The sequence below is a fragment of the Erithacus rubecula genome, assembly GCF_903797595.1.
Source record: "Erithacus rubecula genome assembly, chromosome: 3".
In the NCBI taxonomy this organism is placed as follows: Eukaryota; Metazoa; Chordata; class Aves; order Passeriformes; family Muscicapidae; genus Erithacus; species Erithacus rubecula.
This window is the reverse complement of record NC_136689.1, coordinates 40,788,368-41,076,725: the sequence shown is the minus strand read 5'-3', so window position 1 is coordinate 41,076,725 and position 288,358 is coordinate 40,788,368. Positions and strand designations below refer to the sequence as shown.

At 39.9% G+C, this 288,358-nt stretch overlaps 3 protein-coding genes across 4 annotated transcripts; 2 read left to right on the top strand and 1 right to left on the bottom strand.

Moving 5' to 3' along the window:
* Positions 1 to 54,630: 54,630 nt before the first annotated feature.
* On the top strand, positions 54,631 to 94,049 carry SNRK (SNF related kinase). Of its 2 annotated transcripts, none has more exons than XM_079301218.1 (7): positions 54,631 to 54,950; positions 65,081 to 65,178; positions 66,495 to 67,185; positions 81,722 to 81,863; positions 84,560 to 84,772; positions 85,809 to 85,943; positions 90,247 to 94,049. In XM_079301218.1, exons 3-7 carry the CDS (start codon positions 66,597 to 66,599, stop codon positions 91,463 to 91,465), a joined length of 2,298 nt encoding a protein of 765 aa, XP_079157344.1. In that variant the 5' UTR covers positions 54,631 to 54,950; positions 65,081 to 65,178; positions 66,495 to 66,596; the 3' UTR covers positions 91,466 to 94,049. The 2 variants fall into 2 exon arrangements, with proteins under 2 accessions (XP_079157344.1, XP_079157345.1); XM_079301219.1 differs by lacking the exon at positions 54,631 to 54,950 and adding an exon at positions 55,026 to 55,130.
* Positions 94,050 to 98,118: 4,069 nt separating this feature from the next.
* ANO10 (anoctamin 10) lies at positions 98,119 to 218,982 on the bottom strand. Its single transcript, XM_079301226.1, is given in 16 exon segments — positions 98,119 to 98,963; positions 139,146 to 139,262; positions 197,951 to 198,079; positions 200,155 to 200,346; positions 203,624 to 203,689; positions 203,691 to 203,716; positions 203,719 to 203,753; positions 203,755 to 203,804; positions 204,771 to 204,845; positions 206,307 to 206,362; positions 208,727 to 209,296; positions 211,208 to 211,327; positions 212,858 to 212,992; positions 214,396 to 214,578; positions 215,582 to 215,755; positions 218,856 to 218,982. Coding segments are annotated over 15 exon segments (1,950 nt in total). The 5' UTR covers positions 215,742 to 215,755; positions 218,856 to 218,982; the 3' UTR covers positions 98,119 to 98,927.
* A 19,985-nt stretch (positions 218,983 to 238,967) lies between these two features.
* Positions 238,968 to 266,158, top strand: ABHD5 (abhydrolase domain containing 5, lysophosphatidic acid acyltransferase). The gene is made up of 7 exons (XM_079301234.1): positions 238,968 to 239,137; positions 252,760 to 252,845; positions 253,121 to 253,493; positions 256,939 to 257,093; positions 261,204 to 261,315; positions 261,808 to 261,994; positions 263,935 to 266,158. The coding sequence occupies exons 1-7, from the start codon at positions 239,007 to 239,009 to the stop codon at positions 264,022 to 264,024; spliced, it is 1,134 nt and encodes a 377-aa protein (XP_079157360.1). The 5' UTR covers positions 238,968 to 239,006; the 3' UTR covers positions 264,025 to 266,158.
* Positions 266,159 to 288,358: the final 22,200 nt, after the last annotated feature.

Below are 288,358 nucleotides of genomic sequence, written 5' to 3'. Positions count from 1 at the left end.
CAAAATAGCATGGGAAGTGTATCCAAGTGGTTATTATGCACCACTCTGATCAGGCCACATGAAGTTGTATCTGGTACATTGTATGCAAAGGAAATCTGCTTTTGATGGAAACGAATGCATGGTTAATTTGCTACATTAGCATGTGATAATTAGCACACAGGGTTTATGATGTATTACAACTACATCTTAGTATGCATGCATGCAAATAGACACATAATACATCAGTGTGTTAAATGCAGGCATCTCTAGGACAGAAGGTGATACAAACAAATCTAAGCAGAAGTTTTGGACACAGGATGAGGGTTGCATAATGAGTGCCTCAATTTGCAGTCCAATAACATATTATATATTCCTCTGCACACCCTGAACAGTGTGCATATATTAAAATCTCTAATCTGTCTGCTTTCATATTCCTGAATATATTAGGACTTTCTGTGGTTCTTTCTTTTTAAAATGCACAATCCAGGGTCACTTAAATAGTTGCACCTGAAGACAAACTCTGTGGCTGGTGTCAGAGCAGGACATATCATCACTCTCAGTTTTGTGCATCTGTAACCATGGTGACTTTGTGGCTGCAGCTTTCCCCAGCCTTGGTGTAACCTGGGGTGGATAAAAGCATGCTTCTCCATCTGGTGCAGATGTCACGTACAGGATCTCTTAGGATACATTTTTAATTACTATGTTCTCTTAATTACTCCTCCTGATTTCCCTGGTGAATTGCCTTTCTCAAGTTTCAGTGACTCATTGTGAAACCAAGTGGTATCTTTGCTGTCTTCAGTCAGGAAAATTCATCCCAGACCTCTGCACCTTCTCAACTTTTCTCTTGTCTGAAACGCAATGCAACCTGGTGCTTTGTGCTTGTGGCTACTGACCAAATGAAGTGTTTTACAAGTGCAGATTTCCTTCCCTAGGCTGCTGGCCTTGCCAAACCATGCTGGGGAATGTGCCCATCCTGTCCAAAGTGGCCCTTGAGGGCAGCCCTGCTTTGGCTGCAGGCTGCTGAGCTCAAGGGAGGTGCAAGGACTGCATGGTGGTGACCCCAGCAGAGGTGCAAAGGTGGCATGTGACAGGGTGTAAGGACAAGGGAGGGTCTCATCACCCCCTTGGCCATTTGGTCTCCTCCATGGCTGTCAGGTACTATGGAGACAGATTCATAGGCCTGTGGGACGTGGTGCCATAGAAAATCTGTCTTGGTGTTCAGGGGGAAAGCTGTGGGATGCCCAGCATGTATACCCTACTCACTGGGAGCTACAGGCAGCAGTCTGTATGTCTGCAGTGCATAAACTTCACCAGCCCCTGCTGAGAGGGGGCTTAGCCAGGCAGTGTCCCCTGTCACCACAATCTTTTTAGATTGCTCTGCTACAACACAGTGTGCTGGGACCAAACAAGTCTGGATTTAGCCTTTTATTTGACAAGCTGTAATGTATCCCTTTTGAGCAATCACTTCTCCTGGTGTGTTAAACCCACTGCTGGGCAGAGGTCCAGGCAGCACAAGCCCTGCACCCCAGGCATTGACACAGACCATGCACATATTTCACGGCCACACAGCACGAGACTGAGAAGCTCTGGGGTGCAGTGCCACACAGTGTAGGGGTGTTTTTCTCCCAGTATACCTGGGGAACTTGTCTTCAACTTGGCCTTTGAGAAGTGGGAAGTCACCTTGTGCCGTAGATTAATCAGCATTTAACAGAGCACCTGTATATTCTTCCACTTCAACTGCACTAAACATAAGCAATAAGTGTGCTATTTCTTTTTTCTACCTGGGCAGTAATAGGTTTTCTTTCCATGAAGTCATCCTTAGCTGTAAGAGCCATCTCTGTAAATAGCTGAGCTGTTGAGGTGCATTATTTATCACCGTCAGATGTTTAGTGCACGGAACCGAGCAGCGGGCAGCAATCGGATCACCTCGCTGGTGTGGGATTTATGGTCAAAAACTGGGCCATGGAAAGAACACCCAGTACTTGTTAATTAAGGACAAGCAGTTCAAGACCAGTACTGCTGCATTTCTGACAGAGGGCAGCATTGAGTTTTTTATGATATAAAATAAAACCCAAACAAAACAGTTCTTGGCTCTCCGGTGATTGCGCAGTTCAGAAAGAAGAAAAGCCTATCGCTCACATTTTTCAAAAAACTGTGTTATCAACTGGCTTTTAACTAAAATTTAAGATGGCTATTTTTTGAGACTGTTTTGGCAGAGGGAGAGCAGGGTTGGGGTTGTTTGTTCACAGCTTTGTGGAAAATGCTGCTTTCTGGTCTGCCCCTTGCCAGGCCTTTGTTGCTTCTCCTCTACTCAAGGCCATAAAAGTCACCAGAACTAGATACCACCTGGGCAGCCTTGTGAGGGAAATATGTCCTGTAACACCCAGCTGTTCTTCTCCTGTTTTAGGGGCCTATGAAAAGGAAAGATCTAGAGGACTCAGAAATCATCTGGGGAGCCACCAGCTCCTGCTGCAGGCAGCTGTTCTGTGAATCAGCTTTGGACTTTAATCCCTTTCTCACTAAAAGCCTCTGTTCCCTCCTGGTTTTTAATAAGACCAGAGGGCTGTGAGGGCATCTCCACAGCAGCAGCAGGAAGGGATGCTGCTGAATGGCACCCTGGGCAAAGGGCTGGACTCAGGAAACTTTGAAGTGAGAATTTAGCTGGTGCAGTGTTTAGAGACACTGTCTCTAACCCTCTGTTTTCTGCTAGAAACACATCTTTTTTCCCTGCCAGCAAGGAATCAATTAATTTAATTCCTAAGCAACATAATTTGTGATTAGAAACAGTCCCTGATGTGGGGATTTACAGCAAAGCCCGTGTCTAACTTTTTAGTGCTCCCAGCCTGTTGCATCTCTGGCTTTGGCTACACCTCCATTTGAAAGGAAGCAATACCTGTATAAAATTGCTAGAAGAGTGGGTGCACCACGAACTTGAGCGGACAATTGGAAGCTTTCCCACTTAGGAGACATTTTCCAGTAAATGTGGATGTTTCCCAAAAGCAGTGGGTGTGAGAGTGTGTGTGTTATGTGCTGCAATACCGCCTCCCTGTAGGCATTTTCATTATAAGTTTGGGAGAGAACTGCTGCATATTCCATCTTTGCCCTGTCTCATTGGTATTCATTCATTCTCTAGTGGGCTTAATGTTGCTGTCTGCACAGGGGAAAAAATTAAAATAATAAGACAAGGAAATAATAGAAGAAGGAGGTGATTCTTTATTAAACCTTTCTTGTGAGTGAAGACAAGGATTCATTCGTCCCAAGCCTTTGTTCTGGGAGCCCACAGCACAGCAGTTGTCAGAGCAGGTTGCAGGAACAAGGTATTCAAATGCCTCAGAATACATCTATAAATCATGTCACCACTTTTCTCTGCAGGAGCCAAAGGGTAGGAGGGAAGAGAGATGAGAACAGCGAACAGATCAAACAAGCAACCTTCGGAGGAGACATCAGCCCCACCATGATCCTTGGCGTGATGTGAGCATCTTTGAGGGTTCCTGTAGGTAGCTTTATTTATCTAAAATAGGATGGACCCTAACCAAATATTTATGTGCCTCTCCAGTGGCTTTCAAAATATTTAAAGTTCTTTGCTCATGTGGACTGAAAATATTCAAAGGAGCACAAGTCCTCTTGACTTGCAAGATGATATGAGGACCTATGTCACATGTCTGCTTTTAGAAATACTTCTTGCAGTACAGCCAAGGCAGGCTGATGGATATTGTCCAGCTGTCCTGGTAGGCAGAAGTTGTGCAACCCCTCCAGGGCAAAGGGCATTTGGACAATGAAAGGGAAATTCGGATATTCCTGCCTTGCCCAGCCCTGATTGCCTTAGGAAGGATGCAATGTCTGTACAGCTTTACCTGGAGGTCAAACAGGACCTGATCAGGCCAGGGTCTGTGGAGGGCAGTTCAGCTAAGCTGTCAGGTCTCACAAGCTGTGTATGAGAGTCCTGGGGCCACTCAGGGCTCCTCTGCCATAGGGCCAGGCAGTGAGGCTGCTCCCCAGCCCTGGTGCCCCCATGCCACACAGTCTGATGTGGGCACTGCTGACTATCTGTGGAGCTGCTCACCATGGGGGAGAGGCTGCTGTGCCCCCGTCTGACTCCTTGGGTCCACTGTCCCCTTCCACCCCTGCACATTGCCTGTCTTTCTGCTGTGATGTCTGCCAGATCTCACTCCATGTCTGGTCACCCCTTGTGGCCCAAGGTGTGCCACTGGCTGCCACTGCTGTCCCTTTGATCACTGCCCACCCCAAGAGGACCTTGCCCAATAGTGTGCTCAGAGCAGCATAACATTTTGGCTGTAGCTGCCAATAGTTTGCCTCCTTTGCAGGTCGGCAAATCCTTGCAGGTCTGCTGCTTTCACCTATGGACCGCAGTATTTGTGCAGAGAGGTTCATGGCAGGCTTTATGGGTCTGGTTTTAGGGGCTTTTAGGTGCTGTGCATCATTTGTGCCTTCACCTCAACTGTCTGTCTTTGTATAAATGCATGTCTGGGATGTGGAATGAAAAATTGTTGAAGCTCACATTAGCCACACCATCTCCTTAAGTGCCTTAAATACTCCAGCTCAAGCCTAACTTAGGAGAGCTTAAATTTGACCCTGCTTATATTTGCAGCCAGAAGGAGAGCAGATAACCCACTTTTATCCTATGAGCCATGCAGGAACAGGCAGATCAGAGGCTCAACCAGCCAAGTATAAAACTTTTCATGGCACTACCATGACTGCTGTCACGGTAGATGACACGAGGACTGAGCTTTGCAGAGACCAAACCCAGCAACTCTGTTTATCTTCTGTGAAAAACCAGAGTCCTACTGCTAACCTTAACCTTAACCTTAACCTTAACCTTAACCTTAACCTTAACCTTAACCTTAACCTTAACCTTAACCTTAACCTACCAAATTTTAAACTTTGGTTGGAAAGAAACCATATAAAGGTGGCAAATGCTTGCAGTTTTGTTGCAAACATCCTTTAATGATCTGCAGCATTCCAGATGTAGGTCATGTTTACTACATCAAATGCTAGCAAACAGCAACAATACAATTTCACAGAATAAAACACAAATTCTAAGCAGAAAAAATGCTGTCTTTTGAGCTTCTGCTTCTTTAAAGCATTTTTTAAGCCACAAACAAACAAAAAATTATGCTTTCCTATCTCATACCTCACCTCAAGATGACTGAAGCATTTATTGAGTCATAATATACTGTGTGGTTGTAGTAGCAAGCAAAGCAAGCTGTGCCACAGAAGAACTGTAATGCCAGAGGAAAGCAAAACAGCACCATTGAGCAGATGATTTCATGTTTGGAAGAACAACCCTCAAAATTCACACTTGGAGAACGTGGAGGCTGTGCGTGGTCCAGTGCAGTGCCAGGGCTAAGGGTAGGGTACAAGCCTTCAGCAGACAGCAAATCACCATTTTCTATATGAGCTGCCTCCACAGTGAGGTGGGGAAAGCCTTGAAGGCTCCTGCCCTGGCCAGCCTGGGCACGTGGCTGTGTGTTTCATCCTGCCTGGCATTCAAGTGGTGGGTGCCAGCAGGAAAATGTGTAAGGGCATTAAGCCAGCTTCCTGAGAACATGCCACTGCTTCACCCTGCAGCCAACTACAGCAATCACCCTCAGTGCAACAAACCCAGCTTTGCCTCTGCAGGTACATCCCTCATGTGCTCCAGGGTGCAGGACTTTGCCTCTGCAACCTGCTGGAATTGGTGTGCCAGCATAACTGGGAGATACTCAGACACAGGATGGCTTCAGGCAGTGGAAATGATGGGAAAGAAGAAGGAGAAAAATCTTCTGAGGGGAAACATCTGTTCTCTTTACCATTAGCTACAAGTGGTACCTTTTTAATTACTGAGATGCTGGAGCCAGCAGAGGTTGTGAATGGACTTGGTAATTATTTAGAAGAGCCCCAATTGCTGGCAAGGATTCCCATGTAGTCATTTTCTAAGTGGATAGAGGGAGAAATAAATTCTTCAAGTATTTATTATTATTACAGCCTGTCAATTATGAAGATTTATTCATTCCTGCTGAGCTACCTTGAGACTTGGCTTTATCACTTCACTGCTGCTGCCACAACACTATTATATATGTGAAAATGTGAAGGTGAGGCATGCTTTTTGAAGTTAGACACAATTCATCTTCCTGAGTTTTGACAGCTCCCCACCATGTACAGGATAACACTGTCTAACACACCGACCATGGAATTGCAGCCTGCTTTTCTCAGGTTTGATTCAGCACAGCTTCTTAGCTCACACACTGTAACATCTTAAAGCAAGTTGAAAGTGCAATGAGGCCCAGACTTCAGTGTTTTCCACAACTATCCAAACAGCTGTATAAAACACCCTGGTCCATTGGGCTCATGTGCTGCATATTTAAGGCCATTGGAATTTGGATTCCAGTTGGTAAATTCCCCTTCTTTCAGGTGAGTCAGGTCCTGAATTTAGTCCAGGTTGACCAAGGTCTTAGGAAAGGTGGGGATATTGGTGTCTTATTCTGTGTAACTCATTTAAGCCTGTTCATGGATGCAATAGAGGCTCAGCACATTGTTTTCTGGTCCAAGAAGGAAGTGGTTTATGATGCCATTCCCCTTGGGATTTGTGTCCTTTCCTTTCCCCTTCCTTTCCCTTTCCCTTTCCCTTTCCCTTTCCCTTTCCCTTTCCCTTTCCCTTTCCCTTTCCCTTTCCCTTTCCCTTTCCCTTTCCCGTTCCCTTTCCTTTTCCCTTTCTCACTTTCTTTTTTTTTTTTTTTTTTTTAAATTTATTTTAAAAGACAGCAGCAGCCTTTTATGGTTATGTTGAGTGAGGGGCAGGTTTATTGGGGCAGAATTAAGGACATAAGAGAATGGGAGCCCCCTTATTCAGACCTCAGTTGGAGAGGCTATGCCCCAGGAAAACCTTCCCTATCTCTTCCTTCCCTGTTCCCTGTCTGTCTCACAGCTGCCTGTCACACTGCCCCCCAGGGTGCACGCTCTCTGGTTGGTAGGTGACTCCAAAATTTGCTGTCACAGGCTTTATTTTGGGAACTATCTGAAAGGCATGGTCTGTCTGTGAGGATTTGAAGCCCTGCTGCCTTTTGTGCTGTAGCCAGAATACAGAGGGTGCCAAGAGTGAGCCTTGAATGGCTGGGACCCCTCCAGTCCCACCCCAAATCGGGGTTCAAGGTCCTGGACAGGAGACTTACCATGAAAATGCTCTTTGCAGTCTCATCCCAAGCAACTGCGACAATCTGGGGCCATCTGCAGATTTGCCACCTCACTGCTCACCTCTTTTCCAGATCATTAAGGCGTGCATTAAACACCACCGGCCTTGGGAAGGAATTTGCGAGTCACTCCTGCGAGCTAGCTGGGAAAATGATCCCAGCTCCTTCTTTTCAGCCTCCATCTCTGTTTTTGCTGTGCTTTCCCTTGCATGGTGGGGCGATTTCCCAGTCATGGTTATGCAAGGTGTGTTAGTCAGGATCCATCACAGAATCAGGAATTTCTACATGGGCCTTTGGGAAGGAGCAGGTGCTGCTGCTGTGCTTGCCAGCTTCCCAGCTGTGCTGCAAGGTCTTTGCTGCCTGTGTCAAGGTTGTGCCATGCAATTCTTCCAGAGGCATGGGAGAGGCATTTGGGGAAGTCTCTTTTGTTGTTGCTGGTCTGCTCTGCGGCTTTTTGCAGGAAGTTGTGCTGCACCTGCAAGCTGGGATAGACAGAACCTGGAAAGAAAAGATATAAACAGCAAAACCAGAGCCACTGCCAGGCGAGGCAATTAGTTTTGTTTATAAAAACATGTATCCCTGCTGTAGTGTTTGCTTCCCTGGTGCATGTCCATTTTTCTTCTTCCTCTCTTTTTCTCATAACATTGTGGGGCCATGAGTTTCCCAGTGTTTTCCTCTGGCTGCTCCCCAGCCCTGCTGCTGAGTCAAGCACAATGCCCTCCTGCAGCAGCCCCAGGGTGATAGCAGAGGCAAATGTGCCATGGGGATCTGCACTCTGAACCCCATGCTTCCCCTCACCTGCCAGTTTTGGGGAGCTGCTCCTGAGCTCGTTGTGAGGGACAGGTAGCTCATTAAACTGCTTGCTGTGCTCTGCAGCATTTCCACTTGGCAAGGTCATCACTGCCACCTTGGGCCATTCCTCCCACCAGTGGGAAACCTTCCTGTGTGCTAAACCATGCTTGCTGAAAATAAACCAGAGACAGAGCCCTGAGGAGGTAAAACAGCCTGGAGCCAGCCTCAGATTATATCTTCCCTGTCCACCAACTATTTTAAAGAGTCACACAACACCAGTCAGATGGTTTGTACCTTACTTAACACATGGGATGGATGGCAACCACATCCTTTGCTGCCTTCTCTGGTTGCCAGTGCAGAGACCTCCATGGTTGGCTGAAGCATCATCCCAGATCTCAGCCATGAGCCTGGACATGGGCAAAGCACAATGCTTTCTTCTCAGCATCCAGCTACTCAGAGGAGCCAGCATTAGGGGGGAGAGTGGGCAAAAAACCCTGTCACCACCAGTAGAATCTCTTGGATGGTGGGAGTGCAGAGCCCTGGCTGCAGGTCTCTGCTGGACAGAGGGATGTTTGCAGCCCTGGGGTGTCAAGGTTCAGAGGACTCTCCAGCCCAGCTGGGCTCTATTTTTTTTTGGATGCATTGAATGGAAAATATTAGTCTGTAGACAAAACACGCTGTGAGGAGGAGCACAGGGCAGTGTGCCCACTGCAGGAGCTGGGGCTGGAGCAACAAGCTCCCCACATGGCCAAGCTATGCCAGCTATGGGCTGCTGGGGAGCAATGCTGGCACCATCCTCAACCATCCCATGCTAGGAATAGCTTTTACTGCTGCAAGTCACCTGGGCACACTCCATGGAAAATTTGAAGGTAAAAAGTCCTCTTTGCCTTCCCACAGCCTGCTGAGGATGTTGGGGAAGGGTTCAGTGTTCATCTGCCTGTGTGTCCAGTGTGTCCAGTGAGGAGGTGGCCAGCAGTTGGCCTCCTGGTCTAAAAATGATTCTCTTTTATAACAAACATCCCACTGGTCTTTGGCAGGTAGTAACCACGAAGCAGGAGTCTAACACACAAGCAGGGCAGGGTTCATCTCCCCATGTGATAAATATAGAGCTGGTACCTGCATCACACTGGAGATGACAACCTAGAGCAGCCCCACAGACACATATAGGGGGAAATCCCGACTCTGGGCATGCACCTCAGGTCAATTTTCCATAGTGTTTTTTTTTCTCCTACTTTAAATAAACCCAGAATTCATTAATTCAGAGCCTCTGTTTTTCTGTACCATCTGTTTGTGGGCCAGCATAGCTGAGAGTACCTGGAGTCAGCTCTGCTGCCACCTGCTCCCGCTGGGTTTTCCTCCTCTAGCAAAGTTTTAACCTTTGGTTTGCAGCCTGCTCAAATGTGGTTCATCATTAATTGGCTGGAAAATGCAATGGACTTCTGGGGCTCCTCCCTCCCACCTGTCTCCTTGCACGACCCAGCCTGGCCAAGCAGGACAGGCAAAGCCTGTCTCTGAGCTCAGCCAACAAGGATTGCAAAGGAGGGACACACTGCATGGCATCCCACAGCTCCTGTGTCCAATGTCCTCTGCAAATCCCCATCTGGATGCCAGGACTGATGGATGGTCCTCAGGAGGAGGCACTGCTTTAGGCACAGCCCTGTTTCTACCTTGCAGGGTGGCACAGCCTTCCCAATGCTCTGGTTTTACAAAGCCCTGTCTTGCTCCCTTCCTGACCCATCCATGTTGAGGCCAGAGGGGACCATCTCCATAATCTGGTTTTATCTGCTCACAACTCAGCTGTAATTTCTGCACTGAGATCACAAGCACTGCCAGAGGTAGCACCTGGCTTTTCAGAGGTCCTGATTCAGAGACTTTGAACATCATTACAAAATTCTTTGGAATATCTTCAAAAGGCTATTAATACTCCTTGTGACTTATTCAGGTGGGAAACAGCTTTCTGTCCACCCACCCTGACACAGAAGGCATGGCAGGCTGCTTGTACAGCCCTGGTGGATACATGGCAGCCCCCATGACAGGCTACACACCTCAACACAGCACTAGTGTGGAACACAGGGAAAACAGCACCTGGCCCCCAGAAGATGAGGGCAGGATGTTTCCATCCTGGTCTCTTTGGGAAGGGGAAAAGCAGCATCTCACCATCTGAAATCACAGCCCAGCTGGTGGGGCTGCCAGGCAGGTACTGGTGGTACTGTGCTCCAAGGCTCCCTCCCCAAATCTGGGGCCAAGTCCCTGTAATGTGGGGTGCCTGCACAGCCAACACCCTGCTGCTGGTGCCACAGCCCTGCTGGGGGTCCAGGGGCTGGGGCAAACCCTCTGCAGCTCTCCTCTCTGGCCATCCAAAACAAACTCAAAACCAAAGCTTTCCAGCTGACCTTCTTTTTGTAGTCATGGAGAGAACTTCTGGGTACAAAAAAACAATCCCAAAGACCTAAAAATAACCCTGGACTTCTTCAACAGGGCAGTTATATTTTGAGATATGTAGAATATTATTGAACACTGAGACCTCCTGCTAAAACTGTGGAGGAGATGAAAGCCCCTAAACTCCTGTTCTCTTGTCACCTGAGCTGACCTTCAGGCCTGGGAGTGCTTTTATTCAAGCACATTCCAGGACTCAGGCAGTGGGCTTATGCTTCATGTCCTGCCTGACTGGGACAAGGACATGCATTTGTCATTGATATTCTCTGCTCCTTCTGCATCAGAGAGCTCTGCTTTGTTTCTCTTCCCAAAACAAGCAACGTTTAAACAAGCAATGGGCATATTATTTTATTGAAATGATAAAATAAATAAATTAAAGGACCTTTTTGTTTTATAAACCTGAAGGTTCTGGATTAGGCCCTCTGACAGCATCCCTTCAGCACAAAGCTAGAAGAAACATGACAATGAGATATATTAGCAGCTTGAACACTCTGCTCAGTTTTAAGCTATGTATTATTGCAGGTCTGAAATGTTATTTCTGCTGGATATACAAAACCTTGCTCTTCTTACAGATTTACTTCTTCACTTCTCTCAAGCTTGTCTCCAACAGCAGGTTTTTGTGTTTTGTCTCCAGAGTCCAGAGCTCACTCATCTCACCAGGGCTGATATTGCCATGCTTTGCTCAGCTGAGTGCACTCAATGTTTTTGCCAGTTGTCTGCTGCTGCTCCAACCCTGTCTCAAATGCCCATTTCAGGAAGAGAAACTTGCTTGCCTGGGCTGCAGCAAAAAGAAAAGGTTGTTCTGAACTGGGGAAATGAATAACCATCCCTTCTTTATGCTAGTAACTTTAAAAGGCATTAAAATAGAAGGTTTTCAGGGCAGAAAAAGTCCCCATCACCAGGCTGCAGATGCTGCAGAAGCAGGTTTCATTATGAGCAAAGGATGTCTGGAAACAGATATTCCTTTTAACAAATACTCCAGTCACTATCTTGAAAAAAATCAGGTCTGTCACCTGCTCTGCTCACCTGTGAATGTGCATTGCCTCCAAATTTAGAGTTTCTTAGATCATTATGTTGTCCACAGTGGGGTTGCTGCCTGCAGAGAGCTGCACATCCCTGACCCCTGCACACATACACACGCACACACACACAGACACACATGCCAACAGCTATCTTTATGGCCACAAAATCCCATGAAAACAGATGGTGCTGTAGTAAAACTATGATAAACAGAGTGATTTACATACACAGGCAACTCCAGCTCTCATTAAGAATAAATTAAATAAAGAGACCCAAGATGCAAGCAGCTCACCAGCTCCAGGCACTCCCAGCACTGCTGATGCCTGAGTCTGGGATGCTGCTGCAGTCCCATGTAATGCTGGAGCCTGGGAACTCCAGATTTGCATTCCATATCTAATTTGAGATGGCGTGTGCATCGAGAGCTTCAGTCTGAGCCCACCTCCAACAGGAACTGAAGGAAAAGATGCTTTATTTAGATCTTAAGACTTTAAAGCAGAAGCTGAGACCTTTGGTGCAGGTGTTCCTCCCTTCAAAGCTGAAGCCCAGCATCTCTTGACATGCTTCAAGCACAACTGCTTTGCCAGCCCCAAGCCTCCCATGGGCTCAGTGAAGTTGGTAAGGACAAATCTGCCCCCTTTCACCTTCCCTTTGGCCACGGCCTCTGGGCAGGACTAGCCCAGTTATCCAGGATGGGTTGGCCAGTGATGAGCCCAGCATTCCCAGCCCTTCTCTGGGGAGGTCCCAAGGGGTCAAGGGCAAGTGTGACAGCAGGGATAGTGTGACCACACAGGAGCACACCTCAGCCCACCTCCCCTGCCGATTGGGGAGGGAAGAATAAGCATCCTTTGGGCCTTCTCTGCTTGCTGGGAATACACATGGCCCCTCCAGTAGCTCCCACTGCCGCTGGCTCTGCCAGCCTGGACACAGAGCCAGCACTCAGAGCAGACAGCTGAGCCCTGGGCAAGGGCTGTGCAGTGCAGCACCTTTGCCTTTCCAGAGGGACTTTGAAAAGGTAGGCTTGGCCAGCCCTTGGCCAGACACAGCTGCTGTACCTGGAAAGATAAAAGGTAAAGCCCAGAGATCCACTGGTCTGTCTCTGCTCCTCAGGGCTCCCCGAGCTTTCCAAGGCAGTGTGCCTCTCCTCGTGACCCCTGATGTGTCCTGCAGGACTTGCTGTGAGAAAGAGGGGGAGGAAGGATGAAAATCCAAGATGAAGCACAATTAAAGCCACTGGGAACCTGATGAGCCAGCTGGTCCCCAAGCAAGCACCCTCAGGGACCTTCCCAAGGGAGCAGGCTCCAGGGGCTGCTGCAGGAAACTCTCTGGGCAGCCTCTTCCCACGCAGTACAGCCTGCCTTGTACAGCTTGCCTTTCCTAATGCTTTAATTTTCAGGATTTTCACCTGAGTGGTTGAGTTTTTGTTCACAGTGTGTTCCCATATGGTTTAATTTGCACCTCTAAAATTAAAACAAGATTCCTTGCTGTTATGGGGCAGCAGGTCTGAAAACCAAGCCACAAATTTTTCTGTTTTTCTGTCCCAGTGAGCTTAGTCAAGCTCAGGGTTCTTTGTAGCCCCGGTGTCCCTTAGCCCAGAGCTAAAGGAATGGGGAGCTGTGGCAATGCCAGAAAATTTTCATTAAAGACTTTTTATGTGTCATCAAGCTGCACAAGTAAATGGCATTGAAAGGTTCCAGATGAGGAACTCCAAAATTTGCATTTAATTTGGTGTGTGGTTGGGTTTTTTAAAATCCACCATTAATCACTGCTCATGATATTCACAAGGAGCAAAGTATTTCTTTACAAAAGTGAGGCTACTGTACTCCTGAAAGGGGAAAAAGGGGGCAGTCCTGGGCAGCCAGCTTCTGCCAGTTCCTGCCAGCCCCTGCCCAACAGCCAGAGGAGATGTCTAGGGAGAGTGTGAGGAAAGCACAAACCATACAATGAATCTGTCCCACGGAAATGACATCCTTGAGTTTAGTAGCCCCAGAAGGATTTTAGTTACTTAGGTTTGTATAACTGCTTTCAGACCTCTGACAAAGCTCCCAGCACCTACAAATCCTGTGCCAACAACCTCAAATGGCAGTGAGGTGCTGATCACTGTTTCCTCACACTTCTTTTCAATGTGCTGCCTAATCAATCTACATTAGGATTTCAAGCCTGATGAAAAGGAATCAAAGTTTCTTTCTGTTTCCCTTTCTTTAATGGACCTCTCTGCTCACCCTTTCCTTGTAGCCATCTCACTTCTTGTCTGTCCAGCCCATCCTCCCACAGAAGCTGTTCCTTGTTTCTGTCTACCTTTTTTCCCCCCAGCAGTGCAGCATTAGCTGTGTTGATCTACCTGAGGCATCTCACAATGAATCAAAGGAGGCACAGGTAGAAGAGCTGCATCATTGGGATGATCTGTCAGGTCATCATGTCATGCACAGCGTTGCCTTTTTCATGGAAAATTTCACTTTTGTCCCATGGATCATGCTCAGCCATGGGGATAATGCTGCTGAACATGACTGTGGGTACACTGGCAGCTCCAGCTGTTTGAGTTCAGCTCCTGGGGTGACTGAACGATGGCAGAGATCACTCGGTCCATCCTGGAAAGTAGCACAAGTGAAGTAGGAAGAGCATGACTGCCTCAGTTTCTCAGTCTTTGCCTCAGAGTACCCAGAAAGCAAACACAGAGCCCACACCAGAGGGAAGCTCAGGAACAACCACTGAGGAAATGTCTTACTTCACATCCTGAGCTAAAAATGCCTCTCTCAGGCAGATAAAACAGCCTGGAGGGGGTGGATGCACCTCTTTCCTCTCAGGAGGAGCAGAGGGAGAATTCTCCTCTGGGCAACCCCTTCCCTTTTGCCTTGCTGCTCCTGAGCTCACAAGCATCTTACAATTTCCTTTAATTACTGCTTTTACCTCCTGCCTTTAAAATACCCACCCCCCAGCTTGAGTGAGGAATGATATTTTACCATCATTAAACCAGGCAGGCTGGCAGTATCCCATATGTTTTCCTATCTGCCTGGCTTTAAATGTGGACCAGCTGTGAGGTGCATTGAGGACCAAACCCATTCACAATCTATCCAATATCCCTCTATGTCTACCAGTGTTAGGGACCAACCTTGTTCAGTTTTCTCTGCTGTAGGTTGTGTTCCAGTCCTGACAATGTCCCACCTCTCATGATTTCGTGCCCTTCCTGGCTGTTCACTTGATGGGGAGCTGCACAAAACCAGCACAAAAGGCTATGGCAAAATTTGCACTGACATTTGCTGGCATTATTCTTGTTTTCTGGCAACTTGAATGTGGAATGTGTCTGATATTTATCAGAGAAAAAAATGTCACATCCTTTCTCTTCCTCCTGATCTGTATTAAAAAATAGAAAGGCAGTCTGGAAGCTTTCAAAGGCCCATGTTCTTCCACCAAAGACAGCCACAGATGCCTAAATGCTTAAGCACAGATGCACAGCATGCACCCCAAGGAGATTACCCTTCAGGAGATCCTTCCCCATGCTGGATTACTTCTAAATGATGCAATGTGATTCTAGTTTTTGCCACCTCACTCTTGATGTTCTGGGAATTGGCTGGCCATGTTTGTACCACCATGGGCCTTTTACAGCCCCATAATCCCCTATGGGAAAACAACAGGAGTGAAGGGCTGAGTGCTCCCCTGTCCTTGGTCACTCCTGCCTGCTGGTGTTCTCCCGTCATGAAAAATATCATTAAATATTAAATAAAAATAAATATATGAAAAATAACATGAGCAACATCTTCTTGGGTGGAAAAACCCAGCCTGAACACTTGCCTCTCTTTTTGTGTTAGGTGTCTTTTCCCCTTTTAGCTCAATTTGTGTCTTTGGTGGAAAGGCCTATGGACAGGACCAGTGTGAACCACAGCCATGGTTTCTGTGCTTCCAGATATGTGTGTGGATGTACAGCTGTGAGCCTGTGTGCTTCAGTGTGCAAATACACACATATGCCAATATGTGAGCTGATCAGAGTATTGCCCCTCCATGTTTATCATTTATTATAATGCATGGCATTAAAAAAGATAGCACAGCAGATCTAATACGTAATGCAAATGCCATATGCAAATAATTCACTTAATGTCACAGTGAGAGCAACAGAAGACAAGGAGTCTGACTCTGAGCAGGTCTGTGGGGTTTACACCTTACATTACACCTCACTCATTTGCTGGGAAGGCACGAGGAGAATAGCTGTCAGTAACACTTTGTGTGGCAGTGGATGCACCGTGCAGAACTGTGAGCAGGCTGATGCAGTACCTGTTATTGCCCAGATTAAGGATGGCAGGCAATTTACTTGCTAAAGCCCAACAGCAAATAATCTTTTCCCTGTGAAATAAATTTAGGCAGCTTGAGGTGGGGCCAGAAAGCAATTAAGTATATTATTAAAGCAGGGCAGGAGATTGTAATCATACATATGTATATTACATACTTACATATAGAGAAAGGCAAATAAGTCTGCAGCCACCTTTGGAACCAATATATTCAAGTTTGAAATGCAATAAGGCTGGAAATTAAGTGCTTATCTCCCTCTGTTAATATGTAATCTTCCTCTTTAATCAGCTGCATTAATTATTCCATCACACTGAGTTTTTACATTTCAGAAAAGCAGAAAAGTTAATTTTGTTGTGGTTCGTGGCTTTTGAGAATTACCTGGGGCAGGGCAGAGCAGGGTGAAGACAGGCTGGCTGCTGAGTGCTTCCTCCCCTTGCTAGCAGGGTGCTCACTCCAGCCCCAGGCTGAGCCCTCCCGCCCGCTGGGTTCCCGCAGCATCTGGGGGCAGAGGGACACTGCTCTGGATGGCGTCTGTCGTCAGGGAGACAAAGCATCCAGATTATCAGGCCCAGGATAATATGATAGACAATCAGTGAAACACATGCGGCTTTGAAGAAAAAGTAATCAGAAGTCTTCCATGGTAAGACAGGGATTTTGCCTCCCTTGCTTAAGAGGTCTCATTTACCCAGTGCAAATAGAAAACAGGGTTTGCTTTGTGGCTGTAACGAAGATGCAGACTGAGATCTGATAGTTACATACAGAATGTTAATAAATACATGATGGGAGAATATTTTTCTCAGTCATAAGGGCACAAAAACATCCTGATTAAGTCTGCTCCATTTACACCATCTGATTGCAAAAGGTGATCCCTGCTCACTGAGGACGTGGCAGTCAAGGGCACAAACCACAAGGTGAGGAAAAAGTCATCAGGACTTAGGGCAAGGGGTGCCACATCTGCTCCAGGGTGCGCCTCAAAATCTTCCAACTCCACTTCCAGAGGGGCAGAATGAGCCTGCTACCCTTTGGCTAAGGAGGGTAAAACAGGGATACCCAAGGCAGTATTTCCCTCGTGGAACAGCTGATATGGCTGAGGGCAGACTGAGATCTCTTCATGCTCTGAGACACCAGCACCTCCACTGAGCCCAAACTGCTGCTGCCATCTCAGGCAACACCGAGCCTCCACTGCCAGACTTAGATTTATAAACTGCTGCAGCTGTAATTAAAAAGTGGATTTCTTTCTTCTGGGATTGTAAAAAGCAGTTCTACAAACTGAGGTCAACACAGGAAAACCAAGTCACTCTCTTTAACCACTTCCCCTTTAGACAGAAAGATTGATACAATGAGCGCACACCCATGTACTGATTTTGATAAAATTACAATTTTCTTTGTTTAAGCAAAGTGTGCTGATATTATTAAAACATCCCAGATCCAAACCTTTCAGTTAACCCAAAAATCAGCTGAAAAGTAAATTTTAATCTCAGGGCATATTTTAAAATTTGTCATTTACTTTGGGATCAGGAATGGAATAAAATAAGGAAATTGCAGGAACAGAAATTATCCTGGTAATTTTTGTATTAACTGATACGACTCTGTCATTAACTGCTTCTGGGTTTTATTGCAGGACAGGGTTAAATTCAAACTAATGAAGTGAGGCCAATATACAGGCCAAATAACGCAACAGCTGGCACAGTGCTCCAAGAACTAAAGGAGGTCACAAAAACGATGCCAGCTCACAGTGGTTTACATAAAATGTACTTTGTCAAACTAACCCACCGCCTTTGATGGGATGATAAATTTTGCTGAAAGAGATAAAATGCCTTGGACTTGGTACTGCGTGACATTGGCTTGGAAACTGGGATGGCACGAAATCGATGTGTCAATATTAAATGAAATTAAGCAACTACAGGCTGCTTAATGTCCACATCACAAAGTAAATTGTAAATAAGAATTACCTTGTGTGCATTGTGTGCAGGCCACTTTGGGGATCATGTGTTTTGTGTCCATTACAACTAATATTTTTATAACTACTTAGAAGAAAAAACTTCACCCCCACTGATGATGCTTGTGGGTGACACAGACCTTGGGGGATAACAGCAATACCAAAGAAAGGATAGCAAGATCAGCATCACCTGCACGTGAGCAAAAAACACTCAGCTGAGCAGAGACAAACTTAAATCCCTAAATCTGAGGGCCAGAAGATGTTGATGAGGCATGTGATCCATGCCCACATCCAGCTTGTGAGGTGATCTTGTCCAGTAAGAGCCCTATTACAATTTAATTTCCTAGAAGATCTTCATATCTTCTAGGATCTGCCTGTAGTAGAGCCCCACAGGCATGTGCACCAGCTAGTCTTGACCACCTCAACATTTGGATGCCTCCTGAGTTCCTCCTCCTGGTTTTAGTCACTGCCCTCCCTACAGGGGCAGGACTGCAATTATATTCCACCTGGACTCACGGCCTCCCAGCATTTCAGCCTGCCCTTTGGGGACAAGGGACATTGTCCCTTGCTTGGCTCATCCCTGGGGGCCTCTGGACTGCTGCTGACCTGGGATCTCCAGAGGACTTGTTTACAGGCTCAAAACATCCTTCTTTCAAACATGACAAACAAATCTTTGCCTTAATAGCCTCACATTCTGTGCCATCTTTTATGTCCTCTCAGGATGTTATATGCCACATAAAACATGAGAGGTCATTAAAGTCAAAGTGAGAAACTAATTAGCCCATATTTACACTGAGGGATGCAAATAAATTATGTTACTCAAGTATCAGGCATGCTTTTTTAAATATTGGCTAATATTCTAGCAGAATCCTCAGGTTATAGAGGTCACAGAAGATGCTTAGTTTACAACAAGCACCCAAATATATGACTACACAGGGGTAACACCGACACCAGATGAGAGATTTCCCTAATACCACCTGCAAAGCTGCACTGAAGGCATTGTTACAGGGGCTCTCACAGCTGCTGCCTCTCACAGGGGAAACAAAGAGCTGTGGACCCTTCCCCATGAGACCATCAGCTCTGGCCCCAGGGGCTACAAGATGCTAACATATGTTCCAACCAAAATATATCTCCCATATCCTCAAGGGAGACAATTGCCAAAGCAGAGGAAGGATATTTAATCTGCTGTCCAGTAAAGGCTGAGTGCCTGCTGCTTCCCTCTGTTTGCTGCTTTTATTGGGATCTCTGCTGTGCTCAGCTCCTATTTTCATGAAACTCATAGAAACTTAATATCTTGGCACCTTTGTTCCTCTGTCAGATTTGTCTGAGGGCAGCCAGTGATTCCAGTGTAATAGCAAGGGATGCAAAGGGACCAAGCAAGTGATTGCATAGCTGTATTTCCTTACAAAGTAGGCTAAAAATAACAGTGACCTTTACGAGCTCCATTTTTCCATGGTTTGGAGCAGAGTTGTGAAATTTGGCAGGTGCAAGAGACCTTTGGGGTGTGCCTTCTGCTGTTCCTGTGAAAATCTTCTCAAATTTGGGCTAGGTATAAGCCTTTTGAAAACAAGACCATATGTTAAGGATACAGTTCAGAGGCATGTAAGAAGCAATTCAGAGGAATTCCCTGAAAATTCCACCCTCCCCAAGTCTCATGACACTTCCCTACTCTGTGCCTCTGGGGTCTCCACCTGGATATCCCCCGGACCCAGTATGAATACTGGGGTTGAAAGCAGGAGCACAGTTCCTTGAGAACTCCCTGTTCTCACCCTGCTAACAAACACAGGTTAAAAGGATGCTCAGAGAAACCACATGAAGGGACAAGGACATGGAGCAGGTGGTGGATCAAGGTGGTCCCAAGTCATCACATGCTGCAAAAGACAGCCTCCCAAACCCTATTCCTGCTTGGAGAAGGAGGACTTGCCACTGAGGCTGCTTTCAGATAAAAGCTGTGTATAAGCTGAGGTATTAATCTCTGGCATGCACGTATGTGAGTAAAATAATCCCATTTACGTGGTGTTGTCACGCACACGGCCATGTGGAGGGAAGGTCTCACTCAGATCTGACTGTGCAGCCACAATGAGGAAGAGAATGTTTAGCTTCATAAGAGATTAGTCATTTGCTTGTAGTTTAAATAAGCCTCTGAGAAACTGTTGTCTTGACCCTGTTTTCTGGCTGGACTGGTAAGAGTGGCTTTAAGCCGTGTCCATGGACTATCTGCCTCACTGAACCGGAGGGGCGAGCAGTGGCCGAAGGTGGTTTGGTGACTCTGTCTGAGTGAAGGACGCTTCCACAGACAGCAAACAACTGCTCTTTTTACTCCTAATTTACACAAACTTGCTTTAGGGGAAGGCAGTTTTGAAGCAGAGGATGAGCTTTGAGGTCCTTCATCCCTACAGGCTCCAGCCTGTTTTTTCCCCTGGCACTGCATGGCCCTGCTCTGACCTGTGCAGGACACACTGGGAGCTGGGATGAGGCAGATAGTGCATGGAAGAAGAGTCACCAAAGCAGCCAGGGAGATCAGTCCATCTGGAGCAGATTGATATGGGCACACCTGATTCCCTAGGGGAGCCAGGAAAGCTTGTCACAGCCACCAGCAGGAGTGACTATGGAGGTTGCAGGTGGCAGGAACACAGTGATGGAGGGAAAATTAATGAGGAATTGAATGAGAATTGGGATTGCTTGGGCAGAAAAGAATGAAATTGAACTGAAAGGTAAGGGAGAGACAAGATAGGAAAATGAAAAATACTATATTCAGTAGTGGCTATCAAACAGGATTTCTATCCTATGCACCCATGATGGCAAGAATCCCACAGAAAAAAAATAGATTTTTATTAACATGCACTCAGTTACATTAGTAATTGAAGTCTGTGTATTGTAGGGACTGTTTAATTAGAATTGCACTACCTGTGTCCTTTTTAACAGCTCCTAATTTCTGAGGGGTTAACTTTGTGATGTTGTTCTGCCCCTGCCATTTTCTTGACTGAATTCTAATCCTTCAAGAACAGTGCAGTGCCAGCTGATGCCTACTGGAGATGTCTACACACAAACCAGTACAGAAATCACAAAGGTAGGGAGAGCTGGAGCAAGCATTTAAAGGAGGCATTAGCAAAAGGGGTGGCTGTCCTTGTGCAATTTCTTCACTGCATTCCCCATGCTGCTGTCCTGAAAAATGCCCACTTGTGGACAAAATACTGCTTAGGTCTGGAGTGACTCCAGGGAGGGGAATCATGAGCTGCATGTTTTGCCAGCATTACTGGCAGTGGGTTAAGGATCTGCCTTTGCACATTGCCTGGTCAAGCTTGGGAGTACCCTGGCATGGGGAAACAAGAGGCTTGTGACACCCTCAGCCCCACCATTGATGCCACCAGAGCACCAGCTGTTAGCAGGATCAGAGCTGACTATCCTTAGAGAGACTTTGCTTTTCAGGTTAAGGCTGGCCTTGTGGTGCAGGCAGGTGCCTGCAGTTGGGTGTTTGAGCCCTGGCTGTAATGTGGGCGTAGTACAAGCCTGGCAGATCCCACACAGTGTCTCTCTTCATCACATGGTATGTCTTGGTGCTGTGGTCCTGCTGAGGTGATGGCTTGGGATGAGGACCCCATGCAGAGCCCCATGGGGACAACCCCCAGCTCAGTGCATGGAGCCATGGCACTGTCATGCATCAAGACACCCCTCTCTCCACGCCCCATTGCAGACTGCAGCCTGCATCCAACAAAAAGGCTGTTCCATAAGGGTCTCTCCACCCTATTTGTGATAATCCAAAACCCTTTTCCTCTTATTCATGGTTGTATAACAGCCCTAGTGGCAAATGCATCAGCTGCTTATTCGAGAAAGAAATCCTGGCAAGGCTGAATGCAAATTTATGTAAGCCAAATGGCACACCAGTTTTCCAGAGAACACTGGCAGAGCCCCACTGATATTCGGAAATATCTATTCTTTTAATAGCTGATGGACAGGTTCATTAGGTGCCTATTTTTAACAAGATGAAATAGATTTTGAATAACTGAAGTGACCAGCATGTCAGTCCTGAGCAGACAAAACTTGGATGCAGTTGCTGGGGATTTTTCCCATGTCAAAATGTGGCAAAGGCTGCAATAATTGACTTCTGTGATGCTGAGGACCCCCAGTTTTTTGGCACTTTGCTTTCTTCCTGGTGATGAGTGAGGAATTGCCCACTGATCACAAAAAAATACAAAACAGTTACATTTTCCCCAAACTCAGCTAAACTCCCTTTTCACCTACCCTCCTTAATTTGAAAAAAAAAAAATTTTGAGGTGGCTCAGACGAGAGTCCTGCTGCCACCTCAGCACAGTTCAACACCCTTTTTTTGAGAAAAGGCTGTAAATATTTCATGGTTGATTGTCAGCAAAATTTACCTGGGCAGGTGTTACCACTGAGAACAGTATATTGTGTATATATATACCAAATTGATTTTGGTTAGGAGTCCAATGAATTTTTAAGCAGATGGCAAACTGGGCAGTATAATAGGAGGAAAAACAAGCAGATACAACTCTAATCTTGTTATATAGGTTATATCTACTGGAGACCATATGTGTCTCTGGGTCTTGGATGTCCCCTTGAATTCAGAATGTCAAGGGCAGAACCATCAAAGTCTGGTGCTCTGAAGCCAGGGGCTTATAATATTATGGTAGACACAGTTTCAGATGCTTTCCATATTATTGCCAGTATGAACTGGGCCAAGCAGACCTGGGGAGATGCTACATACATTTTGCTGAGTTCTTCAATGAGAATAAGGTTGGATATCAATCACCATCCCTTCTGACCACGTGCTGTGCCAAACAAACCTTTCCAATGTCTAATGATTTGCAGTCCAAGGACCAGGCTTGTATTTTAACAGATGTAGACTTGCCTCCTTCACCAATCCCTTTATAGGAAGGGTTCATTGGAAGGTTAATAGGATGCTGAGAAGACAGACTGATTAAAATTAAATTAATCCAAATTAAATTAGGGGAAAGTCAAGTAACCCAGTCAGCTCATAAGAATTCATGGGAAAAGTATTAAAAAGAAGCAGTTCAGAAGGAGGAAACCAAGAATCTGGACCTAAGAGTGCTCTTTCCTCAGCATCACCCAGATGGATTAGGTTGAGGAGTTTGTATGGCTTGTAAAACCAGTCCCAGGAGCAGCCAGGAACACGCTGTGCTTGCTCATCAGCCCTGCAGCACACCCAGCTGGCTCTGGGACAGCCTGTGGACTCCCCAGGGGACAGTGTGGCTGGGAGCACCTGCTGGTGGGACCTGTCCCACGCCCTGCAGGGGGCCACAGGCTCTGCCCTGCAGCATCCCTTCCCTTCCCTTCCCTTCCCTTCCCTTCCCTTCCCTTCCCTTCCCTTCCCTTCCCTTCCCTTCCCTTCCCTTCCCTTCCCTTCCCTTCCCTTCCCTTCCCTTCCTCCCTTCCCTCCCTTCCCTTCCCTTCCCTTCCCTTCCCTTCCCTTCCCTTCCTTCCCTTCCCTTCCCTTCCCTTCCTTCCCTTCCCTTCCCTTCCCTTCCCTTCCCTTCCCTTCCCTTCCCTTCCCTTCCCTTCCCTTCCCTTCCCTTCCCTTCCCTTCCTTCCCCTCCAGGAATTCAGATGGTTATCTGCTTTCATGTGCAACAAGGCAAGCTTCCTTTTCCCATCATGTGAAGTTAGGAGAGGAACTGCTTCAGAAACAAAGGGTCACAAAATATTCACTATCCTAAAGAGAACAGAGCCACAGTTATCCTGCAGTTCAATGTGCAACCCCTAATATGACATGTGCCTAATTTTCTTTTAATTTCAAAATATCTGTATAGCATTTGCTTTGGATTTTTGCTTTTTTTGTTCTTATTCTATGAACTAAGAGAGGCTCTTTAAACTCCATAGTGTGCAATATCTGCTTCTAAGGAGGCAATCATCTCATCACAAGATGAAACAATATATATGTAAATGTACATTGATACATACAAACTGAAATAAGACATTAACATCTACATTTGGATGCACTAATTTGGGCCTAGTTATGTTGACACAGATGGAGTGAATTACTGGAGGAAAAAAAGCACATCTGTTAAATGTTATTGTTTAATTAAGCCATTAGCAACTGAAAGACAAGGGCCTTTAAATTATAGTATTTTATATTTATCCCAGCCCATGGTAGTCATATGGCCCCCCTAGCACTTGGAGTGTGTTGTGATATTTAATGCAATCAGCATAAAAATCTCTCTGTGAAAGGGACCAAGAAGGATCCCTCTCTCTGCCTTGCAGATGGGCAGGTGAGCTGCTTGGGATAGGAAATTCGGGCAAAGCACTGTGGTCTGGGGGTGGCATTGTGGCACTGACTTGCTTCGTTGGCCTGTGGTGGAGTCTCACAGGACATCCAAGGAAATCTTCATCTGGGGATGAGCATCCCTGAAACCTCTGGTCATTGCTCAGGAAGGGCTTTGCACCCTGGCATTTGTGTGCACCCAGCTGTGGAGTTTTGGACACAAATTTTCTACCTGAGTGCCAAGTTCTGTGTGCACAGCCACAGAAATTGGCAATAATCCTTTATTACAGCCACAGGCTCTCTCTGGAAATCTTATTCTCCTGTTCAATTTTACAGGGAATAAATTTCCTAGCTGGAGGGAAATTTCTTCCTGTGAGAGGGAAGAAAATGTCTGTGTGACACACCTTACCAGTGGAGTTACTATGGCACAGAGGGGAAGAAGTTTCATCATGTGCTCCAAAAAGCCTTCAAATTCACCTGGGAAGGGTCCACTGCTACTCCAAGGACACAGGGTTAGCCATGAGAATGTGTCCTGCAGTCCCACAGAACACCTGCCCCCTTGTTTAAGTTGCTTTTACTGTGGAAATAGAATTTCACACAGCTCTGGAGAGCTTAGAGATGTTAAGCATCCAGAAGCAGTGCAAAACCAGACATCCATGAAGAACAAAGACACCCTGTTAGCAGTTTTAGGGTGGAAGAGTGAACACCATCAGCCTTGTCTTTGCCTGGGCATTGAGGCTTTCTAGCTTCTAGAACTGCCTGGTAGCTGTCATGATGGGCAAGCAATAGGGTCATAAGCAGTGCCCATAAATTGTTTATTTAATTTTTCTGTGCCATTTCCGCCATCACTGCCAGCAAAGTGACGTGATAATTAGAAGTAAGAAATGCTTTCAACTTTAAAAATAGAAATGTTTTTCCCTTTAGATGCTGCAGGAGAAAGGTCTGAGTCTGCTCTCACTTGTGCAGGCATAAAACAAAATTAACCACACAGAAATGAATGGAGTCACATCTATCAAAAACTGCACAAGTGGCAGCAGAACTGACCCCTTTTCTTTTAAACTTCTTCCTGCTCAATACTGTAGGAACATCTTTTATATTTGATACAGTAATCTTTTAGAGCTGACCCCTGCCCCCCACATCAGAGCTGATGCCGTTCAGGAACTAACATGGATAGAGCTCCAAGAGAAAAATCAGCGTTGGTGAAGGCCCAGGCAATATGGGAAGCGATCCTTGGGCCAGCACAGAGCAGTGTGAAGTGCCACCACAGAGGGCCAGCGTTTGCTTTCCCTACACTAGAAAATATTAAAGCACAGCACAGTCACTGGCATGGGAGGGTGCACATGGGGCTCTCCAAGAAGAAACACTGAGGGATTCCTGGTGTGGGCCATTCAGCTGCCCTTGTCCAGAGCCATTGACTTTGGCCAGGCATGGTCAAGCCTCCATGGGACCTAAGGAGTTGGCAGAACACATGGAAACTTCCCGAGGGATGTGCCAGGGAAAGGAGACAACATATCCCTCCTAATGAAAGCAGTGGCTCAAAGACAACGAATCCCTTCTCCCAGGGAGCTGGATCCCAGTGCTCTGCTGTCTGAGGTGGCAGCAATTTGAAAACTAACCAGAAGCCTTGCTGCTATCCCAGAGTACTGCATTAAATAATTGAAAAATGAATAATTAAATTAAAAGAGGATTATTTCCCACAGGCAGGCAGAAAATTGCTGCCTGCAGGACAAAGGATGATGGTAACACTTCATTTTCTGCAGTTCTCAGCAGTCAGGAGTGAGGTGATGTGAATAACATCCACAGTGGGCAGGAAGAGCCCCCCTGAATCGCATTGGGCTTTTGGCTCACAGTTTATCCCTAAATTGTCTATCGCCAAGTGCAAGATTAGTGATTTCTAAAGAACAAGGAAGCAGGGCAGGAAATACAAGACATTCCTTTTTCCAAGAATGTCACCCTTGGGGTGTGGGGGCATCTATTTACGTAGAGGTACCTGAGGGATTTGCACAGATCAGTCCCTTTGACTCACAGTCAGCTGCTACACATATTTGTAGGATACTTTTCTATGTTTAGTCATCTACACTTACTTTATTGCTGGATGTGAGGAGACGTGCATGCTGCTTTGTTCTAGCACTTTATAAGAACAGTATAATGGCACTATTATATTTTTCCCTAAGATGTATATATCTGTTTGAACAGACGACGCATTGTAAGAGTCTGTATTTCTCATGAACTATAATTAAACATGAACAACTCTCCACATAGGATAACAATACTGTAATATACTTGCTCTCCTCACAGAAATTTAAACAAGTTGACATGCTGAGTGAATAATGATCCTACATTTATGCTGAATTATTTTCTCTGAGTAGCTACAAGCCCTTGGCACACTGATACCCTGACTGTATGAGGCACTGCAGCAGGGTCTGAACACGACCTGAGGGGAGTAAGTTGTCCTCTTCAACCCATCCATCTTCCCAGCACCTCAAGCTCTCCTCACACAGACATTGCCCCCTTCATTCTTTGTGCCTTCTGCATCTGGAAGCCCTGTTTTCATCCTGTGTATAAGGTTCCTTCGGACGGCCCTCCTAAACCCCTCCCTTAAACTCATATTTGTCCAGTGAAGCAATTTCTTCACTCACCACATCAGCGTTGGCTATAAAAGGTCAGGGTATTTTTCCAAGAGCTGTGACATTTTCCTTAAGCCCATCTTCTTGTCTCTTTCTGTCCAGAAACTTTATAGTCCCCAACATGGTGGTCATAGCCATGGCTGATCTGTCACATGCCAGATGGCTGTGATGGTGCCATGGGATTCAGAAACACACATGCAGCATCAGGAGGGGTAAGGCTTCAACCCTGTTAGTTGCCCTTTCTCCCTGCACTAGCAGGTCCATACTCATCACCTCATCACATGTATATCTGGAAACTGTGACCCAGTGAGGGAGGCCAGGGTTTCAACAGCAGATTTCTCATTCTCAACCCCCCTGTGCCAAAGCAGATGGGCAGAGGAAGCTCAGCAAGTAAACAGAATGCTTGACACTATGGAGTGGAGCTGCAGCAGAACAATTTCTGAATGCCAACCCAGGGCCCCAGTCCCAAAACCAGCTCCTTCCTTCCTTCCTTCCTCTGCAGAGAGAATGTCTGCAGGCTGCATTGTAGACATCTTTTGTGAGAGGTGGTTTTTGAACATGGGAGCAATGAACCCATGCTGGAGCTCAGAGCCAATGAAGCCAAAGAGGAGGAGAGGCAGGGGTGAGGGCCAGTCTGGCTGTGCAGATAGCTCCATTGCCCTCCTCTCAGCACTGAAGGGGTGGGGAGCAGCACAGCAGCTTCTGCCTCCATGTCAAACCATGAATAGCAGTGCAGGGGAGGTTGGTGGAGTGGATATTTCAGTACATGCCTTTTCTTTAGAACACCCTTGCCTTTGCTGAATGAATCTCTGGTCCCTTCAGGAATGGTTTTGTGGTGACACATCCCAGGGCAAATCAGCACCGGTCCAAGGCTAACATTTACATACACAGGAGTTGGAAGCTGGTATTCACACAGTACCCAACATCTCTCTGCCTTTGCAGCTATTCCCTTATCTCAGCCTGTCTGATAGCCACAGGAATACACTTGGTGATGTTCCCTTCTGTCCTGAAGCCCTCCCAGCTAAATCAGTGGAAAAGATCTTTGTCCTGCTCAGCTCTAGTCCCAGCTCCCTCCACTGCTCCAGCAGGGGCTAAAAGCACCAGAGGGGTACTCTAATCCCAGCCATCTGGCAGGGGTCCCTGGGGGACAGTCCTGCAGCTCCAGACTGTCAGTGTGCTGCCAGATGAGTGCTCCCTGCTGCTGGAACAACTCCCAGCCAGCCGACTGCCTCCAGCCTCCAGCCTCTCCTTCCCACAAGTGCAGAAGAAAGATCTGGTTTGGGGATGGGGGAGGAGGGAATTGAGCTTGGACCCTCCAGAGGGGCATTCATTTTCTCTTGCTCATCAGGAGACACTGAAGTACAGTTTTTGTGAAGGTGTGTCAGCCCCTGTGATTTAATGCCAGCACTGGCTCTTTGCACCTTCAAAGCTCTTTATCCTCAGCTGGCTGTTGTCTCCTCTCAAGAACCACCAGGCAGCTGTGCTGGGACCAGTGGCACCATGCAGAGCCTGTCCCCCTCCCAAATGACTCAGGCCCTGCAAGGGTACCTTTGCAAGGCAGGCAGAGTCAGTGTTATTCCCTCTGACAGATGGGAAAAATGAGAGGAGGTGCAATGACAAGACTCGCCCAGGGCCTTCCTGCTAACCTGTGCTGTGAATGCCTGAATTACTCAGCCCTGCACTCCAGCCAGTCAGCTCAAACTGCCTCTGGTTCTCTTTGCTGTAAACCACTGAGAAAAGCATCAGTGCATCAGTTCTGGGTCAAGGCAAGGCCCCATCTGCCCCTGTATCCCATCTCTGATGAAGGGCTCGGGTGGGCACTGGCAGAAAGGCTATGCCAATGAGAGTGGTACAGAGCATCTCCCTCCCAGCATGCCTCGAAAAATGAGTGATGCCTTTCCATCCCCATCACCTCTCAAAATGATTAAAACATTGAATCATGCTTTTGGCTTACAGAGCTGGCATTGTGCTGGTCTGTTTGAATTGAAGAGAAGAAACGCTTTGATGATCTTAATCAGAACTTCCCTCTAAACACACGTTTCCGTCCCTGCCACAACAGAAGCAAACACAGCTCTCTGCTACCCAGGAGATCACATCCAAAACAGGCTTCCAGCCCCAAAGGTCACCAGAACTGGAGGAAAAAATGTAACCCTGCTCTCAAGTTGTTAACCAGACCAAACAAAAGATTCCTCTCCAGTCTGAAGAGGAAGAAGGTCTCTATTAGACAGTGGGGTGTCACAGGGAGATCAGTGCATTTCAGCCTGGTTCCAAAGTAGGAACCTGAGGTGGAGAGGAGGTTTTTGGTCAGGTCTGGATGAGGTCCTTGGGAAGCACATCAACAGCATGACTGGGTGCATGGATCCAAGATCTATACCATGACATAAGAGCACCCAGCTGCACTTCAGGCAGGAGCTGAAGAAGAAAGAGTTATTCACCATATGCTTTTACCTTGTGAAGATGTTTTATATATTTTGCATCAGAGGTAAAATTTACTCAAGGAATGTAATAAACAGCATTGCCTCAAAGGCAGTGCACAAACTTTACACTACTGGCAGATTAAAAAGTCATCTGGTCCCTAGCGATTTCCTCCTGCACGTACCAAAGAAGTCCAAGTGCGGATAAATTTAACGCAGATGATTCTCATTTTTTGCTTCTGGAAAATGTTGCCCTGGCAGATCATGGAGTCAAGCTATGCATCTGTCACTCCCTCCAGTCAAGTCTTTGGGAATCTACATTTATAGTCCTAGACTTTGTACAGTTAGAACCCATGCCAAAGCTCACTGCAGTCAATGGAAAAATCTTGGGAAAAAACCAGTAGAAATGTTTTATAAAAGTACTGTTTTGATGAGAATATGTTAAAATGTTAGAATATGTAAAAAAAATCCAAAAATGTTTCTTAAACATTTCAAAGAAAAACCTTTTCAGGCAACAGATTCTGAAATGTATGGAAAATTGTGGATGTGTGCCTGTGAAAATGCTCAGGGCAGTGAGATTACCTGAGCACAGCATCTTGCCTGCCATGCTCAGCACCTTGTGCTCCTCCAGCACTTTGGCCTCTGAACTGGGTCAGAGGGAGTTTTGCACAGCTGACTCAGGTGAACTCCTGTTCCATTTCAGTCTATCTTTCTGTTAAAAAAATGCCGTTCTACAACTTCATTATTTGTTCTTACCATCACTGAGGAACCAGCAGGTGTTTTCATCAATAAAAGCAGGGAGATTTTTCTCACTTTCGAAGTTTGCTGAGAGATAGATAGAGATAGAGAAGGGGACACATATACATGAAGGGGACACACATACAAAATGACATATGACCAGAAAACTTCAGAGTGATAAATGGAGGAGCAAAAAATATGCATCACAACTTTAAAATCCTGTAGCTACTGCAGCAAGTAATAAAAGTCCTACAGGCAACTCCAAAACAACAGCATTTCCAGCTTAGGTAACCAAGTCACAAAGTAAAATAAAATGCTGACGAGGAGCATTTTTAAATAGTACAAACTCTAAGTACCATAAGACTTCTCCAGTAAACTTGGCTTCTTAAGGTGGAAAAAGGCTTATACCAACCTTGCTGAGCCTTGCACAGCTGGCAGAGGCCTCTCAGCTGAAAGGATATGGCAAGCCTGAAGCCTGTTTTAGCATCTCTTGGCAACAGAGCATCATCAAGCCAAACATTTTCCAGTGGTCCCACATTGACATTTTAGTGTAATTTAGTATTTTAGTGTCATCTACAGCAAATCCATGACTGAGGATATATAAAATAAGATGTTGATACAGTTGCCCATGGGTTCCTCATGCAGCATCTGCACCACCAAATTTCCTGTGTGGGTGCCCCATTTTCAATATTTAGACTTGGGGAGCTGCTGTGTGCAAAAGGCAGTGGGAAAAAAAGTCCCCAAGCATTGCCCAGTCAGTGCTGTCAGGTGGTTATCTCTGTATACAGTACAATTTTTATGGTTCTGCATAGTTAAGGGCTTACAAGGTCCAAAATTAGGGGCTCCTTTGCCCAGGACATCCATTAAACCTCACCTAGGAAGTGTTCTCACCACACATGTGGCCAGCCCACTCTCCCAAAATTGTGAAATAGGTAGAACACTTTACTCTTACTCTGCATGTTTTTACAGCAAGAAGCTTCATCCACAATGTGGGAATCCCGGGCATCATTTCCTCTCCTACAAGAGTAGGAATATATGTGTCCTACATACATGTTGTGACTACCAAATAACAGGTTCTATCCTGGGGAGGTGCTCCATGCCCAAAATAAAACAGGAACACTTGGCAAGAAACAACAAGGTTTGGTAGGGGAAACAAGCTGTCAAGGGGAATTCTGCTGCTGGAGCAGCAGTGAAGAGGAAGAGCTGTAGGACAACAGAGGCCATCAAGCAAGGTCGCTGTGCTAACTTCTGCAGCCTGGGTCAGGGTCCAAATTCTTAGCTTCCCATCTCACCTGAATTCTGGATCTTTAGAAATTTCATGTAACTTCTCCTCCTCTTCATGAGGTTGATGCTCCTTTTGCCTGCTCCTTTTACATGCCACGAGAGCTATTTAATGTCTTTCACAGTGTCTGATGATAGCGAGAGGCTTTCTCATGCCTTGCGCAATCATCCTGCTACGTGCTCAGGAAATGTGTGTCCCAGGACTCCAGGAAAGGCTGTTTCCAGGACATAGCTGCTGGTTTTAATAATATGCAAATATCTGTTAGCTGGTTTTGTAACTTGGGGAAGTTATGAGCCAGTGAAATTAGAGAGTGAATGGCTGTACACTCCAGAAACCCGAAGCAGAGCTCCAGCATGTAGAAATCAGTGTAGCTCCTCTGAGTCAGACAGAGCTGAGTGAATTTATTCTAGGTGAGGAGCTCTTGAAACTGGAGACATAACCCCCCATGGCCTGTAATAAGACACCATCCTGCTTTTTCTCTCTTCAAGCGTGCCAGCACTGCATCCTTACAGATGATTTCATGTTATGCCACGTGCTGGCCCTTCGCAGACAGCAGCGGGCACTGATGCTTATAGCATGCATTGCACGAGGTGAGAGGGGAAAAAACCACAGCAAGAGCTTGGCACCACTTTAGTCTCATCAGAGCCTTGCTCTGGATACTGGGAGTGTTGCAGAGGCTGTGCCTGCCTGCTTTGTGTGGGCATGAACAGCAGTGTTTGATTCCCGGGTGGCACCGTCTCCTGCCCTTTGCTGTGGCTTTAAGACACAGGGGCATTGTAAGTGCCTGGCTGCAGTTCTTAAGAATACCAGCACTCTGGGCTCTTGGAGCAGCTGCATCCTTATCCCTGGCATCTGAAAACCACTTATGTTATTAAAGTGGCAGATTTCAGAACTGGCATTTCCCCACAACCACAGGTATTTGAAAAATTCAGCAAAATAAAATGGCACGCTGGGATGGTTCTTATGGGTCCTGTGTAGCACTTAGGCAGGAGACAAAAAACACCAGAGTTGACTCTAAGCAAGATGAGCCTTGGATGTGATTCTTCCTCTGTCTCTGGCAGGATACAGCCACTGTGCTAACAAAAACATGAAGACTCTTCCAGAAACATTGATCTTGAAACTTTTCATGGCCTTGCACACAAAATGCTGCAAGACTCATAACCTATTTAAGGTTGGTGATGCAGAGTGAGAATTGTTGTTCCCAGGAAGCGGCTGGCTGATGAAAGTTTCACTGGTGTGAATAACCAGCAAAATTACAGGGAAAGGCAGCTGTCTTGAACAAACTGTTAATGGGACACTGAGCCTTTAACTGCTAGATCAAAGTGCAAATGTGTCCCAGAGCAGCACTGACTCACATTATTTGATGTCCTATGGGAAACGTGATGGTAAGGCTCATTCCAGCTCCTTAACTCATCAGGATCATTGAAACTGAAGGAGCTGAAGCCTCTGACAAACTGAGATGCTTCTGTTGGTCCTACTAGAATTGTGTCTGCACCTTTGGAAACCTGACCTTATTTGTCTCTGCCACAAGGGCCACCACTGCCACTCACACAGACTTGTCTCAATTTTTGGCCAAGAACAGAAACAGCATGAAAACGAAAATCTCATTTTAGCACTCATGTCAATTATTTATTCATGAATGCTGATTTATTCATCAAGATGTCTGCCTTCAGCTGTGATTTTACAGCTTTGCTAAACATGGGTTTCATTTAAGTAACAAGGAACTTCACTCTGGTCCTTCATCTATCTAATAAGGGCCAGCAGGGGTCCTTATTTAATAAGGACTGCAAATGGACCGATCTGAATTCTGGCTTTAATAGACAAAATTAATAGCAAAGATTAATTTCCTCCACTGCAGGAATAAGCATTAGGATGAGCATTATGAGGAAGTCAAACTAAATGATTGTAATTTCTAAGCCTTAATATCTATTTAGGTAGTCATTTTCCAGTTACAAACAATTAGATCTATGCAAAAGGCAGATAATGAATAGGAAAAGTAAGTGTTCTGTGGACCTTCCTGGATCATAAATGTCTCTCACCCAGTTGCCTGAGACTTTGACTCTGGAACCAGAGTCAAAGAGCCCAGTTGGCTGTCCCAGATCTATATTTTTTCTGAAGATAAAATAATTAATTTATTTTTCAGAGAAGATAAATCACAAGTATCCCCATTTTAGATAAATAAAATAAAAGCCTTTCTACAGCTATCCAACTATGAATCACCAGGACTTTACACAGAGTGATAGCCACTGCTCATGAAGGCTCTCTGTAATGCTGGATGTGGTACAGCAAGTCTGAATTGGCATACAAATCTTAGTCTAAGCAAATTCGCTCTGTAAAATGGGAAGTTCCAACACACTGCTGCTCTTACACACTTGAGCAGGCTCAGTAAGGATATTTGATACAAATGGTATAAACAGCAGCCATTGTACCTAGAAAGTTGATCAAGACCCAGTAGGAAACAAAAAGCAGTAAGGTCATCTGATTGTGATCAAGTCACCACGAGCCTGAGATCTGGTAAAAGCACAGCTTTAGCCCATGTTAATTACAAGTCTCTAGTAATGTTCTGCTGCTCAGCTGCAGTGTTCTAGGAGCTGTGTGGCTCAGATCAGAAGCAAGACTGTGCCTATGCCACCTCTTACTGACACTGCTGAGCTGAAGGACAAAATGAGCAGCCCCAGCTCTGACACAGCCTCCCTGCTGGCATCCACTGTTCCTCACACCTCACACCAAACTCCTCCCTACAGGGACAAGATTAATTAGTTTAAATGGTCCCAAAGCAGTTATGAAGTGCCCAGAGAACCAACTGAGTATGCAGAGTAGCTGGGTAGAGAGGATGTGGGGGGTAACAAGAAACCGCAGTGACCTGTTAAGCCAGCCAGAAGAAGACATGCACCCACAACCTACTTGTCAAAAAACCTGTAGCTCTGTCACACAGAAATATGTGAAAATACCCAAAGCCACATACTGCTCTACTTTCCCCCTCTGGATGTTGTTTATTAACAAATATTTCTACAAGCCTGGGGGAATGACACTGGGATGAAACAAAGTATGTACTGGCAGTGAATATGCACCATGGTTTGCTATATGCTTGCCTGACTTTTTAAGTGCCAATGATTTCCTTTTTAATTTTTTTCTTCAAAGCCTGGCATAGTACCATGACAGCTTTACAGTGAAACTCTAGTCCAACATGCTGACACCAACTAACAAGGCATAGCAAGAACCCAGCCCTTTCACATACTTTATGAGTACAGTGTGTTAGTGTTAAGCAACATTTGAAGAAATACTAGACAGAATAGTTCCCAGGAAGACCTGGATTCTGACTTCTTGCAGGCAAAGAAATATATGACAGAAGTGATAAATTCTAATGACATTGCTGATGGCCCACCTAGTCAGGGAGCTGTTGTAAGACTCAAGTGTAAGCAACAGCCCATGAAAGACCATCCTCTTTGCTCCTTTCAGTTAATTTGCTGTACTTTTATGCTGGCAAGTGTTGTTTGGTAACACTAAACAACATAACAGGGCAAGAGGTTTGCTTGTGTGGCATCTAGTGAAGATAAAGAGGTTAAAAAAATAAAAGCCCTACTAATAATAACTTGTATTACAAAGGGCTGAGGTGTACAGTACACTCTTTAGAACCACAATGAAGCCCAAAAGCAATGGCATGTTGACACTATCAAAAGTCTGCAAGCTTCACAAAGAAAACAACATTTAATCTCCAAAAATGGACAGATAAAAGGTTCAGCAAAATCTCTGCAGACATACAGTCCATCACTACTTTACAATGTTCAGGTCTTATGCAATTCACTCAGCTTCCCCCACTCCCCTTTGCCTTATTCAGGGATGGAAATGTTCTGCTGGCTTGTGTGCTGTAGCAGCTGCTTCTCTTGACATTTCTGCTGCAGGCTGGGATACAGGCCCTGAGAGTTAGTTCTAATGAAATAGCTAATATAACCCTTCCTCTCATTTCCCAATATTTCATGTGAATCAGAAATTCTAATTTAGGAAATCATTTATCTGAGAAGTCTTCCTAGGTTAGTGGAGATTCAAAAATAGTTTGAAATAGCAACAACAAAACCAAGGGTGCTTCAGGCTTTAATTTTCTTCCAACAACTTCTGTGGCTTATTAGAAGAAGGTAGATGCTATTTCTACCAGGTATCCTGCAAGGAAATTCAGTTTATTAGTTATTGGTTCTCACTCTTTAGCTGGGTGCTCAGGTGAAAAGAATAAGATACAGAAAGCTAATCATAGAATCATAGAATATCCTGAGTGATAAAGGACCCATAAAAACAATTGAGTCCAACTGCTGGCCCTGCACAGGACACTCCAAGAGTCACCATGTGCCTTTCCAAATGCTTCTTGAGCTCTTCAGGCTTGACCTGTGACCTGCTCACCTCTTGTGACCACTTCTGTGGGGAGCTTGTTCCAGTGCAAAACACCCTCTGGGTGAAAAACTTTTTTTTAAATATTCAACCTAAACCCTCCCCTGAGACAACTTCATGCCACTGGGCACAACAGAGGAGAGATGAGTGTCTGCCCCTCCTTTCCCCTCACAAGGAAATTGTAGCTGCAATGAGGTCTCCCTTCAGTCTCCTCCAGGCTGAACAAACTAAGTGACCTCATCCACTTCTCTAGGTCCTTCACCATCTTTGTAGCTCTACTTTGGACACTCTGTAATAGCTTTATATCTTTTCTATGTTTCAGTGCCCAAAACTTGAACACAATATTCAAGGTGAGGCCACACCACTGGAGAGCAGAGTGGGACAATCACCTCCCTCAATCAGCTAAATTCTCATGGTGAGAATATGTAGACATGGCACAAAGAGAGAGCCTGATTTTGACCCATAGGGTGCAAAAGTACAGGGGAGAAAGTGTCTTTACAGAAATTATTAATGCTGTGTTTCCGTGACAGAACATCCAAGATGCAATTCATGATAAAGAGGATTTGTCTTGGCAGGCCATTTCTCCAATGGGCCTGCAGGAGCTGCTCATTAGGAGTGCTTCAATCACCACCAGTGATCTCTGCAGACTCTGTAGAGAAAGCTTCCATTTGTTCCCATCACTACAAATACACAGCCCATGCAAACATTTGGGTTTTTTCAAGATCCACTGGGACTGCTGGCTAACAAAATCATCAGCATCACGCTGAGCAAATTTGACAATATAAGAAGAAAGCTGAGTGTCACTCAATGAGACCTGGGAGCAGAGATATCTATCCTGAATTACCCTTTCTGTTCTTCTGCCCATTACCTGAAGAAATGTGGCACATCTGGGAATCAGGAATTGCAAATGCAGTCAGTTACCCTCTCAGCTGTGACAGATTTAGTTTGAGTTCTGCTTGTATTGCTCAATAATTTCTTTAGGGAAAGGTGCATTGCAGGAACAATTAATTTAAAAAATGGTAATTAATTGACATATACACCCCATCTCAGCAGTAGAAAATGTTTGTTCCTGGCACTAGAAAGAGACAAGATTCTCCTCATCCCACGTTGCTTTACAGCTCCATTAATCACCTGTATTTGTTCCAATGGAGAATGTGCTTACTGCAAGTACTTTATCTCGTGCCTGCATAATTTCCATGCCCTGACTCTTCCATAGCCTCCAGGAAACTCCTCAGTGCAGGCAAATGTCTTCATGCAGTTCACAGAGGCACTCAACCATGCTGCTTGGCCAGCTCCATCAATATCATCTTGCAGCATATTGATACTGCTTTTTATGCATTGTATGTTTTTTAGATTCCAGGAACAGCCTTACCATCATTAACCAACTACACAGAGTATGTAACCTATGGTGAATACTTCTCAACACATGCCACCCTGGTGGAAGTTTACTACTGGATTGCCATGGACATGTTTCCAAGGTTACTTTTCTATTGGCCTGTTTCTGTAAGCTGATGTCTTGTACCTACACAACAAAACAGGATCTAGGAATACACCTGCCCTGGAGATGCACTGGGTTACTATAATTCAGTCCCAGCTGAGAGAATTACTGCTGGGAGTCCCCCAAATACAAGTGAGGTACAATCAGCTGATCATACAGTTGCCCCTCCAAACAGTTTCTCTGCCAGCTTCCTCCTTGAAACCTGCCTTGGCCTCAAGATCTAGTATTGATTCCTCAAACTCAGCTCAGAGATTTTAAATATCCCCAATCTCCCAAATTCCAGTTAGCATTTTGTGAGAAAACCTGAGGAAATTCAGCCACACAGCTTTTACACAGCATCCTAAAACAGCTCATTAAAAGCAAACAAACAAGAGAACTCCCCAAACCCCAAGCCCTTCCTGAAATGCAGCTTCTCTCCATCTAACTGTGTCCCACTTCCGAAGTCTTTGTGGCAGGAAAGGCAAGCAGGCAGCTCAAGGGGTACTCTCATGCTTTATTTTTCTTGTGCATCTCCTTCAGACTTCACCCAGGAGACCTTTTAAACCCTCTTTTATCACCTCTTTAACATTGCTGAGTTGCTGGCAAGTTGCCAGTGCTCCTGGGGAAAAAGGTACTAGTTTGTATTCAGAGATAATGTAGTCAATGGAACAAAACACATTATGCCATCCAGCAGCAGCAGCAGCAATCCAAAAAGTCTTCACATTTGGGATTATCAGGAGACACCACAGCTGTAAACCCTGCTGTGTATGCATAAGGGCTTGCCTGTCATCTTGGGTTTTAGGGATCAGCCTCCAAGTAGATACAAAATTTCCTGTCCCTATTCCTGATCAGCAATCGCTAATGAAATCTCTTTTGAATTTTTGCCAAGTGGAAAACAATAGGCTGCTTGAGAGCTTCAGCTTGAGGTGTAAGTTATTGTGCTTCCCCTGCTTAGCCAAATCCTGTGAGAGGGCTGGTGGAGTATAATCAGAATTCAGTATATGTGAAGAGTAGAAAGATGAATATTTTCTTTTTCCTTAATCCCAAGATACTTTATTATTCCACTGGAGAGGATGGAGCTGTGGAGATACCATTGCAACTATCATCTGGAGCTAAGATGTCAGTTCTGACAGCAGCACAGAGTCATGAGTTTATGAATGCACCCACCCTGAAGTCACTAACCCACCTCAAAAACTTTGTTGTTCTCTTTAAATGTCAGGTTTCACTCTGTTGGACAACAACAATTCTATAACCCCACAGACCAGCCAGAGCTTGGGCTAGAAAACATGTGGTATGAAACATCAGGAAAAGGTTCTTCACCCAGAGGGGAGTCTGGCACTGGAACAAACTTCCCTGGACACCAAGCCTGATAGAATTCAGGGGGTGTCTGAATGATACTGTCAGTCACACAGTTTAGTTTTAGGTACTACTATGAGGAACAGGGAGATGGGCTCTGTGATCCTGATGGATCCCATCCAACTTGAGATAGTCTATGATTCCATGATTCTGCATCAGACCATCAATAAACAGGGTCTCCCCAGCAGTTCTAGAAGTAGGAGAAGCTTCAAAATGGCAAATGGGTAAATGAAGCAATGAAACACAAGAACTGTTCCTCTAATATTAGGGGTTTTTTTTGTGAGATTTGCCACAAAAATCAAGTCATGAAGGAAAACAGGTATGTGACATGTAAGTAAATTCCTCTAAATTGAGAAAGATTGGCTTTTTTGAGAAATAGAATATAAAGATGTTTTGTGCCTTGAAAATCCTGGAAGATGATACTACTATTCCTATATACCTATATACTAAACCAACTACATACAATGAATATAATTTATTGTTATATTGTTTCAATAAACATGTTTGCCCATCTTCTTTTAACTCTAGCTGATATTTTAAAAAATGCAATCAACACATATTTCATTGTACTTACATGCTAGCAGAATGTTTCTCAGTTTTACTATGAATTTCCCATAGTCAGAACAAAAGCCTGAATTTGCCTGAAGTGACTGCCTGTTTTTGACACATACCTCCTTCTTAGTCAGCTGGTGCAAACCAGTCATCATGGAAACCTGAAATTCAGTGCAGAACAAGGTACTGTACACTGCAGGGAATGTTCCATGACTAACAAGGGATAATTTTTTCAATGTGATTTTATTTTCAAAATGAAGTGACTTTTGGCTTCTTCTTTTAGATTTGGGAATGAGCACTGTGTTGGGGGGTGTATCTCCTGTGTGTACCACTAGAAACTGCAGAGATGCACAGCTTGCCTGTGGAGATCAAAGCCAAAGGTCAGTTTGCCTAATGTTGGGATATGGGCCAGGCTTCTCTCTGTTTTTCTCTCTCTCCCAATATCACTCTTGTATCAGTGCCAGGAATTGGGATATTCATCTTCTCTAGGTAAACATCAGTTTATAAAACAGGGAATATAATTGCACAGAAGCAGCTATGATATGCCTTGGGATTAGTGAATACCTCCTAATTGAGCTTCAGTGAAAGCGGCAGTTCTGGCATTATTTTTATTCACCTTGTGGAAAATTATTGGAGCATATTTCATATAATTAGGATCAAGAATGGATTTGGCATCACTTCCAGCAAATGCCCCTGAACACTAATCTGGTTTATTTGGCACCACTGATGAAGTTTCTCTTGTGGGGAATACAATGACAACAATTAACCTGGCAATACAGAACAGAAATGGGAAGTGGGGAATTGTCTTGTCTTTTATCCACATACAGGATGAAGTGTGGCCTCATCCAGCAGCAAAGAAGTGCCTTGAATTTATTTTCTTCTTTTGTTTTTTTCTCCCATCTTGAGAAGCCCTAAGGAATCTTCTGGTTTTTTTCCCACCTATCTGAAAAATATCCATTTTTCATTCTGCTCAAGAGGATCCCAACAAGCAGACTTATTGAAAGTGTAGCTCAATGTATTGGATTGAACTGGGTGTTGTTGAATGACCAAAAGACTCTTTCTAGAATTAGACCAATATTGACTTTCAACAGCTGCCAGTTCAGACCAAGAAATCAATAACAGGATTTGGGCAAGGTCTTTAGGTTACTGCACCAGGATGTACTTTTTATTTATTTATTTATTTATTTATTTTTAATAATTGCGTGTGATCCATACATAGTCCAGTTTTTAGTGAGTTCTGTTTGTTCCTTCTCAATGAGTGTTCTGGACAACACAAAAAATCCCCTTTTTCCTCTTCTTTATCCACTCATTATGAATTCAGCACTGACAATACATTTTAAGATTTCCAGGTCAGGTAAAGTGACAATTCATCCATCCGTAGCCTTCTCTTCCTATGATCTAGTCCTCAGGCTAGAGGCCACAGTGAGGCTTGGGAAAATGAGTCCTCCAAAGTTTTTCAGGGAGAGTGTTTGGAAGAAGAGGCTTCCACTAGAAGCAGGAAAAGAGATTAGTATTAACGTGGGATCTTAAATACAGCAAAGCTTGAGAGACTTAGAGAGATTTACAGACAGAGGGAAACATGACAAGAAAGAAGAAGAGTGGAGTGATTTGGTTTAGCTGCTGAGCCAGCTGAGAAAGGGATGAGATGAATTCTGAGGGGAGGAGTGAGAGAGGAGGATTTTATGAACTCAGGGAACCTTAGACTTAACCCCAAAGAACACCATAAAGCAGTGACAAAATTTAAACAAGGAAATACATAGGCTTGTTTATTGGCATCATGCATGTTTTTGGTTTGGTTTTTTGTTTTTTGTTTTTTTTTTTCCTAGAGCAGTATATTTCTTTTACCAGATATAAGACCTGAGAACACAAGAAATTTCTTGCCCAGACTCATATTCTGTCCCTGATCATGGCAGTAGGAAACACCATCCAGGCAAGCATGCTCATTTTACTCAGGAATAGTCAGAAAACCTGCCTGCTTCCTCTGTCCCTGGTGAATGACAAGGTGAGATGAGAACCCTCAAGCACTGACAGCTCTGGGGCTCAGAGCAGGAGCTGCTTAAGCTGCTGAACAGCACAAGGAGGGCAGCTGTGGGGCTGGGACACATGATTCCTACACAGACTCCCAATTCTTTTAGTGGAAAGAGAGAGAGAGCCTAATGGTCAAGCAGTGTGTGAGAAAGACTGAGGAACAGGCAAGTGCTGTGATGTGCTTCTGTGTAGAGCACCTGAGGAGCCTCCTGTAAGCTCAGTGTAGTGGGGTCAGGGTGCAAATCCCTGGTGGGAGCCACGCTAGTGTTCATGGCAGGCAGCTGGAGATCACAGGATTGCATTTCAGTCATACTTTTAAAAATCTTTACAAACACAACAGATTTGGGGAATGCTGTCAGGTCTAGCCCCATCCTTTCTGAAATCCTTGAAAAACAGAGGAGACTCACAGCCTGTCCTGATCATTAACACCCCCCTCCCCACATCCCCCAAACAGCCTCAAGCAAATGCCAAAAGTGAGACCCCATCACAGAGCCCGTCCTTCCATTATCCTGAGCTGCAATCTGTGCTCTATCCTCTTCTTTGACAGCAGAAAGGGGATGCAGTAAATCCTGTGCAAGCTGTTCGCATCAAAACCAGCAGATGATCTTGTAAAATTGCTGCTCCTGGTAAAATACCTTGTTTAGTAAGAGAGCAGCTGCATACAGCTCCTGGATTGACTGTAGATGTAGCCCAAAAAGGAGAGAGTGGCAGCAATATAGCTGTAAAGCAACAAGTAACTGACTTGCAATAGGCAAGGTCCAGTATGGGTAAAAAACACACTGTAACAACATCCCAGCCAGACAAAAATGAGAAACTTCCTAGCAAATGTTGATTTGTGACGTGCAAGAGGAACCCAGCTACAGCCTCTGCGTGCAAACCAAGAAATGGCAGGCACACATGTTCCATGAGGAGTGGAAATGACTACTTTTCCTAAGCAAATAGCTCACTTTTGCCAGGTGTAATTTTTGCCAAGCCATTTCATCATGAGCTCGGTCCTCCAGCAATAATCTATGAGGTTTTCAACACCTCACCAGCTTTGTTGTCAGGTGAGCTAGAGAAAAGGGAATGGTTTATTGCCAACACAGCTGAACTACCATGGCCTATTTTCTATGTTCCAACCCTCACAAAAAATAATTTACAAAGCAGAGAGGAGCAAAGGGCAGGGCAAATAACACGGTACACAGGGGATCTGATCCTTGTTCTGGAAATGCCTGGTGTGGAAGGAGTGGCAGATCTCTCAGGCCAGACCTCCCAGCTGCCACCATCATCAGGGGACTGAGCAGTGCCCTGCAGCTGTGGCTGGTCCCTGCCCCATGTTTTGTGTGTCCCCTGGTTTTATTAATACTGCTGTTCTTGGAAAGTGATACACACCATACTGCTGCCCCAGACCTCACCCTCTGCATGAGATATTCTGGCTCATTTTTCAACAGTTTTTGTTAAAAAAATTATTTTTGTGCACACATAGCATTGCATTCCATTTTTAAATTTAGAGGCTCTTAAATCCATCCTTAACCCAAAAGTCTTGGATATCCATCTCCTGGCACCTTAGTTTAAAAGCTCTGGCCAGAATGTTTCATGTCCTCTCTTGTGCCAGACATTGCACAGCCCCCTAAACAGGACAGACAATGAAAAAAATGGCATATGCTTCGATACCAAGTTCCATGAACAGAAAATGGGATGTTACCCTTAACCATGAATTCTCCTCTCCTCTCCTCTCCTCTCCTCTCCTCTCCTCTCCTCTCCTCTCCTCTCCTCTCCTCTCCTCTCCTCTCCTCTCCTCTCCTCTCCTCTCCTCTCCTCTCCTCTCCTCTCCTCTCCTCTCCTCTCCTCTCCTCTCCTCTCCTCTCCTCTCCTCTCCTCTCCTCTCCTCTCCTCTCCTCTCCTCTCCTCTCCTCTCCTCTCCTCTCCTCTCCTCTCCTCTCCTCTCCTCTCCTCTCCTCTCCTCTCCTCTCCTCTCCTCTCCTCTCCTCTCCTCTCCTCTCCTCTCCTCTCCTCTCTTTTTTTCATCTGTGTAATAATAATTAGCACAGCTTATATGCATACTGTACATTTTCAGAGGGTTTGGGCACAGATATATTTACCTCACACTACACCAGAATTAGCAAAATAGCAATGTTCCCTGTCAGCACAAAGGGAAGTGAAAGATAATAAATCACTGACTTGTAAACTGCATCCAAGAATCAATAAAATGTAAATGGCTACAACACAGAAGGTAGAAATACATTAAATATGAATGATAAGAAAGAGTAATAAGGCTGAAAAACGATAAGGCTCTGGTTTTTTTTGCATGAGACAGAAGTGATGGAGGATGTTTCTGGACTGGTAAAAGAAGAGAAGCTCTTTTCAAACAAAATGGTATCTGACCATGTAACTCTGTCCACTACCCCTCTAATGGAGATACATCATACAAGTGTCAACAAACTTTTACCATCTTTACACATCACTGATTACAAATGAAAATGTAATGGTGCCTACACATGTTCTGGCTCTTATCTCTCCTCTAGGGGAAAGCACTAAATCCTCAGCCTGCCATGGAAAATGTAGCATTCAGACATCTGTGACCAGCATGTGTAAAGAAAGAAGATAAGGTGCGTATCCAGCCTACATCTGTGACAGGGGTCTCAGAGCCTCTAGAGAAAGATGAATGAGCACATATAAAAACTGACTGAAAATCTTCTAATTAAACCTTTGCTTTCCTCAGAAGTATTTGCTCTCTATGGAGTATTTTCTGTTTTGAAAGAAAAGCTCACTGAAAAGATTTTGGCCAATATCCTCAATATCCAGTGCTTACACACACGAACACTCTTCTTTTAAGAAATAAATAGCCTACTCTTGAGCAAAGATATTTTGTATACTTTAAAGACTCCCTGAGAAAGTTCAGCCTGCTTGCCTACTGTGTAAGGTAAGAGGAAAGCTGTTAATGGTTGCAGGATGACACTAGATCTATGGGCTGTGAGACAGATTTGGATCTTTGAAGAATAACTGTTTCCGAACAATAGGAGATAAATAAATCAGAACAAAGCCACAGGTAAGATGCTTGGATGAGCAGTGGCCTGCCAGTCAGAGCTGATCATTAGCCCATACTGGCAGTGCAGGTGAGATGAATAAGGCAGAGTTTCAACTTCAAACTTCTAGGCAAGGCTCTTGAGCATTACAGCTAGAAGTACAACAGATTTGTATGGTCAGCAATTCATCTTACTGCTTTAGAAATTTAAGAATAAAAAATGCAAATGCACCTTTCATGTGTTGATTACTTAGGGATGTACAAAAACCATGAACAGTGGCAGTAACTAAATGTCTGCTGGCTGCCTCTGAACACCACAGGAGGACACAGGCGAGGTTCCCTAGGAAACCAGAGATGCACTCCAAAACATGTGCAAGTTTGGCCAGCCGACAGTCACCCAGTTGTGTTCTGAATATCACTGTTAAAAGGTATGTGATCCAACTCTGGAGTGTAGTTGCAAGGACTAATTGTGGAAAGCCTAGAGGAGATCGGGATAGATTTATTCCTGGTTGCATAAATACTCAGACCTCTAAAAGAAAGAAAAGGCTGATTGCTAGCTATCCAAAATCAGGGGAGAGAAGGGTGAATAATACCTTCAATTAATCTAAATATTGATCTTAGTCCCAGACTCTGCTGGCCTAAATTCCACCTAAATCCTTGTGCCTACTGTTTTCTATTGGCGGGGACCCCAAAGGCTTCAGAGTAATTATTCCAGAGATGTGAGTAAGGCTTAGAGCTCAGAGCTGCCACTGCTCAACACTAAGTACTCAGATTAATGTGGAATCTAGTCCTGGCAAAACTGGGCATTGGGATTCAATGTACCTCCAAGGTGCTTATGAGGGAAGAAGTCTGCAGACTCAATGCTTGACCTTGCCTCTTCCAACTTCCAAACAAAATATCAATTTAGCATCTCTTGGGAAACACAGTACAGCACCTCTCCTAAGCCTTGCTCTCTTTCTGCATCCCAGCACCTCCAACCTCTCACTGGCTTTGCTCAGAAGTGAGCTAAGGCCATATATACAGGTGACCCACAGCGGGAATGAGAAGAGAAAAGAGGAGAGGAGAGGAGAGGAGAGGAGAGGAGAGGAGAGGAGAGGAGAGGAGAGGAGAGGAGAGGAGAGGAGAGGAGAGGAGAGGAGAGGAGAGGAGAGGAGAGGAGAGGAGAGGAGAGGAGAGGAGAGGAGAGGAGAGGAGAGGAGAGGAGAGGAGAGGAGAGGAGAGGAGAGGAGAGGAGAGGGAGGAGAGGAGGAGGAGAGGAGAGGAGAGGAGAGGAGAGGAGAGGAGAGGAGAGGAGAGGAGAGGAGAGGAGAGGAGAGGAGAGGAGAGGAGAGGAGAGGAGAGGAGAGGAGAGGAGAGGAGAGGAGAGGAGGAGAGGAGAGGAGAGGAGAGGAGAGGAGAGGAGAGGAGAGGAGAGGAGAGGAGAGGAGAGGAGAGGAGAGGAGAGGAGAGGAGAGGAGAGGAGAGGAAGCAAGAAACTTTTGCCCTCCTTGGCCAGATGATTCCTAATGTTTTGCAGATCCTTTGTCTCTTACTACTAGAAAACCCTTTTGCAAGTGCAGAACAATGGAATTTCTCATACTACTATGGAAGACCTGACATGACTGAATTTCTTTCCAGTTGCATGTCTCTGACTCTCTTAGAACAAGCCCCTGGATATACCAAAGACTGGAAAGCACAGAGATTTCAAAACCAGTGAGTCTTTCCCAACGATCTGTGGATCAAATGTCCTTAATATCAAATATGTGAGGATTGAGATGTTTGGAGCAGAAAGGGTCTGCTACACATGGACATTTTTACAAAGCTTTCCACAGATCAAAGAAGCACTGTTGTTCCTGAGCTCCCCTGCCCTGGTGTGAGATAGAGCAGAGAGGTGTGGCTGTAACCCTAGCACAAGTAATAAATACATTTAGCTGTTGGATTAGCATAATTGCTTGCCTAGTCAGCTAGCATGCAAAGTGCACAAACAAGTATCATAACAGTTTTATTACATGTACATGCTTGCGTTTCCTTGAGACATGATAAAACAAACAGATTGGTAATTTTGGAACAAGCAGGCAAAAACCCTAAAAAATGCAATGAGTAATTTAAAACAAATGTTAAGAAAATGGTGTCTTTAAGAAATCTTCTCCAAACTCTGCCCCAATTAAAAGGAAAGATACGATGACAAAATGTATTGCTGGTCACAAAAAACTACATTAAGGTAGCTTTTTGTTCCATTATGAAATATATTTTGTTTTGTGCCATTATGAAATGTACTTCACTGCAGCCATTAATATCCTTCCGTGTGAAAGGTGTGATTCGATCTGGAAACATTTTGAATGGGTGATTGCTCTAGAAATGTCCCCACCCTTTTCTTCGTTCAAACAACAGATAAGGAATGTGCCTCTTATTTCTCAAGTAGAATATTTAGTTCTTGCTGATAATATTGAACAGTGCCTTTTGAAGAGCTTGAATATCAGTGACTTACAACTGTTCTAAATACATTTCTAACAACCCACTATAATTTCACAAGTATGACATGAGCTAGCGAACAAGTTTGTTAGTCAAAACAAATAAGATAAAACATCTTTGAGGTTACACCAAGATGCACTCATCTGTTAAATGAAGCAAAATCAGCTGTTGGAGTTTGTTCCTTTTACAAATGGCCCATTGTGTGTGTTTCAGGGAACAGTGGGAGCAGTGAGCAAGACATGAATGAAGTAGTCTGTCAAATCCTCTGTTTGATTTATAATAATGGGGTTGCATTGACATGAGAATAAAATACAGCAAAGCATATGTTCACTATGAGTAATACAGACTCATTTATACTTTACAGGAGTATTAAATAAATAGTGTTTTCTAAAATAGTTCTAAAATGAATGTGGTTAAAATGCCATGGGACAAATTTTGCTTCACAGGCAGTGATCAAACAGACAGAAAAAATATTAACTCTGGGTTTTTTTCTCCTTAGGTTTCTAGTCCTTAGACTAAGTGGAGGGAGCTGAAACAGCATACATTTTCCTGTTGTGGGTCTAAAGAAAAACTAATCCCAGTTTTCCTCTGGAACAGAGAACAAGAACAGTGGCTTCATGACATAACTTGCTCAGTTTCAGTCCTCAAAGAATCTGGTCCCTCAAATTCTCAGTCGGATGTTGGCAGGAAAGGGCTGGGCAGGACTTCAAGAAAATATTGACATGGTTTCAGAGATGTCAGTGACAAATCCAACTCAGCTATAAAACAGTTACTGTGGGAATCCAGAGAAATACATGCATTTATCTTGAAGACTGGCAGTGCTTCCACATGAATGTTCTAATTAGGAATCATGACATCCTATTTCTTTTTTTAATACTCTAGCTGTAAATGGACAACAAATGTTATTTACCAGCAATTGAGCAAGAAAATGTCATTGTTTAAACATGGAAATGGAATTTAAAGTTCTGCATTTAATTACGCTTGGGGTTGCTTTTCTAAAAGGAGCTAAACCTGAAGATTTTTTTAAAATGTGGTCCAATATTCTTTCTCTTTGTAAAATGGGAAGAATGTTAATGAACATACCCAAGCTGCCATTAACAGCATGAAAATTGTCTGAAACACAGCAGATCTCCTAGTTGTTCAAATAATCATGCATTGTATGAGCATGGTTATTTTGTGTTGTGGTTCTAACCACTACATTACGTGACAGCTCTTACAAACCAGAAGTTTCCAAAGTCTCATTTCTATTTCTTTTCTTTTCTTTCCTTTTTTTTTTTTTTTTTTTCGATGAAAATGGCTGAGTTGTCTCTCCCAGAGACCTCAATTTGTGGACCTATTCAGTGTAAGAGGCAAAGTCATTATAAGAAAACTGCTATTTATTTATTTATTTATCTATTTCTTTTATTTCCAGCCTGGGTTGAGAAGTTCTAAACATTTGCCAGAAACTTTGTAAATCAGAAATCTGATAAATTAAACACACAGCATTCTTCTCAGACCACCTAGAGAAAAGGAAGACTAAGAAGACAAAGGAAGACTGAGCTACAGTGAAAAAAAAAAACCACACAAGGAAAATAGAAGGACTGCTCACTGAGCTGTAAGGCACAGGCCAAAGTGAAGCTGAGGTGTAGGTGAATACAATTTCTGCAGCACTGGTAGCAAAGCCCAGGCCAAGGCTGGAGCTGTGAATACTTGGGAATGTAGAGCTTCAATCTGCTAAACCTGGAAAGCTGCTCTGCCCTTCAATCTTCATTCCAGGGTGTGAGTTTAACCACACAGCTTTAAACATTGGCCTTTCATGCACTGGCAGAGATCATTTTGACTACTTTTGTTGGGTGCTGAGAGCAGATGTGTAAGTATTTGACACAGCATTCATCAGAATTAAAAGAAAAAAATCAAACAAAACCCTCTAACCCCAAACCCTTTGTTGACATGAATTTTAGTTTCAAAACTAAAATGTTGTAGTTGTGAAAATGGCAAAACCATCCCTTTAGATGAACATCAGTTATTCCAAAGAAACTGCTGTGTAAAACATGATTACTGCTGTTCCATGACTACAACTGCCCTCAGAGGTGCAATTCTCAAGCTTTCCTTCCAAGAAATTGCTTATTTTTAAATCCATGGCAATACATGGTTGTACAAGTCTTTAGCTACAAGTCTCCCCATCACATCTTGGTATTTCCTACAGTGCACTGGGTGCAATTAAGTTTAAAGCAGGGGTATGTACTACTAAGGACCCTTGTGCAGGTAATGTGTGTTTGAACATAGCTGAAAGTAAGCAATATTATAATGCTTCAAAAAGCTTTTAAATATTTGCTTTTTAGGATATGATGGCCCTGTTTCATCCATTAAAGAGGCAGGGTGGAATGTAGGTCATATCCTAGCCATTAGCATTTATGCTTCAGTAGCAAACAACTGGGGTTAAGTCATTTGTCACATGATCAGAATTCTAATTTTGATTTTAATGCAATAATTGTGTGCTTTTCCCCTGTAGCAGTGCACAGATGGCTGCTTTTCTACACTTTCTACCATGTTTAGGGTATTCAAGCCCCATACTTCACAGAGAATTTGAAATAATTCCTTCTGCCATTCATACTTTTCCTTCTTCCTCCCAGGTCAACCCTGCTCTCTTTATTATTCTACCCTGGAGAGGTGATTGGGGGTTTTGGGAATCCAGTTCAGACAGTCTTCCCCAGTTGGCACGACACCTGCACAAGGAAACCTGGCACTTGGTTGCACACAGAAGCCTCCCAATCTTTCCCAGAACAGAGAAGAACAGGGAGTACTCCTGAGTTAGGCTCCTAACTACTATAAAGAAACATGTTGGCACTAAGGGTTTGGCTTTTTTCTACAACTGACTCATGTTTTCCTATGCTGGCTCTTCTAGAAGAGTTACTAGGAATCCCTAAATAACTTGGGCCAAGCCCAAAACCATAAGTGAAAAAGAATGCAAGGCACCAGCCCTAGAACCACTCCTAACTTTACTATGTTTAATTAGTTTATCACTTAAAACACTAATGGCATGTCCACAGACTCTATGCCTCTACCTTTTCTTCCAGATGGCACAATTTTATCCTTTCAAACTAAGGCATTATGAGTTCATGTCATACCTTATTTCATTCATCATTTCTATGCCTGATGTTCTTTTAATGTCCTGTTCCTTTCTGAGTGAAGCAGGAGCTTTTGAACTCTGCCATCAGCTCACCAGAATGGGATGTGGGACAAAGGTATCATAGGAAGGGCAAAGTTTCTGCACTGCCTCTGTGCAAGTCAGGAGCCAGAGAGGCTGCATGCTGGGTCTCAGCCTGATATTTTTGTCCTCTTTGCCTGGCTAAGTCAGCTTGGGCCATATCCCAGTTTTCCTGTCAGTCCAAAGGTCCCCTGTATCACTGTCCCTGCTATTTGTATCACCAGGTGGGACTAGTTGCTTTGACTAAAAAGCAAATCAGGAGATAGGGGACAGAAAATGTGCTTCCTTCACAGCAGGTAGCAACTCTAATTGTGCTTGGCACAACTGGGAAACACTACTCTCCACCCATTGCAGGAAGCACACACCTTCTTCCTCTGCAGCACCAGGATCACCTGTAGCCCCTGTGTTTCCTCCTCTGTAGTACAGGCTGTGGCTGGGTGTTTGTGCCTCTCTTCCTAGGAGAAGGAGGGAGAGACCTTTTGGAAAGGCGTGCAGCAGGGTTGTAGAGCAACCATGTGGTGGTGGAAAAGCACAGTATTCCAGATGTGGTCTGAATGCCAAATAGAGGATGGTAATTGCTTCCACCCTCCCCTGGCCGTGCTCCTGCTGACACAGCCCAGGGTGCTGCTAGCCTCAATCACTGGCTTGGGCTTCCCCCAGCTGTCCCCCAGGACCCCAGGGCCTTCTCCACAAAGCCGTACCCTGCACGTAGTCTGTCCCAGATACTGTTTGTCCTGGTTGAATTTCACGAGGTTCTTGTCATACCATTCCTTCAGCCTGAGTCCCTCTGAATGGCAGCTCTACCCTTGACCATATTGGCTCTCCTACTAATTTGCTGTCATCCACAAACCTGATGAAAGGGCACTCTGTCACCTCCTCCAGGCATTCCTGCAGACATTAAACAGGTCAGGTCCCAAGATAGATCCCTACAGTACTCCACTACTTACTGGCCTCCAGAGAGAGTACAGCCCTTTAACTGCTGGCCTCTGAGTCCTATCATCCAGTTTTTTACCCATGTGGTTTGTCTGTCTATCTAGCCTGCAATGTGTTAATTTGGATACAAGAGAGTAGATGGTGTCAAAAGCATTGCAAAAGTCAAGGTAAATAATATCCTCTGCTCTTCCTCACCTACAAATCCAGTCATTTTACTATAGTAAGGCAATCAGGCTGGTGAGGCACACTGGCTGTTCCTGATCACCTCCTCCTTCCTGTGTTCAGGAAAGCATTCCAAGAGGACATGGATTTTGACATGGACTGCATACCAGTTTCCCTTTGGGCTTTTTTTCAAGAGTCATTGGAGAACACTGCAATGGTTGTGGAGTTTCTAGTCTCTACTGTCTTTCAAACACAAAAGGGCAGACTTGCAGTGAAACCAGACAGCTCCCTCAACAGCTTGGATACAGCTATGTTGATCCCATGAATGATCATGGGTCAAATTCTCCCAAGTAATCCCTGACTTGATCCTTACCTGTTGCTGGCAGTTCTCCTCCATGAATTCTAAGCACAGAGATCTGGAAGACCCTGATGGTATGCCTGAGGCAACAGTGGCTCTGGATGCCACAACCTCATTTGTTTCCATTGCCAGATGATTTGCCCCATTCAGGAATACAACCATGTTTTCTGTTTCCAGTCTTTTACTCTTGGAGCTGTGGCAGAAGCTCTTCTTCTTGCCCTTGGGATTATTTGCAAATCTTAAATACAGCTTAGACCTCAGAAAATATTTGATTTCTTTGGGTATTTCCAGCAGTTTCTGCATCAGCCCAGAAACCTGAGTTACCTCCCCTGATCATGGAAATGTACGGATCTAAATGTCCTCCATAAGCCACAGTATAAATTGTACTCTTCTATATCTGTCCAAAGGCAGCTGCTTTGTTCTGCTTTGTCAGGGAAACTGTTAATAATTTAATAATGAAAGGGAACTAATGAGGCCTATGGATTTGAGCCTCATGCTCCGATTATCCAGTGTCTAATGAAGTGTGAATTTTGACTGAAGCTTTTTCCACCCTGAGGGGAAAAAGCCACTCTCATCCATGCAGATTCTCCTGTGACTAATGAAGGGTGAGCTCACACTGCAGCTTTTGCTGTACAGGGAGTACAGGTAAAGTTACTGTTTGCTGCATAGGCCTAGTTTCATGACACTTAGGAAAACATGTAATTCTGGAAATATCTACCCCTTTAATTCAGATTTGACCAATGGGTTTGGGAATGACTAGGGAGAATGGACATACTCACAAAGCCTGGTCCAAAGGCATTATTTAAGCCTCAAGCATTTTGAAACACCCCAGTATTTTCTTGCACTACTTTGCATTTCAAACATGTCTCATTGGAAAGGTGAAAATAACTTACATTAAGCATTAGCCTAATTTTTGAAACAGGTGAACCGTGATTCATCTTTTAACGAACACATCCCTTCTCAAATCCTGTAGACTAACAATTTCACACATGCTTATACAGTCCAGACATTTGCCAGATGGCTTACACTTCTTGTATCTCATCTAAAACAAGGTTATTTCTAATGTCAGCCAGTAGGTATTCTGTAAAAACCAATATGATCTACTGTTTTCTTCCTGTAGTAGATTATGCTTGGAGGAATGTCATCTGGTCTGATTTGGATGCACGTATTCCATGAGCAATCCCTCAAACAGATGCATGAGGCTGTTGCTGTCACCTTCCCTAGGCAAATACATCCAGGCTAATGACTGACAGGTGAGGTGTGTTTTGCTGTGGCACAGCTATCATGTATTAGCTGTCCTGTTTTATAACTGACGTGGGGACAGAGGCACGGCACTTTTATTGCAGGGTAAACCAGGCCAGGCCAACCAAAAGCAGCAGCACAGGGCTGACATCCCCAGCAGCCTCACCACAGCTTGTGTGATTTTACAGGCATATAGTTATCACATGCATTATGTTTTCACTGTAAAAAAACCCTCAAATCACAAACAAGTCCCTGTGCCACTGAAGACAAAGGCCAGTGTAAGTGACTGTATATGTAACGGGAGATTTACATTACCTTGTTGGGGGAATGACATTGGTCTCACCCCAGAAGTATGTGATCTAGTGTAAACAGTGATAAAGCTGTCTGAAAGCAGGCAATTCCATCCCACTACAGACTGTCAGACTCCTTCCAGTCCCTATTCTCTCCACTGAAGTGCAGCATGTATTCTTGACCCTCTTCTTGGTCTCACACGTACTCATCTACAAAGGCTCATCCTGTTGAGTAAAAGCTGTTGTATTGCACAAGTGACCCTAAGTATAGTATCTCAAAATAGCTGTGTTGCAGGTGAGAATTTTTTTTTTCCTGCAAATGTATCCTTTTCCACCCACCTGTTCTCCCACATAAAAGCAAACATACGGAAAAGTTGAGTACATCTGAGTGCAATATCCTGTGTGGCAGTGCAATGTGATTTCTAGCTGATATAAAAAAGTCCTTCATGCCAAAATATTTTGCAAAGGAAGACTTAGTGGCACTGAACTGAATCATTATTTGGTCTTTGTGAGATGTGCCTTCTTCAACATGCCAATGAAAACCAATTAGAAATATGTTATTATCATTAACTAGAGTGACAGAATCTAGATTTAAGTTTTACGACACAATAAGCATGAGGCATCACCTGATCACAGCAGAAATCCAAGTGGTGCGTATAACACACGTGTGCAAACTTTGACTTGAGAAATCAGTGATAATCAGGCAGACACAGGCGATGGGCTGGTTATTGCAATCTCCTACATCAAATCCATCTCGTAAATTCAGCAATCAGTTGTGTTTTATTGGTGCCTGAACGGGTAAAAGTGGAGAATCAAGCCTGATTGGGAGTAGAGAATTTAGACCGTGGAGTGGTCTAAATTATGACCAAGTCATGAAAATCTCATTCTTGAAGGAGGCAGTGACCAGGCTAAACATATCCTGAAATCTTCATGCATTTTAAAATTTATTTCCCTTTTGAAACCTTAAAATACAAAATAATTATGTCCTTTTCATCACATATGATCACACTACTTCAGTTTAGTCGTTCCCTGAACTTTATTTTCTGGCTTAGTGTATTCACAAAGATTGGTTTCAAACTAAGAAATTCCAGGTTAATTCAATAGCCTCTGCTGTACATAAGCTATTAACAAAACAATGACATCTAAATCTTGTCAAAACATGGGAAAAAATGAAAAGCATTTCTCAAACTTTTTCTTAAAATTAGGCTTAGCTGTATAATGAGGTTTTGTATTCTCTCTCCATATATCTTGACTGGCAACTTCTATTTGAAAAAAAAAAAAGACCAAACCAAACCACGGCACTTTTGCAAAGTGCACTTTCAGTCTTTTAATCCCCTGGCTATTCAAAGATTTTGCTTCCTTGATCTTCAGAGGAGAGTCTTGCATTATTTCTGACGCTCTGAGCAACTGCTTTGCTCATCCCTTAGCTCGAACACTTCTGTATCACAACCACTCCATGTGTTTCCCTCGCCTTCACCACCCGAGCAGCTGGATCTGTGTCCATGGAACCTGTGCTCTGCCAGGTGTGTGTGTACAGGGAAACTCTGAAACCCCCGCCAGTCTGGTTCCTCGGCCTGTTTTCTCCTTCTGGCTTCAGTGCCACCCTTTCCTTTCACGCTCTCCGCTTCCAGACACTTCCACCTCGCACGGCGCTCCCACCCTTGCTGCCGCAGGGAGCCCAGAGCAGCGCGCCCCGCGCCCTCACAGCAGGCCAGCAGCCCGGGGCAGAGGCACCGCTGCCTGCCCCTGGCGGTGCAGGAGTCACCGTCCCTGCAGGTGTCTAAGGAAAGACTGGACGAGACACTCAGCGCCATGGTCCGGTTGGTTCGGTCACGGGCTGGACGATCTCAGAAGTCTTTGCCAAGCTATTTGATTATGTGATCGCTATACTCCCATTTATACGCTATTATTTCTACCCAGGAATCACAGGCGTGGCCCTTTCACGACTTTAAGCAGCCCTCCAGCCCAGCATCCCCTCCAGAGGGCAGGGGGCCGCCACGCAGCTGGCGGACGCACGGGCTTCTTCACCCTCTCCTCAGACCTTCAGCGCGTCGCCCTCCACTCTTATTTCTTCCATGTTTGAGGGGAATTGCCCAAGACACTCACGAAACCGAAGCCCAGGGCGGGCCGAACCGGGCGGTCCCGCCGCCCTCCGCTCCCCTCAGGCGCCCCGTCCCCAGCCCGCCCCACGGCCGCCATTGGCCCCCGCCGTGACTGCGCTTGGCGCGCGGCCGCCCCTCCCCTCCCCGCCGCGCGGCGCAGGCGCGCGTTGGCCCCGCCCCGCCCCTCGCGGCCCCGCGCGAGCCGCGGCCGTTGTTGTCAGTCGCGACTCGGAGGCGCAGCAGGAGCGGCCGCAGCGCCGGGTCCCGTCCGAGCGCAGCGCGGGCGAGGGGCGCGACACGCCGCAGCGCCGCCGGCCTTCCCCGCTGCGCTCTTGGACCCTCTCCGTCCCCTCCTGTGTCCCTCCTTCCCTCCCCGCTGAGCTCCCCGTCCCCGCCGCCGCTCCCGAGGGCAGTCGCAGCGGGCGCTGCCCATGCAGGGGGCGGCGCGGGGCGCGGCGCCCCGAGGAGACGCCGCCGCTGCCGCCGCTGCGGGCAGTAAGTTGCCGGCGGGGTTGGGCCGCGTTCGGCTCGGGCTGGGCCGGTGGGGTGTGGTGGGTTCCTTCCTCCCCCTCCCTGCGCCTTCCCGTTCCTCCCGGAGCCGGCCGAGCCCAATGGCGGCCTCGGCCCGGAGGGAGGAGGAGGCGGTGAGGGGACGTTTCCCGGCCGCCGCCGAAGGTCGGTGTGTCGGTGCTGGCAGGGCTGGAGGGGAGGCTGGGGGAAGGGAGGGGAGATCCTGCGGGCTCCCGGGATGCGGGTGTTCATGCGGGATCGGCGGGCTGCCCGGACGCGGGTGTTCCTGCAGGGACGATGGGCTCCCCGGACGCGGGTGTCGGTGCGGGGACAGCGGGCTCCCGGGGTGCGGTGTTGTGCGGGGACGGCGGGCTGCCAGGAGCCTGCCGTGCCCCCGGAGTGTCCGTGCGACACGGCCCCGTGTGACCGCGGTGACACCCGGCCCCGCGCGTGTGACCGGAGTGACACCGCTCCGCTCGCCACTCCCCCGCCGCTGCCGCTGCCCGCGCCGGCCCCGCCGCCTGTGCTCTGTTGCTGGGAAGGGAAAAAAAAAATAAACAAGCGAGGCGAGAGCCCCGCGGTCCGGCCGCGGGTGCGTTTTCGGGGAATGACGGTGCATCTCGCCCCTCGGAATCCGGTGCGTAGCCAACAGGTTTTCCTTCGTCTCCTTGTGCCCAGGGCTGGAGCGTGCCCCGCCTGACAGAGGCTGGAAGTATCCCTCGGTCTTTGTCAGTACGTGCCTTGCTTGCTGTCAGTACACTCACTACGTTGAATTCACTGCTTAAAGATTAGTATAGAAATTGGTAGAATAACCAGCAAGGTCCCGCATAAAGGTCTTTGTGCTTGCTGTCAGCTGAGTTTTGGAACCTAGGTGTTTAAATTAATGGAAGATGACTTTTAAAGATAGTCGATGTGCAGTTTTGGTGATAGTTGAAGGGCAGATACATGTGGTTCGTTTTATTTGTTTTGGTTTGGTTGGGGTTTTTTGGGGGTTTCTTTTTTTGTTTTGTTTTGTTTTTGTAAGTAGTGTGAGTAAAGTTAAAGTGTTAGCGAGCATCCACTAGCGCAAACCCCCCTATATTGGCCAGAGGATGTTTGGTGACAAAACTGACCTATTTTCAGATTGGATATTTTATTGGCAAGAGATGCTAGTGTACCTGTGAAGGAGAAACCTTTATGTGGGATACGTGCTTTGGGTTTTTGCTTATTCATAGGTAGTTTGTTATTGATCATCTCACTTCCAAGAGCTTGTTATGAGCAGATGAGGGCAAAGCAGTGGTTTCTTCGGTGGTACCATTGCAGTTACTGGGAGCGTACTGTATGATTTTCAGCCATCTAGCATGAATGAAGTGCATGCAAATATGCTTACGCCTGCCCTCTGTAGTGCAGTCACTACTTAGTCATATCTGCTGCTTTTTTGGAGTTGTTTATTATGGATATATTTAGATCTTCAGGCTCTGGGGAAGGACCAGTTTAACAAATCTCTGCAAAGTTAAATCTGTAGAGAAGTGTTTACTAGCAAATATTTATTGTGTTGGAATTAAGCATTTCTTTCAAGGCATGCACCATTATGAACTGGGTTAAGGAATGTTGGGATTTTTTTGGCAGATATATCACGGTGGGAAATTGGCTTGTGGTTGTTTTTGTACTGTTGCTGATCCTTAGAAGGAGTCTGAAATGCATAAGAACTAACAATCATTGCCAAACAGTGCAATCAAATTTTACCTTGTGAACCGTGTCAAAAGGCTTACTTAGACTAGTATCTGCCCCTTTTACTTGTAGTGCATACAGCATCCAGATTAGGGGACTTAGTAATGAAGAGTAAGGAGGAGAAGGTCCAGTCTTGTCTCTTATTTTTCCTGAATATCCTAAATGACCAGAAAAGTGGTAGAATGATGACATGATTTTTTTCAGGTGATTGGAAAGAGAAGCTAACCTGACTGCTGGAGCTTTGCCTGGTAGGCAAGGTAGCATCTAAGACAGCACATTCATCTGGCTCTTTTGAGAGAGTCTTTATGATGCACACTTGAGGCTTTCATGAAAAACAGGGAAAAGGGAGAATTGCATCTGAAGTGTACTTACTGTGTTACGGTTTTTGTTTTTATTTTACACAATTGAGAATCAAGAAAGTAGAGTTTGAGTGCTGGACACTCTACAAGTTACTGCTGTTCCTTGAATCACCCTGCTATGACAGCTGATACTGTCGTGTGGTATGTGTGGTTACACTGTAATAAATAGTCTGCTTTCCGATTATTTTAAAGAAATCACATGTTAAGGGTGTGCATGCTAATATGCTACTGCAGATACTCTTTTACTTGCAGTAGTTAACTTGTGTGCTGTTCTGACCAACGTGGTCTCTTGTAACTGCTTTGTAATCATACTTGAATAATTCTTTTGCAGTCTACACCTTCATTGTATCATTGTCCCTTTTGTCCCACTGGCAACTGTAATGCCAAAGTAGCATTTTCGTCTTGCTTGGCCTGCCTTGCTTTCAAGGGCACAGTATCCTGGTGGAGTGAGGTTTTTTTCCCTCACAATGTGTCTCTTGTGAAAGAATGCACTTCCTTTTTTGGATTTTCAAAATTTCACTGACGTGCTGTAGCTGTAAAGCTTATTGGTGAACTTCTGTCCATTCCTACTTAAGTATAGTGTTTTCTCATTATGTCTTAAAGTAAGAAACCAATGAAACATGGTTTAGATCAGGGATATAGGGCTGAACTGCAGTTTATGATGAATGTAGTAATGTTAAATTGCATAAGCTCTTAACTTTAGTAGCCTGTGAAGTTCTGCCCATTTTCTGTATCATATTATTTTCAAGCACCTAACTGAAATGCTACAGCTGCTCTAATAAAGTACCTGTTTTAATACATCTAACAGTATTATGTAAGAGCTTAAGAGGATTAGAAAAAAATGTATATTCCCTTAAAATGCCAAGATAACTCACCCTGGCAGAGTTCTCGTACTCATAAGTTGATTGAGTCACCAGTGTTAAGAACTTAATGAGAAATAATTATACTTGCAAAGTATAAAACAGAGCATGTTCACTTTCTGAGAAGCTGAATCCTTCTGTTATAATGATCTACAACAGTGCTGAGACACAAATTTTGCACTGTATTTGACTGCCTGGTTTCTTTATTTATCACTGAGCTTTTCTGCAGCAGTCTGGTATCTAGTTACTGACTGGACTTTACTTGAGAGATGATAGCATAGACTTTTATAATCTTAGCTCATGTTAGAATGTGGCAAATTTCAGGTGTGTGGCTGTTCCTGACTAATTTAGGATAAATGAGAGTAAACTATTGAAAATTACCAACTGTAGGTTGGAATAGATCTATGTATCAAGATTTAATCGGTTTGTATCCTAGGTGGAAAACGTCAGTCTCAGACCAGCCACTTAAGTCAATTCCATACTTGAATTTTATGTTACTAGATGTATTGCTAAGCAAACAAAACTACCTGCTATTTGACCTTGAAGATATTAAGAAATTCAATAGAAGTTGTTATTGCTAAGGGTATGCACACATACATGTCTGTGTACTTGTGTTTGAGATGTTGTATGTTGCTTTCACCTCTCTTGATACAGAAAAAAACCATGTTTGTGGTTCTGAATTCAAACACAACAAAGATGTAGTTGTTAAAACATTGAAATGTTATGCCACACTGAAGTGTTCATTGATTAATGGCATAATGTTTAGAGATCCTGTTAATGGTCTTGGCTGCACTGCCTGGCGTGACAAAACATGTGGTAATGTTAATAAATAGATATTTGAAAAAGGTGAAATAATTCTGAGAATTCACAAACATGAAGTAGATGAAAAAGCTTCTCTAACAGTGTTTAATTTGGTGGAGAAATCTGAGTTTTCTGCTTTCTGCAAAGTTCCTGTTGTAAGTTTCCTAGATGTGCAAAATATTTCAACATCAGTTTCATCTTCATAGTTATTTTGGAGGAAGAAAAAAGAAGAAGAAAAAGAAAATTATGGGAAAAAAGCTTGGAAACGTACAATTCTGGGCTAGGGAATCCAACTACCATGAGTTATCTCTGTTGCTTATACAGTTGTTGACTGAAATACCAGATCTTGATTGGTTAAATATATGGATGTCTGTAACTCAGATATCTGTGCTAATTTTCTGTAGCTGAGGAAAAATTTTTCTGTTAGTGGCAAGTGCAAAACACGAGAACTTAATTTGAAACTTACTTTTCTATATATTATGACATCACAGGGTCTGAACAAAGTTTTATAGCTGGTTTACAGATACAGAGAGAAAGTCCTAGCAGATATCACAAAAACTTAGAGCAAGTCTTTTTAAAGATGCTATCATATACTACTATGCAGAAGATCATTTATGAGATGTGGCTATTCAGGAAGATCTGGTATTTTTCTATACAATAATACTTCAAGAGCAGCTTCAGAACTTAAGTGCTGTATTGCTGAAGTCTCTGGTATGTAAACAGAGTTGTGTCTTTTGCTTTTTTTTTTTTTCTCTTTAAAAATGAAAGACCACATGCTGGCCTTTGAGAGAAGGCATAAGAGGAAAACAGATACAACATGAGATTAATTGCTTTTGGAGCTATGACTGGTGTGAGGATTTTAAATGGTGTAAAGCTATTGCTGAGTTCTTAAATCCATAGGGCAGCTTATATTTGTCTTGTGTAATACCTCCTCTTAGAAATGGAAAGTACTTGTGAACTGCAGCGAATTATCAGCAAGGTTGTGAAAGTACTTTGGGCTTTTAACATATTTCACAACTGGAACCAGTGCCAGTAACTACCGGCGATGGGTTTGCCAGTGGATCAGAGTTCCATCAGTCTTAGTGCATCTGTCCTCTTAATAGCTTTGGTGTCTAGTCTGTAATCATAATCTTACTGTTACTGTCCTACTATTGCTTTGCAATCTCTACCTCAGCGTAGTCTGTATTTTTTCTCATTCACCTGCTTGGCAAGGAAAAGGAAATAGACATTTTTGACTTTTAAAGTGGAAGCTTTGAAGGACCAGTTCTGATCCAGTGGCATCATTAAGTTGTCTGTATAGAGAATGATTATCACACAGATACCAACTATCATGTGGAGTTTCTACAATACAGTTCTCAAATTTTAGTTTGCTCTTTGCTAGTGTTTTGCAGACCACTCACCACAGCTTAGCTGTGTGAAAGAGGAAAGCTTAAATTGTCTATGCTGTGTGTGACTGCTCTAATCTTCAAGAAAAGAGATGATAGCAATCTGCCGATCTGAAAATTTGGGAATTCCTTATCTAAGAAATAAATGTGTTCTTTAATTGATGATATCCTGAATCATGCATTGTATCTTTTGCATTTTCTTTTCTTGTGCATTGGATCTACCTCAAAGTGTCTTGCTCTCAGAAGTCAGGTCATGCAGGCTGTCATCATTTTTTGTTGCAAAATGCTGTCACTTTTTTCTTCTCAAATCTATAATAGCGCTACCCTTCCCATCCTCCAGCATTTTATTAGTCCAGGAGCAATGTTTTATCTAGTTTATTGACCTGCCAAATATTTCTGCTGGATGTTCACTAAAAAATGGACCTTAGAATTGAAGAACCTTTGTTGGCATTTTGCTTTTACTTCAATTCTAAGATGAGGTAAGGCTAGACATCAGTAGCTCTAATGCCTGCAATACATTCTAAAATGATGAAACATAGCATTTCATTAGAGATTTCTCAAATGTTAAGAATGGCAGAACTTCATCAGCAACTGGCACCTCATATCTTTTCAGAATAAAATTCTGTAGACTGTTTAAAACTAAGGAGTACAGTTAAATTTTGCAGGTTAATTCTTCTTTTTATGTTTGTGACACAACATTGCTCAATAACTCTTCATCATGATCTTCATCATTTTAGAGGTAGCCAATGCAGAATAGTAGAGAGGTTTGCTGATATATCTTGGCATTTCAGTAACACAGTATGGACTGGATACAGACACTGAGGCCTAATAGGAAAATGAAAGAAGTGCATGTGCACCTTGAAAACTGTAGTGTTTTATTGTGGAACTCACTGGGAACAGGAGAGTTTATAGGGTTTGTCATCAGTGAGGGGGAAGATATGTGTGTATGCTGTGGTGCAGTCTCGTAAAGTGGAAAATAAAGTTTTGGAGGGCATCACATATATAAGGGCTGAATTGTGTCTTCCTCTGCCCTCCAAAAATGCTGCATGTACAAAATGTTTGGCTGTAGGGCAGGTGTAGATTGCCATGATTTCTTTGAGTACCTTTGAATGGTGGTTGTGAGGGCTTAGGCCATAGGAAGGGCTCTGCTGGATCATGACACCTCTGTGTGCAAACAGAAGGACAATATTCTTTACTGGGATCCTGATTGCCATATTGAGTCTTGAATATTCAAGAAATATTGGGTACTAGGAGCTTAATAAGTTTGAAATATGCTGGAGGAGTTGAGTAGTTTTCAGGGCATGTGATATGCATTGAGTGTATGTGTTCTTCACGTGCCACTCTTGCAGTGCCTTTTACCTGCTCCTAGTGTGTTGGTGCTCTCTTGCACCCAAAGGTGATAAAAAACCATCTGGGGGAAAGCAGACTGACACATCAGTGAAGTGTCAATAACAGTAACAGTGCAAGTAGTGGCTCATAGAGTTACAAGTTAGACTGTTTCTAAAGGTTCATGCATTAGCCTATAAAGATACTTTACATTAGGATGGCAGGTAAAAATTGTGAGGAAATATTGGAAAAAATGTGAAGAATTATACTTGCAGTTGGTTTACTGAGTTAATATGTCCTTCAGTTTGCTCTCAGATTCTGATGATTTGTACAAATTCTTTTCAGAGTGGAAAAAAATTGCTTCTGAATCTCCATATTCTGTTTATGTAAAATTTTGGATTTAGTGTTTCTAGAAACATTAGCAACATAAGTCTTACTTTCAACATACAGTTGTGTAGTAAATAAATTATTGGTGTAGATGCTGTTACTTATTTGAGACAAAAGAGACCAAAAGGAGAAAGAGGGTAAAATTTCTTTAATCTATCTGGTAGATGTGTGCATCCACTGAACTATTCATTCTAAATTCGTGTTACAGAAAATGAAAGCATGTGCTTTTAAGAAATGATTCATTTGATCTGTTTGGGTATCTGCTTTAGGGCACAATTTGTTTTATCACAGACTCTTATCTGTGTTGACTGAATCTCCATTTATCATGAAGGGAGACAGGAATGGTTATCTGTCTGTGGATGGACGAGTCCCAGTGAAGATTGCTTCAGTTTTTATGTCTGTTAGACTGCTGATGTCGAGAAGTGTTTGCATTGATAGTTTTTCAACATTTTGTTTAAATAGGAACATGAAGCTTCATTTTCTAAAGTAAGCTAATACACACACTAGGGTAAGATGAGCTAGGCTGGTCTTAGACACAGTATGTAATCGAATGGAACTTTTTGAATAGGCTGAATCACTTAAAGAAAAACTAGTGTCTCTGAAACATGCTCCTTTTCCTAAACAGATCTATTCATCCATCTTTTAAAGATGGTTGAATCACAGTACTGTTGTTAAGCTTCTTAATAGGATGCATGTGATATTACAAAACAGCTCTGCAGATCTCCATTAGGGGCTATTTGCAGTGTTTTGTGGGATAGGTATATGAGCTTCTCTGGAAAGAAGGATCTGTTCTGAATTTATTTATTGGTAAATGTCTACATTGCATAAAATGAGGATCGAGGGTGTAGCTGAGTTCTGGTATAATTAGGGGAAAAGGCATTTTTAGATCCATAATTAGCCACATGGATTAAACGCTGCTAAATGGTTACTTAACTCACCAACTAGTAAAACCTAACTCTAATGTTGAAAAATGAACTTACTAGAGATTTAACGTAATGTGAGTGAAAAGACAGGTAAATATTTTCTGTGACTTAATTGTCTCTTAAATGCTTTTTCTCAGGCTGTAATTTGGCTTGCTGCTAATGTGTGGCTGGTGGAAATTTTGCTTGTTGTCTGCTTTAGTCTGTAGCTCCTTCATTTGGGAAAATTTTCAAGAGGTTGCATTGTAAACTGGATCACCCAAATGATCCATCATTAAAAGTAATCCTGTTTTGGAGGGTGATGGCAAAACTAGAGGTTTGTATGGTTTCATCTGTAGTCAGCCCCAGAAGTTTTACTGTTGTAACTAAGGAGACAACTACAAAGGGTCTCAAAGAGGCTGCAGCCTGAAATAGTGCATCCTTAAGTGCTGTCAAAATTCTACTTTTTTACTCTTGGGAGAAACTGAATTTTAAAAAATGCTCTGAGATGTATTGGTATGGCAACTGAACTCCTTTAGATAGCATATTTATATTGTAACCAAGGCTTGTATCTATATACATAATGACATTCTTGCATCCACTTCCTACTACTGAACAATTCGAAATTTTTGTATTTTCAAACCATGTGTTGCATCTAAGATCCCTGTATTTAGCTGTGGGAGCTTTGTCTATGCTGATTTATTTTAAAGCCACAGAGTTAAGGATTAGTTGGCCTGTTATTGTGGAGGCTTTAAATAAAACTGTTAATGAATTTGCATTAATTTTTCTTACAGCTAATGGGGCTGCAATATTAGTAAATGTATCTTCTATTTATCTTCTATTTCTGTAAGCTCTTATCCTGTTGATTACTCTTTGATATATTTCTCCATGGCTTAAGCATAACTGGTTTTTGCTGGAATTCTGTTGACAGGTTGATTTTTATGTGTATTCTGTGATTTAGAGTTAAATCACTTGTTGAGTTTGTACAATGATGGTTGAGAATGTGCCAAGTGAACAAAGTAATGAGCATAAATCTTTCCTTACTGCTGAGTGTTGCAGTTAAATTCAGACAAGTTGTCTTTAATTTGTGTGCTCCAGTTTTCCTTTAATTTCTTTAATCTAGAAGAAGTTAGAAGTCAGATTAGCATGCTGTGGAGACAGGAGTACTATAAAGCATGTTTGGGTGAGGTTGGTTTTTTTTGTTTTTGTTTTTTTTTTAATGCTGGCAATCCCTTTAGGAGTGAGACTTTGGGGTCGCACAACCATATGGGGCACAGCTGAGTAATATATCCCCTCTTGCTTCATACAGGCTAAGATTAGGAGGTTTATGTGCATGCATGGACTGTTTTTCATTAGGGGTTTTCATTCTGGCGTTAGGTCAGTGTGATGGAATATTATACAACTAAAAAGTATTGCTTGAAAACATTGTCAGTGCACAGTGGTAGTGAAGAAACCCTCAAATTTGCCTAAGTAAGTAGAGTAGAACAGACCAGAAAATGAGTAGAGAAGGGTGAGAGGAATGCTAAAGTCTGTGGAATAACCTCTGCAAAAGGATTGATAGACTAGGATTGGAATGAAATCGAGCTGAAGCTAGGAAGGGAGGAAGCTGATTCTGTGAGTTGCTTGAGTCAAGGTAAATAGAGTATGATAGTTCTTGTTTTGGAACAGACGGTGAATGAGAAGATGCACAAATTATCAAGAGATTAAAAACAAGCAGGAGGAAGTGGTTCTTGTAACAGCACATAGTTAAGATACTCAGCTCTGCTGCAGTATGTTCTTGGTTCTAAAATTCACATGCTTTAATAAAGCACCTGCCCAGTTGCACAGGGAGGGGTGGGGTGGAATTTATCAAGTGCTATTAAACACTGTTCTCAGATGTAAAGAAGTTTTTGAATCTCTGAAAGATAAGAAGAGTCTTATTGTTGTATTTGCCATTGTACTATTTTGTTCCCTATGCATTCTGTAATAGTTTCTACCTGGTTGGAGAGTGTTTGGTGTGGGCATTTAGTTTAATGTAGCATGCTTTTATTCAGTTTTGTGCTTTTTTTGAATAAGGATGGGATGGTGTTACATGGGAATGGAGGGGAAGCTCTGTAAAATGAGCAGTATGTGAAGTATTGGGAAGTAGATATGCCAGCCATCTTCTAGTGGAGTGGTTTTTGAAAGAGCATGTGAAGTATAGTGTTCAGTGCAGAATGAAAAGGTGCATACAGCAACAAAACCCGGTGAACTTTGTTGAAGCTTGATGACTATCATTAAAGAAACACAAAACCCCAAACCTCAATGTTTGTATTGTTTGTTGTTTTATTAATGCTTGTTGTACTTAATCCTGTTCCTTGTCTAGGTTATGAAGTTTTGGAATTAATGGATTTAATTCAAATTTTACAGGGGTGCAGATCTCCAACTGAATTCTATGTGTTTTGTGGAAGCAGACAGCTGGATAGTGGAGACGTTATACCATGGCTCCAGCTGAGAGAAGCAGTAAGGTGAGCTTGTTAAAAATTACAGAATTGTTATAGGACCCCCAACCTTGTAATTGAATTCGTATGAAACCAGGTTCATTGGTTTCACTGTCTGTGAAATAACTTGTTTAGCAGGGAGTGTTTTTAATCTAATGCTTACATTTCAACTTGAGAATAACTAATGCAAGGGGGTGTTTGTTTGCCAGCTTCCTTTTCAAAGTTTTTCTTTTTGAAGTTCAGTTTTGAAACTGAAAATATATTCTAAAGAGCTGTGTTTTCTGTATTTTAGAGTTGGCAATGAGCCATCTAATTTTCATATTTCTGACTACTTTGCACTCAAAGTTGGAGAAACAGTTTGCTTTTTGATAACTACAGTTTTTTATTCAAACCTCCATCTAAGTTAACAATGCAGGAAAAGATTCTGGGAGGTTTTGTATGTGGAAAAAATAATGACAATGGGATGTAAAACTGTCAAAACCAGTTTTGAATATGAATATTTTATGAGTTGGGTTTTGTTTGCTTAAATGCCAAGTACCTGGTAAGCAGGAATTCAGTAAACAAAAGCTGAACTCTTGAGTCTTCTCTGCTTCTTTCCCTCTCTTTCACTTCTCACTCATTCCCAGGACTGATGAACATATGCAGCCTACCTCCAAACTTTTTATCACCAGTTTGTATAACTTCAGTCAAAATATTTAACAAGACATTTTATTTAGCACTAAGTACATCCAACCCAGATGTTTCATTTCAGCATTTAAAGCTTTGTACACTTGCTGTAATTACAGTATTGATTGATAATGCTGAAGCTAATTAGAGTAACAAAATTAAGTATTGTGTGTTACTCTGAGCATTGCTAAACAGAAAGCTGTTAAAAAGGAGGAGTAAAAGTCCCAAGCAATGCCATTAGAACTTTGTTTTATGCAGAATATGAAGGGATGTGCCAAAAGAGAGATGTATTAAGTATGTTCCTCTTGATGATATCATATGCTGCCCAGCTGTTTTATATTGTATCTGGAAAAGTTACAGCTTTGCTAATTCTAACAGTCCTTATAACACTGATTTCTTCAAGTGCTGCTTGAAAGGTTTCTGATGCAAGACAAGGCCACTGAATTTGAGACAAATTTTCATTATTGCAGTGTTGAAACTCACTTTCTTCAAGCAACTGATAATGTGATGTCAGAAATCTGCAAGTTAGCACAGCCTGCCTTATTAAATCCTTTGCAAAAATTTCTGAAGATTATTTAATGATCTGTAGTAATGGGCTAATGTACCTTGGGGTAATTACAGGATAATAATTTTGATTATTTTTACACAAGTATTTAATATTTTCTTTTTGTTTTTAGGTATGCTTGACAGTTATTATGGACTATTTATTTGCATCAGATACTCTGATATGAAAATACCACGTTTCCAAAGAGCTTAATTATTTCATCTTCTGCAACAGAATGGCAGGCTTCAAACGAGGATATGATGGAAAAATTGCAGGATTGTATGACTTGGATAAAACTTTGGGCAGAGGCCATTTTGCTGTGGTCAAACTTGCTCGGCATGTCTTTACAGGTGAAAAAGTAGCAGTAAAAGTCATTGACAAGACCAAACTGGACACTCTCGCCACGGGACATCTCTTTCAAGAAGTCAGGTGCATGAAATTAGTGCAGCATCCCAACATTGTGCGGCTGTATGAAGTGATTGACACCCAGACAAAGCTTTATCTCATCTTAGAGCTAGGGGATGGTGGAGATATGTTTGATTACATCATGAAACATGAAGAAGGGCTCAATGAGGATCTGGCAAAAAAATACTTCGCTCAAATAGTTCATGCTATATCCTACTGCCATAAACTGCATGTAGTTCATAGAGACTTAAAACCAGAGAATGTGGTTTTCTTTGAAAAACAAGGACTTGTGAAATTGACTGATTTTGGCTTTAGCAACAAATTTCAGCCTGGAAAGAAGCTCACCACAAGCTGTGGATCTCTTGCTTATTCTGCTCCTGAAATTTTACTTGGGGATGAATATGATGCACCAGCAGTGGGTATGTATGTCTGCTTTGGTTTCAACCAGTGATCTATAAATATAAATGCCATGATCTTGTACCTCTGTATTCTGTTTCAATATGATGTGCTATGTGGAAGGCAGCTAATTGGCAAAAAATAATATAACCTAGATGAGCTGGGGATGAGATAATGCTGGAGCATTATCTGTTTGAAGCTCTGTTTGAAGGAGATACTCAAGCATTCTCAAAAATACTTAGAAGTTCTTTTTGTATGAAGTGATGCAATTGTATACATTGTAATTTTTAAAAATTTTATTAGTAATAATGTGGATACAATGGACACATTTGTAAATATTCTGTTAGAGAGAGCCCATCTTCTTTTCAGAAAAGTTGCCTTTTCAAATTTATTTTTAACATGACCCCACACTCCCTTGCACCCAACCACGAGTGATTTTCTTTGCTCAATTTAGCCATGTAAGAATAGCATTGTGTGCTCAGCTGCTTACATGTTCTGCTGCAAGGTGGTGGGAAGCCATGTGTACCAAGTACTAACTAAAGAAAGCTTCAACTCCCTCTATGCCATCTCTGCCCTTTTATTGTCTGAGAACTGAAAGTGGCTGTTGAGTTCCCAGTTGCTCTTGATTGTGTAAAAGATAAAAGAAATTGCAATGTGTAAATGAGTCTTCACGTTTCTAGCTGCAATGTGGAGTGTGCAGGATGGACTGCTACATGTCATTCTCTTAGGTCTACTGGTTATTGTAGTGGAAGAATTTAGAGTCTTTTTAGAATAGCTGTAACCATTGATGGGGTCACTGAATATTGTCCTGTAGTCACACAGATTATTTAAATCTGTTAGTTGAGGTACAACTCACTTCCCCAACAGGTGTAGGTACATATAATTTCAAATGATGCTTCAGAAATGGTTTCTGATAGTCAATATGCCTCTTGTTCTTGTTTGCTCAGTGTATGATACTTTCACAGGTGTTACTAGCACCCATTAGGACTCTGTACATGGCTCTGTGTTTTGTTATGTTTTATAGCAGTAACTGTAGTGATGGTTTAAATTAAGACAGAGTTGTTCAGGTTTTTGCTAATTTACCTGAGGTAAACAATCAGCTAATTTTATGTGCTGACAGGCACACTGTTGAATTGCAATTCTTGCATTATTTTAAAATATAAATATATTTAGCTATTAGGTATTATGTTGTTTTGCCCAAACATTTAAATAACACTTAGTGGCTTCAAACTTTGGATAGATACTGTACTCTGGGTTTTCCAGACTTGAAAGTACTTTCCCAAGTGTGCTATAATTAGGAATTTTGGATCTCTGTTACTTCTGGGTTTCCAAATCCATATTGATGCTACAGTGATACTTTACAAAATTATTTCTATTTAGAGTCAGGTGATTTAGATGAGTTATTTCTGGTTTTATTAGTGGCAAACTAGAATTCCCAACTCTTGAGTTCTTCTGTGTTCTCCTATGTCTCTTTCAGAATTTCCTGAAGTATAAGTCTAACTGATAGCAGTGGCTTCAAATCTAGATGGAAAAATGCATTTGTTAATTATTCTATACAAAGCCTTTTGTGAGTTATTTCTTGAAAAATGAAATAGTAGTCAAATTTTGGAGGACGAGCAAAAAATTAGGTTTTGTTATTGCTGCCCAGTTGAAGATGCTTGGGGAAAAGGTGGTGTGTGGAGATTAATGGGGGAGGGGGAATTAGGAGCATTATGAGCAGATGGTCCAAATCGAATTATATAGTTAATGAAGCCTGCTTTGGACCTCTTAATGATGAATGTAGTAATGTTTGTTAGAGGACTTTGTAAACAATTAGGGAGGTAAACTTCTGAATAGTACTAAAAGAAAATTTTTGAGTGGATTCATAGAGGGAGAGGTCTGGTTAATATGGATTGGATTGATGTGAACAGTAGAAAAACTAGGAAAAAGTGAAATTATTTTAACTAGTGTCTAAGGATGCCACTTATCTTCTGTTTTTGAGAATATTTAAATATACCTCAGTGGTTAGTTTTTGCTTACTTATTCCCTAGTGTGCTGTCTCAGCTACTGGATACTTAAAACCTCTATCCTAGTTGAGCAATTGTAGTGCTTGTATGCTAACATTTTAGTGGCATATTTTTCATCACTTTGTAATACACTACAAAATCTCTCTGAAGTCTTATCAGTTACCAGAGTAAAAGTACCAAAATTTACTATGAAATTCCAGTAAGATGATAACCTTGAATGGTATAGATTTTCCTTTTCTAACTATGGGTGAAAAGGTAAGATACACTATATAAGTTTTCTAAATATGATTTATGTGTTTTAAATACAAAGATTGTTGGGGGGAAAATACAGCCATCTTTAAAGTCCTCTTTCTCCCACATCTTAAATGTTAGTTTAGGAAATCTGTCACAAAAAATGTAATTATGTAATGGAGAAATCAGCTTCTGCAAACCTTTCTTAAACTTGAAAGAGAAACTTTCATGCTAGGATGAGGTTGTACCTGTGGACTAGGAGTATGTATAAATTCAGAAGTAGAAATTTTCAGGCAAGTTCATCAGTCAAATTGTGATGTGAGTGATGTGCAAGGTGTGTATATATATATATATTGAAATAGTGGTGGATTGCTGTGAACTTGTTCAGCTGTTGGCTGAATGAGGCCATTAATATTGCAATAATAGTGACTGACAATGGCAAAGATTCTTCCACCATTAGGATGAAATTACATTACAGCTGAACCAATCTAAAAACTTGCTCCTTAGTAAAAAGGAGGTCATGCTTTCCCTAGTGCAGTGACATGGCCATGCCCCCTTGTGAGCATCTGACCACTTCAAATCCAGCTCAGTTTATTAAAATGACAAATTGAAATGGATTCCCCTGCTTAGACTCTGTGCATATTAAAGTACCTTTGCATTCCTTGCATTTTTAAAACCCCACACCTGTTTTTATTTTTACAAAATTTTTGCCAAAATTATTGGTAAAAAAATTGATCGGGGTATATGAAGGGTTTTTTTGGCCAAAGAGTTTGCCACAAATGTGGCTTTTTGGATCTCTTATGAATAATATTAGAATGAGTACATATAGGAAGATAATTTACATTTTCTTTCACCAAACAACTGAAATATTTAGGCCAAGTCTTTATTAAGTTATGTGCTTAATAAAGATGATAGAAAAGCTTGCTTAATGAAAACAACTGTTTCAGCTAGTTGAGGGAATAATCTGCCCTTTGTGATGTCACTTGAAAGTTTGCACTCTTGAAAAGAGCCTAGTTAATTTAGGTCTCATTTCCTTTTGTGTTTAAAGCTGTAGTTATAATGATGCAAGAAGAATATTGGGCAATGATTGTATGTTCCCAGGGCTTTTCAAAAAGCTGAGTGAGTTAGATAATGAGAAGTTCTGTTGCTTGTAATTTCCCATGGTTTTTTCATACTTAATTAAAATCTGTTCCAATCAGAGGAAACTGAGAGGACTGTTGTTGGACATAAAGTTCATTTCCTAAATCAAATGGATGTGCTACTTTAGATCAGAGTTCTGTCTAGAGCAGTGATGTGATACCGTGAGCTGCATCAGTATTTAAAAGTTGATAACTTTGATAACTGCAGATGAGAGAGAGCAGTGTGCTTTTGGTAGCACACCTCATTTTGCTCTACCAGCATCTACAGAAATTGGATTATTAAATAAATAAAACTGCCTCTTTCCTATGTGATAAAATTTATTTGGAGTTTTTCAGATTAGTTGATTCTTTCAGAGGAGAGCAGGTTCTATTTTAACTACTTGGCATCTCTGCAAAGTGTGAAGTGCTGTGTAGGCTACAGTAACGCTGGAAGACATAGACACTTGTGATAGGTTCATATTATTGTAGTTGGGTATTTTGCAAATGCATAGAAATATTTGCAGAGTAAATTCATTCTTCTGGGAATGAAAAATGGGCAAATTCAGATTGTAGCATTGGTTTTTTTTTATATTTAGCACAGCTGAGCACTGGTCTTTAGAAAAGTATTGTGAAACATAAATAACATGGTAGCTACCATCACAGTTCCTTAGTATTGGAGTCTGTCATCACAGCAACACAAAGAGAATGGTGGCGAGATGTTCCTCATAAAAGATGTGACTAACAGGAATATTGTGGTTACTGTAGCAAAGTGCTACTCAACTGGCACTTTATAGTCCAAATCCAACTTGCTGCTGCCCTGGAAGTTGCAGATAACTTCTGCTGCTTTAGTAGCTAGATACAGGCTTGCACAAGTCAGAGCTGGATATCTTCTGTCAATATGGTAAAACTATGTATTCATTACCTATGTATTCATGTTTTTGATTACAGAAGGAAACAGACTTTGTTATACATGTGCTGCTTTCCTGAGATGATGATACACTGCCTTTAGATGCACTTTGTGTCTGTTGGAATGAGCCCAAATTGTTTTCTTTTCTTTTTGCATCAAGCATTTTTAAGTTTTTACTTGAATATGGTGCTGGAGTGTGCTTAGTGTTTCAAAGCTTCAGCCATGGTCACGGGGTGCTTGAGCATAGCCAGCTAGCCCAAATGACCCTGTCTGGCCTGTATGGAGATAGTTTGGATGTTCCTGGGTGTGTATAACACTTTATTCTCAAACTGAATGACTAATGTAAAGCTGTGCCCAATGGCTACATACAGTAACCTTTCACACTAAAAACAATACTGAATATAAGAATTGACTGACTGGTGTTAAAGCAAGGTTGTAAGATACTTGCAGATCATAAGCAATATTGAATAATTGAGCATACCTGGCAGCATTTTGGAGTTTCAGTATGCCCAAAATCAGATTATAGCTAAATTCTCAGAAATGAGAAACATTTCTCTGCTTCTTTCGTTTTGAAAAATCTCCCTTTTTATTGTTGTATTGCAACACTTCAGACCATTTATACTTAGATACATTATGGAATGAGCTTGAGGCTGGAAGGGGACAGAAAGCTAGAAGTGTGATACTTGGCTGCTTACAGTATAAGCTGTGCCTCCCCTTCTGTTTTGCTTGCCTCAGTGCAGAGCTACCCCTTCTCCTGTGCTGCACTCTGCTGCATGGCTGTCCATTTGGTGAACTGATTTGTCAGTAACCTGACAGAAAACTGTTAGAAAGCCAAAAACTAGAAAACCTGCTCTCTGCAGACTGACTTCTGGCAGATTAGCAGAAGCAGATTAGCTATTTGCTCCCTTGGGACTGAGAGGAAGAGGTGGTGCACAGGAGGTGAAGGGAATATGGAGCTTGGAGTAGGGTTCTGGGGGAGAGTGGTAGGACCCATCTCGAGTTAGCAAGTTTAGGTAACTCTCAGCTCTGCCTGGCTCACTTCACCTTCTGTGTAAGAGAAACTCCTTTGACTGAAATTCCATCATTATTACCAGTGTATTTTTAGGAGAATTGTACTCTCAAGTTCTTGGCTTCAAATGTTTTTTAAAGTAAAACAGAAGGAATTGATATGAGTACCAGGTGTATTTCTGTCCTGTTGTCTTCTCTAGTGGTGTTGGTGGCCATGTTTTTCTGCCTTCACCTTGCTGTGCTGTGTATCTCATGCTGTTGAAAAAACTGAGTCAAATCAGAAATTAACTTTTAAAACTTTTTAGAAGGGACAAGTAGAAGGAATTGGTTGTAGAACACTTTTAGAAATTCAGTCTTGAGGATAACAAAGAATTTATGTTCTGTGGCAAATTAAATGCAAATAGTGAAGTTTATTTTTGATGAAATATGAGTTCAGTTTTTATGTATTATGCTATCCTTTGGTTCTTTCTCCCTCCTTCCCCCCCCCCCACCCCCACCATCTAATTACTGTACTGACAAGAAACTACTTTTAGTGCTTAAAATCAAGGATGTTATGTTGCAAGGATTGGAGCCTTGCATTTTGAAGTGAACCTTTGATGTGATGGGGCTGCAGTGAATGGTGGGAATTTGTGATCCTGATAACTTCTCAGTAAATCTGACCCAGATAATATTTATGAAGTATAATTTATGTTCTCTTCTGTATTACTTTATGCAGAAGTTTTCATGCATTCACCAGTGTAAACTGCTGGGTGAAGCAAAAAAATAATTTATCCAAGTGAAACTACAGAAGAAGCTGTCAATATAGGCTTCAGTTACTGCCATATCAGCTAAACTGTAATTTTAAGTGTAGGGATATAGTTTTGTTGCTGTGTTCATGGGAGAACTGTTTTCATAGTATTTCAAGCTGCTGTTGTATAGCAAGGTTTCGTTATGATGAATACATCTCCTCAGCCAGGAAGCTTAATTTCATGTATCTCTCATATAAGTACTCTGATTAATTATTTCCAGCTTGTGGCTGACTAATTTGGCAACACAGATCTGGTGGGACCGAAAGCAGTGGTGTACTACCTAGTTATAAACCAAATGCCCAAGTTCTGCATTCATGTGTGAAGCTGTATTCACATGTTAATTTTTTGTAAATAAAGTACAAATTATGCATTATACAGCTAAATTGCATAGGGAAAGATATTCCATCTGAACACATGAAGAATTTCTTAGATACTGGGAACAAATTATCTTTAAATACCATAAAAAAGAACAAAGTCATTGCAGTAAAATATGTACAATAACTGTATGTGCTGTATACACTTTGATATGTCCAGTGATTTTGAGAACATATTTTAAAAAGAAGAAAACTTTATGTTTAATTAATTCATTTATCTTGGCTAATTATTTTCTGGAGTAGTAGTATTGGAATTAGTGCAGAAAATGTTGGTTTAATTTGTTTTTTTTTTTTTTAATATAGATTCAGTAACTTTTTTTTGGCTAAACAACAGATGTCAGGGGAGATAGAATGTATTTTTAAAAGCAGAACTGATGATTTGGAGTAAAACAGGCTATTTTTGAATAAAGGCAGTGGCATGTGTTCGGTAAGACCTTTCAGTGGTGGTTTTTTTTGTTAAAATGCCCTTATTGAAATTTGAGATGCATTAGTTACCAAAAAAAAGCCAAACAAATGGACAACTGTTTGTATTTTAGTGGTTTTACTCAACCAGCAAAGCCCATGCTATTGACTTCAGGGAAAAATAATGAAATCATAGAATGGTTTAAGCTGGAAGAAACCTTAAAGACATTTAAGGTTATTCCCAACCCTCTGCTGTGGGCAGGGAGAATCCCACTAGACAAGGTTGCTCAGAGGCCCACCCAACCTGACCTTGAAACTGACAGTGAATGGGGCATCCATAACTTCTCTGGGCAACCTGTTCCAGTGCCTCTTCACATTGACAGTGAAGAACTTGTTCCTAGTGTCCAATGTAAACTTGCCCTCTCTGTTTAAAGCCATCAGCCTTTGTCCTGTCACTGCATGCCCATGTGAAAAGTCCCTCTCCAGCTCTCTTGTCTCCCCAGAACCTTCTCTTTTCCAGGCTAAACTACCCCAACTCTCTCAGCCTGCCTCCACAGTAGAGGTGCTCCAGCCCTCTTTAAAACCCTCTTAATTTTTATGGCTTCTCTGAACTCACTGCAGCAGGTCCATGTCCTCCTGATGCTGGGGCTTCCAAACAGAATGAAAATAGGAATCACTTCTGAAGATAAGACTTAGTTACTGATGATCATGTCTTAGTCAAGTGAAATAGCTTAGAACAGAGTTTCACCAGAGAGATCAGCTAATTAGGGAAATAATTTGCTAAATGCAATTTGCTATTTATGCTCTCTTTTTTGAGGGACAGGGAAAGGAAAAGATTTCTCTTAATTCTTTTGTCTGCTATGTGTACTAATAGTAATATTGATGCTATTTTTAGTGCTTTAAAACAAAGAAAAAAACATGTTCTGCATCTTAATTTAAAAAACGTTAGCCTTAATTGTAGATGTTTTCTTCCTCAGCCTTCAGCAAAAGAAAAATAAGTCCCATTTGACAAAGACAAAAAATGTTAACAGATGGTAGCATCTGTGAGAACTGGAGAGGTCAGTATACAAGTTTGCTCAAAGCCTTTTCATTAAACATTAGAGAGTGAAAAAGTAGTTAAATCAGCTAAAAGATGAGTATATATGAAAAAGTAATCCTTGTTCTTTACTCTTACATTTGAAATTTTACTGGTCCAGTTTGAGCATATTCCAGATTTGTCAGTAGTCTTTGCACATGGCAGTGTAAAAATATTTGAGATACATAGAAGTGCTGAAATCTTTTAACACAATAATTCTTTACCTTTTTTGTACTGACTTTTTGTGCAAGGGATGCAACTTTTTGTGATTTTTTGCTTATACAGGAGGGGAAATACTTTTCTTACTCTCTTTTTGAAGCACAAGTATATCAAGAAGCACCATTCAAATTATTCAGTGGTATAATAACAGCTTTTATCTTTTGTACTGTTGTATATAATGTTTTATCACTATTTTTAGTAGAAGTCTCATTTTCTGCAGTGTTTCACCTGTCATGTGAATTTTTACTCTTATATTGTGTTTTGGTTCTTCAGACCATTATGTGAAGCTGTGCTATGTGTTTGAGTATTCTTTCAGTTTCCCTCAGTCTATTCTGTGAACGGGTTCTTGAATTCTAACTTGTAACACCATGCTTGCCACTTACCCTCAGGAGCCACCAGCCTGCACCTGCTCCTGAATCCATCATGGAGGGTTCCACCCTTCAATCCACATGAAGGTTTTTGTTCACACAAGGTTTTTGGACACACAAGGAAAAACACAACAAGGTTTTTGTGTCTTGAGGTCAGAAGGGCAGTCTGCAGGTCTCCAATTGCTCCTTAGCCCTGAACATGCCCAGAGTGCAGAGATAATGATGATTTTACACAGGTTTTTCCTATTTAGCTCTGCATACAAGAACTGGGTATTGAAGTGCTGGTGTGTTGAATCTCTTCCAAGGCTTGTATTCAGCAGGTTTCTATGGATTTCTTAATGAAATCTGCTCTGAAGAGGTAGCAGCAGCAGGGGTAACATTCTTCAGTGCCTTAACACAGTGGTTAGAATATAATCCTGGAAATTTGGGTTCATTTCCACCCTTTATTTATCCACAGTCTGTTTGTTGATACCTCTGTAGTGGCAAAATAAACATGTAAACACTTCTGTCATCTCCATAAAAGTTGGTTTGTTTCCTTTTAGCTTAAGTGGCATCTAGTAGAAAATAACTATAATGTTCAGCCCTTATACTAAATAATGTGAAGAGAAGTTTATAAAATCTGGCTAAATTTACTCGATATTACAAGTCACTTTTAAAGAAAGAGAATTTCTCTAGAAACATATCTTACCAGCTGAGCAATATGCACTCTAAATTGCTGACCAATTCTAAATTTAAGTTAGGAGCTAAAAAAAAAATCAACCCTTTTCCAATAGAGGTCTGAAATAAACAACTTCAGTAAGTAGATTCAATTTACATTATGTATGTAAATGCAAATGTGTCTATTCCAAAATGAGTAGGGATTTTTAATTACTTAAAATCACAAGTTCATATAACATATAAAGTAGAACAAATGTCTGACTTCTGAAGAACGGTAGAAATTTGAGGGAATTGGAAGTATAAGCATCCTGTGTCACTTAAGTTGTAACTTACTGAAATCCCAAGTACTTAATTTAAGAGTAAATCACAAACTTCAGAAAGCAGTTCATGACTAACGAAATGGTGAAACAGATGAATATGGATATCCTCTCTGCAGTGTGCAAACTTGAATATGACAGATGTTTGACCACCCTGTGTTTAAGACAGGCCTAGCACAGACAGCTAAAGTTGTAATTTGGTTTCTATGGCAGTGACTTCACATGATGTAAGGAAATTGCATATACATAATCCTCGTTGTCATGGTTGATGGTCTTCCTGATTATTTAATGGCTTAGAAAACAAAATATTCTCTACTGCAGCTAGTTACTACTGCTCTTTTTCTTATTTTATTCTTTTCATAGCCACGACAGTTTTAAGTTACTCAGTTTAAAGGCTAAACTGTTTCTTGAGATCTTCACAGGACTTGATTTTGGCTATAAAATAGAACTGTGCCTTCCTTTACTATAATAACTTGAAGTTTTGCAGGTGATTAAGAATGCTAAATGCATTCAGCATGTTAGGCCTAATTTCTGCTTTTCCATCAGTTTTCTAAAGAGAGCAAATGATGACCCTCTAAGGACAGAAATAAGCAGTTTCCATAAAGCCTTCATCTGCTACCTTCTAGTTACTAAGAGTAGGAAAAAATTTGTGAAAAATAAATTATGGTTTGAATCTGCATTTTACAGGTGGTGTCTGTAACCCTTTTCTTCCTTGTGTTCCTTCAATTAAGGGTCTGAAATCTAGAACTGGCACTGACACTGATTATGGCAGGACAAAGCTCTGGTAATGGACATTGTCATGTGTGGCTTTGTGTATTGTTTGGGGAAATAATAAAATTCGGAAAATACACATTATAATAAAGTAACTTCTGATTATTCTTTACTAACTTCTCTGAGACAACCCTACTTAAAGATCCTGCATCTTTCAGCCAGATGACACTGTTCTTGAATAGAAGAATTCTCCAAAATCCACTGTGATTATTATACTAAATGGGTGAGCAGAAATTGTATAGAACAAATACATTTAGAGAACAAAGTAGTGTATTTAAGTGTTGTTGCAGTATATTTTCTGAATTTGACTGAAAACTGTGCAGCTGTGATAACAAGAGCCTTGTTAAAGGTGGTGTTGCATCAGTCATCTGGTTGGTTGGCTTTAGTTTGCATGAGGAGCTGCAAACAATTGATGTGGTCTGGTTAAACTGTGGCAAGAAAAGGGAAGAGGAATCAACCCCTTGTTTGGAGAGCTTGCATATGAAGGGGCAGGACAGAACTCTTGAATGTGTTCTATTAGTACACCTGCAGACATCCAAATGCTTGGCTCTGCTTCCACAAATGAGAGGCTTGCTGCAATATGATATTGCAGGGCTTGTGAAGATATTGCTAAGATGACATCTGTGTTGTGACATAATAAGGTCTGCACTAAATCTCCCAGTGATTTTTCAGTCTTAGATGTGGATTAGACTTTCTCAGGCACACTATTATCTTGCTTCCTGGTTATTAGTAGACTTTTAATTTTTGGTGAGGCTGCTCAGCTTTGTCCATGACGCTGCAAGCTGAGTCATTTTAGTCACCATGGCTGTAGGTGCAATGAAGTTGATCTTTTTACAGCTACAGCTGTAAAAATAGGCTGAGAATAAAAGCCATGTAATTGTTTCTGTCCACTGTTATTTCTTGGTCACAACAGAAAAAAATATCTGTTATGCTGGCAGGGTAACAAAATGCACATTTTTCAGAAAAGTATAATAGGAAGCTTTGCCTGTTGTATACAAGTGAGGTAAAGTGTAGTTGTTGCTGCTCTAGTGCTCTTCACTGAGAGGCTAAGAATATCTACATAATATGCCAAGGTTAAATGGTCTTAAGCACTATTTTTAGTATCTAAAAAACCTTTTTCTGCATATGCATTATGCCCTTTTAGTGTATATTTTGTGCATTAAACAGAATTTGTGATATAATGAATTGCAGTAGCAATTCAGTGCATGATTTATATTTCATTATTAACCAGAGTTTTAAATCTATTTTCATATAGCTGTGTTAAAATTATTTCATTTTACTATTTGTAGCTCGTTTTATTTGGAAAGATTCATTAATACAGAGTGGAAAATACAGTAACTAGTGAAAGAAAAAATACACAAAATTCTCTGTTATGTGTTAGTAATTACTGTTTTACTTGTCAAAACATAAGGGTTGATGTCTAATGGACACTGCATAATGGCAAGCAATAGTGTTTTGGGGATTTATTTTGCAACTAGAGAATCAGTTGGATTTTGCTTCTAAAAAGTGTTTTTAATTTTTAATTTTTATGAAGTAAATGTGCATATATATTTATCTAAATAACTTTTGGAAAAATAAAGCAGTACCTGTTATTGCACTTATCCTTTAAAACTGAAATACAGCAAAGTGTATGTATAGTCCAGAGAAGAAGCTGTGTGTGTAAAATAGAAAATAAGTTAGGAGACCACCTTGTAATGGAAAATACTTAAAGATATGTTCAGTATCTGCTCAATGCAGTTGAAATTTCAAGGCCTGGTAAAGTTTCCTGTATATGGTGATTTCATGGAACTTTAATTCTTGTCTTTGATTGCTGTCTTTTTCTCAGGATTGTCTATTTTTAAGCTTGATTTCTTATACTACTGTTCCTTTCCTTCTGTATAAACTTTTTATATGCTTCTTTTTAACTGAAAGTTTAATTAGATTGCTCCTCTCCCCAATACTTTTTCTCTTGGCTTAAATTTAGCCAGTATGTATTGCTTTATTATAGCAAATGTAATTTGTCTGTAAAAATGTATATTCTCTGGACTCTTGTAAAATACTTCATGCTAAAAGGACACATGAAGCATGCTGTTCTGTTGTGGAGAAGTATTGAACAAATACAAATACTAAGATCAAATCACAACAAAGATCTTAGGCAAAGTTAAAAATCTGGGAAGGATATTGATAGCCAAAAGATGACTGGTCATAGAAATGCATAAATTCACCCATCTTTTGTGCTTGCAAAAACTTCATGTAGTCTGTTGAGTGATGGGAGATAGATAATACACCAAAACTTTTTGGCTGCTTTGAAACTAAACAAGTAAGAAAGACAACAACTAACTTTATAAAATTAAAGGTGGACCTTTTAGGTGAAGCTGCCTCCCTGACTTGTGAGGGCTTTTAAAAGTCACGCATTCCTAAACATTGCCTTTCTGGCATCAAGTTATCAATGTATTAAAGCAGTTATTGAATCTGTAAACATGGTGAGGTCATGCTGAACTTGTAGACATGCATGATGGTGTACCAGCCTCAAAATGCTGAGTACCTACAGGATTGAGGCCCTAGTGAGCATAGCAGAAATCCAGTAATTGTCTGAGTTTAATAGCATACACTTAGTACAAATTAGAGCTCTAAAGAAAATTACTATGTAGTGTTTCTAGTCTCCTGTCAGCTAAACCATAAGAAGAATAGGTCATAACTAGCAAAATGAGCAGTTGTTTTAGGGATCAATCTGTATTATTTACTTTATGAAATAAAACTGTAGCCATCCTTCAGCATGAAATGCACGTTGAGTATTTTGAATGGTCCACAGAAAGCAAGATGCAGTTGAGTAGGTAACTTACGAGGATCCCTCTTGCAAGTCCTTGCATAAAAAGCTGCTGTGCTCTGTGTCCTAGATCACTGCTGGCTGCTCTCCCCTCTTTTCTTGGGAGGTGCCTGCTGATCATTTCTCAGCTGTTTGGTTTTACTGGATACTGATCTGTAACATGTTAAAGGTTTAAGGTTCAAAATTGTTGCAATTCCCAGAGCATGGAGTTGTAGCTGAAGTTTAAGGTCATGGAAATTTTATTAAGCATATATTGGAGCAAGTTATTTATTTTTCTGCAGTATGATTAATTTCTTAATATTTATGCTTCCTTTATTGAATGCAGTGACACTCATGAAACATTTTCTTTTAGGCAGGCTCTTAATGAAGATTTGAACTAAATATTAACTATTACACTAAGTAGGAATCAGCTACAGGGCTTCATGCCCCAAAGTGCTTCTTTTTCATCTTTTGGTAAGCCATTCCACTGGGGAACAAGAGAGTTGATAAATGTTTATTCTACACAAGCAGGAATTAAAAGGAAACAGGAAGACTCCCAGAGTATAGTAGAAATCACTGTTAAATGTTATGTTTGGTTATTAAAAAAAAACCACAACACAATAGCACCCAAACCCAGTACTCCACACTTTGTAGTATCATTGGTATAAGAAGCTGATTTTACATAAACTAATTTAGTTAACAATTGGAAGTGCCAAATTTTAAAACAACACACCACCAATGGACGAAAAACACAGCAAAATCAGTCTTACTGAAATAAGTGACTTTCTTTGTGATTTCTTACATCATGGAGTAGGTGGGGATTGGTCTCTTTATCCAGACAGCAACTGACAGAACAAGAAGACACAGCCTTGAGCTGTTCCAAGGAAATATAGGTTGGATGTTAGGAAGAATTTTTTTTTTACTGAAAGAGTGATAAAGTACTGGAATTGTCTGCTTGGGAAGGTGGTGGAGTCACTGTCCCTGGATGTGTTTTAGAAAAGACTGCATGTGGATCTCGGTGCCATGGTTTAGTTGAGATGTTAGGGCATGGTTTGTACTCTGTGTACTCAAAGGTCTCTTCCATCCTCGTGATTCTGTGATTCTGAGTAACATGTAAACAATACAGAGAACAGTTTATGTGAGTCCTTCAGAAAAGAATGTGCTTTGAATTCAAATCTCTTGGGTAACCTGTGCCTACCTGTTATCAAAAGGGTAATGAATTCTTGCCTTCTAAGTGACCAGGTTATTTTCAGCTTTATCTAACTGCTGTCAAAAGTGTTAATGCATCTCAAAGTGTTATGCATCCTTGAAGTAAGAAATTCAGGGGTTTCTTTTTCCCCTTCAAAAACTGTAAAAGCTGTCAAGCAATGGAATTACTTATTTTGTACTTCATTGGACTTAAAATTTCCATAAGTAATGCTCACAATGAAGAGTGCAATAATCATCCCAATATGAATTTTAAGAGTTGGATGGTAATTATGTCTGTATCCTCAACAGTTTAGTTTTTTAAAATATGTCCTTTATATGTTACAGATATATGGAGTTTGGGGGTAATCCTCTTCATGTTGGTCTGTGGCCAGCCACCTTTCCAAGAAGCAAATGACAGTGAAACTCTGACTATGATAATGGACTGCAAATACACAGTGCCACCTCATGTGTCCAAAGAATGTAAAGAGTAAGTAGATTGCTAAACAACTTGGAAGCATTCACAGAAGTGGATTTTTGTTATTTTTGGGAGTTCCCCATACTCTATGATTGATGTGTAGGATATTCCTTCATACTCTTCCTTTTGTGTGTCTCAGTTGTCATGCATTTTTTAAAGAATTAAAGAAGCTACTCAATACTGATTAGCTTTGGCCAACTCTTCTGCTGGACTAATTACCACGTGGTGTTGAGATTATTCTGTCACAAAGGTTATGGAGATACTGCTGCTTATCAATTTCTGTCCAAACAACAAATTATCAAAACCTGTCACACGGTGAGTTTTTGCTCGTCTCCTACTGAATTTCAACTGCAAATTAACATCCCAGGCTTTCAAGAGATAAAAATATTTGGTCTGGAAATACCATATCCACTTAGGAATCACGATTCCTTTTGATGTGTTTTTCTGCAGTGTTCACTGGAGCCTTTTTATTGATATGTTCCAGTATTTCCCATGTTTGCCTATTGGTTAATGACCTTTGGGCCTTTAGTGTATATATATCCCAGTTGCTTCATTTAAACTATTTTAAAACGTTTGTCTGCATCCTTGAATCTGCAGTAGAGTATCTCTTAATTCTCAATACAGAGAACCAGATGCCTTTATAAATGCTTGAAAAATGCATTCAGTTCAGTCAAAAGAATTAGAGCAGCATCTAGAATTCTGTTCCTTGCCAAAGAATGAAGTTTGTTACAGCTGTGGTCATGATGACTGTTCCTTCTTTACCTGTCATCTTTGCAGTCCAGGAGTCTAATGCATAACATGTTGAACAGCATCCTGGCCTGCATCAGCAACAGTGTGGCCAGTAGGACCAGGACAGTGATCCCTTGTGCTCAGCACTGGTGAGGGCACATTCTGAGCCCTGTGTTCAGTTTTTGGGCTCTCAGGAAAGACATTGAGATGATGGATTGTGTCCAGAGAAGGGCAGTGAATCTGGGTAGCAGCTGAGGGCTCTGGGGTTGTTCAGCCTGGAGAAGAGGAGGCTCAGGGGACACCTTACTGCTCTCTACAACCACCTGAAAAGAGGTTGTGGCCAGGTGGGCTGTTCTCCTAGCAGCAGGATGAGGAAATGACCTCAAGGTTAAGATTGGATATTAGAAAAAATTTCTTGTCAAGCCGTAGAACAGGCTGCCCAGGGAAGTGGTAGAATCACTGTCCCTGGAGGAGATGATGATTCAAAACCACTGTAGCTGTGGCACCTAGATGGTTTAGTGGTGAGCATGGTGGTGCTATTTTATGTGGTTGGACCTGATGCTCTCAGTAGCCTTTTCCAACCTTAATGATTCTGTAATTCTGTGCCATAGCTGGTGTGCTTGTCTTGTCATTAGTGTTTAGCACCCTCCAGTAACATGGAAAAGATGCTCTGAACTTGAAGAGCTTCACATACAGGAAGAGGTTTAAAGTACAATACAGGAAGAGGTTTAAGAGGGAGCTCTTATCAGTGAATTGTATCAAATCAATCTCTAGAGATGCTGCATGCTGTGCATAGGCCAGGAAACATATTTTCCAGCCTTTTGCTTAAAATGCTTGCTAACACTGATTTGCTTACAGGTCCAGATCTGCTTTCTCTATTTAAAGCATGAACAGTGTACAGCCAGTTACCCAGGTCCTCTGTAGGTTAGGTTTTCTTAGGGAAAAGACTCTGAGAATGCTTAAACTTCCTGCTTGGAGTGAGAGCATTTGTGGTTTGAGATGCATAAACGAGCTTCAAGCAGGAGGCACATGAGCTGCATTTGTGCCATTTTACTTCAGGTGTAGTTTAAAAAAAAAGTTGAATTAAATATGGGGTTTGTTCTCTTTCTTTTTTTTCTTTTTTAAAAAAAGCAAAGAAACTCAAGGCTCCCTTATCTCACCTTGCCTTTCCTCTTGGTAAGGGCAGAGACCACAGCTGATAAAAATAAATGTGGCTTTTTTTAGTGTAGAATTTTTAAAGAAGGGTGGATTTAGCTCCACTTTTAAATCCATACATCATCTCACACAGAAAAAAACAAAACAAAAAACCCAAACAACAACAACAAAAAAAGACAAATTGTGATTACCTTTGTGCTTTGTTGTGGCCTTGCAGTCAGAAGTTGCATGGTATAGTACAGCTAGTGGAAGAAAAAGCACTATATGGGAACCAGAGAGCATGTTGGAGCAATACAGTTTCTTTGTAACCTTGGCAACATAACCATATATCCATATTTGTTGAACAAAGTCAAAAATACGTCCCTCAAGAATTTTCCATGTATAGTAAGTGAACAGAGATGTGCTGTGCTAATGAAGTCTTCTTTCTCTGTTTACCTGGGGAATTCATGCACTTTCTTTCCAGCATTTGTAAAATCTCAGTATCAATTCAGTAACAGATTTGTCACTACATCATCCCAGAGAGTGTATTGGTCTGTTTAGGTGTTTTTCTATGTGGGTAGAACAAATCACAGCTTCTTCAAGGATACTGAAGACTTAAATGTCTGATAGTTACTTCAGAATAAAGTATTTCTGTTTATCTTGCCATTCCATATACTTGTTGACAGCAGCAATAGTAAATAAATCACATTTCTGTTATTTTACTGACTAGCTGATAGGTCTATGTAACCTGACAGCAGAAAAAGTCTTCATAACATTGCTCTTATAACTGCTGCTTTTTAAAACGTGTGTGTGCATTTTTGTTTAGATTTATTTTTTATTCACAGTCTCATTACACGGATGTTGCAGAGAGATCCGAAGCGAAGGGCATCTTTGGAAGAGATTGAAAACCATGCCTGGCTCCAAGGAGTTGATCCATCTCCTGCAACCAAGTATAATATTCCTCTGGTATCATACAAAAATCTGTCTGAGGAAGAGCACAACAGCATAATACAGCGCATGGTTCTGGGGGACATCGCAGACCGAGACACCATAGTGGAGTAAGTCGGCAGCGTTCCAGAGGCAGTTGGTTTTGTGCAGCTCTCATTTTTGATTGAAGAGCATGTTTAAATATCAGGCCATTCAGTTCATAAACAAAGTATTACAGTCTTGACCTGTGACAGGATATTGTGATAGGGATCAGAAGTACTTAAGTATACCCAAATTTGGGAAAGACTTCAAGACAATGTGTTGGAACAGTGTTTGGATTCCTGCAGTAGCCACCTTGAGTAAACTTAAGTGCTTTGGAATCCATTCTTGTTCTTCATCTCTCATGTATATTTGAAGATGACAGATTCTAGCATTTTTCCCTTATGACATCTCCAGTGTACCTGAATCTTTGTTAATTTAAAATATTCTCCCCTTTATCTATATAATGCATAATAGTCACTAAGGGAGCTTGCTGGAAAGCTACATAGATTCTTCTAATAGATTAAAACTGCCAAATTTCTAAAACATTCCCCAAATTGAAAAGGGTCTTAAATATTTTTATTTTACTTTTCTTATGTGTTTAGCTGTAAAAACCTGTTGATGGGGAAGGGAAAGCAGCAGTCTCACTTCTTAAGCTGTGTAACAGGGGCAGCCTGTTACAATATCTGAGTGATGCTGACTGGCTTATGAACTTACTTTTACTATAAAATCAATATGACATCCCTAAAATAATGAATTTTTTGTTCCATTTGTTGCATAACCACATATTAATACTTTGTGGTTGCATGTGCCAGTGAGAGAGCCCATCATTGGTATAGAACATTAATAAAAAACAGTTATCATTTAAAGAACGTAAAATAAAAAATGATTTCTTACTTTTGTTGGATGATATTACAAAGATGTCTCCTTTCACTTATACTGAAATTGCCAGACTTGTTGGCTCTATTTTTAATAAAATTAAGGCATGCTTGTCAAAAGATCAGAAATGAGCAGTTCTGCTTTCAGGCTCTCTTCCTGCTATGGGAAGCACAGCCAGCTGCAAGATGTATGTCCAATTCTTAGAAACCACTGATGGATGGGTTATTTTATGTTTTATGCTTTCCTCAGGGCATTGGAGACTAACAAATACAATCACATCACTGCTACTTACTTCTTACTAGCTGAAAGGATTCTGCGAGAAAAACAAGAGAAGGAAATTCAGACCAGATCTGCAAGCCCCAGCAACATCAAAGCTCAGTTCAGGTGAGAATTTAGGAATCTAAATGATAGGGAGGGGTTTGGTTTCTTTGTTTGTTTTTGAAATTGTCTTAATGAGAATATTAAATTTCTCAAGTAGTGCTTTCTTGAAAACAGCAAAATACTTGCTCACTGCAAATTTTAAATGTCTTTAAAGTGCTGTGGACACTTCAGAAACTGTTCAGAAATCAGTTGCACATATTTTCAATTCCTACGCTTCTCAGGAAATGACAAGACAATTTGAAGTTTGTTCCTAAAGAGGCAGGTTTTCACACCTCCTAGACAAGGGCTTGTTCATTGACCTTCAGCTCCTCATACAAATTGTGTTATGTAATATGCCTGAAGAAAAATTGGTTGCATAATCCATAAGCCTGCTGATATGGGATTAGTTATACGTGATAAATTACTCTAAATTTGATCTGTATGTTATGTTATTTTTTATGTCAGTTGCTGTGCCTGTTGTCTAAGAAAAATTGTCAAATTTACAATTTCAATCAGTCACTTAAAGATACTGCAATAGAGTGCTTTTGTTGACAAAAACATGATTAAAAAATCCTTATTGTAAAGGTCCCTGAGATTTTCCAAGCTTCAGCTTGTGACACAGTGAAACTAAAAGGGGCTAATTGGGCTTCTGGCATGTAATTGGTATTGGTATGTTCAGTCAGTTTATTTGCTCTTCAACTAGTTACCAAAGCATCCCACATTTCAGTTACAGCAGAATATGCTTTAGAAAAACCAACCAGCCAAATAAAGAAACCCAAAACTGAACCAACCAACCAAAACACTGAACCCAAAAGGCAAAATAGTATAATTTCCACTTGCACATTGATATTGGAGGATTCAAATACTGAGCATTTATTTTTCTTAAGCATTGTGGTTTTTCCTTCCAGAGTTAAATGTTAAACCATCACTAGGGATCTACTGGTATTGGATAAATTATTAGTTGGTCCATCTTGACAATTGTTCCAGTGAAGATGGAGGAGGTACTGAGGCATTTCCATTAACATTCATCCTGTAACCTCCAGTCTTTTCAAAAGTTGCCTGTTTAGGTAAAATACTGGTAACTGTGACTAGCAATAACAATTGTTAATAGTAATTTAATAATGAAAAAAGAATACTAAATGTTTGTGCCAACGTTTAGCATTTCTAACTCCAGCAGTACCTTCAGTGTTGTTTATCTGTATGATTAGAGAAAAAGACAAAACTTATTCATTCCAAAAGCTTCTCTGTGCAACTTTCATGAAGGGTCATATGTGAAATCATTTAATAGGAATAAATGCTGGGATGTCCTTCTGGTGCATAGTCATAGTTTCTTTGGCCTAACTGATAAAAGTAAGGTACTACTACCTCAAGTTAAATGTAAAAAAAAATGGACACACACTTAGGAAAATAGGTTAAAGTCTCCATTGATTGTCACTTTGGATTTAGGTTTGAGATTTTAGAGGCATCTCTTCTGAATACCATTCTGTCTCCCTGAATTAGGAGCTGATGCTCCATGAATGTGACTGTGTCTTTGTCATCCCCAGGTGGGACTGCACCCTGCACTGTATAAACCTAATGATCATTCACTCAGTAGTCACTGATGTAGGAAATTTTATCTTGGGCGGTTGCAGGTACTTCAGAAGAGTTACTGTTGCAGGTATCTAAGGGTTGCCTACAGATGCAGAATGGTCTGGAGCTTGGTGTTGGAGAGCTCCCCTCCCTTCAAGGGCAATACTGTAACTTTGACTCAGCAGTTCACTCATGATGGATCATCCCCTCATTTTTACATCAGCTTCCTTGAAAAAAGAAATCCCATGTGCCTAATGCTAAGTATTACTTATAAAACAAATTACTCTAGAGTGAAACATGGAGTTCACCTTCAATTGGAAATACTAAAACAATAAAATAGGCTTTTTAATTGTTTGGGGGGCCTTTTTCCTCAGTGTCACCATCACTCTCAGTAAAGAGCAGCTCTAGTTATATAAGAAGCTGAAACAAAAAGCTCAATTAATCTAAATTTTTATATGAATTTGTAAAGTTGGAGAAGGTGTAGCCTGGCCTATAAGTATGAATTTTCATAACAAGAACATCTGCATAAACTTGGGAACCCTTGTCCCAGCAGCTGTTCTTTGTCTCCATGATGGTTCTAAATTTCAAGAGTTTCTATAGAATGACCTTATGGAAAAGACAACACAGTAGTCCATTACTTTAATTTTGAGACCTCAAAATATTAAAAAAATAACCAAAACTTATTTTCAACCTGGAACTTCTTTTCTGTCCCTCTCTCCCCTCAGGTCCAGGGAATAAAGGGAGAGGCAGAAGGGAAGGGAGGCAAACATGGGCTGCTATGAGAGATAAACATACTGTAGTGAAGAGGTTTATTGCCTGGCAACTACAGTACTGTAAGATACTATATTTGCTCTTTATTGTGACAACTACAGAACTCTTCCTATTTTTGCTGACAAACCAGTCTGTTCTTCTAGCATAGCAAGTTCCTGAAATATTTAGATCTTCATTTCCTGTCATATTTGTAGTTATGTTTCTAGTGTATTTAAGTCCTGTTTGTTAATTACAGTCAATTGTTTGTGTTTAAAATACACAGCAGAGCACAAGTCATCAGCAAACTGGGTCAGTGTTTCCCAGTATTTCTGGAGACAACTGGGGCCTAAGGGAGGGTGCCAGTGTCAAACCAAGGAAGATCAGAGCCCAGGCTTCACTTCTTGTCTGTGCATTGGCTCGGAGCTGCCGCTTGTGTTGCCTCCCTCCAGGCAGAGGTCCCCACTGGAGAGAGGCTGGTGGAGGCCACCAGCAGCTCCCAGTGAAACAGGCAGGAGCCTGCATGGCTCCACGCAGGGAATGCCCCACACAGGCTCAGGCAGTGTGTGCACAGCCAGACCCTGCTGTTAGAGGGGTCTGGGATAGAGGTTACAGGTTTCTGCTACTGGTGGCTGAGCAAAACTGACACAAGTGCTTCAAAGCAAAGTCTGCAGCAAGGCTGGGTGTGTTTATTGCTGGCTTTAGTACAGCCTCCTCCTCAAAGTTTGTACAACTGGGGATGGAGTTGTCAGGAGACAACCTGGTATAGACCACTATCTCATACTTCAGGGTCCTTTTCTGTGCAGCCTTCAGCAGGTGTAGTCCTTCAGCTTGACCTCCTGACATGGCAGAGAGCAGGAAACTGATGCGATTCTTTTATCTTTGTATGCAGCCTGTCAGGCTACTACAGCTTTTCATGCAGTAGCCAGAGTATTTTTGTTTTGTAAAGTTAAGGAACTGGCAAACTTTTTAAAATGAAAGATGAGAAATGTGGGGCTTATGCTGAGTAAAGAAGTCGAAGAATTGTTCAGTATTAATGTGTCTGTAGGTGATGGTTTTTTGGATGAGGCTTTTAAAATAGAGAGAGTAAAGACTGACAGTCTTTGTTCTTCATTTATTCTGTGTGCATTATTGGAAAATTAAAATATATGTTAAGATATAAAGTTAAATGCAAATCATTAGAGAGTAGCTGAAGATACTGGAGATAAGACATCAGCTGCCTACTTGTTAAACTGATGCACACACTTACTTTCGTTTTGATTTGAGCCAATGCTATTACAGAGTTACATGTTTTCAACTTGGATTTACAGTTTATTCAAGTGTCATATTCTTAAACAGCTTGAGTTCTCAATTCATGCAGTTGTACTATTCAAGATTCTCAGCTAAGGACAAATAAATGTATGATCTCAGTTTGTGTGTGTTTAAAATTAAAGGGAACTTTATAGAATGGAGCTTGGTGAGAACAAGAGACTGTTTCATCTGACTCATCTTTTCAGTCTCACTCAGGTTACTTCTAACCTAACTTTTATATTAAGAATATTGGGGGGGGAACCCCAGAAGCTTCAGATTAAAAGTAGTTTGCAATACTGTCTTACTTAAGTTGTACTTAAATAGGCTTGTACCTTCCTCTAGGTACTTGTGGTTCTGTACCAATCTCAGATTATATTTTTGAGACACAGTTATTTCAAGTTTTTTTTGCTTAATTCATTTTCTCTGAGAGCAGTGAAATCTTAAATTTTGATTTGACAGTAACCAACTGTACTTTCTAAATGTAATTTCTAAACTCTGTATAGATGGTGTTCCTTTCAAATAGCAGCATTTCTAAAGGAATGCACATTCTCTGAGAACACTTCCTTGTGCTCAGTCACTCAGTACTGTTGTTTACAGACATGCCACTCAGGAGCCCAATTTGTGTGTCAGTGCTTGTGCTTCTCTGGTGCAGATCTTGCACTTCCTTCTAAGTTCTGAAATGCTTGCTGTGATGTAACTTCCTGTTTAATTCTTTATGCAGGCAGTCGTGGCCGACAAAAATTGATGTCCCCCAGGATCTGGAGGATGACCTTACAGCAACCCCTCTCTCCCACACCACCGTTCCCCAGTCGTCACCGGCTCGCACGGCTGAGAACGTTCTCAACGGGCACCGCAGCAAGGCGCTTGGGGATCCGGCAAAGAAGGAGGAGATCCCTGAACTGGCCGGGCCAGCACTTGCAGCAGTTCCATCGGTCAGCTTAAAACCCACTACAAGTGGCCGGAAGTGCTTGTTCAGAGTAGAAGAAGATGAAGAGGAGGATGAGGAAGATAAAAAGCCTATTTCTCTTTCTACTCAAGTTGTTCTGCGTCGTAAGCCTTCGGTTACAAATCGTCTTACTTCGAGAAAGAGTGCACCGGTCCTCAACCAGATCTTCGAGGAGGGCGAGTCAGATGATGAGTTTGACATGGACGAGAACTTGCCCCCAAAGCTCAGCAGGTTAAAGATGAACATCGCCTCGCCCAGCACGGTGCACAAACGCTACCACCGGAGGAAAAGCCAGGGCCGGGGCTCCAGCTGCAGCAGCTCCGAAACCAGCGATGACGACTCGGAAAGCAGGAGGCGTCTGGACAAGGACAGCGGGTTCACCTACTCCTGGCACAGGCGGGATAGTAGCGAAGGGCCGCCCGGCAGCCAGGGAGATGGCGGTGGGCAAAGCAAACCAAGCAATGGGAACGGAGGGGTGGACAAAACCAGCCCAGGCGACAACAACAAAGGAGGGGGGAGTCCCTCTGGTGGCTCTGGTGGGAGCACCAACACCACCTCGGGCTCCACTCGGAGATGCGCTGGATCTGGAAACTCGATGCAGCTGTCATCCAGAAGTGCAGGGGAACTGGTTGAAAGCCTGAAGCTAATGAGCCTTTGCCTAGGTTCACAGATTCACGGCAGCACGAAATACATTATTGATCCTCAAAACAATCTGTCCTTTTCCAGTGTAAAAGTACAGGAGAAATCAACGTGGAAAATGTGTATAAGCTCCAGCGGAAGTGCAAACCAGGCTTCATCATTGGGCAGCCTAAAGTTTTTTTCTGATCAAATGTCAGATACAACAAATGAATTGGAACGGCTAAAGAACAGGAACTTGAAAAACAATGTGCTACAACTACCTCTCTGTGAAAAGATATCTGTGAATATTCAGCGGAACCCAAAGGAGGGGCTGCTGTGTACCTCCAGTCAAACCAGTTGTTGTCACGTCATTTGACAATGACCTGGCTCGAACAGCTCGATCTGCTTGACAGCGTCATCCCTCCTGGTCAGAGCTGTGAACAGCTTGTCACACACCCCCTTTTGTTGTCTTAAGATTTTTAAGTGGGCTTCGAGCAGTTATTTATTATACTTTAATTTTGTGTTTGCTTGATGGTATGACAATGCATGGTCTTTGCATGCTGCTAGCAGATATGTTTTTCTTTTTCAACACAACAGAATATTTTATTGTGTAATTTTTACATTTATAATTTTACTATTGAAGATCTGGATTAAATTAAAGATCTGGATCCTAATGTAAATGAAGCACTTAGAAGTTTCATGTTCTGCACTTAAACTAGAGAGAGAAGCTTTTGTTTGCTTATGAAATGTTAATTCTTGTCAGAACCTTCTGTGAAAACTAAAATATGTGATATGTGGCATACTTCTATGTGTCTGAAACAGAACCAAAGCAATAATGTTTTGATGCTGAAAACTCTTTAGGGAGCTTTCAGATGTTCCAAGGCTTGTACAAAGCAAAGATGCACTGAAAAATAGTGATCTTGAAATATGATTTTAAACCCACACCTATTTGTCTTAAGCTATGATATGGATGAAGTTGTGGCTCAAAAATCAAACTGAAAAGATCTTGTTTTGCTAGAGGCAGTTTTCTTAAAAAAAAAAAAAAAAAAAGGCAAGTAGATTTGTAAGGCAGCTTTCTCCCATAGAAATATGTTAATATTACAAGCAGACAATCTTTTTTAATATAACAAAGGTAAATTATTAAGTCTACTTCTGAGTTTTTACATGCTAACTGAAAATAAAGTATTTGTATGAATTACTTTTGTTAGTAGTATATCATGACATTTAGTATTTTAGGTTTTTACCTTGTAAACCCTCTGCTGTTCTCTCCTCTCTTCCCTAAGATTCCAGAAGGCAATAAGGGATGGAAAACCTTTAGGTAATTGGATTCACATTGAAATTGTCATTTACAGCTTTGTTATTATTACTCTTTTTAAGACTTAAAATACTGCTGTTCCCCACATGTACACCACTTATTTTCCCTCAGTAATACACTTGCTCATAAAGTCCATTTAAAATAGCCTGTAGGAAAGTGTTTCTTTCACAGCTCTGAGCCTTCCTGTCAGGTTTCCCGTTGCCATGGCAAGGTCTTGATTTAGAGTATTTCTGTACAAAAGGATACTTTTGACCAGATAAATTAACTTTGTGGAATTTTATTATCTAGAATAAAATATATTGCAGATTCCTAGTTTTGGGAAGGGCAAGAATGTTTTATTTTTTCATGCTGTGCACTGGGTCTTCTTAGCAATTCTAGTGAAACTGGGGGGTACTATGTAGCAGCCCTGGGCAGCCTGTCCCAGAGGAGTTTGACACTGTTGAGCATCTTGTAACACTTTGAGAATGGTCAATACAGGTCGGTTTGTGTTGCTGTGGCAGGAGCAGAGCACCAAAGAACGGCTGGGGCAGGATGGCCACAGCTCTGGTGATCCCTGTGAGACTTCAGAGAGTGAAGTGCGTGGGGTGTCCTTCCTGCGAGCCGAGCCCAGGGTTCTGCTTCTGGAACGAGGCCAAGGACAAGTGTTCTGCTTCCTTAAGTTTAAATCTCTAGTTGCAGTTTAGTTAAAAGCTACAAGCATAGACGTGTGGGTGAAGCCATAGAACATAATTGCTTGAAATTTTTGAGCAGGGATCTTACCAAGGGCCAGAAATGAGATGTGTGCTTCACAGACAGTGAGCGTAACATCCACGTAGGAGACAAGTTTATAAAGGGCATTGGCAATAAACTTTATTTGTTGCAGCTTTTTTCCAAGTATTGTAAATACTCTTTCCTGATATGTACAGCCTTGGAATGGCACCTTTTAACTAACCCCGGGTGTATTTTGTTTCCGATGTTTTTATATACGACTGTATATATGGTGCTCACTTTAGAACAGCAGTGTTGACCATTTATGCTGCATAGTTGTATTATAGCCTTATAGTTGTGTGTGGCTGGTTGGACCTCTGGGTGTACAGATGTGTACAGATGTGTTAGTCTGAGTGCTGTCCTCTCCCCCTCTGTTGATAGGTGAATGATTGTGCATGTGGTGTACGTCGTGTTATGTCGTCATGTAAAAGGAAGGGCGAGAATAACCACTACATTAAGATAATATTGGACCAAACTATTTAGAGCAAGTAAACAGTTTCTTGTACCCCTTAACGTGTCTTTAAGAGTTGCATATAGTTACAGTAGTGTATAAAGTAAATATTGTGGAAAAACAGTTAGTCTTGTATTTTTCTGTATGTGTGTATATAAAAATATATAAAAAATAATGTACCTCTAGCAACTTAATCTGTATTTAAGATGTGACAATCTTGACACAGAATTTTAAGAGTAGCAGTCTAAATAAGCAGAATTAATGAACAGAAGTATAAAAATTTCTCACCAAGAAAGAATCCATGTGTGTTAAGAGGGTACAGAAATATCCACTGATCTTATTGCTTCTGGCAATGTTTGGCTTTTTCATTGTACAAACATTCATGGTGTGCGACAGAAATGGAAAATCCAGTTAATAAAAGTGATATCCTGATTGATGCATAACCGATGCCTTGCATGTGGATGGGGTTTGTCTCCTGGTGTTGGGTGTGAGGGCAGCACAGTTTCCCTGCACCTGGGGAGAGTGGGGGGCCTGACCCTGCAAGAGCCTGGCTTTGTGTGTGCGTGGACATCCCCTTGTGACTGCCAGTTATTCTCTAGCAGTGATCAAACGTGCTCATTTGGGCTTAACAGCTATCACAGTCATCATCCGCTGAGTTTTGTGTCTCAAGGCTGAGTGAGCTATTGTTCTTTATAATGTAAAGTGGGTAACAGTGAAAACAGGGGAGGGCAGCAGTGCCAGCCGGGCTGGCTGCTGGCATCTTGTCACTCTGAGGTGTCTGTTGGTGGCCTGTGGCTGGAGCAGCTCAGCACAAGCTGTGCTCCTGCAGTGATTTAATTCTCCTGGAACATGAACTGTAACCTGCCACGGCAGGTACGGACACAGGGATCAAGGGCATGGAACAGGTTGTGTGAACACAAGCCATTAACCACTGCTTTAGGCCAGGACACTTGTGCAGCTGAGACTCTGCCCCTGCTGAGGAGCTTCCCAGCTCTGGTCACTGCAAAGCAGGGTGGAGGCAGTAGCAGGAAAGGAGTGGCCAAGGAATTTGCAGGCTGTGACTGTGACTGAGACAGGAAAGGCATAACAGATCTCATAGTGCAAGGCCAAGCAGTATCTCAGTCGCTGGTAGGTGCAGGTCAGATACTTTTCATGTCAGATATTTTTAAAGGGCTTTTCCATTAGCAAATAAAGGGAAATCCCAATACAGCTGGCTGTCAATAAACAGGGAGCAGGGGCAAGCTGGAATGTCCCCAAACATCAGACAAGCCAGCCACCCTGTTAGCCTTTCCCATGGTTAAGTTTATGTGAATGAATCAGAATTGATTTGTTTGTCGTAAATTCCAAGTGATGACTTGCTTTCAATAAAAGGTGTTTGAACTGTAACACCTTGATGTGCCTGTACTTGGGAAAGTGTAGCAATGACTCACTCACTGAGTTGCTGAATGCATGCAACCAGCCAGGCTCCCTCACTGAAGTCACATCCCGGCAGTGTTTTGAGAGACTGTTGGATTGCCCTTCTCCACAGCAGTGTCTGCAGTTGTCTTAGCCAGCTCCTTCTCTGAACCACAGGCTCTGGCTATTTATGTATTTTTTCAGTCTTAAATTGTAATTTTAAGATGACTCAGTTTGGCCTATCTGTATTACAAATGACATCAATTTCTGGAAGTCAATAACCCTGTATTAGTGACAGAGTCAAGTCTTATTATATAGAGGTAAAGAAAGAGATGACCTCTATTTTCTCATGTGATGGAAGAATTACAGTGTAAGAAAAATGCAAGTATAAGGCCTGAGAAGCACAGAGAGGTAACAAGGACTTCATCAGGCTCTCAGATGAATTACGTTAGATCTCAGGAATTAATTTCAGCAAGCCCTTGTGTAACACCTTCCTATTTCCTCCCTCTCACTGCTCTCTTGAGAAATACAGAGCAGGGGACACAGGATCTGGTTTTCTCTCTGGGCAGTTGTGTGCCACACGCCCTCAGCCTGGGACAGACTCCCCTTGGGAGCCAGGGCTGAGCAGCTCGTGCAGCAGGCCCAGCAATGATGCCAGTGCTGACAGAGGCCATCACCAGAGTGCTTTGTGTCAGGCACTGGGTGCAGAGGGAGCCTCCTCTCTCAGCACCAGTCCCCAGGGCTGGCACGGACCCACCAGGCCCTGCTCTCAGCCCTGGCCTGGCCAGGTGAGGCATGGCAGAGCTTTCCTGAAGAAAGCAGTAGGAGGCTTTGTTCCCAGGGCTTTTCCCAGTAAGGAAGTAAATTTCTCTGAATGAGATTCACGATCAATTCCCTTAGGTCCAGACAGACTAAAATACCACAAGTGCTTGCCTGCTTATAGAGGGACCTTTCCACGTAATGCATGATTCCCTCTTCTGTTGTCTTCTGTAGATATCTTGAGTTAGCAGATCCCTCTGGGCCACACAATTAGACCTGTACTCAAAATGTACATGATGAGAGAACTTCTGTATCATCAGCAAGTGATTTATGAGTGCCCTTCTTAAAAACAGCTTTCTTGGATTGTTGCTGCTAAGGAGATTTGTAAAATCCAAGTCTTAACAGACAGGTACTGGTTACTCCTAGACAGTCACCTTCCCCAACAGGATGCTCTGCTCCAGCCTCATCCTTGGTTCTTCCCTGAAGCTTGGGACCAGAGATAAACTTGTTTTATTGTTAGACTCAGGGACTGGCAGCACTGCCACACACCCCTGTCAGTTGGCCCAGAGCCACAGCTGTCTAGAGGTGTGAGGCTCTCTCAGCTGGCTAAGGGACCCTGCCATGGACTGGGAGTATTCGGATTCCATAGCTTGTGAATGGCAGATACTGATAAATATCTTATTCTGACATTTTCAATATCTTATTCTGACCTGATAACTGATTTTGGTCAGTGAGTTTCATCCCTGGCATCCCATAATTTTTACCTGTGCACCTATGGCAGAAAGGAAACAACACATTCAGGAGCACAGATAGAAAGAGTTTTTTCTCTCAAATGAAAAATGGAAATGGATGCCACCATGTATGTATAAAAAGCCCAAAAGACAAAACCCAGTACCAAATGGTGTGAAACACAGGAACCCCTCCCCAGTGAAAGGACAAAGAGCTGCATACAGAGGAATAGGAGCTACATTTCAGTTCAGTGACAAAATACTATTTGGCACTATTAGGGGACATTTCTCAGCGGGTTAAAGTGTGTGTTTTAGGACAGAAATAATGTCTGTTGTAGCCATGCAGCATCTGTGATGCTAAAACAAGAGCTCTCCCAGTATGTGGAATAAACTTTAAACCCTATAAAACAACGGAGTCCCATACTTCTCATTCACACCACGGAAGGTGAGAATTCCTCCATACCTCCTCAATATAGGTGGAGAATGCACCTAAGAAGAGTATTATCCTTGTTTGTAGATAAGGAAACTGAGCAGAAGTGATTTGCTCAAGGCAAAGGCAACAGCCAACCTTACTGAAGTCACTGGGTACAAACACCTCACTAGAGATTTTCCTGTTAATCCACAGAAAACAAAATAAATGGACCCCACAAGGAAAACCACAAAGTCAGTTTTGTGGAAGATGACTTACTTGTTTCACATGATCACAGTTGACAAACTACCTGATTCCTTTTCTAACCCATCTTAGCCTGATACAGCAGCCATCAGAAAAACACACCAACTTTATGCTCCCAGACTGCTAGTGATTAGCAGACTAGCAGGATCCCTTCAAAATGGCTACAAGGTCACATGAACATACTCCAACAGGAACCCATCCCATGGATTTTTCTTCTCTGGAACTGCTCACTCAAAAACACTGACCAGGCAGTTAAAACTTGAAGAAGTGTGAGCTACTTCAGATCAAAGTGGGCACGAGGCTGCAACAATGGGGAGTTTTCATGGAGAACACATTGGTCCCCTCCTAAAAAAACCTTTGGTTTTGGGATCTCTACAGTACTACAGGAAGGGTGGTGTGCTTCCCTCAGAGATCCTCAGGGCAGAGCATGTGCAGCCACAGCCCTGCCACTGCTTCAGGAACAGGCTGTGAAAGCAGCACCCATGAGAGGCCCCTGAAATAGCAGCAGTGTGGGGGACTAACAGTGGGAGAAGCAAGAACAGAACAGCCGTAGCACAGGTTTGCTCCTCTTCCCAGGGGAACAGTCATTTCTTACTGGGTCACACCTGCACAGCCTGAAAAATCCTAATTCTTACTTCCAGACAAAATATATTATTTTGGCCTAGTTATATTACTCTGCTGTGGGGCCCTGTGGCAGAAATCTGAAATGTGCAAAGTAGGCAAACACCTTAATTATGGCAGCAGCAGATTTTTGTGAACAAAATTCCAGCAAGTACCACACAGTTATATCTACCAAAACTGAGTATCACAGCAGCCAAAAATAAATTGTCTCCAAGTGACAGGAGCAAACACTGTAGATTTCAGTCCTATTACTGTCAGAAAACAATGAAACATTAGACAGCTACCGTTTTGTGAAATGCAAGGAAAACTAAATTAGATATTCACTACAAACACAAGTACAGGTGTATCAAGTATCAAGTTTAATTGATCTGATACTGTTAGTTCATTTAACCAGAAGATCCATTCATACAATACTGCAGTTCAGAATCCAGGGGAGTGATACCAAAATCCAATATAAATTAGAAAATAAATAAGCTTCATAAGTCACTGATCAGCAATCTCTTCCCTACTATATTTTATTTACATAGCTTTTGAAAAGATTTTAGCTGGGACCAGTTTGGAGGAGTAACAAACAGGAGGATATAATGCATATTCTATAAATGTTTATGTTCAGCTATTTCTCAGATCAAATAATGAAGTACATTGTTGTTCCCTATGAAATGCACAACATAATTAATCTGCTGTGGACAAGCAGTAGCTAATAAGCAAATCTTTGAAATAACAGAAGATTGATTAGCTATTAGCTAAAAGGGGCAATAACCATAAATGGAGAGTAAATTAAATAATAGTCTAGGATTTTTTTTTCCCCCTTTAGAAAGTTAAAAATTCTAGTTAGCTTCCGGACGCTTTCTCACAGGATCTGTTTTCAATCACTCAGAGCACAGGGAGTCTGGCAGATTTCATCCAGACCTGGCATAAGCTGGAGTGCTTAATTTGGTGTTACCTTCACAAGCGGTTGCATATAGGAAACAAAGAGCAGGAGAAAATACAGTTTCTTACAGTGTCAAGCAGAGATTATTTACCAAGTTTCATACAAGCAGGTGCCACCTACTCAGTAGATGGTGGAGGGTGCACTCGGGCAGCACACACGCCCAGGAGCGCTGGCTCCGCCTCGCATGTGACCGCCTTAGTCATCTCATTCCTCCGTGTTTACTCCTTCAGGGACTCCGCCGCCAGCTTCATTTGCTGCCAGAGGAGAGAAACACCGAGAGAGACGCTGAGTGCAGCGGCAGCAGGAGGAATTACACAGACCAGCCAGAGCCCAACGCAGGACACTTCAGAAAGCACGCCCAAAAAAAGAGCTTGAGCATTTAAAAACAAAAAACACTGGTCTGTCGTGCCTGACTTTTACAAAATACACAATTTTAACAGAGGCATTACTTCTGTCCGTCAAAATACTAATCAAATGGCAATGCAATTTGTATGTTAATTAATTAATTTGTGATGAATAATGTCTTACATGAAAGTCATTTAGCCTTAAATATTTTGGCTTTTAAGCTGATCTCAAAAGGTCAATGAACTGACAAACTGTTTCCCCCACTTCCCATTGCAACAATCTGTTAACTGTTATTCAGTATTTCTTTTTTTGTTATTGTTGAATTGAATAAAAACATCCTGTGATATGAGAAGGAGCTAGCTGACTGCTATGGTGGTATGTGTTATTTCCAATCCCGTTGATAACCAGTTTTGTTTTCATTATCCTAGGATGCCACCAGAGAGATCTCCATGTGAAACCAGGGTAACAATCCAGGTGATGAAAATACCTGCTGAGTAAGAGAAAACAGAGCCACTCTGTGAAGCTCCTTGTTAAAGAGAATCTTTCATAACAAAGAACTTACAGAGGCAACAAGGAAGAGTTTGAACTGTGCTGAAGGCATCTCTCACACATCACCACCTGGGGATTGTTAGCCAAGGGCCTGGCAATGTCTGGAAGTTTGGAACCACCCAGATATAACAAGATACAGTCAGAGGGACTGAAATCCCTGAAGAAAAAGAGACAGCAGTGGAGAGGGAGACCAGCTCAAAGGACAGGCTGAGGAGCAGAGCAAGGAGATGCACAGCACTGCTGGAATTCACTCATGCCCAGCATCGCTGCCTCCTTGGAGGCAATTTGGCAGACAAGGAAATGAAAAGGCTGGACAAAGAAGAAATGTGAGTGATCATATGAAGGAACAATTTATGCAGCTTTCAATTCCTAAGCTGCTCTGCAGGTTCTGTATCATTCCTCCAGTGGAGGATGGACGTGTGCTACTGAGCTGAAGTTGTTCCTTTTACATCTGTATTTGATCTCACAGAAATGGCCCATGACATATAAGTTATCAGAAGTATCCAATAATGCTATAACAAATTTGAAAAAGACAAAACTGCAAAAAAAGAGTACACTATCATTCAGTTTCTATCCCACAACATGGGATACAGAACTGTCAGATGCTTCAACACAGCACCTTCTACCTTTCCTTTGTTGCTAGTCTGGGCCTTACCCTATTCCAAAATGTTACTTTGCTTGCTAAAACACACCTACAACAACTTTTCTTTACCATTTTTATCTGTATTTCCATGCCACCTATAACTGAAGTAAAATTAGTTTGTGATACAAATATTTATATGCTTCTCCATAGCAACAGTGCAGGAAAAAAAGCCGCAGCTAAAGGCTGGAATACAGATAGATTCCTCTTCTACATCCTGATTCACTTATTTAAATTAATGTCTGAATAAAACTACACCATCTTTAGTTAAAGTGACTTTTCCTCCTACTGCAAAAACACAGACACAGAAGACAGCACCTTCATTCATTTCCTGATCCATCAAATACAAACCTAATTCTCTTATTTTAGAATTATTTTCTTAAACTCTGAGTATTGGTGTAATTATATGGGGATTGATGAGGAATGCAAAGACTGGAAAGGTATTTTTATTCTCTGATCTCTGCAGGGCTTGCCAAAGTCTGGAAAAAAGCCAAGCACATGAGTGCTAATGATGACTAAATGTAATCTGTCCAGAAACTCTGGACCACTCTCATTTATTTTTGAAGGCTCTCCTAATTTTAACTGAGCTAATCTTAAACTAGGATTGTCTTGTGCTGGCAATCTTATGCTATTATATTTAAAATACATGATATGAACAAACAAATATCCCAGCTTCTTGAGCAGGCCAGTGAGTAGAAAAACCTCTAAAAATAGCTTCACGTGCTGCCATGGCAAACAAGGCCTGGGGAAAATCACTCCAAATGCAGTCATACACATATTTCAGGAAACGAATCATAAGCCATGTGAGAACCCCAAGAGCTGCATATTTAATTCCTTCTTTATAGTTTCCAATAGCAAAATGTATTTGGCAGTACCTGGCAGCAGCAGGCTCCCCCAAGAGCTATCTCTTGGGCAAGCAACATGTGGTGGCACCTTTAAACAGAGAAATTCTTTGCCAAGTTCAGGCTGAAGATTTTTTAAATTTTCTTTGTTTTTTTACTGTGAAAGTAAATGTTCCTGTTCAATGGGAAAATATTTTTCTGAGACAACATATGGGAAAGGGAGTGTATTTTTAAATTTTTATTGCTGAGAAAGGGAATTGATAAGGTGCCTTTTAAGATCACTTTCCCCTGACAGCCCCGACAGGTTCACTGGGAAACTTGTGGGGCTGAATTAACTACTCTTCCCTCAAAAAGACATTTCACTGTAAGCTTTAAGAAGTATTTAAAAATATGCAAAAGATGTATTAAAAATGTCTCAACCTCCTTGTTATACTTACTAGATAATAATGACAAAAAATGCTCATTTGAGGGGTATTAAAAGCCTCTAATCAGAGGCACAGCTCAGAAATGAGTTGGCTCAAGAAGCCGTTCTTCATTTATTATCAGCTGAGAATCACTAGTGACAGGTTTATACTTAATGCTCTGTTTTATACAGCACCCTTAGCAACAGCAGCCTATGCATGCAATACATGAGTAGTGAAACATGTTTAAACTAGTAATCATTTTAGTGGGGCTACAGCGCTGTTTATCCTAAAATTCTATTGTCAGGAAATGTTCTATAATATTTATCTGCTGTAATTTAATAGATTTGCTATTTCCATTTTATTAAGTTTAAATTTCCTTGTAAAGCACATGCAATGTAATTAGACAGTACTTCCAGGAGAAACAGCAAAAACCCTTCAATGTGGTTTACAAATAGGCTTTGCCAATTACTTAGATTTCCCTACATTTCAACATTAAATTTTCCGAAAGGACCTTATTAAAAAGGAACGGATACTTTCACACCACAAACAGCTGCATACCAAGCATGGAAATCAGGCTGCTTCCTTTGTGGGCTCACTCACAACCAGGAACACCAACTTTAGTGTACAGAGTATAGTAGTTCTCCAGTTAGAGGGGCTATGGAACTCTAAACGTGATTTAGTGCTGCCAACAATACCAAAACACAAAATTAAATAGATACAAACATGAAATAACAGAAATACACAGCAGCACCAGAGACCTCAACTACAGCAAAACCTGAGGAGCTGCCCAGGGATTTACCAGCAGCAGTGCCAGGGCTTGGCTGAAGCCCCAGGCTCTCTGGAAATGCAGGATGTTTCCATGAGGCAGGAGGAGGATCACAGCCCAGCTCGTTTTGCAAGCGCTGTGCCCAGGGCTGCGGAGCTGCTGTGCCCCTTGCTCTGCACAGCAGGGCTGCTCTGGTCAGGACTCTGCGCATCCCAGCTCGTGGCCTCCTTCTGCCCCTGGGCTGAGCGGCAGCAGCTGCCTCTCACAGCCCACCTTGCCAATCCATCTGCGACCTTCCTTCTGCACAGAGGACACAGAGGGGAGCCAGCATTCCTGCTGTCCCAGTGCTGGCTTCACACACACTCAGACCCTCATCAGAGGCTGTCACCTTTCCTTCATGGTTTGTGGGGACAGCCGACATTTAACAGGCACTAACAGCCTTTGCCGCTTTAATGCTGATTTACTGCCCTCGCTGAGCTCTGGGGCAGATGCTTACAACACTGTTCTTTTCCAGTTATGCTCAGACCTGGTAAGCCAGCTTCTAAGTACTCCTAATTTTACCACAGTGTGCCTCAATGCCAACTGACAATTCAACCACAACCTGAGGAAAACCATTTGGAAAATAGAAAGGATATAAAAGTGAAAACCAAAGTAACCAGGATGTAGTGACTCATTGGTTTGGTGCTTTTCCACAGGCATACTCAATGTACAAGTAGGTTGTGCATATAAAGAACAGACATATAAATAGTTTATACTAAATATAAGAATACATGAAGGCAGATGTTTTTTATCAGCAACCCCATCTTCTGGTTTTCCTGTATACACCATATGGAACAGCTCAGAAGCAGTTAGAAAGAGCAGTGGTGCATGGTACCTTTCCCACATTCTAGCATTAATTATAATATGAAAACATGACATATATTAAATTCTCCTTTGTAATGGTGTCCAATCACATCAGTAATTTCTTGGCTCTTGAGCTGTCTCAAGAACTGTATCAGCTTTATCTGTAAGTACCAACCAGTTACAGAAGAGGAAAATTAACACCCACTTCAAGACTCAGTAAGCCTCTTCCACAGGTAGTATTTTATTCTGTGTAAAGGTTTAAAAGCTTATTTAATGGAAATCACTTCTCACTGATTACAATGATGTACAGTTATGGTAACTTCATACCTAGAATCACAAATCTTCCCTCAAGGTTTTTGTCAATGACATTGAACACTTTGCAGGGAATGGTGCTTAAGGACTCTGGGCCTGGGGTTACTTTTAAGCTGCATTTCTGACTCTGACCACTTTTCCAGCAACCTGTTTGTTTCCTTAGCTGGAGATGGTAACTGATGCTTCTTGACAGCAGTAATAATCAGTCCCTGTATTAGTACACTCCAGTTTATAAATCCTAGGACCACACAGCCACAATGTAACACTAAATGCTTATTTTCATTTAAGTCATCCTGCACAACCCCTCATTCTTCTTGAAAGCTATTGATTTCCAGAACACAGTTTCTCCCCTACTTCAGTAGTATGATAAAAGACTTGTAGGAACAATTTCACAACTTCCTTATTTTCCAGACCAAGACCAATGGCCCTGTGATGCTGAAACCCAGTAAAAACAACCCCCTATAAAGGAAATCCACACATAAGGATTAAACAGTCAAATGCAGATTTTTCATAAGGAAGCGAGAATTTTAAACTTAAGATAAAAAAAGAAACAAATCCTGAATTGTCACTCTTACAAGGACTGTAAGGAATTACAGCAATTTAAATTTTTGAGGAATATTTACTAATCTCCTTACTTCTAAGTTGCACCTGAAAGATTAGATCTAGTTTTAAGTCCTCCAGTATATGATCAACTGTGCCACACCTAACTATGGAATCAAAGATAGGCAGGAAGGTGATGCACATGCCCTGAGACACCTGCCAGTACCTACAAAGAAGTCAGCAAGAAGATGGAATCAGGTTCTTGGCCAGGGTGCACAGCCAGGGAACAAGAAATGAAGTGGTCATTAAAAAGTAAGCCAAGAAAGCCTTAACACAAAACATTTCACTACAATGACAGCTAAGCACTGCAGCAGGGCCCAGGGAGGTTTTGGAGTCTCTGTCCTCAAAGCATCTGACAGGAAACCCCACCCTCTACAGCCCTGGGGTCTAATTTTGGTGCCAATCTTATCCTGAGCAGGAAGTAGGACTACTGACCCTCTGAGGTCCCTCTCAGGTTTAGAGGTTTTCACAGATGTTTCTACAGGAATTGTGACAGGAAGTTTGCCTGGATTCCACAGACCCAGAGCAGGGATCTGCTACAAGCAATAGAAAGTAACAGGAAAGAGCAAAAAAAAAAAATAAAATTCTCTTCTTTCCTTCTTGTGTGCCTAATTCAATATAGAATACCAAGTACAAAGCCAGTGTTAATGAAACAATAGGTTTGCAAAATTAGTAAGTGCAAAGTCAGGAAAACTTGCAGAATCACATAATTTGTGCCTTGGAGTATTGTGCCTGATTAACAGCGCTGCGAGGAATAGCAGGCAAAGCAACCCCATTTGTAGTACATTTTTTTTCCTAGGATTTTTTTTCTGATCTACTTCAGATTGTCTCTGATTTAAATTTTACAGTATTAATTAATATTCATTACAATATTTTTACAGTATTAGTCACCCTTTCCTGAACCTTTAGTTCAACAGACAATACAAAAATGAAGAATAGTGGAAGTCACACATGACAGTCTAATGGTATTTTCTTCAGAATATAGTTTATACATTCTGTCCCTCAAAATACTTACATTATTTTTGTCCTTGTGTAGCTCATATTTCCTAACTTTTTTTCAGCATAACTGGCCATGTAGTTGCCAAGAGACAGATAAATACACAATGTTAAACAACATGTCTGAATGCCTGCTGAGGAGTGTGTGCCAAAACCATCCTCCCAGGATGCCAGCCCAGCCCAGGGGATACTCTCCCCTTCAGCTAATACAATTACCCCTCACCCAATCAGTAGCTGGCCAATGGATTTTGGAGTCAGAAACTATTGACTGGCTATGAAAGCAATGATGCAAAAATGTGCAATGTGACATGACCTTGGTGACATAGCAAAGGGGAGGGATGGACTGTGCAGTCCTGCACACATTTCTTTCATTTTGTGCCCTGAGTGACACAAACATCACTATGGTTTAAGGGAGCAGTTGGCCCCTAGGTTAGCAGCACATCAACAATGCTTTAATGGCTTCAGGGTGAGCAATGATACAATTTATTTTCTCAGGGGTTTTGGAGGATATTAATTACCTGCTTGCAGTTACTAGTTGCCACAAAGAGAAAATGAGTAAAGCAAACTATTCTGCCTCTCTAAAGTTTAACAAGCTTATTTACTAAGCAGGGTGTCCCTGAAAGGCACATACCTTTTGGAAGAGAAGTACCCAGCACCTCGAGAGTTTAACGATCCTTCTGGATACAAATTCCTAATATATGGATATGGCTGACACTGAAGCTTAACTGCAGACATAGCTTTATACCAACTGTAATCTCCTTCCCTGGAGATACTCAAAAGCCATCTGGACAGAGTCCTAAGCAGCATGCCCTGGAGGTCCCTCCTTGAGCAGGGAGGTTGGACTAGCTGATCTCCAGAGGTTTCTTCCAACTGACCCATTCTGTGGTTCTGTGAGAGCAGTAAAAGCCTGGCTAACAACCAGGCTCCTCAGTATGCACTAATTCACCACTTAAGCTCACATACCTTGCACTCACTCTGCCTCCTGACCGAGGAGGCACAGCTGAAGCTGCCAAAGAGCCTCTGAAGCAACACCAGCAGCGGTGAAGGGCTTGAAGGCATCGGTGGCACTGCAGGGGGACAGTGACAGCCCTTCCTCCTCACACTGCTTGAGTGGCCAAGTGCTTGGTTGATGGAAAAAATACACAGCTCACTACAGCTTCTACAGAAGAAGCTGGAAGGAACCTGCTGGGTTACAGACACAAGCCTCCCTCGAGTGCATAAACCCACGTCACAGAGGTTTAGCCAGGGCAGACCACACAGCATCAATTCCGGAATTGCACAGGCCAAAACCCACAGCTCTTGCCAACATCCTTTAGCAAATCTACCAGACAAAAGGCAAGAGACCAGTTTAAACTATTTAATGCCACAAAGTGTGCAGAGGAAAAACTCAAAGAGAATGAACGTGTCTCCTTGTAATCCATGCAACAGGAGGGAACAGACTGTGTGAAAAATAGAGATAGTCTCTCAAAATGAATTATGCTCAGCCCTCAGAAGATAAAAAAACACATTCCACTACTTTCTGGACACAAATTTGGCCACTCCTGAAACCCAGGCACATAAACCCCAACAGCTAAGTACTACTAAAATTCTACCCCCCTCTGCTCTGCCAGAGGACACAAGGGCATGGCTAGCCCCAGCCCAAGCCCAGCTGGTCTGAGTTTTACCCTGAGTTCACATTTCTCTCCAAGCTTATGAATTTGTGGAGTCATAAAGAGCCCAACTTGGTTTCAAATAAAACAGGATAAGAAGTTTACTTCTCTGTGCAGGACATTCACTGAGTAATCTAGATCAGCCTCCAGATACGAAACTCAGAACCCAACTTCAGGTACTATTTTTAGAAATTACCATCTGTGACATAAATCTGACATAAATAAGCAGAAAAAATTGCAGGGCACATGGCTGTCCTCTGCCCTGCTACCACACAGCAGCCATAACACTGCAAGTACAAAATTCCCATCTCTTTGTGGTAGGCAAGAAACTTCAGCCTCACAAATACGTCAGAAAATGCCAGAGAAATCAAATGTCTGAAAAATAGAAGTAGGAAATTTTATAGTATATCTGAAAGAAGCTTCATGTTGAAAAATCAGACTTCAGTGCTGGACAGACACATAGGAAAATTAACCACTGTTGTGAAGGGAGTTCCAAGAGGCAACGTGCCTCTTTGTTTATCTGTTGTATCAGCATGGAAAAGTAAGTTTAATTCTAAAGTAACTGTTACTACAGTATAAAAAAAAGTCAATGCAGTAAAGTAGGAAAAACTAGTCAATGTTTAGATTATTTGATGAAGAACTACTCTCAATTTTACTCAAGGGTTTATTAGGTAAAGAGTCCAAGGCCAGCAACGAAGGGACCTGCCAGGCAATCTTATTCATTTTCTTCCCCTGCAGAGGCTCTCCTGACCCAAGCACATGTTATTACAATATAATTTTGAGTAATACTTTCATTCTTGCTTTTCTCTTCAAAGACAAGTTCTGCTTCCTGTGAGGGCTCTGCAATTGCCTAGTTACAGTCTAGTGAAAAATAATCAACACAGAGCCAGTAAACAATTTCTAGTTACAGTAATTTTATATTCTGAAGCAATCAACTCAATGAGTGTCAAAGTGTGTCAAATAGGTCTTTAAATACTTACAAAATGGCAATGGCACCACTGACAGAATTTCATCCTTCACTAGAGATACCTGTGAAAAGGCAAATTCCCTCTGGCCACATTCCCAGCTTCTTGGGAACACTATGTATCCATGGAAAGAAATAAATTGTTTTCCCTTAAACACTGGGTCAAACATATGTACCAACTGATTACAGGCTATTGATTTGCTCTTAAATCTATATTTAAGTCAATATGTGTCTGATTAGATAAAGTTACTCAAATTAGTTGCAGTGGATTTATGGTTTGATCTGTGTCAGGAAGTTCTTGAACTAAGCACAGGCAGAGGATGGGGAGATAAATGTTACCCCTGCTTTTCCTAGACATCTGCATATTGCCACTTCAGAGGCTTTGGTACAAAGCAAATATACATGTACACAAAGGACACAGCTTCCTAAATGTGCCATTTTCATTGAAGAGGCACAACTGAACACAGCATTACTCTCAATGAACTACAAAACACTGCCTAGTAAGCAGGTAGGAGAGTAGAAGGTTGGTTTGCTAGTTTATAACTGCATTTCTTCAACATTAGTGAAGTTGTAACAGTTGACATAGTCCTAAATTACAGGTATGGCAATATTTATAAATTTATAATCTCTATGAATTGCCCTGCTAAGGCTGTTGCAATTTTGAACAACCTAGCAAAGGGTAAAGGTCTGGTTTCCATGAAGGCAATGGCAAAGTTCTCTTTTACTTCAGTGAAACCAGCCTTTCTCTTTATATGTTTCCTCTGTTATGAGTGAACAAAATGCTTTTCCCCTTTTTCCAACACATTAGTGGGAAGAAAACCTCTCTGCTGTAGGCTGCTCACCACTCTTGTTTTGAAGTGATGCAGTGCTCTGCCTCCACAGCCCCCTGTTCAGAGCTACCTGCATTTTGTCAGGGACCCTCACAAAATTCTGTGCTTTTCTGCCTCTAATACCATCAGCAATTTCTTTGCAAAGCTTTATGAAATTCTTTTGCAATAAAGAGTAAATTAAAGCTGTATAAGAGCAACTATTTTCAGTCTGAAGAGAGATGAGATTTTAAGCAGCTCTGTAATATAAAGACAAACAACAACCTGTAGATACATTGATGAGTATTAGCATTTACTCTCTTTCTGAGATCTGCTTTAGTGCCTTTGAATGCTCTATGCTATGTAACTGAGAAACTACAGAAAAAGATTTGGGGATGAAGTTTAAATGAAAAAACAAAAAAAAAAAGGATTAATTATTTCTGACAACTTAATTTTATTATTTTCAAGCCTTGTCAACCCTATAATCCCAGTTTCCTTCTGTTAACTTTTGTGCAATACAATACATAAAGGCAGAGTACATGTATTATATAAAATGCATCTACATTTGTAAGAATTTCTTTTAATAACATTGTGGCTTTTAAGTTTAGAACTTTGTGTTGAAATTGTTACCATCTAAACAAAACCTGAATGATTACAAAAAATGGTCATGCATATGGCAATAATTCTTCTACTGTGTCAATATGAGCCTTGTGTCTATGCAGCCTTTCCATGCACAGAGTAAGTCAATTTTCATATGACTTGGTAATATTACTCCTTATTTTTTCTGCTTTTTCATTTCCTTAAAGTATTTTTGCTTTATTAAAGCATTTTGCTCCCTTTCCTTATTTATTCCTTGTGGATTCCCCACTGTTCTGCTGTCCTAGCTGTACCCTCTCCTTTTTATTTTCACTCTCAATTCCTTCAAAATGAGAAATCTTTCCCTTCTGCATTTAAATTCGCAGGTGGGTAAGGGTCAGATTTGCTGGCAGAAAAACTGCTGAGAAGACTGGCCCTTGAGGCTGGCAGCTTCCCGGTGGGAAGAGAGCCACACTCCTCCTCCCACTGCCATTATCCTGCTCTGCCTTTCAGGAGCAGTGGGAATCACAGGAAGGACAAAGTACTGCTAGCACAACCCTGCTTTGGGGCCCTGCTCCGAGGGGCTGGATAAAGCTGGACAATAAATTGGAGCCTAGAAATGAATGTGTAGAACAGATATATGCAGCTCCAGTCCAGCTGCTGTTCTAGACTGACCTCCTTCTTTTGCTTCAATGGAAATTAGAGCTAATGGTGCCAGCTTCAGCATGCACTGGGGGATTAACTATTGTGATTCATGTTAAATTGCCACACTAATTTAATTCTATCAGACCTCAAGGCTTGGCTTTGGAATGTTTGTTATACATTGCAAAGTGCTTTTACTGGATACCCTGGTACTTTACAGAACCATCACACTCCCATTCCTCAACTTTAATCTATCACAATAAATATATTATCCAGCATACAACACAAACATTTAAAGTAATTTCTCTTCAACATATTAGCTGTAGCACATCAAAACTGTCTGATTGCTATAGAAACACTCTACAAAATAACCATTTGTGAGAAAATATATTTTGTTGCAAATTTTGTAGCAAGACCTTTACAAAATAGGTTGTTGCATCTGTCAAACCAACCACATTTTAACAAACACAGCAGTAAGTGCTGTGAAAAGACTCTAAATAAATGCTGAAAACATCATATGATTTTGCATCAGTAAAGTGAGTCAATATTATCCAGTGAGTCACCTAGCTAATTCACAGCAAATTTATGTGATGGTAAAAGATGGAAGGTGAACATACATTTCCACAGATCCTTCAGGGCAAATCAAATATGCAAGCTAGGGCAGGACAAATAATTGCAAAATATTAACAAGCTGCAGAAATCCACTTTCTGGACTTTGTGCTTGATAATATGTCAGTGCTCACATGCTCCTGCTTCCTTCTTGGCACTGGAAACAATCAGAAAGTAAGGACACACCATTATAGGACCAACAGAACTGCAAGAACCATGGCCATTAGTTATAACCTTTTCTAAAATAATAACATTTCACAACCACAGCAAAAGATTTCTTCAATAAGCTAAAGCAAATATCTCTTACCTATTAAAATGACAGCACATAATTTCGCCTACTAATAGGAAATTACAGTAATTATTAGTGGTGTAAGGTAATATAGCAGAGGCCGTGGTTTACAGTAAGCCAGCATAAGAATGCATCTGCCAAGGACCTGAATAGAATCCACACACCCAGATTCTCATTTTCTCTCTCTGTACCTGTATACTGCATCTATTTATCTATCTAAAAAATAAAGAAAACACATTCATAAAGAAGATTTAACAGTGCTTGTATCTAAAGGGGCATTATCCACAATATTAATAGGAGGCTGTTAGGTTTAGGTTTCCATGTGTTGGTTTTTACTACCCTGAAAATTCTCCTCTCAATGCCTTCCTCATTTGGAACTGTGAAATTTGGTAACTGGCCAATATTGCTACCATAATGTTATAGAGAATTCACACTTCACTCCAGCAAAGGAGTTTTTTCAGCAGGCAATATATACTAAAGACTAATTGGCACCGAGCACTAATTTAAAATATATATGTTACTCTATATTACTCAGTATGAATCTTACATAAATAAACTTCAAGTAATTATATTAAAATTTGCCTTCCTATTAATTTTTCATCAAAGAAACATATCTCATTGAAATTGCCATCTGCTGAACTTGCTTCTTGACTTCGTTTCATCTATCTGTGACATGGGAATAATCACTAATACTATTGGGAAAAAAATATATAAATATCACCTTAAATAAGTTTTCCCTCTTCTGAAATCTGCAGGGGTTTGACTAAAAAGAAGAAAAGAGGGTTTTGTCCTGTGCTAGTGAATGGCTGAATCTCCTTTCATGATTTCTGCTGATCAGTGAAAAAACAGAAAAGAAAACCTATCTCAGAATCACTATGATCCATATAAATGCTCTTGTATTACATGCTTATGCAACAAACTGGAAGATTCAAAGTGGCATTAAAAATAATCTTGTTTGTGGAGCAGATATGAAAATTCTCCCTATTAATGAGATAAGCTTAAAACTAATTGATTACAGCAAGTAAGCAACTACTCCCACTAATTGTTGCTCCAAAGTTTTAATTGTTCGCTACACTTTTATATACTTCTCATGGAAGCAACGGGACAGATCACTCCCAGAGAAGTTACTGGATAAACTAATTAATGGTTTGGTCTGGTAATTTCAACATCACCATGTTAAAAACAAGTAAGGGAAGCTCTGGGTGTGTCCCACCTGCAGAAGAAAGGTGTCTTCTTGCCACATGTGAATCTAATTTAGCCACTTAAGAGTTTCTCAACTGGAAGACCAGCTAAATTCTGGGTTTACTCAACAGTACTTCCAGCAACCCAAACCCATCTGTCTTTCATTTCATTAAGAATTTACCTCACAACTAGTTACCAAATGTAAGCTAGAATGTGTTAAGAGCAGACCTTCCCAGGAAAAAAATCCAGGCTGATTAATTTATAGAATTTCTCAAATCAGAAACAGAAAGGACCAAGAGTCACAAGAACCTTATCCACTTAGCAGATTGACTACTCTTATATATAAAAGTAATCTTACGTTTTGAAAAAATCCACCAGCTCAAAAAGTGGCTGATAATAACCTCCACTTCTTTCACAGAAACAGACCTCCTTAATTATTCAGTTTTTTTCAAACTATTCAAACACAGAACTTCTCTTCAACAAATATCCAGCAATACCAGCTGTATTATGGGCAGTCCTGGTCTTCAACAGCATGTAAAATTGTCCTTAAATATCTAAGGCTATGTTGCTGCCTAAACTTTTCCAAGTCTTATTTTTTTTTTTTTTTCTTCCAAGGTAACCAAAAGCAATGCACAAGGCAGAATTGTACAAAGCTTTTGAAACTTGCATGGGCAAGCAGATGGTGACCTGTACCTGCAGCACAGACACCCAAAAACACCTCTGGGGCAGGAACTTAATGCTTGTGCATTTTTATAGAGAGCTAAGGCAACAGAAGTCTTAATGTGTTTAAGCCCTTTATGTGCTGCAACTAAATAAACACTGCAGAATAAATAGTTCCCTAACACACAGTTCTTCTGTCTCAGAGTCTGACCTGAATATTAAAAACCTGGGTTTGGTGATCCATTCTGGCAGATGTATCATATCCTACATGAAAATTACCAAAATAATTACAAAAACTTTTAAAATGTTTCCACTTTTTCCTATTTATTTCCTATCAAAAGCTATGGAGTCACCACACCTGCACATGTTCACTAAAAGTGCAAAATATTTTCTCTGCTTTGCTTTCTAAACTTTTAACAGGTCTTCAAAGAAACTCTAATTGGTCACATCCCTGAAAGTTTGATCAGCCAATCTGGACAACATCGGAATAATATTGCTCAAAATGGAAGGAGCCTTAAAGATCACCTAGTTCCAATCCCTCTGCTGTGGGCAGAGACACCTTTAGGACCAGGTTGCTCAGGGCCACATCCAACCTGGCCTTTAATTTCAGGGATGGGGCATCCACAATTTCTTTGGGCAACCTGTTCCAGTGCCTCACATTCCTCATAGTACAGAATTTCTTCCTAGTATCTAATTTAAACCTACTCTCTTTCAATTTGAAACTACTACCTCTTGCCCTATCACTACATACCCATGTAAACAGACTCTCTCCATTTCTCTCTTAAGGTACTGGGAGGCCACAATTAGGTTGTGCAGAGCCTTCTTTTTTCCATGATGAAAACATCACTTGTTTTAGTATCCAAAACTGGTTTTCATCTTCAAAAAAGTTGTTGCTTTATTATGTTGAACATATTTGTTGCTTTTTCCTGAGGTTTCAGAGTTGTTGGCTTTTTCCTTCCTTTTTTTTCTCTTAAAAAGATTTCTTTACTCTTTACCTCTTCATCCTTTCTGCTTAATTGCCCCAGTAATTAATTCCAGAGTTTTATCTGGGAGATGGCTCTTTCTGGCTTGTGTTTTTTTTAATAAGACAATACCCTACCAAACATTCAGTGTCTGACAAGATGACAATTTCTGGCCCAACAAGGCATGTTTTAAAAGTTGCCTCCTCTGCTCTGAGGAACCAAGGAGAGGTCACAGAAATGAAGCAGACTCTTGAGTTGAGAAGTGCACTATTGCAGTATATATTGCTCTGGGACAGCTTTGCTCTGAGATAGCAAGGTAGATAGACCAGGCTATGGCTCATTTCTCTACACACATTCCACATTCTTCTGACTTTTGGAAGATTCCTAATTTATTCCACATGAAACAAAAATTGAGACAGTAGAGAGGAAAAAAAAACCAAAACCCTTGGAATACGAACAATACTATTATCATCAGAGAAAACAAATAATAAGAAAAAATTATTCTCCTAAGAAAAGAAGCTGGTCAGACAAAAAAACCAAAAAACCAAAAAACGAAACAAAACAAAACAAAACAAAACCAAAAACACCCCAAAAAACAAAAAAACCCTGTAAATGAGGAAGAAACCAAACCAATCCAAAACCAAACAGGGAAACTAAACAAAACTAATAAACTTCACATTCTCCAAATGCTTCTCAAAAAAGCAAATCTTTCTGTTTTCAATCTATTTCAGAGGATACATAGCTATAAGTAAAGCTCATTGCTCCTATTACTGGGTGAATAACCTAGCAAACTTCAGAGGCACAATTGCTCTGAAATGATAGCTGAAGTTTTACTTGTTGTCCATAGAAAAGAAAGGAAGAAAAAAAGAAAAAGAATATTACAGTACCTTAACTTATAAAAGGTTCTATTTGATTCAATCCTGCTTTTCCATTTAATTTTCATTCATTTTACTAAAACTTTAAAATACAATAAAGCTTTAAAAAGTATCTGTCTGAATTTAGCTCTTTTGGCAGATACTTTCCTCCTGGCTTTCTAATCCGTTTTATATGAGCTGGCACCTTAAAAAGCATGCTTTAGTATGCAGAGCCTAACAGTACTGTTGAAACCTCCTGACAGCCTGCTTCTCACAAGCAAAAAAGACATTATCTCCCCAAAAGACCTGCTCTAAACAGTGTTCTCTTTTGCACATGAGCTACCTGTCACCCCATGCCCTGTTACTTGTTATTCATAGAGCTGCACATCAAAGAGAACCAATTCTGAGAGCACATACAGGAAAACTTACTCTCTTGGTTAAGCACACAGCTGTTTATATAATAGTGTGCTGCTTTCCATGTACATAAATTAATTTAGTTTTTATGAAAAAAAAAAATCCCTGGGAATATTGGAGACTTCAGTATCTTATTAAATAAACACAGAGCAGTAACATAATATTGCTTCTATAAAAGAGTAACACTGAGACTGATACACATGCAATGATGTATTGATGCTTGTCTGTAGGAAGCTGCAGTATGAGCCCCATGATTTCAGAAAGTTCTTAGCAGAATGTTATACAGAGCAGACAAAAATGCTCACCTCAATTTAACACTTACTTCAGGAAGAGAAGGTTAAAGGAATTCCACTGCTGTCTGCTTACTAAATTACACCAGAATACATTTTAGTACTTTATAATCTGTTATATACAATATTCAATATCTGTATTTTCAGCTTGTCAAAAGAAATATTTCAGTTTTTACAACATAGTGTGTGAATTAATTAATTACACACTAGGTAATTAGAATCTAAAATATTAACCATGCTAATGTAAAAGGATATTGAATACTAATTAAAAACTCACATGCTCTTTGACCCCAACCAGCTTTCTTTGAACACAAAACCTCTCAAATTTCTCAAATGTCAAATCTTGCTGCTTTTTCACAGAAGTGTTGGAGCCTTCAAATGCAGCAGAAATCCTGTTTTTATGGTGCTCTGCAGAGCAAGAAACAGGGAAAGAACAGGCAATGCTTGTATGTTGGCTGTTGCAAACATTCAGGATTAAAAACCCCCTATATCCTTCATAAGCACATCAGGCCTTATTTCCTCCACTTAATGTGCTCCCTATTTTGCTTGCATATTGAAAACCCCCTCATGTTAATGTGACTAACTTTCTTATATTAATTTTTCTTTATTTAATCACTTCACAATTCAACTATTTCATAGTTCAGCTGTTGTTTCAATGGGATGGTCTCTAGCAGATTTGTTGGCAGTCTGCACCATATGTAGGCTCTGGCCAGAATGGCATTTTCCACAATCTTGTGCAAGAAACAAATTTAAGGAGAAAATACAACCGTAATTAATCGATTTTCAGTGCTTTATGATGTACAATCCTACTCAGAGTTTCTCAATTCTCCAAGTATCTGCCTTCCCCTGAGGTTTTGTGCACACACTAAATCTCCTCTCCCAAGAAGACTAACACATGCCATCCACATACAGTTTCCTACTGTGGGTGTGTATTCATAACAAAGTGCAGAATCCAGTATCCGAAGAGTTTATATGTATGCTTACAGTTAAGAGTATGCTCTGTCTGCTTATGCTAAACTAAAGGACTTGGAAGTAGGTAAATGGTAGATTTGCATATCAACAAAACACTTCTGACAACTCCAGTTATTAATGGGTAGCTTCCCTTGCTCCCTTCAATGCCTGTCCACATGATCATTCACACAGTCTCTGATTCAAAGCAGTATCCTCCCACATATTCAAGGTTGATTAGGAGTTAAAATCTGAGAGTCTTTCAGCTGAACAGCTGACACAGGACTGCCAAGAACAGCTTTGCTTCTGCATGTCTCTAGAAGGGCAGAGTTTGGTAATAGGGTAGTAAACATGAGGGTTACTTTTCAGATATCAGGACCACAGAATTTCCTGTGAACTCAGCATTAATTCAAACACTGATAGGTGTAGCTGGGTAAGTAAATGCAGGCAAGTATCTCCTGGCAAACTCTGATGACTTGTTACCTTGTTAGTCTTCTTAGTGACAGGCTTATATTGAATATAATTATCTTGAGTAACCAAAACACCAGAGTTAAATAAAAAAATTAAATTCTGAAGCTGAAGTCTTCAAAGCATATGGTCATCCAAATTGTAACAGGCACCTGGACAAGCAAGTAACATAATCACATACCTTGAACTGACAACATGCATTACTACAGAATAATCATTATATAATAACCCTAAAATTCAAGCAAGTCTCTGAATTCCAACAACTGCCTCCTAAAATCTGCAGTTTTCGCAGTGACAGTATGTCTCTTTAAAATCACTTGATTTAGATGTCTAAAGGTCCAGGGCCATGGACCAAGGGACCACAAAGTAACTTTCCAGCCACCACACTATTTCAACAGAAGTCAGAACTTTGCAGAGGTCTCAAGGATGCCAAGTGTCTCTTCACCTTATGAAAATCAGTAGCTGTGTATGAAGGGAAATCCAAATCTATCATTGAAAACAGAATTGTAGCTCAGAGTAGCTGCCACTTGTTTAATAAGGATGTGCACAGCTGCCTATAGGCTCAGGAAAGACAGGACATAAAACTGAGGAAATTGAGCTTCATTAGCTCTGCTGCCTGTAAGCATATGGCAATGGCAGAACATACAAATGGAAAAGTTTATTGTGTAAGAAATCAGTCCAGTCTCCTTCACAGTATCTGTCCCTGGACACTATTGATAAAATACAGTCTTCATTTTTTTCCCCTTCCCTGTTTATAACCAGCATTTATCAGAGTTCTGCTCTATTTTCACTAGTCTCTCAGCATACATGTACCAATTTTTTAAATTTCTTTTTACTTCTATCTAAAGATGACTGTAAGACTATGTCCAAAATACCTTTTTGCCCTTTTTTGTCTCCAAATGGAAGTTATTGTTCTATTTGAGAGAGGCAAGCTGGTAAAAAGAAACTGTGTCACATTTCTAAAGAATAAAATTAATGCAAGCATATGACAGAAGGAAACTGTCAACCACAACAAAAATCAGAATAACTACAACTTACTGCTTTGATAAACTTGAGAACACTCATAGTTTATAGAAATGCAGTTCTCAAAGGAGCCAGGAGAATAATATGTGCCATGGCAACCAAACAGAGCAGTCTTCTGGCACTTTCTGAATGAGCATTTAGGAGGAGATTAATTCAATACCCTGCATGATGAAAGGGCTCTTGAGATCCATAACTGTCTCCCACAAATTACCCTTATTGTACAACTGGATGTTTAGAACAGATTGCACATTATCTATATTGAACTAGAGCTTTCACAGCAAATTTATACGAAACAGATTAAGCCCACATTGATGTGTCACACTATTTTTCACCCACTCATTTCAGGGCATTTATAAAAATGGGCATTTTATTAAATGGATCGTTGCAGTTTTGCAGGATTTATTTTTAAGCTTATTTATATTTAGAAGTACTGTAAAGCCTTTTTACTATGAAACTTTGAAATTTCTGAAACACGTAAAAGCATAAAAAGACACTAGAGAATTTACAGTATAGTATGTAAACAGACAGCAGACACACTGCCACGTAATGCCACGTGAGCATTATCATCTTAGTCATGCATTTCACGCTACTTTGAACTTAAGAGTACATTCAAGTGATGACACACCTCAACAAATAATTATGTCTTTTTATTTTTACATATTGGAAATTATATTTTTCAGCAAATGCAGCACCTGATGAGCACCAGATAGCTCAATGAAAGCAAGTGTCTTATAGAATTCATTTTAGAAGTGTGTTAAACCTCTACCCCCTTCATCAGAATCTAAATTACTATGAAATCTTGCCTCCCAGGACAAACATGATTTGATATTTTGTTTACTGATTTACTCATATTGAATCCAATCATACTGTGCAACATAAAAAGCAGAAGAAATTTGGAGTAAAACAAGATCTAGAGTGCAAGCACACTTAGAAATTACTGCAGGATAGAAGAGCCCATTACTCTCAGGAAAGAGGAAACACGTCTTGTCTCTTCTGAGGCTACTGCAAACTCTTCTCTGCACCCAGAAATGCTCAAGATGAAATATTTCACCTGCTGGATTAAGTGAAGAGCTTTCCAGTTGTTTGCAGTTATGAGTAACATCTGGATTGCACGAACTGTTCTGAAGGATGCACACTCAGAAAGTAGTCTTAGCCAGTCTGATTAGAGTTACTCGAGGTTGAAGATTATAAATAGCTTTGACTCAGTTTTGTATCTGGCAACTGTAATGAATGAAAGGTGAACTTTTAAAAAAAAATTCTAATGGCCACACACAATTTGTAGTGATAGACAGTGGAAATTAGACACTTAATTCCTCAGCATTTCTGAAAATCCTACTTCGGCTTTGATTACATTATCATACATTATTTCTGAAAAACCCCTCTCTTCTTTATAAGTAGGAATACATTAAGCAGACAACAAGAAAAACAAAAAAATAATGAGTGTAATTACAAATTTGAAGATCCAAGACTTACGTAGAGCTACCATTTATCTGCAAATGAGACAATTCCGAATCTACACTGCTTAAGTATTGATTGTACTGTGTGTGGAGGAACTGAGTATCCTGAATAATAAATACCATGCAAATCAAGGAACAGAAGTTAGGCTCCAAGCAGAGAAAAAAGAAGTATTTACCTTGCCATTAAACAGCGAAAATAAAAACAAATTTTGGTAAATCAATCTCACTCACTGAACATCCCATAACTTAGACTGAGCTAAGAATATGAGGTGGAATAAAAATCCAGAACACAAGCAGCAATGCTGTGGTTTGCTAAGTTCCCTTCAATTTACTACTTCTCACTTCAGTCCCATTTTACAATAATTACATCACTGAAAAACCTTCCGTCCTCACTTTGGTACTGATAATTAATGCTGTTCTAAGTTTCAGAAGGTCTTTAAAAACATTAGGCATTTTAAGCATTCAAACATCACCAAAAAAAAATCCCTCTGGACTTCAGAGTGAGAGGCTCTCAAACCTAATGGAGTTGGGCTGATTATTCCAGATTAAGACTTTCTCATCTCTTGACTTTTAAAAAGCAGTGAAGTAAAACAGATTTGTACATTTCACCATTTAAACTCTACAGGAAAGCTACACAGGTTTTAATACCTGTTTTTTAAAAAACAGTTGAGGTTTTGCAAACCAGTATAATGATACCTCTCCCAGAAGTATATCTGCTAATTAACAAACTGCCAAAACAAACCTTTCCTGTATAAATAGAATAAATATGTTACAATTTTAAGTCAATGTATTTCCAAGGAATTAGAAACAGTAATTTGAAAATTGTCTCAAAGGATTTGCAGAAGTACTTACGCGATCAAGTAACTTACTTCTCCCCAATACTACTGCCTCAAGATCATTATTTTCCAAAGCTCCTCTTCACAAACAAGCTAGACAAATCTACAAAATGTGGTAAGAATTTGATTCTGCAGTTCATGAAAGAAAATACGTAACCAGAGAGCACAGAATCATTCACAGATATAGAACCTATCCCAACACCAAATTCCTCTGTCTCCACGTCAGCCGAATCTGAGGCTTTATGGCTGCACTCTTCCCTCCCTCTCTTTCATAAAAAACCCCAACCACAAGTGACACAGTAAAAATTATCTTTCTGATCTGTGCCTTTAAAGTTTCACCATTCTCTTCAGCCTACTGTTCCTTCACATGAAACTAAATTCTTCCAACTTTTGGAAGTTTTGTAATCTATTCTGCATCCACTTGCTCCATTCTGACACAGAGAACTGAACTCTTTTCATGGCTTTGCCAAAAAGTAATTCCTTGCCAGCATGCTTCTCCCTCTAAATCATTGTTCATTCATGTGACCACACAGGTATGGAAAAGCTCTCCATGAGCATTCAGAAAAAGCATCCTGAAAAATCACTTCAAATGTATAAAGAACAGTTCATAAAACTCTGATGAGGCATTTATTAGTCATTTATCATGAAGACGTTTTCCTGGGGAGGCTAAGAGCTCTTCATTAGATCTCATCAGATTTGCCAAAGTACCTGATTGAGTTTTTTTTTACCATGTCCTTCAGAACCTATTTTTGCTATAGTTCTAATATTGTAGTTTAATGTAATAGAAAGTATTATCTAATATTAGCTATAGATATCACTTCTTGCCTCCTATAATAACTACAGTGAGAAACTGGAAATGCAGCATGACCTGTAACATATTTAGAGTATAGTATTGAGAAGAGAATGTATTTTGTAGGAGTGAGTTCTTTCCATGACTGAGTAAAGACATAATGAGAGCTGTACTTCACATTAGGAAAGTTTTACAGTTCCAGATATTCTGAATGAATGCAAAATTTATATTTAGTAAGATGTGTTCTGAAGGCATCCTTGCCATTTAAACACCTTTTGAGTCCTTAAGAACAGGGTTGATTGTTGCCTTGGAAACAAAGACTGCTCTAGTGTGTTCCTTTCAATGGATTCAGTCAATCTGAAGTCAAATTTCCAACTACTAATTTTATAGGCAGTGCAGGTGCAAAAGTTTTTAAGATCAGAACAGAAACAGTTTGCAATGCTGTTCCCTGACAATACTGTTTATTTATTTATTTATTTTGTACTGCCCTTGGGAAGTGATTATATTCTTGCATAACACTCTCCAGGAAACTCAATTGTATATTGTCCCTCTGCATAAGAGGGTGATTATGATAATGGAGGAAACAAACCTGAAAGTGAAAATGCAAAAACCTTCAGGCATAAACAAACAATGTATAATTTGGTCCTAGTGTTCTTTAAACTGGTCTAGGATATTTATTAAAAAAAATAAACAGGGTTATCACATGAAGAACCACCCAATGCTCTACTTCTATAGATACATTTTTTTTTTCCTATGTATGTATGTTTAGAAAAATTATTTGTAAAAATGAGGACTAACATTTAAAAAGACATTCCATTCATCATTTCAGTGAAGTCACTTGAAGTCACTTTGTTTAAATAAAGCACAAAAAAGGACATGAAGAGACTCTACCAAGCAGGACCTTTGTTAGGGGATGACACTCATATTTTCTGAAGTCCAAATTCAGTCTTGTACTAATGAGCCCCATTATTCACCTTCCAGTAGATCATGACGAATCTAATTTTGTCCCTTACCTGGTCAACATATAAACACTTCAATTTCCAAACAGGATTTAAATGATGGGCCAAGTTCTTAGCTGGTTTCTACTCATAAAAATATTGACACTTCACCCTGAAGGAGACTTTTCCCAAGAGGCTCCATGTACAGTTAACAGAGAGGGGTAGATTCCTTCACAGATGGCTCATAACTCAGAGTAAGATTCCTGTTCTGAGGAACCTCTATATCTGCCTTTCTTCAACGAATGGAGAAGACTGGCATATCTAAAGCAAGTTTTCCCTGTACATCTATATAATATTCAGTGCAGGTAATTTAATAGTCCTAGCTATGATAGCAAAATGCCAGTACTACATAAATACCTCCAATCAGCTACAGGAGTTTTATGCTGTTAAAAGTATTTTTTACTTCCTCACATGTACAGGGCTCCTTAACTTCTATTATCTCCCATTGTCAGAAAATTACAAAGAACATCTCCAGAGCATTCATTTATCAAACCCAGTTTGGAGAAACTATTGTTTCCACTCAGCTGTAAAAGAATCACTCACTTGCCCATCTTAAATCTACATTCTCCATTCCTGCAGGTGATGTTCAACCAGACTCTCCTTCAGTCTGGATTGAATATATCTAAAAATTTCTCATGACCACACTTGCCTTTCTAATCAAACTGCAGAACCCCTGTCTCAAAAGACTGATGAAAATGGAAGTTATTTTAAAAGAGAAAGAACAGTTCATTCAGGAAAAAATTTATTTCCACATAAGCATCTGCAGTATAGGGGCCACAAGTAGCACATATACCCATACTTTGGAAAAAATCCCCAAACCTTTAAAAAATCCTTGAAATAATAAACAAAATTCAAATGAAACAGCTACTGAATGATTCAGTTTTTAAAAGTTGCCATGGACAAGTTGATTCAGTTTTATCAAAAAACAGTTATAAGGGTATATGGCTATGCATGGGTATATATGCACTAGAGTTAGTGTATTAGGAAAACAAAAATGTGCTGCAAATAGAATAAGAGAACTCACAGTTAACATACATTTCACCATGATAATGAAGGCAGGAACTGATCATTTTTTCTACTGTGAAGACAACAAAATTGCTTGATTTTGGTATCAATGCAAAGCTAAAAAGCAAAGGAAGGAACAAGATCCTCTAAATGTGCCATGTGCAACTACCTTTCCTGTCACTCCTCCACCTTCCTCAACTTCCAATTTCAGGTTTCAGTATTCAGGTTTTTTTTTTTTTTGCACCAAACTTTCTTTGGAAACCATCACATTCTGTTATCACTGAAATTAAGGCCCTCAAGAACTGAGCATTTTGAGTATTACAACAAAAATGTGTGCATAATGAGGGTAAATTAAATGCTATTTAATCTCTTTGAGAGGCTGGGAGATATTGTTCAAATACTGAATATTGTGATGAGAATAGATTCTTTTCCTCCGTAGTTCTTTGTGTCCTTATAAAATCGATGTAAACAAACTGCCTAGCAGAGCAAGGCTGCCATGGGTACTTAAATGACTTTTTTCAGCTTGTTTCTTTTCCTGGATTAATTCCATTGTCACTTTGTGTAGAGCTGTGGAACATTCATAGTGGCAAATAAATGATGTTTACAAAATACTCACTGTACAGGGACTTTAAAATGCCTAACAGCTGATTAGAGTCCAGGGTGAACTGCAATGAAGCAAGGAGTATAGTTATGAAATCAGGTTCAGGAAACTCACTGCATGACAACCTAACAACATCACCTCTCCCATGGAGACAAGAAATACTAAGATAAGTAAAATAGAGAAATGTGAAACTGGGAAGATTAGAAGAGTCTGCACACCAAAATGAATAAAGACAAAAATCCTTTCAGAACAAAACACAATGAACAGAATACAAAAAGCAGGTATAAAACCTGGGAGAATAAATTTAAGAGAGGAAGAGGAAGAGACTATTTTATGCCATCAGTTGTGCAAATCACATTTACTTCATAAGCAGGGACACCTTGTCAGATAAGGGTAACCATCTGGCCACAGAATGACAAGCAGAACTAACTCGCTGTTAAAGCAATGAGCTAACTTGTTTGCCCCTTGTTTACCTAAAGGCCTAACACTAAAGAAACATTATTTTACCTAAACTGGTTCTTTAAATTATATTGTATGGATTTGCTGGTGATATACTTAACACCCATGACTGTTGGGGACTGCTGGTCCTGAAATCTCTACTAGAGAAGAAACAACCAGCTCCCAATTTCTTTACAGATAAAGGAACCAGCAAGATATAACCTCTGCTGAGGCAAAAAATTACAGTGCAGCATGATGAACACAGACTATACATACTGTATATACATACTTAGCTCCACATGTAAATAATTGTATTATATAATTTTATTACATAAAAACTGCCTACAGAGACCTTGCTCCAGTGATTAGTAAGTTACATGTGGACAGGGTGTTTGTGTGAAATGTTCTACTTAAACAGAAAAGAACTGCAGGATGACTTCATGGTGCAAACTTCCTAGACATGGGAAATAAGGACAGAGATCTTCCTCAAGGAAAAGAAATGAAACTCAGTTTGCTCTAACAAAGCAAAAATCATTTGCTCACAAACTAGACATTGAGAACCCAGCAACTGTGAGGTTATAAAATGTGTTTCATGGCACTGAAGAAGGAAAACAGGCTGCAGTAACTTCTGCCAAATGTCTCTTTGTAGAGTTCACAGAAAGCTGAGATTACTTTAGGACCAGCCAACAGACTGAAATAGCAGAAAGCTTTCTGCAGGAGGCTGGGGTGGAAGGTCTGACATTCAGCTGAACTGCCCCTCACTCTGGCAGTGAATTGCATCAACAGCACTGTAACACAGGAGAGGCAGCAGTGCTGGGTATGAACACAGATCCCACCTGCAGTTCTGAGAAGCACCATCAGGCAGAAGAGGTAACTGGGCTATAGGCTGGACTCACATATTAGCAATCTCTAATAAAAAATGTGTTCAGTTTAGTTTAATGTTGGTCAGGTACAGAGGCTCCAGCTTAATGGTGATTATCCCAGGACCAAATCAAACTTTCTGGACAGAGTGAAACTAATATTGCTCCTGTTTTGTTAGAACAGTGACAATTACAGTACTCTGTCAGCATTTGGCCTCTGGACACATGATCCATGTTCCAGAACATCTGGATGAGAAGAAGCTCCTTGCAAACACTCCATGCACATGCCATGTGCATGAAGGCATTATGCTGCCTTTCCCACCTCTGAGCTAGTTTATGAGAGGAGACTGAGGGATGAAAAAGAACACTCCTTTGCAAAGCTCAATTCAATTTCCCAATAACTTCAGAAGAGAATGTCTTATAGAGCTCTCACCTGTTATCTGTTACAGTTACTACAGTGATTTCAACCATTTAACCTGTAATATAAATTAAATCTGGCACACTGTCAGGGAGGAGCTGTAGCTATCTGATCGAAGCATGAAGAATTGAGCTCTTAGTGCTGCCATTAAAATGTGCTGCAGAGGGAGGAAAAGGTTCATCATCAAGCACCTTTCGATCTTGATCTTAAACTGCAATGGATTAAAGAAACTTCAGCAGATATTCCCCCATTAAAAATATACATGCTTCTACTTGCAGGAGAATTGAAGTCAAATCTGCAGAAGATTTTACTAGCAATAACAAAAGAACTAGAAAAAAAAATTGCTGAGCTGCAATTCTTTTCCGCAAATGCAAAGAAATGCTTATTCAGACTATATATAAACAGCAGGGCTGTCCTGCTGGGCCTACAAATTCCCCACCATTTCATAATATTGAAACATATTCCACAGCAATACAAGTTGCTGTATGTGATTAGCTCTTTTATACTTATACTCAGTTTAAAAAAAATTAATTTCTCATGGACACTCGATTTTGTTCTCCTTACAAATCATTGTATTACTTTTGAATATTTTAATACATGTATCTCATGCAATCATGCTGCAGAAATAACAGAGATGCCCATTTTCCAAGAGTGCTGCATGTGTTTGCAGGCTGGTTTCAGGCGGGTGGCAGGGAGTTTTGGAAGAGCAGCCGGTGACCTGGAGCATGGGGGAGCTCTTATGTAATATGCTTATACACCTTACATAACTCTCATGGAGTGTGACAACCAAACCATCTCCCAGATATTTGACTATCTGACAGCTCTCCTTCTCTAACTCTCTCACTATCCGGCTTTCAAGGAGATATTTTAAAAAACTCCTAACAATCCTCCCTCAGTTCCCCCGCCCGCTGAGCTCCCCAGATTACAGGCACTAATGGCATCATGCTAGCTACCAGCAGGAACAGATGAGGTCTCTGCTTTTTGGACACTTCCACATATATCCCCTGCCAGTAAACCTAACTTTAGAAAAATCACATTTTGCACACTACAGCCATGGTTTCACAGCAGGAGAAACCTGTGTTTTCACAAGTGCTTTTTCTTCTCAGTCCCCAGTAATTTAATCTCTAGCTGAGTGGATGGCAAATATTAACCAAGGGCATTCCCTGAGGAGGAAGGGAAAGAAAATTTGTTGTGCAGTAGTCAAATACTTAACAAAGCTACAACTTTTGAACATATCCTGTGAAAAAAACATACTTACCAACTGATATCTGAGATATTTGCTGATATCAGTGCAAAAAACAAGGTATTTGAAGAAAATAACATCAATTTGACTTTTCTGGGATAGTGACACAATACATGATGTCTTTTTTTCTTTTTTTACATGCTTTTTATAATAATTTATAGCTTGCAGAAAATATAATTTGTAAAATAAAGTCTTTCCAGAAACTCTAGGTATAAATAATGAACTTGGTCAACAAGTTTAACTCCTAGCACATTGTTGTAGCCTAACAGCCTTATTTTGGATCTGTATTATAACGACACTGGCAGAATACAAAAGGCAGATATGTTATTTCAAGTATGAAACAATCAGCATACTCCTTAAGTGCCAGCTCTAAGAAGTAGAGCCACCCTGGTTTTCTTGCCACGGAAGTTGGGACCTTAATTGTGAGATACCCTCTCTTTAACCTTGTCAACAAAAACGGAACAAAGAATTTGAATTTAAAAAGTAGCATTTAGCAGTAGCATGCTTAGAACACAGACAGAGGATACAAGATAATTTGACCTAAAAAAGCTAAGAGGCTTTGGGCATTTAAGCAGACTCTCAAATGTTTATCTTAGTGCAACAGTTTAGCCCTCAAAGCTACCAGGCAGGATTAATGTTTGCTGGAAATATTATTGTGCACGCACAATACCTAAGTAGAAAGACAGTAACTTTTAAATGCACATCCTCCAGGAAAGGCAGTCGCCTATAGAGTCAGTGGAACTTTTCAAAACCTGCTTATTGTGACTATAAAGATGCCTTTAAAAATATAAATAAAATAAATCAGTAGTTACAAAGGGAAGAGGTAACTCAAGCAGCAGGCAGAAAGCAGGGGCTGCTGAAATTTGGCTACACATTATGGAGGTGCTGGCCAGAACTCTCTAAAATGTTTCCCCAGAACTACAGGAGATCTCAAACAGCAGAAAGATTCAACCACTTTGTATTATAAATACTCTTTGCATGAAACAAATTCTAGACTCTTCTGCACATAAGAAAGCTAATTACTATTGGAATGTTTGATTTATAAATGAACAAAAATTTCAGATGCACAATACAACTTTATGTAAGACTCACACATGCAAATAATCCAATATATTCATGAATACATGCCTATTCTTCAGTGCAATATTTTCCTCTTTCTCCATAAAGTTAATGAAGTTTGAAAGACTGGACTTTTAAATGTCCCAGTCCAAAGCAACAGAAATGACTTTAAGAAAATAAACACAATCAGGCACTGTTATGTTGTGGTGTAACTGCCCAGCATACTTCAAAAACACAACAGGCCATGAGATCAATCCACATCATGTCATGATATCTTGTCTAATGACAACTATCAAACTGGCAGTATTCAAGACTTTCCATGTTTTGGCAGATTAAGCAAATTTCCATTAAAAAAGAACAGCAAAGTATCCTTAGCACCTAATATCTCGATTATTGTGGCAAGAAACAGATCAGGTAAATTAATTCAGGTATTGTAATGGGGTGGAAGAAAAGAAACTAGAGGAATCTTGCCAACTTGAATCTTCCCAGATTTGGTAATCGGTCTGGCTTTCACTGTGTTAGCAAAATGTTAATGTGGCCTCCAAGAAAGAGGACTATTTGCAACAATGCACATTATTTGACCATCTATACACAGAGGAAAAAAGGAGTCAGCTAAAGCCCTAAAGCATGTGATTTGATTATACTAATTGTCTTAAACCAAATTTGCAAGCATCATTAACAAGCTAAATCAGGCCATCTTATTTTCCACAAAGCTCATAAAATAAAGTTACAGAAACTCAGATTCATGTATTACAAAAGGACCTCCATAACAATTTAGTGAAATACCTCTTCTCATATGTAAAAGCTAAAGACTTTTTCCCACCAAGCCAAATTAAAATATATTAGAACATCTGCAAATAATCAACCTATATCCTTGGCACCAAGAGTAATGAGTTGTGGACCTTCTTGCTGAAGGACACTGTGGACTTTAAAGCCAAAAATGGTTCAAAAGGGAACTAACTTTGGAACACAGAATAACTGAAGATTACTAAATACAAAGATACTACATCTGTCTTAGAAAAATCAAGAGCTAAAAATGACTGGGAATTGTGAGAGCTTTAGGAGAAAGTACACCACCTAGTTGCCACACTTCCTTGCTCTTTTCTAGACATTTGTTTGTGGATGCTGGTAGAGATGGCATACTATCTTTGATAAAAGTTATTTTTGACCCTGATATGCTCATTTTCTAGTCTGGACCAACATTTACCTATTTTCACAGATAAAAAATCATGCCTCCTTTATTTAATGCCTGATTTCAGACACTGGGCCATATGATGTTTTTATCAGGAAATCAAAGAGTTCTCCCACTACACTTCCACGCACTGGAAATAAATACATAACTTTACAGAATGATACCTCTTACCCTTTTCTTGACAAGCAAAATAAATAGTCCCTAAATAATGTTCTCTGTACTGCGGTAGCAAAGGTTACTAACTGCTGGTTCAGGCTGTCACAATTTATGAGAATCACTTGTACATGTATTAAAAAGAACTGCTGATACTGGAACAAAAGGCTTATGAATATCCCTGTGGTAGACAGAGACTTCTCACACACCCTCTTAAATGTGTATTAGTTGGAAAAAGTATCAGAGTTTAAACTCTGCAGACTTTCTCATCATCATCTCCTGCATCCTTGTATGCCATAATAGTTCCTTTCTGATTCCCTATTCACACAGGCCCATTAAGAAATGCCCAAACCAAGTTCCTTTGATAATACATGTGCTACCAGTCTCCTCGTAAGGAAGCTAGCTGGTTGCAGGAAATGAAGAAAACAGTAAGTTAGAATTTCTTTCTGGTTGATACCTCACACCTGCTTCTAGCAAGGTGACTCAACACAGGATCCTGGTTTTGCTGCCTGAGCTGGCACAGGGGGAAAAAGGGACTCTCTATCTCCCTTTCCCTTCACACACAGTGTCTCTGCATCTTCCTCAGATACTGGACATCCTGTCACACCCTGTTAAGGGATCAATTTTCTGCAGTTCCTCATCATTTACCAGTTTTATTTCAATCAAACAGCATCCACCACTGAAAAGTGTTTCTCCACCACAGTTACAAAATCATTAGTGAAAATATTACTCTACTCACCTTATCTGGGAAACACATACACTAAATTTTGCTGGTGCTGCCTTGTCACACATACATATTCAATTGGAGTTAGAGTGCTTACATCTCTACTAGTGACAGAGGTTGGGCTTTTTGTTCTGACACATGTATGGTACATTTTCACAAAGCAAATCTCTCATACAGTTCAAAGTGTTCCAGAAAAAAAAAAAAAAAAAAAAAAGATTTTATTTTAATCATCCAAAGCAAACAGGAGAAAACTCCAAAAACCTCTCTGACAAAATATCACTCTGCAGGAAGTATTTATTTTAAAAATATGACCCTTCCTAGTCCACAAGGAGCTTCACTTATACCAACTAGCTCAACATGGGGATGTGGCCTGCATGACTTCAAGATGTCCCTTCAAAACTACACCAGTCATATTCTGTGAAATCACAAACTCTTAAAGAATGTGTTTAAATATAGTTTAGGTGTCAGTCTGGATACTGCTAAAGAGCAAAATTATTTAAGACACTATAGCAAAATTCTTTATATCATGGATACAGCAAGCCTTAGAAAACAGGTACTGACACAGAATACATACTAGCTAATTATCTATGAACAAGTGGGTAGTGTTCTGTTCTGATACAACAGAGATACCTACATCAGACATGACTATTTTTCAGCTGACATGGATGAGCATATGTAGAGTTTACAGAAGCTTTCTAACATAATGGAGTTAAAACAAATAAAACCACCTTTGCTGGACCAAGCTGTTTCATATCCATCTGTTCATTTGGAAAGTTCTCCTCAGCACAAATTTGCTATATTCAAATTTTAGAATTATCATGAATTTTGAGAAGCAGCAAAAAGAACAAGTAGACAAAACCAGGTTGCCAAATAATATGCATAAATTACAAGACTATAAATGAAATATGAATTGATACTTTGTTCTAGAAAATTATGAGTGGCAGAAAAATCCCAAGCCAAAATTCAAATGATGCCATATGTTGTCCAGCTTGTGGGAACTCAGTGACTCCTCAGGAATGGTAATTTGACTAAGAGTCAGTCACCTGCATTACCTGCCAGGCAGGTGTCCCCAGACAGACATCTCAAGAGACAGAGGCATTCAAAGACTGAAACCTCTTGCAATGCAGACTTTGCCTAGTTTTGGAGAAAGAAGAGCAACCATTCCATCTATCCTGAACTCCACGAAGATGAGAGGGTGAGGGAGAGGAAAGTTAATGCTTTAAGAAAAGTTTGTAGAAAAAAAATTATCTTAGTGGATATTACTGCTGCTACAGTGCAGTAGTTGGGAGAGCCACTGCACACATTGTCACTGCTTGTGTGACAGGAATCCAAGCCATGCAGGATAGGGTTCTGTGACAGTCAAAAGAGTGGTCTTTGCAGTAAGAGATCCCTGATGAGACTAAAGCTCAAGCCATAGTTGTAGCAGAAAGTAAAAGCAGAAAGGAAAGATGGTGCTGAGCATGGATTCAGTAAAGGACAGATCAAAGTGTCAGTAGCATCTCCTCTCTTACTTTGCAACACAGCCCTTGACTGTACTAAAGAATTTTGCTGTCTCTTGTGAACTAAATAAAAATGTTCTGTACTTATACACACTGGTGACACCATTTATACCTGGCTTGCCTGTACATACCTGTGATTATAAAATAACCTGTGACCTGTCCATTAAAATAATGTCTCTAACTTACAGGTTCAGGTCAACCACAGATTGAAAAACAGAGAAAATACTACACAATGAAGACAAGTACCAATTTTACCTTTTTAAAATCACCCTCTCAATATATTTTTCAACTATATCAGCTCTTTAGATGCTGGGAGAAAGTACAGAATCAGATATTTGGAAGTGCCAGAAGCAACAGACCGTGAAACCACCTTTACAAAATTCTCTGTGATGGAAGTGTGAAAAACATTTGCACAAGGACTACTCTAACACACCAAAAGCATGTGCTACAATTATGTATATATAACACAATTAAGTATGAATATACATTATTGAATTTAAACAAAATGTACACACATTAACTACTTTTTTTTATGCTATCCAGACAAACAATTAACATCTAATTTTGGAATACAAATTAATCAACACGGCAAGAACTTGACTATTTGCCACAAGTGTTACTGAAATGGCAGATATATATATATCAGAGTGCTATTTCTCATACTACATAAAGTGTGAGTATTCAAGGCAGCACCAGAAGGCATAGAATTTTTTTTCAAAATAAAAAATAAACAAAAGCCCAGTGGCTGGGTAGGCAACATAGCATACTGAAGACTTGTTCTTAGAATCATCATTATCAGGCTGTGCAGCATGTGCAAAGACTCAGTTGTGGTACAAGTGTCATAACTACCAACATGCAGACATGAATCCACTTTTAAATTTTTTCCTCTTCTTCAGGAATTCTGTGGGTTCCTGCTCTTTGGTCTCCAGTTACATCCCAAAAAAAGCTCTTCCTTGTACACAGGATGACAGAGATCTTGGCAGGAGGGGTGGTAGTGGTATAATCAGTAATAGTTAAATATCTAAAATTTGGCTGAAATCATGATCATCTCCAAAAAGTTGAGATGTATCCTACTTATTGTTTTCCTGCTTTCAAAGAGAAAGCTTTCCAGAGTCAAGTTTAATTATTTCAAATAAACTAGCATTTTCTCTTAAAGTCCACTGTTCTCACTGGGACCTTTTGAGGCGGCATAGGGAAAGGGACATTTAAAATGCAATAGGTGTGTAGGAGTCCACAGCTGCTTGCAATAAACACTGCACTTTTTTATCATCAAATTCTATTCAGTTCTATAAAAACAATCCCATTATTAAAGCATGGTAAGTGTAACCCCACAGGATTCTTTTCTCTTGAAGGAATTTTAACATGAGAAGAGATCTAATTTTTACTTCTCACTCTAGTCCTTCACCTTCTTAGTAACAGGTACAACACATTTAGAGGTCTGTAACTACAGACACATGTAAAAAGCTGTTGCCAGAGTTCTTGAGATCAAATCTCACAGTGCACTTTACCCTCGTTTGTATGGGAAGTGGAATAGCCTCTTGCCTTGCATCCAAACTAGTACACACATAATTGGGATCCCCTCTGGGTTCTGAAACTATGAAAGGCTCACACAGCTGCAGCACTCTTACAGTAGGAATAATTTTAACTTAGTTTTTATTCTATCCTCTTACTTCAGGTTTCCTTGTTGAGATCACATCTTGTCAGTGACCTGGGACATCAGGCAAAAAGAGACTACTGAACTGAATGATATTCATTCCATCACCAGGCTCTAGGGCAGGATTTGAAAACAGGTAAAATGGATTAGCTTTCCAGAGAGATTCAGCTGTTCTGGAAACATAACATGATGCACAACTGTACCCCTAGCAACAGCCACAGAGAACAAATACATTGCTGAAAAAGAAAGTTACACCTGCTGGAAAGATGGTGCATTATTTGTTTTTGTTCCCTTTAAGAGCATGCAAAACTATAATCTACCATCTCATTATACCTATTTTAAAAGTTCATATTTGTACTGCTAGCTCTCAAGGGTCCCACAGTTATATGTTTAACTTATTCCCAATCAGACAGACTTGCCATCTCACCTTCAGCTGAAACTTAGAAAATGGGGAGACACAAATCTCCTTCCCAAACTCGATTTTACTTTTATTTTCTTAAATCCATTTTTGTTTTGCTAACACTTTTCCATTGAAAGAAATTTTAATTAACATACTCTCAAGCAAGCCCCAGGATTAAAGGAATTCATGTTTAAAATACCCTGTCAAAACTATGTTTGAGCACAGTCTGTTCTATGACTGGGTGCAAGTCTTTCTACTGTTATGAAAATATAATGAATCCTACTTGCATTATATCCTGCTGCTACCAAACATATGCAAATGCTATATTGACATGTCTGAAAGTTCTGCTTATTCATCAGGAAAAAAACTGCATTTGTGAAGTTGAAGTAACAGGTTTGGCCTCTTAAAAAAGCCTACAGCAACTAACAATAAATAGCAATGGTTTTATTTTAACATTAGCTGTGAGTTATAGCTCATTACACAAAACTGTAGAGTTTATGAAAAAAAAAAAAGGGTAGCCATGTATTTATTTAGAAAAAAATGAGACTTTATTTTTCTTTTTCTTTTTCTTTAGAAACAATGCTACTTTTAAGGATTGTTTTTTTGGGGGGGCTGGGGGGAGGGTGGTGTCAAAACATAAACCAAGCAGTTTATTTGGCCACATTCTGTTTTAACCATATCTGAGCTCAAGTTTCATCAGCCTTTTCTACAGGCTGCTTCACAAGTCTTAGATTATTTGAATGAAATCTTTTCATGTCAACTACTTGCTGTCTGACTGCAGCCTTGTGTTCATTTAGCAGTGCCAGCAAGCATGGAACAAGTTTCAGCAGTGTTTTGAGGGCAGTCCTGAAAAGACAGGTCCCTCTAAATTATGGTAATTATAGCACCAGATAAGGCAGAAATCCACTGAGTTTGCTTCAGACTCACAAAAAACTGTCTTCAGTTCCCATTTTGCATGATAAATAAACAGGATGTTAAGAACTAATGACTTATGCTCTTCCAATGTTAGTTAGAAACAAAGATCCTGTTTTCCTCCTTCCCCCACAAAAAGAAAAGCATCATTTCTGAGGCTCACTGATAAGCCAAGCAGCTCTTGGCCCATCCCAGCTACAGTCATATTTTGAGACACATTATATGCTAGTACACAGAAAACCTCTGCAACAAAAACAGCTTGAAGAGGTGCAAGGAGAATGCACAAATGTCACACAGTACAGAAGACCCTTAAGTTAGCAATACTGTTTTGATCTGAGCTGAAGAAATCTATTCTCAGAGAGGCTACACACTCTAACAGGCCAGCACAGTGTATTCCTTCTGGAAAGGATGTGATTAGTGCTAGTGGGTACTATTCCCAGGGGAAATGGCAAGGTTCAGCAATTGCAGTCAGAAACCAGAAAGCTTTGCCATTATTAAAGCTGCTGCAGTGTGAATTGCAATGATAAGGCACTGAAATTATTTGAATCAGGAGGTTTTCACTGAGAGAACAGCAACTTTCACATACCAAAATACCCGCAGAAGGAGGGAGGAAGGGTTTAAACTTTCCGTATGACTGCACCTATGTGAACAGACACCGGTCTCTTTCTGTCATTGCCTCACTACCTTTTTCAAAAAGAAGCTTGTTTCTGTCATGTTTTGAAGAAACCTCTGGTTAGTGATGATGATGCAGAGATCAGCCACAGCATTCCTAATTTCCTGCATTTCCTTGAGAGGGAACTGAGACACAAGACCCATTTTCAGGAAACAATAGACATTGCTGGAGAAATCCTCGTGAATGTGGCATCTGCTGTTGCTTAAAGAAACTTGTTATTCTGCTGAGAATAATTAGGAAGGAACAGTACTGACTTATAAACACCTGGACTTCACTCTAAAGCAACTGAAACAATTGTTTATGGATATCCACAACACACCCCTGCCATTAAGCAACTGCATATGGATGGTACAGCTGCCAAGGGAGATACTGTACGAAAGAGCAAAAGGTCTTAACTGCATTGCTTTATCAGTCTCTGAGCAGAAATGCACCAGGGAGGATAAAGGAGGCATCTTTGCATGGCTGGTGCTCACTAAGCCTGACCCTTTTCATTAATGCCAGTTGAGGAAGGGTGACAGCTGTCAATCAGCTGACTGGGCCCTTTACTCATGAGCCTGTTATCTGTCTGGAGTCGCTTCCTGGTGGAATATTTACAGATGGACACCAGATACCTAACAGATGGATTTGCTTCTTCAGAGGAAGCACTGAAAGGCTTCACATATCAGAAGAAAAATGCATTCCTGCCCACTGATGGCCAGAAGACTAAGGAAGGAATCGAGAGCATAGGGATGACAGGATATTTATAGATTGGGTCCCCTTGGAAGTAAGGGATGGGGATGAAACTGGGACGGGATGCACAGAGCAAAAATCCTCTGTATCTGCATTTCTGCTCCAGCTTAAAGACAGTTTTTGTCCTCTATAATTTCTCTGAAAAAGCCAATTCTTGTACGAAAATGTATTTCTCTATTGTTGCCATCAGGGCTATGTTTATCTTGCTCAGAGACTGGCACAGGAAATGCCATTAAGAAAAAACATCTTTACTCAATTTATGTAATTCGGATGTTTTAATGTAAAAGTACCACAAAAACCCCCGAGCATTTTCATATCACCCAGCTTGTGTTTTCAGATCTAGTATGGATATTGTAAAAGTAATTAGTTGCACTGTGTGAAAAGATAGGCCATTCCCCACCATTTAACACTCTGTCCTTCCTTCAAAAATATCTACTAGTCATACATTATCTTGAAGTGGATATTATCTGTACTTTATGATCAGAAAATAATTGCATGAATAATTATTTTTCCACAATTTGGCTATCTTTTGCCTGGGTCTAATTTCAGTGCAGAAAATTGGTATTTAATTGATATTTGCCTCAACTGGAAGAGGTAATACTGGGGAGGTCTCCTAATACCTGAAAACATGACTGTAATCTAGTCCATAAAATGAAAATTATGCTGTTTCTTCTATAGTTGTCTTGTGTTTCTGGAAATTAGACCTTTCATAAGGATATATGCTGACTCAACTCCAACCATGATGGCTTTTTCTTTACTCATTAAGCTTTGATCCATCCAGAAGCTGAAGTATTTATTAGTGAAGCTTTTATTGTCACTGCCCTGAAAATGCTAGACAGTGACCTCACACACATTTTGCATCATTATTTCCATGTACAATGTATGCAGTGGTGGTTCTTGAACCACTGGAGAATTAACTGACTGTTCCCATGCTGCCTGCAAGCACATCTATACTTAGTATTCCCTAAAACAGGAACTAGACCAAAGAGCATGGCATGCTTCTGCACTTGTAGCAAGCACATGCAACAGAGCAGAGTACTGCAAAAATGCAAGGAGAATCTCAGGCACCTCACTCCCCTTGACCCAATGGCTCCTTTCCCAGGAAGGATCCTGACACTCACTACAAAAGGGCCCATCACCCTGGCAGCAGACAATACCCACTTCTAGCTGCCCATTATCCAGGTTTCTTTCCAAGGCAACAAAGAACCTGACAACACTTCAGGGAGTGTGAAAGGAGTCCTCCTGCACCTCTTCCAAGAAGCTTAATCCATAATCTCCTTAGTCCTCTACAATAAAGTTCACATTAATTTATTCTCTGCCCCAGTTCCCCCCCAAAATAATCTAACCAGCCTCCTCTATCATTATTTACATTGAAGGATACTAGAGAAATTTGAAGCAAAATCTACAGCTGCAGCACATTCTCCAAACTGGATTCAGAAAGATTAACGCATATTGTATTGAGTTACATTAAAAAACTTTGTTATGATACTAGGACTGTATCATAACGAAGTCTTTTTCAAAATAAATCACATTTTTCAATCCATTCAGCAGTCTATTCCTTTTCAACAGTCTTAATACAAAATATGTAAAGAAATGTTTCAAAGAAACATTTCAGGAGCTCCTAAAAACCTTCCCTAAAGTTTTTGAGAACTTCAAAACAAGATTGATATCCCAATATAAAATTACTTCCTTTTTTTAAATGGCATTTTTCAGCACATAGAAGGGTTTTTTTAACAAGCTCTAATGATGACTATTCATGTCTATTAGAGAGCTGAGACACTCTATTCCCTAAAATCCCTTTCTAATAGACACTCAAGTCTTCAAATTGATTTGAACACAGAATAGCAACAGTCCCACTGTACCATGTTAAAAAGCAATTAGCTTAGCATTAATGAAAATGTAAAGGTACTCCCACTGCCTAAAGTTAAGGATCCCAAGCACAATCAATACAATTGTTCAAAGCAGCTGTATTAGGAGATCTTCTCTCCATGCACTGTATACAGAGCCTAATAATCTCCTTCAGCATCTCAGAGATTTACAGTGTGGCACTGTTAATACCCTCTAATAGCTACATCCCAAGACAGCAGCACTCTAAAAGATTATATGGTAAAACACAATGGAATGCATGTCTGGATAGCATCAAGAAAGGAATGTGATGCATACTTGCACAAAAGTATACAAAACAATTTCTCCATAACATTTGATCCCATAGGATATTTACCTCAGATATTTATGCCTGTTGTTTTAAATACATGGTTTGGGGGATTCTGTTACTCTTATTTTTTGCTTGAAAGTAAGATATACAGCATAAATTACCATGCTGGCACTCAGTAACAAGAGGAAGAAATAGAAAATGTGCTTCTGAAATAAATGTTTTGGTCTCTTTTTGTAGCGCCAATGTACTACTTTTAGATGCAGATATTTTTCACTCTAAAGAACAAGGAAAAAAGCCCAAATACCTACATGTCTGTGGCATACATAGCACAGTATCAATCAGAGGAAATCTAAAAAGGTGATGACATATACTTGCATTTAAACTACTTATCAAGGCACTTGAAACTCAGCCAATACTCTTCCTAGACTCTTTAGGAAGTCTGAAAGTATAGGTGAGAACTAGGCCAGGCTTCTGGTTTTTGCTTAAATTCAGACTAACTTTTTGCCACTGAATTAATGAAGCAACTCTGAAAAACTGGGAATCAGGCATATATTACTGTAAGAAGGCACAGATGCTAGGATAGGAGATGAAGACCTAACTGCTGACATGCACACACACACTGAAAGAAACTCTCTATTTATTCCAGGTGGAACATTGTGACCAAAGGTGACTATTTCACTTGACCTTAGCTTTCCAGTGGGTGACCTGGTTTTGACTGTCTACAAAATGCAAACAGAGAAAGAACAGCTGAAATAGAAAGGCAGTCCTGTTCCTTTTAATATTATCTAAAAACCCCATGAGATTCCTGGCCAGGTCCTGGTAGCTTCATGTTGACCTACTAGAGAAAAGCAAAACAAAACTATCAGGCATCAGATACGACTGTAATTTGGATTTTGTTTGTTAGGGCTGATTAAGAAAGACAGGACTGACCTCAATTGTGATGTTCTAGTATCACACAAAACTGTGGGATTTTAACTACAAAAGGCAGTGTATGGTTTACAGACTCAGTTTGCTCAGAATCAAGAGATCATTTTGTCACAAGCAGCTACAGTAGATTCTTTAAAAAATAACCTTCCATTTTATACACATAAGAGATAGTATAGAGGAGCTCACACAAGTGCATGTTGAGCACACAAATAACATGTTTGTGTAAACCCATGCTCTACAGTGTGAAAATATCTAAAACTGCAAAAAATAGGGAAATCAGTCTCCTCAGCTCAATGCTCGAGTTTTCATTCTTAGTTTAATTGTTTTCTTACATATAAAATAGCTTAGAAATCTTATCTACCATTGTACAGTCAGACACTCCTAGAGAATGCAAAAAGATTGCAAAACCAGCCCTGAAGAATCTCTGTATCCTACTGAAGCTAATCCCATGCAACTCTTCATCTCTTGTGATCTCCACCACCAACCCTACAGAACCATTGGTTAAAATAGAAATTTTCAGTAAAATACTCTAGCTCCTTATTTTCCTAAATGTTTTGGAATGTTTGTTAAGTATACTGCAGAATATACCTTTTTACACAATAAAATCAGGATAGTGTATGGACATTAAAATAAGGCAACATTACAATTTCCTCACATGTATATACTTCTCAACACAATTATTTCAAACATGTTCAGACTGTTTACAATTTCTGACTAATACTACAGCTGAGACAAATCTTTACTTGTGATGGTATTTCAGAAATGAAAGAAATTCTGGTGTTGTAATAATAAATATCTCCAGGGGATGAAATGAGGTTTAATAGAGCCCAAAGTCCTTTAAAAGTGACAAATATAAAGAAAGTATGTGTGCACACACAAGTAGAACAGACATTATAAGGTGCTACATTACCAGTCACACCAGGAATTTAAAGCTGTCTGAAAGGACAAATTATTTTTCTGGTGTGGATTTGCATACATTGGTGGGTTGAAAGGACAGATAAATAGGTTAAAGCTCTCAGTTCCACTTCTTAAGCAACGATGGATTAAGAGAAAATGAAGCTGCATCTGAAATGCTCTTACCTGTTGTTTAAGAGCCTCTAAAGATTCAAATTCCAATTTGGCGAGTTTCATCTGGATTTCTCTTGGTTTATCAGGAATTACAAACGCCATGATAAACTTTATTGCTAGTAGCAAGTGCTGTGAAAAAAAAGGAAAAAGAAAAATGTTGTTTTATAGAGTCTGAAGCATGGAGAAAACAGCATACTATTTCTAAATTTTAGTAATAGTAGTATAAACAATGATTTCTTGTGACACATACAACACAGCTTACTATAACCACATTAGGTCTCAGCTACTTCATATTTTTTCTGTTTGCAGTCATTCCTAATTTGAATCTAAACAGAGATAGTCTGCCTTATTTTCAGAGTAATCCTATTTTAACTGTATACTATAACATTGTAACTGAATTTTGCATTTGTGATTCCAGATAAAATAATAGCTTTTAAAATGCATTATTGGTGCATAGGAATTGAATATATTATATACTGCACCCAGATATACAATTTCAGAGTGAATTTTTTACATTTATGGAAATATATATACAAATACATATCAGATTAAATTATAACAACATACATATGTGCACGCCCACATATATGTATGTTATAATACAAATGAAACAAGCTATTGCAATAGATATGAATAAACACAGAATTTATGCATTAGAGGAGTTACCAAAATGCAAAAACATTCCTGAGAGCATCAGAAGAGAACAAAACTAAGTAAAATATAATCCTTTAAGAAGTGGCACACTCATGAACAGAAACTTTTCAGGAAATACATTCCATGTATAAGATGTCAAATTAGTCATGATTTATTGCAAAACTTTATAATCTTATTTAAGAGAAAACAGTCACAAAGTTCTGTTGAACCTAGTCACTGAACAGTCTTTAAATTTCACTTAAATATGCACTATCTCACAAAAAGCAAGTGCCAAACTGCCAAGTCAGTAGTTTTGTTTCTTCATTTACGTCAAGTGCAATCTAAATAATGAATCTTCTTCTATCAAGGCCTGAGCTGACAGTATGCTGCATATCCATAAGCAGGAACTTGCTCCTAGCTGAGAAAGCCCTGACCAAGATAAGGCAACACTCAAATATATGTGCTTAATTTCAAGCACATTCTTACACTGCCATGATAATACTCATGAAGGTGCTTAAATTTAGATACCACATCCAAGCTACTTCCCAAATTGCCCTGATTTTTTTTAATATAAAATGAAGCAGAGCTGCATTCCTCTCTGAAATACCGTTTTGCTGAACTGTATGATCTTGATGGACTTGGGCACATGAATACAACCTAAAAGACCAAAAATCCCTCAGATTCTGGTATTACACAGGCAAGAAGCTAACAAAAACACTATAGACTTCACAGTAGCTGTGGTGAAACTCTAAACAAGCTAATATATAACAGTTAAAGTAAAAAGTCAGATTATGGTAACAGAAGAACAATGACAAAGAGCCATACATTAAAATATTTCTTAAAATGTATTGAAAAACTTAGTAGGTCTAGGAAACAAATATTAAAATGAATAATATTTCCTTAAAGAGGTGAAAGGAAGACTGAAAATTGACACAATCAAAACACAGACTAAAAGGTTAATGAAGCAATTGGCAATGATTGCTGTGTAATGCAATGGTTAATACCACTTTATTTAAATATAACATTCTCTCACCCACTTAGATTTTCTTTTCCCCCTCTAGTTAATATCATCTGCTACTAAGAAAATTTTCTTCAGAAAAGAAAATGATAGCAAATAATGTTGGTTTATGCTAGAAACACACAGCAATAAAACATGTATTATCAGAGCCAGCTTTGGAGGAATCTCTTAAATTAAAAAAGGTAAAATGTTGAAGACAATAATTGAACAAGACAAACAATATTCCTATGCAGACTAGAGTCATAAGCAATCACAGGCTGAAGAGGAGTAACTAATCCACAGATAGAATTTTAGTATGTAAGTATAAAAACAAAGAGATCAGATTGGGAATTCCTCAAAACTAAATAACAGAATTGGGCTAAAAATCTTATACTTAAGACAGAATTAACAAAAACTGAGGCATTTGGAGAAGGGTATTTATCTGGAAAATTACAATGGACAGTTAAAAGCAGACTCAGCATCACAGAGTGTCACTTCTCAATGCCCAAAGTTCTTTGCAATAATGTTCATCTCACATTGCTCAACAAAAAAAAATTGTATTTTTTAAATCGTATTAAGGAGTGAAAACCAGAGTTTGCTACTATAATTATTCTGTCTCTTGAGGAGGTTTGAAACCATAAACCAAGCGAGTAACTTTACACAGAGACTTCAAAGTAGTTCCAAATTCAAACAGCCTTTAAGAAAATACAACTAATAATTTCTAGGAAATGTAAATAATACTATGGAGGATAGAGACTAAGTTTTTCCCATTTTTGATACAGGTGAGAAAGGAATAGAAGAGACATCTAGGGAAACTACAATAAAACCCAACAAAAATACAGCAGTTAATCCTGGAAAACACTGTATCTTTTTAAACAAATTTAGAAGGGCAGTGTGTTTTAATTGCTTTACTATGTGATGAGTTTCATTGCAACATTAACTAACCTGGCTGCTTGTCAGAAATTAGTTTTCATCCTAGCACAACTCAGCCAACAAACACAAGGTTACAGTCTTAAACACAAAGGCAAAACCTCTGACTCAGTCTTCAAGCCAGAGAGGGATCAAAAGTTGGAGTACAGATGTGGGCCTGCCTCACTGTCATGTCTTTCCTAGGTATTCACTTAGAGCTTTTGCAGGGAAAAAAAAAAATAGAATTACAGGATTAGATAGAGCTTTGGTTTACTCCCCTGCATGGATTTTAATGTCCTTTTTCCTCCACGAAAACAAAGCTTTACCAGTCATAAAGTGTCCAGACTGTGGGGGATGTCCCTGTGTGCAAGACCTGTGACTTCAGAAAACACATTGGACTTAACAGACTGCAAATTGAGTACAAGCCCACCTCATAACTCCCATGAACCTGAAAAAAGACATCAGATAAACAACCTCCCTTGGATAACTTTTCCAGTTGTTCTTATTTGCAAATTTGGAACAGTATTAATAAAACTGTCCAGGCAGAAATTATGAACCTGGGTCATGTGATCCATAAAACCTCTTGAAAATAAATGGATCTATTTTATTAACAGTTTACATTCATTTTGAAATTGCAACTTGATAAAGGAAATGTAAGTAGTTATCCGAGAGAAACTGAAGGAAAAAGTAGGGAGTTGAGTAGTTAAGTTCATTATATCAGTCACATTGTCATACTGATTTTTTAAATGAAAAAAATTTCAAAAAAGAAATGGAGTATTGTATAAATCTCTTAGGAGTATAGTACAGTAAAATACTCTTAGGAGTATAGTATAAATCACCAGAAAACAACAAGATTTGCTTTCATTACATTAACACTAGTATGAATATGTTATAAAATTGAAATACTAAAGTTTATCCAAATTTGGTACACTAGTGTAAATGTATTTGTTCAATATTAAAAATTTCTTAATAGAGCTGGGTTTTAGGTTTTATTTTGGTTGGGTTTTTTTTGTTTTTTTGGTTTTTTTTGTTTTTTTTTTTTGTTGTTGTTGTTGTTGTTGTTGTTGAAATCAGGTCACAGACCCAACCATTATTTCAAGCTGCAACCATTAAAAGGCAGTGTTGTTTCCAAGAACATGCCCTTCATGATTACAAGAGGACTATTCCACTGCGAGCAAAACCTGGGGTAACATTCCCACAAGCTGGAAGCTCTCCAGTGCCAACAGCAGTCTCCTCTTATTTTGCAATGTGCCAAGTGAGCACACAAGCAGCACTGAATCTCTTCCCCCTGATAAATGCAGTGCCATCAAACCCTTGTGGTCCTGTGCCAGGTGCTTGGAGAGCCAGAAGAACTATTCTGTTCTGCAAAGCCACCGACAAGAGCAGAAGCAGCAACTGTGACTGGAGCAGTGAGACCCCAACCCCACCTCTTCTAAAACAGAAACTGCAAAGTAGGGTTAAATTCCTGAAATTATGAACAGCTAATTTGATTTCTATAGTGGTTTTACCACAGCAATTCCTGACAAAATCTACTCAACTGAAGAAAAAAAAGAAAGGAAAAACAGAACACAGCAGTAGCAGTGTTGGTGGTTAGCTGATAAAGTGCATGTCAAACATCAGCTTGGGGAGACATTATCAAAATTTTGCATCAAAAGCCTATTTTGTAATGTACTATTCATAGAAACTTTCAATTAAAACCAGAAATCTAGGCCTAGTCCATCCTAGAACCAGTCCATACTCTGAAGCAGGATGGTCTCTGGTTATTAACTCTGTAAAAGCCAACACCTGAGAATGGCACCTAACTTGGAACCTCTGTCCTCTGCTGACCTTTGTCAAAGGAAAGCATCACTGGAGAATCATGTTGCTATCAGAGCAGAAGGCAGGGAGATCATTAGCTTCCTTGCTAGGACTCCAAATCACAGTATTCTGACATTAAAATAAGCTAAGTTCAAATACTAAGAAACACAAAAAACCCCAAAAAAAACCCATAAAAAACAAAAAAAACTCAAAAAAACCCAAACCAAAACAAAAAAACCCTAAAAAACAAAAAAGCAAAAAAGCCCCACCAAAACATAACAAAAACAAAACAAAAAACCCACCAAACCAAATGCTGTCTTTTAGTGGCAACAATTTTCAGTCTTCTGGGTCTTGCATCTTTCTCAGCGGAGAAAAAAAGGCAGGAGGAAAGTGAAAAATAATTCTGTCAAGGGAGCAATACAGGCAAAGAAAAATTTTCATAAAGCTCAGGAAGTTCAATTAAATTAAACTGTCTTTAATAGACATCAATAGATTTATGAGCAAACATTTCTGCAATATACATAAGAAGAAAGTATGACCAAACCTTCTTTCCCTCCTGTAGACTGAACTGGCTTCAATAGTGCCTTCCTAATGGGACAGAATTATCACAGCTGAGGGACTTTAAAAGGGGCCTTTCTTCTACTACCCCAATAAATGCTGCTTTTAAAAATCACATACCCCATATATTTTTAGGGAACTTTTCTTTCAAAACTTCAAATCCTGGGGGATGGGAAAAGTTACTATATAATGGATCTATGTCAGGGCTTCTTCACCTCTCCCATTAACCTTCTCTTCCAGAAACATCCACAATCCTAACACCTGCCACAATCTGTAAGATCCATCTACCCTATTTATTTATTCCCAAAGCAGCATATTCCATTTCTCCTTCATTTCAGCCTCCTCCCTGCTGAAACTCCAGGAAACCAAACACTAGGACTGAAGTGCAGCCTTCCTGCCTCAGATCCAATGCCTCTTGCCACTCCAGCACAGTGAAATGTGTCTTAGTTCTCAACTGGAGTATGCTCAGTACAGGTGAAAAGCTCATGTTCTTACACCTGATGTGCTTCTTGAAGACACAACAAAGCACATAAACCAGAGATATTTCATAAGCATGTATTTTTACCAAGTTGGGACAGTTTTCTAATAGAAGATTTCTTTAGATCAGAGAGAAACTTCTGTCAGCCTGCACACTGCTACCTCAGAGCACAGATGCAATGCCTGAACACAGCAATCATCTAATTTTATATATTTATAAATAGCTCATATTTATTTCTTTACCTATAGATCTTCAACTTTCATAAAAGGTGGAAGGCATTTATTTTAAGTACAAAACCTCGAAACTCCAAACTTCACAGAGCCTGTCCAGCAGGGAGTTTCAGCCTGTCCCATTACAACGTGGCTGAGGTAGATGCAAGTGAGCAGAAGTTTATTACAAAACGTGTTGGGGAGCGTGAGCAGACAGCATTACCCAGTCCATTTATCATCTGTAACAGAACAACCACTTCCTTCTCTCAGATCCTGAGCACACACACACAAAGGCTGCCCAAGGAAGCCTGGCAGCTCCATTTCTGCCAGAATGTTCCACAGACTGTCAGAAGGGCAGGAGCACATCACCCATCTTCTGCTGACTGCACCAGAACATCTGAAACCTAGACCCACTCAGCAAAGTACTTAAACTTATGCTTGGTTTTAAGCATATTTATGAATATATTTAGATTCAGGAAAACATTTAAGCCTGAAAATGCCCAAGTCATTTGCTGAATCTGGATCTTAAAATTGAATGCCTGAATCACAATGCTTTTTTTTCCTTAGAATGTAACATGTACTAAATTCACAAGTTTGAATGGAAGAATGCCAGCTTGCATGGCACCTCCTTGCTTTACACCTCAGAAACTGTTTCAGGTAGTGCAGAAATTCTGGTCTGTATTTTTACTACCAAACCACTGTAAAATGTCACAAGTATAAATCTATACTGAAAAAGATACCAGGCTTTAATATGCAGTTTTGAGGTATATTTCAACTGTAAGTATTAATCTGCATCATGAGAATCAGGTTCATTTTAACAGATCTGGCATCTGGAAGCACTGAAACTCATCCCTTTCCAGATAAGTCTTTGTCTTATGCCTCTAGACTACTGAGTTGGTTTCTCTTGGAAGAAGCAAATTTATTCTGAATACTACAACTGCTTCATATACTATCAAAATGAAAACAAACAAGCAAACAAACAAAAAAGGCATTTCCAGGCCAGCACTCCTGAGCAAGAGACTAACATGTAAGACAACAAGAAAGGGGTTTTTTAAGCAAACAGAAAAAAGAAAAAGTTAAGATAATCTCTAAAGAAACAGATTCTTTGCTCATATTTCCAGGAAGCAACTGCAGAAGCAATGAGCTAAGCAAAGCAAAAAATAAAATACTGAAAACATCATCTCCTAGTGAGGAAGCTGGTCTCTTCTGCCCTTACATATTTTTGTACTCTCCTTCTGTTTTCAAAAAGATCTCTACAAGACTGATTGGAATGCAAGCATAGGAAGCCAGTCCTATTTCTGAAACTTAGTTCTGCTTTTGAAAAGCCTTAGAAAGTATTTAAACCAGATACAAATTTAAACATAAGTCAATCAAATAAACAAATATTTATTAAATCAGGGGAAGTCAATTAAATAAATATTCCATCCAAAGATATTCTAATAAACTCCAAAGTACAAGTATTCTGGTCAGTTATATAATTGTGACCATTTTTCTGTCTTATGGCACCATTATGCTTTCTAGTAATTTAATATTCTTTTAAAACAAATTTTCAAATTATTTATAACTTATTTTTACTAGTGTTTAATCCACAGTTGTTACTTATCATATTCAGACAGCAATGAACTGAAGCATTAGCTAGTTTTATTAGACTTTTTGAAAATATTGAGAAGCCCAACTGTTCTCTGTAATTTTCTCCAATAATAACAATTAAGATACGAGGCAGCCCAAAATCTATAGAAATTTTGACACCAATTTACTTGGCACTGAAAAAAAGTCACTAATTTATTACTTCCCACCATTTGCATATCTATTCAAGGCTTTTTATAGATTTTTTTACATGGGAGTTTAAGCCTACCGTTAGATCACTTCAAGACTGAGGTATGAAAAAAAGAGGGCCAAGTGCTAGTAGAGAGGTGTTTTACTTACACACCCAAGCAGCATTTCCCCCTCTCCAGGGAAATTGCCATTTTTGTATCTATCATTACAAATTAAGGATTCAGCATGTTCTAGAAATACCTGTTGAAAGAAAAAAATTCTGCATAAAAGATCTTCTGGTATCAGTCTTCTACACAGACTCCTAACTGACTGCAGCTTGGGAAAAAACAGTTGCCCTAATAATCTTATTGTATAAACACAGCATATTATGACCCAAAATATTTTATGATACAGCACATTTGCAAAACTGTCTGTATAAAAGCCTCTATAAAACTACAGAATAAACAAACGACATGTTTTAGACATGTTACAGGAACAAGATTTTTCTCACATTTGTTTAATCCTGTAATCAATTCAGAAGACATGAAAAAATCACTATGGGCGTAAATTTGTCTTGGAGGTTTTAAGTATCTGCTAATGGTTAATCTTGCAGTAACCCAACAGTTCTTCAAACTGGCATGATAATACACCAATCCCTATGTTACCATTAGGTAATCCTGAAATGTTTTGGCACAATGCTTATCTCAATTTATGGCCAGCATTTAATAGAAACTGAGATGAGAGTTGCCAAAAGCCAAATTAGCTAATGTTGAATGTAATGAACAGCAGAGCTTTGATCATGCTCTGAGATAAATTCTAAGTGAAAAGTGGAAAGAAGGATGCTCATGGAATTAAAATTGACAGCATGATTAATACAAGCCACATGAAGGTGCCTCTTAGCTGATTGCTAATATTACATATTGGCTCCCATACTGAGAGGTACAGTTTATTGTCAAAATGCCCTAATGTTCCACATCAAAGAAGGGGGGGAAATTGCCATTTTCTATTAATCTGCAAAACTTATACTTCTTTCCACATTTAAGTCATACATTTTTCTCTATGAAAAAAGATACAAGGAAATTATGGCATGAGTCACTGTACTTATGCATTGTAAGGAATTCTGTTCACCAGGGCTCAGAAATTCCTCCTTGGTTGCCTGACTAGATGACCTGTGATTAGTAAGGAGATATGAAGGTTTTTGCCAGGGTTTTAAAACTACTGGTAGTTCAGTAATAAACAGAATGTTTTGTCACTTACTGCAAACATCACAGATTTTAGGAATTTTTCATTCCTGCTTCAACCAAACCTCATTTGTCCTACTCCAAGCCAAAGTGAACAAATACAAAACTTCCAACTGAGCTGTGGACAGATTCAGCAAAGATACCAAAATGTACACATATGAAAGCAAATCCACTATACTTCAATCTCACAGAACCTCAAAACTCTGGGATGGTTCTGAAAACTGAAAGAAAATTAGACTCATCTGACTTTTTTTTCCCCAGTTTATGAACAGGTGATGGAAGAGGTGATGTTGCACGTACATTAGAATTCAAACTATTTTAAACATTTAAATTGATGTTCTGTCACCTTGACAGCAAGAAACAAAAAAGCCCGGAATTGGTATTTAGTTTTAAGAGTGAAGTATCAGCCAGTCATTCTTCAAGATGATACACACTATCTTTTAACTGTGAGTAACAAGTCCTCCAACTAGATGCACTGTATTTACAGCTATTTGCTTATTTCTCTTACAACTCCCTGGCTTTACATGTAACAGTCATAGGAAGCTTTCAAAGCTGACTCACAAAAACATTCATCCTAGTGAAAAATCTCTTTGCCTCCCAACACCAAGATAAATAAAGAATCATGACTGAATAAACACATTTTAAACAAAACATAGCGTTTCACCACACTTCCAATGCATCTTCACTGAATGAGTCAAGATTTTAGTGCAATGCACAGCTTTCTTCCTACTGAATTGCATTCACCCTGTTCTAAGCATTTTGCTTTGCTTTACTTCTGTTAAAAGCTGTAAGCAAATTCTGTAGGACAAGGCACATTCTTTAATCTGGACCAAAAGGTGAATCAAGTAATGTTAAATAATAAACAAAATGTCACAGGCATGACTCATCAGAGACTAAACAAATGGTATTGCAATATATCACACTCTAAGCTGCAGATTAATTGTCGTCTCTATTCCTGTGCAACTTTAATCAAAACAAATTAACTGAATAGGGTCCAATAAGACGAGCTAATCTGAAAGAACTGTGGAGGAAAAAATCACAACTGACTATTTTTCATATTGGGAATTCATCACCTGGATTTGTTCCTGTAGAAAGTAAGGGGCTTTTTTGTCAAAACTATGCGAAGTCAAATAATCCTTTCCTTTTTATAAAGGTCAGGACGAAAGCTTTCCATTCAGCTGGAGTATTTTAATTAAACATTGCAGCAGGTGTTTGGATATGCTGCCAACTCCTAAAAAGCTTTCATTAAAACTGTATCTTTAAAAAAAAAAAAAAAAAAAGACCTATACATCCTCCTCAAACCCTCTTTATCTGTCTTTTCTCTGGATGGGTATTCATAAAATTACACACCATTTTCTCTGTTTTGGAACACCATTACCTGCCCTAGCTATAAAAAGATTTCTTCAAAGCTGCTGGAAGCTAGCCATGCAATTCTCATATCAGCTTTTATGGCCATGGCAGATCCCTGCAACTGGCCTGCTTCAGCTTCTTGGGAATGTAATTGGTTTATTTAAGCTGACAAAAAGAGAATCTTTAACTGTGAGCCAAATTCACTTTTGAGACAAAATCCTGCAGTTAATGCTGAACTCTTTGTGTCATATGCAAGTAATCAAGTTTTGCAGCAGTAACACACCTGCTAACTTTTTGCACTCATGTAAAAGCAGTCTAAGAAACACTTCCAGAACTGCTTGTATCATTAAGGAATGAACTGGCCTTGGAAAGGTCTATTCTTCACAAGAGAGGAAGAACAAGCCATTCTCTACACACTGGCAGCACTCAGTGATTCTATCAAGTCCTTCTGTCAGCTGAGAATGTGAGTCAGAATGTGAATCCCAGCACAAATATTACCAAGCAATTAATTCCTGTACACTGGGATACACATAGCTCCATCAGTGCATACTGCTTTCCAAAAATATCAGCATAACCCAGTGCTTACAGCTTGGCAAATTCAGTGGGCATTTGTGCCATCTCAAAAAATTCACATTTGAAACAGAAGTTGTCAATTGAACTCTGATGTACAAGGAGAAAAGAATACCAGCAAATATTACAATACAACAACAAATACTTTTACTTATGTACCCATTTAAGAGGTTTTCTTTTGAGGCCTGATAGTTTGGCCTTTGGAACTACAGCCAGAACAGAAAAGCAACAATTTAATCTCAGTGGGGTAAGAGCTTTGACAACAGGTAGTGAGCACAACTTCTCATCTCCCTACAAAGATCAAGGCTGAAAGAAGGAAAAAAAAAAAAAAAAAAAAAAGGAAAAAAAAAAGGAGCTCTATTTACAGATTAAATTAGAATTTTAGAACCATTTGGAGCAAGACCAACTTGCAGCAAGGGCTCGGCATCACTTTGTTGCTATGGAACATTATCACATAGGAATAATCACCATAAAAACCTGCAGCTGACTTGTTCTATGGCAGAAATTATCTCAGCTGAAAAGGACACTTTCAATTCAAAATTGATTAAGCAACAATTTTGAACACGGCTCTGAAATATACCTGAAGAATCTCAAACTGGTAACACTGAGATGTCAGACAAGATCCTGAACCTTACTAACTAAATTGGAACAGGTCCTTGTGCAACATGCACACAAGCAGAGACAGGTGAAAAATGGAGACACTTCACACATGAATGACCCATGCTGTCTTGAGACTGTGAATCCAGGAACTGCAGGAAGAAATCACTTCTACCTGTGATTTTAGAAAGCCTGCTACTAATAATTCAAAGATGTAACATGATACCAAAAACAACAGAAACTCAGCTTCAAAACCCAGGAATGAGAAAAAGCCTGTGAAGAGGCATTAGCTCACCACAGGAGTAACTTCTAGCAGTGGTGACTTGGACTTGCTGTGAAGCAGGATAATGATGTTACAGAAGTATGTATCCCACTGACTTTGAGTTTTGAACCAGTACTGGGTCTGCACACAGAGACTGATGAAAAGCAGGTATTTACTTCCTGAATCTGGGGACCATTTGTCCTTACTGATTTGCCTTGTGACCAGACTGAAATGTAATTCTCTTTCTTTTCTGAGTTAAGAAAACACCAGAAATGAAAATGTTCTGCAGTGCCTTCCCTTCTGTTTGTAGATTAATCAAGTTACTGCTCCTTTTCTGTGCTAAGTGTGGGTAAGGACAGTTCTTCAGGACAACTGAGAGAAGCATACAGAGAAAGGCAAAAGGATGTGAATGTACAGACTGAGCAAAGCTGGTGTACAAGGGCAAGACTTGCTGCAAACAGAGCATGCCTTGGAGTGGACTGTGCCCCAGCATTCTGCCAGTTTCACTACCCCAAACAGCAATGTAAGCCAGTTCACCATCTCCACACCCTGCTGGCTTCAAAAGAGACAAGATGTATCCTGTGGTGCAAAGACAGGTGTCCATCTCTAAAATTAGGCAGTTCTGGTTAATGAATGCAATTAATGTCTACAAAAGAAACATGTTTATAAAAGTGAAAACACTGAAGGATCACAACATTTCAAATCTTTCATTCAAACAGACTCTCAACAGTTACACAAATCTGAATTACAAGCAAAACAACAGCACTGTGAACAGGCAAAACATGAACAAAATTTTCTTTGTTGAGAGCCTTGCCTGAGCTGTTACTCCAGAGTAGAAATATCTAAAACCTCCTGGCCTAGATTTAATCTTTTTTTCTCCCTTTTATATCCTTGACCAAGTGTTGTTTGTTAATCCAAACATACACATCCTTGTGTAAAAAATATATTTTTCCCATATTCTCAAAAAGGTTAAAAAAATACAATGGGAGAAGTTTTCCAGGAATGCTTGAGAGATCTGTCAGTACTTGATATATGGGGTTTTGTGGCATAACAGTTAAGGAATTATCTTCTAGCTTAATAAACTGTAACACAAAGCAAAAGGTTAAAGTCATGTCAGATAACAAACAGACTCATAAATCAGTTTTGCTATTTACATTTTTTCCTAATGTCTCATCCAGCATTTTTACTCAGAAAAGAAGTGTAAGTATGTCTCAAACACAGTAAAAAAAAAAATTTAAGTCAAGTAGTATTCAAAAATAAGACCTCCCAGCATGACAAAAAGCATTATGGTAATAAAACTGAGTAATTTTTCCTTCAAACCAAGGGAACATTACTATTCTTTGATAAAACTGGATGGGTTTGGGTTGGATAAAAAGACTTTGCTGTATACAGCAATTTAAAATCCATTTTCATGATGAAGCATTTTAGCACCACAGATACCAAGTTCTCTCAAGCCAGAAATAGTACCTTTACTAGTCAGCAGACTAGCTTGCTAGACCTTGTTTACTTTCAATGGGAACAAGCATATTGCCCTGAAATCTGAAAAGTATCTAGATAGTTTTCAGAATTCACAGGGATGTCAGATGTTAACTAGAAAAGTTCCAAACACTGTACTGCTTCTGTTTTACATGATCACAAAGGCAATGCTTTTTTTTTTTTTTTTTTTTAACTGCATACCTGATCTTTTAAAATCAGTTACTATATTTGAAACACTATAGCACTGAACACATGGCACATGCACAGCACCCTATTTTGTTCTGGCTCAGATTTTCATAAATTTGAATTTTCTATCGTTGTTTTGGGGGGGAAGGGTTTATTTTGTTTTAAATAATTTTTGCATCTTTCCACATTGCATTTACTAATTTTTGCTTAACTTCTCTCCCACAAACAAAAAGCATTAGGTAATACAGTTCAAAACAAAAACATTTGAGGATCATTAGTGTCCTGGATACTTCTGAAGATATAAGCCATTCTTCAGAATCATTACCCTACCGAGATGAATACTTAGACTTTAAAACCATGTAAATGGCAAGAGCATTTTTGTCAAATTGCATTGCCTGAAGTGAATATAAAACACGCTTTAGAATTCTAAAATATCATTTCTAAAGGAAAGAATGCCATTGCAGAAAAGGTTTACTTAATTATCCTGTAACACAGAAAGAGAGACAACAAGATACAGTTGTATTGATTGGAGAGGTGCTTTGTTACTCTGTCAGAGGTTAAGTCCTTGATCTCATTAAGGACATGCTTGGTTGTTAGTAAGGGTAATTTTTCTGACAGTGCTTTGCATTTGAGGGACACAGATTGAATTTATTTTGGTTGGGTTAAAAGTTCATCTCTCCATTTCTTTCCCTTCTTCTTACTCCCCACCATGCCAGCAATTTTATCTTCACATGGCCAAATCAATTTTCTTGTCCTTTATTTTTTTTAAAGCTTAAATATATATGGCTGACCTTTACTTTAATTTAAATTCTCCTTCATACTTTTAGAATGTTGTCAAACTTGTTATCTCCAAGTGAACTTGCTGCTGGACAGTAAAAGGAGTCTTTTTTTGCCCCATCAGTGGCAGGATATGTTTAATAGGATGAATTACTGGGATTCTCTGATCAATCTGTAATTCACACTACCAGTTCTCAACATATTTCCTTTAGAAATACACTCTAATAACTCTTCTCATGGCGAAAACTCCTGAGGTGTTATGCCTCAGGAGCCCTCAGTTCTGTATCTGGTATTAAGAACGAGGAGATAGCCATTCACAGAATTAAAATGCCACTCCTGTGTAATCCAAAAGACTGATGCATGAGACCCATCGTTTGCACCCAACACAACAACCCTGGCCTATTCCAAACAGGGTATGGTAACCATGTAGTATCTATTTATTTGCAGGTTCACTGCAAGAAAGGTAGAGATTCAATCATTAAGGAACTGCTATAAATAGAAAACCTAGGGTGATGGCTCACATGTTGTTTACAAGTGTTATGTATCTTCTCTTTCTAGATATTTGTATAGCAGCAGCATTTTAAAAAGAGATTCATTTAAAACCATACAATTTTCTGAATATACAGTGCTGCTTGTAACATTACACACATACCTGTTTTTCATAATGCACTTGTCTCTGTTAAATGCAGAGAAGCAATAGAGACAGACATTATTTGCTTCAAATATAATAATTGAATCTATATTTTCTTGACATACAACATTCATATACAGTTTTTGAAAGTAAGTTTGGTTAGACAGTGTCACTGGGAAAAAAGATCAGGCATCCCCTGCATTTTTCCAGAGTGCAAACAGGAGCAGCAAAGTCCAATTCTGCCAATAAAAACTTCAATCTGAATACAAGTTATTAAAAAGCACAATGCTAATCAAAGCTTTGGGCTTGTTTTAATGTTCTTTCTTTTCCCTTGCTATGAGACTTATGTTCAATAGCTTACAACTAATATGTTAGAAATGCCAACCAGGTCTGCTATCTAAAATGCACATGCTGTAACTCTCAGTCAATAACAGGTCTAGGAGAGATGACAGAACAGACGTGCACTCCCTCTGTAGTGCATCATATTTCTTCCTTGTATGCACTTAGATGTTTCCCAGTGGACAATCTATTCTTCAATAACCTGCATGAACTTCTGTTTCAATCTTCTGAATAATAGATCTAATTTACACAAAGTAAAGTTACTTTATGAATTTTGCTTTTATACATTCACCTGCAAAGTAAAGCCTTGTATCTGAAAGTGCTTATCACTGAGCAACACTCCATCATGAAAAAGGTTTATAAATTGACTAAAAGCATTTTCAAGAATACTAGCTTTGTTTTTATCTTGAATGATTGCCAGCACAGCTTCCAATCATGAGGGAGTAGACTTGAGGTCCCTTGCTCACTCACTCTGCTTAAGCTTAAATAGTGCAAATAGCCTTTGCTGTTTGTAGTCCATCAGCAAAACATTCCCTCAGGGCAGAGGAAAGCCATCTGGGAGCATCAGCCTTCTCCCTAAGCACACACAGCAGGCAGGGGTAGGCTGTGTGCTGCATGAAGATGGGTGGGACCATAAAGGCAGCATGGCTGACATAAAATTCCTCATCAGGTTTTGGGCAAGGCCATTTTAATTCAGTCCAGCTAGATACCTGCATATTCCTCAGTTCCACACACTCTATGTACACTGATGATTCAGTCTGAGCTCCTGCTCCAAACACCACAGTTTTGATCAATGACAAGACAAGCAAGAAGGCACAGATTTATGATTAAAAATGAAAGATTACTGCTGAATGGTGAAGCACGAGCTCATCTCCTTCTTAAAACTTTAACTCTAATTTTTCCTTTTTTTGGTTAAAATTTATTTAGCCATGATGCTCACATGACAAAAAGCCCTGTATGCCTCATAGCAGAGAGGCAGAGCCAGATTAAAAGTAGAACAAACATGTCTTCCTCCACAGATTAGAGTAACAAATGTTATTAAGTCAGACAATAGCTCTGGAAATGAAAAATGAAAAGCAATCCCCTATCACCACATACCTCAGAGCACAAGCTTGGAGATCATATGCTGAAAACCAGTTTCTGAGAAAGTGTCAGCATGCTCTATTTTTGTTGGCACAACCAGCAGTGCTCTAGTTCTGAAAATCAGGTCAATGCTACTTTTGTACCTACATGCAGAAGCTTGAAATCAGACACCTGTATTTTATAAGTTCTGTCTTACTATACAATATTAATGCTTTGTCCGAGTACTTGAGTCACTGAAACAGACAAGCACTAATAATAATTACCCTGAAATTAAAGAGTAGATGAAAAGTTGAATCAAGACTTTTTTGTTGAGCAAAAGTAAATTAAAATCATGTATGAGATTTTCTTTCATCTAAGTTTAATTATCTAATAAATCAAGCATAGCCAAAGCTAGCAGGTTCCATATCCCCAGATGGCATGTTGTTCCATTCCAAATGAAGGCAGCAATGACTCTCTGCAGGTGTCTATACATTCCCCTTGGCCCGACAGTAGTCTAGGCAACTGGCTTCAGACAGATACTAGTTTTCACATTGTTAAAGGTTAGGGGACACTTTCCAATTTGTATGATTTTAAGAGTAAATGCCATAAAAACCTCACCAGTTGAACTCGGAGAGAAATAAGCACAACAGTGCTTGAATAGAAGAAATACTCCAAAACCCTTCTATGAAGAAAAGTCATTTTGAAACATTAAAAACAATGTAACTTATGAAATATGAGGTACAGTTCCTAGCCTGTTGTGCTTACTAATTACTAAAATAGTTATCTTAGATTGTGAAGTGTGTAGTTAATAGGTTCATTTACATGAATGGGTACAGGCAGAGGTCTCACATTTTACAATGCTGATCTCTCCAGGGCTTCCATACAGTGTTAATGGCAATAAATTCAGTATTTTAATAAGAAAAAGAAAGACTTCAGAAAACCTCTAACCTATATAAGAAATATAGACTATTACAGAAAATTCTGTGAACTATTTTTGCATAGGTAAAGAATACTGAGACTACAATACTGGAGAATATTTTAGACAATGTCTCTTTGATGTGTTCAGTCTCAACTATTTTTAAACTACTGTATTGTGCTAACACTAGATTATCACAAGATGAACATTTTTCTTAATTTCTGACTTCTGCTGGGAAAAAACCCAAACACACAAAGCTACATCTTTACTAACTCATCATCTGGGACATCCCAAACATTTGTACATGAACATCAAAAGAAAATCAGAAAAGATGCATTGATATCAAGCTTCTGTAAATTATAATACACTTAATGTACAATAGAATTACTGAATTTATTTCCTTTCCCAAAACAAAGATTACTTTAGCTTTCTGAGTCTCTCTCACCACCATTCAGCTGTGCAGCTTTCTCTAGTGCTGAGGAAATGAACATAGAATTGTTTAGGTTTGAGAAGACTTCTAAGATCATCAAGTCCAACTGTCAACCCAGCACAGTAAAGTTCATAATTAAATTATGCCCCTACATGCCACATCTACAGGTCTTTTAAATATCTCCAAGGATTGGTGATTCAACCACTTCCCTGGGCAGCGTGTTCCAATGCCTAACAACCCTTTCAGTGAAGAAATTTTTCCTCATATCCAATCTAAACCTCCCCTGGAGCAAATTGAGGCAATTTCCTCCTGTTTTACTGCTTTTTACTGAGGAGAAGACACTGACTCCCACCTTGCTACAACCTCCTTTTGCAGCTGTAGAGAGTAAGAAGGTTCCCACTTTTCTCCTTGCCTCCTTTTCTCCAGGCTAAACAATCTCAGCTCCACAGCCACTTCTCACACAATCCTCACTCAACTCACTCTCCAGACCCCTCCCCAGCATTGTTGGCCTTCCCTGGACTCCCCAGCACTTCAGTGTTCTTTCTGTCCCAAAAGTGAACACAGGATTTGAGGTGCAGCCTCACCAGTGCTAAGTACAGAGGAACAATCCCTGCCCTGGTCCTGCTGGCCACACGATTGCTGATACTCTCAGCATGCTCAGCAATGGTCTTGGCCACCTGGGCACACTGCAAGGTTAATGTTCAGCTGCTGTTGACCACATCCCAAACAGCTCCTTTTCTTGTTGACAAGTGAGCTTTCATCATGCCAGTATGTCTCCCATCAGAAAGTATTTAACCTTGGTTTTGCTCATCCAGCAACTCCTCATTTACACAGCAGAAGAAATCTCCCTCAAATTACAGAGAAACACACAAAGAAAAGCCCACCTTCCAGGAACAAAACCCAGATAAAAATAAATTAATTCTAATTAAAAACAAAGAAGAAACAAAGGCAACTGGGGTAAAAGCAGCATTCTGAAATTCCTAAGTAGGTGTTCAGAGATAATTTTTTTGTCAGATGTAGTCCAGGAATTCTAAATCAAAATAGGTAACTTGTAGTTCTACCCACACACTTCCAACTATTCTCCCTACTCTAAGAATTCCCAGTGGAGATGTGCAGTCAAATGTGCTTTTAATGACACATTAAATTAGGAGTCTCATACCTTTTCAGAAAACTTAGGTCTATTTAATGCTAAAGCCCTCTGGCCATCAGTATTTCCATTTTAGTATTTCCCATCAACAAGTCAAATGCAAACATTTTAAGCTTCATTAGTCTTCAGCAATCCCAAATGCCAGTTTCTTGATTACCTACTGGGTTATTGCATATTACTCCATCTCTTAAGCTGGAAGAGGGATTACAGTATTATAAAATCACTTAGAACTTGCATCATAAACTGAACTATTGATACCATCTGTTATAAAAGAGCGAATTGTTCTCCCTGATGAAGAAAAGATTGAGGTTAATCTGCTTCCCCAGTGCTGTGCAGGGAATCAGAAGAGCAGGGTACACTAAAATGCTGAAATCTATAGATGCCCATTTCATGACAATTCTATATTATCTTTTCAACAACCTGTATGCAGAGCTATTTCAGCACATCAGTCTCATGCCCTAAAAATTCTAGAACTATTCTAGTTCTTGAGGCTGAAAATTACTTTTTTTCTTTTTTAAAATGTGCATATTATTAGCTATAACATTGTTTCTTCATGCCCAGATAGTTCAGCTGGAGAATCCAGTCTCTGCATGAGATGTTTAAGACAGTTATTTCAAGTGCTTCAGGTCAATAAGCCAATAGTACAGCACTCTTGTAAATGAGGCCAGGATTTCTCATGAGGTTTTACCACTAACTTCAGAAATACAAAATTATTCCTTTCATCCTCTTTGTCTTACCTAACACCACAGATCTCATTTGAAAAAAAAAAGTTCATTGTGTTCTAGGAGACTTCACAAATAAAACTCTGAACACAGATTCAGCTGGAAAATGAAACTCTTACCTACATTGCCATCTTATTGTTTGCAGAATGGAACAATTACAATTTAGAAATAAATTCATTTTCACAGCAAAATTAAAAACAGAAAGCTCATTATACAAAGAATAAAACAACTTTAAAGAGCTTTATTTTATTTTCTCATTTAATTATTTTCTTATGCAAGTATTTTGACTGTGTGTTTAGGCCGAATTTCTCTCCATCACAGCTCAGTTTCTGATAATGATGACTGATAATGAATACTGGATTAGAAAGCAACAGTAAGATCCTTCCTGCAAGAAAGGGTCGTATTTTAGCTCAAACAAAATATCTAAAAATATGCAAAGAAATATAGAAGAACAGAATGAAAACAACAGGTGAAAATGCATCCTACATTCAAGTGCAAGGCAGAGAAGAAATTCCTTTTGAGTAGTTCCAGGAAGGTTCTCTGGTGGCGGATACTATGATGAAAAAGGAAAAGAAGCATCTTACAGATAAAGGAGAAATAGTCTGGGCTCAGGCCCACTTATCCATTTCCACTAGATTTGGAATTACTACCATAATTGGCATCCATAACAAGAGCTCTTAAGCTAGTTTGTATGATATAACAAAGTTATCTATCATTTACAATATAAGATTCACAGTGAAGAAAATTTGCAAATCAGCAGAAAAAAAATCTAAAGATTTAATTGGTCAGAAGAGTTAAAAGAAAAAAATCTGCGATTTTGCATGAAATTATGAGGAAATAAAAAAGCTTTACAGTTTGTAACAAATTAAGAAATAAATTATATTTAAGTTACTTTAAGACTTCAGTATGTATTTTGGGTATGATGGGGAGAAAAGAGCTAATGAAAATATTTCACTTTTAATTACAGGTACAGGAAAAAAATAAGTACAGCTTAGTGAAGTAAACCTCCCATTTTCTCATGTGTGCACTGTTCCCAACAAATACATTTAAGATCTACATGCCCTACCATATGAAAACCAGATGTAACCTTACTCATGTCAGACACATACAAACAATTCAGGGATAGTACTATCAAGAAGGCATCACTTCTGAAAAAGTACAAAGCCACCTTAAAATCCTGCTCTTTAGTGTGGCTGCATATTCAGTTTTTCTCTCAGAGGAACATGAACATACCATCAGGTGATGATAAAATCTAGAGCTGTAATGCTGTTTACAGTGACTATACATGAATCAAACCATGGCTTTATCCAAGTGTGACAGAATTCCTATGAGATGGAAGGAGCTCAGTGAACCATCACACTCTTCTAATGAGTAAACACCTTTCTGTCTCTCCTAATCTCTACAATAAACAGCAGTCAGTAATTCTAGGCTCTCCTCTTCACTCGGTATGACATCTAATTCTGAAAAGATAAATGTGATTATTTTGACAGAAAAACAGATGATGCAAAACAAATTACTAGCATCAGCCTTCCTGTAGAATCACACCAGAATGTTCTCAGAAACAAAAGCTTTCTTCCAGTCTAAACTCACATCTGGTTACATATCAAGTTTTCAAACATATAAAGCTTGAAAAATAATTTTGCTATCCACCACACTTACCTAATTTTGAACAAACACTACTGAAGGCTAAAAAAAGGGCAAGTTATCTGGGTATACACAAATGCAGACTGAAACTGTGAAGACTGAACACTCCTTCCAGTTTACCAGAATTAGAGTAATGTGCAACATTCTGTCTTACTCACTGTGCTGCTTATGAAGCATTTTAATGTCATGGTTAATGAAGTTTCAAAAAACCAACAGAAAATACTTTACTTTTAAATTCAATCATGCTCACAAGATTTCAGTACTGAACTGCTTGCTCTAAAAGGTCCTTTACTTATTAAACTTCTAAGACAACACTGATGAGCAGATGAAGAATCTAATAAAATTTATCATGTTTTAGTAATAATGCAGCAATCATATTATCATCATTTTTTAAAAAATTAGTTTTCCCAGATTAAATTTACTGTAAAATTTGATAGAAACCAACTCTCTCCTACTGCAGCATTACAGCAAAAGCCTTGGAAAAAAAAACCAAAAAACAAAAAAACCAAAAAAGCAACCAAAAAAAACAAAACAAAACAAAACAAAAAAACCACCCCAAAACAAAACAACAACAACACAAAACAAACAAACAAACAAACAAAAAACCAAACCAAACCAAAAAAAATCATGCCCAGTATACGGAACTAGGCTCTAGCATTTTATTTCTTTGATAAACTGTTTTAAGCTCTCACTTACAAAATTTTTGAAGCATTAACTTGATATTTGGATTCAGCTATAAGACTTAACTACATTCAAATTGTTGAGACTTTGTCAGTGTTTGATAGTAAACAAGAAACTGGATGATTTTGTTATGTGGTACTTCCCATTTAATGATAAAGCTAAACATGTTCCCTCAGTAGTGATAATTCTTAATTAAAAAAAAAAATGCAGACAGTAAGGAAACTTCTTAACCAGCTATACAAGTCACTGTAACATGGTTACCACAGCACTTATAAAGCCCAAATATTTTCCTCTTCCTGTTCATTACAGAATGAATAATTTTGTCTATTGCTAATTTAGATATTGAGTTATTCCTCCAGTGAAGTTAATACTTTTTGGTTAAAGGATTTTCCCTTTTTAAATTCTGGCTATCTGTAGGGAATTCAGATTTTTCATCCTTCTCTAAGGGACCTGAGAACAGAGGCATTTTTCTTCCTACTTGTTTTAAAAATTGCAGGTGCTTATGATCTGATTTATCATTAAAAAAAAAAAAAAAAGCCACCAAAGCAAACTCTTTTAAAGACTATTACACAAATTAGAACTACATAATATAACTGGAAGCTGCTTCAGTCCCTTTGACCTTGTGTTCACTGGAGTAAATAAAAACAAATAAAAATTCCTCTGTGCTCAGGCAACTCAATCCACGGTAACATCATAAGAAAAACAAAGTAGCTTTTGATCACTTAGGATAGAATGAACAGGCTCATCTGAAGTAAGTGAAGATCAGAGCTTCATCTTTACCTTTTCAGGAGTTAGTGAGAAGGTATTACAGCACAAGCTCACAATGTACCAACGGGGTACATCCCATCCACAAGTACTGATTCAGCTGGTTTGCAACCCTTATCTGCCTTTCAGTTCAAGGAACTGGGGCAGTGAGTGAATTCATACCAGTGACACTTTCCAGGAAATGGACAATCAGCAAGAATGATGAGAATCCTGGACCAAATACCTCATTATTTTGCATGCTATTTTTTGTAATTGATTTCCTATCTCATTGCTTCTGCTACTGGATTAATTACAGCTTAGGACAGGGCCTCTTCTGAAGCAATGGTAGCACTTTTTCCTTCCTTGTAAAATGCCTTACCAAATTTGCCTCTTTTTCCTCTCAAGAAATCACTGTCTTCCCTGGTCTGAAAGCTCACAAATAAATCACTGCATGTCTCAAGCTATTTAAACTGTCAGTATTTCATTTCATCAGAAACTGAAAGCATAATCTCTACTAGACATTATATGTATTATCATCATTTATTTGTTCTATATCACAAAAATCACAGGTTAGCAAAGCCAAACAAAAATTAATATCCCATCAATGGGGGAAATGAGGATTTAATTTTTTTAAATTTAACAACAATTATATTTTATGTTTCAGGACTTTAAAATCTTTAAAGAAGGGAAGCACTGATGAATCTGAAGTCAAGGACCAGGGACTCATGGCCAGCACTCAGGAGATCAGATGTTCTGGTTAAGTGAGCACTAGATGGGAAATGCTTAATTCATAGTCCAAACATCATAAAATGCTCACCAGCCCTCTCAGGTAAAATACTGCCCTGCAGGACACATTCACTTCACAGTTGATTAACTAAGAAGTTCTGTATTTTGAAGATAGGAAAGAATGTTAAAAAACCCCCATAGAAATAGTACTTCCAATATATCTTTCCTAACTATAGAAATACCTTATGTTAACACACATATACATATACTCATCCTACCATTGTATTGCATTTGAGATGTAGTCCCAAACTACAACTGAAGGCTTCATGTCACACTTGATCTTTGAAATTAGTAAGATCTGTATGTATGCAGCTGTCTGCTAACATTTTTTGGCAGCAGAATGAAAACCTTTATCTTTGATGTAATCAAGTTCAAATTCATAGATTTTCATAGAAGTGAAACCATACAAATGAATTATTTGGGGCATAAGAGTATTACACTCTCTTTATAAAAGATATTATTATTTCAAACCAGTTCAAAAGCTAATATCACAATCTGCTGGAATAGCATTGGGTGAAAAGAGGGGCTGGGCTTTGTTCAGAGAAGGTGCAGGAAAATGAGCTTTTATTCCACTGGAGAATTACATTAGAATCATTATCTTGTGCTTACCAGGAAACCAAAATACTCCTCACAATAGTTAGGACCTACAGCCTCCTTTTACTTCATTTTGTCATGGTGGAGAGGTAAATACACATACTAGGACTTTCTGAAAATAAATTCTTGACATGCTTTTAACAGAAAATAGTCTTTATTAATAATGAGTTACAGATGTTTCATGACACAAGTCTCACAACACCAAAGAGGGCAGAACAAACCACTAGAGACATGCATGTATGGGATATAATCTAATGAGTTCTTTTGGAATTTATATGGGCGTACAGGTGTCAGTCATCTGCAACTATTTTAATTTTAGAAGTTCATATTTCAAAACACTGTTTCAGTTTTACCTCCTCTCCCACGAACAGTACTAATGCTATGGGGACCTTTTTTTTCCTTTTCAAAGTGCTTGAGGCTGGCATCAGAAAGTACTTTAAATTTTAAGAGTGCCTTCTGTGCATCCCTGTCTAGCATGTCTAAGAGGAAATATTGTCAATCAAGTCTGACTAGCAGCCATACAGGTCATGAAAGCAGTTGCATAACCAAACAGTGGGGACAGCCTTTGTATTCAAAAGATAATGCAGTGCCCCAGGTTTGAAAACAACAAAGCAAGGGAGGTGTGTTCAAAATCTCAGCTGAAGGAGAACACAAACACCTACATACTTTAATCTTGGAAAAACATTTAGGACACTGACTATCCCTCTGTACCTTCATAAAGACAAAAGAAGCCTGGTACACCTGGGAATGACTGCCTGTTTTGTTTTGCTGCTCTGGTAGTTATAAATGACACATCTCAGGCATCGCTGCTGCTGCTTTGTTGCTGTGAAGTGACAGCTGAGAAAAATTATGATGCTAGAGATTTGTGTTATGAATATACAAATAGGTGAGAGACAAATGATTCCTGCAGACAGGAGTCTAGACATTTCATTTAGTAAGTGCTTCTCCCTTTTCCCTTTCCTTAAATCCAGCAACCCACCAAACACACAGTCTTATCAAATACCTCATACAATGTGCTTCTGGAAATCTATTGGTAAATAATGGTGCAGACATTATTACAGCCTGAACACACTCAACAGCTTCAGCAGCAGCATTGATCTCACTGTCATAAAAGAGACTAGTCCAAGGTTCCTGAGCCTACTGGGATGCTGAATAGTCACCTCCAGACAGCCCTGCTTTGTGTGCACAGAATAAATTGAACTATTGACAATGAGATATTTGTTATCTTTGTAACAAAAAATCTTAGTGAAAAAATGTAGTGAAAGAAAATGTAACTACCATACAATGTACAAAGAGTAACTTTCTTGAGAAGTTGCACATTAGCTCTATAAGAGCTTCTGAACAATGCTGAAATGTAAAAGGCATTTGGAGTTTGGTTATGTTGACACATATACCTGCTACCCCATCAAGCAACAAAGGAAAAGGGTTTAAGCTATTTAGGAGAGAGAAAAAACGAATCCTCTTTTTTTTCTTCTTTTAAACACAATTCAAAGCCAATCTCCAATTAAAGCTGTGTATTATCAACTCACTTATTTAATTCATCCCCAAAGGACATGACTTCAGATCAATAAAGAACATATTCTTCTATTGTGTTGACACTGAACTAAACTGAAAAAAAATTTAGCATGTAACTGAAATAGAAATAAGAGTATCAAAAGTATGTTCACAGCATCAGTGCAGCATTCTAGCAGTTAGACAGTGATAAAAACTAGAATGGTTTGGTCTTTTTGACTCCTTTCTGGGGCTTCAAGGTAAGTTCTCTCTGCCACACATCCCAGTACAATTGTTTCAATTGCTGTTTAGAAAATAAAAGGATTCCAGTGATGGCTAAATTTAAGCTTACAATTTCCAGCCATTTCAGTTTTTTGTTGTATTTGTATAGACTTTCTAATAATCCACTTCAATACAAATGTAATCTTATTTTTAGTGTCTAAGTTAATAAAAAGTACAAAATTACAAAACTAAAAATGCTACAGCTTATACAATGGCATATTAGAGGAGGCTGAACTATTTGAAGTTAAATCAAGAACTGGTCAACAGTACACCTCATTCAGTAGTGACATCAGGAGTTCTTAAGAGTCCTACATCCATTGGGGAGCACAGTTATATTATATTTACAATAGAAAAGTTGGCATGGCCATCTCAATAATAAGTACCTACAGATAACAAAGAATCCCACCCAGTCTCAGAGTCCCCTTGCCTGCAAGCTCGTGAATGCCAAAAGGAATAGTAAGACTGTTTCCATTATGGTGTTCTCTATTATTAGGCCAGGTCTTGTTTCTGCAACAGAAACTTTTCTAAAAATATATTTACAAGCTCAACTAAGTTTCCTGAATGTCTTCATTCCTGAGTAGTGTGATTGTTTTCATTACACACTGTGCTAACAAGAAAAGAATGCGTATACAGACGTACCCAAGAAGAATTTGATACACAGACAAACAGCACAACAGAGAAGGTTTACACCACCACCACCACCTGGCTTATGCCTCTGTGAAAAGTTCTTGTCACCACTAACAACCAACAATTAATGTCAACCAACTTGCATCAGCATAAAATTGTTTCTTGAGAACACTATAAAACTTGATTGATAAACAATTTTAATGTAGAATACTTAGAGTATCTGAAAACATGTGACGAGTTTACAGAAAGTTTTGATTAAACAGCATCACATAAACATAAAAGGCTGAAAAATAAGACATATTATAGAGCTCAAGGATACCATCTTAGTACGGTTGTACCTTTTCTGCAGTAGCACATCAGCCATCTCAAAACAAAGTACTTGTTCAGAATATTCAGATCTTGATGATTTGGAAGAAAAATAAAATAATTTCAGAAAACAAATCTGTGGTGCTTAAGCAACAATAAATTCTGAAGAAACCAAGGTGCTGCAGAGGTACCACATCTCTTCACAGACGGCATAGGAGCAAGACAAACTTTCAGAACAACCAAGTGAAAAGCTGAACCTACAAATGGTTACAAAGGTCAGGTGACAGAATGGGGGAATCACTGTTCTCAGAAGCAGTACTCAAAATAAGAGATCTGGAGACTGGCTAATAATAATTTGGATATTATTCCTTGCACAGCATGGAAGTATTGTACTAAATGAGGTAAATGAAGAAATCTGGAGAAGACAGAAAACAAAATTACTTTGGGTCTGATGAGATTAGTGCTGGAAAAGTAAAGGAAATGTAGGATTCCCCACCTCAACAGCAACGCTGTAAAAATGGGGAATGCTCGAAGAAAAAACCTCAATGTATTGGGGCTTTTTTGACTGAAGAATCACAGTGACAGAGTAAAGAAGCCTTTATTCACCAAGAAGAAAATTAAAGGGTAATTTAATTAAAGTATAAAAGGAAGACATCAAAGGGAACAGAAGAATCCTAATTTAGGGAGGCAATGAAGGACAAGAAACTGAAGATGGTCAAATGCAAAACAGGTGATTTTTCTTTCCTTAAATGGCATGATTTATGCTTGAAAAAAGATATTAAGGTACCATTTTTGCAACTTATGTACGTGAATGCATAATTTTCATTAATTGTTTTAGGGTTTTGGTTGGTTTTTTTTAAAGATCAAATACCACCAGCTCAAACTTTTTAGAACTGAAAACATAATGGAATTCTGTGTTTAAAAAACCACAGTGTTAAAAAAAATTTGAGGGGTTTTCTGGCTTTAAAACCTGGCATCTTTAGAAATATTCAATACAAATAAAGTATTACTACCTGAACATTATTTTTTTCAGTACATAAAGTGTTCTATGCAAAATTCCCATTTTCAAAACTTATGTGTAGTACTTTCACAAGTCCAAATGCCATTTGGCAATCTTTGTAGCTTTACTGCAATAGCAAAGAAATGTTCTTTCATTTGACGAGCTGAAGTGCCTCAACAGATCAGCACATTGGTATTAACTAAAGAATTACCAAATATATAAAGTCTGTGTACACTTTACTTTAAAGTGAAGAATTAAAAAAAAAAAAAAAAGAATAATAACATAGTATACTCTTAGAAATCGACTGCTTATGTTTCAAAAGACATAAATCACCTAATTAACACTGAAATAAATTGTCTTTTCTCTGACATGAGCAGTGAGAACGGTCTGAAAATTATGGCAGCAGAAATGAACCACTGGGATAAGAGCAGAATGAACAATCAGGCCAAGAATTCATAGGGTCTCCTTGTAAATTACTCAAAAGTAAGTTTAGCATTTCACTTAAGTCTTATATCAGTTTTTCAGTAAGATACAGGACCTAGAAATCCCGTTATCACAAAAGAAGCCTGATGATGCAGAATTTTATTTGCTGTTTAGAAAAGAAAAACAGCTGACCCTGTGGTGCATCAATTTTTGAAAAGTCAGTTCTTCACATGAAGAGCATTTTCACTCAAATCTCTAGAATTTTGAAGGGCCAAACAGATTTATTTTGAAATAGGTCACTACTGAGTAATGGAAGTGGTGGGATTTTTTTGTTGTCCATTTTTGCTTCTTCTTATCACCTTCTAAAAGGAACCAATTTTTTCAATGTATTTGAAAAGGAGAACTTCAAAGAAAGGACATCAAATCTGCAGAGAGCACTCACATAGAAGATAAAACACTTCCTATAATGATCTATGAACTCGAGTACAGGTAGCCCACCTTCGATTCAAGGGCTCAATACAAAGACAAAGCAACAAAGGAAGACAAATTCATCAAATCATTCAAGATGACGTCAACCTCCAGCAGATATCATACAGGCCTTGTAAAATGCAGTTACCTTGGAGGGGCTTAGAAAATGGCCTAAATTAAAATTCTACTAGTTCATATAACATTAATAAACATTTTAAAAATAAATAAATGAAGGATTGCTTATATGGAATTTAGCAAGAAACTAATTAATTTATCATATAGCTTTACGCTGTTAATAGGCTGCTGTGTAATAAATATTTAGCTGTACCCTGAAGTAATTTTAACAAGCCAAGGGACTCAACACTTCTTAAAAGTCTTCTGAATTTCAGTTGGTAAAATATGGAATAAAGGAACTTTTCATGGAGGAGGAAAATGTGAGTGGCTAAGTACCTCTAACATGGACATGCACCTGTGATGCTCTAAAAGACATGAGATTAATACAACATCCTTCCTTTTGTCAGTTTCTAAATTAGGAGTTATTTTATACTCCCATTCAAGAATTAACTGGAAAGCAGATCAAGCTAGCTGCCTAGGAAACCTGAGAAGCAATATAATGGAAATTTAACTAGTTTCCCACTTTGGAATGAGAACAACTCATGAGAAACACACAAATGCAACCAGAACAAAAGAAAGCAAAAGTGAAAAGGAATTTCCTACAAGAATTCAGGTGGTATTTCAAGCAGCTATGATTTGTGAAGGTATTTATTTTTAATTCTAGTGACCTGAATCTGTTTTCCTAGATGAAGGGAAAATCTGATGGCAGTTAAAACCAGGAAATAAAGCATATATGAATGAAAATGGTAATCTGCTCTTTCCAACAACTTATTTTGCAGACAGATTTTTTTTTTTTTTTATGAAAGACTTGGAATTTGCATAAAGCCATCAAGGAGCCTCCTTAAAATGCCTATGAGAAATTGAGATATCTTTTCCTTTTGAAAGTGGAGGATAACTCTGAATAATTCATTCAGGTCTATATTGAAAATGGTGTTACACAACTCTAAAAGGATTGCCATATCTTCTTTGAAAACAAGAAAGCAACTAAGCAACAAACCTCATGGGAGTAAATAATTAACACAAGAACAGTTCTAGCCTTTCTCTTCCATTCTTCTTGCTTTAGTGGAAGAAGAACTCAAACAGAGCAGAAGTATTTGATACATGAAGTGTCACAGTATCCCTATGAGGTAAGTAAAGATAATTGCCAGAGAATTAAACCACAGAGGTAAGCCTCTCACCCTGGGCATCATGGACTGCTGCATCTTCAGGTTCATGGTACTCTCTGCTAGTCCTTTTGCTCAAAATTCAAGAACAGGAGTTCTTGAGTAAAAGGAGACACACACTAGATAATTTAACATCTGGAACTGTTCAATCCCGGGAGACACTTTCATTGCACAATTCCAGAGGTTTGCCCATGTAATCATTACGCACTGTTTAAACAGACTGGCAGCATTTCCTTTCCATATGGATTGTAATTCAGTCTTCATTTTCTTATACAGCTATAACAAGTTGTAGTCACTCTAATTTTTTCTTGCAAGTGTTTTCCATTCATTCATTAATTATATCCTTGAACGATTTTAGTTTGTATTATTACCATTTCATAAAATATCATTATTAGCAATGCAGGAAATTAATCCAATTCATGCATAAATTACTTGTTGCAGGTCCCAAACAGTTTACACAGGACTATCAGGATCATAAAGATGCACTGAAGCCACAGAATGTAAGACCCTCTGGTATTTTCTGTTGTATTTCCTTTCAGGAAACCAGCAATCTGCAAATGTGGATGTGGAATTGCTCTTGTACAAGAGATAAACAAGAACTTTTGATTATTTTCTCTGGGCTAATTCAACTTCTGTCTACACTGTAATGTATCTGTGGGCCATATAAAGACCTTGGTCTGTACCTGGGCTTTCTAGTAACCATTTATCCCTTCTTTTCAGCCATGAACTTATGTATGGGTTTCCTAAGATCCAACTTTAAAAAAGAAGAAAAAACAAAAAGGAATTGAGGAATTGCTGCCTTTCAGCTTCCCCTACAACCAACAGAAGCTATTATATTCTACTAGCTACCAAAGTCTAGGAGAAAGGAGAATACATGCAAGGGTGTTTAATTTAGCTATTCAACTATATTTTAAATGCCACTTAGCACTGCAGAGTTGCACGGGAATTAAAATGTGTACATCTCAACAGTCTAATTTGCATTTGTGAAATCAAACCAAGTACTTCTTTGTTTTGTTGAAGAACCCTGTCTTCATGACGTGTCCACACTTCGTATTCCTTTGTTAAAATTTTCCACAAAATTGTAGCTAAACCTTCCTATGGATAACTTCCTTAAATTCACAGGTAGCAATAAATAAATAGTAACACAATCAAATGCCTGACGTAGATGATTCCATATACAACCTTGATTTATGCATTTTCCTCTTCCAAACTTCTTACCTATTATCTCTCTTTAAATATCATGTTTAATGATAACACAGACTTTTGTTCAGACTGAAATAGGTATGAACTCCCTATAAGCAGCACCATGCAGAAATGCTGAGGATATGTAATTCTGACTGCACTGCTGGGTGATACAATGATTACCATCTCACAGACACAAGCCCTAGGTACAGTAACACATGAACAGGGATATCCATGCGTGTTCATTCAATACACTCACTTTAATTCCCAGAAGTTGATAAATATAGAATGAAAAAAGCTATTTAAAAGTTAATTTTTCAGCTGTTAAGGATAATAATTCAGATTTTAAAACTGCATTTGTGTGTGCATGGGACAGAGATACTTGGATCTTTGCAAAGACTGACAGGCTCAAGGCTGATCTACTTTTGAAAGCAGAGCACAATCCATTAAAAAAACCCTTTAAGCTCTTGTCACATCCATTAGTCCTTTTTTGCTACCAAAACAAGATCCATTTGTAAATTATCAATTGGTAAGGGAGTAACATTGAAGTGGGCAAATGCACTTGATTCTATTGACTTTTTATTAAAATCAACTAAATTTCTACTAAGCTCTCACACAGCCTTACAGTATAGTGAGAAATTTAAATTGTCCTCCTTCTATCTTTAGCCAGGAGAGGCGATAGAGTTTTAAAAACATAAAGAAGATAATCCTCTTAAACAGGATGAAGCAATCATACTTAACTGTAAAATAACCATGCAGCTGTTAATAAGGTGCAAGTTAGCTCTTCTGCCAAATTATTTTGTATTTTAATAAGTACTGTAGTGTATTTAGATAAGAACATTGATTCATTTGACCTAAAGCTATAGATACACATTTCACAATATTTTTTTCCTGAATTAATGCATAGGCAGTTAAAGCAAACAGTGAAGACAAAACTCAGGTGAAGTCTATCAAAGCATCATTCCAACACACAAAATTAGGTTTAAACTGCGTTTGTCATTACTGAGACTCAAGTTTTACTGTTGTTTGGGCAAAAAAAGCTAAACTAAAATATTCTCATCTGTCAGTTCAGCAGTTTCCTACTAGTTGAAATTGACCAAACATAACAGGTTGACAGTGCAGGCTGTGTTACGTAAGAAACATATAAACACCTCCAAAACTTAAAATAATCAAATATTTTTAGTATCATTCAACTTCCTCTCTGGCCAGTTCTTTTTTCAAAACAAAATCCCAAATATGGAAATGAAACTGTTATTGTTCTATTTAGAAAGGAAATAAACAATGAACTACCAAATTTGCAGTTTTTCATTCCTGAAAACTACTACTATTTGACAGGTAACCTGCAAGAGGGAGGGATGTTAAGAGACTGGCCCCTCTACTGCTCACAAAATAGACTCCAAACAATTCATTTTGTCCCCTGTTCTTCTAAATATCACATAAGAGTCTTGCCTGACTTCCTGCCCATGTTTACTTCAGCAACAAATATCATGAATGCCTCATTCAGATCTTAATGTTTAGCTTCCAAAGGAAAAAGGCAGTTCTGAAGGAAAAATAAAAATATAAAAAAATAATCTAATAAAGTACTGGAGCAAAAATCATCTCAAAAAGTCATGCATATATAAAGTTGAGCTTTTAAGAAGTACATACAAGTAGTTTGAATAATGTCACACTTGCAAATGTATCAGATGGAAAGTCTGTGCAATAGTGTATTTGCAAAAAGAAAAAAAAAAAAAAAAAAGGTGATGCTGCACTGTAAGGCCTTGTTTCTTTTCACTATTCAACATGAACAGCATAAGTTATCACTCCAAAAGCTCATTCTCCTTTATTTTTCACTAGACACTCAGCCACATAACTACCAGATCCCTTGCTGTAACACTCCTATGCAGAGTAGAGCAAGTGTAACCAGAAGAATCAAATGCTAAGAAAGCAGTATATAAAATCTGTCTCTATGGATTTAAAGAAGGCCAGGGACTTTGGTCTTTCTGGACACTCAGAAGGAGCAGAAAGTCATGAAGCATTTATTCCAACAGCCTGAGAAAACACTGTTTAATCTGAAGGAGAGATTTTTGTCTCTGAATAAATTCATATAAAATCTGAGGGCTAAGACACATATTGTATATATATATATATATATATATATATATATATATATATATATATATATATAACTACTGTATAGAGGAATAGCCACAAAAACAAAGGCAGCAGTCACTTGGACAACGAGGGAGGAAGAGAAGTAATGTAGGGTTTGAGTCCAACTCCACCATGAAAGGAAGAACAGAACACAGAACTGCAACAAAAATCATGAAACAACATTAGAGGGAGTAATTATTGTAAATAGAGCTGTGGTAAAAACAGAAGCATGAAATTAATTTTAGGTTGTCTGCAAGGTATGCAGCAATTTTTCAGTTAGAAATTTTCAGTTTATAGATGAAACCATTAATTTCTATACAGCATTTTTACCCACCCTAAAATAAAGTGTACTTAAGGCATTTAGCTAAATAAGAGATTAAAGATTTATTTTTGGAATTAATGTATGTGTATTCATATGAGTGCAAGTTTTAGCAGTATCAGTCGACTTTCCAGGCTTTGCAGAAGGTCATCATGTTTCTGACTAAAGAATATTTTATAGCAGTCTCTTCAGCCAGAGTTCAGCAACACACCTCCCTCTTCATTGCATGCCCAAGAAAGTCACATGTATTTTCCAACCTTGCTCTGCACTATGCACTATAGGGACTGCAGGATCAGGCACAGGAGAAATGCCCAAGCATTCTAAAACAAAGTTCATTGTTTCTAACACTATTTACACGCAGATTTTTCCTTCCAAAACCAAACCAAGACTTATCATTAAATCCTAAGTTTATGCTACTACAAGTAGCAAGAGAAAATCACAGGAACATCATCTATTACAGAGTAATACCTTAAGAGGAGTAACTCCACTGCAATATTTATCATCTCCTTTCAGACATAAGCTACCAAAGATGGCCACAGTAAGCATCTGTCCACTCTGTTTAGGTTAGGCTTTCTTAATCACTATCTACTATTTATGGAAGTTTCTCCTTCCCTAAGATCATTGTCAAACTACAGGAAAAATATATACTGTTAGGTAGACATCTGACAATATTTAGCACAATTTAATGCCTTCATTAGTTTGAAACACAAATACCAGTCATCTCTCTTTAAATAAAAACTAAAAGATACACAGGGAATTATGTTATCACATTCAAAACAAAAACTGTTTCTTCTATTACAGAATATTCCTTCAGATAGACAAGTGGGAGAGACCACCAGAGGTTTTCCAAACAGTAATTTGTAATTGTTCAAATCATTATTTGAATAATTAAAAAAAAAATTTAGCATCCATTCCCTTAATGCACATAAACATACTAAAAGAAGCAGTCAATGCACAGTCCTATCCACATAATGATGCAATACAGAACACTTTTGGAGCAACTGTTCTAGGTACTTTATGCAGCTTTTGTGACAACCTATTCTTTGACTTCATGAACACGGTGGACAATAACTTGTCATTGACAAGATACAGCAACAGAGCCATGCCAACGAAGTTCAAAAGTCAAGGAGACTCCAGAGACAGAAAATGGCTTGAAAGTGTGTTTTTTGAGACCTCAGGAGGAACCTCTCACATATTTTTAGGAATTTAGAGCTAAATATAAGAAAATGCAAACTCCACAACTTTTCAGAATTATTTTCTATCCAATGCTTCTGCACAGCATCCTACTCAGATTCTACCATCTCCAAGCAACACCAGCCTTTCCCTAGAGAGTGTGTCCTCAGATGCATCTCACTGTGAACATTATGTTACTTCCCTTGTCATCAGGCACTTTGCACCATGCTTAGGCTTTCTCAAACTCACAGTGCTTGGTTTTTGCTCAATGTAATTGACTGGGGAAAGGCAGCTGCTCCTGCAGAAGCACAGTGGCTTCTCGTCCTTCCCCCCAAGTTTCTTCCTCTTTTTACTGTTTCTGCTCACTGAAAGAGGTGCAATTTTTTCATTCTGTCTGCACAACTCTCCATGAAAAAAACTCCATCTGGCACTGCCTAGGACAACACACACTGAAGAAGTTAGTGCTGACATCAGCATCAGACTGCAGATCACCCAAAAAACTTGTGGGGAAGCTGTATCTTTGCCCTCACCTTCTGGGTCTCCTGAGACTAGCCCTTCTTCCCCTGCTCCACCCCTTTGATAGTGGTTTCAAAATTGAAAAATATGAAAGCTGCTTTTAGAAGGTTATGAAAATAAATGTTATTGTGTTACTGAGAACAGAGTGTAGAAACATCCAACATCCTGTCTCTGGAAGGAGGTGTTGAAGAAAAGATGTGGATAATCATAATTTCCCACGGCATACCTCTAAGAAAACTGCTTCTTCAGCACCACTCATACCAGAAATTGTATCTATGTCTTAGGCCTAGTCCTTCCATTCATTAAACGTTTTGAAAAACATAATTGAAAATACATCAATTGCACCTTGCAGCCTGATCACTGTGCATCACTGCTAGAAGGAAACTGACCAAATAAACTGTTTACATCAAAATGGCTTTTTAACCCTAAAATTTGCTCTACATGTGAAGTGCATCCCTGACTGTTGTATTCATCCTAACAGCATCTTAAAACCCCCCCAAAACAGTAACAACTATTAGCAACTATTTCAATAGAACTTTGACAGCAGTGATTCAAACTAGCAGCTCTTGTTTCATCATGAGGTTCCTTTAAAAATAGATGGACCTGCACAACCATAATTTTGTTCTGAAAGTATCTTCTAGATGGTAAGAAGAGCAAAGCATACTTTAATAACTAAATACATTAAATCTGAACTGCAGAGGAAGCTAAATTAACCCCACAGGGGTTCCCATCTCTGTTTTGCCAGTTTTGTTTTTGTTTGCTTGGATGTGATATAAATATTGAAACATTTGCCTCAAAGTACTCCTGAGTACACACAGGAGACTTGCAGAGCCAGTTCAGTGTCAAGCAGAGGAAAAGGAGAGCAAATGACATCCTGTCTGCTTATGTAATTTTTTTCCAAAGTTTTCTTCCCACAGTTGAGATTTAAAATAGTATCTTAGCTGCATTATAAAAGCAGAGTGCTATAAGTTTACAAGAACTTTATTGTTTACCACAAGATGAGCATGTAATAGATAATTAGAAGAAATAAATTGCCCTGTACAAAATTCTAAACTCATAATTACATATTTTCCCACATACTTTAACTCAAAAGGAGAAAACATGCCTGCAAATGGAAAATGAAACAGAGCATTGGTCTTTGTCAGACCATTTATTTGGGCTTAGGCAATTTCCCCAGCTGCTGACATAATAGTGCAGTGTATGCAGGATCACTACATATTTCAACCCAAGTTTAAAACATTTTTCTTCACTTAAAATGCATTACTGGTTCAAAGGATCAGCAGCTTAGTTTTACTGTACTGCAAGCCAGTGTGCCTGTGTAACAGTGAAATGGGTTTTTTTCTGTACACAGTATTTAAAAACTTGTCAGTATTGAGTGAAAAACTGAAAAAATGTTTAAGTTCTCAGATGACTCTTATTTCAAGTCATTGCACACTCATTCTTCTCCATCAAGAAAAATCATTATTTTGCTTATTCTGGCATCACACTTATGTTGTCACTGATCATAAAGAGCTACCCGTTAAAGCTATTTTAAGTCAACTTTCATTGAGCTTATTTCCCACAACCCAAACATCCTGTCACTGGGGAAACATCTGTGGGCAGGAATGCAAATTATCAATTATATCTAAGGAGGCACAAAAGAAAAAAGTGTAATAATCTGCCTTTGTTTTTCCAACATTCTATAAATAAAATCTTTCTGAAACCGGATTTCACAGTTCTGCTAGACTGAAACAGTTTGAGGTTGTTGTTTCATGCCATTATTTCCTCCTTTTAGTGTGCTCCATAAAACCTTCCAAAAGTTATCAGAATTGAAATACATTTAACAACTGAATGCTGATCTGCACTAAAATCCCCATCTCCCAAACAATACTAAGGAACTTCTAAAGCCCGTCAAGTTCCTGGATACTTTTAAAATGCTAACACAGACAGAATTTAAAGCTCTATGATAAACAAGCAGAAACTGTTTTGAGTTCTGAGTTCCTTGGTAAATCAGCAGGGAGAAAGGGCAACTTCCAAAATAATGGAATGCATATTATAAATATGTAGAGCTTCTCTAATCCAGAAGTGACACCAATATACATGTACATTCATACTATTAGGGTTACTTCAGCATAATTCCTAGCCAATATTTTTTATCTCTAGAACAAGTACAGATCAGGTAGCAAAGGCCTGATAGAATTTTTGCTCATGTAGCATAAAGGTATTATTAATAAACAAAATAATGTGCCATTTTAACTTCCTTTAGGCTTAAACTCAAACACAAAAAAAAATCCAAACAAGCCACCAAAAAATTCTAAACAAAAACAACCAACTAAACCCAACAACATAGACAGAAACCCCCAAGCCTCAAACAAAAGAACTCCCTCACAAAACAACAACAAAAAATCCCTGAACAAGTCATCCAAACTAAAAACGAGACAGTTATCCCAAATTTTGAGGTAGTGGCAGTTCTCAAGTAAAACTTTTTCTCTCTCTCATTTCAATATTCTTCTTGGACCTACAGATACATGTAACATTTTTACTTATTCAAGCTATTTAAAGAGAAGCATTGTAACAAACTTAATCCTATAAACTGCTTTCACTTAACTATATATTCTTACACATCTTGTTATTTTGGAGAAAGTGCTAAGAGGTAACTATCTGCAAGAAAAAATAAGTCTCTACTGACTAAAGACTATGAACATTCCTGTGCAGTGCAAAGATAATTATGTTGTATTCCTGAATGTACAAACTGTAACATAAATCCAAGTCAACACCTTGCTAATACATATTCTAGCTATCTGATGTGGACCACAGCTATAAGTATATACAGTTAATTAGAAATATCCAAAGGTATTCCAGGAAGGAGTCAGAGATATCAATGCAAGACAAATAGTTAAAGAACACTTAGTGCAACAAATTAATGTACATGAAAATACATTAAATAAAACAAGACTTTTTTTTCATATTACAACACATTAGAGATTAGTATATGAAATAACAGAAAAAGCTTCAAAAGCTTGTTAACTTCTTTTCCTCTTTAGTACCTTCAAAAAGAACATGCCTCTATGACAATGCATTAACTTTTTCTTTCAACCCTGTTGTTGAGATGTTCTGTGTTTGTGGAGGCAAACACCACTCAGGACAAGTGCAATAATGGATGCGCATTGTTCACTGGGAAAATTTTAAATACAAAAAAATTTATTGAGTAAACATTCATGAAATTTATAATCATGAAAGATATAATTTTAAAAATTCTTCCAGTTTATATTTAAGGGAGATAATTCACACATAGACTATAAAATTACCTTTCCCATTATAAACTCCATTTTCATAGTTAGCTCCTTCCCATAAAGTGGCTCTTTAATCCCACTTGCTATATTTTCACTTTGCTAACAGGCTGTAAACATACTATCTTCTCCTTTTTATTAACCTGGCTCATTAACCATCAGCTTGGAAATATATACATCTGTCTTACCGATTGTTTTTGCAGTTTATTTAAACTAACATTAGTATGCTACTTTGGAATAATATCATAGTTATGCAACCAAATTAAGAGTTTTAGCATAATGCTTACAATTTTAAATCAAAATGAAAGATTATCGTTTTGGGAAAAACAGGTTGAAAAACCATTCTTATACAGAACTGTACAACTTCTTTCCTCTTTTTGCTCACCACAAACACAACCTATCTGTGTAAGACCTTTCACAGATTTCCACTGATCAGTATCATCCTGATACCAAAAGTGAAATTGCAGAATGCTTTAGTGACTGTGTATTCATTTGACCCAGTATTTCAAGTATTTGCACTGAACACATGGAAGTTTCAATTCAAAGTTGTGATCAAACTGCATCTGTAATAAATACATTGTCAAAGTGCCACATATGAAGATCTGATGGAAAGTCACAAAATAATGGTATATATGAAAAGGCATTGTAATAAATTATTTCCATGTGACAGTAAACTTACATTCTGAGGATTAATCTAGAGGATACATCAAATTCACTGTCCTGCTTATGTCCAGGTACTCCCAGTCACCAATGTCATGCAAAATACCTGGAGTATGCACTGCATATGCTTCACTTGATGGAAAGTATACATTTTCTATATATTTAAGTGTTCTAGCTCCTCCAACTTTTTCTTACAGCAATTTTTTAAGAATATATGGAAATATTTTTCAGCCAGTTATTCCAAGACAATCTTTACAGAATTAGATCACCACAGACCCCTACCTGATCAACTTCAAATTAGATAGCAAGTATACATGACTTACAATATCTCCTTTTGAGTGATGGATATAGGAGTACCCTCACAATAGATTAGCTTGGATGTTGCCTCTGACAGAAGAGTGGAAAAATGTGAGAGGAGACATGAAGCGAGATCCAGAAAAACAGAAATCTGCCTCCAGACTTATTGCTGGGGGAAGTGAGCCAGAGTTACAAGTCAATAATGTCAATCACACTGGGCAGGGGTTCTTTTCTATGGAAGAAGACAGCTTTTAGCTGAAGAAAACTGACCGCATCCCAAATAAGACATTTATACTTGTTAGATTATTTAAGTTAGATAAATAAGGAATTTAAAGTCCTCATTTTCCTTCCACCAATACATGGACTATTGCTTAGCTCTGGTAAAAACAACCCCATCCCTCAACTTCTGTTTCCTAATTCGCAAATACTTAAATTTAATTTTGGTTTAAACCAATTTTAAGAATACATTATGATGTATCCATTGATTATTTTTGTGTAAAAAACAGATGCCCTTACAGTGAGTGAACATTCTGTTCTGCATGCACACAAGAAAGTGTATTGCAATTAATTATCAAACTTCATGACTATCCTATTACAAATGTTTAATGTTTTTTTTCTTTCAGATACACTCTAGTAGATTTGAGGTATTTGCAGCTAATATTCTAAAATAAACCAGTTTCATCAAGCAACAGGGCAATTCACCAGGAAATAAAAACATCAAGCAGGGACCAGGCAAAACAGTGCCTTCATTTACAATGTGTGAATCCTTCAAGCAGGAAAACCAATTATCAGATAAAAATAGATCTGCACAGAGCCAGGATGGCTTCAGATTCACTGGGGGTTGAATGTGCATTGACCAAAAAAACCTCCAAAAAGCACACACACACACACACACACACACACAGAGTGGCAGAAAAGTTTATATAAAGTTAGGAAAGCACACATTTGGAAATGGTTGCCAATGCTCTTTGGTAGGCAGCAGGAGGCAGTAACACTGGGATGAAAAGCACAAATACAAAAAAAAAACCCTTTAAACAAAGGAACATCTCCCTCATATCTCAGACACCAGTGAAGTTTTCAAAGAATGCCCAGCATTCATGGCATCCAATGGTAAAAAGACCTCTTCTGTGCCAAGCACAGAGAGGGTTCGGCTACACGTCTTCATAGACAGAGCTGAAACCTAGATTCAAATATGTACCAACACAGAGATTCAAAACCTGAAACCACATTCAAAGATTTCCAGAAGGCAGAGAATGAAGGCTTAGGCTATTCAGGGAGCACCTCAGAACAGGAGGTAGGTCTGTGTTGTCAGGTCTGGACAGAATTTTAACTTGGGAACATATAATTGGCTAACAGAAAGAAAATTGTCAGTGTGTTAAGCTTTAACACTCAAGGTCTCGCAAAACTTTATACTCATTAAGAGACTCAAAACTCTAGCACTAAAATAGCTCTGAATTACATTTAGAAAAAATCTTGGCATCCACATTTACAATACTGAGTTTATTCTGTTTTTTTCTTACTAATGTTTATACCATAAGTAGTAAAAAAATTTAAAACTACCTACAGCATGGAATTAATTTAGTAGTGTAAATTGTAGTGTATATTTCTGGAGCTATTTAGCAAGCTAGTATCTTTTTTTTGTAATTTCCATTGGCATTTGTCTCCTGCTCTGAAATACAACCACAGGCATTGAGATAGCCACCCCATTTGTTTATATAGTTACAGGAGCTTTTCCTAAAACTCTGCACACTCTCTGCCAACGTGCAACCACGTAATCTTCATTGAAGGGCTGATTTTGGTCCTGCTTTTTAGTTTTTCTGAAGACATGAATAGTGCTTCACCTCCATTGTCAACAGTCATTTACTTGTATTTTCTTACCCTAAGATGGACTTCAATTATACTGAATTTCAGTAGTTTAGTGGGGCACTAAAACTCAATTTTAATTCAATACCAACTAAAAAAAAAAATCATTTGTTTCCTTTTCATAAATTACAGTTTTCTAAAACAAGGTTTAGACATACCTCCTGGCCCTGCACCCTGTATTGACACATTTGCTTCCCCTCTTCCCTCTAATAATCTACTGAGCCTCTTCCAATCCAGATGAGACACTTCATGCATAGCTACTGATACTGAATGCATGAATAGGTAACACACATTCAATATATTCTGGTCTTCAAATTATAAGAACATTCCTTTTAAGACATTTTAAATATGCCTCAGACAAACTTGCTCTTTACAAAGTCACTGAAATATTGCATACAATGAAAATACTGTCACTCTTTTAATCCAGAAAACTAGTGCCAACAAAAACATGGAGGGATGGAGGATTACTGTTCTTTATGCCTTGTACTAATATTCAGACTGTTTTCCCTTGTAAGAAAAGTGAACTAAACTTTCTATTTACGGTTAGAAAATTTTAAAAGTCAGTATTTGTAATCACAGTAATTTGAGAATTTTAAGGAATTCTTGCTCTTGGAATATACTAAAAACATATTTCTGTACTAAAAACATAATTCTCCCTTAGCTAAGTCTAAGAGAAGTGGCATCAACAACAATAAATCACATTCAAATAAGCCAGCCTTGCATCGATCAGCTCCAGAGACGATTCTGCAGCTGCCCCAGCAACAAGCAGAGGAGTGAGCCAAAAGACCAGAAAAGAAGCCCGAAAGCAGGTCAAGGCTTGCGAGCCAGAACTTGGCATCTGGGTCTTACAGCTGTCAGGGATACTTATGAGAGAAGTCACTGTTGTCTACAGATTTTGAAAACAGTTTGGGAACAGGAAGAGGAAGAAGAAAAAACAAATCTATCTACAGCTATTACGAGCCAAGCTAGAGCGGAAACGCGATACATGCCGCCACTTGTCCTGTCACAGCACTGTGATCCCAAACCACTACACCAATGAGAAAAGTATTGTCTCCACAGAAATACAGTTTTGTAGTGATGTGGAACATTAGACTCCCAAAGATTTTTTTTCTGGAAAAAGAAACTCTAGTGAGCAAGATGGGCATAAAAACTAGACAACTACTCCTTTTTGTGTATGTGTTTCAAAATAAAAAATTTTGCCTTAATTTTTTAACGGGGATAACCTGTCAAATTTTCCTTAAATTCTCCATTGTATAACTACTTCCAGCACCACCAAGAGCTCCAATACATAATCAACTTTTCTGTTGCCAAGTTGTATGTATATTAAAAAAAAACAAAAAACCCCACAGTTTATCCAGGCATTACTGAGAAAATCTGAAGCTACACTTTCTTTATTAGAGATTCCATACTATCTAATGACCGACATAAAACTCAGAATGACAACTGCACATTTCAAGAATCATTAAATAGAAATTGCAGCATCTAAACAAAAGAAGAGACTCAGACCAAGAATTCCAGTTTTGCAAAAATTAATTTAAGTGCACATGCAGGCAAAAATCCAAAGCTAGTGGCAGTTTTTGGGAAAGCTGTCTCCACAGATTCTGTACTGACAAGCCAAGCAACTGCCAAGGAATGTTTCAAAACAAAAGAGAGACTCTTGGAAAGTGCCAAAGGAGATGTTATATTCTGCCATTACAACTCATGCTTTATGAAAAGGAAAGAGAGGACACTTGTACTGGGATTCTCATTGGCACTGTGAATCAGGCACATTCCGTACTAAGCACATTCCCAAGGAAATGCGCACGCTAGCGTAGACTGCTAAAATGAAGAAACATTCAGCTGTGATGACAATCAAAAGAAAAGTAGAAACAAAGATAATGCAACTGATGTCCAAAAAAGCATAGTTCTTTAAGCAGAAGTCAAATGAACAGTAAAACTGTTAAAACACATAATTTGGCAGGATATTTGAATTTACTTTCTCCAATCTATTCTTCCTTCTAATCAGTCTCTATGTTTACTTGTAGACTGAGATACCATCTCTTATTTCATTTTCTGACTTTAAAAGAACTAGCTAGTTCGTTATATTCTTGACTTTGTAGTCTGATATCCATTCTCTGAACGTCACTCTTCCATCTGTTTTTCATGGACCGTATGAAGCATCAGAAAAGCTGTCTGAAGACACCCTTCTCCAGCACACTCTCCACGGTTATACAAATAAGCCCTCTAGTGGTAAAAGGACTGTGAGACTCACCATATTCCAAGTTTCTGTGCACCCCCTCTACGGGATAAAAATCTTACTCTCATAACACCTCCTAAGTGAAGGTGAGCGACTAATAGCCCACAACCTCTTTTGAAAGCTATTCATTGAAGATGACAAACTTTATCTTGAGCATGAGTGGTGGCTTTGTTACAGAATCCAGAGATAAAAACTTAATTATCAACACAGAAAAGAACTGTCAAAGGTACAGAACAAATTTAGCATAAAGTCACAGAACTCTCCAGATTTTATGATTGTTTAAGAAGTATGCCAATGCAGAGATAATGAGCTCCACCACACACTAGCACTTAATTAAGCCCTTTGATTACCAAAATCATGAGTGAACGCTTGCATTCTTTTCATTCTAAGATACTGCATTTCCTTTCCCTTCCCTAAGTATATTTATTCTCTAGTTCTAAATACTAGTCAGTGACAGAAAACACCACCAACACTGACCTGCTTGCGGCAGTGATTTGCATTATAACTGGCCAAACATTGCCAGTGCATCAGATACTCTATTTGAAGCAATGCAGCTTCACATGCTGGCAGACTTAATACTGTCAAAAATTCCTAAATATCATTCTAACATTTCATAACAGAAGACTAACATGCTATCTAGTTTAAAAATAAAACAGTTATATTTTATATTAGCACGCATGAGCAAAAACCTCCCATCCACATACTTCTCCTCTAACACACCAATGCAACAAATTTTTATTACATGAAAAGGGGTTCAAAGTGACAATTTTGTATTGGCATATATTCAGCTGTTCTAATGAACCAGAATTCTCTGTTTGTCCAGATCAGAGCTTTCATTATGTTTTTAATGACTCGAGAGCTCAGTGACAGTATCATGGTGTGTTTGCAACCTCACTGCAGGGATAATGAAGGACACTGCTGAGAGTGGTCACTAATCACCTCCACAAAACACTGCCTGCTTAAGAGCACACCAGACCTCCTTTCTGTTCTGAGCAGAGGTGAGCTTAGGGAATCATGGTGCACCATCAGTTCACAGAACAGACCCTTATCTTTTCTCATGTGACAAACCTGCAGCCCACCAGGTAGAATTCAAATGGAAGACTTCTTTGGAAGTGCAAGTGCCAACAAAACTCTATCAACACAACAACAAATTAATTTTGTGGCCCCCATTTAAGCCTTTCTTGTATGATTCCTGCCTATCATGCACGTGCCCTGATATAACAGTAAATGGTGATAATTCAGAGAACAGTGGCAGAGGATTAATCACATGCTCTGTTGCAATTTGACAGCTACAAACTCAGTATTACTATATATTTCTGAAATTCCTTGTAAAACCATCACAAATGAAACTATAGTGCAAAAATGCATAAATTCGAAATGCAGGTTCAAAAGCAACAACAAAAGTAAATTTAACTACTCTGACAAGTTTGATAGTAGTTTTATCACTTTGAAAACATTCTAAATCAAGTAATTCAATAGAAAGCACCCAAATGACTGGAAGAAAAAGCCCTCCAATAGTAACCATTGGCAACTATCAGGCTGGAATGTCTTGTGGGGGCCTACAAAGATCTGCCATGAATCAGATTCCAGTTCAAGTTCCACAGACAATTTTAGTGTTTGAAGAAGTAAATTTGCTTAAGAACTACTCATATGATATCAAGCAAGGAGAAATCCAAGTGCTCTAATGAGCACAATTAGAATCCAGCAACCCTGAAAAACCGCAAAGATAGTCCTACTGAACTGAAAAACTAAAGTAACAGTCCCAAAGAAGAAGACAATGTAGCTACACATTAAAAGATGTGTAGTACTAATTCAGAAAAAAATAAATATTCAGTAAAAAGCTACTGCAGAAAAGACAAGAAAATATTTCACATGTTAAAAGAGCATCACATACAACACAGGGTGTACCTGAACCTTTCTTACACACAGAAATCTGTGCACTTGTAGCTTGATTCATGTATCATAATTTTAATAGTAGAGACAACCCTGGTGAGAACAAAATTAAGTATTGAAATTACTCACCTGTGAGGAAAAGTTTGAAGACATAAGTTCATGTGATTCAGAAAACAGCAGCTGGAAACTGATCATTAAAGGAACAGTGACTAAATATTTTTCTACGCCATGAGTATTAACCGGCCTAACTTGTAATTGGGACACTTCAGTTAAAAGTTCAGGAATTAGAAGAGGAAGCTGATAAATAGGTTACTTTGCAAGGTTCAAAGCCCTCATGCTAGCAATCTCACATGCTATGGGTCTGGTCAAGACTGCATGATCTTGGTTCAGAACAGCTGAACACAAGTTAGATGAACGGAACTTAAGGCAGGGTCTTTGAATCTTCATTGCCCAATCAGCCAGGCTAGCAGAGCTGTTACATGGTTCTGCAGCTCCTCCACCTTCAAACAGCCACCCTTGACTTCTCCTGATGAAAAATGGGGTAAACAGGAGCAGAGGGAGGATGATGTACACCTGAGCCCTGTCCTGCCAAAGTGAAGCTTTTTCTGAGTTACTCACCAAATTACTAGGTAGCCCTCTCAGGCCCTGAATGGCTTTGATACTTTGGTTTTCCAAATGTAGCTCAATTCTGTAACAGAAAGCACCTTAGAAAGGTACCAATGGCAAAAGTGCAGTTTATAGTCATAGATGGCAGTAGACTAAGGAATCTAACATGAATTTATCTCTAAATCTTGACTTTTTGCCAAAATATTGAAGCTACTATTGCGTGTTATACAATGCATACACATTCATAAAGACACTTTTGTAACAGCAGAATCCATCAGTATAATCGTACAAGGGCAATGCCTTGAAGCAATGCACTAAGAGAAAAGGACAAGATAGGAGGCATCTTTTGTCTGAAACAGTGTCAACAAAGTTTTAAGTCTTCCACCAAACTTTTAAAAGAATCTACAGTACAGTTTTTTGTTTGTTTGTTTGTTTTACATATTAGCCACAATTAGTCTGTGGGATAAAAAGAAGTATCTGTCTCTTTCTATCTTTTTATGGCTTCCAAGACTATATCCTATCACTCACGGAAGCTGAGCAAAGGAAGATGGAGGGGCCATTATTAATGCAATGTGAACACTGCAAAGGAAACTGGACTCCCTCCTCCTTTTTGTTCAGTTTCTGGTAGAAAGACAAATCTTACATTTAGCTTCCTTAGCTAAAATTTGAGAAACATATCATTCAGCTGTATATACTCCTACACTTCAGCTTCAGAAGACATTTTACAACACATAGCTTTTGATCCCTTGCGGCAGAAATTATTTTGTATTTAAACTCTGTAACTATAGATACTATTGATTTCAGAGTTTAATCTACATGGAGGATGGGATGGAAGAGCAAGTTGCCAGCACTGTTAATCACCCCACCTTCAGGAACAGTTAGGAAGGGAGGGGAGGGGACATGAAAAACAGGCTTAAAACCTAGCACATTTGGAATTCCTCATTTTAAAGATTTATACCAGAATAAAATTATTAAAATACTGTAACAGAGCATCCATATGAGGAGGTACATTCCTAATATTTCTTCTTCAGCATTACTATTAACTTCTCTGGCTAGTTGAAGTCTTAATGTAACCATCACAGCACCTGAGGTTGCTTGGAAAGTCAGATCAACTTGTGAGACTCACAAAAATAAAACAACAAAATTATACAAGGCTCTACCAATACTCAACAAATTCAGAACTTGGAATTCCAGCCACACCAACACAATATCCATGCAGTTGGCAAAGAACTGAAGTCTCACTACCACTGAGGAAATTACCGGTATGTTTTGTGCTACACATAGCTGCCAAGATAAGCACCAAAATAACTAGAAAACCTAAAGATGCAGACCTACTCATTCCTACTGATATAGCCAGAGACAGTTTTATTTGGCTATGACAGGACCTTCCAAGTTTAAAGAAGATCAGTTCATGAAGCTATTAGCATAATGGTACCAGTATCAGTTTTCCACCTGTTGTCTGCTTGGGGAGGAATATGGCTACATCCCATTCTCACTACCAGCTGTGCTCTTGACTCTTAAAGGACAGGTTGCAGTCAGAATTTAGAAGTCATTATAGACCACTTTAATTACAGGGAGTGAAACAGGAGCACTGACAGGAATAGTCTATAATCTGTTTTGTGGACTTCCTATTCACATGTAATGAGTTCATCCTCAAATCACGCCTATATATGCATTTCTAAAAATAATGTAATGTACTTTCTACAGAATTATTTTGTTAAACTGACATCAAGACCACTGGACAGATGTCACACTAACACCCATCACATTTCTCCTGCTTGGTCCTGCAATTCCTAAAATTACACAGGAAGTGAAGCAGGACTGCCAAATGGAACCAATATTAGTGTAGCTTGATACTTGCAGGTGTTTTCAACATACTATAATTCAAGATGCATTAATAATTTTTCTGTTACAAATCACTCTTGGTATATCATCTTTTTTTCTTAAGCAAAGCCTTTCAGAAGCTAGAACAAAAGAAGTATTTGAATTAATGTTATTTGCTAAGCTATAAGAGCAAAAATTTAAACATTTCCTGTAATAAACTGCTTATTTCCATTTCACTGGATTCTAAACCAAGTTTTTCTCAGATTTTTCAGTGGTTATGAACTTCTGAAAAAAATACATAATATGCTGAGATGCAGATTAACTGTAGTATCACAAACTATATTGCAAGTTTAATAAAAGATAGCCTAATATTTGACATTGGTTTATCTATAATCCATATACCAGGCACATACACACACATTTTCATCATATGACAAATCCTCTGACTAAAACTAACCTTGATCAAACATATTATGGTTTATGAATTCTCAGCAGCATCTATCTGTATCTCTTTGGGTAATTCATTGTAGAGATTTAGCTGATTATAGGCAAGCATGAGTAATCTCCCTTGACTTCAAATGAACTGTTGGAGGCATGAAGAAAGAAGGACACACCTCACAGCTTGCACACAGGCACAATAAATGAAAAATCCTTTTGAAAATTACCTATCATTCCACCAATTTCTTCAGATCAGAAGAGTGAAAATTTGGATTGACACTTTCTTCCACTGTAAGATAAAAATTCAGTGCACAAATGAAGTAATTAAGCCCCAGTTCTTTTGACATTTACTTTCCAGCATGACTCATGACCATCTTCAGTGTGCATTTAATAAAACGTTTTCAGAAAGAGTATTAAAAACCTCTCTGCTGCAGCCTTTCAATCCACTACTGCATTTTCTTGCACAATTTGAGTTCCAACATCAGTTTTCATTTAAGCGTGCCAGGTGGCATTTAAAAAACAAAACAAAGCAAATGGAGAAAGAAAAACTTTCATAAATCCAGACTTAAAAACGAAACATGATGCTTCAGAGCTTTGTTTAAAAAAGGCTCAGGAGGGTAAAATCTATAGCAACAAATTTCACTCGTTTTGAAATGAAAGACTATAGAACTCATGTTGCAAGCTTGTAATAAATGACTAGTAATTATTTTTATTACACTGAGCAGGTATGTAAAAAAGTCAACAAGATCATGAGACCCATGTTGATCCAAAGGTTTAATACTCCAAACATGAATTTTAGAAGTTATTGCAAAGAATTTCCGTAAAAAAAGGTAAATTCTTCTGCAATTTTCTAACTAGGAAACATGAGCAACAATACTACATTATTAAGACTCTTTCTGTAAAGAGGTGTTTTAACCTACAATACATTGGCTCCAGCATGTTTGACTGGCTTTTTCCTGCTATAGTCAGTTTTACTGATTTCCTATTCTCCAACTCTTTTCCAGCTGCAGCTGCAAACCTCACATTTTCTACCCTACCTGCTCAGAGCCACTCATTTTCACTCTTAATCATCAGAGGATACAAACAACAAAGTGCATTTATTGTCCAATGCTGCACACAGTTTAAAAACCAAACACACCAACCAAAACATACCACGTTAGACAAAGGAATAATAAAAAACTTTTCCTGGAGACAGGAAAAATACTGCAGTCTCTAAAAAAGGAACACTCCTAGTAAGAAGAGCCCTATAGCTCTACCTATTCACAGATTCCTTGGAAAAGCCATTATTCAGACTTGTGCTGGCAGCTATGGGGAGCACATTTTCAGAGAATTATTTAAATAATTTAAGAGAATAAACTAATACATTATTTACAAAGCAAAACAATTCAGCTTCATTAAATGCTAAGCCAGTCTTGAAATGGTTGTGAAGCAAGGAGGCTTTGAATGTTCATACTCTGTCTTGTCATTAAACAATTACTAATCCTAATCAAGTGGAAAGTAAACAATTAATATTAATAGGTATTAACTTGGCTTTTGTCTGGACATTCAAGTTCCAACTGCCAGCAAGGAAGTGTATTCAGCATATTCAGGCTTGAGCTGTAAATATTTACACATTAAAGGAAACTTCTTTGTGAGAAATATTAAACTAAGTGGGTTTTAAAGAGATCTGAAAGTGTGATTCTTCTAGAGTTCTTTAAAATGTCTTGTAATTGTCCACAAAGATCTGTTCTCTATTCATCCTCCCTTTTTAAAGCTTTGTCATTCTGGCATCCTTGCACAATCCCAGAAGAAACAGGAAAAAATTTCCTTACTCTGTCTTCTCCTGCTGTTCTTCCAGGCTGACACTTCTGAAGCATTTATTAGCATAGTTAAGAAATGTGCTCTATTCCTAAAGTATCTCACCCATCCAACCTTCCTAATAAGAATACAGCAGTATCTACCAGATAATTGCAATTCATGAGGAATGGCACCATCTCAGACACATCCATTTCTGATTCCTACTGAAGGAACACAACCCTTCTGGAAAGTTCAGATCATTTAGCTAACTAGCACCTGACACCTTTGTGGCTCCCTGTTTCTACCTCCACAGAGAGGAGAGTATTCCTTTTTTGCTGTCATTGTTTCTACCTTCAAGGTTTTCTTACACTGAGAAAGCTTCCTGTGCTCTAAACCTTCACTTTAATGTCACAACCACTTTGGCAGAATCCAACTTAAGAATTAAAATTCCTTCTCAGACAGAAAAGACAATTAAAAAAAAAAAAAAAAGCACAGAGAAAAACCTATGAAAATCCAGGACAGAACCAATACATATGGTAATTACAAGAGTATATCAACATTAGTTGCTTAAGTAGCATTTTACTGAAGTATAATTGAAACTTTTTTGGAAAAGTAGATACACCACTGTATAAAAGCACTTCACACTTTCCCAGGCAGCTCTCATCTTCCAGACAATTTTCAGTTATTAGACAGGTTACACTGCAAATCACCAGATTCTGGGAATTAATATTGAAAGAGCATGACTACATAGTTGGCTGTAGTAATTTACTCTTCTCTTGGCCTCTGCTGCAGAAAAGATCCTGGTCTATAAAGACCCCTGATCTAATCCAGCTCAGCCATCCTTTGCACACTGTCTTCTTTAAAGACAAAAATCACATTCTGAATTGTGTTAGCAAGGAATGAACATTACTGTCAAAATGCTCCAGTTGGGGCAGACACAGCAGTAAAATACATCAACACATTCCAGCTATCAGGCTTGAAAAACCTAATGCAGTACCTTGGTTTCTTGCTGTCTTACACATTACTGTATGTGCTGATATATTTAACACATTTCAGTGTTTGTACACAGTTTGAAGAGCACAATTCATTCATCTGTATGATTATTTTTCAGTTTTGAACATATCAAACTGAGAACCTGAACATTGAAGGGTTTCAGTAAAGAACAGAAAATAAGAAGAAACAAACAAAACCAGGAAAATGGGAAAATTTTAGGCTGTTTTAGGATGAGACTTTCAACAATCTGCTGGACTATTTAAGCATAGATGATAATATGCCTTTTCATTTCTATACTAGTAGAAAGCTGAAGAGAACAACTTACTTAGATCTTTGAATTTTTTAGTGTTTGTTTTCATTCTGACACACTTTTGGCATTAAGCTTTATTATTCAAAGTGACCAAAATATCAACCCTATATCACAATGAATATCTCAAAAGAACCAGTAAATGGCAATAAAAAAATCTGTGATAAATTTTGATTTTGCAAATAAATATAATCTGCAGTAATGTACAACCAGCAAAACTGGAATTTCTTTAACCTCGTTGATATGGTTCCAGGAGGCTTCTTGAAGCAGCTAACATTTATAAAACTTTATACAAACAAATCCATGAATCTTTCCCCACATCTGAAAGGTGAGAAAAAAACCCCCTGAGAACAATCTGTTCCTGTAACTCAGAAGAATAACTTATCTAAAATACTTCTTCATTTTGTATTAAAACTAAACCCATGATTTCCAAAGTAATATGAATATAAAATGCACTGATATTTAAGTTCATTTTTACTTTTACAATGTTGCCAAACAGTAAAATAAAGAACCAGTAGATTTTAACCAGTTAAGTCTTTAGACATAGTCTTTATATAAGTCTTTACAGCTTTCGAAGTTCCCATTAAGTCTCACACCGCAGTTATTCAGCAACTATTGGACATTTTTTCCAGGGTTTCAGCCTGAAGTTAAAATATCACATTTTTATGTCTCATAATTTCAATTCTAGGAAGAAACCAAACTGCAGTGGCTTACCTGTCTAGCAGAGAATAAAAAGCACACCAAATTATTTTGTATTGAATTAAAAATAAAAATATGCGTATTAGATTTTTAAAGGAGGGCTTTTAGATATTATTTCTTATAATCATTACATTAAGTAAATGTTCACAGCTGAAGTAGAGGTATTCTAGAACAGAACAATATACTAATTGAAATCACTAGTGCTTCGTATGAATATTAACTTTTAATATTCAGCATCAGTAATACTGAGGAATTATTTTATGTATGTATACAACAATGAACCAAATAATTACACTATTTGCATAAAGTGCATTTTTCCATTTTCCTATGTTTTCCCATTTTCACCATGCACAAGCACAGACTGGCAAGGATATGTGTTTCACTGAAATAAAATACTTGATGAATTAAATTGCCAAGTATTTGCCAAAAAATGAACCATAAAGCTGTCAGTCAGGTTTGAACCTTAGCACAAAACATTTTTGAAAAGCACATTTATATTTAACACCCTAATTAATCTGCTCATTATAAGTAAATAATTTTTCATACACATTTAACTATTAGGAAGAAGTTAAAACCACACATCAAATATTTACCACAAAGTACCCTACCTTACAGTTATATCTGAAAATTGCCTCAGGTTATAAATGTAGTATATATGCATGCATGTCAGAATGGAAGAAATACATTGCCACAAAAAAGAATTAACACATGGAAAGAGAAACACATCAAGACTCAAAGTCCAAAAAATTTCAACACTTAAGAAAGTAAAGAGTTGCCTAACACTCCCGGAAATTATTTTCTCTGATTAAAGAGCAAATACACTGAAGACAAAGAAGGAATACACACTGCAATTAGCAGAAAGATAAAAGGGAATAAGCATGAATTAAAAAAAAAAACCAAAAAATGAAAAGTTCATTTAAGTGGCATTGACAGCATGGAAAGCAGAGAAGGAAAATTTGGAGGAGGCATGTACAGGGTTGAAAATCCTCATATATGAACAGAGTTGAAGAATCTGTTTGTTACACTTAGATAAGAGAATGTCTGGGGGAGTGGGTAAGATCTAATTACATTCTTCCAGTGCCTAACAGATAGTTTTCAAGAAGACAGAGGTACCCTCTTCACAAAGATGCACAACAGAAGAACAAGTCATGAGCTACCAAGTTGCACTGGACAACTTTTTTTCTTCCCATGAGAAGACCCTTATTATTCGCCACAAGAACAATTAAACAGTGGATCAGGCTGCCCAGAGAAGTGGTTGACTTTCCCTCACTGGTAGTCTCCAAGTCTTAGCTTATCTTGATAAGGACATTAAGAACTTAATGCAGGGTCCTGCTTCCAGCAGAACGTTTGGGCAAGTAATCTCCAGGGATCCCTTCCACCTACACTGCTCTTTAATTCCATATGTGAAACTCTGCAGTTCCTATATCCTATGCTAGGATCTGGCAATAATACAGAAATAATTCAGCAAAAACACCACTTTATGCACAGCTGTTATGCTTCAACCTTTGCATTTCTGTAACTTCATCAGTATCAAAGGATTTATATCAACAATGGAGAGACCGGGACATCTGAGTTTGGATCAGAAGCCAATTCTACTGAGTATACAAGGTTTTTATATAGGGTTTCACTTGTATGGCACCAACATAGGATTCTATTTTTGGTTACAATTTCCCATAAGTTGCACATTCTTCATGACATCAGTCAGCTGGTAACCTTATCACAAAATTTCACATGTTTCTTGGTCACTTCGTGCCCAGAGAGCATTTATCTGTGTCTGCCTCTCCCATCGTTTCTGCTCGACCAGGCCTTTATCAGTTCCACTCTCTGTACTCTCTCTGTTTTATTCCCTACAGGTTTACACATGTGTGTATGCTGACACAGCCTATTTTTCTGCATTTTTTCCCAGCTCCTTTAATACTGAAGTTGGCCCTTACATAAATATATATTTAGCATATCTTCTAAATCCCAGCCTCTAGAGTTCTACGAAGCTATTTGCTCCATACATGCAGCACGCTATATCATGCAGGACCATGCCTCACTTCTACATGGCCAGAATGGAATCATGCACATTACTGACAGGAAATAATTCAGCTAGAACTGTTTTGTAAAAAACAAAATTACCCAGTTTTATCGGAGAACACAGATTGCAAAACATTTAAGAAATTTTAAAGGCAAAAAAAAGGCGTAATACTTGAATTTTGACATAACAAACCACCTAAAATTGCTTTTGCTCAGAAAGTGGATTCGAAAGATCTTCAACTGCATTCAGGATGCAATGTTTACTGATTCACATATTTGTAGAGAATGCACAGTACAATGATGCCTAGAACTAGATGATAAATATCTACAAGAATTCAAACTGTTTGACTGGTAGTTTTACCCAGTTTCTCTGGCACACCATTTCAAAATCAACTTACTATTATTCAAGCTTACTATTGAGCTGACTGAGTCTTGGGACTATTACATCAAGATTGTGCAGCAGAAGCTCAAAGAGCTTCTAATCTATACGAGGAAGCCTTTGATGAATTATGCTTACTAAAATGGAATTCTAAAGAAAAACTATACCAGGTAACTCTCAATCACTTTGATTTTCCATCAACTTTATTGACACGCTATGATTCCTGCTTTCCAGCCTTTTATAAATGGATCATCAGCCCCTTCTCACTCAGAAAAACTGAAGTTTAAGAAAGCATTACTTCATTTATTTCACTCAGTACTTCTTAAAGAACTGACTTTTCAATACAAGTTTCTCCACGATGTTGATGAAGATCTATGTCCTTATGAGGACACTATGAAATCAAATCAACATAGACCAACTGTTTAAGCCATGTTTACTACAAATACACCAGCTGTGTCTCTATGCAAAGGTCCTCATTTTCATCTATAGCAGAGCTGATTACATTCTTCCCAAAAATCACATTTCATGTCAGATTTTATATTACCATTTTCTAGAAGGACCTTCATTACTGTTTAGTATTTCCAAGCTAATTCCCAAATCCCGAATGTGACATAGGACATCCAGACTAAGTGCACTTCTGCAATAAAGTTTTCTATTAGTTTACTACACTTCAGGGGTGGATGCAGGAGTTGCTTTTGGCAGCTAGGACACATTTATGAGGAGCTGTACTTCACAGCTACTGCTTCAAAACACCACTACTGATGTACTGTTATAAGCAACAATCACTGCTTAAGAGCTGTACATAGAGCTGATTTCTTGAACTCAACTCTTAGAGCAGTCCTGACACTGATTTAGTATTAGCATTCCTTAAATTTATCAGAGTCCACATTAAAAAGAAACAGTCATCAAGAACAAAACTCTTTGTCAACAATTTCTGCAAGAAAAAAATTAAAAAGCACTGTGGAATTAAGGTTACACTTGTTTTAACCTACTTCCCTAACTATGCACCAAGTTTCCTCAGAGTTATTTCCCTTTTTTGTGGTTCAGATCAGCGTAGGCAGTCAGAAGAGGTTTGGAACAGTTTCACACAAGCACAGACGCGTGCTTGGAATGTCCTACTTTGCACCTGAATTAACACCAGAATTATGCGCCTATGGTGAAGTCTGAATAACTAAACACAATGTGATACAACTATTTTAAAATTATGTTAATCAGGATTTATTGTTCCCTGCTTAAGGGGCATTCAGCTACTTCTTTTTGTTTGAAAACTGCACTGGTTGCACTCAGTTAGCATCCATCCATAAGTAAAAGAGGGGAATCTTATCATTCTGCTCCTGGTTCAAATCATGTTGCCATGGAAGCAGATGTTGAATTGATGAAAATAGGTCAACTGTTAAAAAAAAAAATCACTGGCTTAATACTTGAAAAATATTATTATATTTATTTTAATGCTTGCCATTATTTTGAAATTAGTAATATTTTGTTCTGTGGTACTGTAATTAACACTTACTTCACTCACACAATACATACTCCCACCCAAAATGTGGACAGAATCAAGAGTTAAGAGCTGTTAACGGGAAAAAAAATATTTTGCATAAATCAGTAGGGGCTGGGTACAGAATGCTTACAAGAATATCACACACAGTTCTTTGTTACTTCAGTAGTGGGTGGTGCCATATAAACTGTTTTCATATGAAGAGTATTAGTATTATTATTGTAAAGCCATAGTATTTTTTGAAAAAGAAAAATGAGGACATCGCTAATACCTATGCTTGGCTTTGACAGCAACAGTGTTTTTTGTTTAGTTTTTCATCAAGCAGATATATAAATATCAGTTACTAAAAACTGATTAAAATACTTAAAGACAGCTAAGATTTAAGTAGGTTGTGCCATCAATAGAACATGTGAAAATACACATAGCCAACTCAAAGAAATTTCTCTCTTAGCATTTCCAAATTGCCTGCCAAGATGCTGTCAAAATAGCATAAACACACAGTAAAATGTTCATCTTCACCTGCAGCAAAGATCAGAAAATAAAATAACTCAACTGTATCATATTTTTCTGAATCTCTATCAGGTTATCTAAAATGCTTTTCTATCAGAACCATGACACATTTGAATTTTTTTCTACCTTGACTGATGTACTTTAGATACATCAGGTTTGTCCTAGAAATTTAATGTAATATATTCTTTTCCTGAATATTTCCTTACAACTGAAATGCAGAGTTTAATCATTAATAAAGAGAGTAAAGGTGCATGGGAATACTGCCAATACATGAGATTTGTGGTCCTTTCATAGTTCAGAGATCTTTCTGTAGATTAAGTGATACTTAAAGCAGAAAGGCTCAGTGGTGCAGAAGTCCTAAAATTTAATCCAGCACAAACCTACCACAGCACAACTGCGTGTCTCCCACACACTGCTGCTTCTGCCCTGCTCCCCAGTGAACTGGGTCAGACAGCTTCTCCCACATCAATCCCCTGATCTGTTTCATCACCCACCAGATAAAAGAAAGTCCCAGTGTAACAGAAAGATGGGAGTAAATACATAGGAAGCAAAAGCAAACACATCCCCATGTCCTGAAGGTGACATAAATCTACACTGCTGCTGTGCATAGTCCCACAGCATCCAGTAATCCTCCACTCTGAACCTTTTGTAATCAATGTTTAAACCTGAAATATGTACAACAGAACCTCTGATTTAAAAAACTCTTAACTAAGAACATGTTTAACTGTCAACACAATCATCTTCAACAGAAACAAAGGTCATGTTTGCTGTGTGCATTTTCATACTGTTTTTTTAATAAAATTTCTGTATAAAATCTGTTTCACTTAGGACAACTCTTTTGGACTCTAGAAAGTTCAAAATTTGTGTTACAAAACTTTTTGCAATATTGTATGACCTGAGCTATTCTCCACCTCATTAAAAAACTAAAACTAACCAGAAAAAATCCCTAGCCCCACACCTGTGAATTTGTCAAATACTGTTTAAAATGTACTGATAGAGTGTCCTTATGGAGACTGCAAAAGTCTTACATTTCACATTCAGTAGTTTTGGAACTGTTTATAACAAACCAACAACATTCCAAAAAAAAAAAACAAAAAAAAACCAAAAAAAAAAAAACAAAAGAAAAAAATCACATGGCCTTGTAGCTCTCAGTTTTTTCAGACAATAAATAGCTGGTAATAACAGAAAAACAGCCACAAAAACATCAAACTAGCATATTTAAAATCATCAAGCATACTGGATACTTTTCATTAAAACTTTATTAAATAGACCTTTTCTGACTAGTGCATTATGCCTTGCTGTTTTATTGTTTGGTTGTTTAGGGTTTTTTAATGAAGGAGAATAATTAGAGAATACTTGACTTTTCTTCAAATAATTACCTTTAGTTTCCTCTGGCTCAACCAGCATTGGCCTCCAACAGTCCTTTTGTATTATGTTATTTACAGATCAGTGGTCTTCACCAAAGTTGCTTCTCTATATAAGACCACATTTTTCCCCTCTCCTCCCATCATAACTTTTCCCCCCAAACCTTCTTCCCTTTGTTTTCTGAATCTCCCTTTCCCCAGCACTTATAGATAATTTGAGATACAATGTTAAGGAGTTCCAAAAGGTACCTAATTGTTATGCTAAAATTCCTATTCCCTAAAGGGTTATATATAAACAGAATTTAAATTCAGAGAAAAATGCTGGTATTCTCCTTTGGTCTACCAAGCAACAGAGGGCTGCCTAGAGATCAAATAGCCAGCTTCACATTTAAACAGAGAAAAGGACAACACACAGCAAGCAAAGGCAAAAACAGCCCCATCTCTAAGTTGTCAGAAATCCATACTGCTTACATTTACTCACCCAGTTTTCATGATATCACCTCTCTAGATATGTTGTCCAGTAATGAGCTATATCATTACATTTGATTTGCTAAATTACTTTTATATTAAAGCACCTCACTGAGGTTAATGTAAATATCCACACATGCATAAGAGAAGAGTGCATCAGGGTGCCTGAAGACACAAACTTCAGCAAACCAGTTGTCATGATTGGTATTTACAGCTAGCTCAGCAAAGCTTAAGGCTTGGAAAATAAAACTCAAAGCAAGCTCATAATTCACTGCATAACACTTAATACCCATAAACAAACAAAAAAGAAATATATGCTGCTGATGCACCTCTGTAACGTGATGCACTTTTGTAACTACACGTACACAATCCAGACCTTTTGCCCTGACAAAAGTAATGTAGTTTCTAAAAGCTAAAATAGAATAATGGTAAAAATGAAGGCAATGTAATACAAGAAAGCCCTGAAGGAAAGATTTATAAGGGCATAGTCCTGCAATATCTGTTCTGTAAAATACCCACAGTCTTCCCTCCATGTCTGAAAAGGAATGATGCTGATGTGCTTACTACACGGAATTAGGAGAAGATTAAACCCAAATGCTGTTTACAATCACAAGTATTTTGCAGACATGACTCTTAGCTGTTTCAGATAAGCCCTACAGAATACGCCCATAAAGATTATGTAGGAAGTCTTTTTAAGATATCCTGGGGTCACAACCCAAGCAGAGAAATAAACAGTTCACAAAAATGTGATTATTTGGCTTCTTGAAATAGCACTACTAAATATGTGAAGTACATGAAGCAACAAATGCACGGCATCTTGAGAATGCTTGGGAAAGTATGGTAACAGCATCCATAGTAAATGAAAACACAGAAGAGAAAGAAATAAAAAAGAAAAACTTTTAAACACTTCTTTGATACAGAAATCTTAATTTGCTCCTAATATAAAATGTGAGGTAAAATCTGCCTCCAGCTATCATTTTCACTGGTGTTTGTGTTATTTCCTACAACATGCCTTGTTTGAAGGCAGACTTACCTCTACCAATGCAACAGTCAGAACAAGCTCCATTTTTGAGTCTGGGAAAAGGGCATCCACTTCTGGAGACATTCCAATCAGTATACAATTAGTAACAACTGATATTACACTCATAGTTTCAAAGGCCAACTGAAATAAAACACAAATATATTTACAGTTATGACCATTACCTCTAACTTACTTGTCCCCAGATTGCTCTGTGAGACCTCTCTCTTCATTAAAGCCCCAGAAGACCCATTAGTTTAACTTATTTTCTGTCATCTTTTGAATTCCATGGCATAGGACTTGTTTGGCAAGCAATCCAGATCTCACAACTTGACAATACCACAACAAGGTTGCAACTTGAACACATGCAAGAGTAAGCACTCCTCTACAGTTGTACTCTTAAACAATTTTATTTCAGGATAAAGGAACAACTGCAAAATTCCAAGAGGAACTAGTAGTCCTAACACTGGTTTTGGAGGCTCTGTCTAAATTCTAAGATAAAAAGGTAAGAATGGTTCAGAATGCCTTTTTAAAATCCCAACCACCTGAGATTTGTTGAAAGATTTATATTTAAGCACATGCAATAGAACAAGTTTAAGAAGCTCTTGCCTACAGAGCTCCCACAAAATGTCTGAAACTATTAATACAGCTTAACAATTACATTTGCAGTATAATGGTTACTTATTCCAAGGTCCTGTCTGGAATGAGAAAGACTAATACAGAATTGTAATGACTGTCACAATGAACTAGCAGAAATAACTTTCTCCTTGACAAGAAGCTAGTGACTCAGCTCACCTGATAAAATAATTCCAGTATTCCTTTAACAGAAATCTTTCAGCAAATACTCTTATTTCCCATATGAAATGGGTGACTTGAACATTTAGTTATTTTTAATTCAATAAAGAAAATTCATTTCTGCTATTAATGTAAAAATGACACCATAAAATAAAATTACTTTACTGTCGTAATGTTATCATTTTTCAGTCTACTCCCTTGATTGAACAAACTATCTAGCAAAAACAAATGTATTAATACACCTGCAGCTATACTTGTGACTTATGACCACAGTCTGATTATTCTGGTGGCTACACAATGGGTCAATGCAGCTATGCCATTAAGATGTTGGAAGCATTGGTCTGGACTTAGAAAGTACATCCCATGTTAAAATGCAACATTTTTATGACATATTATTAAAAGACCTCACCTCTAAGTCCACTTCACCAATATCTATTTATGTGTCTAATGAACATTGCTCAGAATCCTTGGTTTGCATGTTTTTACTGTATGTTTTACTTGAGGTTTCAGGATTTCATTTCTCATGTCTCACTTGCTTAATTTGATAACATTTACAACCCCTCCAAATCGAATAATCTATTAGGCTCATTGTACCCTTTATCTCCCTTACATAACATTAGAAAACCTGTTAAATAAAACTAGAATATGGATCATCTCCTAGAAAGGTCCCCCAAACTTATCACACACCTTTGTCAAGCACTGCTATTATGGAATGCTGAAGTTTCTGGGTGCAACTTAGTCACTCTAGAAAACTCTGGTCAGGATCAATTCACTGATGCAGCATGCTCAACAGGCCCCAAATAGCTGGTGGCAGCATGACTGCATGGACAAACAACTGAGGACAGAAAATGCTTAACCCAGTACTATTACCATGAAATTGTTTAGATAGACTTCAGTGTTCAGGCTGTGCAGAAAGTTCCAGCTCCTGCTCACAGATCCAGGTTATTTTCAAATTAGTCAGTTTCAGTGCCAGTAACCACAGGTGCATAGGTCACAAGCCTGGCTTAGGAATCCAACTACTCACCTATTCTTTCATTTCTGCTGAAACCCCCACTGAGCTCCAAACTTCTGAGACTGCATCAGAAGTTACCATCTCTAAATACATTGGCAATAAAAAGTACTGGGCAGTATCTGGAAGCTTTGTTTTGTTGAAGTTGCAACAGGAGTACAGTACATACACAAGAACTAAAGAAAAAATCTGCTTTCTTTTCCAAGGCAGCTGAAAGGTATGTGATCAAAAAGCCCACCAAAAGTATCACTGGGATATAAAGTTGGATAAACGATATTCCAAGGCATTGAAGAGAACAAAGTACCTACTGAACTTTAAAGCTACTCAATGGACAAACATAAAGTTTTCATATTGTTGCTGAAACCTCTTATAAACAAATGAATACCAAAAAAAAAAAAAGAGACACGAAAATTACCTGCCAAACACCAATACTCGCGGTGGGTTCTGCAAATGGACGCTTGTAAACCCTGCACATCTTTAAGGCATCAGAGTATATCTCTGTAATGTTGTTTAACACTGCAAAAACAGCTGCCAGTGGATAAACACATGAGAAAAGACTCACATAGCCAAACTGTAGGAACAGCTCCAGGTAATCATCAAAAGTACCCTGAAAAACAGAGGAAATATAAGAACAACTTTAACCTACAAAAAAACTATGAAGAAACACAGAAATAATACTACAGCTGTAAATATGTTTCCTGACCCAAATCAGTTGTTTGGAAAAGACTGCTGATAGCAGACAAGAAGAATTTTTTAAAAATCAATTTTGGAATTATTCAGTCACTAAAAACTTCTTACAGAGGCCCAGGTTTTTCCTTTTGCCTAACGCATTTTCTGCAAGTCACACCTCCTATCCTTATTCCATGAAATAACTACATAAACACACTGAACCTATGCAGGTTCCTGAGCATCTCAGTCAAACACTAGCAGAAGTTATAGTGAGGAATAGAAAAACAGTGCCATGCATTTAAACTGGCAGACCATTCTCCTGAGAGCACTGCAGCAATGAAAGTCCTGGCATTTCTGACCGTCCATGAAAGACCTAACTAGAATGGTAGGCTGCTAGATAGGCAAATATTTTGTGGTATTTCTGCTTCTGTTTATTTCAATATGGGTAGGACAGAGTTAGTGGCCCACTTGAAGATTGAAATCTACAAGGCAGCATTGACATGAGAAAGGAAATATTAGTGCAAACAAAAAACCCTATTTAACAAATCCCAATAGGTCCATGAACTGATCTTTAAACCAAGAATCTGGGTACTTAAATGCTGATAAAGTATTCATATGCAGGTGATCGATATTTCTTTCTATATTAGTTTTGTAGTATTAAAAAAAATTTGCTATGATTGCAGCAATTTTGTTACAAAAGAATCAAACCAACTTTTAAAGAAAAAGTGTTCATAAACAAAAGATGGTGAAATACCACAAAGAGGGCGAAGTGAGATCTAGGTATCTTGTATTTACACTGACACATGTATTGACACTAACTGAAATTATTGCAAGAACCACATGAAAGTGGTTTTGGCTCCATGCATCAGACACACAGTTATCTACTCTTTTTTGCCCATCATAGCTGTTAAACTGACTGCCCTCTCCAACACCTAGTGCTTTTTTCTCCTAGGAAACAGAAGAGAGAAGCAGAAGTCTGCAAGCTCACAAATAAACATGGGGTACTCATTAATTGCATTTCTCACTTGAGCTCATTTTGAAGTTTCACAATACAGTTAGGTCTCACAAACCAATCTGCAGGCCAGACCATGAACAGCTACCTAACTCTCAAGCCATTAAGATTTTTTCCTCAGAAACATTTTGTACAAACTGTAAATTTTACTAAGGCCTTCTACAGGGACACTCACTGGAATGGCAGCCACACATCTGCTACTGCTATCATTTTCTCAGACAATCACTGCAGGCAGAGAGAGCTTTCCTCTGTGCTCCTCCTTCTTTTAACTGCACAGTATTCCCACTGATTCCTCACACTTCTCATTTCCTTGCTTACCTACTGGCTTTTAAAATAGCAGAGTATGAAGTAAATAAGTATTTATTTTTTTCCTACTCAATTCATGAAACTTTGTGTGGGAAAATAGGAATCTGAGACGATATTAAAGAAATTTCTAATCTGTGCCATTGGCAGCCCCAAGATCAACTACAGCATCAAGGACACAAAACCAAGGAACAAATTAAGGGGGGAAAATTTACCACAGGAGTAAAACAAAAATTATTAAAATAATTTTTAAAATTATTGCAAGATGTTTTTACATCTTAAACAGGGTTAAGGGCTGGATATTTGAAAAGTAAGCAAGAATGAGGACAAAAAGAATAGAGAATTAAGTGCTGAAGAGTATGTGAAAGAAGGAATTACAACAAAAGAACCTGAAACCGAATTCTGTCAAGAGTCCTCAGCTACTGAACAGTCAAATGCTTCCCCCTTGTGACAGTTTTAATTATAGAAAATATTCTTCCTGCTGACAGCTCACTGCTTGCAAACAAATCAATAGTCTAGTATCATTTATTCACAAGCACAGCAAAACAATAATCTTTAGATTGAATATAAAATTAAGGCTTTGAGTACACAGTATTTAGAACTGAAACTGAGGCTAGCAGTGGACACAATCAAGGCAAAGTCCTAACTCTCTCCAATTGACCTCTTGGGCTCCTGTGAAAAAGCATTCAGGGCACAGGTGCAGATACATTTGATCCAGTTCTGCAAAAGAAGCACTGGGCAATGTGACTCAGAGACACCACACTGGCTTTGTATGTGACAGCTGAGAATCAGGAGTCAGCTCAGGTCTAAGAGGCAGAGTTTATTTGGTCAGGCCTGATGCTGACACACAACTCTGGGAGCTGTGCTGGCCGATGTGTATGTATAGTGTTGGACTGTGCTGATTTACCAGCTCAGACACTAATGCAGGGACTTCTGCTGTGTTCTGCACTGCAAGACAGCCTGTCTAATTCTATCTCCCTCCAACCCTTCAGGACAGGAACACATTTGTACAAGTTTTAAATTGTAAAGGTGATAGTTCTTTCTCCTTCTCCCATTTCATGGCACTTCATGCAGGAAGAGAGGAATCTTATATGATGTCATTATCAAATTTCAAACTAGTAATGTCTACCTTTTACAAGAAGGGTACAATATCTATGTGTACTTCTTATTCTATAAAAGAAAAAATCATATAGTATTAAGACTCTTGTGACTGTGCTTGCAGCATCTGATCAACTTGTCAGCCTGAGTGTGAGGCCTTAACATACACACTGACATTCACTGTGTGGATTCCTTTAGAATTTTAAGTAATGGATTGCATGAAATCTGCTAAATACAATTAAAAATTATACTGGGTAGGAGGTGGTCAAGAACAGAACCAGGAAGACAGTGAATACCAAAGGTGTGGTTTCAAGAGGGAAGAGCACCCAGCAGGAATCTGTTTTGAAGAGTCAGTTTCCTCTGTCCTCCATTTCTCGACCCGTCCAGACGTAAGTGCTCTCTCCCAGGATCTAGTTTAACTGACCATTTAAATTAGTACCACTGCAAAATCAAACAAAAACAGAAGTAATTTCTCTCTTCCCTGTGCCAGCCTACTCATCCTGGTAGTCTCTGGGCATATTACACACAGGGCATATTAAGGGCACATTAGGACCAAATAATTCTTTCCAGTGATACGGGGTTAGGTAGCTCCAGACGAGCTGTTCATTCCTTCCCCCCTTCATTCTGGGTTACTAGGGATCCTGCAACTGTATCCACTTCCTGATCAGGATAAACAAACAGCTGCATAAACAGCTACCAGCAAACCTGATGAAGCAGGAAATAAGCTACCACGCCAGAAAGTCAAAAATCTGTCAACTACAGCCCAGAAAAGTTTTAACTCTTTACAGGTACTACAACGTACCAAATAGGTTCCCATTTCTTTCTCCATGTTGACCTGTTCAGCTAGTGACAGGTCCACACCAGTTTTTCTTGGAACACATGCGTTTCTTCATCTCCTGTTGTATCTCTTCTGGAGCCAGTAAGAAGCAAGGATCTGCAAACTGGTTGAGGATCTGTGATGTTATCAGCAAAGTGGCCAAGATCTTAAGATTAAAAAAAAAAAAAAATTAAAAAAAAAAAAAATACAGCTGTGATGAACCTACAATCATTTGCAATTCTGTGAGCTCAAGTAACACTAACTATACTATGAAAAACAGACAGCCTAACAAACCTAGCAATAGCACAGGAAAAGTATAGATGATCTAGTTCCAATCCTCTGCTCTGAATTAAAAAAGACTAATTAGGAGTTAGTAATCTAAGTATTTTGTGTATCTGGTTGTACCATGAAAACAGTATGCCACATACAACGAAGGGTAAGGCATATTTAATATATGCTAATGACAATCACAGAGCTAAAGACTAAATTTTTTTCTATGTTTTTCATTTCTTGATTTTACCTGAAAGTAGAGGAAATGTCACAAATGTTATGTTTGGTATAGGTATGTCAAGTGTTTTGCTAGAGATCACTTCAGAGTAACAGATGTCTTAAGCTGAAGTTCTTGTTGTACTGCTCATTATGTTTAGAGCAGAAATATTTTCCTTATGCCAAATTTTCATGCATTTTCATACACTGATTTAAAATACCAACTACAAATTATTTTTTATTTTATTTATTCTCAGATCTTCACTGTAGTTGGACTTAATCACGACCTTATCCTCAAGAGCTCTCATTTAAAACACTACAGAGAATAACATCTTCTAATATAAAAGGAAATAAAGAGGAAATCAAAATTTCCCAGTCTTCTTCTCTCTGTGTGACAGAATGATCAAATTTATTTGAAAACAACTACTCATTTACACAGAGAAAAACAATTACTCTAATCTTATGATTCTGAAATAATGTTAGGGGAACCGAAACATGGAAGCTGGATTTCTAAGAAAAGATAGGTGAAATAAATTAATAAATTAATTGCCAAGTTTATGTTTTAGAATAACCATTGAAGCCTGTTTCAATCAATCCTTTACTTTCCTAGATTCATCAACATTCTTTAGATATTCATGGAACTCACCTGCCTCAAAAGCTTCATATCAAACAACACAAAGGCAATGTAGAAGAGAGAAGCAAAGCAATTTAAGAAGTTGAACTGCAAATAAAAAATATTTGATTTTAGTACTCCAGCAAAACTTCAGATGCAGATTATATTCTAACTTAACACCTGCCATGATTAAATGGTTTCCATGAAGATGCAAACTGCCCATCAAAATTTTCTTTACTATTTTTAAACTTTAGGTCAGTAAAAATACATTTTCAATATTTGTCTTACTCAGTTTTGCACTTAAAAAGCTTAAAGCTTTCCTAAAGCAAAGTGTACAAAGAGAGTTACACCTGAATTATGAAATGTGGACATCAAAAACACATCACCTTCTACTTAACTTTCATTTTTTGGCAACTTCTCCAGAAAACATTAGAAAAGGGATACAATGATCTTTATTTAAAAGTAGTGACTTTTTAAAAAATAAGTATTTTGTCAAAATATACACACTGGGTGGCATGTCTTGCAATCTCTAAAAATGTTCCTTTATATATGTTAGTCCCAGTTTACATTTATCACTTCAAAAGGTTTTAAGGCCAAGAGAAATATTCCCTACTTCTACAATGAGGCATAATCAAACTGAAGTTTCCTACTTGCTGTTAAGTGCTGCAGCTCCTGTTTTGGAGCTCTTGGCCAATACAGATTATATTGGGAGTGCAGAGAGCCATTCACAGACTGAGAATGAAAACTGGGGGAAACTTACACTTGATACTTCATAATTTTTTTAAAACATTTACATAAATGCCTTATGGGGGAAAAGAAATGGTTCTAAGTCTCATGAGAAAGGCTACAGGAAGAGACAAAGCTCTAACGTGATATCTACAGGAGTTTTAGCTCTAGACATTACCAGTAACAGATGGGTAGCACAGAGATTTAACACCAAAAAAAACCAACCCAAAACAAAACAAACAAATTAAACAAAGCCCAAATACACACACACATACAAATACATGGTGAAGGAAATAAAGAAGGAACTCAAAAGAAATTGAGGAAATAAAAAAGGAAGAAACTTAAATGATCTTTTCAGAAAGGGAACAAGATGAGATAAATGAAATAGATCCCCATATGCTGTGAACTACACAGGAGTAGACTGATGGACAGGTATTTTCAGGTTCCTCTGTCAGGTTGTCTGAATGTTAGTATAGGTGGAAGCTAATACATAAACTTTTCAAAACATGGTTTACCATAAAACAAAAAAATTGAACAGACTAGTTCTCAGTTGAAGACAGGACCACACCAATTAACAGAAACATATATGCACCATCATAATAAAAGAACAATTTGACACAAATAAAAAGCCAACTCTCCACTACAAAAGAGGCATCTAAAATAGTCTAGCAGTTACTGCAACCATAACAGAAATCTTGTTTACTCTGATATTTGTGCTACTATTTGGCCTTGAGCAAAACTGCAGGTCACTGTGGTGACCTACACACAGGAAAAGCACTAATAAAACACAGCATAAGCTGTCTTTCCAAATAATTTTTAAAGCTGCTTATATGACATACTTACCACTAAAACCTTCAGAATTAAATGATTCTGATAAGAAGATTCCAGCCTGTGATTTTCTAAAATACCAACAAAATTATTAATTAGTAAACAGCAGAAGCTCCTACCATGTACTACACATTGCTATCCAAATAGTATACAGATACTTTTACTCCACATGAAAACTACTTATCTAATAGTTTCTATTATTCTAACACTTAATGATAGAAAGAATTTATACTGTACCAATACCTCAATTTATGAAGCTAATCTGATTGACAGTATTATCATACACATTTTCCACTACAACTCCAGTATTTTTCCTACTGCAAAAGTTTCTTCTTTTACACATTTCTTACTCTGAAGATCTATTTTATGAAAGAAAAAAGCATCCACAGCTTTTAGGACTTAACAAAACATGCCTAGTTATTGATTACTCTTTGGCTAGTGTAAGACTAACAGGAATATGTAATTAAAAGTAACAATACCAAATTTGATTCAAAGCCAGTAAATGCTCACAGAAATATTATCCTTTCTCTCCAAGGAATTTAGGTAAGACCCTACACTCTAAAGCAAGACTACAGTATGTGAAGTACAACAGATGCATTACTCCTAAATTGAGATTTTCAATTCATTCAAGATAAACTGTCAGAACCTGATATTTCAGGAAGGCTGATTTACTAAAGAGGAGAAAAGGGAAGTGGATGAGAAATTTTCAATTTCTTTTTGCTTTTGTTGTTAGATTGTACCTTTAAGCCCTGGGTAAGCAGTAAGTGGGAAGGCAGCACACTAGCACGTGTTGTGTCAACAAGGCTGAAAGGAGACACCATCACTTATGGACCTTGCTCAGGACAAAACAGTAGAGCTCTACTCTGACAGGAGCATCAAGTCGGGCCTGATGTGAAAATGCACTCAAGTGACTGAAATTTTTACTTTGAGATTTTGCTACACAATCAGCTTTCATGATAAATGGGTGCAAGAGGGGTGCTTAAAATACCCCAGAATGTTTCCCATGCTTTGTCACTTTAGCTGTTGAAGTCAGATATTATCTGAAAATATGCTGGGTGGGAGAGAAGATAGGACAAACAGATGAGCTTTTCAGCCTATTCAGAGCATGGCAGCAGAAACAAATTGGATTCCACAGGAAAGGCACAAGCAGGTTACATAAATACTGCCTCTGCTGAATATGAAACATCAGCATCAGTCTGGATAAAAAAAAGACCTTTGCGTTGCCTGTTAAAGACATTTTAGTCTATCAGATCAACATAACTGGGTATTTCACAGAACCACCTTTTCTTGCAGTGTAGTAAAAACAATGAAACAAAACAGCCAGCTGAGCCCTATATACAAATTTAAAAATCATTATTTGAATAAAAATCTTGAACAGCCATAAACAAAAGAAATTGCCTGCTTTTACTATCATGGATGTCAGGTTGAATTTACTGAGCAAATCATTTTGGCAAGGATAACCAACCCCCACTTCAACACCTCTTTTTATTCTGTGTTCTGCATCAATCTCCCTTTTGCTTCATCTTTCTTCTCTTAACTTTCTGGGTTAACTTTAGTAATCTGGATTCTGTCCTGCAAATCAATGCCATATTGCTACACAATATGCTACAAAAAAGCTACGCAAAGCAGTTAATTCTCCATTAGCTTAATCTATTAACTTTGTCTGAAAATGACTTCACGTGTCTGTAGATGTGCTAAAATTCAAAATAAACACCAGCATTTCACTGTCCTTATGTTAGGTTACAAAACACAAGGCCCAATCTGTTAAATAAATCACACTCACAAGGGGAAAAAAAAGATTATATAATAACATTCCTCCTCTTCTGACAGTGTCCAGACAAACACATTTTAATTGGAATGTGGAAACCCAGTCTTTATTATATAAGTAGCATACATAAGCACTCTCATGTGACATTTAGAGTGGGCTTAGATTTGGTTCCATTGACTCAGCACTCTGCCCTCTACAGTGATGTACAGTAGACTAAAGCATAGTAAGCAAACTCAGGTTGTGAATGCCACTTGCCAGGACAATCCTTCCTGCCATCCATGCACCTCTGAGCTCTTATCCTCATGCTCTCCCTCCATCCCTTTTGTCAGCACTGTGGCTGAGACAGCGAGCCAGGGAGCTAAATCAGGGAGGGGGAGCTTCTGTACCAAAGGCAGAGAGGCGCTGAGGAGGAAGGCAGGATCATCCCTTCTGACGGCATGGCAGACTCAGACTCAAATTATACCAAATATGAAACTGCAATCCCAGAACACTCAAAATACAAGAAGTTAAAATGGTCATCTCTTTTACCCCACAGAAAGAACCTACTTTGGGAAATCTCTTCAGCATTCTGTTGAACAAGAGCTCACCATAATGCATTCTACAAAGAAGCTAATTTTAGGTATGTGAGATTCTAACTTGAAAGAAGAAGAATTAATCAATTTCTTACCCCATGATGTTAAGAATTCAGCAGCATACCGATAGATACGGTTCATGATTTCAATCACAACAGCATAGATGATACTGGGCACATATAGCATCAAGCTGCTGAAGTTGGACTCATTCTCTTTGTGATAATCCAGAGCCCACTGCTCCAAGTCAAAGTAAATCATCATCACATACAGTGAGAAGTAGAGGCAAAGGCACACAAATGGTAAGGACACCAGGTAAATCCGTAACTGTCTCTTAATACTTGAGTACACTGGCTCCTCCCTCCCTGTGACAGGATTGATCCCCAGCACACCATGGAAGCCTGGTCTTGGCTCCTCAAACTGTCGTTTCATCAGCAGCGTGCCCCAGCGGTAGGTCAGGATGGCGCACATCCGCTTCCAAACCTCCAGGATCACAGTGGACCACAGCAGATTGAACGTGGCAAACATCACGTATTTGTCGTAGTCCTCCCACGCAAACACGTAATAAGGAATCCCAATGACAGCCATCGGAATCAAAGCAAATGTGAAGTATTCCAAGAAGCCAAAGTAGAGAGCAATGGTTTCACCAAAGTAGCAGCGTATGTCATCTGCAGAAAGAAATTAATCAAGTAAGACTACACTTAACAGAGATGTCAGTACAGTATCAAACTTGACCTTACATGAACTTACAACTTTCCATTGGCCAGAATTCTTTTCTTCTAAATAACACAATGAATATCATTGTTTTTTTTTTCTTTCTTCACCTTTATTACAAAAAGTCAGATGGTTATCTGAATTCCTTTTTTTTTAATGTTACATATATATCCACATAAACATACTATTCAAATGTCTAGGAAGTCAAACAGTTATCCAGAAAAAGGGGGGAAAAATGAAAAAACTCAACCAAAGAGAAAACACTATCATTCTTGAAAACAGAATTGATCATTGAATGGCACAGAAGACATTTGATGTAATTAAAAAAACAAACTTTGATACCAAGTGACACCCAGCTTCTGAAAATTCCCACTGGCATATGTACTCACGGGAAACAAATTTATTTCAGCTTGCCCAGAGACAAAAAGGGCTAGTTGTGCTTTGACAACCCTCAAGGAACTGAAGGGATAGATGGACAGGTGTATTAAAATCTTAAACATATCAGATAGAGTAGTCTTCGTGAAAGAACTGATACTTGCTGTACTCACTAAATTTGTCTGCTCCAGTGCTACAAAGACGTAAAAAGTGCACTAGTAATGGGCATATTTCATGACAGATATATTACCTCCAGGACATATCACTTATATTACTATTTTTTTAAAAACGGGATTATTATTCACACAGTCTAGAAGTTATTTGATACAGAAATGCCTACCAAACAGTTTAGAATGCTGAAATCTCCTTTCTTTGCCTGCTTGGACATCCAGATGGTTTGTATGTCACTGTCCTGTATTTACCAGCTTAAAGAAACAGCCATAGAAGCATGACCTCTGAATTGACACTGTAAATACACACTACCACAGTGTATTACCTCTGCAATACACTCCCACAAAAAAACCTCGCATATAACACCAGACTATTATGGCTTACAAAACACTACAGCAGAAATTCACCACTGTCAACCAGACAAAAGTCTCTGGAAACAAGAAGCAAAGGTAAACAGACAGAAGGATCAGCATTCCAACATCCCTGTCAATCAAAAATTAATTAACCAATACATTCAAGTGCAGGTCATTAGCATCACTTCACACTCCAATATGAAAGACATCCCTAAATTAGTACATACTTAACAGGCTCTTGGGATTTATTTCAAAATTTGGTATGATTCAGTGCCAGTCCAAAAAAAAAATCCCCTTTCTCAAATAAACAACAGACCAGCACACAATAAGGCTCCTAACACAATACTCTGGAGGCAGGGATTATCAAGCCAGATCTTTAACTTCCTGCTGCTCAGGAAAGAACCTCATGTAACTGCAAGACCCAGAGATTAATAATGAGGCAAGCTCCCAAATGCTTATTTTCTTATTTTTAATAAAGTTTACAAGTTTAGAACTAAACTTTCTACATTGCCAGACTAAAAATAATATCAATTTTAAGATTTTTCAGTGTCTAAAACATACTCAAGTGATGCTGGCATGCAACAACACACAATCTTCATTCAAACAATGAATTTAAAACAAACAGTTGTAAATACATTTTTGACACACCTACAACACAAAAAAGCTTTGGGAGTTCCAGACACGTGGGAGCTTGTCAAGTCAGTTTGAAAAAGCATTCTTGGCTTGGGCCATTCCTGCTTTACTAATGAGAGGGGAGAATTCATGATGTGCAGACTACTCTTACATGGAAACTCACAGACAGTGAATCTGCAGACTCTGGAAGCACCAATTTTGCAAGTCTAGAATAATTTCAGAAGGTCACACAGGAAACAATAAAAGAGGAAAAACTTGCCCAAATGGTAAAAGAGCAGAGGTCTAACTTCATGACTCCACTGCATGACCACAATGCAAAGGTTGTTCACATACCTAAAGGCTGATAACCAACTTTCACTCGGCCATACCAGTTGTGACTAAGCTTTTTCAACTCTTCTCTATCATGCAGAGGGAAAATTTGAACAAGAATGCCACTGGTCAATAATCTTCTCACTAGAAGAGAAAAGAAAAAACAGATACCTAGCACTCCTTCAAAAGACAGTGAAATTGACATAAGTAAACAGGTCATGTGTACTTAGCAAGCCTAAAGTTCCTTTGAAATAGATCTAGCACTCAAATACTAAAAAAAAAATTGTCTCATAGTAATTAAAAATTATAGAGAGAATTTACAACTATTCCTGAAAATTCTGTGCTGTCCACAGGAAGACAAAAGATCAACCTTTTTACATACAATAACTACTCCACAGCGTTGCAATATAACCAGATGCAGCTTCAATAGCAAAAAGTGCTACAGGTCAGGACTGCAATGCCACATGTAGCTTTGTGGGGATAGCCACAAAGCCATCATGGTATGAATTATAGGAAAGATACAAAAAACCCCTTTGAATTATCACTTTATGCTAATTCATAAATTACATCACATCTTCATTGCAAACAAACTACACATTCCACAATTTGTATTTAGCTTTGTTATGGATAGCAACAGTACATACATAGACAAACAATTAACAATCTGTCTGAAGCAATAAAAATAGGAAATAAATTTAAAAAATAGAGAGGCACTGGAAGTGTAACAGTATTTTACTACTTCCCATCATCATCTGCTTGACATAACTGGTAAAACACCTTGGCTATATAAGTAATTACCAATGTAAATAACATCTGCGTTTATTTACATTTTTTTTCAACCACTAATATGCAGAGATCTGCTTCTCTGATAACCAACAATAATGAAAAAAGATACTGTTAATAAAAGAACATAAAATTTTTAAGATACATTCTCCTAAGATTCTGTAGCATCTCTGCCAACAAACTACTTTCAGGTACAATAAAAATAGCACCAGCTCTCATTGCTTCTTTCTCCCATGAAAAGGAAAGGCTCTCGAAGCAAAGGGGACTATCAGTGAAACCAAATAAATTAAATAAAACTTCCTTCCTATTATGAAATTTTTAACTCTAGAACACTAGTACTCATGCCAGTATTTTTGCACAGAGAGAATCCAATTGTATAATAATTTAACTTAAATTATAAATACTTTTGGTGCTAATAAAAAATAATGGATACCATCAACATGTGCAAAAACTACCCAGCTGAAAAGAACATAAGGCCAGAGCCTCAGCCTTGCAGAACAACTCAGGATGGAAGGCCCTCTGGAAGTAATCTGGTCCACCCTCCTGTTTAAAGTAGGTGTGGCTTAAATTGGGCTGCTCAGGGCCTTGTCTAGCAAGGATTTAGAAGTCTCCCAGCACAGTTACCAAAAATCTTTTTAATTCCCTGATCAAATGTTTGATTGCCCTATTGAGAAAAACACTTTCTGATTCTATTCAGAATTTCTCTTGTTTTGTGCATCCATTGCCTTTTGTCCTATTACTGAAGCAGTGAATAAACAAAGTTGGCTAAAAATAGTGGGACTTGAACAGCTGAAAGATTTCTCTTCATTACAGGAAAATTAATTTTTTTATCACCATGAACACTATCCTACATCAGCGCAGTGAGTTAGAGCAACAAACTACATTACTTACCAATTGATTTTCCTGGGTACAGCTTTGCCTGAGGATATCCAGGGATTATTTTCTCTTTTTTGGCTCTCAAATTTTCAAGTTCATGTTTGATGATGTACTGACATTCTGCCATTGTGAGGAAATCATGATTGTCATCTAAATAAAAAGGAAGATTATATGAAATGGTGCAGCACAGGATGTAAATAACTACAAAAAATTATCAGAATCAGGGAAAAAAAATAATTACAGCAACGAATCTGTGTCAACCCCATCAATTTATCATTATGGAAACAACAGTCAGATTTCCTTGAGATAAAAACAATTTTTTCCCCCTTATGAATAAGAAACTATAGGGATTGCCCTAAATACACTAAGTAAGAAGCTAAAATATCAAAATTACTCTAATACAAAGAATAACAGTATAGTATTAGTTTAACTGGGCAACCAGAAATACAACACAGAGTGCACAGTTTCCTTTCTAGGTGACCATGTCTCTGATTGCACCTGGACAAAACTAAAATTACATTTGTGTTTTTTAAAAAGAAAAAATACCAGGAGATACAGCCAAAAAATATTTGCAGCACTTGGAGATCCAGCTAATCCTAGAGATTCTGTGAGCAGTAGAATTTGTGTCAGATTTGCATTAATAATGTAAAGACATGAAAGAAACAGAAGTGCCACTTTTGCAACTGACACCTCTTCCGAAGGCTTCCTAATTTCAGGAAAGCAAGGTCACAAAACTAAAGACACTGCAACAGTTATTGCACAGCAGTGGTGTTGAGCAAAATTGAACAATGAAACTTAAAAACTGTTTCAGACAGACACAAGAACCCTTTATATTGAAAAAGTGTCTTTATATTGAAAAAGTGGTAAAAGGCATCACTCAATCATGCACATTAGAAGTATTAACACGACTAAGCTGCAACTCTAGTATTTACCTAAAGAGCAAAAAATGAGTTTGGCCACTGTAGAACCAATACTTTACAAAGTAGCACATTTAAAAGGAAATGTTCCTGTGTTGGCATCCCCACAAAATAAAAGAGAAAAAGGAATGATTCCACTAATCATACCCAAATTCCACTGAATGCATCTGTAGTGTTAATTATTGTTTGTTTGCTGTGTGCATGTAACAGAGAAAAATGTTTTCCTTTTTTCCACCTAATTTAAAGATAATAAGCCTCAAAATCGGTTCACAGAAATTAAATTGCTACATTAATTCATAACATGGATTGCTAATCATAAATTCATGTTTATCAAGTCTTTTTCTTGTCCTATTTTCCACTAAAATCTTTCATACATATAAGAGACTACTTGGAACATAGAGAAACGTGAAGGAAAAGACAAGCAAACAATTAAAGCCATGCAAAAGAAACCAAAAATTCATTATATGACCTGAGTTTCCATTGTAAAAACAAGTATTTTTTTAATGACTTGGTCTCCAATTGCTGTTCACAGCTACCATTCCAAGGAATAGAAAGACTGTAAAAGATTTAGCAGTGTAATTGCTTATAAACTTTAATTACCACTTTGCAATGAAAACGATTCCTACAATTGCTTACCTGCAAAATGTTTGAAAGTTTTTCTACTGCTGTATGTAAAAGTTCTCATGGAGTTATCACTGCATTCCTTCACCAAACCTACAGTTTCAGCTCCCAGCAACAGCCTTAAGTGGGATGCTCCAACTAGATAAATATTTTCAACTCCTTTTTCTGTAACCAGCGGTTTAATCAGTAGTTGTGCACCTTTAAAGTAAAGGGGGGTAAAATAAGTAAGAAAATACATTAAAATTACATCTAAAACCCCTAGCATTTTAGCATCCAATATACTGGCTCTAGCAACAGGAGTGCTGAAAATGTCTGTTTTTAAGGGCACCAAGAGCACTTGACATAGGGTGTTCAGCATCTTGCACTCCCTGATTTAGACCTGTTTCTGTTCAAGCACTCTCAACAATGAAACAGAACAATGGGGACTGTTTGGACCTATACCCCTAAGGTTCACACCAAGTGCTTCTGCAAACAGTCCCACTGGCTTTAAGGAGACTAGATTTTTGAAGCAGAAACATCCCTAACTTATCTAACAGAGGCCTGAAAGCAAGTTTGTAGCCACAAATCCACCAGCCACAGAAATATTACTGACCATAAGCAATAAGCTACAACAGCCACAATTAATGACTTTTTGTAGAAAAGGTTTTTAAAAAGTCTAAGGAATTACAAATCAATTAACCTAACTTCAATTCCCAGAAGTATACCAAAACGAGTAATAAAATACTGTCTTTGTAAGACCCTACATGGTAGCAAAATATATAAATAAAATCCAACATGAAGTTCTCAAGATTAAATTGCTTTCTGCTAACTTAATTTTGTTCTACAACATGGTACAAAGACTTATGGACAGGATGTGGAGTGCCTTGATTTAGGCAAGGCTTACCATGTTTCTGTAAGCAACAGGACAAACATGTCTAGATAACTGCTATAAAAACTGACATCAAAGCTACATTGAAACATAAGTTATCAGGACTTCAATGCAAAAAATGGAAAAATTCTAGAGTTCAACTGGCATTTGACCTTAAGCCAATGTTTTCATTAATAACAGGGTTAAATGGGTTTAAAAAATGAAAAATTAAATGAAATTGGCAAACAATCATTAGAACACAAATTCCCTGGAAACTAATTTTCTATATGTCTTCATATTATGGTGACAGCCCATTTGATTTCAAAGTGCTGCAGAAGATCCTACTGTACTCACCTCCATCTGCCTTTTTGTCCACAATTCGTTTAGTGAACCATTCTATGGTTTCTTGTTTGGTGCCTTTTGCAAGTTCAATTACTACCAGGGGCCTGAAGTTAGACTCAGCAGTATCCAAGAAAGACCAGCTTTCCACCATCATTTTCGTTTTTTCCGCCATCTCTTGAGAACTTGCTAAGTACAAAACCAAAATAAAATGCAAGTGCTAAAAAATATCTCATACAAATCTAAAAAACATAAAACTTTACTGTAGTCAGTTATACAAGTCTGTGCTTATTAAAGGCATAGGTGTGCACTTTTATGCACTTACTACTAACCAGGATGAGCAACCTCTGCAGTTGTCAAGATGCTACTGATCTCCCATGGCATTTCAGTCCTACTCTCTAGGCAGGAAAACTGTTGTTGAAAAGTATAGCAAAGCAGTAATGATAGGGAAGCAAATAAATAAAAACAAATCAATAAGGTGAAATTATCCTCAAAAACAACAGCCTTCAACTTCTTCCAGTGCATCTATCAGCAAATGAAAACATTAACAGAACCTTAGTCAAACAGGTATTTAAAAATCAATAAGCTTCTCATGGTATGAGTATGCAAACACATAATAAGGAAGAACCTTCTCAGTCAACCTTGTGAAGCTTTAACCATACCAAGGAAACTTATAACATCTTGGGTAGGTAAGTAAGGCACCTATCATACTGATAGGCAAATTAAGCCCCAAGCACTTAAATGACTTTTTGGAGCCTATAAACCAAATGTTCTGTGACAAAGTCCAGCTCTAGGCACAACTTAATGTGTAAATAATCCAAATTATCTTAGCAGGCCTTTATAGACTAGCAGACCCATTTAGGCTGGAAAATGCCTTCAAGACTGAATCCAACCATGAATGCAGAACTTCCAAGTCCATTGCTAAACAATGTCCCCAAGAGTCACACCTACAGAGCTTCTAAATAACTTCAGGGATGGTGACTCAACCCTGGACAGCCTGTTTCAATGCCTGGCAACTCTTTCCATGATTAAATTTTTTGCAGAATTTTAATGGCACAACTGGAAGCCATTTTCTCTTTGTTACTTAGCAGACCCCCACCTTGCAACAACCTCTTTTCAGGTGGCTGTAGAATGTGACAACGTCTCCTCTGAGCCTTCCTCAGGCTGAACAACCCCGGGCTCTCTTATCTTGTTACAAATGTTGTATAAATTATTCCACAGATATCATTGTATCATCCTTCATAAAGCAACTTAGAAATGCTGATATAAAATGATAAATCTGGTAACTATCTACTCCATTAAAATAAAAAAAGTAAAGAAACCCCAACAAAAAAACCTATGACAGATTCAATTCACTAAATATTTAAGGGGAAGGTTTGGTGATTTTGGTTTGGGGGTTTTGGGGTTTGTTTGGTTTTTCTTTGCTACTAACTTGACTGAAGAAGGGGATTTACCCACTGCCTTTACACAGTTTCCCACTCCTGTTAAAATAAGGAAGTTTCTCTAAGGATGTGGTTCAGATTTTATAAACATTAGAGTTCTGTGATTCAGGGACAAATCAGTCTCCAGTGTTTCATATAAATTATCCTACAAAATACAGTGATACTGTAAACATATGCATATCATGATAAACAAGTCTATTCAACTTGTCAATTTCAACTTGCAGAAAAAAGCTTTCAAGCCAAATTTCAATGGGGTTTTTGGTTAGTTTTACTTGCCTTTTCACATACACAATTCTGCAACATACAGATTTACAGCTGTGAACCCAATTATTCATGTCTTGAAAAAAAATGCACTGCATTAATAAAGTATTTTTTAAAATTTCAGATGTGTATCTGCACAAACAGAATGAACCAGACACGGTTCATGAACCAGAAAAGCATAATCAGGGATGAGACACTGTAACTGAGTTTGTCATTGACTAACTACACTGTCTTGACAAGTCACTGCACCTTGATGCATCCCTATCCATAATCAGGAGTTTGCTAAAATTACACCTGGCACATTATGTATGTTGCCATTTCTAAAGAATTCAAAGAATGAAAAGCACTAGATAAATATTAAATATTACCTACTGGTTAAGAATATCACTTTGCAGAACAGTTATCTCTTGAAAACAGCCTTTATAAATAAACAGTGTGCTACTCAGCAAACTTGGCTGGCATAATTTATTCAGAACCATTGTCCTTGGCATGGTGACTGTGCATGAATCACAGAATCATCACAGAATCAAAGAATGGATTGGTCTGGGGGTACGTTAAAGATCACTTAAGTTCCAATTCCCCTGCCATGGATGGGATCATCTTCCATAGACCAGGCTGCTCAGAGCCCCATCCAACCTGGCCTTGAACACTGCCAGGGATGGGGCACCCACACCTTCTCTGGGCAACCTGTTCCAGTGGCTCACCACCCACACAGTAAAGAATTTCCTCCTAATATCTAATGCAAAAACTACTCTCTTTCAGTTTGTTTTTTTCAGGCTTTCAGTAAGTCTGTTATTTTCAGGCTTATTGCTGCTGAAAACTACAACACAGCTGAAGCACTCTTCCAAATCGTGCCTGTGCGATTTCCAAATGTATTTTCCTAACAGGATGTCCAATGGCCAGCACAGACCCTATCCGAGTTAATTTGGCCTCTTCTCTCACTCTACACTCTGGGTAACCAGTGACAGACCCAGAAGCACGGGGAACAACCCAAAAAGGCCCTCAAACCCCCGACCTCCCGCTCTCACGGGCAGGGGGTGACGGTCACGATTAATTTGGGTGGAAAACAGCTCTGGGACCAGAGCCCACGACCAAGGACCACCGTGTCAGCTCCGGCAGAGGCAGCTGCAGCCCTTTCCAGGCGTGTCGGTGCCCAGCGGTCAGAGCCAGGCTCACCGCCCAGCCTCCACCCCTCGCGGCCCCGGGAGCCGCCACGTCCGGGCCGTGCCCGCTCTGAGGCGGCCCATCGCGGCTCCTTCCCGCTGCCAGGCTGCGCCTCGCTCTCCCTTTTTAGGAACCAAGCGCGGGGGAGGAGGGCAGCCCGGCCGGTGACTCACTCCCTGCCCCCGGCCCGGCTGCGCTCCCGGTGCCGCCGCCCCGGCCGCTCAGCCCGCAGCCCGCCAGCCCCGCTCCGAGCGCTACCGGGGCGCCGGGTGAAGCGCTGCGGGCGGCACGGCCGCCCGGCCTCGGCACTGGCTCCGCGCCGCGGTGGGGTGGGCGGGAAGGGCGGAGGCTCCTCCCCTGGCGGCGGCGCGGGCGGCGAGAGCCCCTTCCCGCTGAGCGCCGGCCGCCCACTCCCCACTCACCGCCGGTGCCGGCTCCACATCCGCAGGGCAGGGCGGGGCGGGGGCGGGCGGCGGCCGCAGGCACCGGGCGCTGCCAGCACGGGCCGGGCCGGCCCAGCGTGACACCGCCCGCTGTGACACCGCCCGCTGCCGCCGCTGGCCACGCCCCTCACCGGGCCCCGGCCCGGCCCGTGTCCGCCCGCCGCCTCTGCGGCCTTTCCAAATGCTCCCGTGTATTCCAAATGCTCCCGTGTCAGCGTTTCAGCAACGCTCCTATGGACCGCCAGCTCACACTTCATCCTCTTGTTCATTTCCACCTTTTGCCGCCTGTGCTGCCTCCTGTCACAGACTCACACAATCAATTGGCCTGGAAAAGACCATCGAGTCCAACCCATGAACAGCACGGTGTCAACCAGATCATGGCACTGAGTACCACGTCCAGTCTATCCTTAAACACCTCCAGAGATGGGACGTCCCTGAACAGTCCATTCCAACATTTATTCACCCCGTCTGTGAAGAAATTCCTCCTGGTGCCCAAACTAAACCTCCTCTGCCACAGCTTGAGACAACATCCTCTTGTCCTGTGCTGGTTTCCCGGGACAATAAACCGACCCTCACCTGGCTGCACCCTCCTGTCAGGTGCTTGTAGGGTGGCATAAGATCACCCCTGAGCCTCCTCTTGTCCAGGCTAAACACCCCCAGCTCCCTCAGCCACTCCTCATAGGACTTGTGCTTCAGGTCCTCCACCAACTCCATTGTCCTTCTCTGGATTCACTCCAGTCCCTCAATGTCCTTCCTGAACTGAGGGGTCCAGAGCTGGACACAGCACTTGAGGTGTGGCCTCACCTGTGTTAAGTACAGGGGGACAATCAGTTCTCCATTCCTGCTGGCCACACTATTCCTGATGGATGTCAGGATGCCATTGGCCTTCCTCGCCACCTGGGCACACTGCTGGCTTATGTCCTTCTCTGGATGTGGCCCAAACCCGCTCCTGGAGCTTGAGTTATAAAAATCATGCACTTCAGCTGGGTCAGTTACTTTTCCAAACATTGTTTTTTACAACAAAAGAGAACATTTTTGCATTTTGATACCAAGACTTTTGTGGAGAATATCGTTCCAAGCATCCATTTATAGCTAGGAAGTGAGAAGTGTGACTGTAAAGCAGTGGCGGCAGGCAAAGGATGTGGCCAGCAAAGCACGCTCCCCTGCAGGGCTTGGGGAAGACTTTTCAACATATTTTGAAATAAATACAGATATTTGTATGTAAATTTTGTAATAAAACTTTGATTTGTGTGTGGTAGCAAGTATAAAAAACTAGCTTTTGGTGATGAATTTTTCTAGTATTTATAGCCAGTGAAGTAGTGAGGGTCTAGGGCACCATGGAAAATGGGGATCTGCAAATACTTGAAATTTAGGTACTAGAGATTGCAGTGGAGAGTAGAAGACAGACATTATCTGCATCAGGTAGTTGAACAGAATATCAAACTTCTTAAACTGTTTTTCAGTCTTTTCCAGCTTCCAGTGGCCTCACAACGTAGTCATTCATCTCTGAGCATCACCTACTGTGAAAACTCTCACTTCCTGAACAAGTAGCATGGCAATAACAGAGAAGGGGGGTTAACAAAAAGGGGGGTTTAGACTTTACTCTTGTGGTTTGCATGTTGGATGTCTCCAGTTATGATGCGTCTTACAAATTTCCACAATGTCTTCATGGGCTTTGGGCCTCTGGCCTTCTTAGCCTGACATCCTCAGTCTTCTAGTAGTTTACAAACAATTATTTAAAAACTATCTCTGACACCTCCTACATTTATGAGTTTTCAGTGGGGACTTGACATTATCCAGTTACTTCAGCCCATGCAAACAGTCATTCAAAATCAATTTATTTTTTCCTATCAAATTAATTTTTCTATTGGACAGGGTCATCTTATGGCAATATTGCTTGATGAGACTGTCACATTTCCTTAATGTTGTGTATCCACTAGGTGTCACATTCTTGCTATGCAATGAATTCTTTACTGTTACAGTTTCAATTTCTCTCTAGAAAGTTCACATTTTGCTAGCCATGCATAACGGTACATAAAGCTGTATTCACACAAGAAAAATAGGATTCATAAGTAGGTAGTGGATGTGTCTACAAAGTAATCTCCACATGCATACATTGCTGGCACAGTGGGAACAGTCTCACCAAAAAAAGTAAATTATTTTGAGTCAGTTGCAGTGTTGTAGAGGCTAGAAATTTGCTCTTAAGAGGATTAGCTAATTTAAAGATGAATCAGGTATGCCCATCCTAAATTTCAAACTGCACTAGCTATAGCTAAATATACATCCCAAGCTTGTATCTGTTAGTGACTGTAGTCCAGCCTTATGATTCTGCTAGCTGATTATAGCATTTTCATGGTCTGTCCCTGTCAGGCACCATGCAGACTGCAGACATAGTAGAATGGATGAGCTGTGGTAAGGCAGGAAGAAAAAGGGGGGAAAAAGCGAGACAAAAGAAGAATCCATGAAAATTTCAAGAGCAGAGGATTTATTTTTATTCTGTGGTTAACTCTCTTCTCCTGGACCAATGACTACCACAATACCTCACTAAATTAAGAACCCATTAACTTACTGTGAAGTAAAACTGGCTTGGTTGAAACTTCGATCATATTTTGAATATAGTTCAATGGCTGGCTGAGCCCATCCAGCATCTCACTGCCACTGAAAGGGTGAGATGTCACTCCCAGTCCACCATTATAATTTCTTTCTCCCTGTACCCATCCCTCAGTCCACCATTATAGTTTCCTTCTCGCATACCCACATTGTCAGATCTAAGGCAATTAGATCTGACACTCCAGACCCCACACTTAAGCCAACTCTGGCATTCACCAGATCCATCTCTGAGTCCATTCAATTTAACAGCTCCATAGAAAACCACCCACTTTTGGTTTGTTTTGCTCTGTTCTCTTTTAGTGATTTAAATAAACTCAGGTAAAGGTTAAAGAGCTGGCCCAAGGAAAGCACCTTTCCATACAGCAATCCTCATTAATTTAAATGCATGTAGATGTATGTACAATATGACAACCATGCTTCCCAAAGCCACATAATGAGATTAATATTGGCTCTTATCTGAAATCATATATAATAACCTTTACCTAGATTTTGAGCCATACTGGAACACTGTGTTATCATAAAAGTAAGGAGCAACTAACAGCAAAATATCTTTTTAATTCACAAGTTAATGATGCATTAATTTGAGTGCAAAATGGATTATGAGATACCTAAAATTTAAGACTAACATTAAATTACCTTATTATTAATAACAATTACATTAAAATTTTAGTAATTAAATTTTAATCAATGTGTTTGTCAGAGTAAGATACAGTGACATTTTACCAATTTTCAATGACATTTTTTGTCAGATTATACAAGATCTTTCCAAAAGTATAATAAACATTATTAAACTGCATTCCTGCAAATGGAGGGTAAGTTATTTTTTGAGTCACACTTGGCACAATTTTTACATTCTGACAGGAATTTTCACCTAAGTGTGTTCAGGCTGTATGAGGACTGTATGAAAGCTTTGATTCATAAGCACTGAGAAACAAAGGTGATTGATTGTCATCTGCAAGGTACAAGGAAGACACATCTCTTCCATTTCACATTGTGTCCATCTGATTAGAAACACCAAGTTTTAACGTAGGTATCTATTGCCAAATAAAATCATCAGGGAACAAAAAGCCCTATCCTGTCAAACAAAATGGAAACAACTTAAAAAGAGGAGGATCTGCCTGCCTAAGCCAGAAAGAAGTGAGAGAAACCATTCTTATATTATTACCCAGGAGGAGCAAGTAAAAGATAAAACATGCATAAGATAGTATTCTGTTTATATGTGAAGAAAAATAAATTTAAAGTTCTCAAGGCAAACAGCATTCTAGCCAGTATCAGAAATACTGTGCAAGGAAGAGATCACAAGTCCTATAAAGAGCAGCTGAGGGATCAGGGATTGTTCAGCCTGGAGAAAAGGAGACTCAGAGGAGACTTTATCAGTCTCTGCAACCACCTGGAAGGAGTGTATAGCCAGGTGGGGGTTGGCCTTTTCTCCCAGGCAACCAGTAGGACAAGAGGAAATGGCCTCAAGTTGCACCAGGGAAGGTTTAGATTGAGTATGAGGAAAAATTTCTTCACTGCAAGGGCTGTCAAGGCTTCAAACAGACTGCCCAGGGAAGTGGTTGAGTCACCATGCCCAGAGGTATTTAAAAGCCATGTAGATGTGGCACTTGGGGACATAGCTGAGTGATGGACTTTGCATTGCTGGGTAACAGTTGGACTCAATGATCTTAGAGATCCTTTCCAACCTAAATGATTCTATGTTTATTTCCTCAGTATTAGAGTAGCCTGCACAGCTAGGCAATGATGAGGGAGATCCATCAAGCCAAGTAAACTTTATGTTTTGGGGAAGTGAATGAAGTCAGTAATTTTACTGTCATTTTACATGAATAAATGTTTCAAAATTTAATTACAGAACTTCGAAAACAATGCATCCTTTCTAATTTTCTTTTGAGATGCAAGTGTCAATGTTTAGGATGCCCTAGATAGTGAGCTAGAAACCTGGTTTACAGAGGCTCCCTGATTTCATGAAAATAATATATGAATTCATGTAAAAACTTCACAATTAGACACTGGGGCCCAGATAACATCATTGTGATAGGGTCAGGAGCAAAAAGGCTGAATTTTACTGCATTTAGACAAATGGAACCATGAAGGTACTGAAGTTACAGTGCTTCTGATTAATCTATATGGCCTTCTGTTTCTATTAGCTATCCCTTCATTCCTAAAAGAATGTAGTTTACTGGATCTCACCATCCACCTGCTGTGGAATAGCGTCCTATAACCTATGATCACTGGTCTATTCAGAAGTAACTCATCACTGGAATTTTCAATACATTCAGTTGGACTGCCTCCATTCAGTGACTGGCATACACCACCTTTTTATTCTCTCAGCTGGAGACTTCATCAATTGTAAAGGCTGCATTTAGTATAATTCCACCTGGGCAGAATGTACTTGGTTTATCTGTTAGTGCATGGCTAGAAAAAGTACTGCACAGTCAATTGATTAATTACTATGATTTACTGGATGGCATATTTAACACATTCTAACAAAATATGCAGTCTGGATTAATCAGTAGCCATGATGCCATGCCTGAGGCTGTGCCTCACAGAGGCAGTCCCTGACTATACTATCTGATGCAGCCTTTCTGCCTTTTGTGTTTTTCAAATACCTGTTTTAATAATATCTCTGCCTGGATTTAGGAACTGAATGGAGATTATTCTAAAAAGCTGAAAGAGCTTGAACAAGGGTTGGGCATGTCAAATTCAGGGATTTGTTATTGGGTAAAAGTCCTTTCAGCCACTACCTTCAAAGTAACACTCACTGAAGATAACAACATGATAAATCTCCTTACAGTCCTATGCTGAGGGCTCTGAATTATGAATGGGAATTGCTGCAGGAGGGCTGAAGAAGTTAATGATTCCAGTTGTCTTTCACCTCTTGTGCCTGAAGTCAGCTGTTGGACAACCACAGCATGAGGCTTTAAAACAAACCAAAAGCAAAGAGAAACACCATCAGCCATTCCAAATGACATTCAGATATGTACATAGTGGTTTTTATCATGGTGTGGGAACTATTTAATGTGTTCTTAAAGACAACTTCACAAGGTTATCTATATAGATTGCAAATGCCACACCTGTATACAATCCATTTTACTCTAATTTTTAAATCGTAACTTGAGAACTGGTCTCTTATGGAGTTCTTGATTATGAGAAGTTGAGTTCTGTAGTTTTTCTAGCTGATTCTTCACAGTGTCATAAACTGATTTCTCTATGGAAATACGTTCACTTACATAGTTAGGCAAGGGCTGTAGCACTGGCACTGGCATACTGTTGGCAAAGCAATCTGACAGCTGTCCAACAGTTTTAAGTCTAAAGACACTGCGATCTATTTTTCTTTCATGCAGTACACGTTGCACTGTAAGATACATTTCCAAGTCTGCATATACTTTCTTTGTTTAACTGCTATCCTCTAGTATGAATTGTTCACCTGTTTCTTTGAATGTTCTCACCATTGCTTGGGAAATGACAAAACTATAAAACTACAAAACTACAAAACTACAGATATCCCACTGCTATTAATTGCTATTTCTAAGGGCCCAAACTTGTCATTATTACTTATGTCAGTCTAGTTTTACATGCTACATCCATATATTCAGATTAATATTTTCACTGTCATTTTCAGATGACCCCAATTTCATGCGAACAGGTGTTTACTCAAAGACTTTAAAACAGAAATAAAATTGCAGACCTTGAATAAATCACTCTTAATTTTTTGATCAAAATATAAATGTGATCATTTGACTTCATAAAATTATGGCCCTTGCCCCCTTAAAAACTAACAACATCAAGAAAAAAAATAACTAATGAAAACAGCACCATTTGAAATATTCAGTGAAACATTTTAGCAATCACTGAAGACTAGCTATTAAAGAAAAATGGGATGAGTCAAAAGAGAAAGACTTTTGCTGTGATCTCTTCTGCAGCGTACTGACGAGAAAAGTACTGACAGAACTAGGAGGTGAGCATATGCTATTGTTAAAAGACTTCATGTGCTGATCTAGTTCAGCATGTACTTTTGGTATCCAGCTAATTCCTTGAATGCAAAGTCACATACAGTTTTTCAACATCTGCATTCACGTGGGTCCCAGTGCTGTCATCAAATGTTCAGAGCACGGGGTAATAAAGAGATATCTTCTGGCAGTTCAGGGGAAGGCACTCAAAGTGAATCTGAAGAAATGTTTAACCTGACTTTTCTGCTCTAGTCATACATTCAAAACCACCACATACAAAATATTTGTAATGTTAAAGATATTTACAAAAATTCCAACTAATTAGAGACTAGTAAATTATCTTTCTTAGTATCAAGTGTTTCACTTAAAACCTAGTACTATGAGCCTGTACAGAAAAACCTTGATTTTATCAAGGTCTTTGAATTTCTCTTTTATTTCTGTAATCTATAATTCTATAATCTGATTTGAAGAACACTGAGATATAGCAAACCTATTAATAGGAAGAATTTATTTTAGTAAAAATCATCTCCAATCAGCCATTAGAAATGGAATGTGGTAGAAAATATAAATTCTATTTCTGTTCTCAGTTCCTTCTGAAGCAGATGTCTAGTGTTTGTCAAGAGGGAATGGCAGAGGAGTGTATTATTTGCCCTGTTTTAAGTTGCAGAAGGGAGTGCTCCCTTGTGCTCGTACTACAGTGAAATAATCTAAGCAAAACATTAAATTGAAGAATTCTCCATTCATAATGTCATGTCAAGTACAAGTCAAGAAGAGATTAACAATTAGTGTTTCCCTTAAAAATCTTTTGCCTGGGGAGCAAGTCATGAACTAAAGTCTGAAGTCATGTACTAAAAACAGAGAATGGAATGCAAGTTTTATTTGGGGTTTCTTCCCTTTTCAGGAAAAATAATGTTTTATTTGGCATTACATTATGTAACCAGGAGTCTGTTCACTTCAGATTTAATGAGGGTGTAAGGTGTCTGGGTGCAGACAATCTCAGTCAGTCCAGCCTAGGTGTGAGTGGGTGTATTTAAAGCTGTATGTGAGTCACAGCGAGTCTTGTTAGCACTGCATGTATCTACAACTCATGGGAGCATAAAGCTTTATATGTTACTGCAGTACTGGGGTGCATGGAAGCTCTAACAAAGCCAGCAGGTGAAGGCTTCTCTCTTCTGTGCAGGGCCTTGTATTGCCACCCTGGCCACACTGAGCTGTGTGACAAGTACACCCTGCCCTGGAGGCACATCAGGTAGGCAGGGCCCGGGGGCGGGCACACACAACAGGGTGGACCAGCAGTGCAGGCAGAGATGTACCTTAGAGACAGCCACAGCTTCTTCCCAGAGCTTGGGACTGGTGGCTCTGAGAGAAGCTCCAGTGCTACACTAATAGCACCAGTTCCCTGGACTACAGCAGGGAACAACCTGGTGAAGGAGAGTGTGGAGGTGTGGGAGGATTCATCCATTGCTTTATGAAATCCACACCTGCAACAGCATGGTTCTTTCTCACTTGACTGTGAGAGAACTGACTGCTCTTCTGGACACCCTGGAAATGCTGGGAAATACTGAGTGACTGTCAGCACCCATTTATGCTGTCACTCTGAAGCTGACATCTTGCTAACAGAAGTAAGAGTAAGAAGCCAGGCTGGTTCTGTCCCCAGCTGAACCAGCTTGTCTGAACTGAAATCCCACCTCCAGACTAAGTGAGGTGGTTTCAGGTGTCCATCATGCCAGTGTAGGCGCACAAGTAATACATGCAATCCCTCAGGCACCGACCCATGCACTTATAAAGGACTGATGGTAAGAACTGAAAAGCTGCCCTTAGTGGTATTTAACGATATATTCAGAGAGATGGTTTTCCACACATCAGATAGGCAGGACCAGCAGAATTGAGGACCTTTGTATGTCTGGAAATATGGATCTGTGCAACTACTGGTAGAACAGGCTGTTCTGGACCAGTTGCAGCTTAATATGTTTGTGTACTCTGTGAGAATGTGTGCGGCTGCAGAGCTTCACCAATTCAGAGATTGAAACTCACACTAACCTAGGTTTGAGACATCTAAAACATGTGATCCAAAACATTTTGGGCATTTAACATTCTTAGAAGCAGGGAGATGGGTAGATGGCAGAATTAAGATGGGTACTGGCAATATTAAATGGTGTCAGTAACAGTGTCCTGTGCTGAAGGTGATGATCCACTTGGCAGCACTGAACTAGCATGCTGGCGTACTATAGATATCAGCATCAACTAGCCAAAAGAAAGACAGTTTGGGAATGTACTTGGATTTTGCCTATCCTTTGTGTAGGCCCGTGTTAATAAGCAATGCTGAGTTACCAGATATATTGGATTTTTTCCTTGATCATTAGCAAAGAAATCAAATACACATCCTTTTCTGACTTTTTAAAGGAGGACCTTAAATTCAAAGGTGAAAGGTGCTTTCCCTTCAATGGATAGTATTTGTGCCAAATTTAGTTAAATGGTCTGTCAGGAGACCTCAATACACTCATGGGACTTTGTTGTATGACCAAAGTAATGTTGTATGATAAATATGAAGAAAAACAGTATGCTTGAGTTTCCCAAAAATGTTAACATTGATATAAAAAATGCAGAGCTTTTACGGTAAGATGTAATATTATTTGCACAATATAATTTAAATTATTTTATGGCCATTTTGCAGATTTATACATTACTATCTCCCTTGATTATGCTATGTAGATCCACAATTGTTTTATTAATTTTTTTATTTGTTTGTCATGGGATGATTACATTTAATTATTGTTTTATTCATTATGACATCATTCCATTTTCTGAGGGATAGAGAAGGCAACAAGTGTACTTCATCAAATTGAGGAGATTTAATTTCAAAAGCTATATATTTGTTATTTTAAATGTACATGTTTGGTATAGGACAAATTCAACATCGTTTGAACATATATGAATAAGGAGAATTTTTTTTAAAAAATGATATTTCCTTAAAAGACCAGACACCTTTAACTGACCTTTACTAAAGCTTCTTCCGTACTAGACACCAAAATCAAATAAAAATTGAATCCCAATAATGTATCCACTACTGTACTTTATACAGTGTGGAGTCCTTTCTTACATAACTCACACACATTTTTTAATATGATTTATTTGTCTTGACTCCACTAAGTCCAGCCCATGTAACTGAAGTACAAATGTTTGTATTTTCAGGGCTGCACATCAGTGCTGTGACACATCTAGGTGAGGAATTGGTTCCCCAGAGAGGTTCCTCCACACTGCTGTTAGCTGGAGTGTCAGCTGAAGCTCCCCGGGTGACCTTTCAACTGCCACTCACAGAGATTATCAGCATGATCTACTGCCACTTGACACACCCTTGGGTATCAAAGGTTTCTGCAGAGAGCTGGCAGAGACACCTCAGGACTGCAGACAGCCCTGCACTGTGCTGAAGCACCAGTGGGAGTACACCACACAGCAGTGAAAATGGCACTAGACAGATGTGTTTAGGCACCTTATTTAGGTCTTTGCTTCTCTAGCTAGGTGGGCATTTTATCTGTCTTCTCAAGAGATGAGTTTTCTGCATCAGCCTCAAAAGCCAAAAGCTCTCTACACAAGAAGTTACCCATCAAGGACATGACTGCATGCATTTTTCTCATTTTGATTAGCAAGCATAAGCATTATTTTTTTCTTTTGCACAGCCTACAGTAACACCTTCGTACATATACCTTTCTATTATTTCTCCAGCAGCACAAACCATAATCAAACTTTGGGTGTGCCCACAAAGAAAATATACAGTATTAAATAAACACATCAGTATGATTACTTAGCCACACACCAGTAAGCACTTGAAACGTCTTGATAAGAGTAAACTTCAAAAGTTTCCCCTTTCTCCTCGGAATTTCTTTTCACAACCAAATGCTCTACACAACAAAATGCTGCCTGTAGCATACAGAGGTGTGTGCTATGTTTAATCCAATTAGCATAGTTACAAGTAGTGGTGGAGATGCAGCAGCATAGGCCAGATATTATATACATTTATACATTATATAAACCGTAATAAAAGCCATACAAAAATCTAGCAACATGCTGTGAACCTTCTTGTTGTTTTCTTAGGCTTCCAGCAATCAGTGGCCAAAGGATTAAGATGCAATTTGTCTCTGGCCACTGTCTTCAATGCCAGTCAAGAGACACCTCCCATTGCATACTCCTTTATCTACAGTTCTGTCTCCTCAGTCTTCAACAGCACCACATTCCACTATTTCTATCACATGAAAAAGTACTTCCAGATGATATTTTTCATCTATACCATGATTCACAGAATGCTCCTAATTCTTCTATTGTGAAGTTTTGTGAATGCTTGCTTCTTTTTTACCTTTCCACACATCCATTGCTTTAAAGATTTTTCTTGTACTACTTTCCACCACCACTCTTCTAGACCAATAATTTTAAACTGTTTAACTTCTCCACACATGAGAGAATAACACAGTAGTTATTCTTTAACTCTGAAAGTTTCTGCCACCCTTCCTTCAACTTCTTCTTGCTCTAGGCTACTATACCTTTTTCAAAATGGCATAAGCAAAACTCTGTACAGGGGTAAGGATACTTCAGTCACAATTAAAATGTTTTATTTATTCCTTCTCTACACTTTCTTTCCCTATCCCATGATTAAAACAGAAGAATTCATGTAAGGTGTTCCAGGAAATAACTTGCAGCCACAGCACTACAAAAATGAAATTGAATCTGTATCTCTAAATATTAGTATTCTCATAAGTTACACAGTGATTGGCCTTTACTTAGCATAATTGTGCCATTTTTGTAACTGACTCTTAAGAACTCTTAAGAAATGCAATAGTAAGCTGTTTGATGTTACACAGGGTACACTATACCTAAACCCAGAGATCTGCAAAGACAAAAGTTCTGCTGAAACCAAGGTGCCAGGCAAACTGACTACTACATTTAAAAACCTGAAAAATATTCAATTACAATCTATTTGTATTGCCCAAAGGAAAAAAAGGTAAGATGAAACCGTCTCATGTAGAAAAGCGTATCCAAGCAACAACTCTAAGACTCAAAAGAAATAGGTCGTGAAGAGAAGCACTAAATTTAGTAATCAAATGTACATTCAGCAGAAAAGATAAAGAAGCTTTAGTGAAATAACGTAAAGAAAAAAGAAATGAAGAGATTTCTGAAGCTGGGAGACATGAGACAAAAGATGTGCACTTGGTTGCAACTGTGCAATTGAAAAGAAATTCCATGATAGTTAGCTGAGTTGAATACATGTGAAACGTAAGATAACTCAGAGCAGATTTTGGTACAGTATTTTACTTTTGGTCAGTTTTAGCCAAAGCTTGATAAGAGCTCTAGTTCATTGGGTCTCTGCACAAGCAGACTGAAGTTATGATATGTTAAGCTGGTACAGAAATACAATGGTAAAACTTTTACTGACATTACAGAGTCTTGCAGACAGCCACTGTAGTTTGCTTTTCAGTGTAATTAGGTCGGTGACAGAGTTTTCCTCCATTACACAGAATCGCACACGACTTAATGAAAAGGTGTGACCACAGCTGCTGTTGGCATCTCACCTGAGCCTAGTCAGTTCAGCTGAAGAACTTGCTCACCAAGGAGCTTACCTGGAGGTGTGACAGCTAGCTGTCTTGAGCCCCTGATGTGATAATGCTAAGCGAATCACTCTGTTCCACAACTTATTTAAAAAAAAAATTTAAAAAATTGTACTCTCTTTGTCCCTGAAGAATTTTTACTCCATTTCAGAGACTGCCTTGTTAAATCCTTGGACACTCATGGATGGCATTTTTTGTAATAAGGGAGTTTCTGCCACTTCAGATGCACCAGCTTTGCCACTCACGAGAGCTTTTCTTCCATTGTTAAACTGCAGATTTTCTCACCTTTGGATAAGGTCTGAACTCCACGGGCACTCCCTACCCAACACAAAGGTAGAGCTAAATTAGGAAGAACATGGAAACTCACAGTATCCAGGAAAGGGTTGACTCATGAGCAGCAGAGCCACTTGTCCCTTCCTATTACTTAGCTCAAGCCTCAGCAGAAGCTGTGCTCTGGGGGTGCTTGCTTCCCACAGCAATAGTTCAGCAGCATTCTGCTGCTGTGGGAGGCAGCAGTTTCAAAGCCAGCCTTCTCCTGAGGTCCTGTGGGAAATACCAGTAGGAGAAAGTATATTTCTCTCAGAAATGACAGCTTATTTTCATTCAGAAGGTTAGAAAACTAACAAACAAATGCAGTATATATGCTGCTATATACTGCAGCAATTTGAACATTATGATTACAGAAATACAATTTCACATTTAATATAAATTAGTCCTGTAGATTTGCTGTCTCTGGGAGTAGCCATTGATTTTGCTCTGTGGGCACTGCCGAAAATAGTGGGCAGAACATGATTATCTAATGATGCTAAATTTGCCTTTATTTATCAGCAACTGATATAGCAAAAAATACTGGCTGAAACCCAGACAAACATGGCAAGTCTGGGGTGGGAGCTAAGATATGTGGTATAAAGGATAGCACTGTGGTTTGAATGTGAATGCAAAGGTTGAGTATATTTAGGAAAGACAGTGCACATCTGTCTGTCATCAGCACCCAGTTAAACAAACAGGAAAAAAACCATGGAGAGCAAGACAAGCAGCAGTTACATGCCTCCAACAGAAGCCAAAAAAAGAAACTCATAACAGACATTATGCTTTATGTAGCTTGATTCTTTCTATTTCCAGGGAAATAAGACTTTGTGAACATTTTTTGTAAATCAAAACAGTGCACTATAGACATAACTGGGTTCTCTGTCATGGCATTCCCTAACTAAAAAAACTCAAAAACAACCCAAAAAACTCATAAGGCTGAATCTGCCAGCAACAGAGGCTACAAAATAAGGGGGAAAAGTACTTTAAACTGAACTTAAGCAGTTACTCATCTTGACATTGCCTTACAAAAGTGATCTTTATGTTGAAAAGGCTGAACTCCAAGGAGAAAAATATTTTCCATTCCAGTACTACTTATTACTGCCATTTTCTACGAGCTAGAATGAGTAAAAATATCAACTATTTCTTTATTTGCCTTATTGAGCCATAATACTTTATTATCAAAAGAGAACAATAAAAAAGGGATATTTTCTCTCAAAAGAAGAAACAACAATTATAATAAAACATGTCGACTGACTGTTGCTTTCAGTGTTCTCTTCACACACACACAGAAGCAGATTTTACTAGTAAAGGTAATTATTCTTTACTCATGTTATACACATGAAGAACTGGAACCTAAGAGGGATGAAATACTCTGAGCTGTTTTGATTAATCTGATTGAAAACACTGTATTTCAAGTACAGAGGTATCAAAATAATATTTTCAACAAAAAAAGCCTGCAATATGAACCTATTTCACAAGAGAAATGACTGGAAATTCTCAAGTTCAGAGTTTACCAGATACCAAGTACAATACCCATAGGAGGCTTAGCATGTTTACTCATGGCAGATGCTTAGAGATTGTTGACCAGTTGAGTATTACAACATATGCTTTAGGGATTAAAAAAAAAAAAAAAAAAAAAAGAGAACTGTGGTTTTACATACAAAGAAAACTCCAAAACATTGCAAAAGTTTTTATTTGCAACCAACAAGGTGAAGATTAGATCAAGATTACACCAGAGAAGTTGCACTGTGTTTCATAGGTAAATTAATTTAACTAGAAGCAGGATTGTGAGGAGGATCTTTTGGTTTGAAACCTTTCACTAGTATCAAATGGAGTGGCATGGGCTCCAGGCTATGAGACAGGACAATGGGTGTACTGGCGGACAGGATCCACTTCTTACCAAATCCTGTAGTGATAGGAAAAGGGGCAACATTTTCAAACTCTAGAACACAAGATTTATATTTGATATAAGCATGAACTCGCTTGTGATGACAGTAGTGAGGTACTGAACAGGTTGCTGAGATAAACTGAGGATACCCCATCTCTAGGGGTGCTCAAGTTGAGGTTGATATGGCTTTGAGTAACCTGGTCTAGTGGAAGGTGTCCCTGCTCACTGCAGTGGCATTGGACTAGACAACCTCTAAAGCTCTCTTGCACCCCAAACCCTTCTGTGACTCTATGATTCTATGACATTAAAAACAATCAAAACAGAGGGTTGAACTGTCCTCAGAAAGTCATATTACCAGCCTCACTTACACCTACTAAATTTCTGATTATGAAGGAGATGCACATGGCCTGTTCTTAAAGTGACAGACTATGATCATACCACTGGCAACTTTTTTCCAGTACTCTACCCTTCAAAAACATTTTTCCTAATGTCTAACCTAAACTATCCTGGTTGCAATTCCTGCTCCCAGTGGACATAGAAAAGAAGTTATTCCCATCTCATCAATAACTTCCCATATACTTGTGGACTTCTGTCATTCTCCTACTCTTACTCTTCCCTAATTAACTAATCTGAAATAATTTGCTATTTCCTCTAGGTCCCTTGACATTCTGGTTGCTCTTTAGGTGGTCCACATAATTTTTCACGTGCAGCATTCAAAACTAGCTTTACAACTGTTAAGCAAAGCAGAATTCCTGCCAGGTCTTGCAAACTCTAATCCTCATAATACATCCTACCAGAACACTTACCTTTTTTTTTTGGCAATAACAAACCATGGTTGACTCACACCCAGTCTATGACCACACAAAGCCCAAGTTACTGATGTACACAATTTCTGCCTAATCAGTTTGCCCTACCAGCTGATTATTCCTGTCCATGGCTGCATCTGTTTTGGCTGAATAACTTTCCATTTTTTTCATATTTCTAACTGAAGATTTTTTTTTTTGTTCCTGCCCTCCAGCATACCTGCTCCCTCCCAGCCTGATATATATGTGAATTCAATAAACAACTCTCAATAAACTCTTTTATGAGCACGCATCCATGTCACCAGATTCTGAATTTGTGCAGTCCAACTTGATACACAATTCCATTTTGATGGAAAACCACTCTGTAACTCTGGTTTTCCAACAAGTGTTGCACACACCTAGCTGCAGACCAACATGGACCACACATTCCATATGGTAAGCACATAAAAAGTTCCCTGAAAATCAAGACATATTGAATCTAGAGCTCCTCTATATTCATAAAGTATGTCATGTTGTTGTAAAGGCAATCAGATTTTTGAGGTGTGAGTTCTTGTTGCCAGTTACTCATTCCTATGTTATTTGTCAGGAATGTACAAATATATTTTTCACATTTTTCTAGAAAAATTTATTTTCTTAATAATGTTATACCTTTTCTTCTTCTTCCTCTGTCCACTAGGCTTGTCACTTTACAGCCTCCCTGTATCCTACCCAGTACTCATAACTTATGTTGATTACTGACACTCAAATATGACACTCAAATTACTCAAATATGTTGATTACTGACACTGGGATTATGTTAGTGAGAGCTTTAAATACTCTAGGACATAGTTAAAGAGAGAATTCAGGTCAATTTGAAAATATGTGGCTTCAACATTCTACCCTTCCTTAACTGAAAATGCACCTTGCTAGTGCACTCACTCCCCTATTTTACTACCTTAGTGACATCTAGAAGGTACTGCATTCCTGACACCTTTTAGTATTCTCACTTTTCAATTAGAGCACACTTTCTATTTCACACAATTAATGAGCTTCTGGAGTGATGTGGGGGTTTTATTTCACTTGCTAATTGCATTTCACGTCATGCTCGTCTTTCTGATTTTGCTCTCACATGCTTCTGCTGTACTTTTATTCTCAGCCCTAACAACCAAAAAAGCTAACTTACTTTCTCCTTTCCTGTAGGTTTGTCTCTTCAGTTTGAGTGGTTTAACTGAGCTGGTTCCTCCAAGTTCATTGAAAACTGTCTTCCTGACTCCTGTGGGGTTCATGTTGATCATACTCCATGTTCTAGTCCTGCAGATCACTAATCTCTCATCACTCTGCCAGGTCATGTACAGTCTCAACTAATGCTTTCCCTAACCTTTTCAGCTACTTGCTTCTTTCTGGCTGCAATCAAAACTAGAATAGCCTTATTGCTCTGTGTAGATTTCTCCAGAAAATCTGGAAGGCTCAATTGCCTCCAGCCTTGTGTTCATGTAGGTATTCACATTCACAGGTGAGGGAGAAGAAACAAGAAGGTTGTGGCACAGGGACATTGCTTAAATTGCACGCCCTGTCTCATGCAGTAAATGTCTCATCATCATGAGTTCTTCACAGGGACCATGTATGAGCCAGACAGACACAGTTACAGCACCCTCCGTGGGAGCACCCTTTCACCCACCTGAAAACATGAGAGCTTGTCTCTCCCCAGCCACTCCTGTGTCTAGGAGGGAATTTTAGGTTAGTCACATGTGAGTCATGAACTCTGGAATAGCCAAGCACGACAAGATGGAAGTTTTGCCTAGCAACACAGCCTGTCACAGCCTCAGCTGCTGAATATACTGATATATTAATAAATATGTATCTAGACACCCCTCTGTGCAGTTCACTTGCTCCTTGAACCCTTAAACTTCTGCTGGCCTTCTGGTAGCTGACTCTTGCACATAGTTACTCAATTTCCTACTGCCACTGCCATGGACACGTTTTCCAAATGTTGCCTATATGGCAGATAGAGGCTATGAAAGCAAACCCACTCTGAGACAGTGTGACCAGCAGCTCAGTCAGGACTGCTCTGCCCTTTACTCTCATCACACCCATCATGGTGAAGTCAACCTATACTCATTTAAAACACTGCCTATGCCCATGTCCTCTAGGAAACAGGATAACATGTAGCAGACACACTAGGAACACAACAAGCATGTTGCCACTGGTCTCAAACTGCCCCTCCAGCTTGGCAGGGAGCACTAAGACAGAGTCCACAAAGCAGTAGGACAGACCAGAATTTGAGCAAGCTGCCCAGAGCTGCCGTGGCAGTGTAGACAACTGGGGTCTGAGAGGACCCAGCAGTATGGGTTCCCAGATTCCACTGAAAACTGACACAGTTATGACTTTTTGTTTCAATGACTGAACCAGGGCTGAAACATCCTGCTGCCATAGTACTGAGGTCCAGAACCAGGCAGAAGCTCAGCTAATGTCAGGATTCTTGCCACACCTCAGTAAAACAAAGAGCCCTACCCAGGGAAACACAGACAGCAGGGCCCTGGGCAGAGTTCCTCATTTATATCTTCAGTATTCCAGTGCTATTTGGGCTTCTGCTTAGGCTTAGCCACAGCTAATTCCAATTCCTGCACCTCCAGGCCCTGAGGCTACTGACAAACAGCCTTCTCTCCTGAAGGAGCACAGCACAGGCAGTCAGACCTCCAGTGACAGCAATGCACGGACAGGAGATCCCAGGGGCATTCTACAGCAGCTCCAAGGTCCTCCTGCAATCACAAACAGGTTCATTTGCAGAAACCAATCAGTTTTATTCTGCTTTCTCCCTGCTATTCTGAGGCCCTACAAAATGTCAAAATAAGAGCAGGCATAATAAATTACTTTACTTTCATATAAACATGTTTTAACAGTCTTAGTCTGTAATACTTGGCCAGGTCAACCCCTTCTGCACTTTGTTGCTCGGACTGATTTCAGCAAGCTGCAAACTGCAACTGAGGCAGTTGGAGAAGTAGCTTATTACTCATGGGTAACCTTATTAAATACCACTTATTAAATAGAATGGCACTAAACTAATTCAATAGTGAGGGCCAGATACAAGCCCCACTAAACATCAGCACAGAAAAGTGAGATTAAACAGTAACAGGGACCATTCCCTTTGAGGCCTTTTCAGTGTTCAGAAATTTTTCTGAAATACAAAATTGGAAAAATGAATCTGAACTATTTGCTTCTCATTACAATACAGGTGTGCTTCATTCATTGACACTCCACTGCAACATTAGCCAAGTGATGCACAACTCTTTCTTCTACCAGCATTATCAGAGTCATTTCTTCATGTACAGAAATACAGCTGATTTATCCACATAATCAAATCAGCTCTGAAGAAACTGAGTCATTCCTCAGTAAGAGGAAGAAGGACTGCTAAGTGGAAGTGGGTTGCTTGTACAATTATACTCTTAAACAAGTGTAACCAATTACTGTTCGGGTGAGCACCACTGAATTAAAATCACAGAGATAATTGTGTCTGAACACTTACATATTCCATGAGTAGGATGTAAATCTCACTTATGAGGTTTTAAACTTACTATTCTATTGCAATTAAGAAGAAATAAAATCATAGCATTCAAAGTTATTATTTCAGTCTGTTTGCAAATTCTAGCAGCCACTGTTGCAAACCTTTGCCAGTGATCATATACTTGTAGAAGTATACACACTGATAGTCACTTTTCTCATAAATAAAATCTTTCAGAGCAATAATAAAAATAAATGCACTCTCCTGAGAAAAATATCATATTGCCAAACCATTGTGACACAGCCAAACAAACTTTAGCTGAGATTGTGTAATCTCAACAATCGCTGTTGTTAAATTGCAGAATGGTTTTAGCTGAGAATTACTTCAGCTGTTACCAAATTCACCTTATACCTTTTATCAAAGGATTTCAGAAACCAAAAGAAACAGTAATCATCATTCCATTTGTTTTTCTAAAAACAGCTTTAGAGCTCAGTGACAAAATTCAGAAGAAATGCAGGACAAAATCTTCTCGCCACTCCTTCCACTTGCTGCATTTTGTTGCTTTGTTTCAATTAAGGTTTGTTGATTGCTTAATACAAATGCAGTTCTTATCCAACTGACAGCAACACAAACAATATTATGGGGCCAAATGCTGTCTAAAATAAGCACATCCCAGCATTCTCCTCCCTGTAGTCATAGCTGCACTTAAGTCTTTCCAAACACTTGAAAATGACAATCACAATAGGTATTCTACTTGGAATCACCTTAGGGACAGATAGTACTTAATTTTGCATCCAGAACTCCTAATTTGCTTCTTAGATGTAAAAACAAGCATTAGTACCTGGAACACCTAGTGCTGGCTAGCCCTGCTGCCCTCTTTGCAGGCCTCGCTGAGCCAGTTGGCCCAAGATCTGTCTGGGGGGGGGAGCTGACGCTTTAGTTCGTGTTTTGCTCTCTCTCCTGCGTTACTTGTCAGCTGTGTGCTGGCACGGGGCCTTCGCCGCCTCTCCAATGCCCGGTAGGAAAACAGTGGGGAACGCAGCCCCTCGGTAGACACGCACAGTATGCCCGGTGTGTCCGCAGCATGTCTGCACGGTGTGCACGGTACAGGAGACACACACACGCACCGTGCGCCCCACACTCTCGGGCGGAGCCGCCCCTCTGCCAGCCCGGGAGGCCGCGGCCCTTCGGCACGGGCGTCATCTGCGCCGCCATCCCGGCATCAGGAGCCTACCACCGGGAGCCCTGCTCCAGATGCACACCGGCGGGCGGCTGGGGAGCGCCCGGCACCCGCTCCGCTTGCAGGGGAGCGGGACCGGGACCGGGAGCGGGACCGGAACCGAGCCCACCCCCACACACCTCCCACACCCGCCCCGGACGCTGCGGGCACGGCCGGGCCGCGCAGGGCGGCGCTCGGGCTGTGGGCGGCCCGGCGGGGATGACGCGCGGCGGGCGGGCAGGAGGAGGGAGGCAGTACGAGAGGGAGGAGCCCGTGATGGCCGGTGCCGCCGCTGTCGCGCTGTCCCTCGCTGCGCTGCCGGCCACCGCCGCCGCCACCCCTCCGCCGCTGTCAGCTCCCGACCACCGCACCACCGCCATGGCCGAGGAGGAGGCTTCCAGCGAAGGGTGAGTGCAGCGGCCGCGGGGTGACCTCCGTCCTCCCCGCGGGTGTCCTGGAGGGCGGCAGGAAGCCTTTCGGGCTGCCCGGGCCGTGCCGTGCCGTGCCGCGCCGCCGCGGGTGCTGCTCGCCCGTCTCCTCTGCCGCCGGCCCGTCTGCCCGCGGCGCCTGCGGGCTGCGGGGCTGCGACCGGCCCGAGCGCCGGGGCTGCGGGGGCTTCGCCTCCCCGAGCGCCCTCCGGGCTCCGCGCTCCGCTCCGGCCCTGCCGCGCTCCGGCATCGCCGCCCGGGCGCTCCCCGCCGTGCGGGCACGTTGCCTGCCATGTTTGCTGCCGCACAGCCCGCCTTCCTGCCATGGCTTCCCGCCTTCTGGCACGGGCAGGCTCCCGGCAGGGCTTGCCACCGGCTCCCTGCGAGCTCCGTGGCTCCGCTGCTTCGCCTTCTTTGCCGGAGCTCCGCCGTGGCTGACAGCTGTTGTCATTGCACACCTGCCCGCAGGCGTGTCCCTGCGCGTTTTCTGCCGCTTTGCTGTGGCGTACGTACGCGCTCCGGCTGTCATCCGCCGTTCGCTCTGCGCCCCAGAGGTCACACGGCTGTGTACAGTCCTGGCGCATGCTCCTGTGTGCCTCTGCGGCTCCATCTGTGCGTACAGATACCCCTTGTTTTCCCTCCATCCATTCGACACATTCACTTGGATTTGGAGCAGAGTGCACTTGTGCCTCTGCGTCTCTATCTGTGCGTACAGATACCCCTTGTTTTCCATACATCCATTCGATACATGCACTTGGATTTGGAGCAGAGTGCACTTATGCCTTTGCGGCTCTATCTGTGTGTACAGATACCCCATCTTCTTCCATCCATTCGACACGTTCACTTGGATTTGGAGCAGAGTGCACTTGTCAGCCTCTCTATGTCATCGTTCTATACAAGTAGGGGATGAGAAGGCATCTATAAATTACAAGTATACGCTGTTGCTCTAACTTTTCCAGTACCTTGCTAACTTTTTCTTTGCTTTCATTTTCTTTTCTTCACCCAAGGCATTCGCATCTACTGAAATGACTCCTATGGCATAAGTTACCCTGCCTCTACATATATCTCTAGTATTTGTTTGTAACCATTTAAACCCTTGATATATGACTGTATTACAGCTAATAACCATTCTTCTGCCTGAAATTACATAGTTCTGCACTATATCTTTTATGAGTATATGTTGAAATGGTTATATACAAGTTACTAATCAAAGGTCTATTCTTCATTTCACATGTTCTTTACATACTCTACAAGTATGCCTTCTTACATGTATGCTTTATTTCTTGTTACACTTAAGCTTCCATTGGAAACCTATTTTTATACTCTACCATTGCCTTCAAGTATGTTGTCTGCCCATGCAGAGTAATACAGTCATCCTATCTCTGAGTTTGTTTACTAAACATACTTAATATATCTGCTGGTCACTTATCTCAAAGTTTGCTCCATCATGTTTTATGGTTCTAGTTCAAACCGTGCTCTAGCTCTCATATCTAGCTCTGCTTTAGTCATACATGTGCTTTATTCCTTCTGTCAGATGTATAAACATGTTTTGTAGGCACTGTTTACATGAACGTTTCCTCTTTCTTTATACTTTAAATATCAGCATATATATGGGTGGTATAGCCCATTACTGATTGCCTAGTCCTCAAAAACTCATTTCTTGCCCTTTCTTCTACATCTCTCTTCTTGTATAACTAAGTCTTGTGTTATTTTGAGAAATCAGACTTTAAATTCTTCAGCTATTTTCATGAAAATCATGGCATACATTCATGACTTCTTAATTAAGGATATTGCTATTTGCATGTTGTTATATTATGTGTCTGTTTTGTTACCGTTCCAAACTATCTTAATCCTCAGTCTTGCTCTCTTTTTAGTCCTTTTTCAAGCTTGGATTTTGGTATTTCATCTTACATATTTTCCGGCTTTGCCGGCTCAATCTGACCAAATCTGGGCTATCCATCTTTTCCAAATTCCCTGTTGTGCCATTATCACCATACATACAGAGCATTCTCATTTCAAATGCAAACTCCAAAAGCTTCCCTTTCGAAGCAATGTGCAGTTTTGTTTACTCTCTAACTCTGCACTCTCCTCTTTTCCTCGAACTTAAAATAGCTTTCTAAAATCTTCCCCTTCACACAACCTCTGCCTTCTGCAACATTACCTGCTTGAAACTACAAGTGAAACCCTTCTTGGTTCTGTGTTCTAAGTGCAAGTCTTAAAATAGCTCTGCCTCAGCCTGTTTTGTTTGTGTGTTCATTCAGCACATTAGCCTGAACTGCATTAGCTGTCTGGTGTGATCACAGAGTGCTGAGTGCTGCTGAGACCGTGCCAAGCACCCTCAACTCGAGTTGCCTTTCAGGATCGTAGCACTCGTTGATCTGGACAGGGTTAAGCTGAATTTTCAAGAGGATTATTGCAAGTTTCTCATGTGGTTTACACAGCTGGATGGCTTTTAAGGGGTGTTGATTTTCAGAACTTCTGAACGATTAGACATTGAAGTGGTATTTTTCAGAGCAAGCCTCCCAATCACTAAAGATTTCTAAGAACAAAATCTCACCATCCTTTTCCACGAATTCAGAAAGTGCACCTGTGTTGAAATGTTAGTGCTTTTATTGGTCGGTTTCTAGCAATAATTAAAATCAGCATTTGTTCTGAAGTTGAGCAAAGCTCAGTACCTAGGGGAAGTTGATAAACAAGACAAATATGTTAAATAATTTTTCATTTAGAATACCATGGCAGTGATAGGAAGTTACAATATGCCCTCAAACCCCTAGATTAAATTACTAGTGACAGGTGCACACAAAGAATGAATGCAAAGTTTATCTGCTTTGAAAACAATAGTGTGACTCAACTTGTTATGCAACACACTTGCTTTTTTGCAGTTTGGGAGCTGTGCAAAGCATGGTGAAAACAGAATAACAGTGGTTTGGATACTTTCTGGAAGATCTCAGATGAAAAATATTCATGGCCTTGTCGCAACTTTGAATAAGAAGATTAACTAAACAAATGTTTTAGTAGTCACAATGACAGTGATTGCTTGGCTAACATGTTACTGCTAGTGATTTCCAAACCTGTTTACAGCCTTGGACCTCCTCTGTGTGAGTTTTAGATGGAGACTTCTGCCTCTGAGGCAGACAGCCTAGTGTCAGCCTTTTGCCAGTATTGAATTCACTTATTCACTCCTGATGCAGCAGGACTGCTTATGGCTTGTAATGTAACTATGAAGAACAGCTACTAAACAGAAAAAAGCTCCCCAAACACATAAAAATGTAACTAGGGAGAACAGCTACTAAACAGAAAAAGCTCCCCAAATTGCAATACTAGAGTTTTTTTTCCCCCTCTGAGATAAGTGGAATAGTTTTCTTTGAAATGAAACTGTAAGGCATCTGCATTACAAGCCCACATCAAATTGCTTGTAAGTGGCCTTTAGTCTTACCAAATAGTGGCTTGGAGTAAAGACATACACTCTAACACCAGTGTTCACAATTATTTTTATGTTATCCTTCAAGCTCGTTTGTATTACAGAACTCAATTTTGAAGTTAACTGTTTGATTAATAAAAGGGGAATAGTTTATTAGTGTCTTCTCTTTCGTAGGATGTTTCACGGTGTTACAGCATGAAGGGGCACTCTCAACTCAGAATTTTTGCCTAAATTTTTTGATGGTTACGTGATCCAGATTTTAAAGCAAACTGAGTGGGTAGGCTGCTGAAAGCAGGATCCTGCTTACTTTTCTTCTTTCCTATAGTGCAAGCTACAACTTGCATTTTTAAAAACTGAGTGAGATGTAAATGCAATGTAGAAACCAGATGCAGGAAAAGGTGAAAAGTAATTTCCTTCCTCTTTTCTGGCTCTGTCGTTTTGGCTGGCAGGGTTGTGTCAGTCATAGCTTCAATGCTTAATGCCTTTTGTGTTATACACGCATGAGCTCATCAGAAGGTGTTTGTACGAGCAGGTTTTCAAGCATTTAGGGGATTATTTCTTATGATTTCTGGTACTTGTATGAATCTGGGGAGGGAAGGTCTGTGTTCATCAAGATCTCTCATTTCCCCTAGTGCAGACTAAAGGGAGAGAGGGAAAGATGGCAAAATGTAACAGGGGCTATCTTCTCATTCTGGTGGCAGAAGAAAGATGCTCATAACCCCACTTTACAAGTATCAAGCAAAGACACTTCTCCAAAAGCTGCCAAAGTAGAATTAGAGGGGGTCTTAGTGGAAATGACAGTGAAGCTATAAATCCAGAGGGGTAACTAGCTGTGGGGCTGCTGTAGTGCTGGTGACTATGAGTCACTGAAGAACACATTTTAGCCAGTATTGCATGTATTTGGATATATGAAAGTTGTTTTAGAGCCAGCTGGGGGCTGATAGGTCCTATTAGAGATCTGTCTCTTTGAAAGGGACAATGTCTGTGTGCTGGGGGATGTGACTGTTCTGAACTTCTATGGGATACTCTGAACAATTCTCCCAGCTGATAAACTATTAAAATGTCTCTTCTTTTATAGAGTGGTTTATATAAGATTTATTGCTGAGGAAATTTCAATTTTTGTGTTTCATAACTTTTGAGTATTTACTTGCAATTCTGACATTCTTGTGGAATAGTTTTTTGTACATTATTTGAATTGACAGCCAGGGAGAAGAGGGCATGGGAGGAAAGGTGAGTGTCTGCATTTATATTGGCTCAGAAAGATCCAGATGAGAAGCTGAGCAGCAGGAGAGAGGTCAGTGGAGAAGAGAGATTTGTGAGTCAGTAAAGCTGTGTAAGGGAATGAGGTTGATCTGGAATAAGGTTAAGAGGGTAAAAGGAGGATTTTAAGTGGCAGCAAGAACACATGGTGACATGGTGAGGAATGGCAGAGAAGGAAGGTGCTTTGAGTGTGTTGTACTAGAAAACTCAAGATGATAGGAGACTACATAAAGGAGGGAAAGATGTGGGCATAAAAAATTGTGTTCTCTGAAAGATGCAAGAGTGCCTGTTGCCATTGAGAAAGTCTGCTTATATATTGAAGTGAGGGAGAGAAGGGTGGCAAAAGGAAAAATGAAGAGGTGAGGTGGGTTAGTGGTCCAACAGACCATTGTAGATTTTTTTCTTGGTAGCATTTAGTAATTTGATGTCCTACCAAAAGCTTCTTAATTACATCTTTACCTTTCCATAAGGGGACTTTTAATGTGATGGCTTCTTAGACCCATGTAACTTCTTAACTTTTTAAAGAGGACTTGCACTTCCTTGACATGCAAAGCATTTGTGATGTAAGCATGTAGAGAAAATAGTCTTTTGTCAAAAGGGTTGTGCACCTCTTAGGTTTTCCAGAAAATGGAAATGGGGATAGGTAGTCCAAAACATTGAATATTGGTTTTTCCATTTTGACATGGGTAATTCTCTGTCACCTTAGGTGACTATGGTAAGGAAACACATCATAGAAGCTGCTCTGAGTTGCAGTGAAACAACCCTGAGTGTGTATTCATACAAGTGGGGTTTGTGTATAGCATGTTTGGAGCTGAGGGAAGTGATCATATGCTTTAGACAGTCTTACATCTGTATTCTTAAATGGCTCCTTATGGAAAAACATTCACTCCTGATGTTGTGATCAAAATTGTGCATGATACACAGTGGAATTTTACCAAAAGAGAGGCAGGTAGGGTGTGAGTGGGCAATGGTGTGGGTTAGTGAGAAGTGCCTGTTCCATGTGTGCTTCACTCTTGGCCAGTTTGATGGAATTTGGGAACAGGCTGAAATGTGGGCTGCTGGCATGGTAGGTATGAGAAGGCTGCAAGGATTAAGCAAGGCTGAAGTCATGCAATATCTGAAGGGCAGCAGGAGTACATTAGTTGATGTATGAATAAAATAGAAGAAGTAGAAAGTTGAATAACATCTGAGGGGAACTAAGAGGAAATTTTCATTTCCTTAATTTTAATTATGCTCTTCCTCATTAATTTTTACTGCAATGTGCAGTGTGTTGTTTGTAAAAACACGTGAAATGTGTTTTAGCTGTGCAGCTTCCCCTTTGCTTCACCTCTGCATCTTCATCTCTGTATTCTGTGTTATTCTCTACTTGATATGTAGTTGCTGATACTTTTTTTCTTTGGATTTTTACTTTTTTTAGCTTTTAAGTAATCTATTGCAGCTTCTTTGTAAACAGTGTGAACATTGCAGGTTGCAGGCTTGGGTTACACTCTATGGGTAAACTTCATTCTTGTGGTACATACTGAAAAAGCACTTGCCATGAAATGGACCTTTGGGAATAGCTAGAAAGAGGGTGGAAAAATTATAAAAGCATAGAAAAGAGGATACATATGTTTGAAAAAAAACCCTCAAAACTAAAAACCAGAAAAAACACAGTGCTGGGAGAGACAGAAGAAAAGGGGAGGGGGCTGCAATGAAGCAAGTTATTCTGCAAGGTGTATCTAGGTCTGAGGTCCAGCATGGAAGGGAGCAGAATTGTAGGTCCTCTCCACTTTGTGAATGCTCAGGTTACTCAAATGACTTAAAATAAGCACTATAAACTTTCATAGCTCTAAAATAGCTAGAAAATCTCATTGGTTATGGAATCACATTAATGAGGTACATTTTCAAGTTAATAAGTGATAGTTAATTTTGATAAACAGTAATAAAACTTGCTTCTGAATTTTTATATTTATTCTGATGTTGAATGTTCTGAACACAGAGTTCAAGATGCAGTAAATACATGAGGAATGCATTGTTTTTACCTCTGTCCTAATGCAGAGCAGTATTCTGCAATAACCTATCATGGGTTTTGTGTTGGAATGGGGCTGATGTATGTTGCACTTCCTAGAAATATTATGCAGAGGTTTTCAAAACATTCTGTTTTAATGTTACTGAAGTATCCAAGAGTTTCACAACATCTAATTGCATGGAACATCTTGGCTCAAAACTCATCTAAACAGGACTTTATGGGCAGGGTTATAATGTCATCTGGAAAAAAAATATGTTATCCTGTTTTAACCTGTTGTCAATGATTGCATCCATTTTTTTGTATCCTTATGAAAAGGTAAACAGACATTTCTTAAAGCAAGGAGATTTTTTGTTCCCATTTTGTTCCCATACCATATTCCTTATACTTGCTTCTGGGTCTTACCTATTTACTATGCACTTCAAGGTCTTTCCCTGAGGATTTTTAGTCTGTTCATGCAATGAATATGAAACATGGAATGTTTTTCTTCTCCTTTTGTCTGCAACTGCTGGAGTGTTTTGTCCTAGGAACATCTCATTCAAATTGTTGAGGTTGCTACATCTGATTTCTATTGTACATGCAGAAACTTTGTCCCTGGATATACAGCCTTCACACCAGCAGTTACTGTGTATGTATACCTGAATGATTCTGACTATACTCACTGTTCTCAGAAGACAGAAACATTAAAGAACATGCTGCACTTCAGGGACAGGAATGAAGGACTTCAAGGACTCCTAAAGTTGCTTATGCTCTTAAGGTTCTCATGAAATCATATCCTAAGTCCTGTTGTAGAAACATCCCTGCCTAGTTAAATGTGGACTTGATGTCATGATTGTGTTACTGTCTGTCAGTGGCAGCTCTGACTTAAAAGCTTGATGTCCTCCAAATTGACTCACAGTCTTTCTTTCCACCTTGTTAGTTCATTGGTCTGCTGGTTAACTTTCTGGCTTTTCTACAGCTGGGTTAAACCATAATTATCTGGTTTAAAATCTAGTGCTTCTTAAACCTGAATTTCACAAATCTGGCACAGAGAACAGCCACCAAGATGGATATAGTGATTGCTGGAGGTTTTCGCCATGGAGGTGTTGCTGGTAACTTAACAAAGGATTGATTCTTGCCATCATCAGTCATATAAACAGCACCCAATATTTTCATATTCCTGGCTATTAAACTATTGAAATGGGAAAGGAAAAGTTTATTATAATACAGTTCTGTGCTGGACAGAAATGAGCCACATGTAAACCTGCTACTTCTCTCTGACATTTTGAGGCAGAAAGTTCTATTTGACTGTGTCATCCTTGACTGTTTCTTTTGCTTTCTGTTGTTTCAGGTTATTACCCATGAACTTGAAATTTAGTAACCAAATATAGAATTTGCTCTGGAAACCTGGTGGTGTTAGTGGTAGAAGAAACCATTCTATGTACCTCTTAAGCTTTGTGTAGGCTACTGCTGATGCTGAGGAAAATGCAGAAAGCATCCAGTAAAAAGGAGATAATGAAAATGGTAAAAGAGTATCTGTAGTTATTTCACTTAAGCATCTGTCCTGTGTTAACTGTGAAGTATTTGTAGAGCATTATAGTAGAACAGTTTTATTTTTTAAATTGACACTTAGCCATAAATTTGATATGCTGACCTTTTTCCCAGTTATGAATACCTGATGCTTCTTTTCACTCCTATTTTGCTAATTCTTAATATTTCTATAACAACTGAAACGGCTGAATGAGTTGTGAGATGGTATTTTTACATGGTATTTTTATGGGATGAGGTTTATGTAAGACCTTAAAAGAGTGAACCTTATGTTGCTTATGTTTAGTTTTCAACATATTGGCAATTTTGAATTCCTTTACTAAAAAAAACTTTTGCCAGTACTGCAAAAATACTTTATGCATAAACAAGAGGGTAGAATCTGAGCTGCACTCCCAATAGCTTATCTGTTACAGTGTAAGAGTCTCTTAATTTGGAGCTTGCTCAAATTGCTGTGTGCTTATAACTGCACTGTCAGCTGAATGACCCTGAAAATCCCAGTGCCATTCCTCTTGGTGCTGCCAGTAACCAAATTGTCTGCATTAATTTGTTTTTCTTTCCTTACTTGCTTCTAAATGGCTGAAATTAATTCTGAGAGTCAGGAGAGGAGAGGGTTAGGGTTTTTGAGAGATCAGCTTCATTCTAATAAGATTTAAGGGTAAAGGGTAAAGCTTGAAGTAGTTTACCAGTGAGTTCACTCAGTGTTTCAGCTTTTAAAGTTTTCTGGCTCACTCCCTAGCTAAAATATTGGTAGTTTGCAATATTGTCTGCAAAAGTTTGATTAAAAATATCAAATACATTTGTTTCCTGAGAGCAAGACAAACAGATGTGCAGCTCTGTTGGTTGTGCCTTCAGTTACTTTATCATAATCCTTTCTTTGCAAGTTACTGTGTATTTGTTGTATAACCTGAGCTCTGGCTTCCTTACTGATGTAATTTTTAAGTCCAAATAATTCTTTGTGACAGGAAAATCCATTCTGCATACTCCTGTCACTGCTGCATGGTTTTTGGTCTGTACTGGGAGTTTTGATTACCATACTAACTTCAAAATTCTTAGTGAAAAGCTGATTTATATTCAACACTTTAGAAAGGTTTATGCATGTCCTGTCTTGCTGGTTTAGAAATTTTTGACAGGTGATCATGTAGCAGATGGTATTGTATTAATTTACTCCGGTTTGGTGGAGTTCTGTTACCATTTTGCAACCTGTTTGCAAACCCCAGGCTTTTTGGTTTGCTCTTCTGCCACACAGACTTTCCACAGGTCATGTCAGCTAGGTCTGCAATGCTGGTGTATGTGGGGAGATGCCTCAGTTGAATGATTTCAAGCTTACTACATCTTGTAAGTCATGCATTTGTATAACTCTAATGTAGGTAAATCATAAGGTTGAAAAGTGAGAGAATGAGCTACATTTATATCTCCTGGACAGAGTTATAAGCAACTTCTGCTGGATATTTTTATGTGGTAGAACTTTCGTTTTTTAAATCCACATTACAAGTGAGAAATCAAATAGGCTGTTCAGCTGTTTTGGTACATACCTCATTGTTAAATGTTAAAATGTTTTGAATTCTTCAGCAGTATCTAAGCTTTCACAAACTTTTTGTATTTCAAATTTGTAATTGGCTGCAGATCCATTAATTTCATGGAATCAATTCTCACAAAGCTGAATAGGGTTAATGGAGCTGACAGAAAGGTAACTGTGGTGCAACCAATTTGTCACATTCTTCATTTGATTTGATCTGGATAGTGGAGGTGAATGGGTGGATCAGATTCATTGTACCTCTGCCTCTACTTGATTCTCAGATCTTTTAAAAGTTACCCCCAGGCAATCCAAGCAGTGCTGTGGCAGCAAGTTCTTGATTCAAATTAACATTCAAGCAGCTAAGGACAAGCAGTATTATCCTGAGCTACAGCTATCACAATGTTCATTCACTCAGTAAGTGTCAAAATACAGTAATAATTGTTTCTTTTTATCCTTCCTTATGCTTGCAACCAGGGTCTCAGAACACTTGTTCCAGCCAGCCAATGAGTTAGATCCTGCCTGATGGCTTGGCCCCTGCATGTGGTGGTTGCAGCTCCACTTGGTCATATGTTTGTGCATGTGCCCCTTTTGTTTGCATTATTTATTATTATATTTGATCATCAACATAGTCTGCTGATGGTCCCCACTAATCTTCTAGTCTCACACTAATCACTTTGACTTTCACTAAGGCATTCAGTGAGTGTCTCCAGGGCTTCCCTAGATGTGTCAGAAGTATGGAAGTTTGTGTGAAGGTCTATCACCAAAGAGAGTGACTTTCTTTGAATGCCTGGCAGGCCAGCAGCCCCCCCACCCCCCCTTCTAGCCTCTGATTTTTCCAGTCTGCAGTACTGCAGATATTTTCAGATGGATGTGAAAAATGTAACTAATCCCGAATTGAAGATGTGAGGAATCAGCCTATGCAATGCTTTGCTCTACTGCTAGTTATTGATTTTTTTAACATGGATATGCATGCTGGCTACTATATGGCCACAAACAAATACATAGGTTAAATTCCACTGGTTACGTACCTCACTAATTTGATGTGTGATACCTGTAAGTACATTCAGTAAAAAACTACAAAAATTTTGGCTGTCAGTTGTCAGATTTATTTTACACTTTCTGAAATAGGAAGCACTTGAGGCCAGTGAACCTCTTCACTCCTCAAAATACAAGATTCTGCTCTTGATTTTTTGTAAAAAGACAGGTGGTAACAGAGTGTAAGGGAAGTGGTGGGTGATGAGAGCAGTGTGTTGTCTGCCCCTTCTGGCAGGGGGTAGCTCACTTAAAATGTGAAACTACTTCTGGAGTCTTTATTTTCCTTTCATAACTCACCTCTATTGCTGGTTTGTACACTGTTTTGAAAGGTCCATTGCTTCATTTTTGACATTATGTAGCACTTACAGCTTTATATCACAGAAATAAAAATTGTAGACCTTGTAAGCAATGGATGTTCCTGTATGCATTTAGAAGACACATGTAGCACAAATGTTCAAAAGAAATTATACAACTATAGCCTTCCAAAGTTATCAGGAAAGTTATTCAAATAGAGTAAATATTTGTTTATTCTCCATGTGTGGAAAACATCTAGCAATGTGGTAAATGATTTTTGGAAGGAGGCAAACAAAGGATTAAGTCTTGAATATAGGTAACTAAATTTTTTTTTTCTAAAATAGTGTTTCTAGAAAATGCCACTTTTTTTTTTTTTTTTTTTTTTCTGCCTGAAAGCCTTCACTGCTTACTCTTTCAGTTTAGCAAGTACAGCAGGACAGAGTTGCAAACATAGTTTCAATTTTAAAAGCTTCAGCTTACTGATTGTATTTGTCAAACTATACATGTATGCAATGTCTCTTCTGAATTAAAATCTAAGTATTTGTAAACAGTTCTTATAACTAACAAAAGAAGGAGTGGGCAACTTGATAATTCTGATACATTTTCCTAAATAATTTTCTTAAGTATCCAGGTGCCTCCCTAGGACTAGGAAATACAGTTCTGGGACTGTGATCTGTAGATGTCACTTCTGTTTCATTGTGACCATATCCCTGCACTATTTTCTTGTTGACGTGTTGCAGCTTTGCATTTCTGTAAATAAATAAATAAATAAAACCTTTAAAGTATTTTCTTCACTGATTCAGTGTTTTTCCTGAGAAAAAATTGCATATAGAGTACATAGAGCTCAAGGAAATAGTGACTAGTTTTGTTTCTGACCTAAGAGTTAAGAATGAAAATGCCTAGTTGAGCATGTAAGTAGCAGAAAGCTTGACTCAGAAGAGTGGTGACCTAGCTGTTGTTTAATAATTTACCAGAGTAATTCATAGCACACCATTAGTGTTATTGTTAAACTCGGATTTCACGGTTACTTGCGGGCAAAATTACTTTTGGCTTGTCCCAGCTTTAACTTCTTAAAATAAATGCATAGTTTAATATGGAAGCAGAATACTTGGATGCCCATTTTTGTATAAGGTGCTAAGTTTCTTCATTTCTTAGATTGCATGAGCACATGGCACAGAGGATGTACAACAATCTGTTTCCAGCCACTTAATTAAAATGATGATAACAATTCCCATGATTCCTCCTTATAACAATTCCAGTGATCTGGTGGGTCAGAAAGGTTATTTACAGAACAGCCAGATATTAGTGTAGAGGAGTAAATAATACTGAATAGCAGTGGGCCTTGAGTGATTGGATGATGAATCCTTTCTGGTCTGGGTTTTTTTCTTAATGTCCCTTCTCAGGTTTCTATGAATCTGAAAAATTCTGCTTGCGTTGCATTGTGCATTCCCAGGAAACCTTCCATGTCATATCATAAACTTAAGGAGCTTTGCAGCTATAGCATGTCAGCCCCTTTGAATGTGTGAAGATCATTAGGGTAAAGAACTTATGGGGGCCAATATTTAATTTATTACTGATGTGTTGTGCATGCTGAAAAACTGGACATTAATAACCTAATAGTCTTTCAGCACCAATTGTTGTGTAACTAATACTCTCAGTGTTTAGTCCTGAAAATCCTGTAACTAACTGGAAAGCAGTTCAGCATAGAAAGAGTGCTAGAGAAAGTAGATTGGGTGACTGACATCTTCCCTGTGAGGAATTGTCCTGCAAGGACAGCTTTGTACTGGTCTAAGCCACTTCAAAACTGGTGAGAGATGAAAAAATAAGATTCTGTCTTAAAAACGAGGGGTAGATTAGCACCCAGGAAGAGCTGTACCAAATTTCCATATCCTTTGCAGCACTGGGCAAGGCAGTGCTGCCAGCTGAGTCATTCCCCATGCTCTCATGGTCAAGGTGGCAGTACCAAGATAGTAACTGACAGCTGGAAAAGCAGCTTCTGTTGTGGGAATTGCTAGTTTGTTTTCATCTGGGACTTCGTTTCTAACTTTATAATTAAGGTCCTAGGTTTTTGCTTTGCTAGGATAAACCTGCTTATTTTTCACTTTTTAAATTTAGAGTAATAATCAGGTTAGGCTGGTGAGTGCAGAGCTTATTGCTTTTTTGGAAATAATAAGTTCATGCAAGGTTATGTGTGTGCAGGCAGACTTCCAAAGGAATTTGAGAGGAGGCTGGACTCCAGTGATTGTTACATATCCTGCCAAGCTTTTTGGGTCGACATGAGGACTCATGTCTCCAGATCAGTATGCTGTGACAGGAGGACATGATGGAGAAACTGCTCAGCCTTTGATGAATGCCCCTGTTTGTGATGCCACTTTATAAATCAGGAAAAAATTAATTCCCTCCCACTCCAAAATCGTGTTCTTCACACCATGTGCTTAATGTGGGCTCTCTTATGAAGAGCAGCAAAAGAAATTTCTTCAAAGCATTAGTGCCAAAAATTACCATGCTGCTCAAGACATTTTTATTCTGTACTGCTGTTGTAGGTTCGGATGGTTGTTCAGCTGGCTTCCTGCCTGGTGTCCCACATCACTGCTGCACCTTAAAGAGGCTGAGGACAAAATGCTGAAATGTAAGTCTTTGCTTTTAACAAGTTTCATAGATATAATCAGATTTTCTATAAATTTACATTAAATATAATGAGAGAAGTTTTTCAGTGTGTCTTTTACACTGTTATGAAATAAACAGGTTTAAAATTACATTTTCATTTTTCACTTATGTAGATATTTGATTAGAAGCTCTCTCCCTTGAAAGGAGCTCCTCTTTAAAACAGTGGTTTCAGTAGAGTGTACTTTATATTTTCTCAGGCGTGTCTAGCAACATAATTTTTTCCCATTTTTTCTCCAGGTATTTCAAGCATATACAATAAACGATACGTGTATTTATCTAATGGAAACAAAATATGGACACTAACGTTCTCTCCAGACCTTTCAAATAAAACTCCACTTGTTCTCCTGCATGGGTTTGGAGGAGGTGTTGGACTGTGGGCTCTCAACTTTGAAGATCTCTGTGAGAACAGGACGGTTCATGCTTTTGACCTCTTGGGATTTGGCCGTAGCAGTCGACCACACTTTGACACTGATGCTCGGGAAGCAGAAAATCAGTTTGTGGAATCCATAGAAGAATGGAGAAAGGAGGTGGGGCTAGAAAAAATGATTTTGCTTGGGCACAACCTAGGTGGATTCCTGGCTGCTGCTTACTCCTTAAAATATCCATCAAGGTATGTGAAAATAAAGGGATTCCTTTTCTGTATTCGACTGTTGATTTTAATATAGATTTTATTTCATCAAGCTCTTTATAAATAATCTTTATGTAGATGACTGTGATGATTTGTAGAAGTGATACTGAATTCTCAGACCAAAGTATTAATTGTATGGTTTGTTTCCAGGTGAATGAAATAAGTGGATATTGTAAACATGATTTTCTGTGTGCTTTTCTGTATCTCATCAGTTCAGTTGCCATGTTAGAAGATGAAATAGCAGTGGATATATTTATTTATGAGTGAATGTTTTGTCTCAAAGATTGTTTTTTTGAAGGGAAAACAGGCCTGTTTCTGCCAAACTTCCCACTCTTATGGATAACATTGAAATTTCTGAATATTATTTCCCTAGGTAATTCATACCTATATGCTAGCAGTCAGCCTGGTGCCAGCAGAATGATGTAAAAATTCAGTGACTCTTTGCTTTAAATTGTCTGTATGCCACTTCATATTTCTTTGCAAGACAACCCATCTGCATCAGTTCTTTAATTGTATTTCATCAGCATTTTCTGCACCATGTTGTGTCCAATAGTTAATACATTTATTTTGCTTAAAGTAGTAATTTGTTTCTTTTATATATCTGGTTATAAGTGTGGTTATATATCCCCTGCTGAGCTAGGATCTCACCAACTGAGGTAATTCTGTGTCAAAAGAGAATAATGCTTTTGTTGGGATACACAAAGTAGTCTCCTATGAGAAACTGAATATAAGCTTAGCTCTCCACATCATATAGCAAATTCTATATTTTACTAAACATAGCTTACTCTTTTCTATTCATGTCAAGTTTTACTGTTTCTTTGTTTCTCACTTGGATATATTTGAAGTAATTTCATGCATCATTTTCCCCTAAAACATTTTGCCTTTTTCTTTCTAAATGGACAACAGTTAGCACAAGTAGCTGGAAATAATGTGTGCAACTAGGTGTGTTTCTAATGCAATTAGAAATTGCATTCAGAATTGCATTAAAGATATAGAACTATTATCCTTTTATTTATAAAACAACTTCTAGCTAACTAGTTAGCTTTTTGTAGGGATCACTTATAATTTCCTTAAGTCTTTTTCCAATCTATCTATAGATGGCACTGTCCCATCCCTATGGGATGGGATATTGGTTTTGCCTGCTGCTGATTTACACCAAAAGTGATGCTTTATTTTCATGCCTCACTTTGCTTTAGATGGGGTTAATTAATTTGGGGATGTTTCAGTTTGTGCTCTCACATAATTAGTGTTTCTCTGAAATTAAACTAAGACCACCAAAATAACTGTTGACTGTTAAAATTTGTTAAAATTGACTGTTAGGGTCTTAAAAGAGCCATGAATCAGTGATAAATATAGTACAGCTTTCAGCCAGGTTATCTAACAATGCATTAGAGGCTTAAGGGATTCTGGATACATATTGTTAGGAAAGTAGATCTGTTTCCCCAAGCATAGGTGATTTGTTAATTTGCTACACTGTACCAGAATCCTTCATGGAAAATCCAAGGCTACTAATCCAAAAAGATTCCCATTTAGCATATCACCAACTTGAAGTGGGCCATGATTTTCAAATACTGCAGTTTCTGGACATTTACTTTTGGAGTGATTCTCATTGTCAACTTCCCATCATCCTGGGTTATGTTTTAGGCTTGATTACCAAAAGGAGAAATGCCAATCAGGAAGGAAAGTATTAGAGAAAGGAAACAAAGGTTACTCTGTTTTTATTCATTTGTTTTCTGTATTATACTTCATGCCACAGTTTGTGCATGGAGTTTGTGGCTGTCCTGAATGGCCCCTCATTGCAGGCACTGCTGTGCCTCTGATCTCTCCTGCTTGGTTTGAACTAGATTCTACCCTTTTTCTCTTACTGTTGCTATTTGCTGCAGGATGTGAGTATGGCCATAGCTGAGCCAACAACCAGGAAACGTGTTTGTGATGTTAATCCTTTCCAACCCTTCATTCCAAGCACAGGTTTTTAGTTTTCTAACTGATCATAACCCAGAAATAACTTCTGGGATCACTTCGGGCATCATTTTAGCCACTATGAACTCAGATCCTGTGTTAATACATACTCTTATGACTTTAACAAGGAAGGATGTAATGAAGCAAGAAGTAAAGATAAAAAGGCAAAAAGTTAGAGATAAAAATAGAAAAACCATAGACAGATTTAGGTTAGATAAGACTTTTAAGATCTAGTTCAACTCTTAACCCAGCATTTCTGAGTCTACCACTAACCCTTGTCCTTGAGCACTGCATCCACACATCTAAATACCTCCAAAGATGGGTACTCAATCACTTACTTGGGCATAGTATCATAAAATGGTGTAGGTTGGAAGGGACCTAAAGGATCATCTAATTCCAACCCCCCTGCCATGGGCAGGGACAACTCCCACTAGACCATATTGAACAAGACAGCCTGTTCCAATGCTTGACAGCCCTTCCAGTGAAGAAATTTTTCCTAATATCCAATCTTCACTTCCTTGATGCTGTTTCCTCATGTCCTATTGCTGGCTACTTGGAAGAAGAAACCAGCCCCCATCTTGCTACAGCCTTCTGACAGGTAGTTGTAGAGAATGGTAATGAGGAAGCTGACATGGAAAAATCATCTTAAAATGGAAAACTGTAGTCAAGAGTCACTTTTTTCCCAGAAATCACCACTATCTGGGACAGTTAAGAGTAGATGTTATTATGGGATTAAATGGAAAAGGGACAATTAAAGGGAAAGGGACCATTCTAATCTACCAGAGTGAATTAGAATTTTGCTTGAGGGGGGCCCAGAGCATGAAGTGATCAATAGTTGCATGTGCTGCAGGCTCCTACAATGCTCAGTGTACTGATATTCCTTTGAGTAATGATTTTACAAATTCTCTCTCTGATGTTTTCTTTCATGACCTAAAATCAAAAAAATTAGAAGACTGCTGCTAGTTTTACTCTGCCTTTTTCAGTTTAAATTTTACTTTGATAAGATGATTTTTCAGTTAAATTGTGTCGCTTCCTTGAACAGAGATCTTAGACTTCTAGAAACTTCACTTTAATGAAACAGATGTAATTATCCTCTTTTCTGTCAAATGAAACTGCTCCTGCAAATAATATTGACTTAGCATTTAGATGAGGTTATTTTTAAAAACAGAAACAAGACTATCCTTTCTCTCAAATGTTTGTGACGGTGAGTATCTGTAAAATACTGGGTTTCTCTTTGTGACACATGCTTCCATGTTTCTGGTTCATACATATGATTAGGTGCAATTCACTCTCTAATTAGTAATTGAAATCAAAACTGTTGATGAATCAGAAACTAGGTAATAAGCTTCTGTGATAGAAGTGACTAAAGTAGACTGTGTGTATGTATCTGTAAAACAGCATGCTTTCCTTATGCTCTGTTGAAGAAAAGCTACTGTACTTTAAACTGCTGAACCTTTTTTGCCAACAGGGTCAAGCATCTTATCTTAGTGGAGCCGTGGGGTTTTCCAGAGAGGCCTGACAGTGCTGAACACGAAAGACCAATTCCAATCTGGATCAAAGCACTAGGAGCTATATTGAGTCCATTTAATCCTTTAGCTGGGCTAAGAATAGCAGGACCCTTTGGTGAGTTTTAGCTACTCTTAAATACCATTTCTGTTTTGGTTAAATATAAACATGGAGCAGACAGAGCATTATGATAAGCTTTTTTGCAAGTCTGTGTCAAGTTGGAGGAGAAAGTGGAAGAGCTTGAAGAAAGTTTGAACTCTTTAGGACAGAAGGCAAACTCTTGCTTTTAGAAATACTAGTACAGTACAGCAAGCTACCCTGTATGATCTGTACAGGCTCCAGTTATAGTGAGTTGGATTATGCAGACATCTGTTGGGGAACCCTGACAGAGAGGTGTGAGTGTGAAAGGTTTTTTTCTGGTTGCCTCTGGTCACAGTCCATTTAACTTCCCTTCTAATTCCAGTTTGATGAGCAATTGGAATTTCCAAATTCCCTTAACATTATAAGGTAATCTCTCATATATGCAAACATCTGAGTTTAGAGAAGTTGAAACTGGGTTCTTTCCATTAGCCATTTTCATACTACTCTAGAAAATCTTGTGGGCTTCATTGGTGTACTGCATTATGGTGGCAGTTGATATTTCCATTTCTTCAACAGCACTGATGGAATGGTAGATAAACTCTGTAATACTAGGGCTAGGTAGGCCTGACCAAAACTATGGTTTTAGTTTATCTGGGGAATGGGGAGAAGAGTGTAATAAAATCTAAAAGTCATTGTATGTATTCCTTCTAGAAGACAAAGAGGTTATGTGTCTGTTACTCTCTGTGCTACAGAAGTATCTTCTGGAGTGGCTTGGAAAAAGATCCTTCTGGCCCCTCACAAGTTATAATTAACTCACCTCTTCATCATTTTTGATATTCAGTCTGAAGATAGACTCGTGAGATTTCCAGGCTTTGTTTGCATTTAAACCACATCTGTTTCCTATATCTGTTTCTATAGAATATATATTTTAATGTGCTGCATATGCTGATTTGTTTATTTCTTTCCAATAGTGTGACAAATTTAGTTTTTTCAGACAAGCAACATGTTTTGTACAGAGCAACACGTTTTGTACAAACAGATTTTTGTTTTCTAAGTAAAATGCTAATTTGGTTAACAAAACAACCTGGAAAATATTGAGTGATATGCACTGATGTGTTCTATCCAATAACAAGAGCACGCATAAATCAATCCACGTGGGAAAATTCAAAGCTGAAATTGTCTCCCTTAGCAATAAGTGGAGTCAAACATGCTGCACAAGCAGACTGTCTTGGCAAGGTGTCCCCAAACCTAGCCTTGCTTATAGGTTGCCATGGAGGGCAGTGCCTTTAAAAATTTTTTGATCTGTTTCTCACTTTACTGGTAAAAAAGTTTTCTGTCACCAACTTAAGTTCTTGATAGGTGAAACTTAGTTATTGGAGAAGACTAGGTCTAAACTTTGTGCTGCAAGTAGGCATCAGATGTAACCTGATGAAGGCACTGAACTGAACCCAGATTTTGTTCCATGTGCAAATGTGCTTAAGCTGATGGACAGACAGTTGTTTGAACCTCACTCTAAAGCCAGTTGCTCTTGTTCAAAGGTATGAGTTCAAATGTGAGCCAAGTTCATTGGGATATCACAATAGTATCACATAGATATTTAATCAGGCCCACGGGCAAATACTTAAAACTGTGAGAGAGACAGAATCCAGAGATATTTTTTTGAGTGGTTCCAGGTAGTTGATTTGCATGTTTGATTTGCATGTTTTCCTTCACTTTCTGGAACAATCACCCAGGAATGTCACAGTTTGTTGGAAGTTTGGTGCTTAGGCTGGATTTCTAAATTCCAGTCCTAGAGCTGGATGCCTGAAAATTCCTCACAACAGAACTGTCACTGTGATCACACCCTTTTTGTGGAACTTGATGTCTTCAGTGTTAGAATTTCTTACAGTATTTTAATAGACACTGTGGAAAACATCAGCCAGACAATTCAGAATTTCTTCAATAAATATTACAACAATGATTTACAGTCTGATTTCATTTAAAAAATTTGTTCCAGGGTGCCTTGAATGCTTGTTTCATTCTCCCCCATAAATTCCCAGGGAGGAGATGTTTGGGAATTGGACCCACACACAAAGCACTTCTTATCAAAACAGAAAGTGAATTCTAAAATTTGGTAACACTTCATGCCATGGCCTTTACGCTGATAGCAGGGCGAGGCACAGAATTTAGTCTCTTTCTTCCAAGTACTCTTATTCCAAGCCAGCTGCATTCATTTCTGTTCAAGAAACCCAAACACACAGAAAAAGAAGTCCAGCAATTGTATTTTATGTAGGGAAAACAGAGCAGAGCCAATTGCCAGACTTTTTTTTACAAAATCTTCATTGCTTTGGGAGTTAAATCAGTGTTTCATAAGGGAATTAATTTCTCTTGCACTGTATTAGTTTTCTAAATCTGTTTAAAGCATGCGTAAGGGCATGTTGCAATAATCTCAGGGTTACGAAAACATAGATCACTGTGACAAGGTCTACATAAATAATACCAGGCCTTTGCCCAGGACTGGGTGGGAAGAAGTGACATCATTATAATTGCACAGAATAACAACAGTATGAAGTTCCTACCATCTGGAAAAAGGGAAGCATAACCATGGTCAACTCAGTGTCCACGTGGAGACCAGCGGTGGTCACAGATCAGTGTTGGGATCTGCTGTTACCCATCTTTGTCAGCAGCGCAGACAGTGGGGTTGAGTCTGCTGATGGCTCCAAGCTGTGTGGTCAACAAGCATTAGGGGAGGGATGCCAGCCAGAGGGACTTGGACAGGCTTGGGAGGTGGGCAGTGCCAACTCATGAAGTTTAGCAAGGCCATTTGCAAGGTCCTGAACCTGGGTCAGGGCAGTCCTGACCACCCCTGAACAGAGAATAGATTGAGAGCAGCCCTGAGGAGAAAGATCTGGGGTGTTGGTTGATGAGAAGCCCAAAATGACCCAGCAATGTGTACTCACAGCCCAGAAAGCCAACCACATCTAGGGCTGCAGGTACATGACATCAACCCCATCAAGAGCAGGATGGCCAGCAGATTGAGGGAGGTGATTCTCCCCCTCTGCTCTGCTCTCATGACGCCCCATGTGTCATACTGCACCCAGCTCTGAGGCCCCAGTAGGAGAATGTTAGACATTCCCATTGGAAATAGTCGGGAGGAGTGACATGACGATGGTCAGAAGGCTGGAGCACCTCTGATGACAAGCTGAAAGAGTTGGTTGGGATTCAGAAGAGAAGGCTTTGGGGACACCTTGTAGGAGCCCTCCAGTACCTAAAGGAGGCCTACAAGTGAGCTGGAGAGCAACTCCTTACAAGGGTCTGTAGTGATAGGACAGGGGCTAATGGCTTCAAACTGAAAAGTTTAGATCAGATGTTAGGGATGACTAATACTCTTAAACTAAGATTAGCCTTGTGGCGAGGCTCTTGTTCCAAAGATCCATCTGGTCAGTGTAGAAGAGGCTTCTTCTATAGAGAAATGATTCAGAAAAGGATGCTTAAGTTTAGAAGGCCTGAATTGGCCCCTGAAAAGACCCACTTCTCTACTGGCTTGTTAGGAGAGCATGAGGACAATGGTTTACAACATTAAATCTGTTTATTTATACCTGTGCTTGTGCCTTATGTTAAGATTTCTACACCTGCTTTTCATCATAGGCTTCTGTTCTTTTAACCACACACAAGTTAGATGAACTAGCTTCAGAAGCAGACTGTTCTGTAAGAGGAGAAGACAGACTTAAGAAAGAAAAATACCCCAGTTTTTTCAACAGTGCCTTCTGGTCCTGAAAGGTGTAGTGCATTTAACCTACCCAGTGCTGCCAGAGCAAGGAGAATGTATTGGTGTCATGTGAGACTAAACTGGTGACAAAAAGACACTGCTTAGCCCTTTTACTGGTCCCTGTTGTAGGTTTCTTCTATTGCTATAGTGACCCTACTCAAACATTCCCCATATGTTTTCAAAAGGGAGAGCAGCATAAAATTCTTTATATTTCATTCCTGGTAAGTGTAATTCCATCCTGTTTTCCCTAAGACATGCAAGTGGTAAAACCAAATACAGGTTTAGAAGCCACAAGTTTCAAGGGTGTGTGTTCTGAGGGCTCTAATGAAAAGCATTAGGCAATCTGATAAAATAATTTATATACATTCCCCCTCTAATAGTGTTTTCTCTTTTAACAGGATTAAGCCTTGTTCAACGTTTAAGACCAGATTTCAAACGAAAATATTCATCAATGTTTGATGATAATACTGTGGCTGAATATATCTATCACTGCAATGTACAGTCACCCAGGTGAGTATGAACTTCCCAGTGTATGTTTTGAAGTCTGTTGTTCATTTACTGAGTGCCTGCTACTCCCTCCAATGGCCATGGCAGCAGTGTGCATGCTATTTTTTTTTTATTGTGGCATTTATTATACTGACGGAAAAGGCACTTTTTCTGAATTCCTGATACTGATAAATGTAAAAAATATCCTAATTCTGTGAGTTTGGGCACTGCATTTAATGAAATAATTGTTGGAGAATTTTAATGTGTAAAGAATTTCTTTAAAAACTTTAAAAATAAAGCATTTCATTATTTTTAAGTGCTACCACTTAGTCATACAAAAACATGGGCTTTTTCTGTTGAAAATTATCTGTAAACCTTGGAAACTTACTCTTCTTAATTTAAAAAATCCCAGCCTCATGTACTCTGTGCTACCAAAAGGCACAGATACCCTATATTATATAAAAAGCAGGTCCAATAGCAACTGAAATTGTTTTTACCCTTTTGAATGTCTTGAAGTGGTGAAACAGCTTTCAAGAACATGACAATTCCTTATGGATGGGCAAAAAGGCCAATGCTGCAACGCATTTCACAAATGGATCGAGACATTCCTGTCACAGTGGTCTATGGAGCACGTTCCTGTATAGATGGCAATTCTGGCAGCACTATCCAGTCTCTGAGACCAAATTCTTATGTGAAGACAATAGTAAGTTCGACTTCTAAAGCAGTTGTTTGTTTTTTGTGTGGATTTGTTTAAATCATATCTATGTGGCCAGGTTGGATGGGCCCTGTGCAACCTGGTCTGTGAGGAGGTGTCCCTGCCCATGGAAGGGGGGTTGGAACTAGATGAGCTTTAAGGTCCTTTCCAACCCAAACTATTCCATGGCTCTGTTTTTTCATAGCAGCTGTAGAAATGGTGTCACTTTTGATTTAGAGCCTGGGGTGATAAGTTCTGTTTTCTGTAAGAGAGAGAGAGAAAACAAATGTTACATCCGAGAAAACCCAGACAAAAGTGTTGAGTCCGCAGGCTAAGAACAAAACTTACTGTAGCACTAGAAGCCAAACTAGATCTGTGAGCAAAGTGATTCTATATTTTATTCTACAGTAGGTAGAAGTAGGTGTTGTGGTCACTGTGTTTCAAACCACACCACTCCACTATTGCCATTTATATGTAAGGTAGTGGAGAGGCTCTCATAAACTCTCTTCATCTGTCTATATAGTCCATTTGTTCCTCTGATCAGAGAGTAGTTTTCACCTAGTGCTTAGGTTCTTGTGAGCATCTTTCTTTAAGTCATTAAAAAATTACTTAGTGTTACTACCTAAGTAGTCTTACTACCTAAGACATTTTTGTTTAGTGGTATGATACTTTCATTTAAAATGTGTGTACTTACAACTTGTACAAGTGCACACTGCATTTTTTGTTGTTGATTTCTATAAAAACAAACTAATTTGAAAGTATTCTTCGCACATTTTCACATCAGTCAGCTGTGATAATTGAATATGCATACATGTTAAAATGCTGTGAGGTGATAAAATGTTTGAACATGCCAGCTGTGATGTCTGGAACTATCTGGACAGAAGTGTACAATGTGTAATATTGATAGTATACTATAACAAGTCATCCAAATAAAATTTTATAACTTAATGCAGCTGAATTTAGAGGTGAAACTCAGAGAAAAGACATTGTAATCAACTGTATTCAAGAGCACAGATACATTTAATGAATGCTGACATGCAGACTGGAAGGGTCACTTAACTGCTTAACCAGAGAGAGGGAGTTGTAACAGAAAATCACTGTTTAAAAGTGTACAGTATATTGCTGGGACAAGCTTGTACCATTCAGGGAGATTTTTTCCATTCTAGTTGGGGACTTTAAGAAGGGACTGTTGAAAATTGTATTGTATTCCAGGGTAAAATTTTGCCAAGCCAAAACCAGATTCTAAAAGGTAAGTTGGAGTGGTAAAATTGCAGGTTCGCTCAAAAACCTATAGGAGGGCAGGAGCTCAAATGAGACCTGGATGTGGACTGGGCATGCTTGGTAAAATGAACAGAGATTCTGTGGTTTTGTTAAATGCATTTATGCCTGAGTAATTTTTACTTTGAGTTTCTGGGAGTTTTTAACACAGTAACATAGCTATATTTGTAGGAGATTCAGTTAGAGACTTAAGAGAGGATGTTTTAAGGAGGGGAGGAAAAAAGAATTCTAAATAAAGATTTAGTCTTGAACTGACTGTAAAATAGAAAGAAAACAGGTCAATGCTGTATGCTTTGGTGATGGTTTACTTTGTAGTGTTTTTGCATATTTGAGTGGAGAGTGAAGAGAACCAAGATGCATCTGAAATTTCATATGCAAGGCATATATATCTGCTAAATTTTTTGTGCAGTGACTTGTGCACACTTCAGTGGTGGGGCTTTTTTCAACAAGGTGAACAGTTGAATAAGCAGTAGTTTCACTTCTTTTCCTTTGTAGCAGTTTCTTTACAAGGAAAATAATATTTTGGTATTCCTAACGTTTAGAATCTTTTTTAGCTGTATGATGCCAACTCTTAGGTAATGTATAAAAGCCAGATTCTTCACCTGTCCCAGTATTTATTTGTTTATTGCATTTTAGTGATACTGACATGCTTCTTCACCTTTGTCCTCCAGGCTATCCTCGGTGCAGGTCATTACGTGTACGCCGATCAACCTGAAGACTTCAACCAGAAAGTGAAAGACATCTGTGACTCAGTGGACTGAATGTCCTCTGCTCCTCAGAAAGTCACACCATAGATAGCATTTAATGGCAATACTCTCTAGGAAATCACTAAAGAATGCAGAGCTAATGGAACAGGCTCTGCTTGCACACTGTTTCTTCTAAGAAGCCATTTGCACACTTAAACCACTGAGTGCCTATTTTTGGGGGGAATGAAGAGGTTTGAACCTAACTTTGTACAGCTTTTTTTTTTTTTTTTTTTTAATTGTCCTGTCAGATACAAAATTACATGTAACTTTTGAAACTGGAATTTTCTTCAAAATTTAATTGAACTTTGCACAAGTTGAACTCTCTAAAAATGCAAAATTCTCCAACATGGAGACCTGTATCAATAGAGATACAATGTACAAAATGCAATTTGGTTTCTTTGTGAACTGTCATATTTTTAGCTGATGTTTCATAGCAAGAATATGAAACTGCCTATGTATTTCATTTTTGGAACCCAGAACTCCATATACAATATTTTAAGAGGATTTGTTTTTAATTGGAGTGGTAACAGCTTATGAAACTGATTTTGGGAAGGGGATGGGGCCAAAATAATGAGCAGTGTCTGTCACTGAAATATGTTTGTTAGTTTATAAGAAATTGAGGCTCAATATTAGGAAATCTATCTTCTGTTGGATTTTATTTCCATTTATCTCAAAGCATCCTTTTCCATCTGTGCAACTTTTACTGAAGACTCAGTTTGCAAGAGTCAATGATGTCACCAGCACTCAGGCTTCCATAAATATTTTGATGTGTAGATTTCTGTGATTTGAAATACAGAAGATAGCTGTTAGTTACTCCACCTATTTTTAACATTTACTGCAAGATTTGTTACTAGTCTAAATCTAACAATTGTGGATAAGTTGATAAGATTTTGATTAGGGCTGGGAGATATCCACCTGTATAGTGAGCATATTTCTCATTTTCTTTCATTAGAAAGCCTAGCCCATATTTTAGTGATTTTGAGCTGAAGGAGAGGCAGAGGCAGAGTATTGATGTTCTCTAATTGGGAACTACAACAGCTTAATGTATTTTATTTAACATTCAGCCTCCTTATAGGAAGGATTATTATTGGAATGAGCAATACCACTGTAATGATTTGCAATTACATGTTTTGGAGATTCTTTATATATTTTAATTGAGTATTTCAATATCAGAGATAGTCCAGTCTCTGCTACTTTTTAAATTATAGTTTGATGTTAGTACTTCACATGCCTAGTAAATTATGTTAAGAAAAATACTTTGTCACTTTAAAGCCAAATAATGTGGTGGTTTGTTTTTTAACAAGTTTACATACAACTATGGATCTGGTTTTGAATATTCAATTGACTACTGAAGAGTTCTTGATACTTTTATACAAGGAAAATTTGAAATAATGATAGCACCATCTTAAAGCTTGAACTATGTGCATTTTTTTTTCTCAAATTAAGGAATTGTTACACAAATTTATGATGTGGAAGGCAAAGGTACCTAAAATATTCAGAAGGTAATGTGATTGTGTTTCCCAGCAGAACATAATCTCTCTTACTGAAGGAGATATTTACCTATATGGTGCTATGTAAACATCAAACAGTTTTTGTGACTGCCTTGACTGGTAGCACTTCATATCTAGCAAGATAAATATTTTAATTAAAAATAAGTATTGCATTAAATTACTTTTTTAATTAGCAGATGCCAGAACTGTAAGACAAAATTTTGGGTAATTTGGTAAAATCTTGAGTTGAAGATGGAAAATCAGAATTATCAATTCCATTTTTTAATATAAGCTATAAATTATCAGTCATGCCACCATTTAGGTGGATGCCTTCAGCATGTTGGTTATTTTTCACCCTTTTCAGTGTCTTATTTTGTATTTATCAACTTAAACAGCTGCTTTAGTTGTGCATAAAAACCTCATGCAAAAATAAACTTTTGAGTCTCCTCCAAATAATGAAAGGTGAAACAAATTATTGGTATTTTCAGATAGCACTTACTGATGGGAATTGTAGATTCCACATCAAAAGTTGGAAGTAGGGATAAAAATTGCACACTGGATGTGAATATTGTTTTAAATATCCCCTGCTTTTTCAGCTTATTGTACTAATAAGACTTACTGCTTATGTTTTGCACAATAAAAACAATTCTGAAATGTTACATTTGATTAATGTTAAGACATTATATTAGGGTTTTTTTTAATTATGTGCAATTAAGACCTGGAAATCAAGAGTTATTAGTAAGTTGAGGTAAATGAGGTAAAATACATTAAAAATACAGTAATACTTATTTTCAAATAAGTAACCTCTGTTCTTAGGTTTCCTTGTATTTAACAGAAGCTGGTGAGTGTTTGTCAACAAGTAGCTGCAAGATGAGAATGTTGATTGTATGTATAGGGAAAAGGATTCTGTAGAATCTTCCAGGCAGTATTAGATGCTGCTGTGAAGGTCAAGGTGGAATTCTGAATGTCCTACTGTGTGCAACATAACCTGATCAAATGACTTTAATAAATGGCATAGAAAAGACTTGGCTGGAAGAGACTTGGGAGCTAGACCTTTTGTGAGCAATTTCTGCCTGGAAATAATCTCTGATTCACCAGAAGTTCTGTTTTTGTGCAATGACCACTTGCTTAAATGTACTGTGGTGAGCACTGAATGCTGATGATGCTATTTTTTATTATAGCACTATAAAATAAGACAAGAATCACAGGCATAAAGGCACCCAAAGATCTATCCCATTCTAACATCAAAATGAAGACAGCTGTGTCTAGAGTGTAACAAAAAGGATCCAAAATATTAATAAAAATCCAAGATAAACTGCCTAAATCTCCAGGACACACTCTTCCTGAGGTTGTTGTGATAAAATTTATTTAAAGTAACTTAGTAATATTTTGTTTGCCATGGCTGAGTTCATCTTGTTACTTATTGAACCCTGCCAGATTAGATTTTAGTTCTGAAAAACTGATTTTCAGAGAATTTGTTGATAAGCCTCTATAATAAAATATTTGCAACCATCACAAGGAAGTCCCTGTTTGTATCTGATTGTGAAATGGAAATGGAAAATGTGAACTCATATGTGTTGGTCTTGGAAAAATGGGTTCCAAACAAGAGACACATCATAGTCTGGTTTCACTTGGATTAAACCAATGCTGGCCTTTTTAAGAGTTATCTTTTTAAGGTTGCTGCAACAGTTTGTGCTGAACTGATGTGCCAGTCTCTGTCTGAAATCTTTCTGTGGTCACTGTGCTTCCTCAATTTCCCAGCCCTTCCAGATCACAGTTATTCAGCTTTTCCAGTGGGATGAAAATAAGATTAAATGCAATAAAAGCATCTGGAATTAATGTGTGGGTGGGCATTTTTGCTAGCATTCATTCATTCTGTGAGCCTGCAAAATCCTAAGGCTCACAGTCAATTGCTTTTAAATGGGTAATTTCTTGGGGCTCCATGGCATATCTGTTATTTGGTTGGGTTCTTTTGGCCAGTTGGCACTCAACCCATCCTGCAGTCTTTGAGCAGCACAGCCATGCTGCCTTGAAGCCTTCATCGAGGGATTTATGTTTTGTTGGAGACACAGGTGAAACTTGTGAAAGGATGAGGCACTACAGGGAACTGAAGAGACACATTTTAGTGGGACTGGGCAGGACACAGGTGTGTGCAGCAGCTGCCTTCTGGTGTTAGTGGCAGCAGATGGAAAGGGATGGAGGCTTCAGGTTTTCAGGCAAGGCGGGTGCTGGACAGACCAGTGTGGAGAGCAGAGGCACATGGCTGGAATGACAGCCTGCAGCACAAGGAACAGAGCTAGAAGAGAGTGAGACAGTTGGAAACAGATACTCAGCTGAAGAGCTTTGGGTGGGAACATTCAAGAGCTGGTCAGCTCTGGAGGAGGATAAGGGAAATGGTGAGGGAAAGGTTTGGGGAGTCTCATGTGCAAGTAATGCAGCTTACCAAGGTAAGGAGGACACCAGCACCAGCTGGAGGGAAATGTGGTTGGAGAGTTTGGATCTACACTATATGGGGCACTTCAAAGTTTTGGTATCTCTCCTTTGACTAAAGCTTGTCCTTGGAATGTAAGTGCTTTTTCCCAAGCTGGACACCATTCCCTCAGACTGGTACTTAGACAGAAACCTTAAAGAATTAGCTCTCATGCAGCACTCAGAAATCATGAGAAACTGTATTTCACAAATCAGAAGCGAGATGATGGCCAAGCATATGATAGGGGGTCACTGGACTCCTAAAGTCAAATGAAAAATCAAGATGTGCAACAAGACTTGTCACTAAAGATCATAAATTCAACTTTTTCAAGAGGAGTGGCTCTGTTCCAGTTCTCATTGCCTTTGATCACAGGGATATCCTACTTTAAGGTTTGGATGTGGGTAGTAGAATGTAGAAGTATGAAATATGGAAATATTTGCCACATATACTTTAAAAATAAGAAACAAGTAGCAGGAATGTACTGAAGACATTTTTAGGTATGTACATAATTTGCATTAGTAATTAGCAGCAAGTTGAAAGTGATGACAACACTGCAAGTTAGGTGTTTGCTTGCATTTTATGCTTCACTTGCAGAGAAAAGCTAGCAAACTGAAACTGTTAGTTTTGGGAAGCAAGGCAGGACTGTAAAATGGAGTGTGACCCCAAATGCATGCTAAGGAGTAGATGTGCTTTGAAAATGAGCTACTGCAAAAGCAGGATCTCAATATATTTACAGGTCTATTTCTGCACTCTCGAATTCACCTTCTTGATGTGTAAATGACTGGAGCTGTGAATGGTGCAAGGTGCGGCTATCACTTCCTTTGTAGCATTGTGATATTTAAATGCATGCTGATACCCACCTGCCTTTCTGCTTTGACTTTATTTAGGGATTCTCACATTCACTCGGAGCTCAAACCTAAAATGGAGTCTGAACAGCTCAGTCTATGTAAATCCCTGATCTAGAGGCCCCCTCTGAAGAGGAGATTATTACTCATATCTACCCAAGGTTCATATTCTTCTTGGTGCCTGCTGGACACTCAGCCCATGTTCAGTCGTGTGCCATGGCCAGTTCTGCCTCATGAGCACCCCCAGTAGATGCTTTGATAAGTACAGAGTTAAGGAAAATACCCTGCAGACAGTGGAAGGCAGATTCTGGTAGTGGGTCATGCATGGGGGAAGAAAGACCAGCACATTCCTCAGAGTGGTTAGGTGGTGAGCCCCATCCAGCACTTGACCCTGGTTTGTTTCCTGGTTTGCAGGACCTGAGCAGCATGCTGCTGTCAGATTTGATTGCTGCACACTCCCAGCTCCCAATTTATTTCCCCTGTGTCCAGTTCTCTGAGCTGCAGGATGAAGCCTTTGATTCTGTTGGGCATCTTAAACACCTCTGTCCAAGCATTCCACCAGCAGTGAGCCTGCTCACAGCTGAAGCCTCTGTGGCTGTTTCCTCAAAGGAACTTGGCAGAGGAATAGTGGGTGCAGGTAAGGCACAGAGAAAAGTGAGAAGCTGGCTCATCCCCTGGCACTGACTTCTTCCTTTCAGCCCCTCCCTGTGCTCAACAAGAGGCTTGGCCATGCAGAAGGTTCCTCAGTTAGGAACACATCTTCCTGGCCAAAAGTTGTAGAATCACAGAATGGGTTGGGTCATAATAAACTTCTAAGATTACCTAGTTCCAGCCCTGAAAGCTGCATCCAGCCTTAATTACCTTCATGGAGATGTCCCATGCCTCAGCCCCCATGCCAATGGGTAGCTCTTCTGCACAGGCAGGAATGGGCTGCACTGGGACTTCGTGCCTTACCCCAAAGCATCTTCTAGGCAGTGTGATGCCTGCCATAGCTCCTGACAGCAAAGCCTGCCTGAGTACATTAGTTAGAGTCATGCTTTGTTCACAGAAATTCAGGTGTGTCACTGGAGCGTTTGTCATCAAAATGATGCATAAACTATTTTGAAGGTATTTTGAATACAGTCAGATTTCAACAGCAGTTTGGGGGACAGCAGCTGCTAAGCACATAGTAGTGTTTGCCTGTTGTAGACTGACTATAGATTTGTTTTATGAGGGTTCTAAAAATAGTTTTTGCTAAAATGATGGAGGTTTAGTAAGAAAATGAATGTATTTATTTTAATCCCAGCAATGTCTGGAAACAGATGAAAATGCAGCCAGGTGAATGAATCTAACCTCTCATTAAGTCACATCTTTAATTAATAGGCAAATTATTACAACAATATTTCCCCCAGCTCCTTCAGTGCAAGCCAGCTCCCAGCTGGGGCTGCACACCCCTGCCACCCCAGTATCTCCATGCCTGCACTGTTGGCCTCGTGGAGCAAGGAGGGAGGGGGAGGCTGTCTCCTCCTTTCCCCCCTTGGTTGGGAAGCTGAGGCTCTCTTCTCCTTTGCTCCATCAATTCTCCGCAGACCCCACTAGAGGGGACACGGCACTCCCAAACCGCCCCGGCGCTTCCTCCGGGCTCCGGCTTCTGCACGGCGCTGCCTTTAAAGAAAGAGCTGCACTGCAATTTCTGCTTCCACGCTTGATAGATTGATACCTAAAGGCACGGGGCAGGGCTGAAAGAGGGATTCCAGCCTTTTGATTCTCCCCTGTCATGTGGGAAATGGCAGGCTGTGGAAGGGGTGAGTGTGGTGCCCTCCCATTAAAGCAGATCCATGTAGTACTGCGTCTTTGTTATATTTATCCTAATGCCTTTACCAAGGCAGAAATGAAATCCACACAGAAAGACTAGACATCGGAAAGAGGCGGGGGAGCACAAATGAACCTCCTCTATTATTACAGACCAGCCCCAAAATGAGAATAAATGGTGATAAGAGGAAAAAATAACTGCGACAGAATTATTAAATAAGGGCCAACTTTTAAAGTGGCTCCAGTCTGGCTTCTAATTTTGTTCCTGTAATTTGATTGTGGGTTTAAATGGGACTGCTTAGATATTAGCTACTTGATCTGCAAGCAGCAGCAGGTGAGCAGCGCAGAGAACGCGCGGAGCTGGGCGGGTGCGGAGGGGACGGAGGGCAGGGAGAAGTTCCCCCCTGCCAGCGATCCCATCACGGACAGACCCGTGGCGAGACCCCCAGACACGGCCCGAGTGGGACACGGGGCACGCACCCCGCAGGAACCCCCCGGTCTGTGCCAGCCTCGCCTCTGGCTCCGGGAATGCAGCAGCAGCCCCTGGCTGGCCGTGCCCCGGGAAAAGCGGGACAGCTTTGCCGCTGCTTGGCCACGACTGCGCTGACAGGGCTGTGGGTGTGCACTCACAGCTGGGACAGAACGCAGCTGGGAGGAAGCGGTGCTGTGGAAAACCAGGGCAGAATTCACTGCCAAGATAAAGTATTGACCCTTCAGCGAAGCCTTTCGGGGCTGTAGCTGGCACCAGCACAAGGGCACCTCCAGCCTCCAATGCAGCCTGCTGCCGCTGCATGTCACTGTTAGGACAGCGACCCAGACTGAGCTCTGTGCGGCTCTGGTGGGGACAGACCCCGCTATCCCCCGGCTGCCACCACCCTGCGGAGAGGGAGATGGAGATGGAGATTCCCATCCTGCGAGAATCCAACACCCAGCTCCTGTTGCCCCATGGCGAAAGCAGTAAAAAAGCTGAGCTTGCCCTGCAAAAATAGCATGTCCCCAAAGTGACAGAAATGACTTATATTTTCATTACATGTTTCATTAAAAGAGTGAGGCTTTTTCTGAGATAGTCACCAAAGTAGAACCTGGTGTGGATAACTGGGGCACAGGAGTAGGAAGTGCCCTTCCTTCTGGTCATTCCCAGTCAGCCCAGTTCCTCAATGGGGCAAATGGGGTGTACCAGCTCCTGCTGAAGGGAGGGATGGTTCATGAGATTTTAATGGCAGGGTTGGTGACTGTGGGAGTTGGGACAAGGTGAGATTCCTTCCATCAGCTCCCCTACTCAGTGATCAGCTATCCCATAGCAGGGAGCAGGACTTGGCCCTACTACAGCAGGATCATGGGGCTGGCTGGGATGCCGAGGGGTGCTGGGGCAAACCTGTGAGGCTGAAAATCCACCCCATGGTTTAGAGAATTTATGGCCATGGTGAAGCCCTTATGGGCATTGTGCTACTGGGCACCCACCTTCCCAGACTGGGTGCTGATGGTGCAAGGAGAGGGGACACCTTGGTCCATGCCATTCTCCTCGTCTGTATTCCTGTTTCCAGCTGGAGATGGGATTAAGGTGACAGACTGGATGAGGGATGATCATGTGTCTGCCTCAAAAGCACCTACTACAGAAACAGGGCACAATTCATAGCTCAAGGGGAAAATGTTCCAGGCATCAGTCATCAGGGGACATGGCTATAAGTAAAGCAGAGGCTTTTCCCCTCATGGGCCTCAGCCCCATGTGCTTCTGGACATGTAACAACACTCTCTGGAGATATGTGCTGAGAGGGGAAGGAAAAATACCTGCAGCAATGTCACCTCGGTTGGATAGGCGATACAGAAGGAGAGGTGACATTGCTGCAGCCAGGAGTGCACTTATGACACAGGCTCACAGTGGCCAGCAGTGTCACCATATGTGAAGCCATGTTTGATCTACCCATTGCCAATATTCATTACCATGTGTGCCAGCTGCAGCTAGACAAAAGCATTATAGTGTCCCAGTGGCATTCAAGGAGATTAAATGGGAGATGTCCATGGCACCCTGTAACTCCTTGGACCAGCCATCTCAGCACTTGTCAGATCACCTCCCCATCCTGCTGCAATCTGTTCTCCATGGTCTTTTACCACTGAACCCAAGTGCTTGACCCAGACCCTGTGGCCATGTCACATCTCCCTGTTGCTCCTGAGGGACTCAATGTTGGGACAGAAACAGTTTAGCAGTCCAGCACTTCCTGCAATACTGAATTTCACAGAGCACCTTTCTGATTGAAATCCTCTAAAATGCTCAGCTGCTTGGCAGATCCCCCCAGCACACTTGCACAGGCTGTTTGTCTCAACAGGATATTAAAAAGAAGAGGTTATAAAAGCAAGGCGTGATACAAGGCAAGGCTTAGCTCGCAGCACCAATATTTACATCCTCTCTGCAGCTCATGTTCAGCAAGCAGGAAACATCTGCAGCCCTCATTGCCCACTCCTCATGCTCTCCTGGACTGCCACACTCCCCCTGGGGTCTCTGGTGCTATGATGGCAGTCGAGTACACTGGTCCCATTGGTTGTTTTCTCATGGGGGACCAGGATGCCTGTTCCAGCTCTGGCTGGGGCAGCCAGCCCTGCCTACATTGTGTTGCCTGCCTCTGGTCCTTCCTGCAGCGTGGATTGTAATAATGGGTGGCTTCTCCTTGGCACAGACACCTTGCTTAAACAGTGTTGTTTATCTTCAACCTCATCTGCCTTTGCTCTTGGCTGGATCTCCTGGTGGTACCCTGGACCCAGCTCACCATGCCAGAGACTGTCAGTGGCCTCCAGGTCTGAACCTGCTGTGGCAAATCCCCATTACTGGCCAAGTTGTGTTTACCCAATTTCCCAAAACTCCTCAAGAAAATTCCCCTTTGCTATTTGGTCCCCATCAGCTCCATATCTGGTTAGTCATTCAGGGCAAATGGTGTTTCCCATGACATTACCAGGGATCACATCCTGCTGGGCCATGGGTACATGGTACTGGGCCATGGCCAGCTAGGACAGGGTGCAGATGGTGAAGCAGTGAGCAGTCACACACAGCTACCCACTGTGACATAAAATGGCATCTCTCAATTTTAACATCATAACAGCAGGCCACATTTTCTCAATGTGTGCAGAGACAAGTTAAGATAGCTTCCTATCCAACTCCAGATCCCAGTGAACAGGACCACATGCAAAAGAGATTTCTCTCTGTAATGGCTGCCTGGTCTCATAATTGTTTGTTCCTCTTTGCTCCTAGCCCCCAGTCATTTTCCTCTTTCTTCCTCCCTTCTGGTTTTACAGTCACTGGATAGACAGGCTCACAAGGTATTTTTAGATTTCTAAATTACTTTTCAGATCTATTCTAAATTTATCTCCCAATAATCTGAAATCTTGACATCGCAGGAGTGAGAATCAAGTCTGAAAAAGGTCTGTCTTACTGGGCTGGACCCTTTTTCTGTGGCATTCACTTGGTCTTCTTTCTTCTCATCGAAATGGGGGCTCAGAGGAGCCCACGGACAAGGGGGAATGGAGGCAGCACCCCAAGGTCACCCTTTACCTGGGTGCAAAGCAGGGAGACAGGTGCTTAGCTGGGTTTGCAGCTGCAGTGCATTGAACTTCCATGGTTTTTGTACCTGCAGAGCTTCCTGATGGGGAAACAATGTTTTTTTAAAATTAACCAGAAAAACAGGTGTTCTTGAAAAAGGTGATGCTGCAAGCCCAAGGCACAGCTAGGAAGAGGAGGCAGGAGTCCTGCTGCGCGATTGCTGCGGGTTGCTCTTATGCAGAGCTACAAATAGGAAAACTTTAAAATATTCCTTCGGGGCTGGGCACCCTTTGAGCCGCTGCCAGCTCCTCCCTGCAGTGCCTGAAGGATAAAGCTTTTGTCCTCACTTCTAAATGTTCCACACCCTGCGAACAACTGACCCCCAAACCCTCAATAATTGCCCTTTGCACAAACCACGTGCAAATGATTTTATCTCATGGCTTCAGATGGATGAAACCCCTGGCTGTCGGTGCAAGGCTGATTCCCGACATCCCGAGCCAAGAAGCTACAAGGGCTAAATGCTCTTAAAAATAAACTATTTCCTCCTCCGTCGTTCCCGACAGCCAGTTCCTAGGCAAACCAGCAGCAGAAGGATGCTCCGGGCTGGGGGAAGGGGAGGGAAGGAGAAAAGGAGGGAAGGAGTTAACCTTCTTCCCGTGGTAAAGCACCGAGGCTGCTTGCCAGTTTTCGGAAAAGCTGCAAGTCATTCTGCCAGGACGAGGAGGAGGTTTTGAAGTCTCTGGGATGTTCTCAGGAAAGTGCCGCAGTACGAGCCCAGCTGAGCTGGCATGACAGGCAGGGAGGGGACCTACCCGAGACGGGAAGCGCGGAAAGAAACCCCAGGCAGGAGCATCCTGGCAGGATGCAAAAATGCTGCTGTCTTCAGGTTTCCTTCCTAACCTTTCCCTCTCCTTTGGCCCTCATCCTTCACCAGTCCCAGACCAGTGTTCCAGACACCTCCATGCAGAGAAGTAATTTGGGGAGTGAGACGGTGCTGCAAGCCCAAGGCAGGAGTAGGAGCAGCCACCGCCACCCTGGATCACTGGAAAATAGTGGATATCCTCTGACTGGAGAAGAGGTCTGCCAGGGCTTCACCTGTCCTGCCTGGCCTCTTCCTCTTTCCCCCTAACCCTAAAGATCCCCTTAGCCCTAAAGATACCCCAGGCATTCCCACACTTTTTTCCAAGAGAAGTGTGCTGGAGTTGATGGAATATAAGAGGACATCTTGCTATCAATACTCATTTCCTGGCAGGAAAAAATGTTTTCTGGAAAAAATAATAGTTTGTGGTGCATTATATTCAGACAGAAAATAAGTAGCCCCCCAAGGTAAAATGTAATCAGCAAAATACAGGGGGTCCCCTTAGGCACATCTCGATGGTGTCTGAGCACAGTGGCTGCATGGAGTATGTGGTGAATGCCCAGAAAGGTGAAGATAGATTAGGCAGAAGAAAATAAACCTCTACTGAGTGGCGCCACTTTGGAGACCAAATTAGCAGGTTTGGGAAGCAGAGGCAGCAGGGTGGAGCAGCAATGCAAGGCCACTGAACTGCAGAATTCCTCTTTTGGGGAAAAAAATCCCCCTCACATATGGATCCCACCTTGATTTTGTTGCTTGGCAGCATAAAACCCATTCGATTAAAGGCATGTAAAACCACCAGTGTAATTTCCTGGCTTATATTTTTACGTTTAGAGCATATTATATCCAGCACAACCCAGTCTTTTGAGGGAAGCTTTGGTCAATTAAGATTAGCTGTCATTCTGCATTTATTACCATCATTTATGAACTCTTCTCTTTGCCAACAGGCAGAAGGAGAAGATGGTGCACAAAATAAATAAATAATTGAGGGAGAAGCTCATCAGGGCCCTGATTTCTATCCCCCTGTCATTGCTGGCAAAGCTCTGTTCTATGAGTCAGCTCTGGCGGGCTCTGGAAAACCATCTCCGTTTCAGCGCTGCTGTTAACCCGCACATGGATCCTCCTGATGGCACCAGGGGTGAGTCAGGGGGGCACGAGCAAAGGCTGCCTGCCAGCTGGGGTGCCACTGCCCCTAACCTAAAGAGAAAAAGGCACTGAGCCTCTGCTGCACTGGGCATTGCTGGAGGGAGGGAACCCCAAGATACCCAGCAAACAGGGATGGTGGCACTTCTCAGCCCCAGACTGCATAGGGGCTGCTCCAAAAAAGGGCCAAATTGATAGAAAACATGGCAATATTTCAGATATGTCTACCTAAATGGGCAGTCCTAAAGGCTCTGTACTCGTGGGAATGAGTCAAAACCTACTTTGTCTATTTACACCTTTAGTCCCTGCCTTGCTTGTGCAATTGCATAATAACAGTATGACCTTGAGAGAGAAAAATGAGCAGCTCCAGGATGCTGGTTCAGATGATGAGAGCTTGTGTAACACTGTATTTCTGGCAGGCTGTCACTCCAAAAATGTATATCCCTAATCAAAGGTAGATTTTTTAAAAAATACTTTTCCCCTCTGCTACCACAACACTATTTTCAAGGCACAAGTTGTTAGCAGTACATTGTTGGCCGAGGGGTTAAATCCTCACGAATTTTACATTGTGTGATGTGCACCTATCATTTCTGCATACATCTAGAGTGAAGATGGAATAGCTCATTACTCATCAGTGACAAATAAAAAGTACCATGAATCAAACTAATGGTCATGGAGGAAAAAGGAAGATGATTGGGTTCCCATTGTTCAATGGCTTTCTTATCTTTCAGGAGCACCAAGGAGCAAACAAGCCCCTGACTTTTGTAGAGCGCCTTCCCCCTGTGAGAGGAAGTAACCCATGCACTAAACCACAAGTCCTCTGCACAGTTAATAATTAGAGAATCTGCTGAAAGCAAAAGAAAACAAACATTGATTAATATAGTACCTAGAGGGAAGATTAGGGACAGGTTATGATTCTTGGACAATGGGTCTTGCAAAGCTCACAGAGGCAGTGCGGGTCAGGGTGAAGATGCAAAGGTTCATTATCAGCCCACCTTATCTGGTAACCCCCTACATGGGCTGGGCAAGGCTCCTCACTGCCTGTTTGTAAAGGGCTGCTGCAGCCCACCTGGGCACAGCGTCCTTAAAGAACAAATAAAGTATGGGCAAAAAGGTAAAAGGAGCCCAGCCTGGAGGCCACAGGGCAAAGATCGCTTGGTACCCTGCACCTGGTTGGGGCAAACCTCACTGCCAATACAGGCTTGAACAAAGATGATGCTGAGGAGAACTTGGTGGTGCTAGTGGATGAAAAGCTGGACATGACCCAACATGTGTTCCAAAGCCCAGAAAACCAACTACATCATGGGCTGCATCAAAAGCAGCATGATCAGCAGGTTGAAGAGGTGATTCTTCCCTTTACTCCACTCTGGTGAGACCCCACCTGGAGTGCTGCATACAACTCTGGGGTCTTCAGCCCAGGAAGGACATGAACGTGCTGGAGTGAGTCCAGAGGAAGCCATGCAGGTGATGGTCTGGAGCACCTCTCCTATGGAGAGAGCTGGGATTGCTCAGCCTGAAGAAGAGAAGGCTGTGAGGACACCTTCCACTGTTGCAGTACCTAAAATGAACTTACATGAGAGATAGATAGGGGCTTTTTATAAGGGTCTGTAGTGATAGCACAAGGTGGAGTGGCTTTTATTTAGAAGAGGGTTGGTTTACATAAGATATAAAGAAGAATTTTTTTACAGTGAGGGTGGTAAAATGCTGAAACAGGTTACCCAGAGGGGTTGTGTATGCCCCATCCCTGGAAAGATTGAAGATCAGGCTGGAAGGAGCTCTGAGCAGAATGATCTAATTGAAGATGTCCCGGCTCATTGCAGAGGCCTTGGACTAGATGATCTCTAAAAGTCCCTTCCAATTCAAACAATTCTATGATTGCTGTGGTTCAATTCCAGCCCTGCACACCCTTTTTCCTTGGGAGTGAGGATACCATAGATCTCTTCCAAAGGGATGTGAAGGCCATGGGACAACTCCCATGAGGTCACATCCCTCCCTTGTTCCTGGACACGAATCAGTGTTCTATCAGACCATCTTCAAATCCACATATGGTCACCACATTGTTTCTCACCTCTCTTAATTTTGAGGCACACTCCCCACAAGGGTGGGGCCACAACCTCCATCTCCCCACAGCAACATTAATGTCTAAGAACTTAATATTCCTCTGCAGCATTATCTTTCCATGTCCTTCCCTTCCAGCACTGAAGTCTTTCAAGCAGCTGGTAACAGCACAAAGTAACTTGGAACCACACTGACTCTGCTCTGAATCCTTTTGTGCAGTATCAACTCTTTGGGGTCACATTCTTTGGGGAAGCTGTGGAAATTCAGTCCATTTGAACCCTGTGTGCTGCCTGGGGCCCCATCCTGCTCTGTCACCTACAAAACACAGGTCCCTTCTCTGCTGAGCCACTGAGGGGGCCATGGGGCAGGTGATGCTCAGAATCTGCTACAAGACCTCAGCTACCTCCTGTATTTCCCCAGCTTTTGGGTGCTTCTATGTTGCTTTTGGGTGGAGGTACGCAATATTCTCAAAACAAACTCCCCTCTACCATTTTTCCCTCCAGAAACACCTTCTACTTTTTCTTCCCACCCTCCCAGAAGAACCTTGGCCACACTGAGAAGCTCCACCAGGAGCAGTTTCTGTGAGCTACTCCTTGATTTCCTCCTGAAGCTCCTCAGCTCTGGATGGCTCAAGGAAACATTTTGCTTGTGATGCTGGGAAAATTCAAACCAACCAGGTGTATTGTGCATGATGGGGATGCTACTGAGAATGATTATGTATTTTGGCACTCAGAGAAGGTGGTAAGTGACTGGTGCTGATGCAGCGGGTCCCTGGCACAGTTACAGCACTTACTCTTTTGAGTAGAGGTGGATTTTCAAATAATTTGCAAATAAATTGGAAAATCTTCCTGAGTTACAAGCACTTTGGAAAATACATCCTTTGACAAATTTAGCAGCAGTCTTCAGACTTGTGCCTTCTCATGCATGCAGCAGAGGAAATGTGTAGTTGTTTCTCCAGCCTTCCCTTAGGGGCAAAGTGCTTCACATGTGTTGCTTCCATGGGCTCTCAAAGAAAGTCCATCTCCTGCCTTTGAGCAGTGAAACTTTGTCACTCTTTGGGAAAGGAAAAGTCTGTCCCAGGGGTTGTCCCATTTCATAGGAGATGGAGCTCTTTTCTGAGACAATGGAGCTGATGAGTTAGCAGAATTCATACATCCCTTTAGAGAAAAGGAAGGTGGAATTAGGTATCTGCTGATAAATGGGGAAGTTTGCTGGGGCAGGAATGGTCTTAGTGCAGCTGAAAACACTGGGAGCTGACACATTTTGGCAAAGCACAAGGGCTGTGGGATATGTGGAGAGGATGTGGACAGGACAATGAGGGGCATGTGAGGGGCATAAGCTGCAGAGGCAGCAGGGAGGTCTGCAGGGTGTGCAGCTACCTGCTTCAGCAGCTCTGCTTCACAGAAGCAGCCTTGTTCTTCTGCATCCCTGCAGAAAAGCCAGAACTTACAAATGAGCATGCTCGTGAAAACCCAGATATGGAAATAGAGCTGGTATTATCCAGATTTAAGTCATTACATTTCCTGAATGTAAAAGTATTCCCTCTGCAATTCGCCACTGTACCAGTGGAAGCTCCTCAAACAGATACATACACAGTAGCATAAATACATACATGGATGCATGATGAAAAAAAATCCAAATCATGCATTCTGATGTCCTCCCTTCCACAGCCCTTGTCATTGCAGTGTGTAGAGGTGCAAATTTGGAATAAAACATCTAAAAATTTGGAAAGTCGGGGTTGAGGCATCCCCAAATCCATGACTCTGCCCAATGTTAGCGTCAGAAAAAATAGGAGAGGATTCATTAGACTGTATTTTAGAAGACAGGTTTGTCTAGTGCTGGAATGAAAACTTAATTGAACTGTCATAGTTGTGCAATTATTTCACAGTGTCACTAAGGGGAAGGTCTCAGTCATTAAGGTTTGTCTCAGCCTAACAAATATACAACTCCTTATTTTGAATAAGTTTGGGTTTTCTCTTGAATTTAACAATTGTTTGTGGATTCACAATGTTTTGTTTCAGCAGAATCAAAATTTGTCAGTGATGCACTTTTTCCTAGAAATGGCTGCTCTAACTTACACCTGCCAGCGCCCCAGGATTTCGGTTTTCTCTGCAGAGAACAGAAACAAGGAAGCCTAAAGTGAGTTTAGGGAGTTTGAAGGTTATATACAGTGATTAAGGTTATATACAGTGTTTTCACACCCTTTAAGGTTTATTGTAAATTCCTTCACATACAGGGACATCAACTGGCTATGAAGCAGCTCCAAAGTCCTTGCTCTTCACACTCTCACTCATGGCTCCCACTCCACCCTCCAGCTGCACATTCCTTTAATGTAGCAGCCACACAGCCTCTTTTGGTGGCCTATCCCATCTGGGATTGTGACAGCAGTTCCTGAGGCTACTCCCAGGCAGGGAGGTGGGTGGCATGGGGCTGGAGCAAGGAGACAGGACCCCCTGCTCCCTCTCTTTGATTCTTGGAGCTGACCTCCTGAGAAGGCAAAGTGCTGACCACAGATCTTCTCCTCCTCCTCCACTCGCTCTCCAACAGTAATGCACATGTGCTTTGTCCATAAATATATTATTTTGTGTTCCTGCCAGCCCAGACTAATAGGGCTAATGTTTCCTGAGGAGCAGCCCAAAGCTACATTAGCCGCAGATGTTTGATTGATTTAAAACAAAGAGCCTGACCGCCAAACTGCTCCATATGGTTTCTCTTCCTGTCACTTTGCCTGCAGGGTTATCTCTGAAATGCAATTAAGGTGCTTAAAAGTACATTTTCAGGAAGATGCAGAATTGATGAGGGTGGGTTTGCCGATGGGTGCCTCCAAATTGTTAGAGCAAGAGCAAGGAAAGTCATTCCCTACCCTTAGCAGCTGCACACATGGTTTTTCCACTTAAGTGAGGACCTTAGGAGGGCAGGCCAAAAAATGCCCCCATTGTAAAGACTTTGCCGTAGGTGTACTTTGCCAGTACTCATGTCTCTTGATATTCTGCTCATTTATTATTGAAGTCAAACATTTCTCTAATTAGATATTTACTTGTGAACTTAAGTGCTGCAGGGATTTCATTCGACCTCAGCTCTCCTTCACTCACTCCCACTGCCAGGGCACTGGAGATGAAACCCCTTGCCTGTGCAACTCAGGCAGCTGGGCTGGAGACCCAGTGATGCTGCAGAGGACAAGCCAAGCTCTGCTTGTCATTTGCTGTGAGCAGGGTGCCAGCCCTGCCTGTTCTCTGACACTGCCTGGGGACACTCACCCAGCCACTGCAGACCCAGCCCGCCAAGCCTGGCTGCTGAAACCATCCCCCAGCTCCCTGTAGGGCTGAGACCCCTGCCCCATCCTGCTCCTACCAGGACCCAGCCTCGTACACCCTGAGGTGGCTGAGGAGAGTGAAGGAAATTCACGGCTTTTTTGGTTTTAATTCACAGAGTAGATGTTTATAGCTGAAGGAAGTGTGCTTCTGCATGCCAATCCTCTGTCTTCCCCTCAGTTCAGCTGACAGAGAGGAAGGCAACAGCCCTTTACACCATATTTTTTAAAAATTGAAATGCTTTGGTTTCTGAAAACAGACTTTTTAAATCCTTTCCCATGAAATTTCCGAAATAGGCTCCTGGTATCTGGCACCTTAATCCATGTCTTGGTGTGTAAGGAAAGGAGAGTGTGGTAAGTCACCTGCAGTGACCTAAGCCAGGTCCCCTCTCTGGACCACAGACAAAAAATGCCAATGGATTTGAGAAGGGAATCCCAAGCCATGGTGCAGGATTAATATTGTATTATGGACAACAGAAATAATTATGTTGCAACAGGTCTGAAGATTCATGGCAACAGTACATGCTGTAAATATACAGCACTGCAGGATAATTATCTGGTGCTCAATTCTCTTCAAACTAGACCTCTGTTAACCTTGTCCTTACCTCTCTCAGAATTAAAGTCCTAAGGTAATTCATCACAGAATTTCTTGGTAACTTCAAGCATAATTGCTAAGCAGTTTTCAAGCACATACAATTACCACACCCAATTAATCTCATCATGAGTCTTAAAGCCAGGTTATTAAATAGACCTGAGATCTAAATAAATTCTTGTGTGTTTATTTGTATAAGTATGTATACGTATATGTATATGTATATGTATATGTATATGTATATGTATATGTATATGTATATGTATATGTATATGTATATATGTGCATCTATGTCAGTCTGTCTCGGTGAGGAGGAGAGCAGCTCTCAGAAATGCATCTTTCTGTGTCAGCTGCTTTGTTCTCTAATTGGGCATTTGTAGAAATATTACCTTGGCTAAATTCACATACGTGACCACCACTATCCAGTTCTTTGTAACTATTTAAAGCAACTTTGTCACAGAAAACCGACTGTACAAACAACACCATATTGCACGGTGTTTATTTTCTTTCAAGGGCTTCCAGAGCAAATGTTCTTCAGCTCCAAACAAGAAGAGTAGCTTGCTTTCTTTTTTTGTCTGTGCTGCAAAATCAACCTGAGATATGAAACCTCAGCTGTTTTCTCCTTCTGGCTTTTATACTCCTCTCAGTGAAGGGAAATAAGGATTAGAAGAGTCTGCCCAATCTTTGCTACCCTGAAAGATTAAGCAAATGAACTTAGCCACTTTCTGATTCATCCCTGCACTCCTGAACATCAGTAATGAAACAGCAAAAAGGCTCATTCCTTCTGTGTGTGTGGGAAATGGGAAGGTTTGGTTCTTTTGAGGGAGGGTACAAAAGACATTGCTGGCTTGAAGCACCTTCCCCGTGGCCTCAGCAGTGCTGGGTGGAAATTTCATCAGCAGGAGGTTCCATTCCTTCTGGGGACACAGACCCAGGCTCCACACAGCCTGACTGGCTGTGGTGGCACACCAAATAAATGGTCAGCCTCCTGTGTGGAGCATCCATCCACATCTGCTCTTCCCATGGGACAAGGTCCTTGCCAGGGCTGCTGCAGAGTCCACATTTGAGGGCTAGTAACAGCATGGCCTTTATAAGCTGCTTCAGGATAACATGCAGCTCATAAATAGGAAGAAAATTTGCCACAAAGGTCTGTATTTGGCCATCAGTAGGTTCTGGCACAGACATTAAGCACCTGAGGCCTGTGGTGATTGGGGAAGGTGTTAGAATAATAAGATGGGGAGCTGGAGTCATCCAAGGTGATGCAAATTTCTGCCCAACAATTTACCATGGCTATAATATGAAGACATTTCCTTTGAACTGAAGACCCCCACAGGGACCCTAACGCTCGATTCAGAAACCTCAAAGCAAGAGGAATGGAAGTGACCTGTACTCTTCAGAACTGAGCATGTCCTTCAGGCTTTAAATGCATTTTATGGAAATTATGTAAAACAACTTGCTAAAATGGATAGGGAACAAGATTCATCATATGAAATTTGAGAAAATGTCTAAAAACTTACAGGAAGAGAAAGATGATATTTTCCCCCCTGCTCTACTCTACAGCTTTGTATTTACATACAAGGTTGAATCTGCAATTTCCTGCTGTTTCTCCTTTCTTCTGATAAATATTTTTAAAGAGAACTGCCAGGAACGTTGCCAGCCAGGCAAATGTACTCTGAGGTGTTATTTGTAATGCTCCTCTCCAACCCCTGCAGACAGCTGTGTCCCCTGCCTTGCAGGACTTGTGCCTGAGGAATACCTGTCCTTGGATGGTGCTGCTCTTGGTGCCTGCTGTGCCTGACATCAGGTTCCCTGCCCCATCTCTGGGACAGCCCTGTTGCCTCCTCTGTGCAGGAATAAGGCCTGATCTTCCCTTGAATCTGCATGTCTGAGAAAACATTGCTGAAAACTCTGTGTGAGCAACTCCCTCCCAACCAGAGTAATGGATGCAACCCTGGGACCAGAATGCTGTGAGCAGCAGGAAATGTGGACATGTTAATGGGAAATAACCATGGCACTGAGCCATTGCCCACTTTGGACCCTTCTCTGATTCCTCTCTAAGTTACAGCAAATTCAGCTGGTTCTCAGAGTCACGCTTTATCTCCCCTCTGGGAGGTTTCTGGGTCAGCTGTATTAAAATGCATTTATTCTTAAGGGGGTCAGTAATCTGACACAATTGTGATGTACGAGTGAATGGGGAGAATACATAAATTTCTAACAGCGCAGAAAGAAGAATCCTGGAATTTTGCTATCTGTAGAAACAGAGCATGGGATCTGTCACTTCATGTCACGACAGCCAAATTAAACAAATGCAAGATGGCAGGAGGAAAAGAAACAAAGGACTTCTATCCAATTACTTCCAGAAGCATATTAAATTAGGAGGGCACTTGCTTTTGTGTTAGCAAATAAGTATTTAAATGGACCTAAAATTTTTTTATATTCTGAAACTTGGGTTTATCTGCATAGAAGAAATGGGTGCTGTGGACACTTGTTCCTGAAAGGGAAATGGAGGACAGGCAGCACCTTTTCCAGAGATTGTAGGCTGCCATGTGCAAGTTCCATGGCCAGGAATGGTGTTGAGAGGAGTGGTAGGGGCAGTGAGAACACCTGGGCATCCAGTTTTGGATGGTTCCAACACCACTGCTGAAGCAACAACCTGAGGGTTTCACAGGAGCCCTGGAGATGAAGATATGAAGCAATAGCTCAAGTTTTCTTTTCACAGCAAGGGACAGAGGCAAGTTACATTTAGGTCATTTGAAAGTCCAGCCTGACTGGGAAAAGGTGAGCATGGATCTGCTTATCCTAGATGATCTCAAGATGAAGGAGATTTTTTACCAAGTCTGTGAAAGGTGGACTTGGTCAATGCAAAGGTTCCTCATCAGAAATGCGGCTTGGAAAGACAAATCCAGCAACCTCTGGCATGTCTGATGTGCTGTACTCTGCCAGTGGTCAGAGCAGGCTGCAGCAGGGCTGAAATGAGTCATAGTGAGAACAGGAGTGTGAGTCAAAGACACTTTCCCCTGGGTGCACACAAGGAAGAGGAAGGTGGAAGTGTCAAGAAACATCAGGAACCATCATGAAAGAGAGAAAGCAGACACTGAAAGACAGATGTGAGCAGTGACAGACCATGACTAGGTGCTTTCCCAGAGTGCAGGTAGCCACCCTTTGCCACAGCCTGGGTACCTGCCTGAGTAACTCATGAAAGATCCAACAGGAGAGGGCCCCAGCCTGGCTTGTATGGACAAGCCTTGGGAGCTTCAGGGGGGAGGTCAGTACCTGGGACCCATAGGATCCATACCAGGACAAGAGTACAATCCCAGTGAAGTGAGGAGAGGTGCATTCCTGAGCAAGGAGGACACCACTGCCACAGCTTTTGGGCTATCTCCATGTCCTTTTTTTTTTTTTTTTTTTTTTTTTTTGGTGCAGGTGCAGTGGTGGGTCCCAGGCAAAGGGAGCTCACTCTTGGCCAGTGTCTCCTGTGCAGGAAATGGGCAGAAGGCCAAGGAACAGCTTTGACTCTTCTCTTCTGGTAGAACAGGGAGGGCAGCAGGTAAAGGATGCCGGGGTGGAACACCTGCATCAGACCTCTGCACAGCAGCAGCCTTGGACAAATTCTAGACCTATTTATAAATTGTTCTGCCATGGTACTTTAACCTGTGCAAGGCCAGGGGCTCCCTGTTTAAGGTGAACTGTGAAGACCCTCTCTGGATCACATACTGGCATGATCAGACTCGTATTGTTGAGTATTGAGGCAGGGAGAGAGGGAAAAAAGAGGAGGCCAAATTCCTTTGTCACATACCCTGCTCTAAGTCCAGAGTAATTACATTAAATGTAATGAGCCTCCACACTTCCTTCCCCACTCCCACTTGGGAACAGTCATTTGTTGCTGGCCAATTCCTGCAGCAGCAATGTCCTTCCCTACTGCTTTGGCAGAAGTGTCCTGGCCAGAGAACCACAGAGAGGAGCAAAAGCTGCTGCCTCGCCCTGCCCTCTTCTTCTCCTCTTCCTCTTTGCCCAGGGAGAAAATAAACACTGCCCCTCTACTAAGTCACCTAAAAGCAAACATCAATTTCATGTACATCCAAGCTCTCTGGTGCTGCCAGTCCCAGTTCCCACACTGATTCACCACCCTGCACCATTTTCCTCTCCACCTACCTGAGGGAGGTTGTTCCCCAAAGAAACACAGTTCACTAGTTCCTTCAGAGCAATGCCAGCAGGTCTCCTGCAGGCTGGTGGTAGCCAGCTGCACTCAGCTTTCTGGAACCACAGGCTGGGAAAGGGGGGAAGCCATGGAAAGAGAGGCTCTGTTGGCTAAAAAGAGAAGTGGTGCAAGAACAAGGAGCAGAACAGTCTGACCTTCCCAAGGCCAGGAATATATGGGCAGTGCTTCAAGCAACATTCAGTTTCCTAGATCCCAGGCAAAGGCTTTCCTGCCAGTCCAGCTCACCCCACTGCAGCCCACACAGCAGGATGCTGGGCACCATGAAAGCATCCTGCCAGCCTGGCAAGCCTCCTCCAGGTGCAGACACCTGAGACCACCAGCAGCACATAGAGGTGATTAATCTTCCCACTGTGTGTGCCACAGGTCTGATCCCTGTGGGGCTGGCTGCCTCTGCAATCCTCATCACCTCGGGGTTTTATGGAGCTGCACCTCCCAGGTGGGAAGTCTGCTCCACAGAGCCATGAAGGATATACAATATCTGCATGTTGCTATTATTAACTTGAGCACCTGGAGGAGGTGACAGCAAAGACCTTATGGAGGTGATGAGTAGCTGCATTTAAGCCTACCAGTTTCACCAGAGGAAGTTTTGGGGCTTTGACATAAGAGCAAAGCTGCCTTCAGCACCTGAGCTTCCTCTCTGCTTCTCTTCCCCAAGCAGGCAAATATTTCCAGGCATGTAAATGAATTCTTTTGTGCTTAGTCCCACTGTGCATTTGAGGCATCAGGGTTGGAATGCATCTGTGCTCAACACAAAGCAAGGGAGAGAAAGAGGTGAGATGCAATTCCACCCTCCCCCTGAACAGGAGCATTTGAGAAAAAAATCCTCCAGAAAAAAAAACCCAAACCATCCTCTGCTTTCTTCTGATGGTGCAGGCTGATTTGTGCTGTCTGTAATTGTAATCAAAGTTAATTTAATCCTGGTGTGGAGGTTGCTGAGCAACTGAAGACATTTATCCAGAGGAGACAGGGGCTGTAATCACGTCACCTCGTGTAAAGTTTAGGGCAGCCACATAACACTGCTAATGCCCAGGGCAGAGAGCTGTGGGTCATGGGAAGACATTGGTATTCCTGGTAAGCACAGAAGCCAAGGGAAAAGCACTAAGGTTATGCCAAAACTGTGCTTTCTTCTGTAGTACAGACAGAATAAGGCCCCATAGGGGCACCATATATGAGCACAACTTCCAGAGGATGAGCAGAGAGTTACAGACATAAGCAAAAATGTGCAATGCCAGGAAAATGGTCAGTCAGGCCAGTTTATGTCACACGGGGCCCCCTGATGCTGTCTTTCCTCAGAAATCCCATTTTTCCCCAAGGGACCCCAAGTCCTCTGTCTCCGGGCTGTGCCAGCGCCTCCAGGACTCCATGCTGAGCATCCCTCATCCGCATCCCAAGGGATGCTGCACAGGGAAGGGGCGGAGCTGCCTCCCTGCTCCCGGCATCGGGGAAAGTTGGGAAGCTCCAGCGCTGCCGGAGAAGCTCCTCTGAGCTCTCTAAGTGCGGGCCGGGCTCAGGGCCCCCGCTGAGCCATCATCAGGGCCATTTGCCGGTGATGAGGCGATTTCCCGAGGTCGCCTCGCTGGGCACCTGCTGCAGCGTGATTAAGTGGTTCAGCAGGAAAGGAGGGGTCCTGCCATCAGCGCCTCAGCAATCAAGGAGGACCTTTTTTGTTTTTTTTTTTTTTTTTTTCTCTTTGCTTTTCTTTTTTTTTTTTTTTTCCTTTCTAATTATTGTTTTGTCCAGAAGCAAAGTGCTTTCGTGGAATTGAAAGGTCTGTGGGTGCACCAAGGGCAGGAGGAGAGTGGCAGCCTGCCAGGGAAAAGGAGCAGAGTGTGGTGGGATCCCAACACTCCAAGTGGCTCCTTACCCCAGCTGCTTTCTCCTGGCAGACCCTTTGGAAAAGTAGGCACTGCAGAGCCACCAGAATCCATCTCATGCTGCACTGGCCAGACTGTCTCTGAAACACCAGTTGCAGGGGGGGAAAGGAATTATTTTGCTTTTTTAGAAGGCATGTTGGGTTTCCAGCTGAGAGGAGTAGCGACATGATGA

Bases quoted from the DNA above. Each gene is read 5' to 3' on its own strand.
- SNRK (XM_079301218.1), top strand. From the start codon at position 66,597: ATGGCAGGCTTCAAACGAGGATATGATGGAAAAATTGCAGGATTGTAT. The intron at 81,864-84,559 runs GTAAGTAGATTG...TTTTATTCACAG, and splicing joins GTGTCCAAAGAATGTAAAGA to TCTCATTACACGGATGTTGC. The intron at 85,944-90,246 runs GTGAGAATTTAG...TTCTTTATGCAG, and splicing joins AACATCAAAGCTCAGTTCAG to GCAGTCGTGGCCGACAAAAA.
- ABHD5 (XM_079301234.1), top strand. From the start codon at position 239,007: ATGGCCGGTGCCGCCGCTGTCGCGCTGTCCCTCGCTGCGCTGCCGGCC. The intron at 252,846-253,120 runs GTAAGTCTTTGC...TTTTTTCTCCAG, and splicing joins TGAGGACAAAATGCTGAAAT to GTATTTCAAGCATATACAAT. The intron at 253,494-256,938 runs GTATGTGAAAAT...TTTTGCCAACAG, and splicing joins TCCTTAAAATATCCATCAAG to GGTCAAGCATCTTATCTTAG.